Below are 266,719 nucleotides of genomic sequence, written 5' to 3'. Positions count from 1 at the left end.
ATTTTCTTCAACACATGAACAAGTTGTATTTTAGTTTTTTTCTTATCAAAACTAAGTTCACTACACTCTCCGTCAGTCCATGACCCTTTCCCTGTAAATTGTGTTAGTATTGGGCATTGCTCTGAAACCCAAGTTTATTGATTTTGTGGGATTCTCTTGAATATTTCAAGATTAAAATGCAAGGGATTGGGGAAGTGTATTGAGATAGATAGAAAATTGATTGGCAGAGAGGAAACAAAGAGTCAGAATGAATAGGTGCTGTTCAAATTGGCAGATGGTAACTATTGGAGTGCCACATGGATCGGTGTTGGGACCCCAGCTATTCACAATATATCGTAATGATTTGGAAGAGGGAACAAAATGTAACATCTCAAAGTTTGCAGATGATACCAAGTTGGGTGGGAGAGTGAACTGTGATGAGAATGCAGAGATCTTTCAGAATGATCTGGATGGTTAGGTGAGTAGGCTAATCAATGGCAAATGCAGTATAATTTGGATAAGTGTGAGGTTATTCACTTTGGAAGTAAAAACTAGAAGACAGATTACTACCTAAATGGCTGTAAATTTGGAGAGGGGACCTGGCTGTCCTTGTGCACCAGTCACTGAAGGTAAGCAGGCAGGTGCAGCAGGAGGTAAAGAAGGTACGTTGGTCTTCATTACGAGATGTTTCGAGTACAGGAGCAGCGATATGTTGTTGCAAATATAAATGGCCTTAGTGAGGCCACATCTAGAGTACTGTGTGCAGTTTTGGTCTTCTTTTCTGAGGAAGGATTTCTTTGCTGTCAAGGGAGTGCAGTGGAAGTTTACCAGGCTGATTCTGGGATTGCGGGACTGATGTATGAGGACAGATTGACTAGTTTAGGATTGTTTTCACTGGAGTTCAGACAATTGAGGGGGATCTCAAAAGAGACTTATAAAACTCTAACAAGCAAGAGAAGATAGATGCAGGGAGGATATTCCCAATGGTGGGGGAGCCCAGAATCAGGGGTCACAGTCTGAGGGTTCAGGGTAGACCACTTAGAATGGAGATGAGGAGACATTACTTCATCCAGAGTGTTGAGCCTGTGGAATTTATTACCACAGGAAGTAGTTGATGCCAAACATTGAATGTATCCAGGAGGCAGCTAGATATAGCACTTGGGCGATGGGATCAAAGATTATGGGGAGAAAGCAGGATTAGGCTATTGAGCTGGATGATCAGCCATGATCGTAATGAATGGTGGAGCAGGCTCCAAGGGCCAAATGGCCTCCTCCTGCTTCTATGTTTCTATGATCACATCTGGACATGTCACATAAACATACATAGAAACACATATATGAGACAGAAGCAGGAGTCAGGAATTCGTTCCTTTGGGCTTGCTCTGCTATTCATTCTGATCATCAAATTCAATATCCTGATCCCACTTTGCTCCCTTTAGCCCCAAGAGCTATATCTAATTCCTTCTTTAAATTACACAACATTTTGGCCTCAATTTTTGTGGCAGTGAATTTCACAGATCCACCATTCTCTGTGTGAACACATTTCTCATCTCAGATCTAAAAGATTTACCCTTTATCCTCAAACTATGACCCCTTCTGGACTCCCCCACACCATAGGGAATATTCTTTCTAATTCACCCAGTTTAATCCTGTTAGAATTTTGTAAGTTTTTATGAGATCCCCTGTCACGCTCCGAACATATAATCCTAATCGACATAGTTTCTCCTCATATGACAGTCCTGCCACCCCAGGAATCAGCCTGGTAGATCTTTACTGCACTCTATAGCAAGAACAATCTTCCTCAGATAAAGACACCAAAACTGCATACAATACTCCACTTGTGGCCACATCAATATACTATACAATTTAAGTTAAACATCCCTATTCCTATACTCAAATCCTCTCGCTATGGAGGCCAATTTATCCTCATTTGATATCATTTGTCTTCTTTACTGCCTGCTGTAGCTACGCACTTTTAGTGACTCCTATATGAGGACACCAAGGTCTCACTGAGCATCTACATCTCTCAATTTACACCCATTCAAATAAGAATCTGCCTTCCTATTTTTGCTACCGAATAGCATAATCTCATGTTTATCCACAACTTGTTGCATCTGTCATGCATATGCCCACTCACTCAGCCTGTCCGAATCATACCAAAGCATCTCTGCATCCTCCTCACAGCTCACCCTCCAGCCAACTTTGTATCACCTGCAAATTTGGAGATAATACATTTAGTTTCCTCATCCAAATCGTTAACATATAATGAGAACAGTTGGGGTGCTGGCACAGATTCCTGAAGTACCTCACGAGTCACTGCCTACAAATCAAAAAAAGACCTATTTATGCCATCTCAAGGCTTTTTTCAAAGGACACAGATTTAATCCTGTTTCTCAACTTAGTTGCCTTTCAGTGTACTTCCTGTTATATCAGGTTGTCCCTCTTACAGCACGGACACAGAACTGTACATAATTTTCAAGGACTCGTGTTTTGTAAAAGCTAATGAACTTTTCCAGGGATATATGCTGTGTCCCTCAAGCCATGCATTCCAAGATTCCGTTTGTCTTTTATCTGACTACTCCAATTTAAGAATGTTTTCCATTAAATCTCTTTTTCCTTTTATATTTTAACTGGTGATGAACATAGGATGAACATAATATCGTAACAGGAATTAAAACACTCTTTAGAATAAGTGTTAAAGTTGTGTTTGAGCATATGCCACAATGCAGTAATTGTAGATGTCATTGATGATAACACTACTATATAATGGCCAAGATTGTGTCTCATGCATTACTATTTTGTGAGAGCATTATACAATTCTCATTTACAAACTACAAGATATAAGAGAAAGAACTTGATTTATATAACACATTTCATGACTCAAAATATCCCAAATGGCTTTATAGCCAATATACGATTCAAAGTATAGGACCTGTGATTGTGCACAACTCACAATACTACAACCTGGCTTATGTGCTCAAGTCACTGGAGTGGGATTTGAACACATAAATTACGCACTCAGAGACAAACTCACTGACCCAAAGTTGTCATAAAAGGCATGAAATCATATAAATGTTTATGGTTATGTATTTAATTTTATATTACCAGGGTATTTTGTAAATAAGACTGTCACTAAGAGCAGGAATAAACCAGATACATGCAATGGACACTAACAGCAGGAACTAAAAGGGTTTTTCATTGTAATTCATAAATATTTAAGTAGATCAAAAAATGATGTGCAGTGGCAGCTCAGGCGGAGCACGGAAGTTAATTAGAAAACTCTGTTCTTGAATTTAATTAAATGAATAGATCATTCCAATTTAGTAGAATCTATTAAAATTTGAACCAATGGAAATATAGATAAACTGTAGTAGACTTCATCAAAGAAATTAGCTCCAAGGTTATTTTGTTGAATTTGGGAAAAAAGCAAACCTGGGGTTTGACTTGAATTCTGATTGAGTTTTTAAGGCAAAAGTATGAATCCAGTGTACCAGTGTGGGGATACTGAATGTGGTATACCAGACTGATTGAAGGAGATGAAGGGGCTTTAACAGAGAGGAAAATTTGCCAGGGCAAATTGGTGGCCAGTGAGCTACCATCCATTTTACGCCCTGCTAAAGCTGAAAGTCCCAGCCTGTAGACTCCATATTTAAATACTTAAAATGTCAACAAAGAATCTTTAAGAAATAGTTTTGATAAATGTAGTTATTTCTACCAAGACTACTGAATGTTGCATGTTCTTTACATAACCAGCCCATGTCATTTAATTATTGCACATCTAAAATATTTTTCTGACATTGTTATGTTGATGAACAAACTCTTGAAATGCACCATTTCCATGTATAATTTAACTCTTTCAATGTTGTTAATGCATGCTCTGATAAAACGTTGATGCATGTTCAGTTCCTCAGTTGGGTCAAGAACCTGAAGTATTGCCGTACATGTAATGGCAAATTTTGTTCTCCATGCTGTCATTTATTTTAAAGTAAGGATGTCCATTGGTCTGTTAATTTTATGTTCCTTTTGTCCTCAAGTCTTCCACTGTTCTAATTTGTTCATAAGCCATCTTCATGCAATGACTGGAATGTGAAGTCCTGACTGAGTTTAAACAAAAGTGTCTTTTTTAAATATGGCAACTATGAGATCACTGAAATAAGCAACTGCAAATTGAAGCTTTCTCGTAAAATTGTGGGCTTCATTTTGCTCTTATGTGATAATTTGTTATTATTGCAGTTTAATTTATCATTCAGTATTATTTGAACAATTATATGTCATCATTGATTTTGGCAGCTTTCACCATGCTAATGAGAGATATTAAGAGGTTTACTTTAATCAGTTTAGTCTATGTTTACCAAATGATGTCAAAATAAGCCATGTAAAACAAAGTAACCTGGGAGTATACATCAGTAAAGAAACTACAAAAAGGTATATTCTAATATTCCGAGTGTGTTGATTTGTGTTAAAACTGATGTTAGTTTGGGGATTCTTGATATTGCATTATACTGTAATCTTTTAAAGAGTCGACAATGCTCAAAAGGTTTCTCAATTTTTCAGGAATTTCTATTTGCTGCATTTATGAGCATTAATTCAATTTATGAAAGGCATGTTTTGGCTTCCACGATTCACAATATAATTATAGCACCTGCAACATGAAAACATGGTTTGAATCTCTTTCAATAAGATACATATTATTAGTCAGTTGCTTCTTGACATCAGATAACACAGATCTTATAAGGGAGATAGAACTATACTATACTTTGTTATGTTTTATTTATTAGATTTTTTGTATTAATTTTTGCCCAACTATAATCTATGATACTTCCAATCCTCTGTGATTTACTGCATACAGGATTATTACTGTGAACATTGTGCAAAATATTTAGAACAACAGAATGAGAGGATTAGTATGGGAGTGATATCAGTATTTTGTTATGCCAGCAGCATTCACTGTACCGAGATGAGCTGAGAAAAGAGCTATGTTGTCAATGCAATGGACTCACCCACATGCCATCCAAACAGCATGATCTTCTCATGCAGGATAAGTCCTTATTCCCTTTGAGATTTGGTATTCTTGCATCTGTCCTGATCAGTGCAAGACAAAAAATTTTGACAAAATGTCTATTTTCTCAGCAATACTTAGTTCTGTACTACCAAGTGACAATTTGCACCTAGATTGCATTTACAACTCAAAATATACCTAATATCTAATCATTTACTACTTGATGCTGAGCAGTAAAGTGTAACACAATATAAATAATATGCAAGTATCCTGTATGGGTTTTGAAACAGACACCAAAGCTAGCATTCTGGAAAATAATCGAGATGAAGTTAAATTAGATAATCTTCTCTTCAACAATGTAATGCATTGTCATTGAGTCATTATGGCATAGAAGGTGGCTGCTTGGTCCATCGAACCCATGCTGACACTTTGTAGAGCAATCAAATGAATTCCATTCTCCTATTCTATCCACATAACCTTGTCAGCTAATTTCCCTCAAGCGTCCAGTCCATTTTTCTTTTGAAATCATTCATCACCTCTACATCCATTACCCTTGCAGAGTGTGCCAGGTCTTTAAACTTGCTGTGTAACAGTGTTATTCCTCACATGTATCTCTTCATCTTTTGCTCTAAACATGTAATCAGTGTCCCCTATCCTTCTATCATCAGATAATGGGACCAGCTATTCTTTGTCTACCTTATCTACCTCTGTCATAACCTTGTACACCTTTATCAAATCTCTTCTCAATCTCCTTTGTCCCAAGAAAAACAATTCCAACTCTCCGCCCCAACCTTTTGTTAAAGACCCATCATCCCTGGAAGTATTCTGGTAGATCGTTACTGCAACCTCTAAAGAACACTCACATCCCTCCTAAAAATGTAGTGACCAGAATCGGATGCAATACATTAGTTGTGGCCTCTGTGGAGCTTTATGCATGTTCAACATAGTGCTCCTGCATTTGTCCTCAGTACCTCTATTTATGAAGCCCAAGATCACATATGCTTTGCTAACTGCTCTCTCAATCGAATCTGCTACCTTCAAAGATCTATACATATGAACCCCAAGTCCCTCCAATGTTAACATGCTCTTTTCACCATTACACGCTCCTATGAACTGTGCCATTTAATCTATATTGCTTTCCCTATTCCTTCTGCCAAAATGCATCACTGCTCACTTTTCTATTAATTTACGTCTGCCACCTGTCTGTCAATTCTACCAGCAGCTAGCCTGTGTTTTTGCAGTCACTTGGTGTCACCCTTACTGTCAGCTGCAATTCTAAGTTTGGGATCATTGGATATACATGGTCCTAATACTGAACCTTTGGGAATACCACTGTCAGAAAAACAACCATTTACTATAACTCACAGCTTTCTTTCTTGAAGCCAAATTTCTTATCCAACTTGACACTGATCCTTCTGTTCCAAGAACATTGATTTTTTTTAGCCAGTCTTTTATGTGGTACTTTATTGAAAGTTTTATTATCATCTGTGCAGACAAAATCCATTGCTTTTTCTCCATCAACCTTATCCATTACTTCATCAACACAAGCAGTCAAGCACAATTTACCTTTTACAAATTTGTGCTGGATCTCCTTAGTTAACTAAAATCTCTCAAGTACAAGACCCTGTTGAATTTTTCCCTTTTTAGTTTTTTCATGGGATGTGGGTGTTGCTGGTGAGGTCAGAATTTTTTTTTCCAATTTCTAATTGCCCTTAAACTGAGTGGCTTGCAAAGGCATTTCAGTGGACAGTTAAGAGTCAATCACATTGTTGTGGTTCTGGAGACTAGGTTGGGTGAAGATGCCAGTGTCCTCTCTTAATAGACACTAGCGAACCAGGGTTTTTACAACAATCAACAATTGTTTAGTGGTCACCATTACTTACAGCTTTCAATTTCAGATTTTGTTAATTAAGTTTAAATTCCGCCAGCTGCCAAGGTGGGATTTGAACCCTTGTCTCCAGAACATTTGTGTAGTCCCCTGGAATACTAGTCCAGGGACATTACCACCATGCTACCATAACCTTATCCATCACTGATGTTAAACTAACTGACCTTTAGTTATTAGTAACGTGCTTACAACTATCATGTCACATTTGTCACTCTCCAATGTTCTGAACCACTCCTGTATCTAAGGAAGATGAGAATTAAAAGCAGGTCCTTTTACTATCCCCATTGCTACTTCCTTTAGCAACTGATAATGCAAGCTATTCAAACCTGATTAATTATCTACTGTAAACCTTTCCAGCACTTCTTTCCTATTCATTTTTATCCTATCCATTACCTTTACTGTCCCCACTGCTCCTGATATTTTGTCAGCACCTTCTCCCTTAGTAAATACTGATAAAAGGCACTCGTTAAGTATTCTAGCCTTGCCCTATGCCTCTAAGCATATGTTACCCTCTTTGACACTAATAGGCTCTACCCACATCTTACTACCTGCATGCTCTTTACATGCCAGTAGATTTTTGACATATTTTGTTAACTTCCATCCTATTCTCATATTCTCCCTTTGCCAATCTTATACATGAATGATTTGGATGAGGGAACCAAAAGAAATATTTCAAAGTTTGCTGACAACACAAAACTTGGTGGAAATGTGGGTGGTGAGGAGGCTATGAAGGTGCTTTAGGGTGTTTTAGACAAGTTGAGTGAGTGAGAAAATACATGGCAGCAGAATGTGGAAAAGTGTGAAATTATCCACTTTAGACAGAGGAACAGAATGGCAAAGTATTACTTAAATGATAGATTTGGAAACATTGACATACAAAGGGACCTGAGTGTCCTAGTACACTAGTGACTGGTTGGAATGTACCTGGTTTGTACCTGAAACATATCCTTAAAGATCACCTATTATAGTTTTTCCTGTCAATCTTTGGTTCTCCTTTACTCTGACTGGATCCCTTAAATCTGCCTCAAAAGGTGGTTGAGGCAGAGTCTTTGGATATTCCCGAAGAATATCTGCACTCTTCCCTTTACCCAGCACCAGAGAAGGTAAATAACATGCAGGACTTACAGTGACATTTACAGAAATACCTGGCTGTCACCCTGACTACAGAATTTTCTATAACAGAATTTCTGCACCTTCTTCAGTTGTTTCTCCTGTGCATTCCCTTGTCCATTGGTACCTGGGCTAGCATCCCTTCATGATGTTGTCAGTACCTGCATTCGCCAATGCTAAGTACAGGTTTCAGAGACTGGCACCCACCCCAAAGACTCCTGCACTTCCTGTCTTGTCTTCTGGCTGACCAGCAACCTCCTATCTTGAACACAGCATTCTTCCATCATATTGTCACTGGAAAAGGGTAATCAAAGGTCACTGTTCCAGTACACTAAGAATGCTGAAGTTTGATTAAACCCCTTGGCCTCCCTTCCTGATACTAAGAAGCTCTGTTAAGTGACTTTTGAATAAGAACTCATTGGTTTAGATCTTATGGACCCCTGCCAAGGTTATTTGCAGTAAAGGGGCACATAAAATATGATAGGCGGCTAGCCCAATACCTTGTCGCCCATTCCTGACCCAGTCCCTATAGTGTGGCAGATGGAAAGATGCCAAAACATACAGCCTGCTTACTGTTTTTTCAGTAAATTATTAACAGGCAATTGAGCTTGTTATCAGGTCAATTGACCAAGATAGTACACTGCCATCATAATAAAATGATTGCTATGGACAGATAGGTGTGAGGAGCAAGCTGTTTCTTTAAACAGTTTAAAATGCTGGAAGGAAGAGAGTTATGTTCATTGTGAGGGTTGCCATGTGTCAAGATGTTACCTCTTCCTTTGTTCCTCCCTGCCTGGCGTCCAAACACCACAAATCTTTCTAGGTTCCCCACTCTCTCACTATCTATTGCCTCTGAGTTGTCTCACTCTGGGATCCATGACCTACTCATCCCAGGGCCTATTCATGGTTCTAGAAGCTCCCACTACTGAGTTGAGGCCCTGCTTGGGACCATTGGTTGGCCAATGGCTCGTGAGGACAGTACTTCCACTGTGGGCTCGCCTCGTTGATACCACCAGCAGCACTTTATTATGCTGGGCAGCCCTGGCTGAACATTGGTCAGAGTTGCATCAACATTCCTTCGGGACAATGAGCAATATATCCTCCTCTCAGAAAATTCAGCCCATTGTCTTCTTTTGTTGTATCAAAAAGACCAGCACTTAATTTTGTTTTGTTCATTGACGGAATGGTTTATTCACTGGCCAGGTCAGCATTTATAGCCCATTCTTAATTACCCTTGAAAAGGTTGGGATGATCCACTACAGTCCCTGTGGTATAGGTATGCATACAATGCTGTTATGGAGGAAGTTGCATGATTTTGACCCAGCAACAGTGAAAGAAAAGCAATATATTTTCAAGTCAGGAAGCTGTATGGCTTGGAGGGGAATTTGCAGATGGTGGTATTCCCATGCATCTGTTGCCCTTGATTGTCCTTTTAGGTGATCAAGGTATTGGTGAAAGAAAAGATGATGAAAAGGTTATGAGAAAAAGGTTTCAAGACCACTTCTAACATAATGTCAAGAATAAAATAGGAAAAATGTGAAGGAAAAACAGTCTTAAACTCATTTAAGGTGTATTTTTCTTCATTCATTCATACCCTTGTATGCTTCTTCATTAAAATTAAATTTCCTAATCAATAGCAGATTGGAATAATATAACCTCATAGAACTGAAATTCATCAGTTCAATGGACAATACTCCTTCCTTAATGATTTTGTTGAACTTTGAACTTGTTAAAGTGAGAGTCATTCAAAAGATTTGACCTCTAATTTGGGTCATGCCAGTGTGCCACACATCAGACCTGCCTGATGAGGTTGGTGACGTGGCCGCGGCAAATTAATTCATGGACCTCATTAGGGTAATGCAAGTAAGTTGTGGCTACCATTCTGGCCCAAAGGAAACGTGACAACAGTTGGGTGGGAGCAGTAAAATCAATCAGGCCTGTCACCAACCAAGGCATCTCAAGCGTGTCTGTGTTAGGTAGAGGGGCAGAAACAGTCAGAATGGGGCTTTAGGGATGGTGAGCCACATGGGTCCACCATTTATGTGTGGAGTTAGGAAGAGTGTTCCTAGCTCTATAATAATTCTATTAAATCTTTAAACTTACCTTTAGGGTGGAAGCCTCCAGTAGTTCCTTCATGGACTGCTGGTTTGAATGCTGCATGAGCATCTGAAGAAACCGACTACAGACTGCACTGTGCAGTTTGGCATAGGGGCTTGCAATAAGCATTAGGCCTCTCCCTCACTCCTCAAATTAGAATACACAAAAGTCAGAGATGCCTTGGCTGCTTACTGAGCTGCCCTAATTAACTTCAAATACAGAAGGGCTGCACCTTTGGGCTCCAGTTTTCTACATGCAAGATAAGTATGGTGCGATTCATCTCTAGCCCATTAATTTGGCACTAACCTAGAAATAAACTTTTAAAATTTGGTGTTCAGGTTTTATTTGAAATGTGCCTCAAGGAAAAGGTACTGAAATCTCCTTTCAATTTGCTGTTTGACACAAAACCAGTGGACACGACACATTGTTCATCAGGTCTGGCAAAGTTAGGAATTTGACTGTTTGAGCTGTGGCTGCAATTTCCTCATCATGTTGGGATTCATTTTTCAATATCATTTTATATAGTTCAAGTAGCTCATGAGATTCCTAATTGATCCATCAAACATGCTTTCCTAAAAGTAACTGGATCCAGCTGTCGTATGTTAAAAGAATCGATTTTATGCAAGAATCGATTTTATGCAATGAGATTTTGCTCATTTGCAATCAATGTAGTCCATTTTGCCAATTGGTCAACTTTAATGCACTATCTAATTTTTTTAAATGTGATGAGAGTGCATCCATTATCCATTTGAATTGCATTTAAAGTAGATTATCAGTCATTCATAATATTTCTCATTGCTTTATTTTGAATGGACTAAAATGATCTTTTTCATTTACTGGGACAAGAGTTTCTGCTGACATTTTGTACAACAGTAAAAATAAAACACTGGAATACAGCCACTGTATATAATAAGATTCTTAATAAGCCCAGTTTATGTGCTTTCTGAAGGTTAGCAAGGGACTGAAACTGAAGTAATGCCTCCTGTTTGTGGACAGCTTTCCATTTCTTTAAACCCTGGAGCTTTCTAGTTTCTAATGGAGGGACATGGATGAAAGATTTTGTTTTTCACAGTTGTACAGCAGTTTAAGATGGGATCATGCAAGATATCTATTATGCATTCATTTAAATATTTATACAATGCAAAAGCACCCAAAATATATAAACATTTCAAATAATGCCTATTATTATGCTGATAGAAACTGAATTGCCATTTCAAACGATGTTCTGTACTTTAAGTTATGAAATTGAGAAAAAGGAAATAAGGATAATGTTCTGCAACAAGTTAATTGCAGCTATTCCTATTTTACTAAATATTTGTTGCTCCCCTTTAAACATTGCTTCTGAATTGCTTTACGTATCTACAACATAAACCTTTCACATTTTGGATTGACTCTAAACTATCCAGTTACTTTTAAAGTTAGAAAAGTAGAAAATTCAGATGAATGATATATTTTTCCTCTGAACTATGATGATTTGAAGGGAAAATGAAACCTAGCTACATTAAAATGTGAGACTTTAGAGGGGATTTACATTAATTAACTCAGCTTTGCTTTAAGTCCTGGAGGATGATTCTGAATCTAGAATAATAAAAGTAAAATAAACATTTTGGCAGAGACAGCAGAAAAAAGCTTATTGCTGTGTTTATCAACATGCACCATTACTTAACTCATTCTCTTATTTCAGAATAAAATTCCTCTGATATACATCACTTCCTTTAGTGAAAAATAACTGTTGATGGGAAAGTGCTAAAATTTTATTGGTTTAATATCACAAATGTCACCTTCTTCAAAGATCTTTTAAAAGTATTTTATTTTTTATACCATTTTATTTTTCTTTCAGCCACTTTTCAGATCTTTTGCCAAATACTGATTCACAGAAATAAAATGGAAGCTGGTTGTTATGGCAACTGTAATATGGTTGCTGCTCACTCTGCCAATATTTGTTTAAAACCATCTTTCATGTTTTCTATTGAAGCAATGGCTATAGATGATGCTTTCTATAAGAAGTGACCATTTGTTGGAGCTGTGCCATTTCTGTTCTGCCTCCATGACAATGATATTGTTCAGAATATCAAATTCAGATTCAAATAATGGAACTGATACTGATGATATACTTTACATAATGTTGCAAGTTTTACTAGTGCTGTGTGCACCATTTTCATACGTGCAATATATATTTTATGAACTTCGAAATGATGCAAAATATACTGGACAAATGTAAAATTTGGAATTAGGATAACTTACCTCATTGAATCAATTTTAAGTTGCTATGTTTATTTATTTACAAGTATTAGCGTGCACCATAATTTCACAAAAATTACCCTCATTTTTTTACAAAATTATGTGGTTTTATCTGAATTTTGTTAAAATTATGCTGTATATACGTAACATTAAGTGCAGACTTTTACAGGGTCTCCCCTCCCCCCCATTCCTCCCACTGTCTGTCCCCCCCCCCTCCCCCCCCCCCACACCCCCGCTCCCCTCCTCCCCGCTGGTTGCTGAAGAAACCAGTAAATATAAACCAGCTATAAAACTCACCCTTCTCCGAGGGCCCCGTGGCCATTGAATGCTCTATTATTTGAGATGCATCTTCTGCCTGGAAACCCATTCACAGGGATCCATAAATCTTTGCCAGAACCACACTTGGCCATTATTTTTCACCCTGAAACTATCTTCTAAATATCTTTATTTCCAAACGATAACTGTGGCTCAAAATTCTTCAGATCCTGGGGTGGCATGAGACAGGGTGGAGTAAGATAAAAGGGAAAAGATGGATGGAGAAGTGGACAGAGTCTCGGAACATGATGTCACCACCAAGAGGAGTCAGAAAGACTTGCTGATGGAGCTTAGGGCAGGGTGAGCTTGTTTCCAAATAGCAACCTGAGAACCAGAAGAAAACCAGGAAATTCAGTTTATTGTGGCAGAAGTAGGCTCATCTGAAAAGTACCCATGTACTTGGGTATATCATTCTCCTTAGAAAGGAAGTTGAATGACAGTATTGAATAAAAACTCCTGAGCCAGTGGCACCAAGCCTGTATGAAGCTTGCCAGCTGCATTTTAGCCTTTTCTTCTTCTGGTGTGTGCTGAAAATGCAGCCATACTGCTGCAGGTGCCTTCTAATAATAAGACATAAGATAATGCATCCTCATCCCAGACACTCTGGAGGAATCAACCTCACCACCACACTTATACTGGTAAAGTAGGTCGAAGGATTCTGGGACCATCACCTTCGCTATCACAAGGATAGAGGATTCTGTACCAGTGACAAGGTACATCCCTATGGTAGCTCACAATTGTCCCAACGCCCACTGACAGCAAAATCTTTACCTCACTACTTACTCAAGCTTGGGAATGTTACCATCTTATTGCACTTGTTACTTGTAGATAAAATGGTACAGCCAGTTTGCTGCAAGCTTGTATCTGTCTATTAATATAATCCTGTACCTGGAACATTCAAATTTGCACAATGGGTTATTTTCATGAAATTATGGGAAATGTAAGCTATTGTTATACAATATTTTCTTGTAACTGCGAAACTGTAAGTCCGACTTTATGTAAAAGCTTTCATTAAAATACCATGTTCTGTATAAATTCTTTGTATTATAGTGTTGAACTTCACCCCAGGAGGCCCAGATCTGTCGAGTTTCAATCTTTTGGAGTCATACTCCCTATTTTTGGTTGGAAAATGTAAACTGTTTCTGTACGTCCTACTCTTGAAAAATAAATGCATCTCTATATATTTAAATAGCCTTGTAATTCATCATCAAGTATCACTTTTAGTAACATATTGAGAGGCAAAGGGTCTTGCTTAAGACAGTCAGAAGCATATTATTGAAATGGTTATGACTTTTGACTGAAGCAACATTACCCCAAAATTGGGCAGGATCTTGAGTCTGTACTCTGTGAGATTGCTGTGGGGGCCCAAGATCCAGAAGAATGTGGGAATTCCGAATCTCATCAGCAAGATCTTGACTTCCGATTTTGACTGCCCCTTGCCAGTGACATAACCCCGTTCACACCCATAATAGACAAGAACCTATTTTATATTCATTTCAATAACTTAAATCTAATTAAAGACCCCCTTACAAGATCTTCCCCCATGAGATCTTCAAATGCATTGGCGAGACATACAACAGGTTCACCCAGACATGAACCTGTCATTGAAATCCCCCTGGGCACACAAAGGTCACTATAGCTCCTGGGTGAGGGGAAGATGGGCAGGCAATGCCCTGGCACAGGTTGGCACTACCAGGTTGGCATTGCTAATCCCAACCTGTGCCAGGACAGTGGCAAGATAGGCCCTGAGCAGGGGGAGAGGGTGTCACATGCAGGACTCCTATCTGTGGTGAGGCAGAGCAGGGGAGGCACAAGCGAGCGATGGTGATACTCTAAGAGATGGTGCAGACCATACCCACTCTTTCATTTTGCAGTTAAAGTGACAAGATCTGAAGAGAAAACTGGCCAGTGGAGCTAGAGAGTTCCATGCCAGTTTTCTCACCAGAACCGCCAAATTCTCATAAGATTCTGCCCAATTTTTTCCTGAGCTTTCACCTGACAGATCCCTAAAATGTACACCACTTCAATGCTGTAAGCAGTAAGTCAGCCTTAAAAATTGCAGCCAATTATTTCAGATTGGAAGAATAGCAAAGTAATTCTGACTAGGGTCATATTAACACATCACTGGTGGGAAAGTATATGATGGTGGTGGGAGTGGGTAGTTATAGCAAGAACTTTCAGGCCTGCAGACATGCACTCCTTTAATCTGGAGTGTTTAACCATTTGCAGGGCTTTTTGATAGCATGCTATGCCAACTGGCTGAATATTTCCAAAATATAACTCAAATTTTCACATTGGGAGAAATTCGGGACTGTCCATTTTTGACGTAGCCACTTCCACCCCACATTGCTTAAATCTGGGAACAAATGGTGAGGTCTGGATATTGAACCCTGAATTTCATTAGACTGAAGGTGGAGGCCACAAAGGTGAGAACTGCAAGTTTGGGCCACTGGTAACTAGATAATTCCTGTGGGATTCTAAGTGGGGCCTTGTGGTTGGGAAAGGAAATGATCAAGGCCTCAATGAGAGAGATATCAAGGGATATGGAGTGGAGGCAAGGGGGGGCAAGACGGGATCAGGATATTAAATCTGATGATCAATCATAATCAAAATGAATGGCAGAGTAGGTCCAAAGGGCCGAATAGCCTACTCCTGCTTCTAATTCCTGTGCTTCTATGACTTGAGGGAGGGAAAGATTGGGACCTTGTAAGGAGGAAGTAGAAACTGAAGATTGGTGGGGGTGTTGCTATGCTGGTTGATTTCCTTTAATGCTATAACCAGTCTATGATTCCAGACTTTGTAAATATCAGTTGCATCTTGCAAAAATTGACGGCTCATGTCTCAAAGCTCTTGCAATATGTTTTCCACTTTTGCCTCCAAATAATCTCTGGCAACCTAAATTACAGCGATCAAATCTTTGGATGCACTAACTGATCAGAAAATTTCTCTATCAGTTGATGTGGATTGTATCAAAACTGAGCCCAGATACCCATGTATTTTATCAAAGTTCTTCTCAGATGTTATTCTCCAATCTCATCCATGGCTGCAAGTGAGAACAGAGAACCTAGCCAAAACTCCATTTTCTTTCAGTGGCACTGGAGAATCCCCCAGCCACAAATAAGGATAAAGATTTCTGGTGATTGTTCAATGCCATGACCCCTTCTATATCCATATCTGATCCCCTAAGATGGTCCTCTATGCTTCCACTTGATTGTGATGCTCAGTAAGAAGTCTGACAACACCAGGTTTAAGTCAAACCAATTTATTTGATAGTAAACTCACAAGCTTTCGGGGTTTGTCCCTTCGTCAGGTGAATGGAGCATTCTGGCCTCAGGCAGAGCACATAACAGCACACACTGTTTACAGATTACTGATTCTACTGTCTGTGCTGTTATATGCTCTGTCTGAGGCCAGAACGCTCCATTCACCTGACAAAGGGACCAACTCCGAAAGCTTGTGAGTTTACTATCAAATAAATTGGTTGGACTTAAACCTGGTGTTGTCAGGCTTCTTACTGTGTTTACCCCAGTCCAATGCCGACATCTCCACATTATTGTGATGCTCACCCAGAATTCTCCTTTTCAGAACAGAACCCTAGATGGCTGAGTCCATGGATTTAAAAACTCCTGATTCTGTTATCAGATCTCATTTTGAGGGTAATAAAGGAAGAGTGGTAATGTCACTGGGCTAGCAATCCAGTGACCCAGGTTAATGCTCTGGTGACATGGTTCAAAACCCACCACTGCAGCTGTTGGAATTTAAATTCAATTAGTAAAACCTGAAATCCATAGCCAAGCTCAGTAGAAGTGACCATGGATGGAGTCATGATGGGGCTGTACCTGCTATCTGGAGAATCAGCAAGAGATCCCCACTGCCTCCTTTTGGGAACTTCAAGCCATTCAGGCAGTGGTAAGGCAAGTAGTATGCCTTCCCCTAGAATGAAGGCCAAGGAATGAAAGGCTCACCGAGAACTGCCAGCCTTTCAGAGGTCAGCAGATCTTGTGCTCAGCAGTAACTAAGGGGAGGTGGTGGCTGCTGCGGTAAAAACCCCCACTGATGAAATGATAAAGGAAAAGAATTGAGGAAGCAGATAGCTTCGTCTGTATGATGAGTTCACTCAATGTCCTACACTGCAGATTAATTCTGAATTAAAAGATTTAGTTAATTAGTGTCCAAGCCATTTCCTTTCAGAGTACGTACTACATATTTAATACATCTCCAGCCTCTCAAACTGAGGACAAATAAGTGCAGCATTCTGAAGCCTGCTGATCATTTCTTCAAGCTGACTGCAATTCTTCTTCATCCAGTGCTGACATTGCTCCTATTAGCAGTAGCAGGTCTTACATTAGGTTGCCTCATTAGATCTTACTCTATGTATATTTTGTCCCCTCCCTCTCTTTTGCCTTAATGACAGCTAGTTCTCACCCTGCTTCTCACCCTCCCGCTGTATCTGGATGTGCACCCTGTATTTATATACCCTGCCTGCCTCTATCCATGTGAATTCGCTAATCCAAACTTACAGCAGAGTCAGCCTTGTTACCTGGAGGTGTTCGGAAATTCTATCCCATCCAGTACCAACGGTGGCATGACATGGCGGGTATCTTGGTTCCTTTCTCCTATAAAAGCTAGCACTTTTAATCCTTTATTCATTTCTCAGTGCGGGAAACACAAATCATGCTGATCTGTGAAGAGTCACACAACAGCTCTCACTTTCATAGTTGACTGTCTCCTGAACAACTACCATTCTCTCTGTTATATGTCCAGTATACCCTTGCAGCACACTTACTGCGCTGTCAGACCTGCTAGATAGAGTTAATTCAGTATCAGGAGCTGAGGCATGAAGAAGGTGAAATGCAGTGCATCTTTTTATCATTTCATAGGTTTTTGTGCCTTGGTCAATTTACAATCATTAGATACTTTCACTGCTATACATTGACCGATCCTTCCGTAATCTGAATCTTTGAATACATTTGTATTTTCTGTACCAAATCTGTTTCCTTTGGAAATGTTTCAAAAACAAAATCCATGCATTTGTATGTCTTTTGCTTAACAATTGAGAATGGCAATGCTTTGGCATTGTCCTTAAGTTCCAGTGGACAGTTTCTTCATCCTAAGTCTGCCATGGCGGTTATAATAAACACTGAATTTTACTGTTATCAGATAGATACTTTTGAAAGTATCAAAAGCTTTCAGAAGCTATAATCAGACCACTGGAAACAGCTTCATACTCAATCTCTACTTTCTGCCATGATCTGAATGCATGGAGTATCCACAATAAGGGAGAGGGATGAGAGGCACAAATAGAGGTAAATGGTTTATATCTAATCGTCATTACCAAGACATGATTATGGTTGGCAAATAAATAATCATAGAATCATACCATGCAGAATAGGCCCTTCAGCCCACGGGGTCTGTACTGACACGCGAGAAACACCTGACCTCACACCTAATCCCATTTACCTGCACTTGTCCCACAGCCTTGAATGTTATAACATGTCAAGTGCTCACCCAGGTATTTCTTAAAAGATGTGAGGCAATTGGCCTCTAGCACCCTCCCAGGCAACACATTCCAGACTATCAGCACCCTGTGGGTAAAAAGGTTTTTCCTCACATTCCCCCTAAACCATTGCACTTCACCTTGAATCTATGTCCCCTCGTGACTGACCCTTCAACTAAGAGTCAACTAAGCTGCTCCCTATCCACTCTGTCCGAGCCCCTCATAATCTTGTACCCCTTAATCAGGTTGCCCCTCTGTCTTCTCTGCTCTAATGGAAACACCCAAGCCATTCCAACTTCTCTTCATAACTTAAATGTTCCATCCTAGGCAACATCCTGCTGAATTTCCTCTGCACCCTCTCCAGTGCAATCACATCCTTTCTATGGGGTGGCGTGGTGGCACAATGGTTAGCACCACGGGGGCCTGGGTTCAAATCCTGGCTTGGGTCACTGTCTGTGTGAGTTTGCACATTCTCCCCGTGTCTGCATGGGTTTCCTCCGAATGCTCCAGTTTCCTCCCACCATCTGAAAGACATGCTAGTTAGGTGCATTGACCTGAATAGGTGCCGGAATATGGCGACTAGGGGAATTTCACAGTAGCTTCATTGCAGCGTCAATGTAAGCCTTATTTGTGATTAACAAATAAGTAAACTTCCTAATAATGTGGCCACCAGAACTGCACACAGTACTCCAGCTGTGGCTCACCAAAGTTCTACACAACTCCAACAAGACTTCCCAGCTTTTATGATCTATGCCTCAATTGATAAAGGCAAGTGTCCCATTTGCATTTTTCACCACTCTGCTAACATTCCTTCTGCCTTCAGAGGGTACGTTACATTTTGATATGTTGTGTCGATTATAACAAAACTCAGGGTACATAATATTTCAAAAGACAGGCAGAATGGAAAAGGAGGGGGGACAGCCCTGATAATACTGCATGTTATAAGAATATTTGTGAGAAATTAGTTTGTTTAGAAAATCAGGAATAGAATCATTTTGGGGGGAGATTAGGAATAGCCAGGGTAAGAAAACACTCATTTTCTACATTCCATAACAGGACACCATTCATTGGACAGTGCATTAAACATGAAATGATTGGAGTCTGTAACAAAGACAATGTAATAATTGTGGTGAACTTTACTCTTCATTTGGACCAGACCAGTCAAATTGGCTAAGTTGGTCCAAAAAAAAGCTGATCAAATGCTTTTGTCTCAGATTCCTGGATCAATGTACTATAGAGTTAACTAGGGATAAAACTATTTTAGATGTTCTATTGTGTAATGAGGGTGATGATGCAAAGCTAAGTGGAATGCAAACTGTGAGGAGAACAAAAGATCCTGCAAAGAGATAGAGGCAGGTTAAGTAAGTAAGTAAGAAGATGGCTGATGAAATGTAATGTGGGGGAAATGTGAGGTTGTTCTCTTTGTTCATAAGAATAAGAAAGTAGAATTTTTTAAACAACTGAAGCTTGTGAATGTTGATATTCAGAGAGACTTGGATGTACTCAGACAAGCAACACAAAAGTCAGTATGCAGCTTCAGCAAACAATTAGGAAAGCAAATGGCATGCTCTTTATTGCAAGAGGACTCAAATACAAAAATAATGAAATCTTCTTACAATTGTACAGGCTTTAGTGACACCACTCCTGGGATACTGTGTGCAGTTTTGGGCTCCATATTTAAAGATGGTTGTACTTACATTAGGATGCAGCACAGCGAAGGTTCACAAGACTGATGCCTGGAATGAGAGGGCTATCCTGTAATGAGACGTTGAATAAATTGAGTAAATCCATATTCTCTGGAGTTTATGGCAGGTGATCTCATTGAAACATTCAGGATGATGAAAGGGCTTGACAGTGGTGGTTTGCCCTGATGGGGAGCCTAGAACAAGGAGACAGAGTTTCAGCATAATGGATCAACTGTTTAGAACTGAGATGAGGAGAAATGTCTTCATTTAAAAGGTTCTGACTCTTTAGAATCATCTACTCCATCATTGGATGCACCATCATTGCATATATTTAAGGCTGAAAGAGACATATTTGGCCTCCCAGGGAAACATGGGATATTAGGAGTGCTTGGGAAAGTGGAGGTGAAACCCAGGATCAGCAATGATCATTTTAAATGGTGAAGGAAGCTTGATTGACTATATGGTCTTAGAATCATGGAATCCCTACAGTGCAGAAGGAGGTCATTCAGCCCACCAAGTCTGCACCGTATCTCTGTCAGAGTATCTTACCCAGGCCCTTTCTCCCTGCCCTATCCCCACAAACCCATACATTTACCATAGCTAATCCATCTAACCTATGCATTTTTGGGCACCAAGGGGCAATTTAGCATGGCCAATCCACCAAACTTGCACATCTTTGGACTGTGGAAGGAAACCGTGTTTGTATTTCCTGTGTTCTTATATTTCCTATAGCAGAGGATTTTTCAACCATTCACAACTGAATATTGGATGGAAAATCATCAGCAATGCAGCACAAATTTCTGATTTTTAGTCTCATTGGCAAAATATCTGAGCATGTATAGAAAGCTTTATATTGGAACAGGAACAAACCAATTGCCCCCTTGAACCTGCTCCAGCATTCTGGCCATGATTGATCTGTATCTGAACACCAATAAACCCACCTGCCCCAAAATTCCCTTACCTAACAATATATACCAAATTAATTTCAAAAATTTCAATTGACCTAGCCTCAACAGCCTTTTGGAGAAGAGATTCGAGATTTCTAATACCTTCTGTGTAACAAACTGTTTACTGACAACACCCCTGAATAGCCTAGTCCCAAGTTTTAGATGATGTTTGTTTTTTCTGGATTCACCACCAAAATGTAATAGGTTTTCCCTATCAATTCTGTCCTGTCAATTGCTTTAATCACCTTCAATGAGCCAATTCAATTAACTCATAATCTTCTGTACTCAAGGATAGAATTTCCCTACATTTGGCAAAGGCCCATGGTGAGTGGGAAAAGTGGCATTTAGCCTGCTGGCAGGTTTTCACATCATATTGTTAGCAGCTGAGTTCAGGCCATGGGATTCATGCTGGCTTTGTGGCAGGCATCCTCTGATTCACCCATCCCGCCATCACCTCAGTGTGTTACCCATTCGGGTGCTCCACTTAGAGGTTGCAGGCTCACACATCACCTTGGTCCATGGCAACAAAAAGCTCGCTCTCCCACACACATCTTCATCTCCCCTGTGATCGAGTCCTCATAGCTGCAAGGAAGTTTGCCCCCAGGCTTTCAGATGCCTCCCTCAACAGACTACTGGATGCAGTGGATGTGCGATGTGACATCCTCTACCCACACACAGGAAGGAGACCACCAAACCAGGACACAAACCCTGCATGGGAGGTGGTCAGAGTCAACACCTTGCAAAAGAGGACAGGCATCCAGTCCAGTTCCACTAAAGATTGAATGATCTCCAGCATGAAACCCATGGCCTGAACTCAGCTGCTAACAATATGATGTAAAAACTTGCCAGCGGGCTAAATGCCAACTTTCCCACTCACCATGAGGCCTTTGTCAAATATAGGGAAAATTCCACCCATGAGCACAGAAGATTATGTGTTAATTGAATTGGCTCTTTGAAAATGATTAAAGGAGTTGAGAGGATGGAGCTGATAGGAAAAACCTATCACATCTTTGTTCTGCCAGAGTAGGTCACCCTTCGCATCACTCTCAACTCACACGCTCACACATCCATTACATATCCACAGGGGATCACATTCACTGCCAGCTCAGGGACGCCACCACTCACTCACCCACACACATCTTCATCTCCTCTGTGATCGTGTCTTCAACATTTCACTGCTCCCGCTCATCATCCACACAGGCCAGGCATCCTTAGCATCTGTTGTGGTACACATCCTTCATCTGTTTTGACGCAGAACAAGCTGACACATAATAAGAGGGACAGATCCCAGGCAGGAAGAGGGATGCCCAGATCGAAAGTCCTCATTCACTTTGTGGAGAAAGCCTCCCAGCTGGCCAGGACCGTTGCTATTCCAACTGTGAACTGGCCAGTGATAAGTCAAGCAAGGGACCAGAATACATTATCCTTTACACAAAGCTGATGTGAGTCACATCTCTTAGACCTGAAGGCCCGTGCCATGCACTAATAAAAACTCTCTCCTCTGGGGAGCAATCCAGCTCCAATATCAGCTCAAATTATTTCCTTGGATGTTGACATAGAAAAACCATTGTAGCTTTCACCCACACCCTCCACCATCACAGAGATACACATCTCAACGGAGTCGAGTTCTACTGAGGCCTCAGGGTCACAAACAGGAGAGCATCTTACTATGATTCAGAACCGGCAGCAGCAGGGGTGTCCCAGGGTGTCAGCATTTGGAGGATTGTGGAGGACAGGAATCTGCTGAGTACCAGTCAGGTGATGGAACCTTCAGCTTGGTAGCACTAGACCCTTTGCCAGTTCCTCTTCCGAGTATTTCCTGGAAACCCAAAGGCTTCTCCTGGAACCCCAAGGCCACATAGCTATGAGGAGAGATTGGGTAAACTGGGGTTGTTCTCCCTGGAAAGACAGAGAATGAGGGGCGACCTAATAGAGGTGTATAAAATTATGAAGGGCATAGATAGGATGAACAGTGGGAAACTTTTTCCCAGGTCAGAGGTGACGAACACAAGGGGTCACAGGTTCAAGGTGAGAGGGGCAAGGTTTAACACAGATGTCAGAGGGATGTATTTTACACAGAGGGTGGTGGGGGCCTGGAATGCACTGCCAAGCAAGGTGGTAGAGGTGAACATGCTGGGATTGTTTAAGACTTACCTGGATAGCCACATGAACAGACTGGGAATGGAGGGATGCAAACGAATGGTCTAGTTGGATGCATGAGTGGCGCAGGCTTGGAGGGCCGAAGGGCCTGTTTCCTGTGCTGTATTGTTCTTTGTTCTCTTTGTTCACATTTGGAAACCCCAAGCATTTCTTGGTGTCCTCTTACCCCTCTGAGTCAGCAATGCTGCTTTGCAAGCTGTGGCTCACCTCTGAACTCCCTTGGAAAACTGAACTCCCTTGGAAAGTTGAACTCCCTTGGAATTCAGCCTTCCAAGTGCATTGTTTTTGAAAGCAGTTGTGAATCATGCCATCATGATGTCATGTTGTGACAGGTGGACATTTGAATGGCAGGGTTTGATTCCTATGGGAAGGCCTGATAATGAGATAGAAATTAATCAAAATGAGTCTCCTGACATTGTATGGTGGGAAACCCATTACATCACTGGTGGGGGGAAAGGGCGTTCACGATGAGATTTGCCATCAACCTAAAACCATTCAGGCCTCTCACAAAGATTTTCCACTCCCATTGCCAAACCTGCTCGAAAAGAACAGGAATGGAAAATCCTGGTTCTAATCTATATTAAATCTGTGTTAAATTGCATGTCAATTGTGTTTATTTATATACAGGAAAAGGACTTAATTGGGATTTACTTAAGCACATATAAAGAGAGGCACCATCTGAAGTTGTGTGTAGTTGAATTAGAAGAGATGTGTGCTTGAAATGTTTCTCTCTGTAAATACGTTTAAGGTGAGTAAAAATTGATCCCAGTATTCTCCTTCACCAGTTAACTTTTTGGATTAGAACAAACTTCTCCAAATATAAAGTATTTTAAGGAGTTCAATGCAGATCAGCCATCCATTACACACCCACCTAATGGAAAGTTTAATTGACATCCAACTCAATGCTAGTTGGTCAGCATTCACTCCAAAGTTGAATTTTGCCTCCATATAATCTACAATCATTCCTTGTTGTAATGTACTTTGAGGTTGATATATGGAGTCTTGATAGTTTCCTGTAACGTTCTGGACTCTTGGGAAGCGTGTTATATAAAAAATCCCTGTTTTCTCTCCAGTTAGTGTCTCGTTTCCATTATGATGAAGATATTTCTAACAAACAAAGCAGCATCTTGTGTTCTAGATTCAAGACTCCAATATCAAGTGCATTTCTAGGTGAGTGTCTGACCCTCAACATGATTTATGATTTGCTTTTGTGTTTGTAAAAGCATGAAGTCTCAGCATGATTTTTAATGAGCAAGCCCAGAAGTGACCAGGTTGCATGCTTGCTGTCCAATTGCTTTTGGCAGGTAGGCTCCTGAGGCTGAAGGGTCAATAGGAGTAGTTGTTGCTGACGTAGGGAAAACCTTCCACTGGACAAATTGTGGCCATAACTGTACTCCTGGGGCCACGGTGAGTACTGGGGCAGGGTGAGGGGGGTGGCCTTCTAACACCTCACCTTTTGGCAGCTTCCAACTCCTGGCTGTGTTCCAGCTTTCATGATGTGGAGATGCTGGTGTTGGACTGGGGTAAACTCAGGATTCTCCATTCACCTGACAAAGGGACAACCCCTGAAAGCTTGTGAGTTTACTATCAAATAAATCGGTTGGACTTAAACCTGGTGTTGTCAGAACATAACATAACATAAGAACATAAGAAATAGGAGCAGGAGTAGGCCAACTAGCCCTTCGAGCCTGCCCCGCCATTCAATAAGATCATGGCTGATCTGTTGTGGCTCAGTTCCACTTTCCCGCCCTCTCCCCATAACCCTTAATCCCCTCGCTTATCAAAAACCCATCAACCCGCGTCTTAAAAATATTTAGCGAGGCAGCCTCCACCACTTCAACGGGCGGAGAATTCCAGAGATTCACCATCCTTTGAGTGAAGAAGTTCCTCCTCAACTCTGTTCTAAACCGCCCCCCCTTTATCTTGAGGTTGTGCCCCCTAGTCCTACTGTCCTTTCTGAGCGGGAAGAGTCTCTCCACCTCTATCCTATCCATCCCATTCATCATCTTATATGTCTCAATGAGATCTCCCCTCATTCTTCTAAACTCTAATGAGTACAAGCCTAATCTATTCAGCCTCTCCTCATAGCTCAACCCCCTCAACTCCAGCATCAGCCTAGTAAACCTCCTCTGCACTCCCTCCAAGGCCAAAATATCCTTGCGTAAGTACGGCGCCCAAAACTGCACACAGTACTCCAGCTGCGGCCTCACCAATGCCCTATACAGCCGCAGCAAGACCTCCCTACTTTTATATTCAATCCCCCTCGCGATGAAGGCCAGCATCCCATTCACCTTCCTGACCACCTGCAAGCTGGGTTTTTGCAACTCATGCACAAGGACCCCGAGGTCCCTCTGCACCGTCGCCTGCTGCAGTTTTTCTCCACGTAAGTAATAATCCTTCCTACCATTATTCCTACCAAAGTGGACCACCTCGCACTTGCCAACATTAAATTCCATTTGCCATTTCCTGGCCCATTCGCCCAGCCTATCTAGATCCTTCTGTAGACTCTCCCCACCCTCCGCACAATTTGCCTTTCCACCAATTTTGGTGTCATCAGCAAATTTCGACACCCCACACTCGGTTCCCTCCTCCAGATCATCTATATAAATGGTAAATAGCTGAGGCCCCAGCACCGACCCCTGGGGCACTCCACTAGTCACCATCAGCCAATCCGAATAGCACCCATTGACCCCCACTCTCTGCCTCCTATTTGACAACCAGTCCTCTATCCACGCTAACACCCTACCCCCAACTCCATGCCCCCTGACCTTCTGCAATAACCTCTTGTGAGGTACCTTGTCAAACGCCTTCTGAAAATCAAGAAAGACCACATCCACCGGCTCTCCTCTATCCACCGCCCTAGACACATCCTCATAGAACTCCAGTAAATTTGTCAGACACGACTTCCCTTTAACGAAACCGTGCTGCGTCTGCTCTATCAAGCAGTTCCCCTCAAGATGCCTCGCTACTTCCTCCTTGATGACGGATTCTAACAGTTTACCTACAACAGACGTTAAACTAACCGGCCTATAATTCCCCACCTTTTGCCTGGCACCCTTCTTAAACAACGGCGTAACATTAGCTGTTTTCCAATCTTCCGGCACTTCCCCGGAATCCAGCGACGTCTGGAAAATAACCACCAAGGCATCCACTATCACCTCCGCCATTTCTTTCAGGACCCTCGGATGCATTCCATCCGGTCCTGGGGACTTGTCCACAATCAGCCCCTCCAGTCTGTCAAGCACCACCTCTCTAGTAACAGTAATGTCATCGAGACCCTCCAGTCCTACCACCTTTCCAACTCTAACATCCGGCAAATTATTCACGTCCTCCTCCGTGAAGACTGAAACAAAAAAGTTATTCAAGACCTCAGCCATTTCCCCATCCCCTACCACTAAGTCCCCCCTCTCATCCTCTAAGGGACCAACGTTCACCCTAGCCAGCCTCTTCCTTTTTATATACTTATAAAAACTCTTGCTATCCTTTTTTATATTAAGCGCTAGCCAGACTTCTTACTGTGTTCCAACTTTAACAGGGACCCAAATGCAAAGAAACTTTAATAGATTTAATTGGGCTAATTGGCTGCCGACTGCTTGCAGGTGGATTAATATCATTCCCCACCACTATCCCCAACTGCCGCCCGCCCCCCCCCCCCCCCCCCCGCCCCCCCCACCCCCGCCCCCCCCACCCCCACCCCCCACCCCAACCCACTCAGCCCACTTGCCAATTCTGACTGAATGAAAATGGCTTGGATATGGGAACCTGCCAGGCGACTGCATACTGGCCGGTTGCAGAAATTGAGGGCCTGCTGCCCCAGTCCTGTCTGCTCAAGTGAATGACATTCCAGCCTATGAAGCCTGTCAATTGTTTTATGCAGGCATAAAATGCAGACTGGGAACACGCAGCTAAATGCCCAATATTTACATCCAGCAGGTGAGACTTTCTGTCGCAAGGGCAAATTTATAAATGTTTTCTTTTTGTTTGGCCTATGTCGTCCTTTGAGGGGCAAGTTAAATAAAACAGTATATCACATCAGGTTCTACAGATTGAAGATTCCTAACCGTCTCCGTTACTTAAATTTGTTTCACTTCCAGATCCCTGTGGGTGTAGGCTGTCATCTTCAATAAGAGAACTCCTCAAGTTTTAAAATTCACCATGAGATATAACCTTGAGGATGCACAATCCATAAAAGGAGCCGTGATTGCTTTGTAACATAAAGATAGATTCATATGGATAACTGTGAAAGAATCTCACAGCTGGCTTCAAAGCCAAGGATTTATATTCTGTTGTGGAACAATTTCTTTCAGCCTTCTTTAAATTTCTACTGACATTAAAAAACAACTCTTCCTTCTCTGCCAGTCCATTTTCACTTGGAACAAAACCTTCAAGACTGGTTGCTCAAATATTTATTTCTGAACAAAAATGTTAGATGTGATGCTTAACTTTTTGAAATCATTAAGAGAGGTTTGTCTTTATGAGTCAACTAATAAAAATGTACAATTATTTCTGGTTAAAAAAGTAAAACATCTGTAGAAAAGGCTATCTTGAGAAAGGTTGGTTCTAAGAAACAACAGGCAGTATTTAATGGAGGCATTGAGGACCTTGCCGGCTGGCTGGGGAGCAGCATGAGCCTCACGTTGCCTCTGTTGGAGAAATGGGAGGCAATGGACTAGTGGTATTATCGCCAGACGATTAATGCAGAAACTCAGCTAATGCTCTGGGAACCCAGATTTGAATCCACGGTGGAATTCAAATTCAATTTAAAAAATCTGGAATTAAGATGAGCGTGAAACCATCGTCGATTGTCAGAAAAACCCACCTGATTCACTAATGTCCTTTAGGGAAGGAAATCTGCTGTTCTTACCTGGTCTGGATTACATGTGACTCCAGAGCCACAAGCAATGTCGTTGACTCTTAACTGCCCTCTGAAATGGTCTAGGAAACCATTCAGTTTCAAGGCCGCCTTGGGATGGGCATTAAATGCTGGCCAGCCAGCGACACCCATATCCCATGAATGAATAAATAAAAAAGAAACATATGGTTTGCCACTCTTGCTGTTACCCGGACAGTGATGGGCTTTCCCTATGATCAAGGACCCTGAGGTGGTGATTCCACCTGTTGACATCTGCCAACCAATCAGCACCAGAGAGTCATCACCTGCTGTTGGTTTGACACTCACCTGAGGGCGAATATTGTCACTGGGCAGGTGAGTGATGGTGATGGTGGTGGGTTATGAGGGGAGGGAGCAAGTGCAAGGGTATGGCTCTGAACAGCCCAACCTCACTTCAACCCCCCTCTATTCCCACCCCTTCCCACTGCTGGGTCCCTCCATCAACTACTGAGTTCCTTTGAACATGGGACACCTCTGGAGAATGCAAGCAACTCTGCACAGGTATGCCTGTCATGCTTCTAATATCCCGAGGCCCCCCACATACACTGGCAATTCAGCACTAATTCAGCACTGTAAGCTAGGGCTATCAAGATGATGGATAACATGATTGCACACACCAGCTTCTGTAGCAATGAGGTTATCAAGGTCTCTCATTAATTTTTATCAGCAGCAAATAAAACCTCAGAACTCCAGGCAAGATATCACATCATTGTCTGGCTTTGGACTCAAGAAAAATAGCACCTCCAGCTGCTATGTAACATCAATACACCCAGTAGGTGGATGTGGTTTCCACAGTATACATACAGCATCAATTCAGCAAAATGCGAGGTGGCTGTTTTTTCACCATAAGCATTCACAATCTTTGAGAACAAGAATGGAAAATCTCTAAACGGTGGGGAAGAAGTTTCAGAAAAAAATCCATCAGAAGGATCATACATTTTAATGGGAACAGAAACACTCGTCATATTTGTATAGCTAAAGATGGAAATTGCATTCCACTTGCCTTTTTTAATGGCCTCTTGCCCAAAGATATATGGATTAGGTGAATTCATAGACTCATAAAACCCTACAATGCAGAAAGAGGCATTTGGCCCATGGAGTCTGCACTGACCATAATCCCACGCAGGCCCTACCCACATATCCCTACATATTTTACCCACTAATCTCTCTAATGTACGCATCTCAGGACCCTAAGGGGCAATTTTAGCATGGCCATTTAACCTAACCCGCACATCTTTGGACTGTGGGAGGAAACCGGAACACCCAGAGGAAACCCATGCAGACATGAGGAGAATGCAGTTGTAAATGCGTCTAGTTTGGGGGCGTTTAAGAGATCTCTGGATAGGTTTATGGACGAAAAGGGATTGGTATAGGCTAGTGGGTCACTGTTTTTGTAACTGGTCGGCGCAACATCGTGGGCCGAAGGGCCTGTTCTGCGCTGTAATGTTCTATGTTCTATGTTCTATGTTCTAATGTGCAAACTCCACACAGACAGTGACCCGAGTCGGGAATCGGACCCAGGTCTCTGGAGCTGTGAAGCAGCAGTGTTAATCTCTGAGCTACTGTGCTTCCCTGTTGCCATGTTAAATTGCCCCTTTGTGTCAGGGGGCTAGCTAGGGTAAATACATGGGATTATGGGGATAGGATCTGAGTGGGATTGTGGTCAGTACAGATTCAATGGGCCAAATGGCCTCCCTCTGCACTGTAGGATTCTATGATTCTATGATGTTATCAAGCACAGAACTCTCCCAAAAATATTTCTCAGGGCGGGATTCTCCAACCTTTTTTGTCTCGCTCTCCCCATTGTCAGTGAGAATTTGGTGCTCAGCCAAACTCCAATCACTGCAGCGGCACTGAAGAATCCCAACTGTAGATGAGGTTGAAGGATTCTAGCGTAAGTGTTGTCCCCCAGTGAGATTCCCACAGGGTGCTTTGGTTCACAATTCAACCACACTTGGACATTTTCTTATTGAATTCTCCCACACCCAGAATTTATTCTTGAGCTAGCGACCTAAAGGCAGCGGACATCAGCGATCCCTTATCCAAACAATTCTACAAAGCTCTCCCTGTCTATTCACTGAAACCTGCGCTCCACTCCCATAAGTCACAGCTTTCTTCCCAGTGAGCAACATCCTGCTATGGGGTTGCCTAAGGCTGCCCCTGCCTCACCCCCTCAGGCCCCTTCCTCCCCATTCAGGAACACCCTCCCTCCCCCAGACATTTCCCCTTCAATAGTGCCCAGCCCCCAATGCTCCATCTTGCAGGAGCCCCCATGTTCCTCATTTGGCCACACACAACAAGCCCCCTTGGTACTGCCAACCTAGCATCCTGGCACTGACAGTGACTACCCAAGGGCTTCAATAGCCTCTGAGCACATCCAACCCTCCTTCATCCCCACCCTCAGTGTGGCCATTATGACTGGTGTCATATCCCTGTATGGAGACCAACGGTGATTCTCGTCAGGTTTCCGCTGTACACAAAGGTTGGAGAATTGCAGGAGCCAGGAGAATCTGTCTCCAAACTGATCTTGCATGTTTAAATGAATATTTAAATTTGTTAATCTGGTTCACGCCCTCGCTGCATAAGGTTCTGTCCTTCAAAAATACTTAATTACTTGTGAAGTGTCCTGAAGTTGTGAAAAGTACAAAACAAATGTTAGATACTGCAGATCACGGCCCCATTTTTACAATGTCATAGATCATGTTCAGGTTTACAGTCGGCATATAAATTAACTGAACTTTTCTGCTAAGTAATGTTATATTTGCATTAGGAGTCAGTCTCAATTTGTGCTTGAGGAATGCATATTTTACTTACCTTGTAAATTGGCACTTGAATAAAGCAGACATTATGGGCTGAATTGTCAAAAAAAATGCACAGGAGTTTAAGATATAGCCACACAGAACAGACCATCTGTGGTGAATATGACCAGAATTAGTCCTTTGCCAAAAGAATGAAGCTAGTTTTCATACTAAAAATCAATTGGTAACTTGTCCAATAAGTGTGCTGCAGTGAGAATTTTGTGTTAGTGAATGGAAGAAGAAAGAATCTGCCCTGAAGAAGATGCCTGAGACCAAATGCCCCATGAGAACAAGAACCAGACATTGGCCTAATCTTGAGAAGGATGTTTTGAAATGGGTTCCTTAAGATTGTCAGAATGGTTACATGGTCACCAGAAATGTAATGCGTAAATGCGCACTTGCGTGGGCCAAATCAAATCTTGAGCCCAGCAAAGATTTCAGTGCTGGTTGATGTGACTTGTTAATGGAATGAAAATGTCTCATGTTACAGCAGAAGGCCAAGATCACTCAAAGATTACCAAAAGTACACACTTCTGCCAAAATTACTAGTCTGCAGTACTTCATCATTAGACAATGGCAAAAACATGAGTGCCCATGAAATCACATCGGTAACATGGATGAAACACTCATGAATTTCTATACGTCCAGTAGCTGAACTATGGAGTGACAAGATTTGAAAACTGTTCCAATGAAAACCACAGGACATGAAAAGACAGAATTCACAGGGTGAAGTTGGGAATTTATTATGTGTGTGGAATAGACATTCTATTGGCTTACACAATGTTAAATTCCTATATAACCAATGAAGTCAAAAAGTCCCTGTGAAGAAATAACACCTAAATTGCAGTTACAACAGGGAGCCTTATAGCCGTATCTCATGTCAACATTAAATGGATGGTTGATGGAGAAACAAATCTCCAGAAAGAATATGTGTACTGATCTGCTTGATGTTTTGTAAGGATTTGTTACCAAATTGTGAGATAGTTTTAATGCACAAACTTGCCATAGATTATAGGGATAGTTAAGTAAAATATAGAGAATAGATAGAAATAATTTATAATTAGCACATTATTGTTTAGAATTAAGAAAATGATTGCAAGCTAACAGACAACAATTTTACCTAGAAATCTTTTCACACATGCATATAGCAGCACTGAACTTAATTAAAAACAGTTCTAAATGCAATTAAAGTCAGATAACATTACTTTGTGTTGGCAACATCCACTGGAACTCTGGATCTGCTGTTTTTTTTGTAAATAAATAACAATGAAGACAATCCTTTCACAATTTTAATGCTTTATTCATGACCAAATGAATTTTTAAAAAGGTGATAACACACATTAGTGATGGTTTAGTCTGGGATTTGGTATTGATACCTGGTGTCAGAAGACATTCTTAAAATTTAGCTCAATGTGTCATGAAAGATGATTGGGCTTCAAAAAGTCAGAATTGAACAGACACCTGACAATGAAAACAGATGCTATAAGAATTTACTGAGGTAGAAAAAAAAACTATAAGAATCACTACTTCTGGGTTAAAGGTTTAAAAACACATTCTGAAAATACAGAAGCAAATTAAATTAATTAGGGTTGATATTAGAACGCATCACAACATTTACTGACCAGATTCATGTTCATACAATAAGGTCATCGCCAACAACTAAATAACACTGAACTATAAGGGACGATCAAAAGGGAGGAGTTTAAACAAGCAGCCAGAACCCATTGCTGTCAGAAATTATGTAATTCAGTACAGTGGGATATGAAGATACAGGCTTTCCTCTAGAAAATAATTATTGATAAAGAATTTAAGGGGGAAACCTTAAACCAATGCTGCTCAGGTTGTTGAAGAATTGAACACTTTAAATAGCTCTTTGTATCCTGCTGTTCAGGCAGCTGAAACAACTTGGGGGTTTAAGTTAATATTTTGTGTTAAATATTTGATGGATAGTCTAAGAGAATTTTTAGTCTGCAGCATGATTTATTTAAAGTCTCTTTTATTGGATTCTATAGAAGAACTGAAATGATGTTTTCGATCTTTCTATCTTTAATATTGCAAAGTACTTACTCATCTTGAGAATATTGCATGTTAAATTATTGCAGTGCTGTAATAAACTTTAAATAAGTTATTAAAATATAAAGTCTCATGTTGCCTTCTGTATATAGTTTAAGAACCTCCCTTTCTGTATTTCCTAAAGTGAGGTAAACAATTTTTTGAAGAGAGGCCTTCAGACCTTTATAATATCTGGGTAATTATATCCTAACTGCTAATTACTTAAAAAGGCAGCTGGAAGGAGGTAATATCTCTTGATGATTATCCTCCTTGGGAGGCGGGGAGGTGGGGGGGGCGGTGTAACGAGGGATTGCTCAGACCCAAGGACAAGGATCTGTGAGAAGTGGTTAATTTGAACTCAATTGAGGGTCATTATTAAAGGAGTACTCCTGATCCAGGATAGCCCCCAAGAAGGGATTAGGGTTATAATGCACTTCACCATCATCAAATCAGTTTAACTTGATGGATGGAGAAGAAGATGATCTGAGGTGGAAGGGTGATTCTGAAAGTGAAGTTTCAGATCTGAGGGTGGACTCTTAAGATGATGTCATTGCCAAAATGATACAAAATGAATTCAATGAACTCTGTATCATATGCTGAAGATATTTGAATTTGATTATAGTTAAAGATATCATTGTAGAATTAATTAATTCAGTAAAATGTGTTACATTGATTTAATTTGAATTGCCAATATTCACCAAGTATTTACAAGTTTACTACAGTACCACTTAACATGCAAAACTCTCAAAATGAATAAGCACATTGCAACATTAAAGATCAAACAAAAATTTAATTTGAATTATTTATTATTCTTTTCACCTTTCAAAAAGGTGACCGCCTACACCAACATTGACTATTTTCATGTGCTACTGAAGTTGATCCCCGTTTTTTGAAAGATTGTTCAAGGCTTCAAAAATTGATTTATATGTCATGATCTACTGATAATTCAGTCCTTTCTGTATATTTTGTATTTTTTTTCATTATTACCTATAAATTTATCTTATACTTTAAACCTATTTTTACTCGAATTTATTTGCTTGTCACAGAACCTTACGCTTTTACTCCAAGTAATGCCGTAATTAACCTGTACCATGTCCATCTCAGGTTTAAGCACTTCCCAGTGCTGGGTTGTTGCTTCAATCTGTTATTTCTCTAACCAACTAATCTGAGCTAGGTTTCTTTTAAGTCACTGAAATCGATTAATTGCTAGTCCAACATTTTTGTAGTGACTCTTCTCTCCCATTATCTGACTTCAATGTGAGTCTAATTAGGATTGTACCTCTACTTCCTAACTGTCTGACCTCAAACTGCTTATTTGCCTTATCTTTTGCCGGGAATCAGATCTACGTTTGCAATCTTTTTTCAAATATGCTTCGTACAGGTATAAAAACTAATGAGACCAAAGATGCATTCTGAGTTCCTCACAATTCTGACTACTAGCTTTACTCTAAAGATGGCTAAAGTCTCCTTTAATTTAAATGTGCAAACTTCTCACAATTTATTTGATATCTTTCAGTTGTTTATACTGTACTCCTAACGTCTCTCCCTTTTTATTTCTTAACTCTGTTCATCCTATTTATGCATCACCATCAGTAAAAACTTGATTTCTATAGTTGTGATGTTTTAAAGCAATAAGACCATTTTTCCTCTCACTTTCATAAGAACATAAGAACATAAGAAATAGGAGCAGGAGTAGGCCATCTAGCCCTTCGAGCCTGCCCCGCCATTCAATAAGATCATGGCTGATCTGTTGTGGCTCAGTTCCACTTTCCCGCCCTCTCCCCATAACCCTTAATCCCCTCTCTTATCAAGAACCCATCAACCCGCTTCTTAAAAATATTTAGTGAGGCAGCCTCCACCACTTCAATGGGCAGAGAATTCCAGAGATTCACCACCCTTTGAGTGAAGAAGTTCCTCCTCAACTCCGTTCTAAACCGCCTCCCCTTTATCTTGAGGCTGTGCCCCCTAGTCCTACTGTCTTTTTTGAGCGGGAAGAGTCTCTCCACCTCTATCCTATCCATCCCATTCATCATCTTATACGTCTCAATGAGATCTCCCCTCATTCTTCTAAACTCTAACGAGTACAAGCCTAGTTTATTCAGCCTCTCCTCATAGCTCAATCCCCTCAACTCCGGTATCAGCCTAGTAAACCTCCTCTGCACTCCCTCCAGGGCCAAAATATCCTTGCGCAGGTGCGGCGCCCAAAACTGCACACAGTACTCCAGCTGCGGCCTCACCAATGCCCTATACAGCTGCAGCAAGACCTCCCTACTTTTATATTCAATCCCCCTCGCTATGAAGGCCAGCATCCCATTTGCCTTCCTGACCACCTGCTGCACCTGCAAGCTGGGTTTTTGCGACTCATGCACAAGGACCCCGAGGTCCCTCTGTACCAACGCCTGCTGCAGTTTTTCGCCACGTAAGTAATAGTCCTTCCTACCATTCTTCCTACCAAAGTGGACCACCTCACACTTGCCAACATTAAATTCCATTTGCCATTTCCCTTCTCTGAATGATAATTGTAATGTTTATGCTGCTCAGTCATGCACCAATGTTGATCATTAGGCCTCATTAACATCTGAAAAGCACATTTGTGAGGACTGTGGTGTCATGTACTCCAATTCCTCCTCACTCCAGAGAAGTTTTTCATTAAATTTTTGTTTCTTTAGAGCAAACTTTAATCTTAGACCAGTGCACCTGTGAAGAGGCATGTCTCATTTATCATTGCTCAGTTTCTGTAAGGGACCCAATATAGGTATTAGGTCCTTTATTTACATAAAGGAATTTTACATTAGACTTGGATAGCTACCATGTCTGGACCCAATTTTTGGGCTATTTTTCAGGTGCTTTTAGGACCCAGAATCTTGATCCTGAAAATTGGTTCTTGAAACACAGGAACAACAAAGTCCAATTTCAACCCAAGATCAGGTTAATGTCATATTTTGGATTATTACTTATATAATCAAAATACTTAGTTAACGTTGCAATGTACTTATCCATTTGAGAGTATTGCACATTAAACAGTTCTGTACTAAACTTGTAAATAAGTTGAAACCTGAACTGTGTCACTTGACCCCTTATTGTTGAGTGCATTGAGGGAATTGTGTTTTGCTTGTATCTTGTAGGCAGTGAGTTTAAGTAGCCTTTTGCAAAAGAGTTCAGGTAAACAGAATAATTACAGTATATTTATTGTCACAAAGTCTGCTTCAAATAAGCAAAGTTCTTCAAAATGATACGAAATTAATACAAAACAAACCCCAGCCCTTTGTTGAGTACTATCATAACACTGATTATTTTCTCTATATATTTAACCAGATAGCGAAGCTATTTACCAGCGCAATCAAATAAAAACAGAACCCCTTAGTCAATATTCATTCCTGTAAGGATTGTGTTCACAACCAGTCCCAGTTTGCATTCCAATTCAATGCTGCACACTAGACAAAGTTCAAAACCAAGTAAACAAATGTTCTCTCAGCTTGTTCACCAGCCGCCCTCCACATCAGTTTAGCTCTGCAAGTACTCGGATACAAGACTCTATTCAATCTCCCTTTTGTATCTGCCCCAGCTCACCTATGCTTGTTCCTGTGTCAGTGCGATACCTTCTGGGAAACACATTTCTTCTTACACTGGGCCCATTGTCTGTGTTTCACATTTCATCTACTGACTGTGTCGCCTACGTCCATCCAGGTCTGTTTTGTCTACTGGTCCAGGCAGATGACCTTTTTCCTCTTTCTCAGAACCTTAAGGAAAATTTCATGGTTCACATTTTCAAATCAAGGGGCTGCCTTGAGTAGGCTTCTAGTCCTCTGCATCTCCCGAGACACTGGGTGGAATTTACTGAGCACCTCTGTGGCCCATTTTGCAGCAGCGGAGGTGGGCCACCATTAACTGTGGCAGAATTATCCAGTCCCACCACTGTCAATGGGATTTCCCATTGTTTGCACCCCATAGCAGGGGTTCGCTATCCGCGGGGCTGGGAGATCCCATCAGCGAGAATGGCAGAAAAATTCAGGCCATTGGGATTTTACAGACCCAACAAAGTCAATGGACATTTGAACAGCTCACTGCATATTTCAGCATCGCCCCTGCTGCAGTGGAACTAAAAATTGTCACCCACAGTTCCAGATGCAGGGAATACAATAAAATGCTGCCATAATCGGTTTAAATCGAGTCTGCTCTTATAAAATCCCATATTTAAAGAGGAGCCCCCACACCACACTGTATCTGTGATGTGTAATGTGTACGGCATATGTAACTTAACATTAGAATTGGTCAGATCTGGTGAGTTAGCTGATCTCAATCAGGACAGCAATTGGATATTTCAATCAGACTCAGTGCCCTGGGGAGAAGAGAAAAATAATTTGGCATTTCTATCCTGAACGCCAGTACACTGCCAGGAAGAGAGTGAACATTACACATTGAAGGTTGAAATTTCTGAGATGACAGAGATGCAGTTAAAGTGAATCACCCATCCGACAGTGGCAGGCATTTTGGGAAGAACCAGATCCACTGAGCTTCTGTTGCAATAGTGTTCAAAAGAAAATTCTGTAAGGAGGAGGCTATTCCGTTTCCCACATAATGCAGCCACGTTCACTTAGAGTATATTTTCTGGCAAAAGGGTACAGATGGCAAGTTCTCCTTAAACCCAATACCTGTTGGAGTAAGGTACAATGTCCATTAAGAGCCTGTTAATGGTCTCAAAAAACTCACAGAGCTTAGATAATCAATCCCAGAGTGGATTGGTGACCATTGACTAAAAAGGATTCTTGTTCCCATTTAGGATTAGCTAAATGCATGGTGGCACAGTGGTTAGCACTGCTGCCTCTCAATGCCAGTGACCCGATTTCGATTCCTGGCTTGGGTCACGGTCTGTGTGGAGTTTGCACATTCTCCCCATGTCTGTGTGGGTTTCCTACAGTTGTTCCAGTTTCCTCCCGCATTCCAAAATTCGTTCGGTGGATTGGCCATGCTTAATTGTCCCTTAGTGTCAGAAGAACGAGCTAGGGTAAATGCATGGGATTATGAAGGTAGGGCCTAGGTGGGATTGTGGTTGGTGCAGACTTGATGGGCTGAATAGCCTCCTTCTGAACTGTAGGATTCTATGAATTATTATAAGCTTATTTTTGGTCTCTGCCTAAATTGGCATTGAAGAGATTCCTGAATTTAAGGCCTTCACAATGCAGCCTCAAAAATGAAGGGAGACCACTTGTGGGAGTTATTGAAGGGTTGTAAACTTTATCCCAGTAAAGGTCAGTACCTGGAGAAGAGTACAAGGACAAACAAGGAAATGTAATATAAAACAATACAGCATCATGCCAGGTTTTAATCCGATCATTTGTGGTCTATAACATCTGTGGTGATTTTAATTAAGTAAACTATATAAGTCCTCGCAATGTAAATTGGTTTCTGGTGTTCTATTCCTCTGAGAGTATTAAGCTTGCATTTCCAGTCACCAGTTGTTATGGCATTAGTCAGGTGAGGAGGATGGCTGAAGCCTCACTCTGTTGTCCAGGCCTGCCTGCACCACCTTTGTAATCCTGATCCCATCAGTGAGAATGGCCGAAAAATTCAGGCCATTGGGTGGAATTTTATGCCAGTGGGATTTTACGGTCCCAGTGAAGTCAATGGACATTTGAATAACTCACTGGATAGATCAGCTTCACTCTGTAGCAGTGGAATCAAAAAATATCACACACTGTTCCAGTTGCAGGTAATATAATGAAATGGCTGCCCCCATAATCTGCTTACATCGTCTGGTCTTATAAAATCCCACCCCCAACCCATATTTGGCAGTAAACCCATCTCCAAATCAATTTAGTGGGGGTACCTGCATCAAAATTAGGCCCAGTGACTGTTTGCTCCTGGAGGCAGGTTTGGGACTTGGAAATGAACATAAGAACATAAGAACATAAGAAATAGGAGCAGGAGTAGGCCATCTGGCCCTTCGAGCCTGCCCCGCCATTCAATAAGATCATGGCTGATCTGTCGTGGCTCAGTTCCACTTTCCCGCCCTCTCCCCATAACCCTTAATCCCCTCTCTTATCAAAAACCCATCAACCCGCTTCTTAAAAATATTTAGCGAGGCAGCCTCCACCACTTCAACGGGCAGAGAATTCCAGAGATTCACCACCCTTTGAGTGAAGAAGTTCCTCCTCAACTCCGTTCTGAACTGCCCCCCCTTTATCTTGAGGCTGTGCCCCCTAGTCCTACTGTCTTTTTTGAGCGGGAAGAGTCTTTCCACCTCTATCCTATCCATCCCATTCATCATCTTATACGTCTCAATGAGATCTCCCCTCATTCTTCTAAACTCTAACGAGTACAAGCCTAGTTTATTCAGCCTCTCCTCATAGCTCAACCCCCTCAACTCCGGTATCAGCCTAGTAAACCTCCTCTGCACTCCCTCCAAGGCCAAAATATCCTTGCGCAGGTGCGGCGCCCAAAACTGCACACAGTACTCCAGCTGCGGCCTCACCAATGCCCTATACAGCTGCAGCAAGACCTCCCTACTTTTATATTCAATCCCCCTCGCTATGAAGGCCAGCATCCCATTCGCCTTCCTGACCACCTGCTGCACCTGCAGGCTGGGTTTTTGCGACTCATGCACAAGGACCCCGAGGTCCCTCTGCACCGTCGCCTGCTGCAGTTTTTCGCCACGTAAGTAATAGTCCTTCCTACCATTCTTCCTACCAAAGTGGACCACCTCACACTTGCCAACATTAAATTCCATTTGCCATTTCCTGGCCCATTCGCCCAGCCTATCTAGATCCTTCTGCAGACTCTCCACACCCTCCGCACAATTTGCCTTTCCCCCAATCTTGGTGTCATGAATCAATTTCTCCCCTCTCCATCCTCCTCCTCCCCAGTCCCCACTCCCAACCATCGCCTCCCCAAATAATGGTACAATACTGGCAATGTGTTTGATAATTGCCATGGTATTCAATTATTAACGCATCAACTCTCCCTTCATTTTTTTCACTCAGTAGCATTTAATCAACTATAACCCTCTTCAGTAGATGACTGACATTGCTATTCCAATGCGACTGTAGGTACTTATCAGGCTCCGTGTTGCAGTTTGAAGATGATTTAAAGATTTGTCCTGCAGCTTTCTATTTGCTGCTTGGATGTGTGGAAGTGAATGCTTGAGCTACAGGGCCAACCTGGCAACAGTTTGTGTGAACCAGTAGGATTAAATTCTCTCAGAATTTCTCATCACCCACAGTTTACTCATGAATAGCACACCAGCAGCAATTTTTAGGCTGTTGAGACAAACATTGGTATCTGCTGATGTTGAATTAATAGGCTGATTATCAGGCTGGCTGCATCTTAGAATTAATCTATTGTTTATTACGACTGAGCTGCAGCCTACCAGTTCTTCCTTAAGATGTTAGTCAATCAGTAACGTTCAATCAGCTGCTTCTTGCTCAATGGAAGAATTGCAATAATGAGATTTTATTATGGCAAACCAGTTTTCCATACACAGTTGCTCATTATAAAATTAGACACAACCATTTGAAACAGCAGAACATGGTGTGGCAATTTATGCTGCTGTTAAGACAGTACATTTACATTTCAACTCCTTGAATTGACTATTCACAGCAATAAAAATAATTGGCTGAACAATTCAATCAATTCACCTTTCTATTATGCTGCTTGCATGTTTATTTTACTCTGAAGTCAGAATGGCTGTGTGCAGAGGGCTCATACACTCATATGCTGAGGTTTAGAGAGATTCTAATTCCTGAGATTCATTTCAAAAATGAGGCCCAATCTCTAGCTCAAACCAGATCAGAATCATTGCCTGACTGGTAGGTGGACAGCAGCAGACCACTACCAGGGTCCTATACTAATGGCCCCTGGCAGCGAGTAGAGGGGTTGGGGTACTCAGGAGACGGGAGGCCCATGACATCCTGGAGTAGCGCTTTGGCCCCATCCGTTCATCAAGAGAATTGTAATTTTATTATTTTAGTGGGCCATTTCTGGAACTTGATCCAGCTCCCAGCAGACTAGATTGCCACCACTCCTCTTCTCTGCCCTGAGGATAAAGTTGCAGATCGAGGATCTGAATAACTATCAGAACCTGATTTGATTTTGTTTTGTTTGATTCATTATTGCCACATCTATTGGTATACACTGAAAAGTATTGTTTCTTGTACACTATACAGAGAAGGCATACCATTCATAGCGAAGGAAATGAGAGAGTGCAGAATGTCGTGTTACAGTCATAGCTAGAGTGGAGAGAAAGATCAACTTGGTGTGAGATAAGTCCATTCAAAAGTTCGATGGCAGCATGGAAGGAGCTGTTCTTGAGTCGGTTGGTACGTGACCTTAGACTTTCGTATTTTTTTCCCGATGGATGAAGGTGGAAGAGAGAATGTTCGGGGTATCTGGGGTCCTTAATTATACTGGCTGCTTTGCCGAGGCAGCGGGAAGTGTAAACAGAGTCAATAGATGGGAGGCTGGTTTTTATGATGGAGTGGGCTCCATTCACAACCCTTTGCAATTTTTTGATGTGCATATTTAAAGAGGAGCCCCCTCACCCCACTCCTCATCCCCCTTTGCTAAGTTTGAGGCAAGTTGGTCTGTAATGTGTAATCTAACATTAGAAGTGGTCAGATCTGGTGAGTTGAGTTAGCTGGTCTCAACCAGCAGCATAGTAGAAAGGTGAACTGAGTATTTCAAACGGACTCGGTGCCCTGGGGAGAAGAGAAAAATAATTTGGCATGCCCATCTTGGACCCCAGTACACTGCCAGGGTGAGAGTGAACATTACACATTGAAGGTTGAAATTTCTGTGATGACAGAGGTGCAATTGAAATGAATCACCTATCCGACAGTGGCAGGTATTTGGGCAGAACCAGATCCACTGAGCTTCTGTTGCAATAGTGTTCAAAAGAAAATTCTGTAAGGAGGAGACTATTCTGTTTCCCACATAACGCAGCCACATTCACTTAGAGTATATTTCCTGGCAAAAAAGGTACAGATGGCAAGTTCTCTTTAAGCTCAATTCCTGGGGGAGTAAGGTACAATGTCCATTAAGAGCCTATTAATATTCTCATAAATCTCACAGAGCTTAGATAATCAATCCCAGAGTGGATTGGTGACTATTGACCAAAAGAAGTTCTTGTTCACCTTTGGGAGTAGCTGAATATATGGGTGGCATGGTGGCACAATGGTTAGCACTGCTGCCTCTCAGCGGCAGGGACCCGAGTTTGATTCCTGGCTTGGGTCACTGTCTGTGTGAAGTTTATGTGTTCTCCCCATGTCTGTGTGGGTATCCTATGGGTGCTCCAGTATCCTCCCACTTTCCAGAAATGTGCAGGTTTGGTGGACAGGCCATGCTAAATTGTCCCTTAGTGTCAGGGGGACTAGGTAGGGTAAATGCATGGATTAAGGGGATAGGGGCTGGGTGCGATTGTAGTCACTGCAGACTTGAAAGACTGAATGGCCTCCTTCTCAAATGTAGGACTCTATGAACTATTGTAAGCTTATTTTTGGTCTCTGTCTAACCCAGCATTGAAGAGATCCCTGAATTTAAGGCCTTCACAATGTGGGTTCAAGAATGAAGGAAGAGTTATTGAGGCGTTGTAAACTTTATCCCAGTAAAGGTCAGTACCTGGAGAAGAGGAGAAGGACAAACAAGGAAATGAAATATAAAACAGCACAGCACTATGAGAGATTTTAATCAGATCATTTGTGGTCTATAACATCTGTGGCGATTTTAATTAAGTAAAATATATAAGTCCTTGCAATATAAGTTGGTTTCTGGTGTTCTATTAGTCTGAGAATATTAAGCTTGCATTTCCAGTCACCAGTTGTTACGGCATCAGTCAGATGGAGAGGATGGCTGAAGTCTCACTCTGCTGTCCAGGCCTGCCTGCACCACCTTTGCAATCCTGATGCAGTGTTGGGGTTGGGGAATGGCAGAACACACATCATCCTTACAAGTACCTCTCATACCATCAATTATATTTCAAGGCAGATGTCAACGACGAAGCCAAGTGCTGTGCTGCAACACCACTTACCTCCCACCGATAAGTAGGAGAAACAAGGACAAAAATGTAGCCTGGTGTGTGAAAAAAAACTTCAAATTCATGGACAGATTCACATATAAAATACAAAATCGGATCATTTTAGTTCTTGTACAGCCAGGTTTATTAGTGTTCTTAATGAGTGGGGCAGGTGGGTGGCAGGTAGATTTACGTGAACCTATTAACATTTACATCCTGGTCTGCATTTTAAGACAAAGTTAAGCAGCTTTATCACAATTAGATAATGCCAGCTGCAAAAGCACATTGTATTCACTTCATTCACCACAACCATGCAACCAGTTAGAGATGCCCTGCGGTCTCTCCTGGCCTGATCAGGCAGGTGCAGCAGCCAACCACATAGCAAGCATGATTGAGTGCATAATCCATTTAAAATACATATATACACGGAGGGCGGGTTAAGTCAGCTGTGCAGATAGGGTCTGATTGCAGCAATTACTGAGCAGTCTGCTGGAGCTCCCCTAAGGCATCAACTGCTTTGCTCTTTACAATGAACATTGGGAAAACACACACACACACACACACACACACACACACACACACACACACACACACACACACACACACACACACACACACACACACACACACACACACAGGCAGTATCCAGGCAACAGAAAAACCAAGATCCTGCTGTTAGACATGAACTGCATCCTATCACCTGCGTTACTGAAACAAAATTACCTTAAGTATCAAGGTAAATTGTTTTTGTTTTAATATTTATGCCTACTTTATCAAAAGATCTAATTTTATCCTTCACTTCAACCAAAATGAACCTTTATATATAATTGGATAGATTAAGTAAGAAACTAATCTATTTATTCACAACATAATTTAGAAAGTCACACAAGTGCAGTTTTTTATTATCCAAATACCATATATAAAAAATATTGTTTTATGCCCACAGTAATTAAGCAGAAAGGAAACTAATAGATTAGTCTATTTACTCAGTTTAGAAACTCAAACATATTAATTTTTCTTTATTAAGATGGACTTTGTAGCTTATTTAATACCCTCTGGTTTTGAGTTTTTTTTTGCTTCACACTGGTACCAGAGCCAAGAGCTGGATTACACTAGTTATACATGAGACTAATATATGCCGTGAGCTTTAACATTCCAGAAGGATCAAGGAATTGAATGCAAAATGGGCTTTCTAATTTGAGGCAGGAAATAATAAATGCCAATACATTTGAGGTTAAATCTGGTCCAGAATTATGGGTGACAGACTCCTCCAGGGAGAATTAACAGATGCAGCTGGGTAACTTTTCTGTTTGGGGTTCCCTGTCAATTTTAATGTGGGGCCACTTCATAACAGTTAAGAATGTGCAATCTGCAAGACGTAACCATAGAATGAATACCTTGATCTATGTTGTGAAGCTGGGAGAAGTATTTTGAGCAAAATATCAATATGAGTAACTTGTATGCCTGGTGGTATTTCTCAACTGCACACAGTCCCAGCCAGCATTAGCTCACAATTCAGCTGACAGGAACTGACAGTTAAATTGGCATTTCATTCTGTGAATTTGGGCTGGTGTTTCTCCAGTCTTCGTAGAACCAATCTTGGCTTCCCTCTCTTGGTCCCTCCCCTCATGTGAGTGACAGAACCGACCCTCTGCCAACAAATCCCCCCAGTCCCAGCCCATTGCACTGTCTGAGCTTGGTTGGGCCACCCTATGTTACATGCACTTGTGCTAGGGATAGCCCTAGGCACTTGTTTCCTGTCTTCAGCTTGCCATTTACGCCAAGATTTTCAATAGTGACAGAGTTGTAAAGTGGGCAATCTATGAGTATGGGCTGTTAAGGAAAATTGGACAGGATATATTCTGCAGATCTGATCTGTGTGGAGTTTGCATGCTCTCCCCGTGACTGCATGAGTTTCCTCTGGGTGCTCCAGTTTCCTCCTACAGTCCAAAGATTTGTAGATTAGCTTTGACTTTGATTTGATTTATTATTGTTATATGTATTAGTATACAGTGAAAAGTATTGTTTCATGCGCGCTATACAAAGCATATAGTACATAGTGAAGAAAAGGAGAGTGTGCAGAATGTAAAGTTACAGTCATAGCTAGGGTGTAGAGAAAGATCAACTTAACGTGAGACAGGTCCATTCAAAAGATGGATTAGCCATGGTAAATGTGTGGGGATAGGGCCTGGGTAGGATATTCTATTACGGAGTAGATGCAGTTTAGATGGGCCAAATGGCCTCCTTCTACACTGTAAGGATTCCACAATGATTATATATCAGTCATTTTACATACTTCATCAAGTTGAACTCCATGATTTCAAGCTCAAAATACAATGACATCTCAAATGAGGAGCTGTTGATAATCTAAGATCGAATTTTACAGAGTAAACTTACCAGCTAAAATTTGTTGTCATTAGATCTTTGCCTTAAAATATCAGAAAAGATCTCAAGACTCTGTTTTCATGGCTTTGAAGTTTACTTAGAAGGTCTTTTAAATAAACAATGGAAAGCCAAGTCAGTGATACAATGTGAAGACTCATAGAACATAGAACATAGAACACCACAGCGCAGAACAGGCCCTTCGGCCCACGATGTTGCACCCACCAATTAAAAAGCCAATGACCCTCTAACCTAAACTAATCCCTTTCCATCCATAAACCTATCCATGGATCTCTTAAACGCCCCCAGACTAGGCGCACTTACAACTGCAGCAGGCAGGGCATTCCAATCCCTCATCACCCTCTGGGTAAAAAACCTACCTCTGACATCCGTCCTATAACTACCACCCCTTAATTTAAAGCTATGCCCCCTCGTGCTAGTTTTCTCCATCCGAGGAAAAAGGCTATCACTGTCCACCCTATCTAAACCTCTAATCATCTTATATGTTTCAATAAGGTCCCCTCTTAGCCGCCTTCTTTCTAACGAGAACAACCTCAAATCCCTCAGTCTCTCCTGTAAGAACATCGTGTTTAGTTTACCCATCCTCTGATCATTCCCCATCCTTCTCCTTTAATCTTTGATCTCATTGTTAGAATTGTTCATTTCCCTGTCCTCCAACTGAACCAGTTTATGTTGATTTCCTGATGCCCCAACCAAAATTATTTGGAAACTCACAGGGAAGAATGGCATCTACTCATTTCAGTAATATCACAGGCAGGATTTTCCAGTCCCACCAGCAGTGGGGAATCATGGCATGTGATCTGGAAAATTTGGAATCCAGCCAAAGGTCAATTTCCTGCTGGTGTAAAATTGGTTTGAAATTTTACACTCCCAACTTTCATGGCAGGCCACGTTGTTTGCCATTGAATGTCAGGAACCATATTTGCAAAGATTTGAATCTCGTGAATACTCATGATAAACCCAGTTCACTGGAATCATGCTCCCACTCCAGATCAAACAGCCAGAACAGTTGTTAATTAGACCAGTGTGATTCAAAACTGGATACAAGTAAAATGCATCTGACAAACAGCACTTCACGCATAATCTTGAAGAGTGTGTGTGTAGTTTCCACCTATCTTTCACTTGAGGTTGTCGCTGGACGGATTCTGTGTCAAAGCTGCTCATGCAAGACCAGTGGGAAGTCTAAGGGGGTTCAGTGCCAAAGCTTCTTATACAAGACCAGTGGGAAGTCAGGTGTGGGCTTTGAAGGCAGGGGGGTGTGGTGACACAGAGGCAAGCAAGGTGCTGGAGGGCAAAGGCTTGATGGGGTGCAATAGTCCTTGGAGCATGGGGGAATTGATGCACAGAGACATGTAACTGGGGTAGAGGATGAGGGGGGAGGAGGTGGGGTAGAAATGTGCAAATTGGTTGGGATCAAAAACCATTGTCAGTCCATGTGCCACAATTTAGAATGCTGTGCTTGGCACACCTTTCTTTTGCTTGTCTAGGGAGGGAGAGAGCCTATTAGATCTGTGGCAGCCATGCCCCGCATGGTGTGGGCAGTTTCTTATACGCATTGATGCTGGGGATTGGCAGCTTGATATTGAACAGCAGATGACATAGCAACAATCAAGGGAGACATGTTCGGCCTATATAGATGAGGAACAGGTAAAGGGTGGTGGGGGAGGGGTCACATGTTTCATGGGGAGATCACTATAAGCTACATTACAATGAATCTCAAACAGGGAGCGGTCAAGTCGACATGAAGCATCAGGAAATCAACATAAACTGGTTCAGTCGGAGGACAGGGAAATGAACAATTCTAACAATGAGATCAAAGATTAAAGGAGAAGGATGGGGAATGATTAGAGGATGGGTAAACTAAACACAATGTTCTTACAGCATGATTAATGGGAGTGACATCCATGGCCCTCGAGGAGGGATGCGAAGTGCAATGGGGGAAGCTGGAAGCTAGTCACATCATAAAAACCTCAGCAACCACATTTTACAAGCTGATCCAATGATGCAGTTGAAAAACACAATGAAAAAATTGCCTGGGAAGGTGCTCAGGTCTGTTAACATACAGAAGGCTATGTGGACTTCTTTAACAGACAAGTTCTGTAAGGAACACAATCCCAAATCTTGAAGTGGTTCAGTAGAATACATCTTAACTAGGCAACAACAGTGACAATTCTTTTTGGAAAAGCCTGTGATGGGTCAGCTAATAATTGAAATATGTTTATGGCTTTGACACTTACCTGACAAGGTAATGATATCTCCTCTGAGGAACATGGGTCTTTTTGAAGGCCTGCATTTTATCTGTGCCAGAGTCAGTGGAAAAATGCTTGAATCTATCATCAAGGAAGAAAATAGTGAGACACCTGGATAGAAATTGTTGTATTAGGGAGACATAGCATGGGTTCATGAAAGGCAGGTCTTGTTTAACAAATTTACTGGAATTCTTTGAGGACATTACCAGTGCATGGACAATGGGGAACATGCTGTATCTGGATTTCCAGAAGACATTCGACAAGGTACTGCACAAAAGGATGCTGCATAAGATAAAGGTGCGTGGTGTTATGTTAATATATTAGCATGGATAGACGATTGGTTAGTTCACAGAAAGCAAACAGTGCGGGTAAATGGGTGTTTTTCTGATTGGTGGTCAGTGACTACTGGTGTGCCTTAGGGATCAGTGTTGGGACCACATACGTTTACAATTTACATAGATGATTTGGAGTTGGGAACCAAGTGTAGTGTGTCAAAGTTCACTAAGATGAGTGGTTGAGCAAATTTGTGCAGAGGATACTGAACGTCTGCAAAGAGATATAGTTTAAGTGAGTGAGCAAGGATCTGGCAGATGGAGTACAATGTTGGTAAATGTGAGGTCATTCATTTTAGTAGGAATAACAGCAAAATGGACTATTATTTAAATGGTAAAAAATTGCAGCGTGCTACTGTGCAGAGGGATCTGGCTGTCTTTGTGTATGAATCACAAAAGATTGGTTTGCAGGTGCAGCAGGTAACTAAAAAGGCAAATGGAATTTTGTCCTTCATTGCTAGAGGGATGGAATTTAAAAACAGAGGGTTATGTTACAGCTATGTAAGGTGTTGGTAAGGCCACACCTGGAGTATTGTGTACAGTTTTGGTTTCCTTAATTGAGAAAGGATATATTGGCACTGGAAAAGGTGCAGAGGAAATTCACTAGGTTGATTTCAGAGTTGAAAGGGTTGGCTTATGAGGAGAGACTGAGTAGACCCGGACTATGTGCATTGGAATTTAGAAGAATGAGGGGGGATCTTATAGAAACATATAAAATTATGAAGGGAATAGATAAGATAGAAGCAGGGAGGTTGTTTCCACTGGTGGGTGAAACTAGAACTAGCCTCAAAGTAAGGGGGGGGCAGATTTAGGACTGAGTTGAGGAGAAACTTCTTCACCCAAAGAGTTGTGAATCTGTGGAATTCCCTGACCAGTGAAACAGTTGAGGGTACCTAGTTGAATGTTTTTAAGGCAAAGATAGATAAATTTTTGAATAGTAAAGGAGTTATGGGTTATGGTAAGCGGCGGGTAAGTGGAGCTGAGTCCACAAAAAGATCAGCCCTGGTCTTATTGAATGGTGGAGCAGGCTTGAGGGGTCAGATGGCCTACTCCTGCCCCTAGTTCTTATGTTCACCCAACTTACATTAGCTGACATCCAACCTCTCACTACTTCCCACTGTTGCCTACCCCCAACCCCTTTTCCCAAACCCCTGACCAAACACCCCCAGACTGAAAACCGGAAGCTTTGGCAATCATTTTTAAATGTCAGGAGCACAGCGCCAGGCATTCTCCCATCTCTATATACCTGATCTGGGAATAAAGGCCTATGTTTATTTTAGCTTTGTGCTGCATTGCTACTTTGAACTTGTACTGTGCAAGTCTTGATGTGTGAATACCTTACTCAATTCACAAATTAATCTGTTTGCTAAATTTGTTGAAAATAGTTCATATTTATCATAAGGTAGTGGATAGCAGGATTTCATACAAACGTGATAAATGCTTAAATGTCAATATTCATATATTCAGCATTATTTTAAGGTCTAAATGTCATGTTACTAAAATAATGCATGCATGTTAGCAATGATCTAAAACTAGACTTCTCTCCTGTTGCTGTCGGGGTTATAATATATTAAAATTATCAAGTCTGAAAGTGTCTGGCTTCTTTATCACATTAATGTTAGCTCCATTCTTCTGAGCTAGTAAAATTTTCTCTGATACTCTTTATTTTGAATAACATCTATCATTAACAAAGAAAATGGTCTTAAATGATTTAATTTTGAGTTTAGGCATTTCTCACCCAATGATAAAGGCACCTCAAGTTGTAATGATATGGGTACAATAGAAAAGTTAACTGTCCACTTGACTTCCTTTTTGTCAGAGAATCAGTGATCAATGTTGGTAGAATTATAAAATGAAGAATACTTGACACGTCATGAGATTTCAGAAATGAATACGAGCATCTGCGAGAGCGAACGGTAGCATCTACTGCAGATGTATATCCATATCACTTTCTGTGTCATTGGATATATATCACATGTTGGCAGAAAGCCTTCCAGCTAACATTTGATTCAGACCTCATTTTCTCAAAGTCATGCCAATGTTCACAGTTAAAAGACTGTAAATAACAATTCTGTTTCCTCCAAAAATGCCAATGTCACAAAACATTTTTCAACAAGGCCGTTTTTCGATTAAAGTGCGCATTTTTCAATTCTGTCCCCCAACTCCTGATAAAATACAGTCCAGAATAATGACAATTATACATGATCTGTGGAAGATAAAGGTGTGAACAGATTCTTGTTCCTGATGATTTTATTGAAGAGTTAACAGTGCAGGCAAAATCCTTGTTTTCCAATGAAACACAAAGACTTGAATTTCACGTTTGGCGTGTGTGTGAAGTTGGCAGACCCAAAGGCTGACATGACATCCTCTCCTATGTGACACTCTCATTGTGTTCTGAATGCAACATCATGCTGGGTGCCCATTGTGAAACATGCCTTCCAGTTGGCCTGACAGTGCTGCTCGGGGGTGGGAATGAATCAGACTAAAGAGTACCTGGCAGTGGTTTGCAGGCAGTACCCAAAGACTGCCAGGTGTTGTGGTGGAGGCAGAGAGAGTTTTTTTTCCAACAATAGATTTTCTGCATTGTTTGTGATAATGGTCTCAGAATTTGGTGGGCTTTGGAGATGGGAGGGCAAGTCCCGTGGGCAGTGTCAGGTAGGGATGGTAATATAACATAAGAACATAACATAAGAAATAGGAGCAGGAGTAGACCATCTAGCCCTTCGAGCCTGCCCCGCTATTCAATAAGATCATGGCTGATCTGTCGTGGCTCAGTTCCACATTCCCGCCCTCTCCCCATAACCCTTAATCCCCTCACTTATCAAAAACCCATCAACCCGCGTCTTAAAAATATTTAGCGAGACAGCCTCCACCACCTCAACAGGCAGAGAATTCCAGAGATCCACCACCCTTTGAGTGAAGAAGTTCCTCCTCAACTCCGTTCTAAACCGCCCCCCCTTTATCTTGAGGCTGTGCCCCCTAGTCCTACTGTCCTTTCTGAGCGGGAAGAGTCTCTCCACCTCTATCCTATCCATCCCATTCATCATCTTATATGTCTCAATGAGATCTCCCCTCATTCTTCTAAACTCTAACGAGTATAAGCCTAGTTTATTCAGCCTCTCCTCGTAGCTCAACCCCCATTAATTAATATAAATACTAACATAATATTAATTAGATATTAATCAGACCACCTACACTTTCCTCCAAATCATTTATATATATTAGAAACAACAAAGGCCCCAGCCTCTGTGGAGCTGCCTCGCTCTCCTCAGCCTCCACCGGGGTCTCTCTTGACAGAGCAAGGTTGTGTAGGGTGCAGCATGCCATAACTATGAAAGGGACACACTCTGGAAGCTTCTGAAGCTCATCTTCAGCAGATCAATGGTCCTCTCCACCACTGCCTTGTGGAGGCATAACACCTATTATATCACTCCTCTGCTTCTGTTCTTTGGCGTTGGAGCGGGATCATGAATCACCTATTCAAGGAACAGCCTTTGTCGCCCAAGAGCATGCCATTCAATCAGGCAGGAGCTACAAACAGCTATAGTTCCTGTGAGTGACACAAGATGCAAGCATCATGCGAGTTACCAAGGTAACAAGTTTGCAGAATCAGTGCCCTATGGTTGCAAATGATCTGCACATTGAATGGAGACCCTTTTGATTTACAAAGGCTCCTGGCTCACCTGTTCACATGAGTGCCAATCTATTACACAGTGGGTGTGGGGGAACCCAGCAATTACAGCAAAGCCTCTGGCTCTCCCCTTGTCTGCCCAGTAATGGATAAATATAAGGATGTGTCTGAGTGGTGCATCAGTCACAAGCTTGACACAGCAGTGTGCAACTGATGGGGACACACCACACAAATCCCCCACTGACCCCTGGAAAGAACTGGTAGAGGGGAAGTTAAGGGATATTGTGACCTTTTAAGCCAGCCCAATTATGTGGCACACTGCTCTCACTATGGAATGGTGGAGCCTCCTGTGGCACTGGACCTTGGGCATTTGTGGTAGATGGAACGTTGCCTGTAGAATCTAGCCACAGGGTCATTGTATCTTATGCCGATCCTTTTGCTTTAACCTCCCTGCTCACCCAGCATCAACTGAGCCCATGCCTTTCCTCTCCCTGGGACTCTGCTCATGCTCAATTGGCCTCCTCTCCCTCCTGTCTTTCCCTGCCTCTGAAGAGGAGGTCTCACAAGCTGAGTACGCTATCCTCATTTGCTTAGGTGCACAAGAGCATGTGCCCTGTAATTAAGGGTTTACTGTGTTACAACCCTCAGACAAAGCTTCCAGAGAAGCTTCAAATACAGCTTGAACCTTTCATCCCATCCTTGGATGATGAATTGATAAAAATGATCTGCCGGCCAGCTTATTATGCCCCTTGCACACAATTGCATGGGAGTGTAAATCTTAGTCAATATGCTTTTCAATGGCCTTAATTGACCCTTAAACTGTCAGCAGATGTGGCTGTGATTCCCACATGTGCCTGTCAAACTCAGTATTGCATGTGTGTGCGATTACATCACACACGCGCCTGACACCAATGTGCAGAATTTTTTGTGCATTCTGGTTGGGACCGTGCCCGACCTCGGAATGTAAAGTTCAGGCCCAAGAACGCTAGAACATTTATGGCACATAGGAGATCAAATGGCTCATCATATCAATGGCACACTGGTCTGAGGTCTGTGACTTCTCTGCAAAAATGTCATTTGCAACAAATAGGCTCTCATCTCATCTGGCTAAGTAGATTTTAAATATAAATTAGAAACTATATACAAGTTGGTTTCTCATTCCTGAAAAAAAATCACAATGATAGGGAGGTGGTAAATTGGATTAGACAATGGCTAAATGGAAGAAGCCAGAGAGTGGTTGTAGAGGATTGCTTCTCTGAGTGGAGGCCTGTGACTAGTGGTGTGCTGCAGGGATCGGTGTTGGGCCCGTTGTTGTTTGTCATCTATATCAATGATTTGGATGACAATGTGGTAAATTGGGTCAGCAAATTTGCTGATGATACAAAGATTGGAGGTGTAGTGGACAGTGAGGAAGGTTTTCAAAGTTTGCAGAGGGATTTGGACCAACTAGAAAAATGGGCTGAAAAATGGCAAATGGAATTTAACGCAGACAAATGTGAGGTATTGCACTTAGGAAGGACAAACCAAAGTAGAACATACAGGCTAAATGGTAGGACTCTGAAGACTGCAGTTGAACAGAGAGATCTGGGAATACAGGTACAGAATTCCCTAAAAGTGATGTCACAGGTGGAAAGGGTCGTAAAGAGAGCTTTTGGTACATTAGCCTTTATAAATCGGAGTATCGAGTATAAAAGTTGGAGTGTTATGTAAGGTTATATAAGGCATTGGTGAGGCCGAATTTAGAGTATTGTGTACAGTTGTGTACATTAGTTACAGGAAGGATGTAAATAAGATTGAAAGAATGCAGAGAAGGTTCATAAGGATGTTGCTGGGACTTGAGAAGCTGAGTTACAGAGAAAGATTGAATAGGTTAGGACTTTATTCCCTGGAGCGTAGAAGAATGAAGGGAAATTTGATAGAGGTGTATAAGATTTTGATGGGTATAGATACAGTGAATGCAGGCAGGCTTTTTCCACTGAGGCCAGGGGGGAGAAAAAAAACCAGAGGGCATGGGTTAAGGGTGAAAGGAGAAAAGTTTAAAGGGAATATTAGGGGGGGCTTCAAGCAGAGAGTGGTGGGCGTGTGGAATGAGCTGCTGAATAAAGTGGTAAATGCAGGGTCACTTCTAACATTTAAGGAAAACTTGGACAAGGTACATGGATGAGAGGGGTGTGGAAGGTTTTGGTCCAAGTGCAGGTCAGTGGGACTAGGCAAAAAATGGTTTGGCACAGACAAGAAGGGCCAAAAGGCCTGTTTCTGAGCTGTAATTTTCTATGGTTCTTCTATGATAATTCCTACAAGTATAGATAATTCAAACATAGAATTATGTATAGCTTTTAAATTACAATAGAGATAAAACTTTTAATCAATTTTAAACGAAAACCAACTAGAACTACGTACTAAAAATGAGTGGGGTTTTATGGTCTTGCTCGGGTGAGACCGGAAATTTCTGCCCGATGTTAATGGAGATTTCCGCTGTCGGGCCCTTGCCCATGTTGATTCCTTGATGGGTGAGATGGAAGAGTTCTGGCCATAATCTCTAAACTCTTGTCATCTACAAGCATGTGGTGATGAAGATAACAAAATCGAAGTATTGTAGCATCAATAAATTTATACAAGCCAGTAGAAGATGTAATTTCCTAAATTCTAGGTATTACACCAGGTATGATTATAAACCAATTCAAATGTTTATCTCGGGAACAAGGAACAACCTAAAATGCACAGATGTCAAGCTAACATTCTGGCATTCCACTTGTATAGATTTACTGCACATTTCCATTTCTTTTCTGAATAAAGTCTTTGGGGCTAGATTTCTTTCCTCATTGCATTTGGATATAAGGGATTGCCCAAATTTAATGGAAAATAAATGGAGATATAAACACACTCATACACGCATGTACACACACACACACACACACACACACACACACACACACACACACACACACACACACACACACACACACACATACACACACACACACACTTTGTGCTGTGGGCAACAGAAGTGGAAAATCTCATGAGGAGTCCAAATCACATATAACGCTTATGTAAATAATGCAATTGTCCCCTCCCCCATCAGTGACATAGCACAATTCCCGAAACATTGTTTGAACACATTATTCTCTAATTATCAGGCTTCTACTCCTGAATCTTCCTCTCTATAAGAAAATCCATTCATGTAGCTTCAAGGGCAGAACACCATGAATTCTGACAGGTCTCCTATGATGTGCAGTTGACAAAGAGCCCTGCCAGAGGGGCACAGTTGAGTGCATTGCTCAGGAAAAAGTGGTTCATGCCTGTCAGTACCCAGGCACTGCCAGGAGGAAGAATCTGGACAGTACCAGGAGGCAGTTGGAGGTGGAAGTACTGGGTGTGGGGAGTGCATGGGCAGGTATGGGAGTTTGGGTGGTTCCTGGAGAACACGTGTATACTCGGATGAGCCTTAAAAATGTTGCCCTGATCTTCAAAGGACTAGGCTGCTGGCAGCCCCATCAGCATTATGTCAGGGAACCCTTCCCTTTATGCTTTTCTGACTAAGTCCTGAACAATACAGTGTTGAAAGCTGCTGTTGCTGCCAATGGCTTCAATGTCGCTCATCCCATCCACTATCAGTCTTTGATGAAATTTGGGAAAGCCTAGAATCACTAGATTTTACATTCATTTAAGGTAATTGAAGGAAGATCAGTCGGCTCTATTATGGATTTTGATTCTTTGTTACTCATTCAAAGGCTGTGCGCATCACTAGCTAGACCAGCATTTATTTCCATCCCCAATTGTCCTTCAGAAGGTAGTGTTGAGCTATCTTCTTGAAGCGCTGATATTTGAGTTGTAGGTACACTCACAGTGCTGTTAGGGAGGGTGTTCCAAGATTTTGGCCCAGGAACGGAGATATATTTCCAGGTTAGAATGGTAAGCGACTTGGAGGGGAATTTCCAGGTGTGTTTCCATATTTCTGCTGCTCTTGTCCTTCTACTCTAGATGGTAGTGGTCATGGGTTTGTAAGAAGCCTTGGTGAGTTCCTGTTACCTTAATAATCTTAATGCTCATAGGACTGCAGCACACATGTCTAAACACAGTAATCTTCCCCAACTGCTTCAATTTGTATCATGCATATGGATCCACGGGGAATTACACGTTGGGCGATAACTTCCACAGTGTGATAATCAGTGGCAGATTACTGTCCCCTAATGACTTATCTGCACTGAAATTCTTAAGTGCTTGTCTCACTCAACCTTTGTCACTCAGGCCCGGGAGATTGAAGAAGCAAAGCGCTTCGCCAGCTCCAGCAGTGAAGTGTAAAAGATGCCGAGCAAAGGAGCATTTGCCTCCTTTTATGGCACTGGTTACCGTAAAACAAATGAGTTTAAAGGTCCCATTGAAAGAGAAAGGTAAGATTCTAAGGTAAGTGAATGGGATGTGGGGGTAAGGGTTCAGACATTAGCGATGGAGGAATCTGAGTTGTTGTTTGTCCATCGTCATCGATGAGGATCTTGACACCATTAGTCATTTTGAGGCTGGTTGCGGTGTGTCCAAAGATGACTGATCAGGTCAATTCAGGCACAGAATGTCCTGGCACATATTGGACAGACTTGTGTAGGCACTGTAGTTGTTGCGCTGGTCGCTCTGGACTTGCGCAGCTCGCGCTTAAGTTGTGCTTCAGCAACGCATCTTACTCTGTAAGCTTGACAGCCCTTGTGGATGAGCAGCGCCAGGTAGAGCGGTTTTTTGCCAACGTTTCCCAGATGGTCGTGTCTATGTCAAGCAACTTCAGGGAGGCCTTGAGCGTGTCTTTGTAATGTTTCTGCTGCCCTCCATGCGAGCGTCTTCCAGCAGAGAGTTCCCCAAAAAGGAGCTGCTTGGGTATGCGCTCGTCTGGCATACGGATGACATGACCTGCCCACAGAATCTGCACTCTCATCAGCAGTGTGTGGAACGATAGTAGACTTGCTCTAGAGAGAACTTCAATGTCTGGTACTTTGTCTTGCCATCTGATGCATAATATTCTGCAAAGACAAGTCATGTGGAAATGATTGAGCTATCTTGCATGCCTTCGATACACAGTCCACGTTTCACAGGCATACAGGACGGTAGTGAGTACTGCAGCGCTGTAGACCTTCAGTTTTGTTGCTGGGCTGATTCCTCGATGCTCCCATACAGTGGAGTGCAATCTACCAAAAGCAGAACTTGCCTTTGCTATTCTGCAGTTAACTCCTGCATCAATAGTCACTGCATGGGAGAGGGTGCAGCCAAGATAAGTGAACTGGTCCACTGTAGTTTCTGCCCTTTGATTGTGATTATGGGTTCTGTGTACGGTGCATGAGGAGCAGGCTGGTGCATGACTTTGGTCTTTTTAGTGATGATGGTGAGTCCAAAGTTGTCACAAACTGTGGAAAATTTGTCCACACTGACTTGCATCTCTGGCTCTGAGCCAGTATACAGGGTGCAGTCATCGGCAAAGAGGAAGGCTCTCAGAACAGTCTCCTTTACTTTGGTAATAGCTTGAAGTCTCCTCAGGTTAAAGATCTTCCCATCCACTCTGTACTTCAGCTGATTCCAGCAACACTGTCCTGGAAGGCATCATTCAGCATGGCAGTAAACATCATGCTGAACAGTGTGAGTGTGAGCACACAGCCCTGTTTGATGCCTTTGGTGACTGTGAATACCTCAGAGGAATCTCCACCATCCAGTACTCTGGCTATCATGGAACTGGCTTACCATCTGAATGAATTTGGGTGGGCAGCCGAACTTTGACATGATCCTACACTGGCCTTGTTGGTTGACAGTGTTGAAGGCTTTCGTGAGATCAACAAAGGTTGTGTGGAGCTCACAATTCTGCACCTGACACTTTTCCCGAAGTTGTTGCGCAGCAAAAATCATGTCAATAGTCCTGCGACGTTTGCGGAAGCCACATTGTGGCTCTGGAAGCAGGCCCAGGTCCAGATGAGTGGCCAGACGATTTAGCAGGACTCTTGCGAGGGTTTTTCCTGTGATGGAGAGCAGCGAGATTCCTCAGTAGTTGTCACATCCTTGCCGATTGCCCTTCCTCTTGTAGAGGTGTTTGATGGAAGCATCTTTAAGTTCCTAAGGATTGGATCTTTGCTTCCAAAAGGACTGGAACAACTCTGTGAGCTTTTAGATAAGTACTGGACCTGTGGCTTTGTAGATCTCTGCGGGTATGACATCTGCCCCTGGGGCTTTGCCACTGGATAGCTGGCTGACAGCTTTTGTGACTTTGGCTACTACCAGTGGGTCATCCATGGTGCTGTTGATATCAACCTGGGAATCCTGACTTTTGCCTCATCGTTAAAAGATGACAGTCGGTTGAGGACGGCTTCAAAGTGTTCAGCCCATCTCTGCAGGATCTGAGCCCTCTCTGTCATGAAAGTTGTACCATCTGTACTCAGGATATTGAGATATTGACGTCACTCTCTATGGACTCCATAGAGAGTGTTGAGGGCGTCATAGAACCGTTCCAAGTCGTTTCTGTCAGTGTGTCCCTGTGTTTCATCTGCCTTAGCACTCAGCCAGGCATCCTGCATTTTATGCAGTTTATTCTGGACTGTCCTGTGAGCACTGGTAAAAGCATTTTTCTTGGCAGCTGATGATGGGTCGTTCTGACAGGCCCAATGAATCTGGGTACTGTTGAGCTGGACATATAGGGAGGAGAAGTTGGCCATTCAGGGGGGTGGGGGAAGAGTAGAATATGAAGGTAGTTCGGGTTGGGGACCAGGTCTGGTCGGTCATGGGGGCAGGGGGCTTGGTGGGGGGGGGGGGGGGGGGGGGGAGGAGGTGGGGGCATGGTGAGGGGGTGGTGGGGAATTCTGTGTGGCTCGGGGATAGGGGGGTCAGGAATTACCATGAGGAGCAGGATGCTTAGTTCGACAGGGTGTGTTCAGTCCTCTGTGAGGTCGGGGGGCAAGGGCAGGGGTGTGAGGGGTGTCCTGTGTGGGTTCAGTGTGGGCCTTTAAAATAATTAAACTGAGGTTAAACATGCTTTTTCTCTTTATAACTCTTTCTGAGTAACAACCGAGTATGAAACAAGCAGATCTATCAGAAGTCCACAATTCAAATCACTTTGTTAGATAGTTCCCAGCGCAGCGCAACTGTCCAGAGCAAGTTAGTGCTTCTGGATAATTGCCAGGTAAATCCTTACCTGGGAACTTCCAAGAATAATTCCCCAGTGCATCTTTATGTTACCCCAACCCCCCTCCCGCCAATCCACCACTGGGGAGCCAGGAATTTATGGCATTATTCTGAAAGGTGTAAATTTGCTTTTACTTTACTTTTCCATTGGACTACAGAATAGAGAAAGATACCAAAGGCTCAAACAGCCTGCAATATAATTTGATTGTAGCATAACATGGATTTACAATTCATTCAGTACAAACTGGTCAAATTAATTGACGTTTATGCAAACAAGAAATCTCATTTCAAACAAGAAAGTATTTATGATTCTCCTACATTGGTGAGATCACCTGTACACAATCCAAATTTAGCTACCAGTCTGTCAACTGCAAATTGATAATTCCCCCACGTTTTCCTATTTCTCTAATTAGAATATGTGAGTTTTGAGGTGGTTCAATAGCGATGCAGACACTGGCCAATAATTTATTCTGAATTCCACTGCCCAGAGTCATTTTCATTCACAGAGAATTTTTTTTGACATGACAATAAATTAACATAATGCAGGGAGATGTATAATACAGCAAAATGCGAACAGTATATTGGCTACAAATTATTACCAGCAAGTTTTGTGGCTGGGTTGTGAAGGCAGGGAGGGAGAGGGTGTCAGGAATAACATTTGTAAATGATAGCCCTGCAGCAAATCGAGTTAGTCGGGAGAACAGTGTGATGCTGCAAGAACTGAACTAATTATGCAGACTAGTAATTCTGTGTGCCACAGAACTACAAGGAAAAAGAAATTTGCTTTTGGAATTCAGCTTGTTCTTACCAGGCATGACTTCTGTATGAGTGCTGAAAGTGCTAGGTGATTATAATAATTGTGATACAGTCAGGTGTCTATATCAGTTTCTTCACTGTCATTCCTGCAAGCAGCCATAATACTGGTGCAAATCAGGGAAAATGATTATCACCACTACATAAAAGGTGGGAGCAGGAGGAGACTATTTGGGCCTTCGAGCCTGCTCTGCATTCATTATGATCATGGCTGATCATCCAACTCAGTAGCCTAATTCTGCTTTCTCCCCATAGCTTTTGATCCCATTCGTCCCAAGTGCTATTCTAGCTGTCTCTTGAATACATTTAATGTTTTGGCATCAACTACTTCCTGTGGTAATGAATTCCACAGGTTCACCACTCACAGCATAAAGAAATGTCTCCTCACTTCCATCCTAAATGGTCCATCCTGAATCATGATGTGGAGATGTGGACTGGGGTAAACACAGTCAGAAGTCTCACAACAACAGGTTAAAGGTCTCACCCGGGATCTTGGGTTCATGTCGCACTATCTGTAACCCCCATGACTTGCCAGGGTTTGCAAAATCTCACTTACTGTACTGTCTGGAGACAATACACATCTCTTTAACCTATGCCTAATGCTCTTTCCACTCACATTGTCTGCATCTTTAAGACATGAATAGCAGGTTAGTTGTAAAGACTCGCATTCCAACCAGTAATCTGTAAACTGCATGTGCTGTTATATGCTCTGCCTGAGGCCAGAACTCTCCACTCATCTGACGAAGGGGCAAACCCAGAAAGCTTGTGAGTTTACTATCAAATAAATTGGTTGAATTTTAACCTGGTGTTGTGAGACTTCTTACTGTGTCTATCCCGAATCCTCAGGCAATGACCCCTGGTTCTCGGCTCCCCCACCAGCACGAACATATTTCCTGCATTTACCCTGTCTAGTCCTGTTAGAATTTTATACGCCTCTATAAGATCCCCTCTCATTCATCTGAACTCCAGTGAAAACAAGCCTAACATAGTCAATCTCTCCTCATACATCAGTTCTGCAATCCTAGAATCAGCCTGGTAAAACTTTGCTGCACTCACTCAAGAGCAAGAACACCCTTCTTTAGAAAAGGAAACTGAAACTGCACACAATACTCTAGGTGTGGCCACACCAAGGCCCTGTATAATTGCAACAACAATTACTGCTCCTGTACTCAAAACCTCTTGCAATGAAGGCGAACATACCATTTGCCTTTTTTACTGCTGCACCTGCTTACCTTCAGCAACTGGTGCACCCAGGTCCCGCTGTACATTCCCCTCTCCCAATTTACAGCCATTCAGGTAGTACACTTTGAATGGCAGTGGGCATACTATAATTAGTTTTTACCTGTATGGAGATCCCACCCTCACAATCATGTAGGTAAAGGGGAGAAGCCCAAATAATACTTCTTTCTGGGCCAATGAAAGGAATTTTTACCGTTCGATAAGAAAGGAACTGCAGTCCTTTAGGAGTTAACCTTGGCGAATACGTTCTGCCAATCTAGTCAATGTATTGAAATGAAAAATCATATACTAAATAATTCCAAAATGTTTTTTGTGGCTAATTACTAAGAACTGTAAAATGCTGGCTTACATTTAGTACTTGCCTGAAGTAAATAAAGATGAGCTAGTACGATGGTAAATTATATAATTTAGTGAATAATGTGTGTTCACAATGATTTTTCAACCATGCTTTTGGAACTGCCAAAGTCAAGTAAAATGCCAGCAACATACATGACCAGACAAATAACAGATGATCCTGGAGGTATGAGAAACTAGGTTTTCAGTAGAATCTCTTAATCCAGAAAGCCTCCAGTCAGATATTTTCTGAAGTGGGGCGATGAACAGAACAGGTGGTATGCATGCAACACAACAGGAAGGTAACAGCATGTAACCTAGCAGCAAATCAACCAGTAAGAAGCTGCTGCTTTCAATGGCCTGGAAAATCATGGTCTCTGCCATAACAGAAGAATAATGGCAATCTGTTTTCCCAAACTGATTTATTAAATTGGCCCATTCATAACAGGTGGGATTTAAGTGTAAGGTGCGCTGTTCAAAATTTAACAATGCATTGCACATGTCTACAGCTCAAATTGGAACAAAAATAATAAGTTTCAGAGATACTCAAAGAACAAAAAACAATACAGCATAGGAACAGGTTCTTCGGCCTTCCAAGCCTGCGTCAATCATGTTTACCTATCTAGACCGACTGCTTATATCCCTCTATTCTTTGTCTGTTCATATGCCTATCAAGGTAAGTCCCAAGTATGGCTAACGTAACAGCTTCAACCACCTCACTTGGCAGTGCATTCCAGGCCCCCACCGTCCTCTGTGTAAGAAGACTTCCCCACACATCTCCACTGAACCTTTCCCCCCTTATCTTGAACTTGTGCCCCCTTGTAATTGTCATTTCTGCCCTGGGGAAAAGCTTCAACTGTTCACCCTATCTTTACCTCTCATAATTTATAAACTTTTATCAGTCGGTTAGACAGCACTCATTGACAGAATGTGAAAATGTTAACGATTCATGTGTAAAAGCTTGCCTCAAAACTGAACGATATGACAAATGAAGAGTGTTTAAGAACAGAGTATAAGAAAAGGGAAGGAAAACACACACACACACACACACACACACCAGCGACAGAGGAAAAGACCGCAAACACACACACACACATATAGTCCAGTGACAGAGGAAAAGACCAAGCATGGCCTATAAAGTTCTAGACTGGGGATCAGAAAATGTAAAAGTGCAGAAGTTAAGGGGACGATGCTCCCAAAAGTGCTGAATTGGTGGGAAAACTGATCTAGATCACGACTGTTTTGTCAGTGCAGCTTCTTACCTGAATCTCCCCACTCTGTGCACTGCAGAGGTCCCAGTCAGGAATCTCATTAAAAACCCGGGGGGTAGTGGCTGGGTTCTATTCACACCGGAGTCTGACAGTGATCCCCCCACCCCCCGCACCCAGCAGCGATCCCCCCACCCCAGCGGACGCCCTCTCCCCACTGACCCACCACGGGGTCAGACATCCTCCCGGGAGACAGGCTCTCCCCCCAGCAAACCATCCCTCCACAGTGCGCCCCAACCTCTGGCCTCTCTCCAGCCCAGACTGATCGCAATTCAAAGTGGCAGCGGGAACTGCTAACTATCACCCTCAGGCTCCACCCACAGTAGGCCCTGTCCCCCCGACACTACCCGATGCCTGGTGGGCAGTGCCAAGGTGCCCCCTCAGCATGGGCACTTTGCTTCTTGGGCAATGCCAGAGGGCACAGGCTGGCATTGCCAGGGTCCCCATGCCCAAAGGGCATCATCCCCCCCCGTGCCCAACCTCTGGGGGATCCAATTGCCCTCCTTTCATTCCAGCAGGGTCTCCCACTAGTTTCCCGAATGCAGAGGGCTACCCTAAACCCCGCTGGAATGAAGTACTCTTGGCGGGGTGGGAGATTCTACCGGGATCGGCAAGTTCCCAATAATGAAATGCAAAACAAATGTAAACTACATTAAAAAAAGATTCAAGTGACTTACCTATTTTCCCGCCAGTTTCCAGTGTGGTCTGGACTCTGACTGTTTACTGGCTCTGGGAGATGCGCATGCATTCCCAGTACATGTGCAAATCCCAGAAAAAGGCCAATGACGCGATTCTTCCAGCCTGACCTGTCAGAATAGTTGCTGGTCGCAATAAGAGAATCTCCCCCTAAATGTGTGGGAAACAAAAGGAGGTATAACAGGAAAAATCAAAGAAATAAAGATTGTGAGGAGAGGATTTTGAGGCCTCCCACCTAAATGAAACAAAATCACAAAACTTGTCAGGGAATGACATATTGCCCTATTATTCCCAACAGTGGAGCCATCCGTAACTTTTCAGGTCTTATTGTCCTAAATGATGAGACACCCATCTAACTGATACCCTATCAAATAAGAAAACATGACATTCATAGGACTCCAATTGTCATTTTAGTACCGTACATAGCAGAGTTCCTGTTGATGGACTTCTGAAACAGAGCCCAGAACATAACACAGGATTACATATGACACATAGCATAAAAGCTGGACTTTCAACCCCGCCAGCCCACACCAGGATTTATGCTTCACTTGAGAATTCTCCCTTCTTTTCTCATCTAAGTCTACCATCATAATGAGCTATTCCCCTCTCCCACAACTGTTTCCCCTTAAACTGATTACTATTCTTCGCTTCAACCACTCCACGTGGTAGAGGATTCCACATTTCTCCCACAGTTCTTTAAATAATTTTCTTTCGAATTCCCTATTGGATTTCTTGGTTACCATCTTATATCGATGACTTCTAGTTTTGCTCTTCCCCACAGGTGGAAACAATTTCCCTGTATCGGCTCTGTCAAAATCTTTTATAAATTTATATACCTCTATTAGCTTTCTTTTTTCAAGAGAAGAAACTGCTGGAAAGCGGTCCTTTTTTATGGACTTGCTAACCTGTGGCTCAATGTTATCAGTGTACTTGTTTTCCAAGATTCCTTTGTTCCTTTAATCCACCTACCTGTGAACCTTCCAAGTAATAAATTATCTCCTTATTCTTCCCATCAAAATGTACTAATTCACATTAACCTATGTTGAAATTTATTTACCATTCAGCAAGTCTTCCTCCTATGTAATTAGCTGTAGTCCTCCAAAATGCTGACTATCTCCCCAGTTGCCAGGACAACAGGGATAACTCCCTTGTCCTTGACAACATAGTGTCATGGTATCTTTTCACCCACCCAAGCAGGTCGATGGGTCTTCACTATAATGCCTCATAAAAGACTGCAACACTGACACTGCAGCTGTCAAAGAACAAAGAAAGTAGAGCATTGAAACAGGCCCTTTGGCCCTCCAAGCCTGTGCCAATCATGATGCCCTAACTAAAAAAAAACCTTCTGCCCCTACTCGGTCCATATCCCTCGATTTCAAAGAACAACGAACAAAGAACAAAGAAAATTACAGCACAGGAACAGGCCCTTCAGCCTTTCAAGCCTGCACTGACCATGCTGCCCGACTTAACTAAAACCCTCTATCCTTCCGCGGACTATATCCCTCTATTCCCATCCTATTCATGTACTTGTCAAGATGCCCCTTAAAAATCACTACCGATTCTGCTTCCACCACCTCCCTCGGTAATGAGTTCCAGGCCGCATTACTCAGTGTAAAAATTCTGCCTCGTACATCTCCTTTAAACCTTGTCCCTCGCACCTTAAACCTATGTCCCCTAGTAATTGACTCTTCCACCCCGGGAAAAAACTCCTGACTATCCACTCTGTCCATGCTTCTCACAATCTTGTAGACTTCTATCAGATCTCCCCTCAACCTCCATCGCTCCAGTGAGAACAAACCAAGTTTCTCTCACCTCTCCTCAGCTAATGCCCTCTATACCAGGCAACATCCTGGTAAATCTTTTCTGTGCCCTTTCCAAAGCCTCCACACCCTTCTGGTAGTGCGTGACCAGAATTGAACACTATATTCTAAGTGCAGCCTAAGGTTCTATAAGCTGCATCATGACTTGCCAATTTTTAAACTCAATACCCCAGTCAATGAAGGCAAGCGTGCCATATGCCTTCTTGACTACTTTCTCCATCTGCGTTGCCACTTTCAGGAACCTGTGTATTGTACACCCAGGTCCCTTTGTCTATCAATACTCTTTAAAGGTTCTGCCATTTATGGTATGGTATGTCTATCAATGGTCTGGTACGTCTGTCAATATTCTTAAGGGTTCTGCCACTTATTATATATTTCCAATCTGTATTAGACCTTCCAAAATGCATTACCTCACATTTGTCCAAAATTTCCTCCCTATTCATGTTCCCACCTGAATGTCCCTTAAATGTTGCTATTGAGTCAGTTTCCATTACATCTTCTGCTAGCATGTTCCAAGCACCCACCACTGTCTGCATGAAAAATGTCTCTCGCACATCTCCCTTAAACTTTCCCCCTCTCAACTTGAACTTGTGCCCCATTGTAATTGACACTTCCACTTCTGACTATCCACCCTATGAATCTCATAATTTTGTAGACCTGTATCAGGTCTCCCCTCAGCCTCTGTCTTTCTAGTGAAAATAATCCTAGTTTATTCAACTTCTCCTCATAGCCAACACCCTTGAGATCAGGAAACATTATGGTGAACCTTCTTTGCACCCTCTCCAAAGCTTCCACGTACTTCTGATAGTGTGGTGACCAGAACTGCATGCAATATTCCATAAGTGGCCTAACCAAGGTTTTATAATAACCACAATATGATTCCCCAACTCCTGTACTCAATGCCCTGGCTGATGAAGGCAAGCATGCCATATGCCTTCTTAATCACCTTGGCCACTCGTGTTAGCACTTTTAGAGAACTGTGGACCTGTATGCCCAGGTTCCTCTGCAGGTTAATGTTCCAAGCGTTCTGCCATTAACATGTTAATTCATACTAAAATAGATCCTCCAAAATGCATCACATCACATTTGTCTGGATTAAACTCCATCTGCTATTTCTGTGTCCAAGTCTCCAATCTATCCATATCCTGTCGTATCCTCTGACAATTCTCAGCACTATCAAAAATCCACCAATCTTGAGTCATCTGCAAACTTACTAGTTAGACCACTCATATTTTCCTCCAAATCATTTATATATATATATATATATATATTACAAACAACAGGGATCCCAGCGCTGATCCCTGCAGAAAACCACTAGCTACAGATCTCCATTCTGAAAAATACCCTTCCACCGCTACTCTCTGTCTTCTATAACCAAGATGTGGAGATGCCAGCACTGGACTGAGGTAAACACAGTAAGAAGTCCCACAACACCAGGTTAAAGTCCAACAGGTTAATTTATAGCAAATGCCACTAGCTTTCGGAACTGGCCACTTGATGAAGGAACAGCTAGTTCCGAAAGCTAGTGGCGTTTGCTACAAATAAACCTGTTGGACTTTAACCCCTTGTTGTGAGACTTCTTACTGTGTTCTATAACCAAGCCAGTTCTGTATCCATCTAGCCAGCCCACCCCAAATCCCATGTGATTTTAGTTTTTGGACCAGTCTGCCATGTGGGACCTTATCAAACGATCAGTAAGGATAGGCAACAACACCTCCTCCATGATCATCCTCAACCGTGGTGCCTCTCAAGACAGTGTTCTCAGCCTCCTACTATACTCCTTACACACCTATGACTGTATGGCCAAATTCCCCTCTAATTCAATTTTCAAATTTGCTGAAGATACCACCATAGTGGGTCGGATCTCAAACAGTGACGAGACAGGAATGAGATAGAGAATCTGGTGAACTGGTATGGCAACAGTAATCTCTCCCTCAATGTCAACAAAATGAAGGACATGAATCCAGAATCCAGAAATGACTCAGAGATAGACGGCTACTAATTGATACCCCAAATATTGTTGTGAGATTGGTGGGGTGCTGTGATCTGATTGAGCAGAGTTGGAGATATTCATTCCTAGCATTATCTCACTGTCTTCCCACATCCTAAAGGATGTGGGAAACATCCCACAACCCCACATCCCACATTCCCACATTGTCGGCCACTTTAGGACTTGAACAGCAGGTTAGGTGTAAAGATTCGCATTCTAATCAGTAACCTGTAAACTGTCCGTGCTTTATATGCTCTGTCTGAGGCCAGAGCTCTCCATTCACCTGAAGAAGAGCTTAACCTCAAAAGTTTGTGAGTTTACTATCAAATAAATCAGTTGGACTTAAACCTGGTGTTGTCAGACTTTTTACTATGTTTACCCCAGGCCAACACTGGCATATCCACATCATTCCCACATCCTAGCATGTGCCAGTACACAACAATCCCATATACAGCTTGGAAGCAGCATATGCATGTGTGAAGCACTTTGCAGTCTGCTGACCTTAATGTTGACTTTAGCATCTTCAGGTCTTGCAGTAGGTGAGGCTAATAATTTCCTGGTTTTCTTCCATTACTTTCAGATCAGTTGTTCAGACAAATGGATTGACCTTCAGTAGTTTCTCCATCAGAATTCAGGTCCTGGTATATCATCTGAAGGGCAACTGTGAAATGTGATTTGTTCAGTAGATCCTGAATCCTGAGCCTCCCTAAGTGCTTCAAGCCCATCAAAGTTCATTGTCTGTACATTTACACTCTGTCAGAGCACTTGAGAACAGATTGCTTCAGATTCGGAAGTTTCATTCATACAGGGATCTCCAAATCCAATCGGAGTTCTTGGACATTATTTGTGATGTTACAATGTCAGGCTCCATGTCACTGAAAGAATTTATTTTACCTCAGAAATTCATTTTGGAGAAACAATCAAGCCAGGATTGATTTTTTTTTGGAGTGTTTTTTTTTCTTGTTGACACTTTTTGCTTTGGGAACCGAACTGTAATAAACCAAATTTACAATGTTACCTATAATTGTCATTTAGGGCTGAAATACCAAGTACCTGCAGATCAGTTCCCATTGCCTTTGATCCTGTCTACCTACAGGCAGATCTTTTCAAGATGCAAGGCACAAGCTGAGCTGAACACTCAATGAGTAACTTACTCAGAGATAATAACATTTTCCTATGAACTTCTACTGTCTGATGTGAATTGGTGGAAGCTCATTAACAACACAGCTAAAGTTCAGCTTATGGCCTCCATGATGCAGGGATTCAACTGAGTGTCAGCACCATAGGATGGCAGGGCTTTTGGATTGTACTCCAGCTGTCCCTCTGTCTCTTGGACTAGCCCGGGGGACTCCAGGCACCTGAATGGAAGAGGATAGGCAGGTGCACGGCCTGGGGCCTTCCACCCAAGGGACCCTAGGGGTGTCCAGCCCACCTGACACCCTCCTCCCTGTGAATGACACATCCCCACCCCCACACACCAAGGAGGGCAGCACTGTTACATCCACATCCTCAAGGTCCAGCAGGGAACGGAAGCCAATGTCATTTCAGGCAACACAGTGTTGAAAACAGCAGGCTATTGTTCCTGGAGACACACCTAGACATAAAGGGAGAGTGAGGAAGAGTAAGAAACAATAGGCACCTAGTGCGCACAGGTGAACATAGGCACTAGTAGTTATAAGTCACTATTGTAATACTGTTCTTATATTAAACATCAGTTTGGTCACCCATACAGCTCCTCCGTGTTGTCATGTCGTTGTGCCATGTTCCACAGATCCCTGCTCAAACTTACTGCTTCACCCTTGTGCAGTGAGAGAATGGCAATGCTATGTCTCTCCCAACTCCCATACTGACCACGCAATAATGCAGCACTTCTGCTGGCACAAGCCACTCCCCTCATTTCCCACCCCCCAATGCTCCATCCATGGAAGGTTTACACCTCTCCCTGCCAACATCAACACCCAGGCCTCTCATATCTGCTGAACTTCTCCAGTGATGTGGATACCAAGGGCTGACAAAGAGTCTGCCCACCTCATACATAAGTGGAAAAAAACACCAGAACCTTGGAGGGGGAGTAGTAGCTGAGGTTTGTCATCCAGTGTCTCTGAAGTCCATGTTAAGCTTGTTAATTGGCAAGTTGCATTCAGCTCCCTGTCTGGCAGAAGTCAAACAGAGAGCTGAGGAGAAGAAGAGCATTGTTTTGTCCTCACTGCAAATCATCATTATTCCCCTGTAGTGTCCGGCCAATTGTTTTAGTGCTCTATCCATAAATGTAGCCATCGTTGGGGTGACCTTCCACAGACACCATAGCAGTGAGTGGATGTCAGATTTCATGGTGGGAAAGGTTTTCACACCTTGGTCCTAAACATCACAAATTGAGAGTCAATGAAAGTGTCCCTAGCTCTATACCCCCATGCAGGTCCTTGCCATCACCTGAGATTCTTCCTCCTCTTCTGCGAGTTACTGCATGCTGCCCTCCTTTCCCTTTTGATTTTGGCATTGGGGTGAGAACATGGTATATTGTTCAAGGTATGATCCAATTGACCCACTAGGAAGTTTTTAGAAAACAAACTTTATTTAAGAATGCAGTTAGGATATGGTTTATTTAATTTAGGTGAGTTGTTGACTTTAAAAGAATTTGGTGCATGTCCCCTAATCATTGAACGCCAAGGCTCATACTCATGTCAACATAACAGAGAGGTGACCCTCAATGCAAGTTGTCATGGTGAAATTTCACATCACTCTCCCAACTTCCTCCTTTTCCAAGAAGATGTAGCTCTCCTCCATCTCCTCCTGGGCCAGCTGCATTCCCCGCTGTAGTACCATGTTGTGGAGAACATAGCAGACCACTATGATGTGGGACATCTTCTGGGGGCTATATTGGAGATCTCCCCCAGATCGGTCTCAGCAACAGAACTACAACCTGAGTAATCCAATTGCCTGCTGGACCAGCGCACACATTGACGCATGAGCCTCATTATAGTGAGCCTCAGCAGGTGTTTGTGGTCTCCGCACTGGTGTCATCAACCACGTCCTGAGTAGTTATCCTTTATCCCTGTAGCGACAGCCCTCCAGTCACTACTCTTCCTCAAAAATGGTTGGGTTCTGTGAGTGTTGCAACATGTATCAATCATGGATGCTCCCCAGAAAATGTGCACACACCTGCACGACATGCATCTTGTTGTCAAAAATGAACTGGACATTGAGGGTGTTGGTATCCCTTGTGGTTCACAAATGGTACTCCATGCTGCACTAGGGAGCATAGAGTCACTTGGGTAAAGTTGATGACACTCTACCTCTTGGGCAGTCTGCTATTGGGCAGTCCATAGCCCTACCATCCTTACTTTGTAAATTGAGATATGCCACACAGGTCACCCATGCAGCCCTGAACTAACCATGACATAGAAGTTCAGGGTCACAGACAATGGGTGACCTTCCAGTCCACGCCGTGCCAAGTCTTGAATTACCTGGCACAGTGGTCCACCATTCCTCAGGACAGGTGCAGTCTTCTCCAGCACTGGACCTCTAACATCCGAAGGTGAGAAGTTCAACACCAGAATATCCGTGGCCAGTACTATCTCACCCAAGGCTCCCTATCTGTGGCTCTGCTCCCAGAAAAACTGTGGGATCTGCTTCCCTCAGCAGGGCACTGATCCAGACTACACGTAGCGGCACATCAATGTCGCTACTGCTGGTCAATCACAAACATAAGAATTACCAACTCTACAGGCACTATAATTCTCCAGGGTCACAAACTGAAAGGAAGAGAACATCAAAATGAGTGATGAAGAATCCTAACAATGCCCTGGCCCTCAGCCCACTCATCCACCCATGCGAACTCCTATGTGAGCACCTTTCCACGAAGCTTTATTCCCTCTCCTGTCACACAATAGTCTATTCCACACAGTTGTCTTTCTCAACTCCATCTGAATGAAACACTCTGAACTTTGAGAGTCTCAGTGGTCCAAGTACTCCCCAACATGGGTGAGGTGTTAGGGTCATTGAATGCATTTAATGAACTTGCCTTATGGGGGAACAAGGCACTGCCCCCATCATCCCTTAAGTCGGGTGAGTGATGTGAAATTTCACCATGACGCCTTGCATTGGGGGTCACATCTCTGTTATGTCAACATGAGCATGAGCCTTGGAGTTCAATGATTAGGGGACACGCTCCTAATTGTTTTAGAGTCAACAGTTAAATTAAGTCAAATAACTATATTCTAACTGTATTCTTAAATAAAGCTGGTTTTGCTAAAAGCTTCCTAGTCAATCAATTGAATCATACCTGGAATGAAATATCTTGTGCTTACCCGAGTATCAAAATCACAAAGAAAAGTTAGGGTCTAGGCTAGCTTCATAACATACCTTGGAGTTTCTGATCTAGACCCTAACAATGGACTAACTACAAATCATTGGACTGATGTATCATGTCCTGTAGTGGTGTCTTAAACTGACAGCAGCTTAAGACACAAATCCTTAAAAGTATATGCACATCATATCACAACATCCCCCTTTTTTTCTAAACTAAAAGATTCAAACTATTAGTTTGTTTGCTGCCATGTAAATATTGTGTCTGAATGTCCTTTAATATAGTGATATAAATTTACGAGTCTCTGAAAGGCAGTTCGCTTATCTGTCCAGCTTTTGTCATAGTGATCTTTATTGTTGGTAGGCTGTTGTGCATTTTCAGAATGCTGGTTGGAAGTGTTTTGCTTGTGTTGGGCCTGAGACCCTGTTCTGTTCACAATAAGACTGCTCAGTGTTTTTGGTTGTGGTATTGTTCTGATTTGGCATCTGTTTCATTGCACTGTCATGCCATCTGGTACTTGATATGATCTTGGCTCTGGGCATATAGTGACAATTTCTGCTCGATTCCAGGTGCCATCAGTTGGATTTCTGTCCAATGTTCAAGTTGGGTAATTTGTTACCCTCGTTCTGGTGATGACCGTCTTTCAAATTTCCCTCATTTTGATCAATACATCTCAGACTCCTGGTACTATTGGTAAGTGAAGAATGGGAAGGTTTCTGCACATTCTGCCAAACAGTGTTTCCACTTTGATTTGATTTGATTTATTATTGTCACATGTACTAACATACAGTGAAAAGTATTTCTTGCGTGCTATACAGACAAAACATACTGTTCATAGAGAAGAAATGGAGAGAGTGCAGAATATAAGAACATAAGAACATAAGAACATAAGAAATAGGAGCAGGAGTAGGCCATCTAGCCCTTCGAGCCTGCCCCGCCATTCAATAAGATCATGGCTGATCTGTCGTGGCTCAGTTCCACTTTCCCGCCCTCTCCCCATAACCCTTAATCCCCTCTCTTATCAAAAACCCATCAACCCGCTTCTTAAAAATATTTAGCGAGGCAGCCTCCACCACTTCAACGGGCAGAGAATTCCAGAGATTCACCACCCTTTGAGTGAAGAAGTTCCTCCTCAACTCCGTTCTAAACCGCCTCCCCTTTATCTTGAGGCTGTGCCCCCTAGTCCTACTGTCTTTTTTGAGCGGGAAGAGTCTCTCCACCTCCATCCTATCCATCCCATTCATCATCTTATACGTCTCAATGAGATCTCCCCTCATTCTTCTAAACTCTAACGAGTACAAGCCTAGTTTATTCAGCCTCTCCTCATAGCTCAATCCCCTCAGCTCCGGTATCAGCCTAGTAAACCTCCTCTGCACTCCCTCCAGGGCCAAAATATCCTTGCGCAGGTGCGGCGCCCAAAACTGCACACAGTACTCCAGCTGCGGCCTCACCAATGCCCTATACAGCTGCAGCAAGACCTCCCTACTTTTATATTCAATCCCCCTCGCTATGAAGGCCAGCATCCCATTCGCCTTCCTGACCACCTGCTGCACCTGCAAGCTGGGTTTTTGCGATTCATGCACAAGGACCCCGAGGTCCCTCTGCACCGTCGCCTGCTGCAGTTTTTCGCCACGTAAGTAATAGTCCTTCCTACCATTCTTCCTACCAAAGTGGACCACCTCACACTTGCCAACATTAAATTCCATTTGCCATTTCCTGGCCCATTCGCCCAGCCTATCTAGATCCTTCTGCAGACTCCACACCCTCCGCACAATTTGCCGTTCCCCCAATCTTGGTGTCATCAGCAAATTTCGACACCCTGCACTCGGTTCCCTCCTCCAGATCATCTATATAAATGGTAAATAGCTGAGGCCCCAGCACCGACCCCTGGGGCACTCCACTAGTCACCATCCGCCAATCCGAATAGCACCCATTGACCCCCACTCTCTGCCTCCTATTTGACAACCAATCCTCTATCCACGCTAACACCCTACCCCCAACTCCATGTCCCCTGACCTTCTGCAATAACCTCTTGTGAGGTACCTTGTCAAACGCCTTCTGAAAATCCAGAAAGACCACATCCACCGGCTCTCCTCTATCCACTGCCCTAGACACATCCTCATAGAACTCCAGTAAATTTGTCAGACACGACTTCCCTTTAATGAAACCGTGTTGCGTCCGCCCTATCAAGCAATTCCCTTCAAGATGCCTCGCAATTTCCTGCTTAATGATTACAGTATTACAGTATTACAGTCATAGCTAAGGTGTAGAGTAAGATACCTTAGTGCGAGATAAGTCCATTCAAAAGCCTGATGGCAGCAGGGAAGGTGCTGTTCTTGAGTCGATTGGTATGTGATCTCAGACTTCTGTACCTTTTTCCCGACAGAAGAAAGTGGAAGAGAGTAAGACTGGGGTGCAGGGTAATTATGCTGGCTACTTTGCCGAGGCAGCAGGAAATGTAGACAGAGTCAATGGATGGGAGGCTGGTTTGCATGATGGACTGGGCTTCATTCACAATCCTTTGTAGTTTCTTGTGATCTTGGGCAAAACAGAAGCCATGCCAAGCTGTGATACAACCAGAAAGAATGCTTTCTATGGTTCATCTGTCAAAGTTGGTGAGAGTCGTAGTAGACATGCCAAATTTCCTTAGTCTTCTGAAAATGTAGATGTATTGGTGGACTTTCTTAACTATAGTGTTGGCATGGAGGGACCAGGACAGGTTGTTGGTGATCTGAATACCTAAAAACTTGAAGCACTCAACCATTTCCACTTCATCCCCATTGATGTAGATCTGGGGTTGTTCTCCACAATACCTCCTGAAGTTGTGGTCTTTGGTTCACAGCATTGTCTTGACAATGTAATAGATGCAAATCCTTCCATACTGGTAGGCCTGTGATCACTGGACCTGTGGTGTTCACAATCTAAAATATCTGGGGTGACCAAGGGAAGTTTTTGCAGTGATAACTTGAGTATAATGGATCCCAGGGATGGACCTCTGAGTCATTGTATGCATTGAGTTTGATGTTGGTTAATCAGATCATCACTTGCCACCCTAGTTGTGTACATTTCAGTGTACAAAATAGAAGGATGCTTGCAACTGCGCTGGTATCAGTTTTGTACGTGGGTTATGCTAACCCTGTATCTATGGGCACATAATCTGGATGATGGTAAAGCTGTTGATACCACTGTGCCAGTGCATTCTTTGGTGTTCACTGTGCTGAATGTCTGTTTACTCTGTGTTGATGATCTGATCATCCTCAGCATCTGATTGTATAGATTGACTAGACATTTTGTGGATCTTAATGCTCTTTGGCATACACTCTAAATCTGTACCTGTTTGGCTTTTGGGCATGACTTCTCATTATGCTGAACCACTTGTCCTGGCCTTTGCTTTCTGGACTGACAGTGCCAATGTCCTCGGGTGTCACATACTTGCATGAAGCATTAAAAGTTACGCATCTTCTGTGTGCAAGTAGGAGGCCACATCATCCACATTATTTACTAGCCATGCCTGCATTGGCTACAACATCAGTGGTGAGTGAATTATGCTTAGTGCGTAGACTCTGCCTATCAGTGGTACTTGCATCCTCCTTGTGATAGTGTTTCCATGATGGTCCAAGAGATCTTTAGGGAATGCTTCTATTGGAGTTGAAGCTATCAGGAGCTCAATTATTCTATTTATTAGCTTCATTGCTGCAAAGTCACAATCACACCCCTTGTCTCTGCATCTCCTTGCCAATTGATCAATGGTCTTTGCTTAAACAACATGAATTCCAGATGGCAGACTCAGAAGTTGAGCTTCACTCCTAATTAAACTTCAACTGTTAACCATATTTTTTCTAGATTTTTAAGATGGTCATTGAACAGACCTGAAGTGTTCAATCTGTGAAGGCCTTCATTGCCTCTAGCAATTTTAATTTTAACGGCTTGGTTATCTGGTTCAGAATTATCAAGTTGCAGAAAACACAGTTCAATGTGTTGTCAGAACATAGTAAATTTAGAAAGGAAAGTCATTGCCTTCCAATTGTGTGTTAGAGATTTTGTGGTTATCTTTTAGATTTCTGCAGGATTTTTAGTGCCACCTGGAAACTTTGACAGTTCATCAACTTTCTTCCAGCTTTTTTTGAGTTAACTTACCTCTGAGTTACTGTACCTTTTAATTGCCACTGCCTTAACTTGTCTGAGGTTACTGCTTGACTTCAATGGTAGCACTGTTGAATACTTTGATGTTTCCTCATCGCTCACAAGGCAACGATTTAGGCATCAAAAATGGCTGCAGACTCCAAAAGTCAAAACAAACAGTGAAAAATATTTTCTTTCTATAGGCTTTCTTCTTCTCCTCAGCCTAACCTACAGTAAAAGATGTGAATGCATTGGAGAGAGTGCAGGAAAGATTCACAAGCGTGGGTCTAGGGAATGAGGGATTTCAAATATGAAGATTAATTGGAGAAGTTGGAACTGTTTTCCTTGGAGAAAAGAAAGTTAAGAAGGGATTTGATGGAGGTATTCATAATCATGATGGGTCTGGACAGAATAGATAGAGAGAAACTGTTCCCACTTGCGAAAGGATTGAGAACAAAAGGCCACAGATTAAAAGTAATTGGCAAAAGAAGCAAAAGCAACATGAGAGAAAAAAAACTTCTCATGCAGTGAGTGGTTAAGGCCCGGAACGTACTGCCTGAGTGTGTGGTGGAGGCAGATTTGATCAAAGCATTCAAAAGGAATTTGGGCTGTTATTTGAAAAGGAGGAATGTGCAGGGTTAAGGGGGGAAGTGGGAGAATGACACTAATGAACTGCTCGTTTGGAGAGCAAACACTGTGGGCAAAATGGCCTACGTCTATGCTCTAACAATTCTGTAATTTTAACTTTCAAGAAGCAGCAGTAATGTACTCGCTCATGTCTGTAGGTTCTGCTTACAATGGGGCCCTCCAGACTCTGCTATTTAATTTCTGTTCCTGCTTAAACTTTGCATTAGGTTGACATTTACCATTTAGCTTACTCAGATTTGAACAATCTTACGAGGCCTAATGTCTACTGGTTGGAACAAGTGTGATCTCAGAATATTTACAAAGCTGCAGAATCCTTACACATGGTGAGCCTCGATAGTTGTTGCCCTTTCACGCCAGCTCTTTTCTTCTACTGTACGTGAAATGTTGAGAATATTTTGCAATTTGAAAGCTCGGCTGCCATCCTGCCACCGTGTTACCACCTTCTTCTTTTCAATATAAAAATGTACCAATCATAAACCAGGATTTGTGAAACAATGATATGCGTTCTTTATCTGAAGGCTAGATATTAACACAGATCCTGTTATACACAGATCTTACTCCAATTCTTGCTGCTTATTGACAGACTACAAGTATATAGACTAATATATCACATTCTGTCAAAGTATGTAATGATTGACAGCAATTTAAAATATGCCTCATTAAAGGTATAGGCACATCATATCGCAACACTACCACTTACCTACCTCACACATCTACCAACCTGCAAATCCTACCACCTTTCCCATTTACTCATTCATCAACTCACCCATTCACTCATTCATTCAATAACATTTAACTTACAATACAGAAGCTGAATTTGGACTATTTTTTCTTATATAATGCCTGAGGGACAGATTCAATGTACAGTTTTTCTCCTTTAATCATTAATATCTTTATTACTCTTTGATCCTCGTTAACTAATCTATTAATCTTTGACATCAAGACAACATATAATGCTCAGGGATACTGCATGTTAGATGTGTGTTATGATGTGTTATTGGATGGAACAATGACCTGAATTCAGATGTAGGAAATGTTCCAGTTACAGAGAATTATTAACTCTCTCTGAGGAGATAGGGTTTTCACATAATCAGTCAATTTTCATGGAAAAGGAACTGCATTTAGGTTGAGCAGTCATTAACAATGTGTCCTTCAGAACAACAGCGGGTATGCATCAGGAGGGAATGGGGGCTTGCTGAAATTATAGAGAAGAATCATAGAATGATACAGCACAGAAGGAAGTCTAATTCTTCCTTTGTTCCTTTTTTTGAAAGAGCCAACTAATTATCCTACTCTCCCTAGCTTTCCCTACAGCCTTGCAAAACTGTTCCCTTTAAAAAGTTATTCAATTCCATTTTGCATTCTATTAATAAATCTGCTTTCACTATTCTTTCAGGCAGGGCTTTCCAGATCATCACAACTGCTGCATAAAATAAAATTACTTCATCTTCCCTCTGGTTCTTTTTCCAATTACCTTAAATTGGCCTTCTCTGGTTACTGACCCTTCAGCTGCTTTCCCTTACTTATGCTATCAGCAATATTATTCAAAACAATATCAGACTTTACTTTGGATACTTTTTTAGCCTTGTACTTACATTTCTATAGCTGATTGCTCATTTTATATGATCCATTTTATGATCTAAATTTCTTTTTTCAATTTTGTGGAATAAATTAAATGCTGTTTTCATTTGTTAATCCTTGAATGCATTTTTTAGATCTCAAAAATAGATTATTATTAAAAAGAGGTCATTCGTTTAACAAAGGAAAAGATGCCAGAGCTTGTAATTGTTCAATGTGACACACTGTACATCATTAAAATGGCCACAAGTAGGTCAGAAACAACACTTACAAATGCCCTCTGGCACTTACACAAAGAGGGTTATAGAATCTCAGTCTATTGCCACAATTGTAAATGCTGCTATCTCAGTAAGTTGCAATGTTAAGTAAAGAAGTTTCTAAGACAAAAGGCAGTTTCCTGTAACTTTCTTGGACAGGTCAGCAATGCATCTTTTAAAGGGTTAGAATTAAAGGAAAAGTCATTCATACATTTGTAAAAAAAAATTTGTATTTGAAGGGTGTGGAGAATGTTACACCCCTATTTTTGAAGTGGAAATTGGGGAATTTTAAGATAACCTGTAGAGGTAATCTCATAGACACATTGGTCATCAATCCAATTGTGCCCCAGTTCGGACTCCACTGGTTTACAATCATAGGTATGTAGAAATTTACAGTTTGACTGAGGCAATTCGTAATAATCATTTTAGTAGCAATAATAGGAATGCCAGCCAACAAGTAGAAAAGTGTTTTTCAATAAAATGTGGGTTTACATATTGGCAACAGGAGTGCAATGGAAATGAAATGTGCAAATTGCTATTATATGGCTCAATTTTCCTGCTCCCAAACTCAGGTGGGATAGCAATGTTAAAATAGGAAACAGGCCGCTATTCAAGCGCCATTTTCTTGAACTGCTGGAACATTTCTGCTCCAAAGAAAATCCACCTCAATATTCTCAGATATGGGTTTTTTTTAAGCTCTATCCAATCAAATTCCAATTCAAAGTCTCAATCAGTGAGACATTACAGATTCAAGCTGTCAAGACAGGCTGGCAGCTTACTATCTTGGGCTTGATCTACATGATCCAAGCTGATAAGAACAGGCATTGCACCCTCTCCAGTGCTTGATCTCTTTGAAGTTATTTAAAGCTGATTATACAGATACAAGAAAATGGGATATCACTTTTGTTAAGCATAAGCTATTGCACATTTTGAAATTCTTAGCACTCTTAAAAATGGTGGATGAAGAGACTTGGTGAATCTTTTTAGAGTGGCAAAAGGAGGATTATTTTATGACCTTTAGAATAAGTGGCTGCTCTTTGTGGTGTGAGCATGTTCCAAGAGTATGCAAACAACTGAAGCTCCTCCTATCCCTGCAAAGCTCTGGCAGGGTCAGCAGCCCCATTGCCTAGCAGGCATAATCTCAATACAAGGAAAATACTTAGAAGTGGTATTTCATGAGATTCTGGAAAAATTCAGGCCATTAAATGGGTGGCTGACAATTGAAGATCATTCCATAGTATATGGATTGATCAAGTTCATGGCAGGGTTGGAGAGTTATCGTCATAGGAAATGAGATACTGGATTCCCATGGAACCAGGGAAAGCTAAGAAGGGATTGAGTAATTTCTTGTAAGATAGCTTTGACAATAAACAGAGAAGGACTACTTTCTTTTGTGGAGAATCAAGGTTGTCAATTTAAAATTATGACGAAGAGCATAAAGAGAGAGAAAGAAAACATTCTTAACACACTTGATTGTTGGAGCATGGAATACTTTGCTATTGGGAACTGTTGAGGCAATGACCATTGTATAATTTTTCAGGGGAAATAGAAGAACTTTTGAAGTTGAAGGAGATAGGAAGTTATGGGGAAAAACAGGAAAGTTGGCTGAGTTTTGAATCATTCTAGCAGAGGCTGAATGGCCATGACCTGTGCAATAACAGTCTACGGTTCTAAAATGCATGTATTTAAAATTGATAAAGATGCAATATTCACAACACGGTCTTCTATAGGAAGGATTAAGCCTACAGGTATTACTCAAGGTTCCAATTATTTTCCTCACCAAGCCTATGACAATAGCGTTCTTTAAATAATTGCTGATGGGATCTGTTTGTAAACACATATAATTACGTTTGTATCCAGTAGAGGGAGCCTGACATTGGAGGTAGAACAGTTATTCAGGTGGTGCAGTAGGGCTGCCACCTTTTGCCAAATTGACAACTGGACAGTAAAAAGCATGAGCCAGGTGATAGGAAGTAAATTCAGGATGAGAACAATACAGGCAATGAAACTGCTTGCAGCCAAAAAAGAAAACAAATAGATATTGCCAACATGTTGATGGCAGTAAAAAGATTGATGCAGCCTGGTGATTTAACCATATGATGCTTCATCATATGGCACTCAATCATGTGACATTTGTAATGCTTAATCACATGACATTTTATCAAATGCCAGTTCAAACATTGAGAGTTTCACTCTATCACCAAGTGAGATAACAGATACTATCTATAAATCAAAGCAACAGTATAAAATGTCAAGATTTATGAATAAGTAAGATGCTTAAATAAAAACTATATTGGTGATGCTTCTACAGTAATGAGAAACACCAAGTAAATTCCACAAATGTAACAAAAACATTAGCAATATAAGTAATTTCTAATTAACACTAGAGTACTGACATGGGCTGCATTGAAGTGTTTAAGTTGATGAGTGAGGGAGCTCGGTGAAGAGGTGAAGGAGATGATCCTTTCAGTTTCCACTTTTCCTGAGCCTCCAGTGCTAGTTAGAACATAGAACATAGAACACTACAGCACAAACAGGCCCTTCGGCCCACAAGTTGCGCTGATCACATCAATACCTGCCAATCCATAGACCTATCTATAACCCCCAATCCCATTAAATCCCATATACTCATCCAGAAGTCTTTTAAAAGACCCCAGCGAGTTCGCCTCCACCACCACTGACGGCAGCCGATTCCATTCACTCACCACCCTCTGAGTGAAAAACTTACCCCTAACATCACTTCTGTACTTGCCTCACCTTAAATCTGTGTCCTCTCATAGCGACCATTTCAACCCGGGGAAGTAGCCTCTGAGAATCCACCCTATCTATTCCTCTCAACATTTTATAAACCTCTATCAGGTTGCCTCTCAACCTTCGTCTCTCCAGGGAGAAGAGTCCCAGCTCCCTCAACCTATCTTCATAAGGCATGCCTCCCAATCCAGGCAACATCCTTGTAAATCTCCTCTGTACCCTTTTAATAGCTTCTACGTCGTTCCTATAGTGAGGTGACCAGAACTGCGCACAGTACTCCAAGTGAGGCCTGACAAGGGTCTTATAAAGTTGCAGCATTACCTCCAGACTCCTAAACTCAATCCCTCAATTAATGAAGGCCAGTACACCATACGCCTTCTTGACCACATCCTCCACCTGCGAGGCCGATTTAAGAGTCCTGTGGACCCGGACCCCAAGATCCTTCTGCTCTTCAACACTGCTAAGACTCCTGCCCTTGATAGTGTACTCGTTCATCCCATTGGTCCTGCCAAAATGGACCACTACACATTTATCCGCGTTGAAGTCCATCTGCCACTTCTCCGCCCAGTCCTGCATCCTATTTATGTCCTGCTGCAACTTCTGACATCCTTCCAGACCATCCACAACACCACCGACCTTCGTGTCATCGGCAAACTTACTAACCCATCCCTCCACTTCCTCATCTAGGTCATTTATGAAAATGACAAACAGCAAGGGTCCTAGAACAGATCCCTGGGGCACTCCACTGGTGACTGACCTCCATGCAGAAAAAGACCCATCCACAACCACTCTCTGCCTTCTGCAGGCAAGCCAGTTCTGGATCCACAAGGCCAAAGCCCCTTGGATCCCATGCCCTCTCACCTTCTCAAGAAGTCTTGCACGGGGCACCTTATCAAACGCCTTGCTGAAGTCCATGTACACCACGTCCACTGCTCTTCCTTCGTCAATGTGTTCAGTCACATTTTGAAAGAACTCAACTAGGCTTGTAAGGCACGACCTGCCCTTGACAAAACCATGCTGACTATTTCTGATCATGCCAAACCTCTCCAAATGCTCATAAATCTTGTCCCTCAGAAGCCTCTCCATCAGTTTACCAACCACTGAGGTCAGACTCACCGGTCGGTAATTTCCCGGGTTATCTCTGTTCCCTTTCTTGAAAATAGGAACCACATCTGCAATCCTCCAATCCTCCGGAACCTCTCCCGTCTCCATTGACGATGCAAAGATCATTGCCAGGGGCTCTGCAATCACCTCCCTCACCTCCCACAGTAACCTGGGGTACATCCCACCTGGTCCCGGCGACTTATCTATGTTGATAGAATTCAAAAGTTCTAACACATCCTCTTCCTTAATATCCACATACTCAATCTTTTCCATTTGCTGCAAACCTGTAGCCAAATCTCCCAGATCAGTTTCCACTGTGAATACTGAGGCAAAGTACTCATTAAGCACCTCTGCCATTTCTTCTGATTCCACACAGACCTTTCCCCCTTCACCTTTTATAGGTCCTATCCCTTCTCTTCTCATCCTTTTACTTTTCACATACTTATAGAAGGCCTTGGGATTCTCCTTAATCTTACCCACCAATGCCTTCTCATGACCCCTTCTGGCTCTCCTAATTTCCCTTTTAAGCTCCTTTCTACAATCCTTATACTCCTCTAGATCCTTACTTTCTTACTTTCCTTAAGGAGTTCTTACTTTCCTTTAGGAGAAGCTTTTAAAACTGCAGGAGTTCAGAGAGGGAGAGAGAACAACAGCAGGAGCTTACAGATAAAACCTAAAAGTGATATCCATAAGTGGATTAGGTGATAATTATCGGTTTTCTAGACTGGGCACAGACGAAAGAGTTGATTGGTAACTGACAAGTGGGTTATATTATATTATACCATACTGCAATGAACACTTTATAGAAAGTTTAAGGCATGTAAGTACAGCTCAGCCATATGGAACGTGCATCCTGTAGGATGTGCGATGTTGTGCAGGCACAAAGTATCCTCGAAGACTATAGCTGCATGAAGTGTCACCAGCTGCAGGAACTCGAGCAAAAACTGGAATCACCATGGACAGCAGGTTTAAAGAGGTGGTCACACCACAGCTAAAAAATACACTGGTAGAGAGGAAAACTGTGCCAGGGTATCTGAGAGAAAGAAGCAGGCAGTGCAGGAATCCCCTGAGGTCACATAGAAACATAGAAACTAGAAGCCGGAGTAAGCCATTTGGCCCTTCAACCGTGCTCTGAAATTCATTTCGATCATGGCTGATCATCAAATTCAATATCCTGATTCTACCTTTCCCCCTACTTCTTGATCCCTTTGGCCCCTAGGGCTATATCTAATTTCTTCTTGAAATCAGACAATGCTTTGGCCTCAAGTATGTTCTGTGGTAGTGAATTTCACGCATTCACCGTACAGGGGTGAAGAAATTTCTCCTCAACTCAATTCTAAAAGATCTATCCCTTATCCTCAAACTATGACCCCTAGTTCTGGACTCCCCCACCATTGGGAATGTTCTTTCTGAATCTACCCTTTGAGATCCCCTCTCACTCTTCTAAACTCCATTGAATATAATCCTAACCGACTTTGTCTCTCCTTGTATGACAGACCTGCCATCCTAGGAATTAGCTTGGTATACCTCCACTGTACCTTCTATAGCAAGGACATCCTTCCTCAAATAAGGACACCAAAACTGCACACAATACTCCAGATCTGGCCTCACCAATGCCCTATACAATTGCAGCAAAACATCTCTATTCCTATACTCAAACCCTCTTGCTATGAAGGCCAACATCCCACTTGCCTTCTTTACTGCCTGCTATATCTGTGCACTTACTTTCAGCGACTGATGCATGAGGACACCAAAGTCTCACTGAGTATCCATCTCTCTCAATTTACACCCAGTCAAGTAATAATCTGTCCTCCCATTATTGCTACCAAAGTGGATAACTTTACATTTATCCACATGATACTGCATCTGCTATTCATATGTTTACACACTCAGTCAATCCAAATCGCACTAAAGCATCTCTGCATCCTCCTCACAGCTCATTCTCCCACCCAACTTTGTATCATCTTCAACTTTGATTATCTCACTCTCTAACTGGTTTTCCATTTAGATGCTGGTGAGTGAGATGACTCCTCAGAGGACTGTAGCATAAGTCAAGTTCATGGTACCACAGCAGGCTCAGTTGCACAGATGGAGAGGAGGAAGCATGAAAATGCACTTGTGTTAGGGGATTCCATTGTTAGGGAAGCAGAAAAGTGTTTCTCTAGCCATAGCTGTAAATCCAACTTGGTATGTTGCTTCCTTGGTGGCAGGGTTACAGAGAGGCTGCAGGACATTCTTTCGAGAAAGGGTAAACTGCCAGAGGTTGTGGTCTACACAGGGATCAGTGACATAGGTAGGAAAACAGGATGAGGTGTTGAAAACAAATGTTAGTGAATAAGGAAGGTAATTAAATAACCGGACCTTAAGAGAAGTAACCTAGGGTGCTACTGGGACTTGATGGATTGAGTTATATGGAGAGGCTGGATAGACTGGGACTTTTTTTCTCTGGAGCATAGGAGGTTGAGGGGTGATCTTATAGAGGTCTATAAAATAGCGAGGGACATAGATCAGCTACATAGTCAATATCTTTTCCCAAAGGTAGGAAAGTCTAAAACTAGAGGGCATAGGTTTAAGGTGAGAGGGGAGAGGGGCAATTTTTGCACACAGAGGGTGGTGAGTGTCTGGAACATGAAGAAGGAGAGAGGCAGGAAGGACTGACCCCACTTGGGTCTTTTGTTGTTTGTCCTCAGTTCTGCAGAGGAACAGGTGCTTAACCATACACACAAAGGATTGGCTTAACACTTCCTTTGTCCAACAGCCAGGGGATAAAATAAGGCCAATGCCAGTGTATTCCAAAGGAAACCTGATTAGATAAGTATCTCCTACCCCGAATCTCTTTGTCCAAGCGATTAATTGTTCATCTCCAACAGTTGAATAACTTGGGTGGTTGTCTTAATGCCTTGCAGGTGGGCCAGGAAATAAATAGTATATTGCAATCAAATATATCCTTCCGTTCAGTGAGAACTGTTGTCCTGGATAGGATTTGTATGAGAACTGTTGTTCTGGTTGGGACTCGTGTTTTGAAGGTAGCACCCCCACAAGTGGGTAGGACCTTTTGGGTTTTACGGACGAATGAACTCCCATGTTGTCAGAGGGTAGGGTGCAGTTGGCTAAAGTATATGATACCTATTAATAATTGATTCACACCTGGTAGGAATGAACCCCCATGAAACCCCAAAGGTGACAGATAACTTACAATGGATTTCATTTTCATTGGAAGGGAGGTTGTTTGTTGTTGTATTAACAAAGGTGTATTTGCTGTTGACTTGTTTTAATAGTTTATCATTGTGAAATTATAATGTATTTGGATTGTAATTTATTTGGATGAATTGTTTAAATAAAAAGAATATTTGGGGCCTTCATATTTCCCCAAGTTTCATGTCATTGTTTAAAATAGCCTTCCTATGAAGCACCCTGGGACATTTTATGATAAATGAGTTATGTGAATACAAGTTGTTAATATTTGATTCAAAAAATACATAAGCTTTATTAAAGAATTTCAAAATACTCTGGGATTTAAAACACTAAAAAAAGGCTATTAAAACTGAGTGGGTTAACTTTGGATAAGAATCACAGACTGACTTAAAAATTTTGTGGAAGTTACTGTCTGCATAGAAATAAAGATTTAAACATGCATTTTGATTTAACAAGGTATTTCAGATGTATTTTGTGACCTTTTTGCCAAAATGCAGGCTGCCCCAAGGCATAATGGGATGGGAGCTAGCTAAGAGCAACCACATTCTTTCAGAACAATGCAGTCACAGAGTATAATTTTTAACAGTATAGGTCAGAGAAAGTACAGATTCCAAGACTTGAAAGTGAGCAGGTTTATTCACTTTTTCTGATGAAGGTAGCTCTCCAGACAGAGAAATTGGACTTTTGAACCTTCCAACCTATGTAATAGAAGTGCTAAGAAACAATGGGAAAGGCACCTTTGAACTCTATGATTAGCATTATAGAAGTTGTTAGGAGACAAGCGGGTAAGACTTCCTGGATTTACAGACTGATGAACTCATATGTTATCGGAGGGTGGGATGCAGTTGGCTAAAGTATATGACATTTATTAATAATTGATTCATAGCTGGTAGGAACCAACCAGAAGGTGGGAGAACTGATTTTGGAAATATATAATTATGTTGGCAAATGTAATGTAACCTCAATGAGACATTGGGTTGCCCAACATTTTCCCGTGTACGTTGGTCAATAAAGAATGTCATTCACCAGAATACTGCTGTGTCGTGAGTCTTTGTTTTAGCTCAATTTTGGCAATACTTAGTGTCTGAAAAGAAAGCCTGTCCACGAGGTTGAACATGGCAATTATTTTCTGGAGACATTGAGAGTCCACAGCATATCAAAAATGGCAAATAGATGCAAGATATTTGAATTATTGATAGCCACAGGAGAGGTGCCTGAAGATTGGACAATGGCAAATGTTGTGCCTTTGTTTAAAAAAGCCTGCAGGGAAAAGCCTGGGAACTACAGGCCAGTGAGTCTCACATCTGTGGTAGGTAAATTGTCAGAGGTATTTTGAACGACAGGATCTACAGACATTTAGAGACACAAGTATTGATTACAGACAGTCAGCATGGCTTCGTGAGTGCAAAATCATGTCTCAGAAATTTGATTGAGTTTTTTGAAGGGGTAACCAAGAAGGTAGATGAGAGCAGTGCAGTTGATGTTGTCTACATGGACTTCAGCAAGGCCTTTGACAAAGTGGGTAAGGTTAAATCTCACGGGATCCAGCATGAGGTATCTAAATGGATACAAAATTGGCTTCTTGATAGAAGCCAGAGAGTAGTTGTAGAGAATTGTTTTTCAAACTGGAGGCCTGTGACCATCAGTATGCCTGAGGGATCAGTGCTGTGTCTACTGTTCTGTCATTTATATTAATGATTTGGGTGAGAATATAGGAGGCATGGTTAGTAAGTTTGCAAATGACATTAAGATTGGTGGCATACTGGACGGTGAAGAAAATTATCTCCGATTGCAACAGGATCTTGATCAATTGGGCCAGTGGGCTGACAAATGGCAGATGGAGTTTAATTTAGACAAATGTGAGATGATGCATTTTGGTAGATTGAACCAGGACAGGACTTAATTAATGGTAGGGCACTGGGGAGAGTTACAGAACAAAGAGATCTAGGAGTACAGGTTCATAGCTCCTTGAAAGTGGAGTCACAGGTGGACAGAATGGTGAAGGAGGCATTCGGCATGCTTGGTTTCATTGGTCAGAACATTAAACACAGGAGTTGGAATGTCTTGTTGAAGTTGTACAAGACATTGGTAAAGGCCACACTTGGAATACTGTATGCAGTTCTGGTCACCCTATTATAGAAAGGATATTATTAAGCTAGAAAGAGTGCAGAAAAGATTTACTAGGATGCTACCAGAACTTGATGGATTGAGTTATAAAGAGCGGTTGGATAGAGTGGGACTTTTTCCCTGGAGTGTAGGAGGCTGAGAGGTGATCTTATAGAGGTCTATAAAATAATGAGGGGCATATATCAGATAGATAGTTTTTTTCCTAAAGATAGGGGAGTCTAAAACTCCATGCTACATCTTGCACATATGACCCAAAAGAGGGGTTTAAGGTGAGAGGGAAGAGATATAAAAATGTCCAGAAGGGCAATTTTTTCACACAGAGGGTGGTGAGTGTCTGGAACAAGCTGCCAGAGGTAGTAGCAGAGGCGGATACAATTTTGTGTATTAAACAGCGTGTAGATAGTTACATGGGTACGATGGGTATAGAGTGATATGGGCCAAATGCGGGAAATTGGGATTAGTTTAGGGTTTTTTGAAAAAAGAGGGGGGCATGGACAAGTTGGGTCGAATCTGTAAGCCTCTATGGTTCGATGAACCTGGATCGAGAAGTCCCACCCCCATGTCCAGCACGATGATTTTTTACTCAGAGTGGGGAAGAGAGATATGAATCCCATATGTTGAAAACCCCAACTTAACAGGGCAACTTAAATTTAGTGCTGTGTTCAAACAGACCCCATTTTCACTAGAGCAAGGGCCTTATTCCACTGTGGGAGTTACAAATGTTTAGAGACACCATAGATGCTCTTGAAGTGTGATAAGATATGTAGAACTGTCAAGTTGTTTAATTGCCCTGCCCTTAAAAAAAATAATAAAACTGCCTACCTATGTCTGAGTAGGAAAATTATTATATTAGTTTCAATAGATATTTGTTGACGTAACCCTAAATGCTATAATCATTTTACCAGCCTGCAGACTGAAAATTCAAGCCCCAGTATTCTTACTCATGTTTACCAACAGACACTGCATTTTCAGATATTACAATAGAGGCCCAGGAGTGGGATATGCATGCTTACCATCTGGTGGTATGGCAGGATACCCAGTCTATTTAAAAGGTTTGGCCTATTTTAGAAGTCCATGTTTTATTTCAAAAGAACTGCAGGATGTCAGGAATGCAGAAGATTGGATGAGCCCAGGGCTTTCAAAGCGAATTTAGCTTGCAAAGTCAAGAGTATACATTTTTTGAGAATGATTTCTTTGCTGCAAGCAGATGATCATGAATGTGATCTTATTTAGCATTACTGAATCAGTGTAAAGTACTGTATCAGTTTCTCAGAGTATAAAACTGAGAACTTTAAAATTGAAAATGTTTTTGACTGTTAAATTGTTAAATGCTTGACATTTTTTCCTTAGCTTGTAATCTATTTGTTTGTAATTGTGATACTTTCCTTTGTGCATGAGTGATTGTGATTCCAATTTATTCCTGGCTTCACAGCTTCAGGCCTCTCTTGACTCTTGACTGAATTAGAATACATCTGTCAGATTTACATTACCATTTTAAATTTTCTAACACATTTCTTTGACATCAGTTTTATTGCATGTGTGTTATTGCTCTTAGACATTGTGAGTTCATTTGTCTTTTTCTAGTGATAGCTGTTTACAGACACTGGATTTGAATTGGGTGTTAATTTTAATAAAGCTCTTATTATGATGGGTTCTTTATTTGGAATCATTGCATCCTCTCAGGGACAAAAGAAGAAAAATTTGCATTTCTATAACTTTGGTTACTGTTTTAATACAGGTTAACCATGCAATAGTCTCATCATAGAATGTCTAAATTGCAGAGGCGGCCATTTGGCCCATCGAGCCTGCACAGACAACAATCCAACTCTGTCCCCATAACCCCATATATTTACCCTGCTAGTTTCCTGACACTAAGGGTGAATAATACCATGTCTAATCAGCCTAACCCACACATCTTTTGTGGGATGAAGCCAGAGCATCCAGAGGAAACCCACGCAGAACGGACAAACTCCACACAGTTACCCAAAGCCAGAATTGAACTGAGGTCTCTGGTGCTATGAGACAGTTGTACTGACCACTATGCCTCCATGCTACGCCTTGCACATATGACCCAATGTTCACTATGGGGATTGTAAAACAACCTTGGGACTGCTTCTATGTCCCGAGCCCTCCTTTGTGTTGGGTGGGGGGAGGGGGGGTGGGTGGGCTTGTGTGTGTGTGTTTGTGTGTGTGTGTGTGTGTAGATGAACATCACAATTTTTGCTGGGATAACCTCTTAAAGGGATTGGAAGTAGATACGGTGGCCAATTAGAGGTTACGGTACTGGGAGATAGGCCAGATGAATCATGAGTCAAATTTAAATCTCCATTTTTTTTTACTGTGACTGCCACTGAAGCTTGAAGAGAGCAAGCAGAAGAGTTTCTGTCAGTAGATTAAATCGTGCAAAGATGGCATGAGAAAACCATATTGTCGAATATAAAATTTCTCATGAACCAATGCAATTATAATTAATACAGTTCACAAGCAACTTGCTTATTGCAATGCATGTCCACCTGCCAATTATCAGCATTACATGAGAAAACCATATACACTATGATGTGCTGCTTTGCTACTAGCTAGTAATATGATCCTGATTTGTCAATGGAAGTGCATGATGTTACATAAAATATCAATTTGTCATTAAATATATTTTTCTAAAATTAGTTACTTGTACAAAATTGTAATATTGCTGAAAAGAGAGATGTGTTGCTGAAGGTTTTTTTGCATTCATAAGATCAAACACATGAAGACCAAATTTCAAAATGTCATCATTTGTGTTCCAGGAAAAAAAGGTGTGCTGATTATTTAGCTTGCTTTTGATTGGATAGCAGCATCTCAGCCATTGCAAAAGATATTTCGCCGACCACACAATTGAACAAAATGGTGTCTGAATTTTAGTGCCAATGCGATGTTGGGTATATAGGCCTTATTTCTGAATCATTGCTTGATAGAATCAAATAACATGTTCCCCCGGCTGTTTGCAACCAGTCGTGCTTGCAAAATGCAAAACATTATGTCCACTGTTGGATGTGATTACACAATTGAATAACACTTGCTGAACAACTGTGATTGCTCTGGTAGCTATATATAGAAATAAGATGCTACATAATCAACAAAAGGTGTGTAACCACAATGATTGTCCTATATAGCTATATACTACCAATTTAAGACAATCAGTCTAGCGTATGATATGCTTCATTCACACTTGCTAGCAGTGCTCAAGCAGCTTGATGGCACAGCGGTTAGCACTACTGCCTCTCAGTGTCAGGGATCCAAGTTCAATTTAAGCCTTGAGGGACTGTATGGAGCTTGCATGCTTTCCCTGGGTGTGCATGGTCTTCCTTCGGATTTCCAATTTCCTCCCACAGCCCAAAGATTTGCAGGTTAGTTGGATTAGCCATGCTAAATTGTCCCTTAGTGTCCAAAGATGTGTAGGTTAGTAGGATTAGGCACAGTATGGGGATCAGGCAGGTGGGGGGTGCTGGTCCTGGTAAAATGCACTGTCAGAGTCAGTGCAGACTCAATGGGCCAAACGTCCTCCTTCTGCACTGTAGGGATTCTATGATTCCAAGTGACATGCATTCATACATTTGGACCTGTTCTCTGCAAATGTAAGCACATTTTTTGAATTACTCAGATATATGAGAAACCTATAGTTTCCTGTTTCTTTCTCTGTGGCAATACCTCAGCTAATCAGAATCAATGCCAAACAATCATTACCACCTTTTTTCTGAAGTATAAACTGTTATGATCATTTGAAATTTGACATTCTTGCATTTGTCCTAATGAATGCACCACAAAAAGCTTTTTACCAAATCATTCTGTCTGCTCATCATTTCTTGCATATTTGACATTTAAAGATTATTCAAACAATGATGATAGAAATCACAACAAAAATACATGGGAGTGCATTTCAAGATAACCTCAAACAAAGCACAATATAGCATCTCACATGTTTATTAGAATTAGTGCAGTGCAACATGTGATTTATTTCTCGGATTAAATCCAAGCATAACATTGATTAAAAACAATAAATATCAATCCCAAACGCAAAAAAATCATTAAGCACCAGGAGAAAGTCTTAAAAAAACTTCAAAATAAGAACTGTCACACAGTAAAAAAAAATTGAATCACATATATTATCTGCTACAGAATATTGATTGAAATACAGTGCCACATAATAAAGACACCGAGTCAAAAATCAAGTACATCAATAATTGTCTGTTAACTACTAGCTTTACTATATTTCAAACTTGAAGTCACTTTTTTATTAAATATAGTAGGTATTTAGAGGGGAGACATTGCAAATGCCAAAATTCAGTGTCAGTAACTAAAAATAAAGGACATTTTAGTTTCCACACTATGCATTTTAATTTTGGTTATGCACAGAGCTGACCTTAGTGCCTACTCACAAGTAAAAATAATGAATTATAAACAGCAGCTACATCACCATATTATATAATTAAAAATCACTGATGACTGTTTCCAGCAAGTAAGCTGCTCCATTTTTAGCACCAAATTGAGGTTTGTCTGTGACCAGAAGAGTCAATGATAATAATAGATTTTTCTGTCAACATTTATTTTATTTTACCCTTTCATAATGGCCACATCTGTGTGTACTTCAAAATTGTGACATACCCTAGAGGGCTTGCTGTCATCAAGTTGAGCAACATCCAGATCTAGCCTATAATCACAACAATCAATTGTGACACTAATCAGATAGAAGCAACCTTTCAATGTTCCTCACATATCAGTTGTTGAAATTTCTCAGTCAAGAGGTCTTTTATAGTCACTATTAATATTTTATCTGTCATATTTTGTTAATTTCATCCGAAGTTAAAACTTAGTCAGAGATGTTCTTCAGCCTCACAAGTCAATAGATGAAAACTTACTGACTTTAACTAAAATGTCAGGCATTTCAATTGACAGTTCTGGTACTATTAAAACAAAAAAAAAGGTTCAGTATTATGTCAATCAAATAATTTTTAAACATTAAATTATTTGATGGTTTTATATGAAAATAACTAGCAATTGAATTTAGGAGCGTAATTTTAAAAATGTAACTTAAAATCATGTTTTGGGATCAGTAGCAAAGTAGAAGAGCATCAGTCATAATTGGTCAAAATAGATGATGTGTATTGATAATTTTATTTTGTCTTGTTTGTGTTTCAAAAATATAGGAACTTGGTGAACACAAGAAATAGGAGCAGGAGTAGGCCATCTAGCCCTTCGAGCCTGCCCCGCCATTCAATAAGATCATGGCTGATCTGTTGTGGCTCAGTTCCACTTTCCCGCCCTCTCCCCATAACCCTTAATCCCCTCTCTTATCAAGAACCCATCAACCCGCTTCTTAAAAATATTTAGCGAGGCAGCCTCCACCACTTCAACGGGCAGAGAATTCCAGAGATTCACCACCCTTTGAGTGAAGAAGTTCCTCCTCAACTCCGTTCTAAACCGCCTCCCCTTTATCTTGAGGCTGTGCCCCCTAGTCCTACTGTCTTTTTTGAGCGGGAAGAGTCTCTCCACCTCTATCCTATCCATCCCATTCATCATCTTATACGTCTCAATGAGATCTCCCCTCATTCTTCTAAACTCTAACGAGTACAAGCCTAGTTTATTCAGCCTCTCCTCATAGCTCAATCCCCTCAACTTGAAATCTCTGTTCAATTTGAGAAATAAAATGGATTGCGATTACTATGTTGATTATGTTGAAATTTTATTGTTGAATTATAGCATGTAGAGGAGGTCATCGGTGTGTCGTGAATGCGTTGTAAATTTTAAAACGAGCTATCCAATTAGTCCCACTCTCCTGTTCTCACCCTATTGCTCTGCAAAACTTCCTTTCAGCAATATACCCAATTCCCTTTCAAAAGTTACAACTGAACCTATCCGTCAATCTTTTGGATCGTAACCACTTGCTATCTAAAACATTTTTTCCCCTGGAGTTTTTTGCCAATTACCTAAAATCTGGAAGCAATTTCTCCCATCAAAGCCTTATTAAATTAATATGCTGGAATTTATGAAATTATTTACTCCATACCAGCAGGGAATTTTAATTTTAAGTTACATTATTAATAATTTTATTTAAAATTAGGAAAGGAGAATAAACCAAAAATAACCTAGACTTCTACTGCAATGAATATTTAATAATTTTGTGCACAGATATAAGTGTCCATGTTTGTGTCTCTGTGATAAGTGAGACTTGCCCTGTTTCTCTAAATCAAAAGCTAATTTTCAACTAATAATGTGCTGCATATACTAAATGTTATCTTATTTCATGTTCAATGGCTCAAACAAATCACAAAGTACATAATTCTAACCAAGCCAACATTAAACATCAGTTGTTGATATTAATGTGGCAATCTTCCAGCTCTCACCAGAAGCTCCTTGCAATTCCTCCTGTATGTCAGTCACCATACCCCAGAAAATCAAATCTATTTCATCATTTGAATATGGTTGCTGAATTATAAATAAAAATCTGTTTCACTAGGAGAGATTTGTAACTGATTAACCTTCTATCAAAAAAGCTAATCTCTGAACTTTTCTCCATATGTGCATGATTTATTGTCCTTTTTTTTGGAAATGAATGTATTGAGAAACTGAAAGAAGTATTTTCCTCTTGTTAAGCAATATTTTATGCAAAGTCTCTTCATTGCCCGAACTACTAACTGATGGATGAATTGTTTCATGTTCGTGTCAGATTTACTTTTCTCAGTGCTGGTGTCATTCTTCTTAATTGAATCTTGGTGGGACCGTAGATATTTTTACGTTATATATTTTTGATTATCACAGACAGTATTTGTTACACTTATGTGTCTAACAATATGCTCTTAGAACGATGCTATTGAATTATATATTTTGTATATTGTATTTAAGTCACTTCTTGTAATTTTGTAGCTTTTTAAACACAATCAAATAATGGGATCAATTTTCAAGTACTTCACCTGCCACTGATATCCTCAAATGGAATCGATAGTCTTACTGCCCAGTTAACAGTGACGATGCAGCCTGCAACATTTTAAAAAGAGGCTGATCTCTGAGTGCTCAGAGTGCCTTCCCATTCCAAGTGATTGATGGCTTTTGATATGGCATTTTGGGGTCCAGTGAGGTAATCTCCTCCAGCTCTACAACTCTCAGAGATATGGGCTGCACGGTGACACAGCGGTTAATACTGCCACCTCACAGTGCCAGGGACCCAGCTCCAATTCCTGTCTTTGGTGATTGTGTGGTGTTTGCACATTCTTCCGATGCCTGCTACAGTTTCCTCCCACAGTCCAAAAATGTGCAGGTTAGGTGGATTGGCCGACTAAATTACCCCTTAGTGTCCAAGTGTAGGTGGGATGCTTTTTTGAAGAGTCAGTGCAGACCCAATGGACCCAAAAACTCCTTATGCTCTGTAGGGATTCTATGATTCTATGATATCAGGGCCCCTTCATTTCCAGCCTTTCACACATCCCCAATTTCTATAGCTCCACCAATGGTGGTCACATCTTCAATTGCCTAAACCCTATGCTCTGGAATTTCCTCCCTTAACCTTTCTGCTTCTCTACCTTTACCTCCTCACAAAGTCTCTCCTAAAACACGTTGATCAAACTCTTGGTCACAAGTCCTGATAACTCTTTACATAGCTTAGTGCTAAATATTGACTCCGTGAAGCATCTGGGAACATTATCCTGTGTTGAAGCTGATAAATCAACACATGTCAGTCGGACTTTTTAATTGCTATTTTAGGCAAATGGATAAATCTTCAACTATTTTTTGGGCTTCAAAGAAGAATCTCTGGAGCACACAAAACTAACGTTGACCATTGCTGCCTGCAACTCATACTCTACATAATCACAATTTCCACATGTGACTTACCATTATGACAGCATTGCTAGCCCATTTTCCTTTGCCAAATTTGGTGAGTCTGGCTGGGATGTCGGTTTGGTGCCCTGAAGCTCAGTAGGTGAATGTAAGTTAAGCAAAAGCCTCACTGTGGGAGTGGTCAGCTGGCCAAATTTAACAACAAATAGATGAGTTCACAATAGATGAAAAAGGACTAACTGATTTCTTTTCTATCAATACAGTCACATTATATTATAAAGAAGTACCGGATCTGTAAAAGCTACACACGGCATTTTATTTCCTTTGTGCTGCTGCTGAACAGTAGCATTCCCCTAACATAAGCCCCACTGTTTAAACTACCACCCAGGTGGATAATTTGGACTTTGTGAAGCCATTTGCAATGGGTGATAGTAAATCAGCAGCCCATTTTACATTTTATTGATTTTACTTTCCACTGGAATCATGGAAATAAAAATGGACTTGAGACAAAAATGAGACATGTTGGGCAGAGTTTTACCAGCACATCTGCCCAAGTTTCATATGATCCTGCCAGAGACCAACCGAGAATACCTGCCCCCGGAATTGGGGTGGGTGTGCCGGTAAAGTTCTAGCCATTCTTCAACTTTTCACTCCAATTTCAGCTATCTTTTACGACAGGAAAGAATGAAGAGAAAAGTATTTATTCTTTCCAATTGGGTTCCAGAGATTAGTTGATTATATTTGTTTGACCCCCTTCTTTCCTGGCTTAGCATATACAATTGTAACAATGAATGTCAAAGATGCATCTATGACCAGGTGAAACTGCTAAGTGAGTGATTTTGATGGGTTTGAAAATTTATTCCAGTCAGTTGAACAACTAAAGTTTATGAGTATCACAAGTAGGCTTATGTTAATACCACAATGAAGTTACTGCAAAAATGTGGGTGGAAGTTAAAGAAATTTTAGGTGTTTGAAAGATTTTTAAGAAATTTTAAGTAGTAAAACATTTTCAATTAAGATGACATTCCAGATATGTATTTTAGTTCTAACAAGAAAGACTTGCATTCCTATAATGTTATTTATGATTACCAAATGTCTCAGAGCTTTACTTTTAAAATGCGGTAATCGTTGTAATGTATGAAATGTGACAACCAATTCATGCATAGCAAACTCCCACAAACACCAACGTGATAATGATCAGATAATTAGTTTCTGTGATATGTTGACCAAGGAACAAATATTGACTAGAACACTGGAGGTAATTCATTTGCCCTTCTTCAAAATAGTGCCATGGAATTTTACCTTTCACCTGAGGGAACAGACCAGGTTTCCGTTTAATGTCTCACTCAAAACTCAGCATCGCTGACAATGCAGCACTCTTTAGTGCTGCAATGGGGTTTCAGTCTAGATTTTTAAATCCTGGATTGGATCCTAAAGAAAACTGTCTGCCTGCTCAGGTGTAAGTAAAAGATCCCATGACACTATTTCAAAGGAGTTTTCTCTGGTATTTTCACCAACATTTACTCCTTAATCAAAATCTCAAAACAATTACCTGATCATTATCACATTGCAGTTTGTGGGAGCTTACTGTGCATTAAACTGACTGCTGAAACTCCTACAGTACAACAGTGACTGCACTTTAGAAGTACTTCGCTGGCTGTAAAGAACTTTTGAGATATCCAGTGCTCATAAAAAGCACTATATAAGTGCAAGCCTTTTTTTAAATTTGATTATTTTATTTTTAAAGGATCAGTAATTCAAAAAAGCTTATGAATGCCTTTTTCATTCTTTTTTTTCCCATAAGACTTTATGTTTCACTTATTTTTACTTACTTATCTGAATAAAATCAAATGATCTTAATTTCAAAGTATTTTGTTTTTAAAAAGAAATCACTGCACAAACCTGCAGAGAATATTATGTCATTTTCCTTTTATACATTTATTGTTACATGCATGTTATTGTACAGGTGTTTCATACATTTATCATTCAGCTGATGGATTATGAGGGTTTATGAATGACCGTAAGCTATATTTCTATTTTACATGGTAGATATTTCACCTCTCATCATTTCTGATCATCTTCTCAAAATTTACACTTGTGATTCACAAACACGTAAAATGTATTTAAATGGGCTCTTTGGCATACATTTTAATGAGCTTATTTGTATTCAATTGGTGCTACTGATCTCTCCCACTAAATAGAAAATAATTTTTGATTCCTAGAGTATGTTGGGGTAGATCTTGCTCCGTGCAATAGCATGGAACAGATGTTAGAAGACCAATTTATATCTCTTTTGGGAGAATTGTAAATCATGCTGCCAACTCCCTATTTTACATTAGTCGAGTCACCTCATTGTCTTTAATACTAATACACAGTTATGCAAATAAACTCTACCCCATAAACTCAATTTAGTGCATTTTTTTTTAAACATGAGCTTTTCTTTTGAGAGCAAATCAAAAGTCCTGACAATACCAATGTTTGATCACAAGAATGACATTATCTTATAATTCATCACTGACTCATAGATTCATCGGTTTATTTTGTGTTCTAAATTAAACGTTATGAAATTTAAGCCCAGATCAAGGGGTGGGGGAGAAGGAGCAGTTCAGCTGGAATTTAGCTGAAACATACTTCTAGTTGGGATCCACTTTCTGTCAAGGGGGACCATAAACGGATCTACAGCTTGAGCCTACATCAAGGAGTAGGTCAGATGGAGTTCTCGGGCTGTCTTAGGAATTCCAGCCTTAATAATTCAGCAGAATGCATGCAATCTGAGAGTCAGAGTCAGGTCCCTTTGAAAGTCTCCATTGCTTACCTAGGCTTAATTTAAATAAAAAATCAGTAAAGTTATATTTTGAAGCCGAATAGCTCCTTTTAGAGCTAAAGACTTGTACATTTCATGGTTTAGTTTTGGCTGCGGGCCACTGAAGGCAGGATGGATGTGAACCTTTCCATCTTACAAAGCTAGATTGAGCAGATGCTGCTGAAACACCTTTGTAAGTCCCCTGACTGTGCAATTGACCCTGTTCCACAAATGGGAAAAGGGTGTTCAAGCTAATTATGTAGGCAGACAGTTGTTCTAGTGTGCCTTTCCTCCAGCAACAGAGCAGCTTTCATGAAATTCTGAATTTTACATTCGTAAAGCATAAAAAAAGCTGCAGTCATTACCCTTTTTGATAGGAGCTTAGTGTTATGCAGCTATTCAATGTTTATAACTTCTGCACGATTTTTGTGAATACAAAGCGAAATACAACAAGATGCCATGAATCACCCGAAAATATGATAAGCAAGTGTACTTGTGGCTTGGAGGCAACTGAACAATGATATTTATACAAAGCTTAATTTTACAGCCACAGATTTAAAAGCAGAACCTGTAACACATTTTCAAGGTGCCATCTTTCCCTTGTATTCCTTAAATCATTATTCCTGGAAAATAAAACTTTCTTCCATCTTGCCCTTAACACATATCTTTACATTATTGTTTATGTGTGAACAATATAACCAGCAAGGTTCATAGGTCAAGTAGCCTCTCTTGCCCATAAATTGCATTTTCACACCATCAATATAATGTAATCTGAACAATTACAATTTCCTTTTATCACATATTTTCTCCAGTTTCTCTTATCCTTGCTGCCCAAATCATCTGTTTCTTTACTATCCTGTGGACACTCATGGGCTGCACCCATCTGCTCTAAAGGATTTCATCAGAGTTATATTCCAGCACTTGGAAAATTTTTGCCTTTTGCAACATATCATTTACCTTCAAAACAGCAATCTTTCCCAACTGTGAATAACATAATACAGCAAACAGAATTCCAATTGAATATTTAGAATTCTTTTATAAAGAACACAAAGATCTTTGAGATGTTTACAAACTTTGCATTCCCCAACTCAACACTGATTCTACACTACCATTGTGCTATGGCAGTGCTGTCAATTTTACTTTAACATCCATTAATTAAAACTCATTACAGTCCAACTGTCGCATTTCATAATGGATTAATAAGTCCAAAATGCACCATTAACAGCCTTTCACATCTTATTTCTGCATTTCCATCCATGCGTGAAGAAGATCTTCTGACTGAAATGCCAAGAAAGTCCACATCATCTAAGTGCTTTGGTGTAGGTCTCAGAACTGAAGTTTTATCCGCAATCACTTGCAAATCCATGCTACAAAAGGATTCATACTAAAAAGATTACAAGGCAATTTCTGCATGGGTACTTTGATAAACAATGATCAAAATTGATTTGAACAAATGTAAGCGTAATTTTAGATTAATAGCGAGATGCTTTAGTTAAGGTACTATTTTGATTTTGCCTGGTAATTACACCAAAATAGTAAAGCAAAAATCAAAAGCCTTTAGATGTTGCATCATAGAGTACAAGCAATGTCAACAACTGTAAGACTCTACTGTACATATTCTTTAAAAAAATAATTAAAAGTTCTCAGCATCCAATGAAAATATAACTATTATTACATTGGTGGCATTATTCCCTTTGAATCTTAGTGAATTAGTAATTATCTGTACCAGATCTAAATCAGAACCAAGCAAAATTCTGATTACTTTCTGGATTTATGTCAAATGTAGTTACCCGCAGAACCGACACATGCATCACTTTTAAAACGCTTGTTGGTGTTCAGTAATGTACAAGAATACACAAATCACAAGTCTTGACCTTCCCACACTCCAAAAGACATTGCTTACATGTGTTTCTGTGACAATTACCTAAACCCAAGTTGTGAAATTTCTCCTTTTGTTTTAAATCATCACATACTTGAAAAATATAGTCAAACAGTAGCCTGTAAATAACTGTATTTTTTTTCCAAATCATGATATAGTGTTATGAAAATGCAGTTACCGAAGCGGGAGTAGAAAGAGGTCATTTCCAACAAAGCCATGCACTGTCAGGATAAATACATCAAAGCTTCTGCTTAGGTCAGGTTTAAAAGTAAAATGCTGAGTGCAACTGCTCTCTGTGAAGGTTTCCATCTGGCAGTTAATCACAACAGTGCCTTTAGATGCTGAAGGGAAATTAATTGCATAAAAATAAACTGCTTTGTTGAAAATTCTAATTCAGGACTAATGCTTCAGAGTAGACTGTCAACACTTGTATCACATTAAAAATTTGGATGGACACTTTCACTGCCCATTGGCATTTGTGTCACGATACAAAGATCATTGGAAACCATTCACAAGCTGCTCACAATAGAGAATTATTGTATCTGGTCTTCAGTGAGGACTAGCTGCAGTAGCATTAATATTCAGAATTCATAGACAGAAGACAGGAGCAATTGAAGCAGGCAAACAAGTTTTCTGATGGAGCTCACTTTTTTTTCTCTACGCCCGCTTAAACCAGCAATTGAAAATACAGAGTATCCATCAGAACGTCAGTTCTCAGGATTTCAGAACAAAGAGGCTTGAACTGAATAAATCCTGATTATGGATGTAGGGACGTGTTGTGTTTTACAAGCAGTTGAAAGGCAATTTTAACCTGACAAACTTTGGATTTTGCAAAGAGCCATGGAGAAGGAGCTGTAAGATGCAAGTATATGTCAGTATTGCGTGTTGTTGTTAGGAGCAATTTAATGCTATAGCACCACAGTTTTGACAGGAGGAGTTAGATAGTTAATTCTTCCAACTCTATGTAATATTGCATTCCATTCGAACCGATCGTCATTCCTGCTATTCGTATCTGCAGTCAACAGTAAAATACTTTGTTCTTCTCAGTGACCTCGGTGATGACAACTCTGCAAACAGAGCAGAGTAGGAGAACTGAAAGGTTCAGCTTGATATCTTCAGAATAATTTTCCATGTAATCTTCTTGTCTGTTCATCTAATGTCCTGGAGATCTGACCTTTTCAGATTCCCCGCTCTGCCTGGGGCTATGTTTGCTCACAGCAGGGCTTTGGAGAGATGATAAAGCATTTGACATAGGCCCATATCCGTTGGGGGCATCAAGGGACACACACTGGAAGAAGCGTAGGTTTGCTGTAGTGACAAAAGAGCATTATAAAGTTCATACGCGAATGAAAATGTACATTTTAGAATGAAGCAGTCTATTCTAACTTGTAAAAGATGGGGTATATATCGATATATGAATTGAACTATCTAAAAGTCAATTAACTTCTACTGTAGTTATTTTGGTTTGAAATATAAACCAAACTTCCAAATTTGAATTAAAGCTCTGACTTATGCAACAGTAATATTAGACATTGCAGTTGGTGCACTAGTCTGGTTACTAAAGATTGTGGAGATCAACAATCTTGCTTGACTTTCCCATTTTCAATCTGTCAGCTAAAGTGTGGTTATGTCTCCCACACAGCAGTCATGGCAGTGAGGAAAGAGAAACACTAATCGTTGTTATCTGGGAACTGTGAGCAGGAAATAGTTAAGTACCAGAAATGCAGTGGGCAAACAGAGGAAGCTATTCATTGAGCAAAAGTTTTATATAATTGGGCATTGGAATGAGAAAAATTGGTTTTTCAGGCCATCTGCTGAAGAAGTGGAACATAATTGATGAGAATTGAAGGCTGACTTTCCCTTGGGATTTGGTGTGCCAAGTATGAAAGATGTGGTTGAAAGCTGATAGAACCAACCAGCTACCAGGTCTGGACACTTGTGACCCACACACAGAGCTTTTGCTATTCACCGTTTAAGGAGGGATAAGGCCAATGGAACTTTAGCAGATCAGAGGTGAAACTCTACACCAGCCACAAAGAATTCATTGGGAAATTGCTAGTAGGTTAGATGTCACCCAGCTGAAACAAAACACAAACACCATCTGGCTGCACTGAGTAACTTAAGCTTCAAATTATCATATTAAGGTGAGAAATCTCCTTGTAGCAGTTTGTGCTTCATTGCCATATCTTCACTAGAAGCACCGTGGCACTTTTGTTTGAATTGAGCATGGAAGATTGAATGCAACTCTCTCTAAACAGTAAAAGCATGAATTGATTTATGAACCCGCTGTCGTAAATCATTTGCAAATTCACTTTGTGCAAGATTGTGCAGTGCCCTCTAGGTGTCCTCTATTAACACTCTGACTAGCCAATTAGTGAGACGGTTACATTTAGTGTTTGAAAGCAGATAATGATGACCAAGTATGACATTTAGATATAATTGTATTGACAACACAAAAACTCAACAACACTGTGATAAAAAGTCAAAGTAACATTTATGACATGGCACAGCTATTCAATACCACTTGAAAACTTTGGAGCTAGTTGAAAATTTAATTTATTTTTAGAATTATATCATGAATCTCTAATGGATTGTGACTACAAGAATAGAATATTCTGAGTTTTATGTTAATTTTCTAAACTGTATAAACTTTACACTGAGGTCTATTATTGGAAATAATTGCAATAAACTTTTTTGGTAATCACCAACTCAGTTGTTTCATTTTGAAAATAAAAATATTCAAATGCATAAGAATTGAGCAGATATCTAGACCTGGCAGTCTCCTGTGATTTACACTACTTATTGGTGCAAGTTTAATTAAAACAAGGAAACTAAAAATAATGCTATAGCCATTTAGAGAAAAGAACACATCCAGACATATAATGCCGGAAACCTCTGAGTTCGTCCTTAGCTGGGATTCTCTGATGCCGCAGCAATGAATGGAGTTTTGGCTGAACGCCAAATTTCTCCAATCTGGCTGGCAGTGGGGTTGAGGTGAAGATTGGAGAATCCTGGAAATGGTCCTAAAATTCCACCCTAAGTTTTGAAATTTTTGACAGGCTGCTGTAAACTGTCCAACCATAGTATGTAGTTTAGGGGGTTTTAGTTTTAGGATGTAGCAAGTTGGTAAATTGAAGAGTGAAATGATATCCATAAACAAAATTACCATTGAAAGCTGCTGGACTGCTGTAAAAACCCAACTGGTTCGCTAATATCCTTTAGGGTCCATCTGCAATGCAACTTGATCTGGCCTATATGTATGATTCCACTCCCACACTAGGCTGCTAATTCCTAATGTTTGCACACTAAGGATAGGAAATAAATATTGCCTTTCCAAGTTGCGAGAGCACTGATAAAACAATAATTAATGGCCCAGGTTTTGTAGTCAGCAGCAAGGCAAGGTTTCTCACTTCTACTGACAAAGTATTTGTGCGCCATGGATTTCCCCTTCCCAATCTCAGATTTAATCTGTTATGAATCAGGGAGATATCTTCCATGTGGCCAGAAACAGTAAGAGATGATGATGTGAACAATGGGAAATCCCAGTGACTGCAGCAGAACTGGAAGATTCCACTGCCAGCCAATGCTGGGATGCCTCCACTGCCGCAAAACACACCATGGGGGATTGTGGGTGCCAGGGAAAGGGGGGGGGGGGTGGTGGAGGCACAGAACATCCCAACCAATGTCACAAAGCAAAGCAACTAGCTATCCATGCTGAAGTATTCTCACGGACAGCAAACAAGGAAGAAAAATGGACTGAACTTTTCAGTTTTAATAACAGTTTTAGAGAGAGCAAAGTTAATGATTTAAACAAGCATGATAGTTAAAAATTGAAGTATCATAATCAAAAAATTTCATTTTTCAAATGTGACTTTCTATTGGATCATAATGGTGAAATTTAGCATTCCACAAATATAACGTTAGTTTTTCAGGACCAGCAAAGACACTCAACTCACTATAAGCCTAATTAAACTTCATTCAACAAGATTATAATAGCATAAAAGGGCAAGTTCTTGCAGTTCAATAATTTCTGCTTGACTGCATTCTGGGTTTCTTTAACAGCATGCCCTATGTGAAAGCAATAACAACAACTTCTGGATTTCCATGTTTTACTGCACACCTGTAAATTCTAGGAGTCAGATTATGTGTTTCTTTTAATGGGACAAAATGGGAAGGGATAAGTAAATGGCTGCTGAGAGGCACTGCTGAAGTCCTGCCTTGTTTTCTGCTAAGAGACATTTTGGGCCCAATTTTACCATCAACGTGTGCACTTTCGGGTGCGAAAAATTGGTAAAGTCAGGCGTGAGGTGAGTAATGTGATCCGTGCCTGCCTCTGTGCCCGTTCCCTTTTACCAAGGGCCTAAAATGGCTGGCGGTGGCACCATGCTTGAAATGGGCACAACGTCAATTTAAATGCATTTAAATTGACTTAATAGGCTGGACACCCAAACTTACTGGCATTGCCCCCTTTACCACCACAATCAGATGTGGCGTGAAACAGACATGGTCTACAAAAGTCAGCATGGTCTATAAAAGTTGGCATATGATGTTGCAGTTATATAGAACGTTGGTTAGGCCTCCTTTGGAATACTGCGTCCTGTTCTAGTCGCCACACTACCAGAAGGACATGGAGGCTTTGGAGAGAGTGAAAAAAAAGTTTACCAGGATGTTGCCTGATATGGATGGTCTCAGCTATAAGGTGAGATTGAGTAAACTAGGGTTGTTCTCCCTGGAAAGACAGAAGTTGAGGGGCAACCTAATCGGGGTTTATAAAATTATGAAGGGCATAGATAAGGTGAACAGTTCGAAGCTTTTTCCCAGGTCAGAAATGACAAACACAAGGGGTCACAAGTTCAAGGTAACTGGGGGGCAAGGTTCAATACAGATATACAGGGGATGAATTTTACACAGAGGGTGGTGGGGTCCTGAATGCACTACCAAGCAACATGGACACCTTAAGGTCATTTAAGACTTATTTAGATAGCCACATGAACAGACTGGAAATAGAGGGATATAACTGGATGGTCTAGTTAGGAACACATGAGCCGAAGGGTCTGTTCCAATGCTGTATTGTTCTTTGTTTCTTTGTATTTCAAGCTTTCCAAAGGTTGTGAGCAAGCTTTTGAGAATGGCACACATAGATCCATAAACAAAGTGGTGTACCTTTGGAGATTGTGCCATTCACCCCCATGGTTTTTGAGAACTTGTCCAATTGCTTTTACAGTTTGGTGAGGAATTTCCCAAGAATTTTCCTGGATTTTATTTTCCTTTAGCTTGGTGAAGGGGAGTGATATTGTGTACAAGTTACACCATGCTATGATTAGAGAGGCTCAATGTGCCAGTTTGGCTTTTCCTGTTCTTTACTATGACTGTAGTATTGTTCCAGACTACTTCACTTGATTCCCTCCCCTTCTCTTTCAATTATTACTTATTTCTCCCTTTTTTTCTACTGCTATCAGTTTCCTCCACCCTCCTTCCATTGCCTTGACTTCTCTCTTCCTTCCCATTTCTTACCACCCATTTCCCTTTTCTTCTTTATTTCCCCTTTCCTCTGCAATGTCATTCATTTGTATTTCCAATCATGTAATTGCCATACTAACCTCTTTTCCAACAATCTATTTTCCCTTTCAGCAGTCACTCACCACAGTTTTACTTATCTTCATCAATTGACACCTGATTGTCCCATTCAACTGCCATTTATTTATTCAACGCCCCTCCCCCCAGAGGTCCCAAAACCAGTCTCTGAGGCAGAAGGACCAATCTTAGAGCATTGTGGCTGCAGCAAGACGTTGATGTAAAAGATATTGGTGTTATTTAAGGAACCACACAGTGAAGAAACATTTGATAATAGCTCATGGAATTTTGGCAGAAGAAAGGGGCCCACTGGAGAAAGATAACAATGGCCACATCATGTGAGCAATCCCTGTCCTTGCTCTGCCCATTTGACTGCTTTGGGGATCACAGAGAGCTCAGCAGTGGGAGTTACAGAAATGCCATCTTCTCCAGTACCAAGCAATACCAGGTCTTCACAAAAAAGTGCTAAAGCTTCAAGTTAGTTCCTTTCTTTATGCAGTAGATCCAATATTCTCCTAAGGCAAAGTGTGTAGGAGTCAACTTCCATTATTAAAGCCTTTGACACCTACTTTAGCCCAAAGCAAAATTAATAACTGAATGAGCACGTTTTAACCAGCAATCGAAATGACCTGAGGAATCAATTGAATTACTTCTAACCTAGTTAGTTCCTGCTGGTGGATGAGCTAATTGTGATCACATAGTCGTGGGTGTCCAGAAAAACTTCTTGCAGACCAAAGATGATTGTGGTGAGTTTCCCTTTAAGGGCAACACAGCAGATTAAGGGTCACCTGGTCACCTGGCCTAGAGTAGGGAATCACCCCATGGTCTTAAGCAAAATAAAATTTAGAGTTAGCTACATTTATTTGGCTGCTGCATAATTCTTAATAATAGATGGTTTTTGCGTTCACTAATGAAATCTGTGAAAGTGCATCTTTACAATTACCTTACATTTGATCAAGCATTCCCACATACGAGACAGGTTGCGTTTTGAGCATTAAGTCGGGCTATAATTCGTGGTGACTCAGAAGTTTGATATGACTCCATAGATTAGATGGGCCTACTTGCAGTGCCCCCACCCATATGAAAATCCTCAGAATTAACCAGAAGGGCATGGAACTGCATGCTGTCAGCCATTTTGAGATTATTGCATTGTGGCATGAAAACCCAGCATAGAAGACCAGTATTACAAATAGAGGATATGGAATATTTTCAGTGCAGTAAAAACTAGTTACTTCAAATGTTCTTACAAATCCAACAGTTTATATTGAATTCAAAGGCCAGAAAATACTTATGAAACACAACCCTTCCAACAAATGGAAAGTCAAAAACAGACACCAACAATCTCATACAGACTATTGGTCATTAATAGTTCGAGTTCAAGGTTTTCATACTAATTATAAAATTGACAATGGAGTAGCTGTTGACAGATTAACAGATGCAATGACCATGATTGGCATTGATTTTCCAAAGGCAAGGTTATTGCTGCATTCAATTCCAAAGGGAGACAGATTATTGATTCACTATGTTCTTCACAATGGGCGTACTTGTTCATTGAGTGGCATTGCTGACATACTTTTAGGAATCATAGACAAACCAAATGATCTTTGTCTTTGGTTTGTCTTTCATGGAAAAATCTTCACCATTTTATTTTGAAGCAGTGCAAATCCAGCCTTCTGAAGCTAAGGAAGTTTATACACTCAGCAGAAAATTTCCTTATTTCATAGAGACACCATCCACTAAACCCAGGGCAAGCAAGGAAGTTAGGAATCTGTGTTACTCACAAACTAAGGCCAGAGATGGCAGATATAGAGGGTACTGCAGCAAATAATGACCATCCCCATAAAGACCTGTTGGATCTGAATTGGCCCTTCCTAGAGAGTGATGCAGAAGAATCCTTTGCAGTGATTTATTGGAGATAGAGTCCCAGAGATTTTTCTTGTTGTCGGATGAAACTCATGACTTTTCTGTTGTTTTTTTAAAATAATAATTTGTGCTTTTAGTAGCTGAGCAGTGTTCCGGTCTTAGCTCCATTGAAACTACCAATATAATTGCCTACTTTATCTCCTGTTGTTCGTGAAGAATCTTCCAGGGAGGATGCCTTGCCTGAGTCCAGGTCAGAGTCTAACTGCCAAAATGTTGGTACTTTCCAAGGATGCCATCCATACTTCAGTCTTAGTTGAAAGTCTTCTTCCCCCCCAGAGCTGGAGGTTTGCACAGAAGCTGAGACAAAACTTTGAGCACTTCTGTAGCTGTAGAATGCTGTACAGCAATTGTGTCCCAGAGTTGACTGTCTACAGCAAATGCCTCTCATTATGCAAAATGAAATAATCTTTGCTCCATACTCTTAGCAGATTTTTCCATTCCCCAGAATGGAGCAACCTCACACAGAGAACAGCACAACTTTTTCACCACTGCCTACTGAAAGTAAACAATCTTCCAGAGATATAATCGGGAACTTATCTCTCCCTTTCCTGACAGTTGGCTGTTGGCTGATTTTTTTTTTGTGTACGTTCATCAAAATCTCAGATCTTCAATGATATTTCAGTCTTTGATGCAGTAGTCGATAATACAGCTGTGATAGTTTTTCCAGGAGTGGAGATCATTCCTCTTCAGAAGTTTCTTCACAGTGTCCTTTGAAGGAGCAACATATTCTTCAGTGTCCGGAGTTCTCTTGTTCTAGTCTCAAAGAGTCATAAGGTCGATTCTCTTTTAGTCACATCCTTTGATTCAGTCTTACATTGTACAGTCCCTGTTTATCCTAGCAGTTCAGTCATTCTGAAATCTACACTGGGCTTCCCAGCTCTACTGACAACAATGCCGATAAAGTGTTGTCTTAATCTGCAAATAATAACATCTTTCCGGATACAGAAGAGAGCTCTCAGGTCTCCAAGTAATCTTATTCAAAGGCTGAGAATACCAAGGGAAATTGAATCCATCAGTAGTGACTTGGGGGAGAAGAGATTAGGTGTTGGAGTAGCTCAAATTTGTAGTTGTAGAAAGGGAGTTACAGAAATGTAAATAGCTAAAAATATAATTTCCTATTCTTCAAAAGAAGCATTGCATTGACAGGGGAGTGTATAAAGAGTTAACAGATAGGATATGCTAAAATATGACATAGATGATGATACCAGTCAATCATGTGTTCCACTCATGAGAGAGAGGTTGAAATCATGCCTAGGAGCTATGCGCCTACGCTGTAACCTGCATAGGTGTCATACTAATGAACAAGTGTTAAGCAGATTCCAGAGAATTTCTTCAGTATGTTTAAGAACCAAATCCCACACCTAAAATCCAAGGTAGAAGAACCAATCTCACGCCACCTATAATAAGTGAGATGGAAATTGTGTACTTGGTCTAATGTAAACAGGAACTCCTGTTCTTGTGAGAGCACCTGTCTTCAAGGTACCATGGCCACAAACTCAATGCATGCTTTTGCAATTATGGTAGAAGTAGAGAGGGATCCAGTCCTGTACATTAGGAGCCAGATTTTGGTAGTCTTGGTACAGGGAGGGAGAGGGACTGATCATTGTCTGCAAATGTTGATGAGCTAAGTCCCCAAAACACTAAAGGACTGGGGTTCCTCTGGGGTTCAGAAAATTAATGCCATAATTCTAGTACTGTCCCATTTACATTGCTATTTCTGAAGAGGGGAGTTGCATGATTGTGATTTTAAAAAAAGACTGCATATTTATGGACATTATAAATACATGGGCTGAGCATATGCTCTATTTATGAATAGATGATGCATTATGTATTCTTGACAATTTTCTGTATTCTGTTGATGACAGGAGAAATTGAGATTTGACAATACAGAGTAGATACAAGGGAAAAGTTGCAGGGGAACAATGGTATAAGTGTATTCATCCAAAAGGGAATTCTATAATCGATCACATTTAGGCCAGAGTCCTCACCAAGTTGGATTAATTCAAAGTTTCTTTAAAAGTAGTGGACAGCTGCTAATCCTGGGATTCCTGACCTCATTGCTGGACTGTTGAATTTTTGGGAGTGCCTTTAAAGGGTACAGGCGGATTCCTAACAAAAGCCTGCATCAAAACTCGTGACTGGGCCATTCCCACTGGGGAGATGGCTGGGTCCTGCTGCGCTGCAAATTTCATGGTTTTTCATAGAATTCCCAGGTCAGAAATGACAAACACAACTAGACCATCCGTTTGTGTCCCTCTATTCCCAGTCTGCTCATGTGGCTGTCTAGATAAGTCTTAAATGATCCTAGCGTGTCTACCTCAACCACCTTGCTTGGTAGTGCATTCCAGACCCCCACCACCCTCTGTGTAAAATATGTCCCCTGCATATCTGTATTGAACCTTGCCCCCCCCACCTTACCTTGAACTTGGCTGGGTCCTGCTGCGTTGCAAATTTCATAGGTTTTTAAAGAGTTGTGGTTCACACTCTTTGGAGGGATCATGAATCCTAAACTGCATGTGGGGACTTTTTAAAATGCGTTCAAAAGGTCCCCTTCTTGGCTCCTATGCAAAGTTATTCCCCCCATGCCATATCTCCTATTGTCCTCTATGCCAAGTTCTGCCCTTCCACCCGCTCTGTTCACTCATGTCCCTTATACCAAGCCCTGCCCTTCCACCCACTTTCCTGGCCTTTATGCTAAGCTATGATACCACCATGTCCATTGGTTCTACAAAGTGTTCAATGGATCAATCAACATCACAATGCACCATGGGACATTTTCCTTATATTTTCCCACTGGACGTGAATGTCAGTGGCAAGGTCACCAATTTTTACCCATCCTTAAGTTAAAATTCACCCACTTGCTGTCGGATCTGGAGTCACATGTAGGCCAGACTTGGTGAGGGTGCAATGAACTGATTGGTTGTCATGGTAATTAATGATTGTTTCATGGTTACCATTGCTGAGACTAGTTGTCAATTAGAATGTTACTTTATGAATTGAATTTTAAATTTAACCAGCTGCCATAGTGGAATTTGAACCCAATCTCCAGAGTATGTTTCTAGACCCCTGGATTGCTGGTCCAGTGACATTGCAACTACATCACTAACTCTTTGATCTATAATTCACTTAATCCAATCCTTCTCCCCATCTATTTCCATCTTTGTACTTGATCTGAAATTGAATTCATTCATTTTAATTCAGCCTTCTTCTCAGTCCTTCTAGTATTTATTTATCAAATTGCTAAGATTCATTGGTTAAGGTGATACTCCTGTTCCCAAGGTTGCTCTTGCTGCATCATTGTTAGTTCAGATTTCCAATAATTACAAGGCAAAATATTTTGAGTTGAAGTGTGTGCGAGAAAGTCCAACAAACCAGACACATTATGAAATGCTCTGCTCTCATAAATTCTGGCCCATAGATTCTGGGGCTAATGAGAAATCCAACTGCCAAGGTAAACCAGGCTAACTTAATTAATAATATTTGTTTTCTTCTTTCAAAAATTTATTTCTTAGCAATTTGCTACAAAGCAAATGACTCAAATCACCTATTTCTACAAGAAAAGGGTAATGATTTATCTTTATATTACCAACCTTCAGACTTTATCTTTGCAGCTGAGATTTGCTCTAGGAAATAAAAAGATGGATTCAATTAGGGATAACTGTCAAGGATGTTAGCTCTTGTGCAACTAACAAACAACAAAACAGCAAAGAACAATACAGCACAGGAACAGGCCCTTCGGCCCTCCAAGCCTGCACCGATCATGTGTCCCTAACTAGACCATCCGTTTGTGTCCCTCTATTCCCAGTCTGCTCATGTGGCTGTCTAGATAAGTCTTAAATGATCCTAGCGTGTCTGCCTCAACCACCTTGCTTGGCAGTGCATTCCAGGCCCCCACCACCCTCTGTGTAAAATATGTCCCCTGCATATCTGTATTGAACCTTTCCCCCCCTCCCCTCCCACCTTACCTTGAACTTGTAACCCCTTGTATTTGTCATTTCTGACCTGGGAAAAAGCTTCCAACTGTTCACCCTATCTATGCCCTTCATAATTTTATAAACTTCAATTAGGTCGCCCCTCAACTTCCGTCTTTCCAGGGAGAACAACACTAGTTTACTCAATGTCACCTCATAACTAAGACCCTCCATACCAGGCAATATCCTGGTAAAGCTTTTCTGCACCCTGTCAAAAGCTTCCACGTCCTTCTGGTAGTGCAGTGACCAGACCTGGATGCAGTATTCCAAATGTGGCCTATTCAACATTCTACATAACTGCAACATCACATGTCAACTTTTATACTCTATGCCCCATCCAATAAAGGCAAGCATGCCATATGCCTTCTTCACCACCTTTTCCATCTGTGTTGCCATCTTTAAGGATCTGTGGGCTTGCACACTCAGATCCTTCTGTGTGTCTATATTCTGATGGTTCTGCCATTTATTATTATAAAGCACCCCCCCCCACCCCGCCGCATTAGATCTACCAAAATGCATCACTTCGCATTTATCTGGATTCAATTCCATCTGCCATTTCTCCACCCAATTTTCCAGCTTCCCAATATCCTGCTGTATTCTCTGATAATGTTCATCGCTATCCGCAACTCCAGCTATCTTTGTGTCATCTGCAAATTTACTAATCAGACCAGCTACATCTTCCTCCAAATCATTTATATATATATCACAAACAGCAGAGGTCCCAGTACAGAGCCCTGCGGAACATCACTAGTCACAGACCTCCAATCAGAAAAAGACCCCTCCACTGCTACCCTCTGTCTCCTATGGCCAAGCCAGTTCTGCACCCATCTAGCAAGTTCACCATTGATCCATGTGATTTAACATTTTGCATCAGCCTGCCATGAGGGATCTTATCAAATGCTTTACTAAAATCCATGTATACGACATCCACAGCCCTTCCCTCATCAATCATTTTTGTCACCTCCTCAAAAAACTCAACCAAATTTGTGAGGCATACCACTGTGAGTGAATACATTTATAAATATCTTTGAGGATCTAGGTCACAATTGCAGCCAACTCTCACCAACCTGTCAGAGGCCAGACCACCTTTTTGTTACCACACTGGTCTCCACAACTCTTCGGGTCCGAGAACACGGAAACTCTTAACACAGGAAGTCCCCTCACTCAGCTTAGCCCTTCAGCGTCAGTGACCTTCCTTGGGGCAGATGGAACCCCAGATATGTCAGGAGATTCCAGGGCTAGATTATGACCTGGTGTTTTCAATGGATATCCACCAGAATAGCCATGCACATAGACTTCCATTAAGCTTTTAACTACCATTGAAAAGTCCACAGTCCAAAAATGTGTAGGTTACATGGATTAGCCATAGTTAATGCACGAGGTTATGGGGATATGGGGGGGGGGGGGGGTGGGGGAATAGAATGGCCTGGCTGGGATGTTCCTTCGGACAGTCAGTGCAAAGTCAATGGGCTAAATGGCCATTTTCTGCACTATAGGGATTCTATGGTTCAATGGTCATAACTTTGACAAAAATAATCAGTGGAGCTCTCCAGAAAAATTATGTGGATAAAACTGCAGTTTGATATAGTTTACTTGATAATTCTGCTGGTGTCTCCCTGAACTTATAGCAGGCGATTTATAGAATCAATAAAGTGTAACCAACATTTCCTGTTCCTGTTCCACCTCCCAGGAGAGGAAAAACATTTTCATTAAAGGACTGGTTTTCCAAATGCACACATCCAGAAGGTAGCCTCATCCATCTGGAGCATATCTCCAGAAAGTTCCACCTTGCAGCCTATGGTCTTCCATCCACAAAATGAATGGTTTTAAAATCCAAAGGAATATGCCTATGATTTCCTAATTACATGTTCCTGCCAACTAAGCTCCCTAATCAGGGCTGAATTTTGTAAGTAACATGATGGTTTTGCAGAAAGCAATGTCCTTTCAGAAAATGAAATGCTATCATAGTTAAAAAATAAAAAAGTCCAACAAATAAGTTTTGTTGAAAGATTTTTCTAACTAATAGTGATGACTTGTTTACAGCCATGAGCAACCAATATATTTTTGTGGTTCAAGTTGAGTAAGAAATGTCCATCTGGACACCAAAAGTGTTTCCTCCTGTTTTTGACTGTTTAAGAAATCCAATGTCTGGAATGTGCAGGTTGGTCCTTACTTAGCCATTGCATCTAAAGGATGGCATCTCTGAAAATGACATTGGAATGGCAGCTGCAGTTATGTGTTCAAAACTTGACATGTAGTTTGAAACAATAATCTCTGACTCAGAATGTAAAGAGTTAATTGCTGAGTCAAACTGACAAGACTAAGGTGCAAATTTTTAGGTTTATTTCAAGCATTCGGAAGCTTAAAATGCTGTGATCCTAAACACTGATGTTGTTACAATGGTAGCATCATCAACCTACTCACACTAAATACTGAGACATTCATTTAAATTTAATAACGGGTTTTTACACAAAAGATATTTTAGAGGTTTCACAAAAATCTACAGATTCTAAAAAATTGACATCAGTTAGTTATACAAAGCATGATGCAAGTGATTTATATTTTAACAGTGTTATTCAGTGCTTTAACTTTAATACTAATATTGATACTAATCAGAACATATTTAGTCTGCAGAGCACTCCGATGTCATGGGATAATATGAAGTTGCTTGACAGAGCCATAAGATAATTCCTTCTCAATGATCTGGACATTGATGTGTAAAGATATTTGCATAGAATGTGCAGAACCAGAGAAAATTTTTGGGAAACATTTGGCAGATGGAGCAAGAAATCAAGGGAAATATTTTAAAAATTAGACTATGTCAGGAAGGAAACCTTGTTCTTGGGAGCAGAAAGTATGAAAAAATGGACTTGGAATGAAAAATGGTAGGAAATAGTAAAACAGATGAAATACTGAAATAATAATATCCAATTTATATACTTATAGGCAAGATTGGCTAGTCATTTCATTTAAAAACACTTATAATTTAAGCAGTATAGTAAGGAGAATGTGTAATTTCTTTAAACTTTACAGAATCTGTAATTGTTGTTAAGAATATTTAAAAGAGACTTTTAAAACTTTGCATCAATTATACAGGGATCAATAATAATTTTCTTTGTTAACAAGAAATAAAATGTCACCTGACAACTTTTAAATTGAAAGCAATACCAACAGGGAGGTTGTATATATCAAATACAAAGAAGCTGTGTTAGTGGCAGACACAAAGGAGAGTTACAAGCAGAAGAGCTGGAGGTAAAAACACTCAGCACACAGATGCAGGCACAGGGATCAAAAGGAGAAAACAGAGAAGTCCTGTGAGGAGAAGAAGCATATCAAACCCAGGAGAAAGAGATATATTTTCCTGTTTGACAGGAAAAGATAATTGCTCTTAGTGGCAATGTGTGAGCTGGCTAAAAAGGTTGAATACCTGGAAAGTTGTATGAATAGCTAGGGGATGCTAAAGAGCTGGGTATTTTCCCAGAAATATGCAAACCATGAACCAGGGTGTTATTGAAAAGAAACTGTGGAAAGCTACACGATGTGGATGTGCCGGCGTTGGACTGGGGTAAACACAGTAAAAAGTCTGATAACACCAGGTTTTAGTCCAACCGATTTATTTGATAGTAAACTCACAAGCTTTTGAGGGGACTCCTCGAAAGTCTCGAGGGGACTACGAAAGCTACACCATCGGGACTGTCATGACCCAAGGGAATTAGGATTCATAGAACTGTGTCTTACTGATGATAATCACACCTGTGAACCTTGAAAATGAAAGTTATTGTCAGATAGGACTCTTGAGCTACCCTGAGAGAATAACAGATGACATATTGTGGAAGCATGTAGCTACATGGTACCACATTTATGTGGGGAGCGATGCAAATGTTTGTATTTGTATAAGGCACACCTTTGTTTTGTCAATGATTTAACGTGAAATTTATCTTTTTATTTGAAATTTCATTTGCCTGTTAATTCATGTGTAATTTCAGTTTCCTCTGAATTGTATTAAAGTAAAAGGTACAAAAAATGGAATCTACTTGGTAATCTACTTGGGGTGGGGGGGGGGCGGTCAATCAGTAAATTGGGCTATTCTAATTTATCATTTCGCCATGGAGTAAATTACATATTAGCCCTGAATTTCTACAGGGAATTAGCTGATTTCACGTCAAAGCTCCAGGTTGGCAAAGTGCCACAGAAAGTCAAGGTTATCATTTATACATTGAAACATCACTGAAAAGATAACATAATTGAAAACAAAAATGGAGAAAATCATTCCGTGAATGGGGATTAGATACACTGTTGATCAAACTAGTTCAATTATCTAATGGGAGCAGGCAGGATAACTGCAAAGTCACTATCCTTTCTCTTTCTTAGAAATCATGGGTAACAACACATAGTTCACCCTCCAAAATTACTTGGTGCAAAAATTTCCTTTCATCTTGAATTGTAGTTCGGTGGTTCACTAACTCCTTAGCTTGCAATGTTTTCCCTTACAGGCTCTGCTGTAACAAGGTAATACAGTAGATCTGTTACAGCCGCCAACTGAGTCACCTTAGAGATTTCATGCATCAGATTTATAAGATTATAAATGAAAAATTATAAATTATAAATTATATAAATTATAAATTATACATGTACAAGATTTCACCTTCATGTACCAGCCTTCAGTTATTGCCAATAACTGCAGGACAAACTTGCACAGTATTAAAAAAATGGCAGAAGAAGGCATACCCGAGGACAACAACACATGGCAGATAATCAGTACTCTCCTTGTCAGCATCATGCAAACAGCCAAGACAAATGCTCTGATAATTTCTTTTAATTTTCAAAACCTTTGACTGCTCCTCACAAATCAGCCAAGTAGTGAAATAGTTATCACCTCCACAAAGGCATGTTTAGGCCCATCACCTGTTTTCAAATATCTTTGATGGTTGGCCTCTTTGTTTAAAGGACTGCCAAGATAATGACTGAGGTCAGAGGTCTAGACAAACTTTTCCTGTCCTGGCTGATAAAAGAGTTCGTAGGCCACATGGGGAAGTGAGCACCAAAAATACACAAAGTGGTGTTCACATCAACTTGTTGCCATGTAAGTGAATTGTTCTATCCTTTTTCAACCTTTGGCAGGATCAATGCTGGACAGCATTATTAAGCATACAAACATACAAAGTTGCAGCAGGGTAGACCCCTTAAACCTCCGCTGTTATTCAATGATATCTTGGCTGATCTGATTGTTACTGTAACCCTACATTTCTGCAAACCACCAATAAACTTTCACCCTCTCAAGAATCTAATCTAGCTCTGCCTTAAAAAATATTTAAAGACTTTGTTTTCATTGTCTTTTGAGGGAGAGAGCTGCAGAAATTCATGACCCTCAGAGAAAAAAATTCTCCTATCTTAAATAAGCAACCCTTTGTTAATAAACAGTGACCCCTAGTTCTCGGTTCTCTGACAAGAGAAAAAAATTCTGTCCACATCCACCCTGTCATGACCCCTCAGGACCTTAAAGGTTACAATCAAGTTGTCTCTTACTCCTCTAAAATCTAATCAGTACAGATCTAATCTCTCCAACCTTTCCACTAAAGACAACTCACCCATTTCTAGTATTAGGCTTCTAATGCATTTACATCTTTCCTTAAATATGGAGATTAGTACTGTATACAATACTCCAATTAGGGCCAGCATGGTGGCACAGTGGTTAGTACTGCTGTTCATAGCACCAGGGGCCAGGGTTCAATTCCATCCTTGGGTGACTGTTTGTATGGAGTTTGCACATTCTCCCCATGTCTGTGAGGATTTTCTCTGGGTGCTTCAATTTTCTCCCACAGTCCAAAAATGAGCAAGTTAGATTAATTGGCCATGTTGAACTGCACAAGATATTTGGGTTAATGGAATTAGTGGCATAAATGCATGGGATAAGGTTGGGGGGGGGCATGGGTGGGTAGTGGTAGACGCTCTCAGAGAGTTGGTGCAGACTCGATAAACTGAACAGCCACCTTCTGCAATGACACATATTCTCCTGAATCATTTACTTCCTGTGACTAAGAAAATCCTCCCTGAGATAGGATGACTTTAGACTTTCTAGAGTAACCTCCGCTAAAGTGCCTGTTGCCAAATAAATCCAAGAAAAATGTCAAGAACAACACCAACAACTTTTCATTGCATTTATCAACCCAATCAAAACATTTAACTCAGTAAAGCACAAGGTTCTGTAGGTTATGTTCCAAAGGTTTGGGTGTCTGAGAAACTTAATCATAATCCGAAAATTGCTTCATGATGATAATGACTGCAACTGAATAGAGTTGGAGATCTAAACCAAGAACCTTCAAAATCTGGATTGGGGTTAGCTAGGCTGTGTGGTAGCCCCCACACCACTGACAATCTACTTGACAATGGCTATTCACTTCATCAATTGGTGTCACTATTAATTACCATTAGATGAAAAACTCAATAACCTCGTTTGCCTCTGTGCCAAAACTAAACTGACCACCATAAATACAGATGAGCCACAGTTTGTGGATGACTGCATTGTTATTGCCCACTCTGCAACAATATTGCAATCTCTTCAATTCTGCATACAAGGAACTTGGCCTGTCTATGAATGTCTCCAGAAAAAAAACACACATCAAACTACACCTTGTCAGCCAAATATTCCACCTGCCTCATAAACATGTTGAAGTGGAGACTCTGGAATGTGTTGAGCACTTCCCATAGCTTGGTAGAAGGTCATTGAGGAAGATCAACATTGGATCAACAACACCAGCTCAGCTTTCTACAGGCTAAAACAATAAATGTTTGATATTAAAGACCTCTGCAAGTCAAAAAGGACGAGTACAGAGCAGTTGTCGTCGCCACACTCCTGTACCGCAGTTGGACCTGCATTCTGTAACAGTGACACAGAAGAATACTTGAGAAATGTTAACTGTTTCTCACTCCACAGATGCTACCAGACCTGCTGACTATTTCCACTTTTTCTGTCAATAATTCAGGTATAAATCAGCCTTCACTTTTATTCTGATTGGCACCACGTCTACAAACATCCACTCCCTCCACCACTGACGCTCAGTAGCAGCACTGTGTACTATCTACAAGATGCACTGCAGCAATTCACCAAAGATCCTTAGACAGCACCTTCCAAATCCATGACCACTTCCATATCGAAGGACAAGGGCAGCAGATCAATGGAAACACACCACCTGCAAGTTCCCCTCCAAGCCACTCACGATCCTGACTTGGAAATATATCACAATTCCTTCGCAAAATCCTGGAATTCCCTCTCTAACGGCAATTTGGGTCAACCCACAGAACATGAACTGCAGCGATTCAAGGAGGCAGCTCACCACCACCTTCTCAAGGGCAACTCGAGATGGGCAATAAGTGCTGGCCAGCCAGCTATGGCCATGTTCCACGGATGATTCAAAAAAAGCTAGAATTTTAAAACTGTTTTTACAATTCCTTGACTGACCAATTTTTTTCCAGGTTCCTTTGAGGAGCTCAATGCACTTGTCAAGTTAACAATGCTGAATTGGAATATTAAGAATCCTATATATTAAAGTTTAATACCTAAATTTGAAAAATACCAGCGGTAAGCTGATTAAATGTAGCAGAATTCTACACACCACACACATGACAACTATTTTTAACTAATAGGTTTTTTAAAAAACAATTATCGCAGCAGAAAACATGGTTTATTAATGGAAAGCAGCATCAACTAAATCACTAGTAAATAGATTTCAAGAAAAATTATAGAGAACGTTGCAAAAAAATGTAAATTCTTACAAAGAAGCAAAGCAGCAAATTCATTAGTGTAAAATTAGAATAATTTAAACTCATTTTCACAAATTGTGATGATTATTGAGTAATGCATTTAGATAATTTCCAAACATTACTGTAGTCAACGAAACATAAATGAAAATAAACAATCTAGATAGAATGCAAGTATGACAGTCTAATGTATTATGCTTAAAGGAGGGAGCATAGGAATATGGATCTCTAGTTGCTTATATGACGCCACAATTTCAAAAGGAATTAACAGAATCTCTACAGTGCCAAAAAGGCCATTTGGCCCATCGAGTCTGCCCCAATTCTCTGACAGAATATTTTACCCAGGCCCTCCCTCCCCATCCTATCCGTGCAATCCCACACATCCACAATGGCTAATCTCATCTAAGATACACATCTTGGGGCACTAAGGGGCAATTTACCATGTTCAATCCACCTAATCTGCACATATTTAGACTGAAAGAGAAAACCAGAGCACCCAGAGGAAACCCAAACAGACATGGGGAGAACCTGTAAACTCCACACAGACAGTGATCCAGTGCAGGAATTGAGCTTGGGTCCCTGGAGCTGTGAAGCAGCAGCGCTAACTACTGTGCTGCCCATTAAAGTTTTTGAGTTAAGTTTTGGGACTGCTTCATTGGAAGAGAAATTAAGGGATAGTGCTTCAAATTATTTTTGTGCACAGCCTAGCACCAGTGAGTAGTGCATGGCATGTGGTGAAAAGCATGAGTAATGTTTTTTAAAAAATGTGGGAGGAAATTAGCTTCCTAGCGGGGAGATGCAAAAGCAAAATTAATCTATGTAAAAACCACAGACATGAAACACGTTCCGAATTGAATGCATATAATTATAACCAGACCATCTATAATCAGAGTTTTAAGCACACCTCTCACTGGCCACTATGCTTTTTGGATCATATGAAGCAAATTTGTCAATAACCGTTTTTTTTCAATTCTTTATCCTATTTCAAATCAATGAACTGAGAATCTAACATCAAGCATTATAAAACATAATTGTCCACAATCATATCCCTGAAAAGCACACCCAATCTGAAAAGTTAACTAAAAAAAATAAACAAAAATATGTGCAATTGTAGAACCTCTTAAACAATGATTTGCAGTTAATGATATCGGAAATGGTCTCAGCGACATAAGACCGCATATTTAAAAATTGGTATCTTTCCATTTGCAAACACCTGCCAATTTTTGATTAAAAGAATGGCCATTTGAATCACATATATCTAGACAGGTTTGAACTGAACGAGTTTGTTCAGATTCAGGTTAACAATTGGATTCGACTGAGACAAGTAAAAATCAGCTGCAATAACTGGAGCCTGTTGTGCTCCTGCAGGGAAAGTGACCTACTTTGGACCTGCTGTTCACTTCATGCAGTTCTGAATCTACTCACTGAAAACAATTAGCGTCATTCATAGACCATTTTATTGTACAATTACAAACATTTTTAGACACTTATTTATAAATGCGTTCCCTTGGCTACTAGCTGTAAATGAGACAAGGAGACAATCGGCCAAGTTGTAAATGCATACCTATAATCAGAGATAACACTCAAGGAAATGTAAATTGGTAGTTATTATTTTTAGCAATAAAAACAAAAAAAACTGGAAATTTTTATTTCCACCCAGCATTTCTTATAAGACCATGTTTGTTGTTGTGGCAACAGAAAAGGTCTCATTAAAGGAGTGTGTTTGTAATTGCCTGAGAATGACAATGTATGATATTAACTTGGAAATGTATTTTTCCTGATATCTTAATGTGTTTCTAATGGAATAAAAGAATAAATTAATATACACTTTGAATTTCTAAAGTTATTTTGTCCCAGTTTGTGGCAACACAAATCACAATACCGAAGGAAGTGCTTTGGTTTACTTTGCATATTCTGACAGTTGCTCCTTAACTGATTACATCACACCTAAGCTTATTTCCTTGCCATTTCACCATATTACTTTTACAAACACTTACCTGTCTCTCATTTAAATGAGCTTCTTTCTGCTTCCTCATGAGCTACTTTTAGCGAAGCACGCATGTTCAAGAAATCCTTAGATGGAAGATAAATTATTCTAGCTCCCCTCTTTTGTCTTTTGCTGATGAATCGGAGCCACTGGGCCAGATTTTCACCATGAAGGCTGAAAGTCCGAGCTAGGAAGTTTCCCAACTTGGCAGATCCGGCTCCATGGAACTGACCCTCACAGCTTTTTCCGGGAATGGATGAAGTGGGTCGGTATGTGATCAAGTCAGGCTTCCTGCATCTTTAGTGGCAGGCCACAGAGGCAGGTGAATGCCAAAGCAGGCTGGTTAGAAGGTCAGCCTCCATTCTCCAAGACTTTGGTCCTGTTTTATAAAAGGCCTAAAGTCCTCACCCACCCACAAAGTCCACATCTCTCTCTTATTCTCACATCACCTCCACGACCATACACATCCCCTGCCACTTCAGTCACATGCCACCGCCATAGCCAGCCAGCCATTATCTACTATGGGCTGACCTCAGGAGCCATATGGAAATGAAAAAAGACTTCTAACAACGTAAGGAGGTTCTCACTCGGACATACTTAATATAAAAACAATTCTGATTCATGATACTCATTTGAAAATTTTAAATCCCTTCAGGTGGTCAATCTGTTATTAAATCAAACTATTATGCACTAACCAAATTAAAGAGCTAATCATGTAATAGCTTCTTAAAACTGCCAATCAAAATGTGAACTTGGCCTTCCTGCTGAGATGAGTTTCTTTTTAATTTTTGAAACTCAGTCAAGCATTCATAATGGCATTAGCTATAATAACAGCCCTTGGGAAATGTTAACATTGAGGTCTTTTGAAATTAACGAGATAGTTTTTTTTATATATTGTAACCCAGATCGCCTGTCAATCAATGCATTCCAGGAACTGATTTTCTTTCACTGTGGAGGGTTGTAGTTTTAAATAATTTAAGAATATGATACATAACTGATCTTATCCACTCTTCAATAGTGATTAAATCTCCTCCATCAATTTTTAACTCCCACAATGTGGGTTAAGACCCTTGGAAGAGGCAAAATGCGATCTATTTGAACTTAGCACTAATTCTGATTTCCCACCCATGTGATTCATGCCCTACCCCCTTCTAGCACTCACAAAAATGAGATCTGTAGAATTGGACCACAACATCCACATCTGGATCCTAACCGCCAGTTCTCAAAGTCTCCAGAGTCGATCCGATTCCTCAAAAATCCAACTTTGTATCCTTCCTGAGCTCAAGCATCGTTCCTGTAACCGGGGAGCTCAGCATTGTTTAATCATTACATAGAGGACAATCTCAAAAATCATTTCTTCATCTTCATAACCAATATAAAAAATACAAAATTAAACTTCTTCCTTTCTGGTATTTATCACCTATACTCTCAGCTATAGAGATGCCTCTGTATCTCTACATTTTATTATTCCTCTACGTGGGTTGTATCTTATCAAACGTACTGCAAGAATTCATAATTAACTATTGGCTGCATTCCTTTTCTCTATACATTCTGATTCCCTCAAAAGATTCAATTAAGCAAATCAAGCATGATTTGGTTTTTACAAGTGTATGCAGACTTTCCCAACTTACCTTCTGAGTGTTCATTAATTCTATTCTGCTCAATAAATGACAGTGACTGATTGCTGGAAACCTTGGCAAGCATCAGCACTCTTCAAAATATGTGAATGGCATCAATCATTCTCCAATATACCATACTGAACTGTCTCAATGCAGATGAGAGCTCAAAAGCTCTGGGCTCAACGTTATAGACCCTGCTGGATGAGTTTTTGGCTAGGGGTGGTAGTAGCCCACTGTCTTCTCAGTCACTCCCAACCTGGTCTTCATATGCAGGGGTGGTGGGTAAGGCGTCCACCTTCAGACCCACTGATGCCCTTAATTGCTCAACAGGCTAGCTTTTCCATCCAGCCAGGCTAACATTTTTTTTTACTCAAGTCTTCTCCAGGACCTGAATCATGAGTGTAGATTTACAGCAATTAGTCGTCCCCAATATATTAACACCCACCCCTGCCCCTCCCTGCTTCGGGGGTGGTGAGGGTTTATAACTCACCCTTCTATGGTTACTCTGTTACATACTGTGTGCTCATAAAAACACTTGCTATTTTTTGTGACAATAAATCTCTCTCCATAATTCATTGTTAATTTTCCTAACCTTTTATTTTGCTACCTTAATATGCTCCATATCGTTATTCTAATTTTCTTCTGCTTTACTCTGCCCGTTTTTCCACGTTTTTTTCGTCAAAAAGCTCTATTGTCCCATGAAACTCGAGTCTTTGCTGCATTCAACTTATTCTTACATTATTTAGCATGTACCTCATATTTAAATATGTTGCAGTGTAGATCCATTGATTGCCCTATTTTTTTCTCCGACAATTAACCTGCCTAAGATTCTTTGCGCCTCATTGAAGTTAAGTAAGTTCTACTCTCAGAGCTTTATCTTTGACCCTTCTTTATCTATTTTCAATTATCTTCCCCTTGAAAGTAAATTTATTTTATTGCAGTAGTCTACTTAGATGTGTTAGTGCTTCCAAAAGATAATTAGTATGTGCTAGACTATGATGCTGTCCACTTTATAATTGAAGTTCTAATTTAGATATCACATTTTATCAGCATTTCTTCTCTGAAATAATCTGGATTTGCTGTAGTTTATTGGAAATAATGTTTCTTTATAACAAATGAAAGTAAAGAATTTAATAGTTACATATGCAAGAAACAAAAGATAGAAGCAAACATTACTTTGCTATGTCTACTGTAACAACAATAGTGTTTTACTATTTGCACTCTTGTATGTGAAGATAAATGGCTTTAATTTAAACCCTTTGGAGATACTTACTTTAAATGTAGTTATAAATAATTTTAAAAAAAACCTGAGGCTTTGAATATATATTCTTTAAGCTCAGATCACTGGTCTCTGGATGGTCATACTCTGGAGGTACCCAGAAAGACAATTCTTCCCTAAATTCCAACCTCCTCTGACCTTCCAGGCACCCCCACCCTTGGAATCCTCTCAACCTACCAACATCCACCCAACATTCTGATCCCACCCTCGACCCTCCAATTCACCCTGATCCAATGTGACATGACCCAACCTCAGCACCCTACCCAACTAGCACCCTATTTAAGCTATCATGGCAGGTTGGTGCAAAAGGTTAAACCATACGGGATCAAGGGTAAACTAGCTAGATGGATTCAGAACTGGCTTGGCCATAGAACACAGAGGGTAGCAATGGAGGGGTCTTTTTCTGATTGGAGGTTTGTGACTAGTGCTGTTCCACAGTGCTCTGTACTGGGACCTTTGCTGTTTGTGATATATATAAATGATTTGGAAGATGTAGCTGGTCTGAATAGTAAATTTGCAGACGATACAAAGATTGCTGGAGTTGGTGATGAACATTATCAGAGAATACAGCAGAAGACAGGGAGGCTGGAAAATTGGGCAGAGAAATGGCAGATGGAATTTAATCCAGATAAATGCAAAGTGATGCATTTTGGTAGATCGAATGTAGGGGGGAGCTATACAATAAATGACAGAACCATCACAAGTGTTGACACACAGAGGGATCTGAGTGTGCAAGTCCACAGATCCTTAAAGGTGGCAACACAGGTGGAAAAGATGGTGAAGAAGGCATATAGCATGCTTGCCTTTATTGGACGGGGGATAGAGGATAAAAGTTGACGTGATGTGGCAGTTATATAGAACGCTGGTTAGGCCACATTTGAAATACTGCATCCAGTTCTACACTAATAGAAGGACGTGGAGACTTTGGAGAGAGTGTAGAAAAGGTTTACCAGGATGTTGCCTGGTATGGAGGGTCTTAGCTATGAGTGAGATTAAGTAAACTGGGATTATTCTCCCTGGAAAGACAGAGGTTGAGGGGTGACCTAATAGAGGTTTATAAAATTATGAAGGGCATAGGATAGGGTGAACAGTTGGAATCTTTTTCCCAGGTCAGAAATGACAAATACAAGGGGTCACAAGTTCAAGGTAAGGAGGGCAATGATCAATATAGATAGGCAGGGGACGTATTTTACACAGAGGGTGGTGGGGTCCTGGAATGCACTACCAAGCAAGGTGGTTGAGGCAGACATGCTAGATTCATTTAAGACTTATCTAGATAGCCACAAGACTGGGAATAGAGGGATACAAATGAAAGGACTAGTTAGGAACACATGATTGGTGCAGGCTTGGATGGTCGGAGGGCCTGTTCCTGTGCTGTATTGTTCTTAGTTTGTATCACCCTGCCACCTTACCTATCCAGCCACCAACCACCCTCACAGTCACCCTGTTATCTTACCCACCACCCTCTCCTCACTCACACTCATTCACTAGCACAGTGAAAAGGTATTGCTTTTCATTGCGATAGTGAATGAAGACTTGTCAAAATATGAGAGCTAGTGCTATAGAAGAGGGCATGGCCTGGTTTTCCCAGGCAATCCTGTTAAGGAGGAATCCCCCCAGAGCAGGTATGCTCCACATTTCTGAAGAGTCATGCTTCGGAAGTCCAGCATAAAGTCTCACAACACCAGGTTAAAGTCCAACGGGTTTATTTGGCAGCACTAGCTTTCGGAGTCTCAGGCTCCTTCATCAGGAGCCTGATTCACCTATTTATTGACTCACCTGATGAAGAAGCCAGAGACTCTGAAAGCTAGTGCTGCCAAATAAACCTGTTGGATTTTAACCTGGTGTTGTGTGACAGTGCTTACTCCAGTCCAACACCGGCATCTCCACATCAAAAGTCCAGACCAGAAATCCAACATTTTGTCAAAAAGGTGAACAATGATTGCCACTCCTCAGGGGATTTGGCCCTTAATATTGAATTGGCATTGACTGGGGATACTTGAGTTTACTGCAGACTGTAACAAGAATCCAGATACAGTTACATTTCTTTAGACCATCCAACTAGTTAATTCAAGCAGATGGAGCTCCCAGCTCCTCTAGATACTGATGTAATTATGTTTATTTCATGCTTAACTAACATAATTTACTGTAACCTCTCAGCTCAACACAGATCCAGAGAAGCAACAGATTTCAAAATTTCTTTTGATTCATTCCATAGCACAAGGGCAGTGAAGCAGAATTCCTCATGACTCTAGCTCAGTGCTGGAGACTATATGCCAAATCGTGGGAGCAAGTTAATTGGCAGAGTTTAAGCAGATACATTAGTGATGCATACCCCAAACCAACACGTGATGCTATGCTGCTCAGATAAAAAAACAATTGGCTTTATCAAAACCTTGAAAATAATTTTCCCCTTTGGATATTCTGCTCGTTATAGATTAGTCAGGCCTCTCAGGGAAGATGATCTGACTTCTTTGCAATTAATTGTCTTGCCCTAGTAATGGCATAACATTTCTCAAGGCCCTTATTGGAATCTCTTCAGCTGTCAAGCTATCAGATATGTCCCTTAAAGTATGATGTCAGGGAAGGGGAGTGGCAGTGGTCAGGGGCAAGGATGGTAAAATGTTCACCCTTGTGACTCACCCACAGAAACTTTAATGGCCAGTGGAAACAATCATATCAAGGAACGGATCACAATGGATGTGGTGATGGGCAAAAGATCTGCCCTACGTACCCTTCCTCCACCTGCTTAAATTGCCATCAGTCTCAATATGGAGAATGTAACAATGAACATATTTACTGCTTCACTACTGTATGCCACTTTACTTCAGAGATCATTAACATTTCATTGTCACAAACCATTAAGTTATTCTTTGAAAATATTATGAATTATTGGCCTAGATTGTGCACTTCTAATAAGTGAAAATCTTAGTGCCTGGTTTCTTTACTCTGTGGGCTGAATTTTCTTAACTCCATGATGACAGACCACAAAGGGGAAGGCACTGGGAGGGGAGCAAAATAGCATCCCTCAATCATGGCATATTAGTCATTATGGACTACTTCCAATTTTGCTCACCACAGTTTGCCTCCATGCATGGAGACTGCTAGGTGAGACCTGGCAGCCTCCCAGCAAATGTTTGAGGCAAGGGCCCTTCTTAATAGTCGGTCCACGGGCAGAGGAGTGGCCTCCAGGCAGCAATGGCTGCCCCATACCTGTAGAGCCGCTGCTGTAATCTGAAACCCCTTCTTCAGCACCGCCATTGCTTGTGATCACTAGAGCCTGTCAACCTGGTACTAGCTTGCAGAAAAAGTACTTGCATGACCTTTGAGGATTCACCGACATGGAGACAACTCATGGAGAAGGGAGAAGGCAAGCTTGAAACTCTAGAAAATTAGGACCTATTGAACTACGTTTCACTCTGGGATCTGACTTGTCCAGCTGGGATTGTAACAGGCTGTCAGCCCTCTGATGCAGCCTTTTAATTGGCTCTTGCTATCAGAAAGCCATCGCACAGTGCCATCACTCAATGGTATGGTGTTGGTTCTCACTTTTGGACCAGCAATTTCTGGAAAAATTTAACCCCTTGAAGCCAATAGTAACTTCAAATATCTGCACATGTGCCATTAAATGTGGAAATCCAGAGGGTGCACTGTTAAATTCCTTGCAGATAGGAATCAGTTAGAAATCAGAGATTTGGCATGATATGCTATTATTCTAGTTGCAACAGCCCTTCAAAAAAAAATGCCTTGAGGTATAACTGGGCTTTTAGTGATGTACTAAATCATTATTGCTGCTGAACAACTACTTCAGCCTTGAAAAAGTAATTTTATATTTGTGGAATTTAAAATGTCTCTGTTCCAGGGTAAAACTTGGCAAGATCTTAAAAATAACTATAAATGTTTAACAAAATTGCTAATGAAATGTCAGTGTCTACCTTGATCTCACATATGCTCCAAGTTTCATATTTCACTTTCAGTATAGTTATGAAGATAAATGATAAACCTGTTAGTTACCTCACTGGCTTAGCCAATGCCATCACTGTTACTGGATGTCAGAGACCTATTGTAGCTGGTATCAGTGTGAAGTTGACATTGGCAAAGGTGAAATTCACACCACAAGGCCACTAGGTCTTTGTAGGCAGCTTTTTGTCACTTTGCCACTGACCTGGAAAATCTGGACCAGTAACTAAAATAATGCAAGATGATTTCATCTGAAATTTTAAACTTTGCTTCTCTCGCTACATGCGGTAGGAAGGCAATTACAGTGTTATTGTTCCCATGCTAGTAATCCAGAGACCTAGGATAATGCTCTGGGAACCCTGTGGCACCTCACTTGTTACATCATGCCAAGCAGAAAAAGATCCATTTATCCTGGCTCTCTGCTTCTGTCAGTTAGTTGGTCTTTTATCCAAGCAATAAATTACCCCTAACCCCATGTGATCTTACCTTGTGTATTAACCGTGCAACACCTTATCAAGCACCTTCCTGAAGCCCAGATATACCACATCTATAGGATCGTCATTATTCATTTGACTTGACTTTGAAGAACTCGAGCAAATTATTCAAACATGATTTAGGCCATCAGGCTCTCGGGATTGTCTGCCTTCAATTCCAGTAGTTTGTTGACCGCTTTTTCCCTATTGATGATGACTGATCTAAATTACTCCCTTTCTAATACTTCTGCATTACTGTTACTACTGGGATAGTGCTACACCATGAAAACTGAGGCAAAATATTGATTTAGTGTCTCCGTCATTTCTGTGTTCCCCACCATTAACTCTCTGGTCTCATCTTAAAAGGGACCAACGTTCATTTCAGCTACTCTCTTCTACACTGATTGTTTTGACTGGAGTCAGTTTAAAGTTGATTTAATAGTGTCACAAGTAGGCTTACATTAACACCGCAATTATGTTACTCTGAAAATCCTCTGGTTGCCACACTTCGCCGAAAGAATTTAGCATGGCCAATGCGCCTGACCAGCACATCTTTTGGCCTGTGGGAGGAATCTGGAGCACCCAGAGGAAATCCATGCAGACTCTGAACAGACTGTGACTCAAGTCAGAAATTGAACCCGGGTCTCTGGTGCTGTGAGGCAGCAGTGCTAACCACTGTGCCACCATGCCGCCCGAATGTCAATGTTGTAATTAGAAGGTGACTCTGTGCTTTGCCTAAAGTTGAAAGCAGAGGTGGGGGAGGGGGGAATTCTCTAAGCCCACTGCGCTACTTTTGTAGCACAATGGGCCTAGAGTGGAGCGGACTCCACGCTGAGCGCCACGGCCTATGCGAGTCTCCAGCAGCTGGATTTCCAGTGCAATTTGCTCTGTGTCCAAAATCAGCACGGTGCTGCATAATTTATGGAAATACTTACTTAAATTTAATTTATATAATTAGCAGGCCTGGGATTGAAGTCTTGGGATATTATGAAAGGGATATGGTGATTGCCCTCTGCAGAGTAAGGATCACATGACTCAGAGAACGTTCTTCAACTTTGCTGGTCATGCCTTCAGCTGGCAAGACCCTAAACTCTGGAATTTTCTTCCTCAAATTCCCTGCTAGATCTCTATTTTTCTTTCTTGTTAAGACATTCCTTAAAATCAATACCTTGAATAAACATTTGGCCTGTCTTAATATCTCCTTACATGGCCCTGTGCCAGATTTTGTTTGAAAATCTCCTGTGAAACACCCTGGAATATTTTATGATGTGCTAGCTAAATATTAGTTGGTATTGATGTTGAACATTCTTCCTTTCCTGTTGAAGTCTGTTAGCACTTAGCACCGAAAACTCTTTGAACCTGCAACCTTGCTGGTCTATATGGCTCACTCAATAAATGACTGCGGCATTCAGAGGGCTGAAAGGAAATGTCAAAGAACATTTTAGAGAAGTGAGAGCAACATGTCAATTTGATCCTTTTGGTGGCACAGTGGTTAGTACTGCTGTCTCACAACACCAGGGACCAGGGATCAATTCCGACCTCAGGTCACTGCCTGTGTGGAGTTTGCACATTCTCGCCATATCTGCATGAACAAAGAACAGTACAGCACAGGAAACAGGCCCTTCGGCCCTCCAAGCCTGTGCCGCTCATTGGTCCAACTAGACCATTCGTTTGTATCCCTCCATCCCCAGTCTGCTCATGTGACTATCCAGGTAAGTCTTAAACGATCCCAGCGTGTCCACCTCCACCACCCTACGTGGCAGTGCATTCCAGGCCCCCACCACCCTCTGTGTAAAAAATGTCCCTCTCATATCTGAGTTAAACCTCGCTCCTCTCACCTTGAGCCTGTGACCCCTCGTGATCGTCACCTCCGACTTGGGAAAAAGCTTCCCACTGTTCACCCCGTCTATACCCTTCATAATTTTGTACACCTCTATTAGGTCTCCCCTCATTCTCTGTCTTTCCAGGGAGAACAACCCCAGTCTACCCAATCTCTCCTCATAGCTAAGACCCTCCATACCAGGCAACATCCTGGTAAACTTCCTCTGCACTCTCTGCAAAGCCTCCACATCCTTCTGGTAGTGTGGCAACCAGAACTGGACACAGTACTCCAAATGTGGCCTACCCAGCATTCTATACATCTGCAACATCATACTCCAGTTTTTATACTCTATACCCTGTCCTATAAAGGCAAGCATGCCATATGCCTTCTTCGCCCCCTTCTCCACCTGTGCTGCCACCTTTATGGATTTGTGGACTTGCACACCTGGTTCCCTCTGTGTTTCTATACTCTTGATGGTTCTGCCATTTATTGTATAACTCCGCCCTACATTAGTTCTACCAAAATGCAACACTTCGCATTTATCTGGATTAAATTCCATCTGCCATTTCTCCGCCCAATTTTCCAGCCTATCTATATCCTGCTGTATTGTCCGACAATGCTCATCGCTATCCTCAAGTCCAGCCATCTTTGTGTCATCCACAAACTTACTGATCACACCAGTTACACCTTCTTCCAAGTCATTTATATATATCACAAATAGCAGAGGTCCTGTACAGAGCCCTGCATAACACAACTGGTCAGACCGCCAGCTGGAAAAAGATCCTTCAACTGCTACCCTCTGTCTCCTGTGGCCAAGCCAGTTCTCTACCCATCTAGCCACCTCTCCTTGTATTCCATGAGCCTTAACCTTTTCCACCAACCTGCCATGAGGGACTTTGTCAAATGCCTTACTGAAATCCATACAGACGACATCACAGCCGTTTCTTTGTCAACCGTTTTTGTCATCTCCTCAAAACACTCCACTAAATTTGTAAGGCACGATCTCTGTCTTACAAAACCATGCTGTCTGTCACTAATGAGATTGTTCATGCGTTTCCTTCGGATGCTCCGGTTTCCTCCCACTCTCCAAAGATGAGAGAGTTAGGTTGATTGGCCACACTAAATTGCCCTTAGTGTTGGGAGACTAGCTAGAACAAAAAGACATGAGGTTATGGGGGTGAATATGGGTGGGATTGTGGTTGGTGCAGACTTGATGGGCCAAATAGCCTCCTTCTACATCATATTATTACTAAAGTATTTTCTGAAGTTAAAAATCTGTGAAATACTATTATAAGAATATAGAACATAACATTATATTCCTTTGCTTTATTTGCTCTCTGTATTACATTACAGTAATACACAGCATGGAAATATATATTGGAGGAATCTATCTAGCATGGACAATAAAATCACAATCTTGATACATTTTTATTGCATTTTCATTTTAAGCGCATAAATACTCCCATTCGTGCTCTTTCAAAATTTAGTTTTAGGAGTGTCCAGCATTACTCAAACTCTCACAATGGATAATTATGGGGTCAGTTAGCTAAATATGTATTTTTCAACATAACATTTATTCACCACATCCATTAAAATCTTCAATATGCAAAACAAAACTGAACTCTTAATACTTTACTCAAAGTTAAGAAGGAAATCACTTTCATAAGATTGTACTATAGGCCCCAAATAGTCATCAGGAAATTGAGCAGCAGATATGTAAGGGGATTACAAAAAAAAGATGGTAATAGTAGGGGATTTTAACTTTCCCAACATTGACTGGGACAGCCATAGTATTAGAGGCTTGGACGGAGAGAAATTTGTCGAGTGTATTCAGGAAGAATTTCTCATTCAGTGTGTGGATAATTCAACCAGAGAGGGGGGAAACTTGACCTCCTCTTGGGAAATAAGGATGGGCAGGTGACAGAAGTGTTAATGAGCGATCACTTTGGGACCAGTGACAATTATCCCATTAGTTTTAAGATAGCTATGGAGAACATAGGTCTGGCCCAAAAGTTAAAATTCTAAATTGGGCAAGGCCAATTTTAAGGGTATCAGACAGGAACTTTCAGAAGTTAATTGGGGAAGTCTGTTGGCAGGCAAAGGGAAACTTTCAAAAGTGTATTAACCAGGGTTCAGAGTAAGCACATTCCTCTCAGAGTGAAGGGCAAGGCTGGTAGAAGTAGGGAACTCTGAATGAGGATACTGAGGCCCTATGGATCTCTTGAAGAGCATAGAGGGTGTAGAGATGGAGTTAAGACAGAAATCAAGAGGGCAAAAAGGAGACATGAGATTGCTTTGGCAGATAAGGCAAAGGAGAATCCAAAGAGATTCTACAAATACATAAAAGGCAAAAGAGTAACTAGGGACAGAGTAAGGCTCTTAAGAATCAACAATGTCATCTATGATGTATTCACAAAAAAATGGGTGAGATCTTAAATGAATATTTTTCATCAGTATTTACTGTTGAGAAAGGCAAGGATGTTAGGGAACTTGAAGAAATAAATAGTGATGTCTTGAGGAGTGTACACGTAACAAAGAAGGAGATGCTGGAAGCCTTAAAGTGCATCAAGATAGATAAATCCCTGAGACCTGATGAAGTATATCCCAGGACATTGTGGGAAGCTAGGGAGGAAATTGCAGGTCCCCTAGCAGAGATGTCTGAATCATCGATAGTTATAGGTGAGGTGCCTGAAGATTGGAGGGTAGCAAATGTTGTGCCTTTGTTTAAAAAGGGCTGCAGGAAAAAACCTTGGAACTACAGGCTTGTGAGCCTCACATCTGTTTTGGGAAAGTTGTTAGAGGATAATCCGAAAGATAGGTTCTAAAGGCATTTAGAGAGGCAAGGACTGATTAGAGACAGCATGGCTTTGTGAGTGAAAATCATGTCTCACAAATATGATTGAGTTTTTTGAAGGGGTAACCAAGAAGATAGATGAGGGCAGTGCAGTTGATGTTGTCTAAATGGACTTTAGCAAGGCCTTTGACAAGTTATTCCATGGTAGGTTGTTGCATAAGGTTAAATCACACGGGATCCAGGGTGACGTAACTAAATGGATACAAAATTGGCTTGATGACAGAAGACAGAGGGTGGTTATAAAAAGTTATTTTTCAAACTAGATGGCCTGTGACCAGCGGTGTGGCTCAGGAATCGGTGTGGTCCACTGTTACTTGTCATTTATATTAATAATTTGGATGAGAATTTAGGAGGCATGGTTAGAAAGCTTGCAGATGACACCAAGATTGGTGACATCGTGGACAGTGAAGAAAGTTTTCTCCAATTGTAACAGGATCTTGATCAATTGGGCCAATGGGCTGACAAATGGCAGATGGAGTTTAATTTAGATAAATGCAAGGTGATGCATTTAGGTAGATCGTACCAGGGCAGGACTTATTCAATTAATGGTAGGGTACTGGGGAGAGTTATAGAACAAAGAGATCTAGAGGTACATAGCTCATTGAAATTGGAGTCATAAGTGGAAGGTGGTGAAGAAGGCATTCAGCATGCTTGGTTTCATTGGTCAGAATATCGAATACAGGAGTTAGGACATCTTATTGAAGTTGTACAAGACATTGGTAAGGCTGCACTTGGAACACTGTTACAGCTCTGTTCACCCTATTATAGAAAGAATATTATTAAAATAGAAAGAATATTATTAAACTAGAAAGAGTGCAGAAAAGATTTACCAGGATGCTACTGGGACTTGATGATTTGAGTGAGAAGGAGAGGCTAGATAGACTGAGATTTTTTTCTCTGTAGCATAAGAGGCTCGGGGTAATTTTATAGAGATCTATAAAATAATGAGGGGCATAGATCGGCTCGAAAGGCAATATCATTTCCCAAAGTTAGGGGAGTCTAAAACTAGAGGGCATAGGTTTAAGGGGAGAGATACAAAAGGGTCCAGAGGAGCATTTATTTCCAAACAGAGGGTGGTGAGTATCTGGAACAAGCTGCCAGAGGTAGTAATAGTGGGAGGTCCAACTTCGTCTTTTGAAAAGCATTTTGACAGTTACCTGAGTAAATTGGCTATCAAAGGATATGGGCCAAATGTGGACAATTGGGACTGGCTTAATCGATGAAAAAAAAGAGTGGCATGGACAAGTTGGGCCGAAGGGCCTGTTTCCATGCTATAAAACTTTATGACTCTAAGTTTTGCACAGCTGGGCAGGAGCTTTTACAATAGACAACCTAAGTTATTTATTTTCAGAAATTCCATAGAGAAATATGATGGGTCAATATTGTTGTGTGGACTGTGATATTTTATTTGATGTCTAGAATGTATAACAGCATCATTCATTTAAAGTGACAGACATTATTCTCAGAATGTGGTTGGCAGTGGTAAGGTTGCAATTATTACCCATTGCTGATTGGCTGTAAAAGACAAAACTGGGGGAGGGTTGAAAGTTCCCTCTGCTGAAGGACATTAGTGGACCAGTTGGGTTTTAATGACATTCAGCAGCTCCCATGATTGTTTCTGGCAACAGACCACGAATTATTAGAATCATTTAATTTGAATTTGCAACCTTCAATTATAGGATTGAAACTACAGCTTATTGGTTGATATCCCAGTATAATTTGATGATGTGTGGTGACAGAAAAATAATAAGAACTGATTATTAGTATTGCAGCATCTCAATAAAATGGGCAGACAAAATGCTGAATTGCAAGAAAAAGCCAATTGATTTATGAACATTCTTCAGAGAAGGGACCCAGCACACACATCCACTCTGTGATTAACTCTAATGCCTTCAGGGCAACAATGGGTGGGTAATATATACTGCCTCATCAGTGTTACATACAAACCACAAATAAATAATTGAAAATGGATAGTAATCCCGAAAATGAGAAGCAAGTAGAACATGGTATGTATGGTTATGTTGCTCACTAGATCAATCCTGACAATTCTGTTAAGACATAAACCATAGACAGAATAATTCTGCATCTCTTATTGTCAAATTATATGGAAACAAAATATATCCTTATGCCTAATACTTAAAATTTTAAAACTAGACAGTGACTTTTAAAAAATGGATGAAGCTGTGTCTGTCTGCAACCTTCAAACTATAACAGCTAATCTGGCAGCATCAGGGAAATTCACACTTTGTTTGCACTGAAGATTTGCGAATGATTCTGGGCTTCAGAGACCAAATTCAAAGGGAAATGTACAAAGTTCTTAATGACTGAAATATTAACAATCTCAAGAACCCAGAGGGATATACACTGTTTGTCAAAGCCAAAGTGGAGAGGTGGGAGTCATGTGACATGACCCTCATAGCTGGTGGAGCCTGTAATATTGTCTTGTACAGCTGCAAACATCAGTCGGCCATCTTTCCACCTACCAAGCAACAGCATATTGATCTCTGTTTCAATCTGTTTTAACTGATCAGCTTTTGAGGCTATTAATGCTGCTGCCAATTGATGCATCTTAATCATGTGATACTATTGGTGTCATAGCATCAAGTGCATTAAAACTGCTACAGATTACTGGGCCAGAAATAAGTAGTTGAGTTAGTGGCAAAACCTATGAATAAGTTAATCCACATGGAACATAGTGGATCTTGTATATTGATGAGTGTGGATAATCACTGGAGAGTAACATTTGTGTAACAGAAGAAAATGAATCAGATGAACACAATTAACAAAACATATTTCCCCAAAAAAAAAACTGACAACAGAAGTAGCTGATTTGCACTTCAGAAATACAGCAGGCACTGCCGATTCTCCTAGTGGTCACATAGTTGGCATGCACCAATGCTGCTGTCCTTCAAACAGGAATCAGGTTAATAGTATGAGTCACGTCTGACAGGAAAGTAGTGGTGTTAGAAGCGAAAGGCACATCACATGCACACCACCAATTTCCAGCAATGCCACGTGCTGATTCCTACCACCAAAATCAGTTCTTTATACCATGATCTGGCTTCTTCCAAGTTTGAGTACAGTTCATTAATTGCATTATGTGACTTTATGTTGGGAGTGGGAGAAATGGGTGCCATCAGTGCTTTATGAGTACCCATTTAATTTAAAACAGCCTTTGAAGCTCAGATCAAGCTGCTGAAATGGAGTTTGCTAACAATTGCGTCCTTCCTTCCCTCCAAATAAACTGTGCTGCCTAAAGCTGGCCACAAAACACAAAGTTTTCAGGTTCTCTACCTGAGCAGTATATTGCAGCACCCTTTCCCACTGCGCTCCAAGTACATGACCTTCCATCTCCTTGTCTCTCTCCCCTCAACAAAGTTTTTTTTAAAAAGCCAGAATAATGAAGAATAAAGAAGTGGAAAGTAATAATAAAAAGATTTTTAACAATTAGGAAATAGAACTGAAGAACAGGAGATCAGAAGGAAGAAAGGTTAAAGAACCTTAACAGCGAAACAAAAAAATAAATCTTGCAAATTAAAGCACTTATTTAGAGTCACAGAGATATACAGCACAGAAAATTTTGATGATGGGGAATTCAGTGAAGAAAATGCCAATGAAGGGGGTTGAGCTATGAGGAGAGGCTGAATAAACTAGGCTTGTACTCGTTAGAGTTTAGAAGAATGAGGGGAGATCTCATTGAGACGTATAAGATGATGAATGGGATGGATAGGATAGAGGTGGAGAGACTCTTCCCGCTCAGAAAGGACAGTAGGACTAGAGGGCACAGCCTCAAGATAAAGGGGTGGCGGTTTAGAACGGAGTTGAGGAGGAACTTCTTCACTCAAAGGGTGGTGAATCTCTGGAATTCTCTGCCCGTTGAAGTGGTGGAGGCTGCCTCACTAAATATTTTTAAGACGCGGGTTGATGGGTTTTTGATAAGCGAGGGGATTAAGGGTTATGGGGAGAGGGCGGGAATGTGGAACTGAGCCACGACAGATCAGCCATGATCTTGTTGAATGGCAGGGCAGGCTCGAAGGGCTAGATGGCCTACTCCTGCTCCTATTTCTTATGTTCTTATGTTCTTATGAAATGATTTGATTCTCTCTTTTTGGAAATGGTCATTACCTGGCACCTAGGCCTCGCTGCATGATGACACAGACTACTTCATTATCTGAGGAGTCACAAATTAAATTGTACATCAGTAAATCATCAGCAATGATCAATAAATATCCCCACTCCTGGCATTGTGATGAAAAGAAGTTCATTGCTGAAACGGCTAAAGATGGCTGGGCATAGGATACTACCCTGAAGGCCCCCGGGAATGATGTCCTACAGCTGAGAGGATTAGCTTCCAACAAGCACAATTAGCCAATGGAAATTATGCAGTCTAAGGCTTCCAAGAAATGGAAATTAGTTTGGAGGTTATGCATAATCACAATTATACTGAACTTAATAGTGATGTGATCTTGTGCTTATGATTTATGATTATAATTTTAATGCACACAAACCCATTCACTTTGCTCTACCAAAGTATTCGGCACACCTGGTTTTCTATGCCAGTGGAACAGAAAATAATTTCCCAGTTGCAGTACAATGAATGATTTAAAGTGAAAGGTAAAGTCGCCATAGTCCCAGATGACCATAGGCTGCCCTCCTCTTTGATGGGAGAGCAGATAGGTGGTGATTTAAACTGTGGATCACCACACCTCAGGCAAGGGGCCAGGTTGAGAAGGTTGGTCTTTATGAATAACTCCAGCCGGTAGCAGAATTGAGCCAGCTCTATTGATGTCACTCTGCATCAAAAACCAGCTGACCAACCAACTGAGCTAACTGGCTCCTGGGCAATGATTATTAGGAATTGCTTTTCAAAAAACCTTGGTTATTCTTATTCAATAATAATTGTAAAAGCTACAGTTTTCTGTAAAGTAATTGCAAATGAGCATTCAAGATTATTAGCAATTTAGAAAGTGCAGTTTTATAGTACAGGAATGTTGTTGAAGTGAGTTTATTGAACTTTATTTTAATTCATTTGTGGCACATGGGTGCCACTCGCTAAGCAGTATTTATTGCCCATCCCTCGTTGCCCTTGAATTGAATCATTTGTTCAGCCATTTCAGAGGGCAGTTGAGAGTCAAAGACACATTGCTGTGGCTCTGGAGTCACATGCAGGCCAGACCAGAGAAGGACAGCAGATTTGCTTCTCCAAAGAACATTAGTGAACTAGATGGGTTTTTCCAACAATCAACAACGGTTTCATGTTCATCAGTAGATTCAAATTCCAATTTTTTTTTAGTGAATTCAAATTCCACCATCCGACAACCCTGCCTCAAATGGGCTGCCTCCTTCTCAAAATTAAACATTCATGAACTTATGAACACACGTCAGTATGCATTTCAATGAACATTGTTGAAGTTTTGCTTAAGAATATTATTCAGCAGCAATAATTAGCTGTAGAGATTATAAATACTGTGATATCAGATCTGAGGGAAAATATTGGTTATGATGAACTCTAGAAATTGGAATCTTGAAGCTAAGAGTATTTAAGACGCTAGAATGCATATTTAGTACTCAAGATGACAAAATTGATGACATGAATAAAAGTGAACCATTAAGATCTATTCAGACTATTAAACATTAATGAGGAGTGGGCTCTGAATGCTGTCCAAAAGGACTTTAATATAATTCTTAAACCACATCAAGATTTTGCTGTCACAGTTTACAAGTTTCCCATTGTCACATTTGGATTCCTAGATAGAAACATAGAAAATAGAAGCAGAAGTAGGCCATTCGGCCCTACGAGCTTGCTCCACTATTCATTTTGATCCTGGCTGATCATCAAATTCAATATCCTGATGTTGTTTTCCTCCATATCCCTTGATCCCTTTAGCCCCAAGAATAAAAACATGGATGGATAGTGTATTATTACCATCACAGTCCCCCATTGAGCCAAAAAGACAACTGCAGCTTCGTGACTGGTGTGATATAATGACCATGGCCTCATGCCATCTGTGGATGGGTTCCATCTGCACAATGATGACCATGAAGGATTTTTAAAATGTCCTAATGCTGCAGGGAGAGAGTCTTCATAGTCTCCTGCCTGACTCAGCAATACCCAATTCCCCTGGTGGAACAATTAGCTGTAGGAGTCCTATTTGGTCTTTTGCTCTTCCATTTTGCCCACAGTTCATAACTGAACAGGAATCCCAGAGGCAGCTCCTTAACTGGCCACTAATTTCTTAACGTGATAAAATTCTACATTCAGTTTGTGGGTGAGGAAATTGGATCTGGGACTTGTGTCTTAAACTTGAATAAGAAAATTAAAAAGAAAAGAAGACAATGTTGGCTAAAGTTGACTGGAAAAAAGGTTAAAAAGTAAAATGGTAGGTTAGCAGTGGCAGGCATTTAAGGAGACATTCCATAGATTTCAACAAAGATATATTCCATTGAGAAAGAAAAATCCTACAGGAAGTACAAATTATTTGTGGTTAACTAAGGAAGTAAGGATGGTATCAAATTGGAAGAAAAGTTGTGCAATGCCAAAACCGTTAGCAGGACACCAGAAAATTGGTAATGTTTTAGTAACAAAGCGGATGCATAAAAACAAGGGGCAGAGATTACAATATGAGAGTGAAAGAGTAAGAAATATAAAAACAGATGATACGCAATTCTACAAGTACATAAATGGAAGAGAGTGGCTAAAGTAAACATTTGATAAGACTGAAGAATTAATAATGGGATAAAAGGAAATGGGAGAGATCTTAAATAAATATTTTGTATCTTTCTTCATAGTAGGAGACACTAAAAGCAGCCAATAATTTAGAATATTGAGGGGCAGGGAGAAAGGGTGGAAGTTAAAATAATTAATATTGCAAGAGAAGAAGTAACAGGTAAACTAATTAGGCTAGAAGATGATGAGTCCCCTGTTGGTGAAAGGTGGTGAATGATGAAATAGGCTGCAAAGGTTGGATAGCCTACTCCTGCTCCGATCATCATCTTAATTGAATGAATTAACTTCCAAACAAGCAGATGTTACTATGGGCAAAATACTGCAGCATTTCAGCCTGTACAGTGCTTGAACATGAAACAGATCATTTATTTAAATGCTCCAACAGATGACATACAGGCCCAAATTTTAGTCTCACTACAGAGTTGCTTTTCAGCACAAACGGGTTAGCAGTTGGACTAAACTGCAGTAAGTTCCATATCACAAACAATCCATTCAATGTCCACTGGTTACCATTTAGGCAGCCATGCACTCCCAGGGGAAATACCCAACGGCCTCATTAGGGAAATTAGGATATATCATGTAGGTAGCACCACAATACAAACATGACAACCAATTTGACTTGGTCACCTGAAACAAAAGCTCTCCTTTGAATACTGACATGGGATTTTAAGTCCACATAATAAGGCTTAATTGGGTTCCACTTTAACATTTTATCTGAGCAAGGACTCTGACAATTCCAGTAGGAGTGGGAATTGAACCTTCAACCTTCCAACTCAAAGGTGAAAGTTCTACCTCTAAGCCAAGGCTAGAAATTACTTCCTAATTTAAGTTCTGCCTATAAGTGAAAACAGTCACATTTTTGAACAGGAAAATCTTTAAAAACCTATGACTCAATTTTGGTCAACTTTAACGAGGCAATTGGACAGTAAACCAGCACATGGCACTGGGGAAATGGTTATAAACCAGGAATTGCTTTAAGTATATCTGACAAGAATGAAGATGAAATTAGTTGGTAGTTTTTGGTTTTGAGCTTTTCCTACTGCTTGTTGATTATACACCAACATTTATTTAGAAACTCTGTGGTTGCACTCCTCCTATATCACCCTTTAACCAAGTGATGTAACTCCATGCCCGGCTGTTCCCAATTGGCAAAGTGCTATCATAGGTAGTTCACCTAAGAAATGTAAATGAGGTCCAAGATCAAGGGCCTCAGGATGATGTCGGTGTAATTTCTCCATCAACTACCTATGTGTTCTATATTGATGACAACAATTTATTCAAAAGTCTTACCAGCAAATTGCCAGATAAACAAGGTTGAACCATTTTCTCATGCATTACAAGAGAAAGAATTGTATTCACATATTGTTGAAAATACTAGTTTGAAGTGTAGTCACTGATCTTATATTGAAAAACATGGCAGTCATTTTCAAGGACAGCAGAGACAATGCTTGTCTATTCTTTGAACAGTGACATGGATGGGCCGAATTTTACGTGCCCCCCAGTGGATCTGTTTCTTTCGAGGGAGTGGGGGGATTCATAAAATCCAGTTCCTTCCCTTAAACCCACCTCCTCTTCAATCCCTCAACCTAACAAAGACTTACCTCCTCTGGGGATCCAATGGCTTTGGGTCCTCTCCTTACCAGCAGCCCCAGATATCTTCCTGGCGTCAATGGGATTGTTGGGGCCGTTGGCCAGTCAGGCTGGATGGCATGCTGCACACAAATTTGATTTCCAGGGGGCTTTTCCCCCTGAATTATTTAGCCTGGGATTTTTATATCTGTGCAAGAAGGCTGAATCCTGAGAAACAACAGCTCTGGCAATGCAATTAGGTGAAAATGGGATCTATGGCATTCTGAGTCACAGGTGACAATGCTACCTCAGTACCCAATCTTTTCTGTTTATTGGTCACATTTGAAAATAGTCACACTTTTTAAATGAACAAAAAATGATTTAAGAAAACTACATTTCAATTGTACTAAAATTAATTTGCACAGAACAGAATTTATCACTTTCAGAACATTAACTGGATTTTCTGACTTCACAACATGTTAACATAATCATCTGAGTGCTTTAGAGGAGGAGTACCAGCTGCTCCAGGGCTGAGGTGTCACTCCAAGTGCCCCAGGCAGTAACTATCTGGCAGATTGTTGGCTACCAAATCGTTCTCTGATGTGCTTAAAACCATAAGTTGAGTTCTACAATAAGGGCAGTGATTCCACAAATATGCTCTAAGAGGTGACTACATTTTTGATAAGCTTGCAGCAGTGTCAATTATTTTGATCCAAAATATGAATTAAGTTGTTAAATTTAGGAGCGGGGTGTCTTATATTTATCAGGCAGACATCTCTCTGCAGTGGCCCTGCAACTATGACAAGTATGCTACAACATTAACAACTGCACTGAGGCAGAGGCAATCAGCAAAGGATGTCAGGCAGATCATGCTGCCTGAGCCACGTGCTCAACCGTCTTAGCTGAACCTAAAAGGGGTAATTTCTACATAAACTGTGTGTGCGTTTAGTTATTCATGTACTTAAGTGCCATAGAGTATTGTAGTCCATTTCATTGTACATTTTCTTTTCTTTTAACTTAATAAACATTCTTTAACAATTGTTTATATGACAACTGGACTGAATCATAAATCTCTACAGTACAGAAGGAGGCCAGTCATGCCATTGATCCTGCACCAACAACAAATCTCATCCTATCGCCATAACTCAAATATTTACCATCGCTAGTCTCCCTGATACTAAGGGTCAATTTAGCATGGCCGATTAGCCTAACCCGCACATCTTTTGGATTGTGGGAGGATACTGGAGCACCCGGAAGGAAACCCACGCAGATACAGGGAGAATGTGCAAACTCCACTTGGACAGTGACCCAAGCCGGGAATCAAAGCCAGGTCCCTGGCACTGTAAGTCAGCAGTGCAAACCACTGTGCGACCGTGCCACCCTAGTTCCTCATTGGAGCTTTACATGACTCTTCACAATATTCCAAAAAATTATATACTACCACAAACCAGTGTTTCAAGTTGGGAAGCCTTCGCAGGTAACATCAGCGTGGTTCGCGACACTTTGCTAACTAAATACTGAGCATCTAGATCAGCAATGGGGAACATTGCAAGTTTTGCATCTGTCATTAAAATGCCAGCAGCTATCACTCAGAGTTTGCAGATATTCTGGAGCAGTACTATGGCCTGAAGCTTTACAGCACCTTTATGTGGACATGCTGCAGTTTATACTTATGGGATAATGCTGTAGTGCTGAACAGAGTAAAACCTTCCTCCTAAGCATCTCAAACAACAGAAACTTACATATGCAAGTCCTATATTTACTAAAATAAATTAGTTAACTATTATGCATCACATTCATTTAAATGATCATCATGCATTTCATTTCCCCAGTAAGTCAAAACCGAAAGAGAGTTAACAATTCAAAAAGAAAATGAAACTGCTTAGCATTGCCAGTTTGGCAATGCCTGTATTTAGAAAGATGTAATAGGAAAAACAGATGCTCAAATGGTGTTCCCTGAATCAAAACAATAGAATGTGTTCTAAGATCATACTTGTTATTTACTTTAACCACTTTCTCAAATGGTTTTTATAGTGTGATATTGTTTCAATTTATGTAGCATGGTGTTCTTATGAACATCTCATTTAATCTGTACACAGTTAAAATATATTATCACAGTAAGTAAGTCATTCTCTAATAACATTTTCCCATAACCATGTATATAATCCACTGTTCATCAATAAAGATGTTGATATTTATTACCATTCATTAATGTGTCATTGGTAGATTTAAAATATTCCTTAACTCTAACTTCTCTACTGGAGAAAAGAGAGGATTAATTTGTAATGCTTGTGCAAGAATTCAACAATTAGTTTATTTACATTAATAGGAGTAATTGTTATACATCTTATGCTTTAAATAAGTGATACAAAAATGGCAAATCCTTCTGTCGTTATTTTAATAAGTCTTAGTAGGAAATACAATGACAGCTGAATAGAAATCACTGACAAATCATTACCTTCTATAGTCAATCTTGGAGAATGAATTAACAACAGGATTTTATCACGTAAGTGGATAAAATCTCAAAACTCACTCACCTTCAACTTTAGTTGGTTTTGTTGCAGGCTTCACCTTTGCTGAAATAATGGAAGTATTAATGTTAGATATGGCCATGTGGGTCATAATTCCACAAATACTTTAATTTCTATAGTGATAAATTACAAATGCGTTTAACAAGGGATTTGAAGTTCCCTTCAGGTATCTCTGAAAAGAATATCTTCATGTGTGCCAGTTATTTTCAAAATTTGCAGCTTGGAAAATCTTATGTAGCTTAAACTAGAAGAGCCTGTACACTACAATGCTCCTTCTATAGATATTGACATTCCTGGGGGTCCTCTGATCCTAATATCAACTTGCCATTAAAAAAAAACTTTTCTTCTAGAGATTTAAAAAAAACTATATAGCAAGGTGAGTGTTCAGTTAATTGGTATATCAACAAATTCTTTAAAAAAACTCATTACCTTGCAGATCCCCAGGTGAGCAGAGTCCAATTTTGGAAATACCTGATGTAAAGGGGGAGGAGTTGAAATCATCAGCGATGTTTTATTTCAACTCAAAAATGCAATGGGATGGGTGCTGATGACTTGCAATTTTGGTCCTGCCAGATATCCATCCCGCTGTGGGCACATCTTGTACATTCACCAGAGGAGCAACACTGGCAATTGCTAGTGCTAAAGCCGATGACAACAGTACTGTTATTTACAGAGGGGACAGTAGCATCATAGTAACATTATCAGACTACAGGTTGAGCATCCTTTGTCTGAAGCCTTCATGACCAACGCAGTTTGGGATTTAGACAATTTTGGTTTTTGAATGTCACATAAAGGCCTAAGCTTTAAATTAAACAGCCAGAACCTAAGCTAGCTGGAGTCTAAAGTAAATAAAATGGCTAGAAAAGTAAGATTCATCACTGAACTAAAAACACAGGGTACCTGTAATAAATTCCCACTTTTTACACTATTTAAAAGCTGCTTGTAGGAGAGAGCTAATGTAAGATAATTCTATTAATTTTAGAATCTGTAACATATGCTACAGAAGGGGATTTTTACAGTAACTTCATTGCAATGTGAATGTAAGCCTACCTGTGACTAATAAATAAACATAAAAAAACTTTATGTGGATTTAATTCTGCAACCACAGTTTAAAGTAAATGGTTTCATTTGAATTTCTGCTGATCCAATTAGCAATCAAGGTAATTGGGGAACAGGAAAACAAGTTCTCGTGAGAAACTTGATGAAGTTATGACTTTAATAGTGCCACTGAATTCAATGAGCTCTCTGTTTTCAAAGAATAATTAACAGCATTGAGTTCAACAATGTGAACTTATGTTTCATAGAATCATAGAATTCCTATGGTACAGAAGAAGCCATTTGCTCCATTGCGTCTGGATTGACTCTTTGTCAGAGTATCTTACCAGGCCTTCTCCACCCACCCTATCCTGTAACCCCACATATAGTTCTCCCCTACGTACTCTATGATTGGTTTGCTTTGTCTGTATAGCACGCAACAAACAATACTTTTCACTGTGTACCAATATATGTGACAATAATAAATCAAACCTAATTTACCATGGCTAATCCATCCAACCTGCACACCTTGTGATACTAAGGAGCAATTTAGCAGGGCTTTCCATGTAAGCTGCACATCCTTGTGTTGAGAAGAAACCGGAACACCCGGAGGAAACCCACGCAGGCATAGGAAGAACGTACAAATTCTACTCAGTCACCCAAGGCCAGAATTGAACACGGGTCCCTGGAACTATGAGGCAGCAGTGCTAACCACTGTGCTATGCCGATGTACTGCTTGAATTTCTCTGTACAGGAAGGGAACCTTTATTTTCTGATATCTGTGGAGCTTGGGATAAACAAACTTGACAAAAGAATGTGATTCTATTTATGGCTTGTTTGTATTGGGAAGACATGTGTTACTTGTTTATAATGTTATGTAACTGCTGAGGAGGCCAAGAAAAAAAGAACATTTGTCTTTAGTCCCTATGTTACAGAGGTGGGCTGAGAGAAGATAATTTTCACCCTATAGCTATAGAAGAGGCAAACTTAGGCCAAAGGAATGAGGAATGAAAGACCAAGGGATAAAAGTTGAGAAACTGTGGTCTTTTTTGGCACAGTGCTACCATGGCTTCTGGGGCATGACTTGGACACAGTTTAACATCACTTCAACGACAAAGGGAAAGAGAGAGAGAGACACCGCCAGAGTAACACCAAACATTCTTAAGACCTTAAGAGATGACAAACTTCTATGTTAGAATGATACAATCCATACAAAGGAGGAGGCCATTCAACCCATCAAGTCTGCACCAACTTTCTGAAAGAACATCTTTCCCAGGCTACTTGAAGGTCTCAATCCACCTACATTACAATTTTGCAGCCTACGGGGGAAGATGGGTCAAGTTCAGCAGTTTTGACTGCATGTTCTGCTTTCAGGCAATAAGTCAGGTAGCCCCTTTGCCATCTGGAGGCACCCCCTCCATGGTTGTATCTCTCCCTAAATGCATCCCATAGCCTACTGAACCCCAACCCCCATCCTTTCTTCGGTCACCTACCCAAAGTTCAGACACTTCAGGGGTGACTCTCCCACAAAAGTTCTAAGTATCAAATTCATGGGCAAACTGATGTAAATCATGATTGTTTTTTCAGTGGAAGTTCACACTTGAATCTCCCCACTCTGTACAATGTAGAGGTCACAATCATGAATATCATGAAAAGCTTGGGGGGGCAGAGCCTATTCATTCAGAGTCTGATGGTTCTAGGCCTCTGTGCATGTGCCGTGGGCATGATCTGTCAGCCTGCAGTTTGCTGGAAAGCTCAGGACCCCCGCAGTGCTCCTCACGGCGCAAGGGACCCAGGTTCAATTCTGGCCTTGGGTCACTGTATGTGTGGAGTTTGCACATCCTCCCCAAGTCTGTGTGAGTTTCCTCCGGTTGCCTCCCACAGTCCAGAGATGCGCAGGTTAGATTGATTGGCCATGCTAAATTGACTCTAATATCAGGGGGATTAGCAGGGTAAAATGAAAGTTATGGGAATAGGCTTTGGGTGGGATTATGGTCAGTACTAGCTCGATGGGCCAAAGTGGCCTCCTTCTATACTGTAGTGATTCTATGATTATGCATCGGAAATAGAAAAGAATCATATTATACAATAAATGGCACTCTGATGAGATTAGAGTTGGTTTAAGAAAAGATTTTTCATTAGAACATGCTGTGGTCATGACATATCAATGTGCTTTACAGTCAATAAAGCACTTTTTGAGGTGTGGTCACTGTTGTAATGTAGGAAATGTGGATCCTGCAAGCTTCCACATAAGACAATGTGTTATCAATTGGATAACCTGTTTTAGCGATGTTGATTGAGGAATAAATATTGGCCTGAACACTGGGGGAATAATTCACCTGCTCTTCTTTAAAATGTTGCAATTAAATATTTTCTGTCCATCTGAGAGTGGGGATGTTAACATATCATGCAAAATATAGCACCTCAGACCACACAGCATTCCCTCAGCACTGCAATGAAGTGTCAGCCTTGATTTTCGTGAGCAAGTCTAGGGGTAGGATTAAAGCTAAACATTGTTGGTTCAAGTTAAATTGATCTGAGTGCTTGAGGCTAATGCTGAGTACAAGAGAGTAGAAAATTCTCACACCCGACCACTGGTAATTTTTATCTTGAGCAATGTTCAAAATATACTGAAGTACACAAATGTATCTGATTAATAATCACAAATGAAATAGGTCAACTTTTATACTTAGAAGAATCGTAGAATCTCTACAGTGCAGGAATAGGCCATTTGGCCCATTGAGTCTTCACTGACTCTCCAGAAGAGCATCCCACTCAGCCCCTCCCCACTGTCCTATTCCTGTAATCCTGAGCATTTACCATGACTAATTCACCTAAACTACACATCTTGTGACATTAAGGGGCAATCTAGCATGGTCAATTTGCCTAACCTGCACATCTTGGGACTGTGGGGGGAAACTGAAGCACTCGGAGGAAACCCACGCAGACATGAGGAGAACATGCAAACTCCACCCAGTTACCCAATGCTGCATGTTCCTGGCGCTATGAGGCAGCTGTGTTAACCACTATGTTGTCTGTTTGGCTTGAGCCTAGCTCTGACATCATCTTTCGGAGTAGTCTTTGCTGTTCTGTGGTTATGCTTTATTTCCACATAGGTGCCCTATTACAAATCTGCAAACATAGGGTAACCATCTCAGCTTTCAAATTGGCCACCTCAGCCAGGATTTGGGATGATGATACAGTGAGGGTCAAAGGAGAAGGTGGAATTCTGTCTCAGCTCACACTTAGTACTCCAGCAGCACGGTGGAGTTTGTCCATTTTATAGGCTGAAATATCCAGTTTCTGAGGTTGGTGAAACATTTCTCTTGTGTGTGGGTTTCTGTACAAGTTACCTCTGATCTTTTGCATGTACTTTTCAGGTATCAACTATAGGCAGAAAGATACAATTGAACTGACCGCCATACGATGCAAATTGTTAACTGGTTGACTTTTAAAATCACAATGCTCTGAAAAACAGATTCCTGACTTTGCTTTTCCTGCATCTATTCATAACAGAAGAGTTTTTTGTGAACACCAATTACATAAAGCACATTTTAATTACTTGATTTTTCTTTTCTTTCCAATTTCATTGCTGAAGGAATGAATGTAAGCTTTATTACAATGTTCATAATAGAATGAAGCTTGCCAAGCATATCTAGTGTTGTACATTCAATCAATTTAAGCAATGTATTTAACTGAAAGTATTCAGTGCAAGGTCAGACCAATTTATTATATGAGTGGTAAGTGGATTCAGACATATAAGTGCTGTTCTGAATGTAATGCATTTGAGTCTTGAGAAGGAGCTATTGTAGTTTCAGCAATAATGTCCCTGCAAGTGTGAGCTAACATCACTCTTCAAGATTTTACACTGCTGCAATCACTTATGTAGAGTTATGCACTTTTGAGACCTTTTATCCTCTGAGGTAAAATGTTTAATTTGCAAATAGCCATAAAAGAATAGGAAGAACTGATCTACTTTACAAATCCCCATCTTTTCCCCTCCCTGAGGTAACCGAAAATCTCTAAGTAGACACACACTTTAAATAATGTGGGCTGTTTCTGTGGTGATAATGTAATAGCTTAATTCTTGTTTATAAAGTTTGCGATATTTCTGCTGAATCGTGACTGCATCTTAATTAAAAATAAGACTTCCTAAATCAGCTTCATATTAGATAGTGGAAAGAAACAGAAAATAGATTTATTTAAGTTATCCCTTCCAGTGCTCCAAAAACTGCCACAAAGGTGGGGTATCTCATTTAAATACATTTTAATGGCTTTGCATATTATTAAAGGGCCTACATTTAATTATGAAGGGGAGGTCATGTAGTTTTGTAAAGGAGAGGTCGTGACTCATGAACTTGATCGAGTTTTTCGAGGAAGTGACAAAGATGATTGATGAGGGTAGAGCAATGGAAGTTGTCTACATGGACTTTAATCAGGCCTTTGACAAGGTCCCTCATGGCAGATTGGTGCAGAAGGTGAACACGAATGGGATCAGGGGTGAGCTAGCAAGGTGGATACAAAACTGGTTCGGTCAAAGAAGGCAGAGGGTAGCAGTGGAGGGCTGTGACAAGTGGCGTTCCTCAGGGATCAGCACTGGGACCTTTGCTGTTATATATATATATATATATATATATATATAATATGTATATATATATAAATGGTTTGGAGGAAAATGTAACTGGAATGATTAGCAAGTTTGCGGATAACACAAAGGTTGGTGGATTTGCAGATAGCAATGAGGACCATCAGAGGATCTAGCAGGATATAGATCAGTTGGAGACTTGGGCGGAGAGATGGCAGATGGAATTTAATCTGGATACACGTAAGGTAATGCATTTTGGAAGATCTAACACAGATAGGAAATGTACGGTAAATGGCAGAACACTTAAGAGTATTGATAGGCAAAGGGATTTGAGTGTACAGGTACACAGGTCACTGAAAGTGGCAATGCAGATGGAGAAGGTAGTCAAAAATGCATACAGCATGCTTGCCTTCATCGGCTGGGGTACTGACTTTAAAAATTGGCAAGTCATGATACTGAACCTTAGTTAGGCTGCACTTGGAATATAGTGTTCAACTCTGATCGCCACACTACCAGAAGGATGTGGAGGCTTTGGAGAGAGAGTATAGAAAAGATTTACCAGGATGTGCCTAGTATGGATGGCATTAGTTATGAAGAGAGATTGGAGAAACTTGGTTTGTTCTCATTAGAGAGACTGAGGTTGAGGGGAGACCTGATAGAAGTCTACAAGATTATGAGAGGCATAGATAGAATGGATAGTCAGAAGCTTTTTCCCAAGGTGGAAAAGTCAATTACGAGAGTCATAGGTTTAAGGTGCGAGGTTTAACAGAGATGTACGAGGTAGATTTTTTACACAGAGAGTAGTGGGTGTCTGGAATTCGTTGCTGAGGGAGGTAGTGGAAGCAGACAAGGTAGTGACTTTTAAGGGGCATCTTGAGAAGTACATGAATAGGATGGGAATAGAGGGATATGGTCCCCGGAAGGATAGGGGTTTTAGTTAAGTCAGGCAGCATAGTTAGTACAGATTTGGCTGAAGGGCCTGTTCCTGTGCTGTAATTTTCTTTGTTCTTTACATGCTGCATGAATCCCCTTACCAAAAATTCAAACCTTGCTGATGTGACATTATGTTGACGAGATCTACAACAGCTTAAGGAAAATGGGAAACGGGGTTTCTGCACAGGGTGCCAAAGTCACTATAGTCCCTGGAGGAAAAGGGCATGCCTGGGTACTGTCCCTGGCATAAGTTGGCAGTGCCAAAATGTCAGTGTCAGATTGTGCCGGGGAAGTGCCAAGGAATGCTTTTTGGGGGCCCAATTGTAGGGGAAAGGAAGGTTGGGCATTCCTGTTATGTCTGGTGGTGGGGCAGGTGTTAGAGAGCCCCTTATAATTGTGTGGTGGGGGTGCAGGGGAGATCTCCTGATAATTATGCTATTATGGGGAGGGGAAGAATGGGGGAGGCGGTGGGGGAAAGAGCCACCGATAGCTTTGTGGTAGCGGAGGAGTGAGGGGAGGGGATCTAGGGGAGTTTAGCTCAGGTCAGTTCTGATCAGGGCGCCCTTTAAAGATGGCACCCTGATCTCTGTGGAGCTGACCTTGCCAGTGCTGTCAGGCCCCATCCCACCAGAATGATGGTGTAAACCTGATTTATTTTTTGTGTCAGAGTGACAGAAAATCTGGGCTGAAAATTCGGCAGTACATCTGGTGAGACACACACACACACCATTTTTAGTCAGTGTCTGACAGTGACAAATTATGGAAAAATTCCACCCAATAGTCATAAAGTATGAAGAACCTTTCTTTATTTACAAATCCACCAAAATTAATCTATTTGCAGTCGAAATCTTAGTATGAGCTTTTCATTCATGCCATTAGCACATTGAAACGTTTCTTAAAAAGTTATAAGTTTGTGATTTTCCACCACTAATGTTAACTGATGAAAAATCTTGGGCTTGTTTTCTAATCAGCTGCCACTGACAACACTACCAGTGGCATGCGATTCTCAGCATACTCCCCTAATAACAGCGTGGCTGTCTAATAGGAGGCGGAGAGTGGGGGTCAATGGGTGCTATTCGGATTGGCGGTTGGTGATTAGTGGAGTGCCCCAAGGGTCAGTGCTGGGGCCTCAGCTATTTACCATTTATATAGGTGATCTGGAGGAGGGAACCGAGTGTATGGTGTCGAAATTTGCTGATGACACCAAGATTGGTGGAACGGCAAATTGCGCGGAGGGTGTGGAGAGTCTGCAGAAGGATCTAGATAGGCTGGGCGAATGGGCCAGGAACTGGCAAATGGAATTTAATGTTGGCAAGTGCGAGGTGGTCCACTTTGGTAGGAATAATGGTAGGAAGGACTATTACTTACGTGGCGAAAAACTGCAGCAGGCGACGGTGCAGAGGGACCTCGGGGTCCTTGTGCATGAGTTGCAATAACCCAGCCGGCAGGTGCAGCAGGTGGTCAGGAAGGCTAATGGGATGCTGGCCTTCATAGCGAGGGGGATTGAATATAAAAATAGGGAGGTCTTGCTGCAGCTGTATAGGGCACTGGTGAGGCTGCAGCTGGAGTACTGTGTGCAGTTTTGGGCGCTGTACTTACGCAAGGATATTTTGGCCTTGGAGGGAGTGCAGAGGAGGTTTACTAGGCTGATACCGGAGTTGAGGGGGTTGAGGTATGAGGAGAGGCTGAATAAACTAGGCTTGTACTCGTTAGAGTTTAGAAGAATGAGGGGAGATCTCATTGAGACATATAAGATGATGAATGGGATGGATAGGATAGAGGTGGAGAGACTCTTCCCGCTCAGAAAGGACAGTAGGACTAGGGGGCACAGCCTCAAGATAAAGGGGGGGCGGTTTAGAACGGAGTTGAGGAGGAACTTCTTCACTGAAAGGGTGGTGAATCTCTGGAATTCTCTGCCCGTTGAAGTGGTGGAGGCTGCCTCGCTAAATATTTTTAAGACGCGGGTTGATGGGTTTTTGATAAGCGAGGGGATTAAGGGTTATGGGGAGAGGGCGGGAATGTGGAACTGAGCCACGACAGATCAGCCATGATCTTATTGAATGGCGGGGCAGGCTCGAAGGGCTGGATGGCCTACTCCTGCTCCTATTTCTTATGTTCTTATATTCTTATGTCATGAGTGGTGACTCACTAAAGCATGATTGTGTTTATTCTGCAGATTGAAATATGTGTTTGTATTCAGTTCTTTTCAACAGTCTCAACGTATGCATTGAATAAAGATCAATTAGTGGGCTTCCTTGCTGAATCATCCCCCCATGTTAGGAGAGTGTTAGGAATTCTCCCCGCCCTCCACTGACGTGACATCATGTAGGTTGAGCTTACAACAGGTCTGAACCAGCAGGGACCTGGCAAACTGGTACCTACCTTTGTATGAACAGACCCTGGTGGAGGATCATGTCCAGGCAGGAATACCCTGGCACTGCCCTGGGGACAATGCAGGGAAGTGCCTGGGCGGTACCGGGGTCAGTGTCCAACCCAGTCAGGGGCCACTGCTAGGGAAGCGGGGTTTCCATTGGGGTTCCGGTGTCTGTAGGGTGAGTCTCTGTGCCTGAGGGGGGAATTACCTTGTCCGTGGGGCCAGGCGGTCCCATGCCCATTGGGTGGGTCCAGTGTCTTTGGTGGGGTGGGAGTGGTCCCTTTGTTTTTAATTTGGGATGCACCTGAGCCTGCCCTGCTAGTGTGATGTGTGGATTTGCCTACAGAACTTATTTTGACTAAATGTCAAGAAAATGTAGTGGGAAAGGCTGGCAGCAGATTTGGTGGGCCACACTCTTCTTTCCCCACCTGAGATGGCATTTAGTCAAAACATGTGTCTATCCCTTACTACTGAGTCCTCTATTACAATTGCATTTTTATTCTTTGCTGTTCTGTCCTGTAAAGTTCCTTGTCCAATTCTGCTACGGTCCTCCAAGGCTTCAACACTCACTGCAGCCTCCAATGCATTTGGGAGTGGCAACCCCACCCCGCCCCACTCCTACTATTATGAATGCTTACTGTCTGTGGCCACATTCTAAAGCATACAATTCAATAAATGCTCATTTTTCCTGATGCTCTGCACTGATTCCAGCTGCCCTCAAACTCAGAAATGCTGAGCTCAACCTGAGACACATCCCACACACATGGTTACCCAAGGCATGTGAAGTGTTCTGAAGTCCCCACGTAGTGTAGGAATTGCAAGCAATCGGTATCAGATCATGATCTAACTAAAAAACCCTCTATAGTTACAATATAGCTAGTATCTCGTCTAAACTACTCATTTTCATAAACGCTTCATTATAGAATTTCATTTCTGTATTTGGATGTCATTAATGATTAAAACAAAAGTTGCCTAAATCACAATTTTTGTATTTGTACCTGATTTGGCAGCAAGTTCAGAACCTAAAAAAAAAGTAAATATTAATATTGCGCATAATAGTCAGAGAAAATGGACAATACACAGACAGCTTACTATAATTGTGCTGAGTTCAAACTGCACCACAATTTAGAAAACTGATTGTTTTTTTTTTACTTCACAGACACATAAATGGAACACATCACAAATGAAGCTAAACCAGATTTGAAATCTCAGAATATACATACTTTCTACTTCAACTGAAGAAGGTTTCTCTGGGAATGAAATCATAGAATGAGATTTTGCTGCTTTGTCTTATCACATTTTGTTTGACACAATAACATTTAATTGATTAACGTTCAAAAATCTGCATAATTGGTTGGCACAGAAAGCATTAAGCAGACGAGCAAAAAAGCAGGAGAAAACTAAATAGACTTAAAATGATTATTTGAATGCACTACAGGCATGAAGCAAAAGGAACAAAACTCTGTATGACACACCAAAGTTAATTCAAGTAATTTGAAAAAAAATCACAAATCGAGAATACCACATTGGTTTATGGTGCACTGTTTGTGCATTAATACACTTCAAGCACTTTGTTGAACTTTTATCTTAGAATTCATTAGAGAGACACAGATTCTGAAATGATCAATTTGCCTACATCAGATGTCAATCTCAAATCGATATATTAGGATTATGCCACATATATTTGTTTAAATCTCCCATTGATGTTGCTGCCAAATGTAATTTGCTGAGTTGAGCACTTCACTTGCATTTAGTCACCAGTGCTCCTTCCCAGCAGATTTCGAACAAACTTTTTTGGTTATATAAGTAGCATGCACCTAATTATTACATGCTCTTAGTGTGTCCAAACTACATACTTGCTGCTTTTTGCTGTGTTGAACTGGCTGGAAAAAAAAATCAGGTGACAAAGTGAATTGGAAATTACTAGAGATGAGAATGAAAGGTTGACACTAGAGTTTTCTTTCTTACCTTGGCTTTCTAATCTGATCACAAGAGAAATCAATACAAAATTATTTAAAAAAGACAACCAGACCATATTTTACCATGCAGAATGCACATAATGTATGAATACTGCCTGCAGTATCTGTTCTAGTTCCTGAACCTATACTTAGTACAGTGTAGCTGAAATTAATAACAGCATCAATTTGCATTTGTAAGGGTTTAGTCTGAGACGTCCTATTAAACAATAAGAATGCTTACACTTAATAGTGAAAGAATGCATTGTGTGACACCATGATACAATTATCATGCTCCACGTGTGTTCATGTGCGAACCAATAAGAACACAAGAAATAGAAGCAGGCGTAGGCCACCTAGCCCTTCGAGCCTGCCCCGCCATTCAACAAGATCATGGCTGATCTGAAGTTGATCAGTTCCACGTTCCCGCTTTCTCCCCATAACCCTTAATTCCCTTGTCTATCAGAAACCTATCTACTCGTGACTTAAATATATTTAGCGAGGTAGCCTCCACCACTTCAATGGGCAGAGAATTCCAGAGACTCACCAGCCTTTGAGTGAAGAAGTTCCTCCTTAACTCCGATCTAAACTGTGCCCCCCCCACCCCTTACTTTGAGGCTGTGCCCTCTAGTTCTGCTATCCTTTCTAAGTGGGAAGAATCTCTCTACCTCTACCCTATCTATTCCCTTCATTATCTTATATGTCTCTATAAGATCCCCCCTCAGCTTTCTAAACTCCAATGAGTACAGGCATCTCAGGCTGATGCCTGAGATAAGGGGGTTATCCTATGAGGAGAGATTGAATAGACTGGGTCTGTACTCGTTGGAGTTTAGAAGGCTAAGGGGGGATCTTATAGAGACATATAAGATAATGAAGGGGATAGATCAGGTAGAGGTAGAGAGATTCTCCCCACTTAGAAAGGATAGCAGAACTAGAGGGCATAGCCTCAAAATAAGGGGGGTGCAGTTTAGATTGGAGTTGAGGAGGAACTTCTTCACTCAAAGGGTGGTGAGTCTCTGGAGTTCTCTGCCCACTGAAATGGTGGGGGCTACCTTGCTAAATATATTTAAGCTACAGGTAGATAGGTTTCTGATAGACAAGGGAATTAAGGGTTATGGGGAGAAAGTGGGAAAGTGGAACTGATCCACTTCAGATCAGCCATGATCTTATTGAATGGCAGGGCAGGCTCAAAGGGCTAGATGGCCTACTCCTGCTCCTATTTCTTATGTTCTTATTGGTTCGCACATGAAGACACGTAGAGCATGATAATTGTATCATGGTGTCACACAATGCATTCTTTCACTATAAAGTGTAAACATTATTATTGTTCAATAGGACATCTCAGACTAAACCCTTACAAATGCAAATTGATGCTGTTATTAATTTCAGGGCATATTTTACACTTTGGTGTTCTTGGCATTGAAAAGGAAAAACAGCGTTAAAATTAGGTGTGCTTACTGATTTTTGACAGAGTCCCAGAACAGTTAAAGAGGATTTTTTCAGTTTTGTTGTGGTGTGTAAAATGGATGGTTGCCAAAAAAAATCTTCTTTAAGGGATCTTTATCTACCTAAAAGTTTTCAATTAGCAATGGAGGTTAAGTTGAGGAAGAGTTCACAGGATGCATTCACAGCTATTTCACAAATTGGTACAAAAGCAGTCGAATGGACTGAGTAGCACAGTGGCTCAATTAAACAATCTGAATTGAGGTTATTGTCAGAATAGATTAAGAAAATGAAGTCAAGGATAACAGGGAAAGACTATAATACTTGAGAAATGAAAGGCATCTAGCCCAAGTTAATTGGATAAACCCAATGAAAAGCGATGAGGAATGTTAGAGTACAATTTCAGTGGAGGAGTATCAGAAAAAAGATTAAACATCTCCTGGGATGTTTTTGAGAATTTCCTACCAGTCTCATTATTGAAAGGTCTTTTATGTGTTTCATGGAGTCTCACTTTACAAGTTATGAGTGGCCTCACATATGAGAGATGTATTCTAGCTGTCAATCTCAGGATCCTACCCAAGATGACTGTGGCCAGAGTTCCGATGTAGTCAAAGCAACGTGTAACCCAATGTCATTTTAAATTAGAGGGAACATTGCATAGGATTACGTGAATAAAATTGAGATAAAAACATGGAAAATTGCACTGCAAACTGGCTGCTCTGCAGCAAAAGTTACTTAAACAATGATTAATATATGCGCAGATCAAGTAAATGGATACCAGATTTAGGGCAATAATAAACCAGAAGCACAGAACCACATAACCACATTCCAAAATAGAAGAAAACCATTCTTTCAATCACTCTGATGTCAACTCTTTGCTCAGGCAATCCAAATCTAACCCACAGAATTTTACACTGATTAATTTTAATAGACGGGAAATCCTTCAGGAACTATTGACACCACACCCAACATTCCCGACATGGAGTAGCTCCTTTAAAACTTAGCAAAAGGAATGACTTATTGAGCCCAGAAGCTGACATTAAGAATAGACAGTTCTTTTTCCTGGAGCCATAATCACTCTACTCTAGCGAATCTTATACATAGCGCCAACAAAAGTGGCCTTGAGCTTAACGGCGTTCAATTTTTTTCATCTGGCTCATTTTACGAATCTATGCAGGCTGCCTTTTTCCCAAATGCCTCCTGGTAGTTAGAGCTACCTTTCCAGCAACCCAGTTAACTGCAGATTTTCAGCCTTAAATTATTTTAATTCTCTAAGAAACTTCTCGTCAATTTGGCAGGATTCGTAAAAGCAAGTTATGCACTGTCAAAAGCAATTTTCTTTAGAATGCCTTTGCTTTCCCTTGGCATCATTTGTTCACTGGCTGCAGATTTGTTGTAATTCCACAGGGTTATTCATTTTTATCCACTTTGAACCAATCCACTACTTATGCCTGTGTGGCACTGTGAATGATTGGGAGCAATGTGTGCACAAAGATATATTTGCGTCTACATATAATTCCTGTTTTGATTTTTAAATTATACTATGCCATGAGTTTTTTACAAACTACTTAAATAATTTTACAAGATAGTCCTGCTTGAATAATCGCTGGTTTAACTGGTCTAATCGCCCACATTCTTTTCACTGCTTAAGAGGGGGAGTAAACTGGAGTGCAGATTGTTAGATACGATCATCTATTCATCCACCCCCAGAGACTCATTGGCAATGTTGTTCTTTTAGCATTGGAACAAAGGAGGACAGTACTGTAAAAGTTAGAGAAACACACCAATAGCTCAATGATTTAGTTTTCACCTTACCTTTCTCTGTAGGTTTCGGTATCACATGCTTCAAGGTTTCTACTTCTAAACGTTTAATGAACAATTGAAATAGATTGCATATTAATGATATCATGATTGTCATGGAAATTGCACATCATTAGTCATATAAGGGATACATTAGATACACTAGAGGAGGTTTTCTGACTTCCCTATGGTATTTTTCTTGTGATGGGAGGCAGCACACTAACGGCAGCGGGATCTTCTGATCCTGCCACTGTCGATGGGATTTCTCACTGATTGCGCCCCACGCCACTGAGAATCCCTTGGCAGGGGTGCACTGTTGGCAAGACCAGAAGATCTCACTGGTGTGGACAGCTGGGCAATTCTGGCCATTGTGTGTACAAATGCAATTGTTAATTACATTAAATAGGAGGTGGTTGTTGCCCCCAAAAGGCTGTCAGTTGCATCCACTTACTGCTTCTTTCACAAGAAGTTGTGCTGTGCAGAGAAGTTATATCTAGGTGAGAATCTCATAGTTATTTATGAAAAGTGTCATGCAAAATTATTTAGACGCCAATGCCACTTTAACACGCTCAATCTGATTACCACAAGTGCAATTTTCACCTACAACGAATTGTACAAATTGCCTCAAGGTGTACCGAAGTAATTGAAGGCAGGTCTGGGTCAATATAATAAAGCTGGTCAATTTTGTCAACATCAAAACAACAAAAGCACAGTTTTCTGTGGGGCAGATCATTCAGTACAGCAGAAGCCCTTAAAAAGCAATTGCTTGCCATTAAATAAAAAGGGGGGTTTGTTGCAGGAAAGTTAATGCTTACAGTGATCAACTACTGCAAACATAGCCAATGCTACATGAATCCAAATATTGTCAAGAAATAGGAAAGACACCTCCTGATAATGGCCTGAAGCAGCAGCATTGTGAAAAGGTGACCTTATTGGGAGGAGTAGGTGACCACTAAAGTAGAGAACAACTCTGCTTCGATGGAGGCAGTAGGGTAAATAGCATTTTCCAGAACCACAGCAATGAAAAATGCTTTGTAGTAAAGGAAGAGAAAAAAGTGCATAAGATTTTGTTGTGTTAAAATATTATTCAGCAGCACAATTTCATCAGAGAAATCAAAGCAGTTAGCTATGATTCCACAGAGCCAGTATGCAAAGCATGGACAAACCTTATTACAGTGTGCTTTATTGTAGAAAAGCAGAAGTGAATATATTTCTGCCGAGTGATACCTTTCTAAGAGAAGCATTTCTGAAACTACCCAAAGAGGCAGCAGATGCAGGAGGAAAACTAAACAAATGTGTCCATAGCCTGATTGATGCTAACAGGCTAGGATATTTTTCTCAGTGAGGATCATTTTGCCGAAAATAGGTTCTGTTCAATTAAAAGCTGATCTTGCAACGTTTCTGAAAATTGCAAGGAAAAATCTTTAGGGTAGCTTAATGATGAAAAGTTGATGATTGCTTATAGTAGTACTGTGAAATACAGGAAAATATTTTTGATAAAATAAGAGTAAAATTTAAAATGAGCAAGTCAGTTTTGCACAGCTTTTAAATATGTTGGTTGAGATTAAATAAAGTAGCTCTGGAATAAGTGCACAAGGGCATAAATGCCAGAGGAGGGTTATCTTATAGTATGATGCTTAGGATGGAAGGGGAAAGTCTTTGAATTTGTTTTAAAATTTTGGTTGTATATAAATGTAAATGCTATTTTTTATTTAGTGAGAGGGAAGGGATTCTGTTACTGGTATATTAATTGTAAATATGTGGTGGACATGAACTGGGGTTTCATTTGTGCCTCTAGAAACAGGAACAGACCGAAACTGTGGTTGCTGTTTGAGGAAGTAACGTATATCTCCGTAAATAAAAGCCTACAAAAGTGTGTAAAGATTGGCTTAAGTTCTATCCTTCACCATCTGGCTCTCTGGACTATAATACAGGGCAACATGTCTTTGTGAAAACCAATTGCCACGATCTTTGTAGTGTTGATTCAAGCTGAGGAAATTTTCATTCAAAAGGAGGTGAGGTGGTAAAGGTCAGCTTTTATTGTCCAATAGTGAGGAAAAATAAACTACAGATTGCACATTACTGTTTCTAACACCCAAATTTAAGAGCCACATTACACTAATGCATAATATTTGTTTATTTGAGGGTGCAACAGTTGAACATTGTGCCTTATATTAAATACAATATTTTGTCTATAAGTACAGTCATGACTCAGGAAGCCCAAATGGAAAGGGACATAGCTCACCACAGAATGCAAAATAAAACCACTACTGTGGTGTAAGGTTACAGTTCCACAGGCCCAGTACCTGAGTCTTTTATAAGGCAGGTCCAGGAATGAGTTCCAGCTGGGCAGGCCACTGCCTGTTACTAGGGGGGCTCATACTCAACAAGCCCAAAAGGGAGATCAATCAATGATTCACCATGGACCTCGTGGAAGGTTATCACAAATACATAAATAAGGGAAATAGACTTGTTTTAAATCCAACATTGATTCAGTAAGCAAGGCAATCAAAAAATGACAAACGCTAAAAATGAATAATCATACTCAGTTTGCTACGTATAAGCCAGCTCCTTTAGTCTTTTAACTCTACGTCAAACAGTAAAAATAAAATCTACACAACAGTCATTCGCTTCTTGTTTTCAGCTTTACTGCTGTTCAAGGAAAAACAAAATGAACATATGAGGTAGAAAGATTGACTGATTTTTGAAAGAGAAAGTTTCCTACCAAATGTTGGGCTAATTTGTCTTTGAATGATGATTAGGTGTTACATCATACAGTTTTTCTCCTTTAGTTCATAAATGTCCACTCCTGGCATATTGTTTATATGTAGCTTTATGGTTTTATTAAACTTAGATAAATTTTAATTTTGGATGGAGGTGTAAAACATGCAACAGGGATTCATCCACCCTTAAACATTTGTCCCGATATTGAGTCTCTTGACTTCAAATAAAAAGGACTCATGTATAATGTATAATTGTCTCAATGTCACTCCATTTATACTTTTTGCCAAAGACAGATTTCCAACTGTGAGAGTACATTTGATGCTGCACCTTATACTGACTGTCACTTCTTGCAGCACACCAGATACAAGTATGAATTCTGCAAATTGATCACCAACACTCATGTTGGCATTCAACTCTTCAAGAATTAAACTTGCCAGATTTTTATTATTTTAATTGTACTTTAACATGACCTTGATTATCATAAGATTCTCAAATCTCTATTTTCTTTCCATTGCCAACAGGACAAATCTGGAGGGCTAGATATGACAACGCACCCATCCCCTGAGACTCACTGGTGGCTTAATACATTTAGCAATAAAGGAGAGTGGAGAGGTTAAAGTACTTTTCATTAGTTTAATTTTTGTAATACCTTTCTCCTTAGGTTTCGGTTTCACCTCCTTCACAGCTTCTGCCTCTAAACATTTAACGAATAATTGAATTAGGTTTACTATCAATCAGAATTGAATTGTATAATACATGAATATACAACAAACCAGAAAATTCATTATGCAAACTTTAGGTGCTAAAAATCAGCTCAAGGCACTGGCTAATGGTGTGCAGATAGAAAAGAAGGCAAGCAGCAATGAACTTTCTAAGTTGGTTGCTCTTCAATTTAATCAATTATGTATGTATCAGAAGTGAGATCCAGAGCATGGACAGCAGGACTGCTGTTTATAGACAAGACATATGGTGAGGCAACAGATACCTGCCATAAAAATCAAAGAAGAATTTTCATTGTGGCCACAGATGTATTTGCACAAATGATTTATGACCAATCACAGGATAAGTGGCAAAAACTGCATCCAAAAATGTTTATAAACAGGAATGCGGGAAGATTCCTTTCACTAAGGATGCCCTGGAAGATGGTTCTCCCAAAGAAAATGTCAAATCTGGTTGGATGGAAATCAGTGCGGTTTCCCTAATCTATAGCTGTAGCAAGAGGTTTTGCAGCGTGTGAAGTGATGTGAAAACATATTGACATTGAAGTTTGCATATTTAATTTTGTTCCGGGGCTCCTGATCTAAATGAAAGCTGGAAATGCAAATTGGCATACAGTCAGCCTTCAAAACATGCACCCTTTCTGCAGCATCACTTCCAGCAGGGGAACTGAAGTGCAAACTTCTTGTGACAACAAAAATAGCTTTCACTGTTCACACAAGTGGTTAAAGTATAAATTGTTGCTGCAGAAACTGCTCTAAGAATCCGAGTGAGGCCAGGATGCGCTGATTTTTATAGATGAGAAGAGTACTGAAAATGGATCTCACCCAAAAAATGTACAATTTAGAACAAAAGCTTATTAATATAATTATAATAAAATTATGGAGCTGGTTATTTTGACTGTCATTTGTCTCCATTGATTTTCAAAATTCTGAATTCTGAAAATTAGGTTTGTGACCAAACAGCTGAATTCCACCTAGGGACAAGTCAGCATTCATGTGTGCAAGGCACAGATTTGTTTTTACAAAAAAAGTAATTGTTGAGGCTGTTTTGATGTAGAGTCAAACTAAACAGTGAATGGAATATCCTGAAGCTTGGTCTTTATTGCTTGAATCAGCCTAACTGAAATGCAATCTTATACTGAAGTGTTTAGTTTGTAATCATTCACTGAAGAAAGCAATCAGAATGTTAAAACAGCCCTAAACAAACAATTCATGCACTCATTTGCTTTGTATAGGTAAGCAGCTCTAGTCATTTACACCTAGAACATTTGCAAGGAATGAAAGTCCTAATCCAAAATAAATTACAATAGCAAGAATAAAACTTTCACTCACTTGTTATTTTGGGCTTTACTACTGCTTTAGACAACTACAAAAATCTGAGATAACATTGCGGATTTTTTTGAAAGATTAGGTTCCTTAATGTTGGGAACTCATTTTTTTTGGAATGATAACGACATGTAGCATCAATGTTTCTCTCCTTTGATTGGTAACATTACTCCTGACACATTGTTTAAAAGTACCTTGATACTATCACACTGCTCATTTGTGCACGTCTCTTAAAAATACATTCTGCTACTATTCACTAAATCCATTCTACTGCCTTACAATGTTTGATCATATTCCTGGAATCCCAACCACTCATGGACACCACTGAGAAAATTTCCAAAGCTTGGTTTCTAAAACAGGTAAGAAGTTATATTGTTGTAAATTGTACATGTAGAATAGTGAGAAACTGAATTAAATTTATATCTATGTGATACTTGCTTTCCAAATTTGATAATTCTAATTCCCTTTCTAAAGTATTTACTTACAAATGTTAAGATTCAGAAATTTAACTAGTATCCATGTATACAACAATAATAAACTCAGAAGTAGCAAAATACTGGGCACAACACATTTGATCACGCAGAAGGCAATCTTTATCACCCACCATTCAATCTTGCAAAAAGATTGCAAAAAGTCTTTATTCGCACTTCCATCTTCTTTCCATAATCCAGGTTTGTAGAATATTGGAGTGCAGACTGCTAGACTGTGGGTGGGATTTTCCAGCCATGCCCATTCCAAGGTCATGATATGGAGATGCCGGTGTTGGACTAGGGTAAACGCAGCTGAAAGACTCGCATTCTAATCACTATTCTGTAAACTGTGTGTGCCTTTATATGCCCTGTTTGTGAGCAGAACTCTCCACTCACCTGATGAGGAATAGCATTCCGAAAGCTTGTGGGTTTTACTACCAAATAAACATGTTGGACTTTAACCTGGTGTTGTGAGACTTCTTACTGTGTTCATCCCAAGGTCAACAGACCTTTAAATGGTCCACCAAATTTCCTGTTTGCCCGTGACAATTCCTCTGGCAGGCGGGATGGAAAATTTCTACCCCTAATAACCCAACTATTCCCAGAGAATCATTTGTAGATTTAACAATTGGCATTGGAAGAAAGGTGAGCTCTGAGGTTAACAGCAGTTTTAAATATCTCATTGGTTGAACTTTTCTGTTACCTTCTTTTGCAGGTTTTGGTTTCACTTGTTTCATGGCATCTGCCTCTAAACATTTGCAGAACAAGTAAATTAATTTCCAAATTTATCATTCATATTACACATGACTATAAATCAGTTATTAATCTCATAAGATACATGCACATCATACATAATGTATACATGCAATAATTAATTCATTAAAACACATGTGGATGTTTTAATCTGATTAATAATTGCTTTGTGCACAGAAATGAGGGGGCAGTAGCCCCAAAAATGGTTGCTAGTAAAGTTTTCCAGTGGCAATAAATCTAGGGTGGAATTTTCCCACATTTTGGTTCAGTATCACTTTCAGCACGAAAGCTGGTGCAAATCGCATTGGCCCCAGTGGCATGATTCTGATTGCAATTGTAAGGCACTTTAAAAAATTCCCCATGTGAAAAATGCCATGCCTGTATCATCTCCAATTTAATCAGTTTTTAAACATGAAAAGTAGGTAGTGAGAACCTGTGCATTAATGTGGTTTGCTTGCATTCAAAAAGTCAGGTAAGCCAACAGCTCTTCAAGGTTGTCAATAAGAAAAATAATAATTTTCATTCTGGCAAAAGTTAAACTTGCAAAGATGAAAGGTGACCAAGGAGCAGCATGGTGGCACAGCAGTTAGCATTGCTGCTTCACAGCACCAGGGACCCAGGTTCAATTCCAAACTTGGGTCACTGTCTTTCTGGAGTTTGTACATTCTCCCTATGTCTGGATGGGTTTCCTCCAGTGTTTCGGTTTCCTCCCACAGTCCAAAGATGTGCATATAGGCGGATTGGCCATGCTAAATTGCCCCTTAGTCTTTGGAGGATTAGCAGAGTAAATACTTCGGTTACAGGGATAGTTGAGTGGGATTATTGTTGGTGCAGGTTCAATGGGCCAAATAGCCTCCTACTGCGTGGTAAGGATTCTGTGATGCTATGAGATACAAAAAAAAAACTAAAACTGAGTGCAACCAAAGATATCTGGAAAAAGGAATGCAGAGAAATGTCTCTTTACTAAATATGACCCAGTAGTCCTGATGCAGAAGGTGTAACTAAGGAAGATGATTCTCTTGGACGAAAATGGTCAACATAAAACAGACTACAGAAGAGAACTAATGGAGTAAATAGAGTTTCCTATATCTGTAACATGTAGAAAAACTTAGTCGTATCTCGACGAATAAATAAAAAGTTATGATATTTCCATATTCTGTATTACTTTGGGACACAGTTGTCTAAATTCAAATGTGAAGTGCAAAGCTTCATATAGCTAACATGAAAAACATGGACATTGTTTGAAGGGGTCTTTTACAGTAGATACACTGAAATGCATGCTGTTTGTGATACCAACTATTAACTTTCACAGTTATCTACAAATGTTGAAAGTGTGAACAATTGCTACAGAAAGTTAGCCCTAATAACCTGACCATAGCAGGTGAGAGCACAAATCATGTGATACTTTTTTGGGAAAAATGTGAGTACCAAAAATGCAGTTTACTCAATGAACATGCAATCTGAATCAGAACATAATTAATACAATTATCATATTGTTATGACACTGACGTTAGCCACAACAAACTTCCTTTTCACTATCATCATTTTTACAGTGAAATGTAGCACACTGAAAACTAACTACGCCATTTCACAAGCCTAATTTTAATCAGATATACAAGGCACAGTGCACCAAGTTTGTATCAAAGTTAATGAATGGACATGTTGTTAAATTTAAGTTAGACTGGAGCTTGGTCATTATTCTTGGTAAAATCCTAACAGAACAGCCATATTGAACTAAACTGTAGCAAGTCTTCAGTTGCTGGTGAAACACTTAAAGTGCATTGTGTACATGTTGATTATACAAATAAACAAGAAGAAACTTGTGTCAAATCAAGGGCTCAATTCATTCAGCAAAACTATCCCAAAAATCAGAAGTGCTGTAAGTTGAAAATTCATGCCCAGTTTTCTTGTGTAAGCTAACGAGTTAACTCTGCAACAGACAGCAAGAATAAAATATTCACAAAAATCACTCACTTGTTACATTTAGCTTTACAGCTGTTTAAGAAAAGCGTAATAACACTTCAGTAAAAATGTCAATCGATTTTTGAAAGAGAATGTGCGTTAACAGTACTCAACCAATCTGAATGCAGGTCATTATTTTTCCTCTTTTGATTGGTAAATATATGTGCCATTTTCAGCAGCTGCTGCTGAAGAAATGTCTATTTTCACTTCTGCCAGTTCACTAACCTACTGAAAGATAATCATGAAAAAATGTAGGCAAGGCCACAAAATCATACCTATTTGGGGCTTTAATCATCTTAATTGGTTGGCCATGTCATTGATATGGGCAGCCTGTCTGGTTTCCCAGGCACCCCTGGAAAATTTCCCCAGTGAGCGAGAAGGTGTCAGGGACCCATCTCAAAGGAGCTTTCCCCCTATTCTCCCAGTCCCACTCTTCCAATCCAATCTACAGCGAGCCTTCCCACTCTGATTGATCATCTAAAATGGGCAACACAGATTCAACTGCCCTTAAATATCTCTCGCCATATACTAATCTCTTGATTTCAACACAAGTGCAAATCAGGAGAAAGATATAATGTGTGACTGACACAATATCACCCATTTACACCATTAAGCAGATTCAAAATTACAAACTGTAAAGCTGGATAAAGATACAGATGCGGATTGTGCATCCTTTTCCTACTGTCACTTTTTGGGATGCACCAGGCATAACTAACGTGTGAATTCTATAAATTAATCACCAGTACTCAGGTTACTGCTCAAATTGTCCAACAGAATAGCTTGTCAAACTTTATTTTGGACGTAGTTTTGTTAATTATTTTACTTTTATTATTGCAGGATTTTCAAATCATTTTTGCACTTTTGACCTATGGAGAGTATCACTGGTTTAACTATTCTAATCTCCCTTTTCTTTCCATTGCCAACAGGAGAAGTAAACTGGAATCAGGATTGCTAGATATGATATCCCATCCAAACCCAGAGACTCTCTGGTCATTTTACACATTTAGTATTGGAATAAAGAAGAGCTGCAACATTAGATAAATGCATAAAGACCACATCAGATTAATTCTTATGTACCTTTGTCTACAGTTTTTGGTTTTGTTTGCTTCACGGTTTCTGCCCCTGAAAATTTAATGAATTAGATTCAATATTAATCATAATTTAATTGCACATGAATATTGATAATCTCATATTTTAATACATTATTCTTATACATGAAAGAGTTAATAATGAGGAAGAAATGTTCGTGGAAAAAAGGCAACTAGTTACACCCTCATTGTTGTTTTTAAGATCAGATGAAAACATTTATCCCAATATCACTTTAAATTCATCATCCAACCACTGACAGCCCCAGTTCCCTCTGTGCAAATCATAAATTGTACATTTCAGCTGAAGACACATGCAAGAATGTGCAGATAGAAAAATAGGTGATCAGCAACGAATTTTATAAAGCTGACTGCCTACCTCCTCAATTTAATCAATACATGAAAAAGTGGGTGTGCAAAGCCTAGGCAGCAGCACTTCTTTTCTGAACAGGAAATCTGGTGAGGCAACAGCTCATAAAGATCTGCTCCTTGATATTAAAAAGATGAGTATTCATTGTAGTCAAAGATATAGTTGCAGGGATGAATGGAGAATGCAAGAAAGAATGGCCAAAACAGCATACATCTAAAATTTACTGAAGGTGTTAAAGGACCTGGTGCAGAGATTGCAACAAAGTAAGATGGATACCCTGCAAGGAAATGGTTATGCCAAAGAAAATGTCAAATTTACTGCGGTGAAGTACCAAAGTAGATGCAGTTTCCCTAATCTATAGCCTGAGCAACAGGCTAAGTGTCAAATGGATTGAAACCATAGGTGCTACAGAACCTAGCACATTTTGTTTTATTGTGGGGTACAGTATGCACATTCCAAATCTAAGCTGAGGAATACACTATTGACAAGAGTCAACATTCTAAGCATAGATAATCATTTCTACAGCACCTTTCCTTGCAAGGAAATGGTGGTGAAAATCTCTTGTGTGTAACAAGAATAACTTTCATTGTTCATGAGTTGATGCTACAGCATCACATTCTACGAATCCATATTCATCAGAGTTGTGTATGTGCAAATATATAAAAACGAGATGAAAACCAAAAATGGATCTTGCTCAAAAAACATGTAATTTGGATCAAATGCTAATGAATTTAATTATCGTATAGTTTGATGCTGGTTGGAACCATAGTTAAATCCTATTTTGACTGTCAATTATCTCCATTTTGAAACCTAACACATTGAAAACCCAGCTTTTGGGCCAAAATTCATTTCCTTGATGCTCCTGGCAGTCAGGAATTTTCTATACAAGGCACAGTGCAATATACTTGTAAAGAGATAATTGTTGGGTTGTTGTGATGTTGAGTCAAACAGAAAAATATTGCAAATTTAATTTAAATAACTTTTTTCAGTGAATGGTTAAAAGTTATCAGAATATTAAAACAGCTGTAATCAAACAATTCAATCACTCATTTGCTTTGTCATTACCAGCAGCTCATTCAACACATTTAACTCCACAGCATTTGCAAAAGAATGGAAAGCTCTAATCCCAAAAATAAATTACTGAAAAATAATAAGTGATTGTAGAACAAAAATCACTCACTTTTTATTTTGGGCTTTACTGCTGTTTAGGAAAAGAATGATAAAAGATTGACATAAAATTGTGTTTTTTTTACATGTAATATAACTTAGGCCCAAATTTCCACCTGTTGATGCCCGCTGCTACTGCCAGAGAGAATGGAGAATTTGGCACTCAGCCAAATTTTCATTTATGGCAGCAGGAACAGAGAATCCCAGTTGGAGGTGAGGTTGGGGAATCTGGCCTTTAGTGGGTAAAATTGCTTCTGGCATATTGTTTAAAAGCACCTTGATGATATCACATAGTTCATGTCCACAGGTGTCTGTTATTTTCCACTTGACACTCAAGATGGGAATTTGTACTTGACAGTCAAGATGCTTCTGCTACTGGTCGCCAACAGCTGATAAATTCATTCTACTGGTTTACACTTCTTGCTCAAGCTCCTAGAATCCAACTAGATAGATTTCTAAAACCCATTGACGTGCTCCTTGATATTAAAGATCTGCTCCTTGATATTAATGAAAACGACCATTCAGTCCATCATATCTATGCTGACTCTCCAAACAAGCACCGTGACTTAATGTCATTCCTGCCTTTTCCCTGTATACCTGCACATTGTTTCTATTCAAGTATGAAGGCATGTTGTGTTTTCTGGGTGCAATATTTTCAAGTCATGCCATTTTGAAACACAATTAAGAAACAAAACTCTCTTTTTGTGGGATTTCCACAACGGTGGAAGTGGTCTTGCCATTGTCAATGGGGTTTCCTATTGAATGCATCCCTTGGCACCGGGAAAGCCACGGCAAGGGTGCACCATTGGTGGGACCAGAAGTTCCTGCTGGCACAAACGGCTGGAAAATTCTGTCCTTTTTATCTAGATGATACATGCTTCCCAAAGTTGAACATTCTAATACCTGATCTAGAGGATTTACTTTCACAGAGAAGTGTCCATGTTCAGGGCGACACTAAACCTCTTAAGTGGTTAAGTGTCATGCAGGACACATTTGATTATACTGCACACAATCTTTTTAGCCCATCACTGAATCCTGCAAAATGTCAGATCTAGTGCTGCCTTTCACAGCATTTGCAAGGAAAAAAGAACTTAATAGTTATGAAAGAACAGAGAAAAAATGGTGGATTCTCTGCTGCAACTTGTTTTATCAAGTATTTTCAACATTGCTCAGTAATATAAACATGGGCTCCAACATTCCTTGGGGTTCTAGCAGGAAACTTGCCATAATTCCAGGAAAATGAGGAAGCCTTAGTTGGCCAAATCTGAACTGCAATTAAATCTCTCATATGTACATTTTCAGCAGCTGCTGCTGAAGAAATGTCTATTTTCACTTCTGCTAGTTCACTAACCTACTGAAAGATAATCATTAATGCTCAAGTTGGCATACAAAGTGTTCAAGCAGTAAACTTGTCAGATTTTAATTTGTACATTATTTTGTTGATTACCTTAATTAGACTTTGCTATTGGCTTTAGTATTACAACATTTGTAAATGATATTTACAAGCTTGTTCTGTGCAGCTTTCATCCGGACTCATCTCTGTTTTTTTCCCATTGTCAAGAGTTGTCAAAAATTGGAGGACAGGATGCTATATCGAGTAAACCTTTCATGCCCCAAACATCTCTTTTAGCCATTTGGTATTGGAAGAAAGGCTAGCAACAGGTCCAAATATCTAATTATTGAATTTTTTGTGTTACCTTTCATTGTAGATTTTGGTTTCGCTTGCTTCACAGTATCTGCCTCTAAACATTTGCAAAATTAGGTTCAAAATTAATTATTTCATATTATACATTAGTTTCAGTTATTAGTTTCATTTGATGCACAGTCAACATGCAATAATTAATACAACATTGATTTGTGTCTCATTACATTCTGGTTTGGGTAGGGAATCCAAAAATGGTTGTAGGTAAAATTTTCCAACAGCAATGAATCTAGATGTGAGTCTCCTAACTACATACAAGAAAAGGTCAGGTGAAGTTATTTAATCTCCAACACTATTTTTACCCTCACTGCTTGACCATGGCTAGATCCTTCTCAACAGCTACAAACCACAGATGGTACAAGTCAGCTCCTGGCACAGGTAAGCCTGTGTAAATAGAAAAGAATGCAGGCTTCATTGAGTTTTGCAAAGCTAGCAACCCTGCCTCCCCAGTGTATCATCTTCAAATTAATTAGTTTCCTATATATGAAAAACAGGTACTGAGAACCTGGGCAGCAACAAGAATTTGCTTTAGTTCATTTGGTCAGATGAGGCAACAGCTCTTCAAGGGCTGTTAGTTGAGTAAAAAGAAGATACATTTTCATTGTGGCAGAAGTTAAATTTGCAGAGAGGAACTGTGGCCAACTACAAGGAAGATATCCAAAATTGTGTACAACCAAAGGTGTCTGGAAGAAGGAACATTGGGAAGCTTCCCATTAATGAGAATAACCTAAAGCAGAAGATGCAACAAAGATGATTTACTTGGGAGAAAATAGTGAACATAAAGCAGACCAGCTTTAATGAAGAGTCATCCAGACTCAAAACGTTGGCTTTATTCTTGCTCCACACATGATGTCAGACCTGAGATTTTCCAGCACTTTCTGTTTTTATTTCGGATTCCAGCATCCACATATTTTGTTTTTCTATTAAAGAACACCAGTGTTCTACTTGAAGAGAAGTAACTGAGTAAATGGAGTTTCCCATATCTGTAGGACATAGATGAAACTTTGTATGAGGAAGAATTAAAAATATATATTTGATATTTGGATATTATATTTTATTCTGGGAGGCAGTTGACAAGAAATCTGAACTGTAACATTTTTGTGAGTTAGCACACAAAACATGGGCAAATATTTGTACCAGGTCATTTACTGTCAGTACACGAGAGTGCAACTGTTCGTGGTAGCAGCAATAACTCACATCTAACTTCAAATGTTGAAAAGTGTGAACAGAGAGCAAACTCTAAAGATTTAACCTTAGCAGGTGAGATCGTTAATCATGTTACAGTTTTTGTGGGATAAAGTTGGAACCGGAAATACAGTTCACTCAAGGAGTACACAATTTGGATCAGAATGTAATTAATACAATTTCCATATTATTGTAATACTGGTGTTATTCACAGTGAAGTCTCCTTTTAACTATCATCTATCGCCATAATGAATTGCAACACACTGAAAATTCATCATGCTGATCCACAAGCTTAATTTTTATCATGAGTTCCATGAGATCACTATTCATATATACAAGACACAATGCAACATTTTTTAATTTCAAAAATAAAGATTGGATATATTAAATTTAGTCTAGGTGAGGAGGTTAAGGTGAGAGAGAATAGACTACAGTCCAGTTTTTTCTATAAAATGCTAACTAAAGTGACATATTGGACTAAAGCATCGTAAGGAAAGGGTTAAAGGACTGATTATGAGTTCAGAGCAGAGTTTGTTAAGTGGAAACGGGATTTGTGTATTACTTGCTAATTACATTAATGCTTGTTGATTGCAATGATACTGTTGAATTGAGTCAGACAATTTAAATTAATTATAACAGGAGATCACAACAAACTGGCTGAAATTAGTGCAGGCTAATTGAAACCTGAAATCAGTGGGTCAAGAAGAGGTCCTTAAATGGCTAACCCAATGGAACACAACCAATCCGCATCCAGTTGAAGATCATGGATGATTTAATTCAAAAACTGGTGTATATGCTAACCCACTCCACAGGATTTCAGTGACTTTATACTAGATGCTGTAAAAAAAAATGTTCACTTGTAACTCGTATTGAATTCTTAACCAACTGAAACCTTTAAGGGTTTAAGGTGGCAGATGGACAGCTTTTGCCTACAGCCCTATAGTTGACTGCAATTATCGATGGCATGAAAGAAAAGAAGGATCACCATTATATTAACAAGGCATTCCAAGACAGAGCCATTATGGGAAGGCTGATGAACTAGGGGTAGCCAAGGGTAATCTGTGGGATCCATTTCAGTCAGCAATAATAGTAGCAAGCACTCAGGGAAAGAGACCAACAGTAGTGATCCTTTGCCCACAGATTTAAATAATCCATAAATCAAGGACATGATGTTACTGTTGATTTTAAAACTAAAATGCAAGGAACCCTAATTGAAGGTCCCTATGCTATGGACATAACAGTGAAAGAGGGGAGGATGCTATTTTAACATTGCTTAAAGTAGATAAGTGGGCTAGAAGCGTACAGAACAAAGATCATGCATTAGCAAATGGACAAACAGGTGTCAGATACTGGGGACCAGAAGTGACTAAATATGAAAGAGAGGAAGCAGAGGTTGCCCCATTTGGGAGAAGATTGGATCGATTAGTGAAAAACCTGAACTTCACAATTACAAATTGATTTTATTGGATCACTGTCCATTACATTCCAGGGTAATAACTTCTGTTTGACGTTGGTCAATGTCATCTCCAAATGGATAGAGACCATTCTGTTTAAATACCACACTGCCTTTGCAAAGGTAACAGATTAGTGAAAGAGGACCAGGGAACGCATTTCACTAGCATAGGTCATGTAAGCTGCCTTGATGTTATTGGCAGCTAAAGGGAAATGGTACATTTCCTGCAATCCTCAGGAATTGTGAAAGTGAACAGAAATCTGAAGGAAAAACTGACGAAAGAGTTGGGGGACAATCCTACCCCCGACTCTTGTGATACTGCTACTGATTCTAATGAATCTTAAAGAGTACAGGCTTTTCACCTAAGATCTGATGACAGGGTGAAAATCCAGAATTCCATCTCATCTGCTGATCCCACTCTTGCCAAAACTGAGTTCAAGGAGGTGACCAAAGACTAATTTGTAAAAGGCCTATGGAAAATTTTGAAGGAGATGCATTTGGCTGCTGCTCAGAAAATTGGGAAACAGCAATTATACCCTTCCCATAATGTGACCAGAATTGTATGCATATGTTCAGCTATGGCCTAACCAGCATTTTATATACTTCCAGCATTACATTCCTGCTTTTATATTTCATACCATGTCAAATAAAGGAAAGCATTCCACATACTTTCATCTTCCACCTTATTCATCCATACTGATACCTTCAAAGACTTGTATACATGCACTCCCAAGGCCTCTCACTTCATCCAGCTATCTCAATATCCTCCTGTTCATTGCGCATCCCCTCACTTTGGTTGCCCTCTCAAACTACATTACCTCACCACTTCTCTGGATTGAATTCCATTTTCTACTTTTCCATCAATTCACCAAAACCATTAATATAATTCTGGAATCCACACCAATTCTCTTTACTGTCAACTTCGCAGCCAATTTTTGTACATCATCACCATCTAAAGGGCAGATTCCTGTCAGGGTTAGTGACTGGATTGAGAGGCCAGCAACAGATACACTCTCCTATTCACTCCACCACCCAGATTATCGGAAGGAAGGGAAGCAATGAAAAGTCAATAATTATAATCTAATCATTATAATAAGTCTACTCAACTCTGCTAAAGAACCATTATTGTTTTTGTCTCGTACAATTGCCAAAATGTAGAGGTGGCTGTAGTGGATAGCCTTTACCTGGATTGTCACAGTGGCTATGGGATTCCCTGAGTTGGAAGGGAGTCAAGGGAATAAATATATTCAGTATAGAAGTGTGGTGACATATTTGGGAAGGAAGGTTTAAATCAGTGAAGATAGTTGTTGTGTCATTATTCGGCAACGTGACACTGAATGCTAGAAAATATCAGGTGAAGGAAGGCCATAGAATGTGTGATATGTGCCCTATGCAAGGGGACTCCCAAGTTAGCCACCTTTTTGACAGGGTTTGAGATGAGGTCCACTTATTGAGCAAGAAATAAAATACATGAATATAAATTATACTGGAGGAATTTTGGAAACAAGTGAGGGTCTTAACCAAAGCAAGGATGATTTAGATGGGTCCCAGAGCAGGAGGTACATGAGATCCACGGTACCTCTCACATATATCTCAATTGCCCAACATATAGGCCAGAACTTTACATTGATCAGAGTGCCGGGGGGGAACACATGAAATTGTGGAAGATACTGTCAGGCATGTGTATTGATGTCATCACAGACTTGTGCAATATTTTGGATGGTGGGCACAGGCGAGAGACAGAGCGTGTTTCTGAAAATCAATTAGCCAATTTAGCCTATTAAGGGCCAACTGAACACAATTTTTCATGGTCCTTCTGCTATTACAGTTAGGGGGCAAGCTGATGGGCCAGGCAGCCTTTACGTTTTAGCTGCAGCCTTGATCCATTGCAAGATGAGCTATCAAGGCAAAAATAAAAATAGCAAATGTGTCTGGGGACTGAAATATGTGCTTGGTTATGTTATCTAAACACTTGGGACATTAATATTTATTTTTTTAGCAGCTCCTTGAGACAACTCTACAGACGCTGTCATTTGAAGGAGCTCGTTAGATATATCAGCCTGCAGCCTTTCCTGTTAAGAACATAAGAACATAAGAACATAAGAAATAGGAGCAGGAGTAGGCCATCTGGCCCTTCGAGCCTGCCCCGCCATTCAATAAGATCATGGCTGATCTGTCGTGGCTCAGTTCCACTTTCCCGCCCTCTCCCCATAACCCTTAATCCCCTCTCTTATCAAAAACCCATCAACCCGCTTCTTAAAAATATTTAGCGAGGCAGCCTCCACCACTTCAACGGGCAGAGAATTCCAGAGATTCACCACCCTTTGAGTGAAGAAGTTCCTCCTCAACTCCGTTCTGAACCGCCCCCCCTTTATCTTGAGGCTGTGCCCCCTAGTCCTACTGTCTTTTTTGAGCGGGAAGAGTCTTTCCACCTCTATCCTATCCATCCCATTCATCATCTTATACGTCTCAATGAGATCTCCCCTCATTCTTCTAAACTCTAACGAGTACAAGCCTAGTTTATTCAGCCTCTCCTCATAGCTCAACCCCCTCAACTCCGGTATCAGCCTAGTAAACCTCCTCTGCACTCCCTCCAGGGCCAAAATATCCTTGCGCAGGTGCGGCGCCCAAAACTGCACACAGTACTCCAGCTGCGGCCTCACCAATGCCCTATACAGCTGCAGCAAGACCTCCCTACTTTTATATTCAATCCCCCTCGCTATGAAGGCCAGCATCCCATTCGCCTTCCTGACCACCTGCTGCACTTGCAGGCTGGGTTTTTGCGACTCATGCACAAGGACCCCGAGGTCCCTCTGCACCGTCGCCTGCTGCAGTTTTTCGCCACGTAAGTAATAGTCCTTCCTACCATTCTTCCTACCAAAGTGGACCACCTCACACTTGCCAACATTAAATTCCATTTGCCATTTCCTGGCCCATTCGCCCAGCCTATCTAGATCCTTCTGCAGACTCTCCACACCCTCCGCACAATTTGCCACAATTTGTTCTTGGCACTTGCCCTCTTCTCAGCCAACCTGGCAGTGTTCAGCCTTTTACATTGTGTGTTTCATGCTAGATGGCCATTAATAGGCCAGCTGGCATGAAATTGTGCTCTGAGACTGATCATGGCTGGGAACACATTTTGTGTCCACTTCCAGGTTCAAGTACATGTACCTGATGGGCAAAATATTCAGGCCATAGACTTGCTCCAATTCCAAGTTGCTTCTAATTCTATCCGGGAAAGTTTGGCATGGCAAACTAGTCCCAGTCATTCTAAACTTGACTGATGTAGGACTGCTGGATTAGTGCCCAGTAAATACTCAGGACTTAGAACATAGAACATAGAACATTACAGCGCAGAACAGGCCCTTCGGCCCACGATGTTGCGCCGACCAGTTAAAAAAAAAACAACAATGACCCACTAACCTAAACCAATCCCTTTTCGTCCATAAACCTGTCCACAGACCTCTTAAACGCCCCCAAACTAGGCGCATTTACAACTGCAGCAGGCAGGGCATTCCAATCCCTCACCACCCTCTGGGTAAAGAACCACCCCTGACATCTGTCCTATAACTACCCCCCCTTAGTTTAAAGCCATGCCCCCTCGTGCTAGATTTTTCCATCTACTTGTTTGTAGAAATGATATCTACCTCAGTGAAACAACAGTGATGGGTAAATCTGGATGACCCTGAATTGCAGATGCTCAGTGGGAACTGGATGTATAATCAATTGACTAAATCAATTAAGAGGTGGGGATGAAGGAAATGAATTTCAATTATTAATTGTCAATTTTTAATACAGGCACATTGACAATCAATTGCCTTGACCTGCTTGCACTATCTATCAAGTTAGAGCTGACCCAACAACATGTGGAGGTGTTTCTGTAGGAAATACACAAGGGAGAATTGAAATAGGCTGAAGAGGTCCTGAATATAGTCATACATTTGCAAGATATAGGTATGGAAATAAAACTCCATGCTAGTACTGCTTATCAGTTAGTGAAGGAAGACCATAATTCCTCAGATGAGGCAAGCCAAAACGATGTATCAGTAACATATGGTTAATGGTTAACTGAGCAAGCTAAGGGTGACTTGGAAATTATCGCAAGGGGAGATGTCCTCTCATCATTAATGGATGAACCTTTGGAAGCCTTAGTCTCATGTGAGAATAACTTAACCATTCATCAGCTGCAAGGCCTGTTTGAAGTTGCTGCCATGGTGACACAGTGGTTAGCACTACTGCCCCACAGCAACAGAGACCTGGGTTCAATTCTGGTCTGGATGACTGTGTTGAGTATGCACACTCTCCCCATGTCTACGTGTGTTTCTTCTCGGTGCTCTGGTTTCTTCCCACACTCCAAAACAAAAGATGATTGCCGCTGGGGTTATGGGTTCGGGCTTAGGTAGAATTGTGGTCAGTGAAGGCTCAATGGGGCAAATGGCCTCCTTCTGCACTGTAGAAATAAAACAAAAATTCACGCTGTAGAACCGAACTGCACTCATTCCAACCTAATTCTCTTGGGTTCAGTTGTGAAAATCCCTGTGTTATCAGGCAAGAAAGTCCATCTTCAATATACCAAGTGGAAAATATCGGGATAATTAAGGACTGAATGAATGGGCAGAATCATCAGGCTTCACCTTACATGGTGCCAAAAGAAAGGATGTCATTGGGGATTAAGCTGGAGGGCTGTTTCACTGATGGAAGCATAACCCTACCAAGTGGAATCTTACCCTGCACTCACCTATGTATTTGAGCCAACAAATTATGAGGAAGTTAAATGTACTATGAAGGCCTTGCAGTATAAGCACAAAACAACTCAAAGTGCCTGGAAGTTTAAAAGGCAGTTTTGTGCAACTGTCAAAAGGAGTTATATGTATTGATATGTCAATAACACATAAAGGAAATCAAAACTATACATCAGACTATTTTTTGCTATTTTTAAAACAGACTCTATGCTGAACACAACAAGCTAGCTGCTACCACAGGACTGTTCCTTTATTCTGGAAGTTCTCAACAGAAGTTGCAAGAACAAAATAATCATAATTTTATCATTGTGGAATCTCATATTAAATTGTAAAAACATTATAATCAGAAAACCAGGGGACTAACAGACCGACTTCATATCTGGAATTGTCCAGATCCTTTCCAAAAGAAGACGATTGAGAGGACAATGGAAATAATTTGCATTTTGATAAGATTACTCCTCTAACAGAGTCCGAGGGTCCACTCAGACAATGGCTTCACAATACAAGAACTTCAACGTGGGTGATAACTCTTTCAAAAGCTAATGGCTGGGACATTATCAGTATTGAAACCAAAGCCAGTCTCAAAAAAATATATGATATCCTTTTTCAAATTATTGTGGAGAAAGAAGGTTATGTAATTCAGTGACTATTTTGAAAACTCTATATTCTTTTGAGAACTGAGGAACCCCAGTCCGCTGATATAATATTAATGGAAAGAACTCCAGCTGACCAAGCAGCTGGTTAGTTTTAAAGGTCTTTGATCATCACCTGTCAAACAGTCTAAGAACAGAAAATTTACGAAGAAGAAATGATGCTTGAAATCTGTTGGAATTTTTTGAAGATGTACGAGTAGAGTTGATGAGGGGGAACCAGTAGATGTGGCATATTTGGACTTTCAGAAAGCATTTGACAAAGTCTTGCACAAAAGATTATCATGCAAGATTAAAGGTATGGGATTAAAGGAAGTGTATTGACTTGGATAGAAAACTGATTGGCAGAGAGGAAATAAAGAATAGGAAATAATGGGTGCTTTTCAAATTGGCAGGCAGTAACTAGCAAGGTGCCACAGGGATTGGTGCTGGGATCCCAGCTATTCACAATATATATTAATGATTTGGATGAGGGAACAAAATGTAACATCTCAAAGTTTACAGATGATACCAAGTTGGGTGGGAGGGTGCAGACATCCTTCAGCATGATCTGGACATGTTGGGTGAGTGGGCAAATAAATGGCAAACGCAGTACAATTTGAATAAATGTGAGGTTATTCACTTTGGAAGCAAAAACAATAAGGCTGATTACTACCTGAATGGCTGTAAATTGGGAGAGGGGAGTGTGCAGTGGGACCTGGGTGTCCTTGTGCACCAGTCACTAAAGTTAAGCATTCAGGTGCAACAGGAGGTAAAGAAGACAAATGGCATGTTGGCCTTCATTGCGAGACATTTCGAATACAAGAGCAGGGATATGTTGTTGCAATTATACAGGGCCTTGGTGAGGGTACACCTAGAGTACTGTGTGCAGTTTTGGTCTCCTTTTCTGAGGAAGAATATTCTTGCTTTCGAGGGAGTGCAGACTAATTCCGGGGATGGCAGGAGTGATGTATGAGGAGGGATTGACTAGGTCAAAATTGTTGTCACTGGAGTGCAGATGAATGACGGAGGATCTCAGAGACTTATAAAATTCTAACAGGACTAGACAGGGTAGATGCATGGAGGATGGTGGGTGAGTCGAAAACCAGACGCCACAGTCTGAGGATTCAGGGTTGACCATTTAGGATGGAAGTGAGGAGACATTTCTTCACTCAGAGTGGTGAGCCTGTGGAATTCATTACAACAGGAAGTAGTTCATGCCAAAACATTGAATATATTCAAGATGTGGCTGGATATAGCACTTGGGGTGAATGAGATCAAAGGTTATGAGGAAAAAGCAGGATTAGGCTATTGAGTTTCATGATTGGCCATGATCATAGTGATGGCGGAGCAGGCTCAAAGGGCCAAATGGCCTCCTCCTGCTCCTGCTCCTTTCTTCTATATTTCTATGTAACTGCATTGTGCTACAGCATCATCCATTTTAAGGATTTTCATACTCCAACCAGGTCTCATCTGCACTAAACTTCACCGTGAAGGAAACATCCACTCCACCGATTCCAACTTTCTCAGTTGATCCTAAAGAGAGTTTGCTGCATGATATTTTTAAAATTAGATCACACACTGAGGGTTTGGGAAAACAAGTCACAGAATACTTTAAAAATAATCAAAAACACCTCTGCTTACAGACACATGGGGAGAGAATAAAGAAGGTCACTTTACCTCTCGCCTGTATGTAACAGCAACAATTGTCAATATTGTAACCAATGCCTTCTGCTTCACTCTGCTTCTTGGAGTCTGAACACGGGAAATTATAACCATTTAGACCCCTAATGTAATGTTCAGGTGAAGGATGGAGTTGTAAGATTCTGTCGCTTTTTTGATATACCCCCTCTCACTAAGCATTTGTCTGTGCTGCAGATCCTTCTGGCCTGTTTTGTAAGCCTTATTACATAATTCCCAGGAGATGAGAAAACAAATTGATAAGTTAGGCACTGGGTCTATTTGGTCTGCAGCGTAGTTGGTGAAACTTTGAAACTGTGCATTGTGTACATGTATTTATTATATGAATAAAAAAAAATTGTGTCAAATCAAACCATCAATTCAGTGAGCAAAGCTATCAGAAAATTTCTATAACATTCCTGTAAACTGAAAATTCATGCTCAGTTTGCTTTGTATAAGCCAGCAGCACCAATTGTATAACTCAGCACAAACAGCAAAAATTGAAACTCCACACAATTCACTCACTTGTTACTTTTGCCTTTACTGCTGTTGAAGAAAAGAAATGTTGAAAATCTAAGGTAAAAATGATCAGGTTTGATAATGAACAATTTTTCTTTCTTTAATTGACCGTTATCTGGGATATTGTTTCAGAGCAGCTTTGTGGTAACACAATGTCAATAATTGTGCACAGGATTTTATTGCAGAGTTTGGGAACCTGATGTTGGGGCCAAACCCACATTTAGTGGAGGCGGACTTACAAGTGCACCTTCCAGGTGGCAGCCCCTAATTTACCAGCTTAATTAACACTGTTCAATCAGAGGGCTGGAGGGTTGGTACTTTGGCAGCCCCACCACGAGAGGCAGGCACTGCTAAGGTAGGGTGGAGAATATGTGGGTGACTCAACACGAACGCAATGATACTAATTGAATTAAAAACTGATTTGGACCAAAGGCTGTGTGGCCCCTGGGAGCAGAGTGGAAAGCCCTTTGTGGGACTAGTTTGGGCTGCAATTGTGATTTTTCATGCTTGTCTCCCAAAAAGGGGGCCCTGGTTGCAAAGATCCATCAACTTGCCAAAATAATGGTGGTCTCTGGATGTGATGTGCTGTCTAGTTGCAAAATGACAGTGAAGCTGAAAAATCTCCTTACGTGAGGCCTTAATACTCTTAACTGGCTGACTGCATTCTTGATGTGGGCAGCCTATGTAATTCCCTATACACCCCTGGAAACTTCCCTGGGACCAGAAAGTGCCAGGGAACTATCCCAATGCAGCTTTTTCCCCTAATCTTCCATTCCCACACCTCCAATCCTATCTATAGCTGGCCAGGAAAATTCAGCCTTCCCACTCTGGTTGATGGTCTAAAGCAACAACATGGATTCAAATGCACTTAAATATCTCTCACCATACTCTATCTCTTGATTTCAATGCAAGTGCTGATCAGGAGGTACGTATAGAGCAGAATTTTCCCAAAATCTGTTAAGAGTGTCAGGTTCAGAGTGAAAGCTGGCATGCATCTTTCCAGATACACAGCTGAGTTTTCATTACTTTTTCCAGACCCTGATAAAGCTGGCAAGATTGGCTCCACAGAGATTGGGGCTTCCATATTTGTGCTGGAAATAACCCCCCACCCACAGACACAGAGGACCCTCCATAGACACGGAGAATCCACCCCCATGCAATCATCGGGACACTCATCCCTGACCCCACACAAGTATCAGGGCAACCCTCTCTCCCAACTCCCCACCACGCTAGCATCAGGGAACCACCCCCATGCCCCCACCACACATAAGGGGAACACTTTCAATGCGGATCCCTAGTGGGCCCTCCCTGGCAGTGCAAACCTGGCAGAATATATCATCGGTAGAGAGGCAAGGAAGGTACCAAACTGAAATCTCTACGGCGCAAATCTTGCTTTTGGCCCTCTGTGAGATTTTGTGGCCATTATGGAATTTGCACCCATGGCTAAGACAGCCATGAATTTGTGGCCATAATGTGTAACTGCACAATATCAATCAATTACCAAACTCAAAATGACAACTAATGCTGGGTAAAGACATGGATGCTGTCAGTACAGCTTTCTCTTATTGAAGTGGTCTCCAAATAGTTGAGCTCAATTGAAAGGTCAATCCTGGAATCTCAAAAAGTCGATTGTCATAAACTATTGAACTATCGAAAATGCATGGAACTTGGGTTTCTCATGATATCAAGCAAACCAGCTGACTGGCTATTACACTGCAGGTGCCAAAATATGGGCTAAGCTGCGTGAAGGCAGAATAATTAGCAAGGAAACAGGGCCATCCAAGAGGGCAAAAAGCTATCATTCCCACTAGGAATGCGAAAGTGAATTTCTTTTTACGAATGTCAAAGACACGACCATTTCTTTCCTTTGTCAACAGAATGCAGTCCTGAGTAAAAGAGGTAATTTTGAATGGCATCACAAGACAATGCATGCAAAATTTCAAAAAGATTTCCCTTTAAACAGCGCCATTCAGACAAGGAAAGTTGGGGAGTTAAGGGGAATGTGGCAAGTATGGGTCTGAACCTGATCACATCACATGTAGCGGGCAGGAAGGCCTCAACCTGAGATCTCACCAGCGCAAATCCTGTTATGGCTCTGTCACAAGGTTTAGCAACCATAACCTGTATGAAGCAAACAGGCCCGTAAAATTGTGCTGATAATAATCCATTCAAACCCAGAGACTCTTGAGTAATTTTATATTTTAGGAATTTTAATGAAGAAAAACTGCAAAATTAGAAACATATGTATTGGTTTAGTTATACCTTTCTTTGTAACTTCCGGTTCCACTTGCTTCACAGTTTCATCCTCTGAAGATTTAATGTATAATTCAATTAGATTCAAAATTTTAATTGTCTATGAATATTATTTTTGTTTCATATTTCAACACATCATCTGCGTACATGCAATAGTTAATAATGAGGGAGCAATGTTCTCTTGAAAAAGGCTGCTGGTCCCATTTACTCTCTGTGGCTTCTACAAGATCAAGAATATAAATAAAGATCAGGTGAAAACATTTATCCCAATGCCAATTTAAATAAATTAAGCAAACTTTGTCAGCTCCTGTTCCTCTATGCAAATCATAGATGTTACATCTCAGCTCAAGACATGGGTAAGAATGTGCAGAAAAGGAGGTGATCAGTAATACATTGTGCAAAGCCAGCTGTCTTCATCCTTTTAATAACTACACAGGCATGAAAATGTGTGAAACCATGATCAGGCAGAGCACAAGGCCTGCCCATTGCACTTGGTGTATGTTGGCACTTGTGATCATGGTTTGGCTAAGCCAGGGTAGAGCAAAAGTTCAGGGTGGCCAATAAGGTAAAACCAAGTCTTTACCTGATGCAATTTTTTAAAGCCATCTCAGTCCTTTGGCTAAGATGAAGACCAGGAGCGGGTGCAATGCCTCATCCTGTCAGTTTGGATCTTGTTTGTCTCTTATGTGGGTACCGTGATTGTACCTAATTTGAATTGACTTTTTGATTAGAAATAAAGTACTGAAGGGTTAAAAAAAAGTGGGTGTTAGAAGCCTGGGCAGAAGCACCTTAATTTCAGACCAGGAAATCTCGTGAGACAGCAGCTAAAAAAGGGCTGTTCCTTGATATTAAACAGAAATTGAATTTTCATTGTGGCCACAGTTGCATTTGCAGGAACGACAATGGCCAACTACAGGAAAAGTGGACAAATCTGTTTGTGTCCAGAAATGTCAAGAAGAGGAATTTGGGGAAAATTCTTTTTACTGAGGGTGCAAAAGAAGATTGTCCTGTGAAGAAATGGTCACATCAAGGGAAATGTCAAATCTATCTGGGATATTTTCCGAAGTTGCGGTTTTGTACCGTGAGGCAGAATGAATCCATAGATTGACTGATGTTGCACATGTCATTCTCGGAAACAATATACATGATTCAAATTAAAGCTGAGAAATGCAGCATTGGCACTTGGCCAGCACTCAAAAGCAGAGGTAACCCTTTCTACAGCACATGTTCCTGCGGGGAAATCTAAGAGAAAATTTCTTGTAAGTAACAGAAATAATTTTTCACTGGATACAAATGTTTAAAGTATGAATTGTTGCTTCAAATTCCACACTCTAAGAATCCAACTTCAGTATGGTCATGCCAGAGAGTTATACATGCGCTTTTTGTACAGGTGAGTGGAGAACCAAAAATGGAGCTCACCCAGAAAATATACAAATTGGATAACAAACTAATTACTATCATGGCCATATGTTACAATGTTGGTTGGAGCCATAATGAACTTCCATTATGGCTGTCATTTATCTCCATGTCAAAATGTAACACATTGGAAATCAGGCTAATGTGAAGCAAAAAGCTGAATTTAATCTTACTGAAACTCCCAAAGGTCAGCATTCATGCAGGGAGGGCACAGTGCAACACATCTCTGTAACATCCTAAATTACACTAAATTGTTTATTTGGGTGCACAACTAATATTGAGTACACATACACGCACACAAAACTGCCACAAATTTAGTTCAAATAACCTGCAAGCATTAACTGAGGAAAGTTGTCAGAATATTAAAACAACTGTAAACAAACAATTCACGCTTTCATTTTCTTTGCAATTACCAGCAGCTCAAATCATTTAACTCTGCAGCACTTGAGAGCAATGAAAGCTTTAATCTCAAAAATGCATTATTGAACACAATAAATTTATGTCAAACAAAAATCACTCACTTTTAATTTTGGACTTTGTTGCCGTTTAACAAACAATAATAAAAATCTGAGATAACATTGCAGGGTTTTTCTGAAGGAGTAGATTCTCCATTACTGGAAGTCTTATTTTCTTGAATGATGACCACATGCAACATCAGTGAATGGGATTTTCCAGCCCTTACCGCCGGCAGGATCTTCTGGTCCTGCCGAAGGTGAGCCCTGTGGTGGGTTCCCCAGCGGCAAGGCAAGTGAGCCAGTGGGACTGGAAGATTCTGCAGGCAGCCAATGATGAGTCACCTCCACCATCCAAAAACATACCATGGGAGGAGGGCAAAAAAAATCCCAACCAATGTTTCTCTCCTTTGGTAAATTTACTACTAATACATTGTTCAAAAGCACCTTGATGCTATTACATTGCAAAGATCTCAGTTAAAACACATTTTCTCCTTCACACCAAATGGTAGAAATGAATATTTCACGGCCATGACAGTTCTGCTACTGGGCACCAACAACTAATAAATCCACATTGTCTTAAAATGTCTGCTCAAGTTCCTAGAATCCTAAAATAGGTATTAACACACATGACTCCTCTTTGAAAATTTCAAAGCCAAATATTTGCATAAAGGCTGACCTTTCTCATCATGGGCACAGGATAATGATTAAATGAACATTGTATCTATAATGAGACTGCTTTCCAAATTTGTTAATTCAAATATCTCACCCAGGATTTACTCTCACAAAATCCAAGGCCCAAATTTTCATAAAAGCAGAAGGTCTCTGTCCCTCAGCCTAAATCACACCTGAGCCCAGGATCTGGAATCTACGCCCTGGAATCTACGCCCACAATTTTTGCCAGGAAGAGAACAGGGGTGGGCTGACTTTCACTACATCCTGAGTTGGGAATTTTCCTGACACCATGCTCCTAACTCAGGGCAACAATAAACCTTGGAGTGGTTATGTGCTGTGCTCATCACATTTGATGTGCTGCACACAATGAATCCTGCAAAAAGCCAGATCTGGTCCTTCCTTATTAAAATATTTTCAAGGCATAAAAGGACTTCTTAGTCATCAAAGAAAGGAAGAATGGTGGATTTCTCAGCTGTTATTTGTTTTGCCAATTAAGTATTTTCAGCAATGTTCATTAAAATAAAAAGGGCTCCAAGTTTCCTTCGTGTTCTGGCTTAAATCACACAGGAAACTGATTGAACCACTAGGGAAATCACAAAGTTCTGCCAAGTCTGCACTGCAATGAACCTCTTTTATGCAAAATTTCCAGCTCCTGCTGCTGAACAGAATTCTTATTTTCACGTCTGCCAATTCAACAGACACGACTAACCTGCTCCAGAATTAGAAGATAATCATTAATTACTTTTCACAGTGTTACAAACATATGAACTATGAGCAGGAGAAGGCTATTCGACCCCTCCGTCTTGCTCCACTATGCAATAAGATCAGGGTTGACCTTATTGTAACCTCAACCCCATGTTCCCACCTTTCACCTCCTTCTTCATCAAAAATCTAACTACCTCTGCCTTAAAAATATTCAAAGATTCTGCTTTCACTGCTTTTTGAGAGAGTTCCAAAGACTGTCTTAGAGAATGGAATTCTCCTAATCACTGTCTTAAATGGGTAACTTCTTATTTTCAAACACTGACACCAAGTTCTAGACTTTCCTGCAAGGGTATAATCCCTTCCACATCCATCTTATCAAAACCCATTGAGATCTTCTAGTTTTCAATCAAGTTATCTCTTACTCTTCTAAACTCCATTGGAGAAAAGCTTGGCCTGTCCGACAGATCCTCATATGACAACCCACTCAATCCAGATATTAGTCCAGTAAGCCTTCTGTTCATAGATTAGAACCCCTACAGTGCACAAAGAGGCCATTTGGTCCATCAAGTCTGCATTGACCACAATCCCACCCAGGTCCTATCCACATAACCCTTTGCATTTACCTAGCTAGTCCCCCTGACACTAAGGGGTGATTTAGCATTGCCAATCCATCTAACCTGCACATCTTTGGAGTGTGGGAGAAAACTGGCGCATCTGGAGGAAACCCATGCAGATACGGGGAGAACATGCAAACTCCACACAGCCAGTGATCCAAGCCAGGAATTGAACCTGGGTCCTTGGCTCTGTGAGGCAGCAGTGCTAACCACTGTGCCACCGTGTCACCATGCCATCCTCTCAGAGATCCTCTGGGCCTCAAAACAGCCCTCCTCCTTCTTTATGCATTTTCCATTTCAAGCAGTAAGTGCATCAGATTTTAATTTGCACATTATTTTGTTGATTATTCTAATTATAAATTACTATTAGCATTACAAAATTCTCAAAAACTTGTTCTGTTTGGTTTCTATGTGAACCTATCTCTATTTTCATTCAATTGTCAAGAGCTGTGGAAAGTTAGAGTGCAGAATGCTAGATCTAATAATCCTGCCACTCCCCACAAATCATTTAGTCTTACCCATTTGATATTGGAAGAAAGGAAAGCTGAGAGGTTGGCAATAGATGTAAAACAAAACATTGGTTGAACTTCTGTATTACCTTTCTTTGCAGGTTTTGGCTTCACTTGCTTCGTGGTTTCTGCCTCTAAATATTTGATAAACAACTGAATGAGCTCCATATTAATTATACTTTAAAGTAATTATATTTTAATTGTAAATGATTAACCAGTTATTAATCTCATAAGATGCATATTCAGTGTACTATAGATATAATAAATATACATGCAGGAACAAAATAATGTACCAAAACAAACATGGATGGTTTTGTCCCATTATAGTCTAATTTGTTTTTTAACAATTATTTATACATGGTATATGGACATCATTGTCTAGATCAGCATTTATTGCCCATCCCCAATTTTCTATGAGAAAGTGGTGGTGAGCCGTTCTCTTGAATCACTGCAGTCCATGTGTGTAAATACACACACACACACCACTGCTATGAGGGAGTTCCAAGGTTTTGCCCAAGTGACAGCGAAGGAACAGCAGTGTGGTTTGAACTCAGCAAGGTTTAAGGCTGAGGTGGAATTTATAAGTGATGATGTCCCTATGCATCTTCTGTCCTTGTCCTTCGAAGTGATGGTTCTCATTGATTTGGAAGGTGCTGATAAAGCAGCCTTTGTGACATCTTAAAATGCATCTTATAGATGGTACACACTGCACTGTGCGTTGGTGGTGGAGTGAGTGAATATTTAAGATAGTGGATGGATTATTTGTTCTGAATGCTGTCAAGCTACTTGAGTGTTGTTGGAGCTGCACCCAGTCAAGCAGAAAGTATTTCTTCACACCTTTGGCTTGTGCCTTGTAGATGGTTGACAGGCTTTGGGGTTAGGGGTAAGTTTTTCACTCAGAGGGTGGTGAGTGAATGGAATCGGCTGCCGTCAGTGGTGGTGGAGGCGAACTCGCTGGGGTCTTTTAAAAGACTTCTGGATGAGTATATGGGGTTTAATGGGATTGGGGGTTATAGATAGGTCTGTAGGTTGGTAGGTGTTGATGTGATCGGCGCAACTCGTGGGCCGAAGGGCCTGTTTGTGCTGTGGTGTTCTATGTTCTATGAATGAGAAGAGGTGTTACTTGCCACAGGATTTCTCATCTTTGACTTGTTCTTATAGCAGCAATATTAACACAGGTGTTCCAGTTCAATTTTTAGTCATTGGTAACCATCAGGATATTGTTAGTTGGGAATTCAGCAACGTTATTGAATGTAAAGGGGAAATCGTTAATGTTTTCTGTTGTCGTATTACCTTTAAATATCTGGAAATGGCTAGGAATTACTTAGCTAGGAACTGATGTGTTAAAACGTCATATTTCACGGCTGCACTGGAGACTGAAATAATGTATACATAATTAATTCATTCCAGTTTTTTTTCTGAATCGGACAGCATGGCAAAATTAAACAAAGAGTTTCTGATCTTTATAAGTTTTAAGTATTATCATTATAACCATCTGGGAACTAAAAGGCAACAGTAACATATAGCGGTTAGATTCTCTCTTTTGGAGATCTTCATTGTCTGGCACTTGTGTGGCACATGTTATTTGCCACTTATATTGTTCAGGTCATGCTGCATTTGATATGGACTGCTTCAGTATCTGGGTCAACACAAATGATGCTGAACATTGTGCAATCATCAGCGAATATCTCCACTTCTGACTTTATGATGAAGGAAAGAACATAGATAAAGCAGCTGAAGATGATTGGGCCTAGGCGACTGTCCTGAGGATCTCCTACAGTGGATTCACCTGCAATCACCACAACCATCTTCCTTTGTGCTAGGCATGACTCCAACAAGTGTAGTGTTTCTCCCTGATTCCCATTGACTTCAGTTTTTCTAGGGCTCCTTGGTACACTTGTGGGCACAATGTCAGGAGGAGTCATTCTCACTTCACCTTAAGTTCAGTTCCTTTGTCCATGTTTAGACAAATGAGGTCCAAACTGGAGTGGCCCTGGCAGAACACAAGCTGAGCATCAGTGAGCTGTTAATTGCTGAGTAATTGCCACTGGATAACACAGTCAATGATAGTTTCCATCACTTTACTGATGATTGAAAGTCGACTGGTAGAATGGTAATTGGCAGGATTGAAGTTATCCCTTTTTGTGAATAGGACATAGCTGGGCAATTTCCCACATTCCAGTGTTGTAGCTGTATGTGAACAACTTGACTAGAAGTGCGGCAGGTTCAGGAAAACAAATTCTGGAATATTATTGTTGGAATGTTGTCAGGGCCCACAGCCTTTGCTGTGTTCAGTGCCTTCATGAAGCTGTTTCTTGACATCATGCGGAGAGAACCAGATTGGCTGAAGTTTCACATCTGTGATTTTAGGGACCTCAGGAGGAGGCAAGGAGAGATTATTCACTCAGCACTTCAGGCTGAAGATGGTTTCCAATGCTTCAGCCTCATCATTTGCACTCATTTTCTGGGCTTCTCCATCATTGAGAATGGGAATATTTGTGAGGCTTCCTCCTCCTGTTAGTCATTTAATTGTCCACCACCATTCATGACTGGATGTGGCAGGATTGCAGAGCTTGAGATCTGACCTGTTGGTTGTGGAACCATTTAGCTCCATTTATTGGTCACTGCATCCGCTGTTTGACAGCACAGAGCTACTTGCATGCATCTTCACTGGACTGGTATCTCATTATTAGGTACGCTTGGTGCTATCCTGCCATGCCTATCTGCAAATAATAAAGGGACAGTGGCTACCAAATAAAAAAATCGCTGCCAGTCCCATGCAGCTACTGCCGCTTTTAAGGGCACTAAAATTAGATGCGAATCTCATAACTATATACAAAAACACAGAAAGGAAATCGAGTTAGATTCAAATGCCACTTTTATCCTTACTGCCTGACCATGGAAAGTCCCCACATAACAACTGCAAATCACAGATAGTTAGGCCTCCTAATGGCAAGGGCAAGCCTGTGCACTTGCAAACAAAGGCAGGCCTTACTGAATTTGTAAAACTATGAACTGCATTACCCAACCCCCATCCCACACACCTTCTTCTGCCCACCACCCCCTCCAACCCACCTCAATTTAATAGGTTTTCTTCTGGTGGAAAATTCATACAGGCAACAGAAGGGCTGTTATTTTCCTTAAGAAATATTTTCACTGTGGCAACAGTTGAACTCGCTGAGATGAACTGTGCCAATTACAGGGAAAACGTTGAAAACTATATGCAATCAAAAATGTCTGGAAAGAGGACATTGGGTTTTTTTTTTATTGTCAATGTCCTGGGAAATGCTGATGCAGAAGATGTATAACAAAGCAGGATCATTGTCTTGGGAGAAGACAAGATGCCACAGCCAAAGACAGAAGGGAAGTCATAAAACATGCATTGAATGTGAAGAGGAAGTGTTGTTTTCTGACAAGGAGTGGAAAAATAAATGTACTGATCTTTGCATATTTTATTTTTTCTGGGATAGAGTTGATATGAAGCAAATTCAGTCAGTGAATTGCAACATCTTCACAGACAGCATGCAATACATGGGCAATCTTGTTACTGCATCTTCCATTCCACTGAAGGGCACACTGCTTGTGACATCAACAAATAGCTTTCATTGTCACCTTCAAATATTGAAGTTATGAACATTTGTTACATAAAACTGGCTCTATTAATCCAACCTCAGCAAGGCAGGACCAAGCACTGATCATGTGGCAATATTTCAGGGGCAGAAGTGAAAAATAGGAATGGAGCTTAATCAAAGAACACACAATTTTGACCAGAACATAATCAATGTAATAATCATATTGTTATGATATTGGTTTTAGCCACAGCAGAGCCTCATACTTACCTCCAGAATGAAATGTAATGCTGTGAAAATTCATCACAGCGATTTCATCAGAATGAGGGTGCATAAAAATCAATAAAAAAGTAAAGTTAGCATCATCTCAGATGACCAGATGGTGGTGGCAATTTAACCTGAAGGTCACCACACCTCAGATGAGGGGCAAGGTTGAGAAGGCAGGGTCTTTAAGAATAACCTCAACCTGTACAGGAACTGAACCCATGCTGTTAGCTTCACTCTGTACCACTAATCAGTTGCCCAGCCAACTGAGCTAAACTAACCCAGTATTCATATATACGAGCAATGCAGTGGGTTTTTCCTAAAAGTAATGATTAGTACATGGGCAAGTTGTGAGATTAAGTCTGGATGATGAGGTTAATAGTGAAGAGGAATACACTGTAGGTTGTTCGATTCTCTGGTCAAACCCTAGAACCTCCTGCCTAACAGCACTATGGGTGAATGGCTTGTAGTGGTTCAAGAAGGTGGCTCACCATCACCTTCTCAAATGCAATGAGGGATATGCAATGGACACTGGCCTAGCCAGCAATGCTCACATTCCATGAATGAATAACAAAATATTATTGGTAAAATCCTAACCAAAGAATCATATAATACAAAAATACAATAAATTTTAGTTGGTAGTACAACACTGCCATTCTGTAGGCTGTGGAAATATATTTGTTATATAATTAAAACAGAAGCAACTCTTCCAAATCCAGCTGTCAACTCAGTAAGCAAAGCAATCAGAAAATAGCATGTGCTTGAAAAATGAAAAGTCATGTCCAGTTTGCTTTGTACAAGCTAGCAGCTCTAATCACACAGTTCTACAGCAAACAGCAAGCAGAAAGTCTACACAAAAGCTACTCACTTTTTACTTTTGGCTTTACTGCTGTTTCAGGAAAGAAATGATAAAAATCTGAGGTAAAAACGTCAATTGATTTTTGAAAGAGAATTTTAAATATTAGCAGCAGACTAATTTGTCTTTGAATGGTGATCAGGAGTGGTGTCACACAATTTACTCCTGTGGCGCAGTGCTTAAGGCAACTTCACAACATCACTCAATGAGGACAATTCTAGTCTCTTCTGCCACTTTTTCACCCGATACTCGATTGCTTGATTTTAATAATAAAGATCAGGAGGGCCCTAATGTCAGCCATTTTACAGCATTCACCATAGTCAGAATACACATGCTCAAGTCTTCAAGTCTTTCCCTGTCACATGTGGCAATCAGACAGATCAAACATGAGTGAATTCTGTAAATTAATCAATGTTCATATCAGCACTCAACAAATTGCCATATGTTAATCTGAACATTATTTAGCCAATTATTTTGATTATACTTACTCATATGTTCGCATTTTGATGAAATTGTTGAATGATTTTATAAGAAAAATACTGTGTTGATAAAAATTTATTTAACTAATCCAATTGCCAATTTTGGTTCACTGTTTAAGAAAATTAAACCGGAGTTTGATTTTGTCAGGGTAGTGGGGCCCCAATGCTCGGTTAGAAGGCCAGGTATGATCCCACCTCAGCCTTTTTCCGAGGGCCCAGGCGCATTTCAGCCACTAACCTCCCCATGGCTTTAAAAGATGGGAGCCACCTCCAAGGGCTATCTGCCAATTGGAAGGCTTGCAGGTCTTTAGTCTCAATAACACCACCAGAAGTGGTGATCACCTCTAGGACTTCACCCAGTCAGACAAGGTTGTGCAGATAGAAAAGAAGGCACGTTTTGGTGTATTTTACAAACCTAGTTTGTTTCCCTCAGTTTTATCAGTTTTCAATGTGTGAAAAATGCGCAACTGAAGCCTGGGAATCAGCACAGTGTGGTTGGTACAGGAAATTTGATGAGACCTGTCATGAGGCTATGTGATGATGCAGTTAAGGAAGCTGCCCTCAGAACACATTAAGTGGTGCTCATGTTTGCTGGGGCCAGTCAGGCAGGCCCCAGAAATGTGTGGGGCATCTGGTATTGCTTGCAGGGAAGGTTGTTGTCACAGGAGTGCCCATTGTCATTGGTGAGGGGCTCCTTTCGTGGGCCTCTAAGTGCCTGATTAGGAAAGCCTGGAACCCTCCCTCCCCAGAACCCACAGGGTGGCCACCAGCTTCACCAGGTGTTCTCTCTAGGGGACCCATCTGCTTCTGGTAAAATGCCAGCAGCAGAAGGAAAAGGCCCTTTATTGCCCATCCACTATCTTATCTGCTATGATAGTGGGAAGGCAACAGATTCTCTACTTCATGTCTTACCTCACCATTTTAAGGTGCCAACTACCTCTCAGGCTGTCACCAGAGGGCTGGTAAAATCCATCTGCTGGGTTGTGGATTGCAAGACATGATAACCAATCCATCTCCAGAGACTCAATGATAGTTTTGCATTTATAGCATTGGAGGGAAGGGGCACTGGGAGATTATAAACTCAGATAAAGATCATAAAGGTCTCATTGGTTGAAATCTTGTTTTACCTTTCTCTGCAGATTTTCGTTTCTCTTGCTTGACAGTTTCTGCCTCTAATCATATAGTGAACATTCAGATTAGGTTCAATATTATTCAGACCAGAATTGTACATAAATATTGACCAGACATTAGTCTCAATGACAGTAACACTGTCTGTTTTATGCACACATGCAGCAATTAATTCTGCACAAAATGAGGTAGTAGTGGCCACAAAAATGCCTGCTCGTCACAACCATTTACAGCTTAATTTATGGGCAGTAATATTTCCAAGCTGTACTGTACCCAAGCAAGATTCTCATCAATGCAATCCAAGAGGGATCAAATGAAATAATTTAAATCTTAACACCACTGATGCACTCAGCACCTTACCACCATCAGTTTCTCTGCCTACCAATAAACTATGATGGCACAGGTCCACTCAGGAGTCAGACAAGGTTGTGCAGATAGAAAAGAAGGCAAGTCTTGGTGTATTTTACAAACCTAGTTCATTTCCCTCAGTTTTATCAGTTTTCAATGTATGAAAAATGCACAACTGAAGACTGGGAATCGGCACAGTGTGATTGGTACAGGAAATTTGATGAGACCTGTCATGAGGCTATGTTCTTTCAGTTTTGAAAAATTGGTTTACAAACTTTCAACTGACTGGAATATTGCAATCCAAAATGAGACAGAAGAAACTACTGAAAAAAATGCTAGGCAAAAAGCAAACAAACCTTCAGACCATTGAAACTTATCACTATGTGCTACTTAGGTTAATTGAGCATCAACTTAGCATGGCCAATGTCAGGGGGATTAGCAGGGTAAATACGTGGGGTTATGAGGATAGGGTCTGGATGGGATTGTTGTTGGTGCAGGCTGGATGGATTGAATAGCCTCCTTCTGCATTGTAGGGATTCTATGACCTAAGGAAAAGACATTAAAATGCAAAGTGCTGAATATTGAAACAATGGCTGTCACACAGAGACCCCCATAAAATCCCTTGGAAATACACAACAGGTGAATTATAACAGGCCAGGCTGCAGATACTACAAAAAGAGATTGCAAGTGACACAGGAAATATCAAAAAGGTTTTCAGCTGACAAAACTGGCTGAAAGTTGGGTTCGCCCCATTCTGCCTTTTTGCAAAAGTATAAAAACAACTTCATTAGAAATCTACCAGTGCACCAAGTCCTCGTAATAATTGCAACATCTTCTACATCTGACAGCAGCTATGAAGCCAGCTAATCAGCCTCTACAGAAACCCTGCTTAAGAAGCAATTCTCAGCAAGCTGAGCCAGTGGATTAGTCAGACAACAATATTTCCGGGGTGTGGTGAGAGCTAGATTTAGCTTGCCAAAATAACATGCAAATTGAATCAGCACCTAATTAATATCATCATTTTGCAATGATGCTGGTGATAGCTAGATTGAATCCTCCCTTTGACGTATTTATGACATAAACTGCACTGAAAAACAGGCATGTGAACCAATAAGCCTGGCTGATGCTCTACAAAAGACACATTCATATGTACAAGGCACAGTGTAATATGTCCGTGTGTAAAAAATTAATTTATTATTAAATCTAAATAAATAGTGAGGAGGAATAGACTGCAGCTAGGTTATACATTTTTAACATGCTCATTCGAGCCATACTACACTAAAGTGCAACAATTATTTATTTGGGTTTACTCTGTGCCTTTGAACAATTAAAAGAGTAATGGATTCAAATTGAACCACTGAGAAAAAGTTCAAATGATGTAAACTAAATCCACGTGCACACTTATTTTGTACATGTGAGCAGCTTGTGTCATTTCCCTGTACCAAATCTGTGCTGAAATGAAACTCTAACTATGGGCTACATTTTATACTACACAGCAGGGGAGGCTGTGCTGGAAGTGTACAGTACATTCACTCCCACCATTTTGTCACAATTAATAAAGTGCACAGTTCCCCCCTATTAGTGGCAGCCCAGCAGGAAGGCAGCCATTTAACTAAGTGAAGGCTTTTGGGGTGAGGACGCCCAGCTAGAGAGGGGATCAGGCCATGAACCGGAAGTCAGTCATGGCCACTCATTGAAAGCCACCTGGCAGGGGTGTGCAACAGCTGCAGAAGAAATCTACCTTTGTCAGAAGAGGAAAATTGAAAGAAGACTTTGCGCAGCATCTGGCCACTATTTAAACCCTCGCCTCCAGAGCTTTACACCTGACATGTTCCCACCCCACTCAGCACAAGCCCGTTTTTCCCGTATGCCGAGTGAAAATTGGAGTGGGTCACATAAAATCGGAGTTGATTGCCTTTGTTGACAAGCTGACTTGATCTATAACGGTTATCCTTTAAATTTCAGCTGGGCTGCTGAATTCATTGCCCATATGCCTTTCGTATGATCACAAATCAGGTTGCAGAGTAAATGTCATCATGCTGAATTTTCAGTCAGAGTCATGGGACCGCCCACCTGATTTAGCAACGCAAAACAAAAGCTAGGACTCTACCTTTGATTAAAATTGAATCAAGTTAGTAACAGTAGTAAATGGAAATCTCATGCAGACCTTTGTTTTGATTTGCCAGCAGCTCAAACCAGTTAACTGCACAGCTTTTACAAATAATGAAAATTCTAATCTCAACAAAAAAAAGGATAAAATCTCTGTAAAAAGAACTCACTTGTTGCTTTTGGCTTTACTGCTGTTTAAGAAAAAGAATAAAAATCTGTGATAACAAGGTAGAACACACTTCCTTTCTCACACTGCATAATTAATGTTTGTACTTCTCAATCAGGAAAGTTCTGCTCCTAACAGAAGGAGCATCCAGTCCAGTATCTTGCATTGTATATTCCATGTTTGCAAAATCCCACCCATGCATATTAAGACATGCAACTCACTCGACTCAATTTCTAAAACCCAATGAAGTCATGTTGTTGAAGTCATTAGAAATGAAAATCATCGTAACCAAATTCAAAATGGAGCCCTTGTGTGATCGTGTACATGATTCCTGGCTTCAATTCACCAGAAACAATTAATGTTTGTGGCATCTGGAAGTTGCAGTAGATCTCATGATTCCTCCTGACGCGACAAGTGTCCATGTGCAGGACAACAATAATCCTTGAAAATAGTTAAATATCGTACACAACACAAAACATGTGAATTACTAAACTTCATTAGCTCACCACTGAATACTGCAGAAATTCAGGTATAATATTCATCAATCATACACTTCCATTATTGATGGAGGTTTACTCAATGGCTATTGGCTTTGTCAACTGTGTTCAACAACACCCATTAATTAAAACATAGATATCAAGATTCCTGGGGGGCTTTGGAGATTTCCTGCTGTATGTCTGATGGGAACTCCATAATACCTTCAGAACTTAGCAAACGCCTGGTTCCACCAACTAAACATTGCAATAGACTTGTGTTTGAAGATACACCTACTGCTGGTGAATATAATTCTGATCATTGCTTCTCCCCAGTGCATTAGACACAACTAACATATTCTTAATCATCATTGGTCATGGTCAAGTACCAACGACTAGAAACCCAACATCTGTGCACAAATGATGAGGCCTAAGAGGCCCCAGATATTAGACCTCACAGCTCATTCCATTAGTGTTGGAGGAATAGACACAAGCAGCTAAGGGCACAAGGTACAGACCACTGCTAGATCAGAAGTAATGGGTGGCCTTGGGAGTGGTGTAAGGGAGATTGAAAGATCAAAAGGCGAGGTCAAGGCCGAGAAGTCATGGGCCTGGCTAACAGCAGTGCAGAAGTGGAATAGTAATGGTTGGGAGGGTGATTTACAGCTTAATAATCAGCCATTTTTCTACAAGAAATCTGTAGGTTTGGCTTACCTAAGTGTGATAGCTCAACAGAGTCTAACACCTGTCCCAGTCATGGGTGCTTCTTTATTGTCTATAGCATTATGTTTTCTGTCCACCAGGTAGGAAACAGAGAATCACAGTTTTATGCACCGACTCTCCAAATGAGCATTTAACCTCGTGTCATTCTGCTGCTTTCTCCTAGTAACCTTGTATATTGTACTTTTCAAACAGTTATCTAATTCCCTCTTGAATGCCTTAATTCAGCCCGTCTCCGCCACACAAACAGAATGTGCATTCCAGACCTGAAACATTGATTTTTCTCGTGTCACGTTTCCTCCTTTTATCAATTGCCTTAAATTTGTGCCCTCTGGTTCTCAATCCTACACCAATGTGAACTGTTTCCTCCATCCGCTCTGTCCAAGCCCTTCATGATTTTTAATACTTCTATCACATCTCCTCAGCCTTCGTTTCTCCAAGTAAAAAGAGCCTCAACTTCTCCAACCAATCTTCATAACTGAGGCTGTGCAACACCTGAAAACTAGACATAACATGACCCAATTCCTAGGCAAATGTGATCATGAGCTACAAAGTTTAATCTGAACTTCACTTCCTTGATTATTTTAATTATTCTTTATTGTGAGCTTTGTTAGGACAAATCGTTAATTGATTTTTATAAAATGGCCCTGACTGGATAAACTGTGGCTTAACTAGCTAAACTCCATGTTCATTCCATTGACAAGAGAAGGTGTAAACTGATGTGCAGACTGATAGACATGATAATGTATCCATTGATTTTTTGGGTTTTGATTATTAGTAGAAGAACGGAAAGGTTAGAAACGTGCACAAAATTCTCACTGATTGAATATTTGTGTTACCTTTCGTTGTAGGTTTCTCTTTCACATGTTTCACAGTTGTTTTGGCCTCTAAATGTTTGATGAACAATTGAATTAAGTTTGATGTTAATCATAATCCATTGTACATGAATATTAATCAGATATCAGTCTCATAACAACAACATTCAACACATTTCATACAGACATGCAATAATTAACATGGCACAAAAGTAAAGCAGTCATTTCCCAAAAAAATGGCTTATCCACCGATTAGATCCATAGAAAAGTTACAGCACAGGAGGAAGGTTTTCAGCCCATCTTGTTCATGCCAACCCAAGGACACCCAGGTGCCTTTTCTAAGCCCACTTTCCTGCACCTGGCCCATAGCCCTGTAGCTTGCAGCACTTATAGTGCAGATCCAGATTGAATTGATGTGTGGGCAGTAAAATTTTCAAGCGGAGGTAAATCTAGGTGCGAATGTTATGAATGCAACAGAAGACAGAACATGGGAATCTGTGAGTCATAGATCTCAAACTGACTAATACATACATCATCTGACCACTGTCATAGATGTGGGTATGCCGGCGTTGGACTGGCGTAAACACAGTAAAAAGTCTGACAACACCAGGTTTTAGTCCAACCGATTTATTTGATAATAGACTCACAAGCTTTCGAGGGACACCCTCTTCGTCAGGTGAATGGAGAGTTCTGGCCTCAGACAGAGCATATAAAGCACAGACAGTTTAGAGATTACTGATTAGAATGCGAATCTTTACACCTAACCTGCTGTTCAAGACCTGAAGTGGCTGATAATGTGAGTGGAAGGAGCACTGATCACAGTTTAAAGAGATGTGTATTGTCTCCAGACAGTACAGTAAGTGAGGTTTTGCAAACCCAGGCAAGTCACGGGGGTTACAGATGGATCTTGGGTTCATGTCGCACTATCTGTAACCCCCGTGACTTGCCTGGGTTTGCAAAACCTCACTTACTGTACTGTCTGGAGACAATACACATCTCTTTAAACTGTGATCAGTGCTCCTTCCACTCACATTATCAGCCACTTCAGGTCTTGAACAGCAGGTTAGGTGTAAAGATTCGCATTCTAATCAGTAATCTCTAAACTGTCTGTGCTTTATATGCTCTGTCTGAGGCCAGAATTCTCCATTCACCTGATGAAGAGGGTGTCCCTCGAAAGCTTGTGAGTATATTATCAAATAAATAGGTTGGACTAAAACCTGGTGTTGTCAGACTTTTCACTGTCATAGAAACAGGGGATGGAATTCTCTGGCCATGCTGGTCTAAAAGCTGGAAATTCCCACCCAATTCCACAATATTCCAGGTGTGGCCTCACCAACAATTTGCAGCAAAACATCCCCATTCTCAAATCCTCTTGCAACAATGGCCAACATGCCATTTTTTACTGCCTGCTGTACCTGCATGTTTATTTTCAGCGACTGATGCATGAGGACACCAAAATCTCATTCTGCATTCACCTTCCTAAATTTACACCCATTCAAATAATAATCTGTTTTTATATTATTGCTACCAAAGTGGATAACCTCACATTTATCCACATTATATTGCATCCTCCAAGCATATGCTCAGACACTCAGCCTGTCCAAATCATACTGAAGGATCTCTGCATCCTGCTTACAGGTCACTCGTCCACTCAATTTTGTGCCATCTGCAAATTTGGAGATAACCGGGGAATGTTTTGCAGCAGCAGAGATAGCTTTCCATTGGCCACCAGCAGGATCTTCCTGTCCCTCAGATGTTTATGACGTGGGTATGCCGGCGTTGGACACAGTAAAAAGTCAGATGTTTACACAGTAAGAAGTCTCACAACACCAGGTTAAAGTCCAACAGGTTTATTTGGTATTAAATGCCACTAGCTTTCAGAACGCTGCTCCTTCATCAGGTGAGTGGGGAGTTCTGATCACAAACAGGGCATAGAAAGGCATGATGGCATCTCACGTGAGAACACCATCCACCAGGTACACGGTACATACTCTTGCAACTCGGCCAACTTTGTCCACCTGATACGCTGCAGGAAAGGATGTCCCGAGGCACGGTACATTGGGGAGACCATGCAGACGCTACGACAACGGATGAACGAACACTGCTCGACAATCACCAGGCAAGACTGTTCCCTTCCTGTTGACGAACACTTCAGCAGTCACGGGCATTCGGCCTCTGATCTTCACGACATACGACAGCGCAGAGTCGCTAAGCAGAAACTGATAGCCAAGTTCCGCACACATGAGGACGGCCGCAACCAGGATCTCGGGTTCATGTCACACTATCTGTAACCCCCATGACTTGCCTGGGCTTGCAACATCTCATTTACTGTCCTGTCTGGAGACAACACATCATTTCTTTAACCTATGCTTAATGCTATCTTCACTCACACTGTCTACACCTTTAAGACTTGATTAGGTGTAAAGACTCACATTCTAATTAGTATTCTGTAACCACTGTGTGCCTTTATATGCCCTGTTTGTGATCAGAACCCCCCACTCACCTGACGAAGGAACAGCACTCTGAAAGCTAGTGGCATTTACTACCAAATAAACCTGTTGGACTTTAACCTGGTGTGTGAGACTTCTTACTGTGTTTAACCCCAGTCCAACGCCGACATCTCCACACCTCTGATGTTTATGCCAGGGAACCCACTGTGGGAACTGCGTTCCGAGGAACAGGAAGATCCCGGCAGCATGAAGGACCAGAAAATCCTGGTGTACGATGCCCATTCACTAATTTGAAAAATAGCTGGGAAGAGATGTCAGAGAAATTATTACACACGTTTGATAACTTATCAAAGATGTAGTGCCACAGAAGTGAAGAGCTAATGTAATTCCTCTTTTTAAGGAAGGGAACAGAATAAACCAGTCTGATTAACATTGATAGGAAAGGTAATGGGATCCCTACAAAAGGAATGAATACAAGAACATCTGGAAAAGAAAAATATAGAAATGAATAGCATGGATTTCAAAGGCAAAAATCCCGCTTGGGCAATTTTATCGGATTAAAAAAAATGCTAACAGAGAGAATAAACAATGGTAATGCAGTAGATGTACAAGGTGCCCAATAGTAAGACTAATGAACACCAACAAAAAAAAATGAAACATCAGGAGAAAAGTAGCAGAATGGATTGCTGGCAGCTCCAAGGTGGAGTGAGAATGAAAGAAGATGAGAAAAGGTGTTCTAGAAGGATCAGTTCTGGGACCACGCTGTGAACAGTTTACATTAACGATTTGGAATCTAAAGCTCAATTCCAAAATTTGCAGGTGACATCAAATGGAGAAGTGCTACAATAGATTACAAGAGGATATTAATAAAATTGCATGGTGTGCAAATAATTGAAAAATGAAGTTCAACATGGATAAATGAGAGATGGTATGTTTTAGATGAAACAATAATGAGGTCATTTATTATTCAGAAGGCCCATTTCCAGATCAGGTAGAGGTACGAAGGGATGTCATAGTACAAATCACCATTTAATGAACTTTGTGCAACAGGTTAGAGAAGCTCAAAAGGAAAACTAAACACACATTATTTCTAGAGCCACAGAATTGAAAAGTAGTAAAATTAAGCCAAAGCTCTCCCAAATCTTGGTTGTTAATGTTTTGAGACAGTAAAAAGTCTGACAGCACCAGGTTTTAGTCCAACCGATTTATTTGATAGTAAACTCACTAGCTTTCGAGGGGACTCCCTCTTCGTCAGGTGAATGGAGAGTTCTGGCCTCAGACAGAGCATATAAAGCACGGAGAGTTTAGAGATTACTGATCAGTAATCTCTAAACTGTCTGTGCTTTATATGCTCTGATTATTATGCTCTGATTATTATATGCTTTATATGCTCTGATTATATTATGTGCTTTATATGCTCTGATTATTATCAGTAATCTCTAAACTGTCTGTGCTTTATATGCACTGTCTGACGCCAGAACTCTCCATTCACCTGACGAAGAGGGATTCCCCTCGGAAGCTAGTGAGTTTACTATCAAATAAATCGGTTGGACTAAAACCTGGTGTTGTCAGACTTTTTACTGTGCTTACCCCAGTCCAACGCCGGCACATCCACACAATGTTTTGAGAGTCAGTTCTGTGAAGATATTGCAACTTCCAAAATTGATTTGGTTCATTTGAATTATGTCCCAGAGTAAAGTCGGTCCATCTTTAGATAACCTTCTTCTTGTTCAAAGGAAATTCCTTGAAATTGGGGATGATTTGCTTCCATTTCAGTTTGATGCATTCTGAAATGATTGGTAAGTCAATTGTATGATCTGCAGACTCCACCAAGTGCATGTCAGTTTCAGTTTCAAGGGTCAGATAGGTGAGTTGTTTGGACTTCTGTGTGCTCTCTCTGATACCACTGACTTCACCTTAGCATTTTCCTGATAAAATGTCTTGATATATTCTGTGCCTTTCCAAATAAACCTTCACCATTTTGAATGGTCACACTCCTGTGAGTCAGTGGAAATATTTGGTCACTTCAGAAATGCTTAGAGGATGTTCCAAAAGTGTTTCCACTGTCCTCCCTTTGGGTAACTCCAAATCACCAACCAAGAGCTCCAAAGTACTTGCAGTTTCCTAGATCCATATCATGAGGAAGACATGTTAGATATGAGGAGGATGAGAAAGAGTGGGTCAATATACTGGCCTTTCCAACTTTATTTGACGGTGGCACAATTCAGATCAACCAAATCAAATCTGAGAGTTGCAACATCTCACAGAACTAACACTCAAAACATGGACCATCATTTTACAGTGTGAAGTGAAATGCACGAATAACTAATTGTTATATACTCTTGAAAGATATGAACTATTGCTAAAGAAAACGGGTTCTTAGACTACATTCTCTGCATACCAGCTTAGTGGATTAATTTGTCATACACCAATATTTTCTTGCAGTGTTGAGAGCCAGGGTGGAATTCACCTAAAGAACTTGCAAACTGAATCTGCGCTTAATAATACCAATGTCATGCAACAATGCTGGTGATAGCCACACTGAAATCTGCAAATGGCTTATCTTTCTGCACAATGACATAGAATGCATTGCAAAGCAGGCATGTGAACCAACCAGCCTAATTTTATCTCATTGAGGCTCTAAAAAGTAACATTTGTATATATAAAGACAAGTACAACATGCTTTATATAGATATAGAAAAACTGCTCTGGTTGTGGTATTGACTCCAATTGAATGGATAAAGTGGTGACAAGGAAGACAGATGTTAGGTTATACTTAACTGAAGTGCGATATTACACCAAAGTATAATAATTGATTAGATGGGGTGTAAAACTATTTAATTCTGTGCCTTATATATATATATATCAAAAGCAGAATAGAAAATGAGATTCAGATTGAACCACCAAGCAAAGTTACCAATATGGTCAAACAGCCATAAATGGACATTTCATGCAGAAATGTGCTTTGTGTATGCCAGCAGCTCAAACCATTTAACCGTACAGCTTTTACAAAGAATGAAAGCTCTAATCTCGACAATATAGCAAAACTAAAATCACTGTGAAAATCACTCACTTGTTACTTTAGGTTTTACCACAGTTTTAAGGAAAAAATAAAAATCTGAGATAACAAGGTAGGCTTTTATTGACAAAGACATGTCTCTACTCCTGGTGGACCAATTATTTTTCAACAATGAACAGTGGTAACATCACAATTCACCCCTCCTTTGATTGTTAAAGCTTTGTTTCTGGCACACTGCTGATGAGGTGTTTCATGATATCACGCAATCATTTTCTATTTGTAAACATGTCTCTAAAGAACACACTTTTTTTTACACCTGATGTAGAAATCTGCACTTCACAGTTGGGATAATTCCACTCCTAATCCTTAGCAGAAGATAAATCCAGCCCAGCATCTTGTGCTGTATATTTCATACCTCTAGAATCTCACCCACACGTATACCCATAGACATTTTGAAAAGATCCATGGCTCAGTTTATAAAACTCATGTCATTGAAGTCAACAGGAGTGAAAATCATAGTGGTCAAAATCAAAATGATCCCCATGTGTGTACAGCTGCTGTTCCTGCACATTATTCCTAGCCACAAGTCTTCTGGTGCGACAAACACAACTAATGTTTGTGACATCTATAAGTTGTTGGTGGACCTTAGCATTCTTCCTGACATAACTGTTTGGACAGGACAGCAATAAATATTGGAAATAGTTAAATGCTGTACACAACTCAGGACACGAGTCACAAAATCTTGTTGACTCATCACTGAATACTGCAGGAATGCAAGTATAGTTTATCCTTCCACATTACTACGGTGTATTACAATACATTACCATCAGTATAAAATTTGATTATTGATGAAGAAAGCTCATCTCCTATTGGATTTGCCAAATGCTTTCAACACTGTCCAAAAATTAAACATGGGAATGAAGATTTCTTGTGACTTCTGGATTTCTCCTGCCTAAGTCTTTGCTGTGCCAACCATTCGTTGCAATCCACCTGCTGTTGTTGAACATAATTCTGAGTTTTGCTTCTGCCAATGCTCCAAGTACAATGGGAGGTATGTTCTCATTATTTTGCATCGGCTCCAAGACTGTTCCCTCAGCCATTTGTGAGGCTCTGAGTGAAAGAAAAGGGGCAGGTACCATGATGCCATACTGGCGGGAGATCCCATCCCGCAACTTAGGTTTTTAAAATGGCTCTCTGATTTGAATAAAAATAGAAACCCCCCCTCAACCAATGCAGGCTGTACCACTGCAGAACTCCCTCCCATGCCAACCAGACAAATGCTTCTCACCATCATGCCACCCCCCCAAAAAAAAATTCAGAGCACCCCTACACAATCCCCTTCCTCCTGCCCCCCCACCCCCAGGAATTCCCCCACTACAGAATCCCTCCTCCCCCCACTGATGCTACCCAGGCATTGCCCCTTGGCACTCCCTTATGGCACTGCCCAGGCATCACTACGAAGGTGCCAAGAGCCAGTGATTGAGCAATACTCGGGCATCACCCTCTCCCTCCTGGGGGCTACACTCACCTGTGCACCTCAGGCATGTTCTGCTCATGAGGTGCACAGTGTTGGGGGACTCACAGTGATTCACACTGGCATACCATCACACCAACGTGAATGGAAGATTTAACACGGTCTGATGATCAGGTGTCAAGGACTGATAATGACATTTAAATATATTCAAATGGGGGTCCTGAGATTCAATATAAATATACCTGTTCTGTCATTGTGGGGTAGTGAGAACAATCGATCAAGGACTCGCACTGAATCTCCAAGTGCAAACCCATCAAGTCTGCACCAAAACATGAGAAACACCTGGCCTATCTACCTAATCCCACTTACCAACACTTGGCCCATAGCTTTGAAAGTTATGATGCGCCAAGCACTCATCCACGTACTTTTTAAAAGATGTGTGACAACCTACCTCTAACACCCTCCCAGGCAGCACATTCTAGACCGTCACCACCTTTGGGTAAAAGGTTTTACCTCACACCCTCCCCTAAATCTCCTGCTCTTCGCCTTGTACTTGCGTACCCTTGTGATCAACCCTTCAACTAAGGGGAACAGCTGCTTCTTGTCCATCCTGTCCATATCCCTCAATCTCATGCACCTCAATCAGATCACCCCTTAGTCTTTTCTGCTCCAATGAAAACAACCCAAGCCTAGCCAACCTGTCTTTATAACTTAAACATTCCATCTCAGGCAATATCTAGGCCTGAGTAGCGGGGAGCTATACAATAAATGGCAGAACCATCAGGAGTATAGACACACAGAGGGACCAGGGTGTGCAAATCCACAGATCCTTAAAGGTGGCAGCACAGGTGGAGAGGGTAGTGAAGAAGGCATGTGGAATGCTTGCCTTTATTAGACAGGGCATAGAGTACATAAGTTGGCATATGATGTTGCAGCTATATAGAACGATGGTTAGGCCATATTTGGAATACTGCGTCCAGTTCTGGTCACCACATTACCAGAAGGATGTAGAGGCTTTGGAGAGAGTACAGAAAAGGTTTACCAGGATGTTGCCTGGTATGGAGAGTCTTAGCTATGAGGAAAGATTAGGTAAACTAGGGTTGATCTCCCTGGAAAGACGAAGGATGAGGGGTGACCTAATAGAGGTGTATAAAATTATGAAGGGCATAGATAGGGTGAACAGTGGGAACAGGTCGGAGGTGACAAACACAAGGGGTCACAAGTTCAAGGTGAGGGGGGCAACACAGATGTCAGGGGGACGTATTTTACACAGAGGATGGTGGGAGCCTGGAATGCACTGCCAAGCAAGGTGGTTGAGGCGGACATGCTGGGATTGTTTAAGACTTATCTAGATAGCCACATGAACAGACTGGGAATAGAGGAAAACAAACCAATGGTCTGTCTAGTGGGTGCATGAGCGGTGCAGGCTTGGAGAGCCAAAGGGCCTGTTCCTGTGCTGTACTGTTCTTTGTTCTTTGAATCTCTTCCTTACCCCTCCTATGCAATCACATCCTTCCTCTAATGTGGTTACCAGAACTGCGAACAGTACTTCAGCTGTGACCTCAACAAAGTTCTGTACAACTCCAATATGACCTCCCTGCTTTTGTAATCTATGCCTTGATTGATGAAGGCAAATGTCCCATTTGCCTTTTATACCAGTCCACTAACATGCCCTCTCCTCTTCAGAGATCTGTGGATAAACATGTCTGGGTCCCTTTGTTCCTCATAACTTCCTAGTATCATGCCTTTCATTGAATACTTCTTTGTCAAATTACTCCTTCCAAAGCGTATCACTTCACACTTTGAGGGTTAAATTCTATCTGCCCATTTGACCATTCCATCTATGTCTTCCTGTAGTTCAAGGCACTCAGTCTCACGCTTAACCACCTAGGCAATTTTTATGTCATCTACAAACTTAATAATCCTATCTCCACATAGTCATCTACGTCGTTTATATAAATGAGGAATAATTGGGAACAGAGATTCCTGTGGTACGCCACTGAACTGGGTTCCAGTCACTAAAGTAGCCATCAATTATCACCCTATCCCTCCTACAACTAAGCCAACTTTAAAGCCACCTTATCAGGTACCCTGTATCCCATGTGCATGTGCCATCTTTATAAGTGTTCCATGTGAAACTTGTCAAAGGCTTTGTTGAAATCCATAGAAGTTACATCAACTGCACACCCGTCATCTGCACATCAAAAAATTCAGTTACATTCGGCAGCCATGACTCCCTCTGACGAAGCCATAATGACTATTCCTGATCAAATTTTCTTTCTCCAGGTGGAGAGGGATTCTCTCTTTCAGAATTGAATGGATAAGGTTGTCCCAGGAATCTGCCTGTCAGCCCCAGACACAATTCCATGCTTGGGCGGGGAGGGCCTCAATTAGGAACCTCGCCTTGTCACCTATTAAGGCCCTTAAGTAGTGCAGGTAAGAAACTGAAGAAAAAAACAATTCCCCATCACATGCAGGAGCATCAGGGGAGAGGGGAATCTCACTCTGGAGCCAGCATCAGAGTTGGGGTGCCCTCCCTGCTGACACCTGGGACTCTGCAACTGCTTTCCCCCAAGCCTACCATACTCACCTCCCCTCCTGAGCCCCTAGGACATCCCTACTCTCCCACCTGGGACTCAATTCAAGACAGAGCATTGCAACACTGCTTCTGGCCACTGCAGTATTATGCCTGTCCAAGACAGATGTCAGAAGTGGGACTACTTTCCAAGGGTGGATGGAAGTACTGCTCACTGCAAATCAACACTCAGTAGGAGTTCAGGAGTCAGCACTAACACTTTATGTGCTAATTCTCAGGAGTGCCAATCACTCACCATCTTTAAAATGCTACCTACAGTTTTGATTGCTTCCTCCCCATCACTAAAGGGACTTAATAGCCCGCAGAGCAGCTGAAAAACAGACACAACACAACCCAGAGTAGTCCAAAATATTCATGAGGTACTTTTCCATATTTGAAATTGAACCTAATTTTGTTGATTATTGCATTTATGGTATGACATATGAAAGGGTTAATAATCACACAGGTTTAAAAATCATATAAAGCTACAAGCTGCTAAACTCAGAGGGAAAACGCTCAGAAAATAACAGGTCTTGATTAAAGCAGACCCAGATAAAAGTTAAAGACCATAAAATTCCTAGTTACAAGGAAGGCCTCAGCGCAACATACACACAAGTTTTCCATTGAATTATGTACAGCTGCAGCTTGTTAGTGCCTGTTCTAACAATAGAGAATGGGACGGGGAGGACATGAGGGGTTGATATACCACTGATTAGATATATAGTTATCATAATGATGTCTAGAAGTTAATCGATAAATCAAATTAAATACATGCTTGATGATATTATACTTGGATAGATGTGCATAAGTTGTAATTGGACAATTATACCCTTTTGTTATACATTATGAAATCCCAATTATTAGTCGAGTGGATATAGATAATTTCTATGGAAATGTACATCTCTGATTGCTATATGCTAATTACTTGTAATTGAATCTAAAAGTATATCAGTCTGTGTGATGCTATATTCAGTGCTCCGGACTTCACCACCAGCTGGTACACTGGAGCCCTAGTTATAGCCCTTAATAAAGGCAGATTTTAAAACTCTGAAATTCTTCATCTGGTCACTTGAACAGAACAAAGTCTGTAAGTAGCTGAACAGCTTCTTTTTCCCTGCAACAGATTGGTGACAAGATGGGATTCACTCGTGTCAGCTAGGGAACCAGGACAGCAATTCGGTTCTATAACTGGACAGATCTCTCTGTTTTCTTTCCATAGTCAAAGGAATAAACTGTTGTGCAGATTGCAAAAGGTGATGGCCCATCTATCCCCAGAGAATCCTCAGAGAATAGGTAAATTGTCACTTTTAGCTTTGGAAAGATGGAGAGCTAAAAGCACGTAAAAATCTACTTGGACTGAATGTTGTGTTAACTTTCTTTACAGGTTTGCTTCACTGTTTCTGGGCTGGTTCCTATCAAAAACCCGCACCCAGCACTCATGATGAAGGCAGGTCTGTTGAGTGGAAGGGTGTGTCCTACTCATCCACAATTTTCTCAGAGCTTTTAAAGAGTCATAGTTCAGACTCATGAACCAGAGTTTCAATTAGGGAATATTTTAAAAGTTAATTTCAAAAGGTCTTCCTCATGCTTTCCATGCCATGCTCTGCCCTTCCAACAAGCCCCATGGCCCCTCATGCCCTCTATGCAAAGCTTAGATCTTCCACCCATCCATATAGCTCCTCATGCCCCCTATGAGAACTTCTGCACTTGCACCCATCCCCAATGGCAACACATGCTCCCATGCCAAGCATTGTCCTTCTAACCAACCTCTATAGCCTCTTATGCCCCTATGCCAAACTATAGCACTTTCATGTCCATTGACCTCGCTATGTACTTCTAGGATTAATGAACTCTATAGTGATTCTCCAGTCTCTGATCTCTACTTTCAATTTCACAATGTTTATGTACATAAGCTTAAGTGATTTAACGGGCTTGTAGTTTTTGAATTGATATGTTAAAAGGGTCTGGATGATTTATTGTCCTGTGGTGAAAATACATCTTTTAATATTGGATAAATTTATCAATTAATTACTTGTTAAAAACCTTTTTTTTAAACACATCCCACTGTCACCATTGGGTTCATTGGTTCTCTACAGTGGATACAAGTTTAAGAGCGTGGAAGTGCCATAACTTGACATGAGCACATAAGAAAGCATGGGGGTAGGTGGAAGGACAAAGCTTGGTAGAGGAAGCATGATAAGCCATGGGAATGGGTGGGGGTTATAAGGTGACATGTGTGTAGAGGGTTTGGAGGTTGAGAGGGTGTGAAGGATGAGATCTGGTTAGACTGTGTTTTAAAGTCGGAGAAAGTGGATTTACGAATGGGAAGTCATGTTTGATGAACTTCAAAGGTGTTACAAATAAAGTTGACAAAGGAGAGTCAATGGGGTAAAAGACTCCAAAGATACACTATCACAGAGTGAAAAAATTCTTTCTTCTCCCAATCTTAAATGTCTTGCTCATTATTCTAAGACTGTGCCTGATTCTAAACTCACCAGTCGAAGAAACATCCTACCTACATCCGTCCTATCACATCCTGTAAAAATGTTGTAAGTTTCAATGAGATCACTTCTCATTCTTCAAAATTCCAGAGAATGTAGGTCCAGTTTTCTCAATTTCCCCTCATAAGACAATCCTGCCATCCCAGAAATTGTGATGAATCTCTGTGGCAAGTTTATCCTTCTTTTGATAAGGAGACCAAAATTGTACACAACAGGTGTAGTCTCACCAAGGCTCAATATAATTGCAGCAAAACATTATTATTTCTGTACTCAGATTCCCTTGCAATGAAGGTCAACATACCGTCTGCCATCCTAATTGCTTGCTGCACCTGCTCATTTTTAGTAACTCATAAACACTTCCAAATATCTCACCATTTAAGAAATATTCTGTCTTCTGTTTTTTCGACCAAATTGGATAACTTCACACTTGTCCATTTAATATCAACATCTGTCATGTTGTTGCCCATCCACTTGGCCAGCCCAAGACTCTTTGAAGTCTCCTTGCATTCTCCTCACAACTTATATTCCCACTGAATCATTTATGTGGATTGTGAACAACTGTGGCCCCAGCACTGATCCTCAGCACCCCCTCGTCTTCTAGTAACAGACTACCAACTTAAGAATGATCCATTTATTGCTACTCTCTCTTTTCTGTCTGTTAACCAATTTTCAATCCAACCCCAATCCAGCCTTTGCAAAGAACTAAAAATCTAATCCCTAGAAAACATAGTTATAACATTATAGACTAAAGTGTCTGTGAAGGTCACTCACCTGTTGCTTTGGGCTTTACTGCTGTTTAGAGGAAAAAAAATGAAAAACTGAGGTAAGGGGCTAGATTTAATGCAGTTTGTTGCAACACAAAACATGGCAGGCTTAATCATGGGAGAGGACTTGTTTCAGTCTCCCAACTTTGGCAAAATGTGGTTGGCATTGGGTCCATGAATCAGCCAATTGACACCCATTAGCCTTAGGCTCATTGCAATGCAGTTATGGCTCAGGGATCAAATGGAAGTCATATGTCTTTCCTGCATTGTTGGAAGACGACTCAGCAAATCCAGTCAGGAATGCTAGTGTCCTCCTGGGAAGTGGGTGGGGGTGCGTTCCTTGTAGTTGGAACACTCAGCAAAGTTAATCCATTCTTGAAAGACAAGCAGCACAGTAGCACTGCTGCTTCACAGCACCAGGGACCCGGGTTCAATTCTCGGCTTGGGTCACAATCCGTGTGGAGTTTGCATGTTCTCCCCTTCTCTCCGTGGGTTTCCTCCGGGTGTTCTGGTTTCCTCCCACATTCTGAAAGACGTGCTGGTTAGGTGCATTGACCTGAACAAGCGCTAGACTGCGGCAAGTAGGGAAATTTCACAATAACTTCTTTGCGGTGTTAATGTAAACCTTACTTGTGACTAATAAGTAAACCTTATTTTTAAAAGATTCCCTACTGCAGGTGGACAAATATGTTTCATGATACAAATCAGCTTCATGATATCACTCAAATGGGGGTAAATATGACTTTGGGTGATGATATATAAGAGGTGACATGGATTCAGCTGCTCACTGTTCATCTCCACCGGTTTTTATATCCACTTAACAGTCATAAAATTCTCACCTGTTTTACACTAATAACTATTATCAAAATTAACTCCCATGTGAGAAAATACAGCTGCTCCACCTTACTCCTATTGACATTTTCTTGTCATCCATCAAATAAAACTAACATGCGCAGATTTTGTCAGTTAATCACCAAAGCTCATGTTAATACTTAGTATTCAAAGAGGCAAGTTTGGCAGTTTTTAATGTGAACATGATTTTGTTGACTATGTTACCTATTAGCTTTGCGATGGCAACATTCTCAAATGAATTTTACAAGACGGCCCGATGCCAATAAAGCTGAATTTCCAAAATTGGAATGTAGAATGCTAGATCCATTCATTGTCAGAAACTGGTAGATTTGTACTTCCAATATTGAAGAAAGGACTTTTACGAGGTTAGAAGAGTACTTAAATATATCATTGGTTTAAATTTTGTGTTTACCTTTCTTTGCAGGTTCTGGTTTCGTTTGTTTCATGGATGTTTCCTCTACACAGGTGAAAAATTGAATTAGGTTTAATATTAATCATAATTTTATTTTACAATGAATATTAATCTTATATTAGTCTCATAAAATGAACATTCTACAACTTGTACGTACATCGACAATACTTAATGTAACAAAATATTTGGGGGGTGGCTTTTCCAGTAACTGTCATGAAAATGGGCCTGTTGTGGCCCAGAATAAAATGGTTTTGTCCCACCACACAGCTATTGCTGCTCTTATAGGCAAGTCGGAGAGGAGGAGGTGTCTTCAAAGGGGTGAGAGAGCCTCCTGAATGAGATTTCTCTTCTCTTACCTGAAGTTACCAGGCTTCCCACATGACATGGGCCTCTCTACATCATGGGTAAAATATTGTCGATGGTGGAATGAGACCTATAACTGGCATTAATTAGCCACCTAAAGGCTTCAATAAATCCAAGAGTCCTCGCTGCCACCCGCCACCCCGCCCCCTGCTCTCTTGCCAAAAACCTAGCATCCTACCCATGTAAAATTTCAGACAGTTCAGGCAGTGGCAGGGGGGTGTTGGAAGGATTTTGCCTGCTCCCCACCTTCAAACCCACCAGTAAGGAACTGTAAGATCCAACCATAAACACATTAAAAAAAGTTTAAGTTTTTTAAACCTCAAATTTAAAGCTGACAAACTATTCAACACTAATTCTGCACAATATTTCCATGCCAGAGATGGCAAATCATAGTGAATGACACAAGTTTATGCAGACAGAAAGGAAGACACGTGTGTTCCATTTTACAAAACTAGGCCCACTTCTTCTTGACTTAATAAATTTCCTATGCAAGAAAAAGCAGACAAAAGAGCCTTTGCACCAACACATTTTGTTTAGGGGTGAGAAAATCTGGTGAGGCAACTGCTTGGTATTAAAGAAAAATAGAGTTTTTGTTGTAGCAGAAGTTGCACTTTTAGAGAAGAAAATATATCAAAAAAAAAGTGGGGTAAACCATATGCATCCAAAGATGTGTTAAAACAGGAATATGGGGAAAGTTGCTTCTGTTTAGCATTCCCTGGTATCCTAATGCAGGAAGTGCAACAAAAAAGCAAGGTGACTTACATGGGACTTGATGGTCACTATAAAGCTAAGCTAAAAATATACATAGAAGGAGATACCAGTAGCAGAGTAACTGGAGATTCCTAGATCAATAGCATGAGGAAGATGCTTTGTAGCACAAAGTGGAGTGAAAAAGATATACTGATCTGCATACTTTATTTTATCTTGGAGTACTGTTCGCAAGAACAACATCAAGCTTGTGACTTGCAACATCTTCACATGGGTAGCATGCAAAACAATCTTTTCTATAGCTTGTTTTTACTTTAGGGAAACTGAAGCACAATTCTGTGGGCTGCGCAAATACCGTGTGCTGTTAGATAAGCATGCTGAAAGATTATGAATTATTACTGCAGAAATTTACCTTTCATTATCCAACTTCAGCAGACCAGGTCTGTGCTTTAGCCATGTGGCAATTTTTATGGGTTAGTTAAAAATGAGAAATGGAACTTGTCCAAATAACGTGCAATTCTGAATGTGAGCCTAATTAATATAATTACCATATTAGAATATTTCTTATGGTCACAATGCAGCTTCCCTTTGTCTGCGTTCGCACCCTCTATGAAATATGATGCATTGAAAACGAGGCAGGGGTTGAGAAGCCTGATTTCACCGAGGATCCATAAAATTAGCATTCATACATACAAAGCATAGTGCAACATGCTTTTAGAAAAAAAATTGTTGGGGTTGTTAGGAAGCTGCATTTATTTGGAGAAATTAATGGTGAGAAGGAATATACGGCAACTCTGTTTTTACTGTGGGATATCTATGTTAGACTAAAAGTAGCAATATAAAATCATATAGCTCAGAAGGACGATGAAGCCATCATGTCTGTGCCAATTAGCTTCACAGTTTTGCTCTTTCCCTATTGTCCTGCATATTTTTATGTTTTAACTATAGATCCAGCTCCATTGTGAAAATTATTACTGAATCTGTAACTGCCAGTCTTTCAGGCAGTGGATTTTCACTGCATAAAAATTATCTAATCATCTCCCTTCTGGTCCTTTTGTCAATGATCTTAAATCTTTGTTTTCCTGCTTTCTGGCTCCCCTGCCAATAGAAACAGATTTTTTAGTTGCCCTTGTACCAGAAAGAGAGTTGCTCTGAGTTAAATTACACATTGCTCATCCAGGCATATATCTAAGATTAAGATGCTCACCAAGAGAAATATCTGGTGGCCTGGCATTGATGCTGACATTCAGGGCCCAATCAAGCACCATGAAAAACGCCAATTGCAACAAAGGTTGCCTGCTGCAGCCCCATTGCATCCTTCAGGGTAGCCTAATTGGCCATGGGTACAAGTCCATGTTAATTATGTTGGTCCATTCACGGGCACAATGTTTTTACATTTTGTCAATACACAAAATGGATGGAAGTGTTTTAAGTGAAGTCTCTGACGTCACAAGGCAGAATTTTTCAGCCTCACTCACCCCATGATCAGAAAATCTCACCAAGGCCATCGGACCTTTGCATTGATCTGCCCACTGTGATTCCCATGGTTGGTGTAGCAATGGGAGGCTCCTGTAGAGTTATTAATGAATCATTGTTTCAGAGTGAGAGTGAGCCTTGTGTTTCCAAATTTGCCTGAGAGGGTAGAGGTCAGCCAAAGCAGTCACAGACAAACCATAATTTATGCATGTCAACACGGTCAGTTTCAGTGGATGAAGCTGTGTATGTAAGGAATTTTTGAAGTAGGCTGAGTTGGATCTCTGGAGTCATTGGGCCTGATTTTACCATCAAGTTGTGCTCATTTTCAGGGGTGAAAACTTGGTAAAGTCAGGCATGAGGCACATGGCGTGATCCGCATTCACCTCCGCGCCAGTTACCCCTTTACCAAGGCCCAAAATGGATACAGTTGGGACCACGTTCAAAACGGGCACGACAGCCATTTAAATGCATTTAGATTGAATTAATGGGCTGCAAACCCAACTTTACCTGCGCTTCCCCCTTTACCATCGTGTTCGCCAATCCAGAATCAGCGCGAAACAGACATGCTCCATAAAAGTCCGATTCAGATGCCCCATCAGTGAGGGTTAGTGAGGAGGTAAGTGCATAGCGTCCGATGGCTCTGCTCCTTACAGGTGTCCTTTTGTTGCAGCCTTTTTCTTTCTCGGGTCAGTGGCAGCTCTGCGAGTGTGTGGGGAGGGTGGGGTGGTTGGAGGGATGTTGCTCAGCAGGGTCTCTGATATCTGACTTGCAGCAAGAACCCGGGTCTCAGCACTGACCTCAGGTCTTGCCATGCTGCTGGGTCCTAGTGCACTCATAGAACATAGAACATTACAGCGCAGAACAGGCCCTTCGGCCCACGATGTTGCGCCGACCAGCTTTTTAAAAAAAAACACTAACCCACTAATCTAAACCAATCCCATTTCGTCCATAAACCTATCCACAGATCTCTTAAACGCCCCCAAACTAGGCGCATTTACAGCTGCAGCAGGCAGGGCATTCCAATCCCTCACCACCCTCTGGGTAAAGAACCTACCCCTGACATCAGTCCTATAACTACCCCCCCTTAATTTAAAGTCGTGCCCCCTCGTGCTAGCTTTCTCCATCCTAGGAAAAAGGCTATCACTATCTACCCTGTCTAAACCTCTAATCGTCTTATATGTTTCAATAAGGTCCCCTCTTAGCCGCCTTCTTTCCAGCGAAAACAACCCCAAATCTCTCAGTCTCTCCTCATAGGATCTCCCCTCCATACCAGGCAACATCCTGGTAAACCTCCTCTGCACCCTCTCCAAAGCCTCCACGTCCTTCCTGTAATGTGGGGACCAGAACTGCACACAATACTCCAAGTGCGGCCGCACCAGAGTTGTGTACAGTTGCATCATGACGCTGCGACTCCTAAATTCAATCCCCCTACCAATAAACGCCAAGACACCGTATGCCTTCTTAACAACCTTATCTACTTGATTCCCAACTTTCAGGGATCTATGTACACATACACCTAGATCCCTCTGCTCCTCCACACTATTCAAAGCCCTCCCGTTAGCCCTATACTCAACACATCTGTTATTCCTACCGAAATGAATTACCTCACACTTCTCCACTCACACTCAGCTCACTTTCAGCTGAAGGATGTGCACAAAGCCCTTGCAAATTGCACTGCTGCAGCCTCTCAGCTTGTTGGGAGCATGTGGCTTGGGGAATTGGGGTCTGTGATTGTGGGGAGCATGTGGCTGGAGGAATTGGGGGGGGGTTCTGTGATTTGGGCAGCCATGTGGCCGTGGGGACTGGAGGAACTGTGATTGTGGGGAATACGTGACTGGGGGAATGGGGGGGCTGTGATTGTGGGGAGCATCTGGTTGGGGGAATTGGGAGGTATGCACAGTGACTATTGATGTGCTAGGGGCAAGCAGTGTTCTTTAACCTCTACATATGTTCCTCCTCATCTCCACCCCACCCCTCTCCTTCAGAGTGACAAGATGGCTTTTGCAATGCAACCGATCGATCTTGTTGTTCTTTTGGTTGCTGCTGGAGCTGAGGAGGAGGAGCTGAAGGAAGAATTGCGGGCACAGGAGGCTCAGGCTTTACCACTTGCAGGAGTGGAGGGAGACAACTGCCAGAGGCAGGAGGTGGTCACCATTCACCCAGAGGAGACATGGAGAAGGAGGAGCAGAGACCCCAGCAGTTTTGAGTGCAAGTGTCATTTGAACAGGTGTCAGATGTTGTGCCGCCAATGCCTCTGCTTCCAAAAGGAGACAGTGCAACACATTGCAGGACCTGGCACCTGGAGGCGTAGGGGGACCCACTCTTGGTGGTTGTCAAATTGACAGCCGCTCTGAACTTTTATGCGACTAACTTCTTCCAGACCCTTTGCGGAGATGTCTGTGGCATCTCCTAGTCAGCTGTGCGTATCTGTGTCAAGCAGGTCACAAAAGCCCTATATGCCTGGACTGGGCAGTACATCAAATTTACATTACCAGTCCCATCAGGAAGCCCAGGTTGCAGGGTTCACAGCCATTGCAGGGATGCCTCATGTACAGGGCCATCGACTGCACCCAGGTCGCCCTCGAGGCCCATCCCTACAGAATCCACAGAAATTCATCAACAGAGAATGGTTCCCCTCCCTAAATGTTCAACTAGTAGGAATTAAGCAATGTAAATACTTCCAACTTTGTGAATATAATATTTTTATATGTGGTGGGAAAGTAAGCTGTGAGAATGCACAGAGATGTTTAGAGTGATTTGGACAGGTTGAGTGAGTAGGCAAATACATGGCAGAATAATGTGAATAAATGTGAGGTTATCCAATTTGGTGAAAAACAGGGAGTAGATTATCTGAAAAACCATAAAATGAGAGAGGGAATTGTTCAATGAGACCTAGGTGTCCTTGTACACCAGTTAAACATAGTCATGTGAGTGTGGCAGGCACTGCCAGGGGGGGTGGGGGGGGTGTTGCGGGTAGTTGGCTTCCATAGCGAGAGGATTCAAGTACAGGAGTAAGGATGCTTTGCTGCAAATTTACATGGCCTTGGTGAGACCAGACTTGGAATACTGTGTCCAGCATTGGTCTCCTTATCTGAAAAAGGATCTTTCTGCCATGGAGAGAGTGCAGCAGGGATTTACCAGACTAATTCCTGGGATGGTGGGACAGAACAGAGGTTGAGTCAGTTCAGAGTGTTTAGAAGAGTGAGGGATATATCATAGAAATCTAGAAAATTCTAACAGGACTAGACAGGGTAGGACATTCCCAATGGCAGGGGAGTCCGGAACCAGGGGTCACAGTCTGAGGATGCAGAGTGGAACATTTGGGACTGAGATGAGGAGAATTTTCTTCACCCAAGAGAGAATGGTAACCCTTTGGGATTCATTATCACAAAAAGCAGTTGAGGCCAAAACATTGTATGTTTTCAAGAAGGGAGTTAGATATAGTTCTTGGGGCTAAAGAGATCAAAGAGTATTGGGGGGAGGGGCGAGGAGAAACAGGAACAGGTTACTAAGTTGGATGATCAGCCATGATCATAATGAATAGCAGAGCAGGTTTGGGGGCCGAATGGCCTGTTCCTGCTCCTATTTTCTATGTTTCTTTCTGATGAATAAGGTTCTTACAGAACCTAACGTGATTATTCAACTTAATTTTGATAGGAGCCAAAGTTTCACTTACAGTTGTGATTTTTCAGGAATGTATTCACAACTTTAGGTGAGGACTTGACCGTAAATGGCAGGACCCTAACCTCTGTTTTAAAAACATACCATCCTCAATTATTACATAAATTATGAACAGATACTTTAATTACTCACAAAATGTTAAGTAACAATGTTGAAGTTATGTTAGATTTTTGTTCCAATGTGTTCTTTCTTACCTTTTGTAGTTGCTGCTGGAGTTGATTTTGTTTTTTTCAGTTTTCCTGGTTCTATAGAAAATGTAATAATATACATTAGCAATTATGGAATGAATTATTCATGCAACATCCAGGAATAACTATTCTTAATTGAAATTCAGTACAAATGTAAGAACTCAGCACCAATATTTAACTAATTGTGGGTTTTGACTATAAAGCCAGATAAAATATTTGTTTGGCCATTTCTCGTCTGTTGGGAGGTTGCTACAAGCTAAGTTCCTGGAACAAAAAAAATTAATTTAACATAAATATTTGCTGCAATACTACCAGACTCACTACCAAAGTAAGGTTGCATTAGATCATTACCATTTATTTTTTCTTTGTAATTCAAATCTTGAAAGATGCCTCATTTGATAACATTGCCTCTTTTAAAATGAGTGGAACAGAATAAGAAGTTGTATGATATTTCTTCACTAACATGACATAGATTTTGGCTTGGACAATATTTCCGGATTTTGTATATTAAAAATTTGTAAAGGAATGTGTGTTCTGACTGAACGGGTTTTTTGGAGGGGATGTTTTGTAAGACTATTTTAACTGTGTAACTTTGCTCTTATTGCTTAAGGTTTCTTTTCTTTGTGTTAATAAATTGTTTTAATTTTGAAAATCCCTAAAGTGCTACTGGAATTCTTTGCTCCTGGGATCAGTCGTTCCTTTTTTCTTGCTTTTCAGAATGTAAAAAAAAAATGATCAGTAAGACAAGTTTCCCTCTGGGATTTGGCTTATCCAGCAAATGAAATCTGCTGTAGTCATAACATGACACTGAACTTGGGCAAGAAAGCCCATAATTGGGTGAAACTTAGGCTTACCTGCTCAGGAGCAGGGGTTGCTAAAGAAAGAGCAGTCAAAGTTTTTATCAGGACACTTCACAAGATTTCCAATAGAAGGGGTAAACAATTGAAACTGTATGAGGAGAGAATACTAATAGTTGTCAAGCGGACTCTGGTTGGTACAGACACTGCCATGGATAATACAACTAGTGTATTGTCCTTGGCAATGTCTGTACCAGTTAACTGCCAAGCATTATTTGAAATTCAAACCAGGTATCTTGACCTTGATTGGTCAAGGCATTGCCCTGGGAAATAAATCAACAAATGTTGTTACTTCTGAAATGGGAATAATGTGTGTACGTTATTTCTGTCAGCAGAGAACAGGGCCCCATGTTTTAATGTATGCAGTTTCCAGCACATGAAAATGCACTGCACTGCAAGCCAACTGATAAACTTAAATTGGTTCTCAGTGTAATTTTTAGCACACTGAGAATTATTTAGCAATTTTTGTTCAATCATGAAATGTCATCTCATGTTGGACATTGTGTTTAGAGTTTGCAGGCCTGAGCTGATTACGTACAGTGTGTACATTGCCTGTTCTTAACATCAGCTGGGAAATGCTAATCGATCTGATCTGCCAGTTTTTGGGCATACAGTCTGTACAGACAGCATCAAAGTGAAATTCACGTATCCCATTACTCATTTGTGTGATAAGCAGAACATCTTTTTGACTTGCCATTGGTGGAGAATACCACTCATTTTGCTATGCATACTGGCAGCATGAAACAGCAAGCTTCACCTATTGCTCAAAGTCTTGAGATACTGGCCTCTTTAGGGTCATCAGAGATAGACAAGGCAATTGTCAGGGTGAAAATAATGGCCTTTGGTCTGTTCATGAGTTTTTGTGATATACAGCATGAAATGATCTGATCAGGGTAGCTATTACCTCCCAGGATGCCTTTGATGTGTTTTATTTTGGCAGCAAGCTCGCACAGTGAGTAAATGAGTCAGGCCGGTTGCTGATGAGACTAATCCTATGCATTCATATTAACCAGTGAATGCAGGCTCATAGTAGCCCATGGTAGTGAAACATTGGCAGATCTCTCAACTGGTACATTAAAGGAGAGGAGTTCACTGAGTTCATTTAACTCTTTCATTTGAAATATGTATTTGAGCACAGAATGGAGCCCATTATACATGTAAGGGAATTATTACATACAGCCACAGATTCAAATAAAGCAAATGTATCATTCACATATCAGAAATCTACAAGGGGCAGGCGGTTAGGTATCATTCCAAAGATGTGTTTCTGATGGAACCCAACTGCTTGCGAGAGCTGGGCCTAGAGGGAATCCCATGTTAGTACCCTCTATTTGGACATACATGGTGTCAATAAAACTGAACTCAACTGTGCAAGTTGTTGAGTTCATAATTATTACTGATTCACACAATGATGACAGCTCTAGATTGCCATGATATAAGGTTGCAGTGTAAATATCTATGGTTTCCTTAAATCTAATTTTGGGGAATGGGGTAGTAGCGTCAAATGAGCACATGGAGAAAAGATTGCTATCCTGTATGGTCATTTCAAATGTGAAGAAATCATTTACTTTGTATGTGGAAAACTTGATTATGCAGAATAAATTGTTTTCTCCTTGTGCTGGTATTGTAAGTTTTTTGATGAGCGCAATACCCAAAACTTCACCATGTCTCTTCTTTCAGCAATACTCTAGTATAGATGTATTTAAGGGGAAACTGGATAAGCATATGATGAAGAAGAAAATAAATGGTTATGATGGTAAATATAGATGAGAAAAGATGGGAGGGAGTTTGGGTGGAGTATAAACACAGGCATGGACTACTTGAGCTGAATGTTTCTGTGCTGTTGCAACCCAAATACTTTTTAAGGGTGGCAAGAGATACAGAGCAATAGCAGTTAATTGGAGTTGGGATACAGATCAGCATGATCTAACAAAAAAGTGGTAAGACTCAAGAAACTGAATTGCCTATTGTCTTCCTGTGTTCTTATGATAACTGTAGCTTTTACAATAAACAAACAGAAACTTTCTTTATTATTAAGTGGACTGAAAAAGAATGAAAAATCTAACAGTTTAAAATGTGCAACTAATCAAAGCTGAAGTATTGGTGAGGGGGAAGACGAAGTGGAAAGATGAGAAAAATATTTCTCCACAGCGACCCATGATTCTACTGTTTCTTCTACAATTCATTTTAGTTTTCAACAGTTTTTCTTTAATCAAAACAGGGGATTTGTCTGGCTCCAAAAAAAAAAGAGCTCGCCTTATTGAGGGTCATTTGTCTCTTTAAACCTTGAGGGATTAATTAGATTGATCATCCAATAATCCCATTCTTTTTCCCTGAATTTATACTTTCTGATTTAGTGGTGGTGCATAATGCAGGACTATACTCTTTTGGTTTCTTTAATCCCTCAGCTCAATTGCAGCACACATTTTTCATCTGGATACGAGAAACTGTGAAAGCAACATATTTATTTATTTTATGTTTAGAGAAAATCACTAATAAAATTACCATTCAGTACACACTAATGAGTTTTAAATTAACTACTACACAAAGATATTCTGCCAGCAGATCTGCGAGGCAAGGATGTCTCTGAACAAAATCTGGTATTTATCATGATGATTTTATACAAAGGCAGACATTATGGTTTTTATTAATCCTTTGATAATACATTGAAACAAGAAAACAAAAATATCTGTTTTGAGTTATACTTGGAAATATTGCAGGAATAGAAGAACCAATGATACCCAGATTATATTTTACTGAAGGTAATAAGCTGATAAAATTGATAATAAGTTTTATCAATTTTTGGTGGAGCAAATCTGGCTCATAAAGAAAATATCAGATTGCACAGCAGAGTAGCATATGATCCTTTGACATTTGGGATACTGGGCAAAGTCCAAGGCAAACGGATTGGATGAAATTGCCTCTCTCCCTCTTAGCTATAGGGGTCATTCGTGTAATGAATTTAAGCAGCTTTAAGCCATTCTTAATGGGTGAAGATTTATAGCCCAAAATTGTCTCTAATTCAGTAGTCATTGATGCTAACTGGAAAGATCAAAGGAACATTAACCACAACTACATTCTGACACTGAGGAGGTGTTCTGCTGGAATTTCTGATGTGTGCATCTACAATGCAAAGCTCAGGCTGAGATTTTTTAAGATGGAAGGTATCAGTTCCAGGTATGGTCACTATTGATGCTGATTGACAAAAACTAAAAATGTTCCATTCCTTAGTCTTAACATTCTTCAACTTGATGAGCACAATATTAATTTCAAATGCCATACATGGTCAAGTTCTTCACTTTGACCAATCATACCTGGTTGTGTAACATGTGACTTTTTCTCTTCTACAACTTCTCGCTCTGTTTGAGAAAAATGAAAAGGTCACTGTTTGATAACTTGGAATTATTTCAGTGTACATGCACATTATAATTTCTTAAGAGTATGTTGTTCAACAGCTGCCTACAGATCTTATATCATATAAACCCATAAAAAAACTTAATAGTTCTACTCGATGATTCTGTTTAAACTAATGTAGCATCATATGAGTTACCTACAACTGCCAAATGCAATATGAAATGCAGTCAACATTTCGTATTGATATAAGTAATAAATGCACACAGAACAAGTTTAATAAATACCAAGTATTACACATAAATCTGGAATGTAGGGCGTTTTAGTGAAATTTCAACTTTCTACTAAAATGGGCAACTCTTTACTGGTCACACAAATACTCATCTTGTTCTCGAGTGTATCAGAATTCATTTTACATAGATCTTTGACGTCCAGCTGAGAGAGGATACTTGTAGCCAGTACTTCAAAATTAGATTTAAGCACGGACCCACAGAACAACCCGGTAACCCACTACATTACCCATTCTCTCTCTTCTTTTCTATTTATTTGAATATACTCATGGTGCATATTAATACAGATACACTGATTAAATATTAAGCTTGGTGTTTTCCCTTAGTATGTTTAAATGGTTTAGGGAAAAGCATGAATTTGAAAGATCAAAAGCTGAGAAGACAGCTATATTTTTTAAACAGACAAGCCAATAATCTCCAAAGTTAAATGGAGTACAAGTTAAATAAAGTATAAATATCTATGAATATTCAATCACAGGAACACTGCTGAAAAGCTGTAGCCGAACGTCAACTACAATGTCAATCAAAAAAGGATTGTGACTGTTCCTACTCGTTCAAAGCTAAGTCCTCATTTACTAGTAATCACCAGCTTTTCTTTCCTTTTCTGTTAGTGCCTGTGGCCACTTAGACAAATAGTTCTTTAATGTGGCAGAAAATCCCATTTAATGACATCAGAAAGCAGATGATTCTGAGAAAAAGGGATTGGGCGAGACAGATGGCAAATGGATCAAGGTGATCATAAAGACACATTTTATTGTAGGAGCTCATTTACTCTTACAGCCGTATCATTTTTAGTATCAGACTATTTGTGCTCTGGAATGGGAGATAATGCTTTTAAAAAGCTGATTAAATGGCATGTGATAGCGGAATTTGAATTTTATGAAATTCGTGACTCATGTGGAAGCTCAATAGAGAAAACCAGGTCACAGCCTTGAAAATGAGTTCAGATGTTGCCTGCAATGCCAAATAAAAGATCCAATCTATTTAAATAATTTGCATTCATGGCTTTCCACTGAAAGACAGATGCACATCAGTGAAGTTCTTCCCTGGAACCATACTTATATCTGATAAGCAGATTAGACTTTAGCAGCTTGGTGATTTGAGAGACTGTTCTATTATTTTCATCCGATGGGATTAATGTGTTCATCAATCACTTTTAGATAGGTCACTGCTTGGTCAACAGAACACAATATTTGAATAAGTGATGGCTAGAAATGTTGTTAATTCTTGATAAACAACAGCTTTCTTCTGTATTGATAATATATTTTAATTTAACATAAGGCTAACTAATATTATCCACCATTAATGTTAAGAATATATCTAGTCATACAGCATGATAGACAAAGACTGCAAGTGAGAAGAGGAATATGGAGAATGTTACAGTTCTACATAGATACAATTCAACTATGAAACAGAAGCATATAATGCCTTGACTGAACTGATAAAAATGCATAATCTATATACTTTTGACACGAAGGCAATAAAGGCAATTTTTCAATCAAAAAAACCATTTGCTGTTAACCTAAAGGAATCTAAACAGAAGACCATTTAGCCCCTTGTGCCTTTTCTGCCATTCAAAGAGATCATGGCTAATCTGAGACCTAACACCAAATACGCATATTTCTCTCATCTGCCTCAATGCCATTAGATAACAAAAATCAATCAATCTTAGTTTTACAATTTGCACTTGATCCACACAGGGTACAAGAATTAGGAGTAGGAATTTCGACTCACCCCTTTGAGCCTGGTTCCATCTCTCTATCTTCAGCCTTTGAATCAATGTTCTAATTAACAACATTATAGAATGGTTTCTGGCTATACTTATTTAAATAAGTCCCATGGCACTTGTTGGCACTGTGGTAACTGTTGTTGGGTACTGCTGCACTATTGGGAGTGATTGTTGTTTTGTTCAACTGATGAGATCCCATCATTCTGATTGGCTACCTACAGTGAAAGAGGAGCTTCTCTAGGTGTTCAAATAGACCTATGGTTGCACTGGTATATTTGGTCATTCACATTTACTGCATATAATTGAGATGACAGCCACTTTACACATGTCCCAAGTTATCATGTGGACTGACTCATGTTGAGAACATTGAAGGTTTGTACCCTGGAGAACTTCCCAATGCTCAAATCTGGCAATGGTTTGTTAATCTGGTCAAAATGAAATTTGACTTTCTGCTTTTTTGCCTTGACTTTTTTCACTCACACCTGTTACTACTTCTGACTTTAGGAGCTATTTCGCTTTTAGAAGAGTAGTTCGGATACAACTTGACATTCCTCTTTAGACTGGACTACTTTCCAAGCCTTCAGTCCATGTGTTTCTCTGCTCAAGGATTACCCTGTTTACATCTGTGCTAGATTTGCTCAATTTTTAAGGTTCCTTTGGTGATTTTCACTGCTGCCTCAGCCTTTCCATTTTACTGGAGATGATGTACAATACTCTGTTTCCCAATTCTTTGAGTGTGGCTAAATTTTTCACTTTTGAACTAAGGGCTATTGCCACTCATCACAATGTCTGGAATGCCATACCAACTGAAGTATGCTTTCAGGCATTCTACTACCTCTCCTGTCATCATTGAAGTCAGCTGGTCTAACTTCCATTAGTCATTATAATAGTCTACAGTAACAAGATAATGAATTCCTGCTATATAATGAAGAGATCTCCTCCCAGCTTCATCCATGGTCTGTCTGGGATGACATGTATCTAGCTTGTTTGGCTTGGATCTTATTACTAGCAGCATACTGGCTGATGTGGTCTCTAATTTCAGTGCTAATGTTTGGCCAGTAGAGCACTTTTCTTGCCTTTCTCTGACTCAATTCAGTTCCTTGATGGCTTTCATGGATGCACTTCAGCATCTGTCTTCTCATCTCTTTAGGGATGATGACTCTATCTTCTTTGCACAAAACGCGGTCTTGGGCTGCTAATTCATCTTTGTTCTCCCCATATGTTCATGTAACCATAGGTGCATCCTTGATGCTCTCAGGCCATCCTTTCATCACTACTTCTTGCAGCACTTGGAGAATTGCTTCATTTTGGATAGTTTGTTTGATTTGATGTAGTGATTGTCAGATTCTGCTGGGTTGATTACTTCCAGATCATGTTAAGCTGCTGCTTTATGTTGAATCTAAAAGATTTCACATTCTGTTGTAGCATTCTCAACTTTCTTCATGGGGAGTACCACTCTTGACAACATGTCATATATGTTTCCCTTGCTTTTATGTCATGTCCAGATGATATCTCTAAATAAAGATAGATTATTTGCAGATACATTGGAGCAAATAGTAGTGGTTCGAGAAAAATGATAGTGGGTTGGATTCTGCTGTTGCTTTGTCTCTCTGTTTTGATGAAAATGCTCCCAAGCAAAAACAATAGCCAGGCACACTTTGTCAATCTGAGCACAGTCTTTCAGTTTGCATTAATTCTCTGGATGCAAATGTGACTGTGTTTTCCTGCTGCAAGTTGCTTGGATTGCTCCAAGTCCTGTCCTGTTGGCACCACATTGCAAGGTGACTTTATCATTGATGTCATCCTACTTTAGCACTGGCATTCTTGTCATTAGGTGTTTGATTTTAGTGAATGATGCTACTTATTCTGTGCCCAATATCCACTTCACATCCTTAGCAATGAGTTTTCATAATGGCGTATACTCCCACAAATTAGGCAACCTTGGTCAATAGTTCCTAAATCTAAAGAATCGTCACACTGCTTTCACAACTGTTGGTTGCTGCATCACTGCTTCAGCCCTCAACTTGTCAAGATCCGGGCAAAAACCCTTTGTTGTCAGCAAGTGACCGATGTACTTGACCTTTGACACCTTCAATTGAAATTCTTTTCTTGTTCAGCTTCAGGTTTTTTTGATGAACTCTTTCTAGTAGTTGCATTCAATTCTGATCGTGGTCAGCTAAGGTTTCTTCCACTCTGTCTCCATATCCATTGACTACTAGTTCATATGGCTTCCACTCCAGGAAGATTATTGACTATCTCATTCTTTCTGCTCTTCTGGAGCTATGGAAATTGCAAACAGCATGTACAACCATGTAAATCTCCCAAAAGGTATCCAGAATGTAGTTAGAAAGCTGCTGCTTTCATCAAGTTTCACTTGCTAGGAATCATTCTTCGCATTTAGGGTGGTAAAGATCTTTATCGTGACAAGTTATGGTAAAATGCCTTTGATGGTTGGCATGCGGTAGTGAGCTCGCTTCAGTATTTTATTTACATCCTTTAGATCTAAGCATGTACACAGCTTTCCAGCTTGTTTCATTGCTACATGCTGGAAATTCAGTCTATAGGATTTGTCACTTTCTTGATTCCTCGCTTCTTTTCCAACTCTTCTTTTTCGTCTTTTAGGCTTGACTCAGGCAACTGGAATTCTTCTTGGTGGATGCTGGATTGGTCTTACATTTTTATTTGCTTAGAAATGATATTCTCTAGATAAATATCTAAACCTGTAAACATATCTTTGTCTCCTTTAGGATCTGTTCAGCGATCAACGTTTGCTGTAACACATTGTAAATCTGTCGGCACAGTTAATGTTATCAGTCCAAGCTTTAGACTTGCTGCAGCTGAGATGAGTGGCTGTTGCATTTCATCTATGATTTGGAACTCCAGGTCTTCTTTCTTGCCATTGCATTGGACTTTCAAACTAAATTTGCCCTCTTGGTATGAACATTGTATCATCATATAGCAGCAACTTTACTTTCAAAGGCTTAATTTTCTGATTGCCACGTTGAGCCACATCGCACAGGTCTGTGAAAGTGATTATGTTACATGGTGCACCAGTGTCTATCTGACATTTCTTGTTCACTTGATGCTCCCCTTCTGCCATCATCATTCAAAAGGCCACAGGCCATTTATCACCTATAGACTTGACAGCATCAACGTGTTGTCTGGTGTATAATGTTTCATCAGACTCATCTGCTGATATCTCTCCAGTGGTCGTCTGGTTAGGCTCCTTTGGCTGGGAAGAAGCAAATCACTTGTATGCAAAATGATTTGGCTTCTTTCAGAGAAAACACTGTTTTCCCCATTTTATGCAATCCTTCTTTTTTTTAGTTTGGTGTGGCCCGCAGCATTTGTATCTTGACCCTGTTCTGCTCTTCCAGTCTGGAATGCTTTTCAGCATAATGTATTTCCTTATCTATTTTGCCATACACATGCTTGAGCTGACATTTTAAAATCTACACATTTCTCCACATATCTACCACCTTGAGAGAAAGTTCCTCCTCTCTCAGTAGGTTTGCTCTGACTGTCAATCTTCTTTGCATATTACAATTCTATCTTTAATGAGATCTTTAATGATTCTGCAAGCTATGTTATTGTAGTCACATACAGATCAATGGGTTTTTTCACGTTGAACCCTAATGTTGAACACATACCATTCATAAGTTATGTTCACTTAGAGTTCAAAGCATGCCTTCAAGGCTTTCAACATTTCTGCAGTATGTTTTTTCTGTTCTTTGGATAGATTTAGGGTGCAATTTGTAGTAGTCTCTACCCAGCAGTGTTAAACATGTTGCTAATTGAATTGGTTGACTTGTTAATCAAGTCAATCTCATAGTTTTGCCATTGCAAGTGGAAACATGTCCAGATCTGCCACATCTCACAAACCTTATTGAGTTCTTTGAGAAAGTGACCAAAGAGGTGGATAAGGGTAAAGCAGTTGACATGGGGTATATGGATTTTAGCAAAACGTTTGATAAGGTTCCCCATGGTAAGCTACTGCAAAGTTACGGATGCATGGGACTAAGGGTGATTTAGCAGTTTGGATCAGGAATTGGCTAGCTTATAGAAGACAGAGGATGGTGGTTGATGGGAAATATTCAACCTGGAGTTCAGTTACTAGTGGTGTACCGCAGGGATCTGTTTTGGAGCCACTGCTGTTTGTCATTTTTATAAAGGACCTAGATGAGGGTGTAGAAGGATGGATTAGTAAATTTGCAGACGACACTAAAGTCGGAGGAGTTGTAGACAGTAAGGATGGATGTTACAGTTTACAGAGGGACATAGATAAGCTGCAGAGCTGGACTGAGAATTGGCAAATGGAGTTTAATGTGGAAAAGTGTGAAGTGATTTACTTTGGAAGGAGTAACAGGATTACAGAGTATTGGGCTAATGGAAGGACTCTTGGTAGTGTCGATGAGCAGAGAGATCTCGGTGTACATGTGCATAGAACCCTGAAAGTTGGCACCCAGGTTGATAAGGTTGTTAAGAAGGCATACGGTCTGTTAGCTTTTATTGGTAGAGGGATTGAATTTCGGAGCCGTGAGATCATGTTGCAGCTGTACAAAACTCTGGTGCGGCCGCACTTGGAGTATTGCATACAGTTCTGGTCACCACATTATAAGGAGGATGTGGAAGCATTGGAAAGGGTGCAGAGGAGGTTTACCAGGATGTTGCCTGGTATGGTGGGAAGGTCTTATGAAGAAAGGCTGAGGGACTTGAGGTTGTTTTCGTTAGAGAGAAGGTTAAGAGGTGACCTAATTGAGGCATACAAGATGATCAGAGGATTAGATAGGGTGGATAGTGAGAGCCTTTTTCCTCGGATGGTGATGGCTAACATGAGGGGACATAGCTTTAAATTGAGGGGTAATAAATTTAGGATGGATGTCAGAGGCAGGTTCTTTGCTCAAAGGGTAGTAAGGGCATGGAATACCCTGCCTGCAGCAGTTGTGGACTCACCAACTTTAAGGACATTCAAATGGTCAGTGGATAGGCATATGGATAACATTGGAATAGTTTAGGTTAGAGGGTCATTAGATTCGTTCCACTGGTCGGCGCAACATCGAGGAACGAAGGGCCGGTACTGCGCTGTAATGTTCTATGTTTCTCCTTTCATTTTAGTGAGAGTTTGGAGTGAAATGTTTACAGCCATTGTTACTTCACCCACTATTTCATGTGCAGCCTTCAGTTTGTGCTACCTTTTCCTTGTCTGTGTTCATTACAGAAGCTTTTTGGAGATTGGAACATTTTATTGCTCTTCTTTCAGTAGGCTTTTCTTCCAGCTTTTCAAAATTCAATCTCAGCTCCGCTCCTGCCACAGTGTTATAGGCTCAAAGTCTTTCTAGTGTGGTGAGTTTATTGAACTGAATGTAATATGTCAGCCCCCAGACATTCCCTCAAGGCAGCGGTCACATGAATATGAATATGGCAAGCCATATAGGACACTTAGGGCCCTATTTTACCATTTTGATTCTAAGTACTGGGCAGACTTGAAACTGGGAGTGTTTCAGATCCAACTTTTAGGCCTGTTCTGAGATGTCTCCATACACACTCTGCCTGCAGAAATATCCACAAGGGCAAATGGCACTGCACAAGCCAATGGGTGGGGCTAAATACGCCCAAACCCTGCAGCTCCGATTGACGCCTCCAATTATTTACGCGCAAGAAAAAAGTGATAGAATGCTGCTCTCCTGCCACATCCCTCCCGAGCCGGACAACGGCCCTCACAGACATTGCCACACCCTCACAACATTACTGACCCTCTTATCCCCCCACATCCTTGCCACCCAGACCGATTCGGGGCTCCCCTTCTCCCCCGCCTCCCCCCTCACCCAGAAAATCCTGCCCAGTGTCTTTAGAAGTAGATCAACATTGCATTACATCATCTAGCAAACTATAGATTAAAACATAAAAGCAGAGTGATCATTTTGCAGCAAAAATTTGTTATCACATCACACAGCACTCCCTGCAGTCGCTTGAAGGCAGAGCACAATTCGGGATACTTACTGTCTGATTTGCCTTTAAGAAGTTTGTAAAAATATTGTCAATGTTACAGTTAGTTGACAATTTCCTTCTATTTAATTCAACTATCGAGCAAAGCAGAAGTAATTAGAGGTGATTGAAAACACATGTATTACAAAGCCTTTTTATATATATCTCCATATGTTTGAGTGGCATGTACTAATTATGACAGTGTGTTGTTTTTCTTGCACAACAAGTACGACTTGTGCTTCATCCCAACATCCAGATCTGCTGATATCTTATGCCAAATCATGCATGTAATCTTCAGCACACCAAAAGCATAGAAGAAATTCAGATACAGGTCCATGATTTTCCATTCAAAATTTACACTTTGGATCACCAGTAAACCCACCAAATCTAAATGTTTCCAACAATCCCCTCAGTTTTGCCATAAATTGAGGAACAAATCTAACATCCCTTTGTCTCTTCTGGTTAAATTTCTAACCGTTCCAGGATAGCAAATGGTTTCAGGCTCAAATTTTCCTTGCCCCCTTGAACTAACTCCTCATGCGTTTTGACTGGGCTAATGTATTGAATTAGCTACTAAATTTGGCTAGGTTTTGAATTAATGCATATATAACAAGGCAGCAAATAATAAGCAGAACTTTACGCTTTTGTACATAATCCAGTCATAGGCCCTATTTAATATGGTCTGATTTTTCCAACTGATATCAGCATGAATAAATTAATTCAGTGACAAGATAGATCACTTTCTAAGGAACAAGATATCAAATATTCCATCTTAATAATGCACTGTTACACTTGTCGCCACTGTTGTTCCTATATAAATAGTCATATCAGGTGTTGAACAACCAGTTGTAGAATACTCCAACAACTACAACTTACTGTTTATACTGTACTTGTGTAAAAGTCACATTTTTGAGAAATCACAGGATAACTTTTACCTGGTTAATGTCTTTGAAGGAATTGACATGCAAGCTTTATTTGAGCCCAAGTAAAATTCAATACAGAGGGTTAGAATGGAAAATTCAATGATACCAAAGAATTCATATAATTAATATTTATTTTATAACTTCACAAACTATGTACATTTAATCTAACGCAATACAAATGTAGCTTAACAAAGTGACAACAGCATTTTATGTTGAAATCCTTCAAAATCACTCTGCTCAGCAGCTGAAGCACCAAGCAATTCGAATCAATCACCTCGTTTTCTCACATCATCATATGGATCTCCCTCCTCATCACCATCACTGGTAACTGCAGCATCATTGCTCCACAAGTCATGATTTTTAGTATCATTGAGCGCATTTGATATTCCACATCTTAGAAATATTTTATTGACTATATTGGGATCAAATTCATTCCTCACATCTATGACCCGATAACACAATGTTGCTAGTGAGGATACTCACATGTTCCCATCCTGACCAAATGATTTTTTTTCACTTTCCAAGATCCAATGTTCTTCATCTTTCAGATAATGTCCTTGAGAAGCTTATTTATACACACATCCAGGGGCAGAACAACCTCATTAGAGCAGTGTTGTTCGATCTTACATCACTGACCACATTGTCAACCAAGTGGGATTTGAATATGTGCCAGACAAAATTTTCTTGTGTGTTATCCGCCTGGCCTCAAATTTCACACTGTTTTGATCAATTTTTTACAACTACATTCATCCATCAAGCCTTGTAAGCATGGACGACATTGCCTTTGCAAAATTGTTATTAAGGAAGAGCGTTGCACTTGTATATCACAATCAGCTTTAGTTTATGAATACAAGATGGAACCACTCGAAGCATGTCTTCTCATGGTCAGACACTTTTGCAAGTTCGTTTCAGCAATCTCGGAAATGCTCTTGTTTGCTGATACTTCAATGTTCATCAGTATTTCATCTGTATTTCCAAAGTAATCCAATCGATACACATTTTGTTTTCTATGTCAGGCAAAATCGTGGAATTCAATGATTTTAGTGCTGAATTCAATTAGCAGATGCTGTGAAATTTGGTTTTTTTGACTGAGTACTAAATTGAATTTTATGAATCTTAATTAGCACTGGATTTGATTTCCAAACTCTCATCTTTCTTTCTTTCTGTAGGGGTGTAGAGGCAGATATCTCTTTGACAAAGGGTCATCTAGATTTGAACATCAGCTCTTTTCTCTGCTTACAAATACTACAAGACCAGCTAAGATTTTCAGCATATTCTCTCTTGGACATAGGTGTCTCCATGGATAACAACATGGCCATTTTTCCAATACTCACAAACCTATTCCTACATTTTATTCTCCAGGTAAGCCCATTTGCTGAGTGTTCCTCTGTTGGCTCATTTATTCTTTATCTTTTCTAATCTATTGTACATCTTTCCCAAGCTTCTAATTATTTCCTTGGAAACATTAAACTCTTGTGTCACTGCACAAATCAAGTCCACGGTTGGCAAGTGGGAGGCTTTTAGGGACAAAATGAAATGGTTGCAGGGGAGGTTTGTTCCGGTTAAGCGAAAGGATGGGAAAGGTAGGATTAGAGAGCCGTGGATTACGGGGGATATTGAAGACTTGGTCAGGAAGAAGAGGGAGGCGTATGTTAGGTCAAAACAAATGGGTACGGAGTGTGCGCTGGAGGAATATAGAGAGAGTAGGAGGGAGCTAAAAAGGGGAATTAGAAGGGCGAAGAGAGGGCATGAGATGGCTTTGGCTGGTAGGATTAAGGATAATCCTAAGGCATTTTATTCCTATATTAGAGGCAAGAGAGTAGTTAGAGGGAAAATTGGTCCTCTTAGGGACAAGAGTGGAGAGTTGTGCATTGAGTCGGAGGGAATGGGGGAGCTCCTGAATGAATACTTTGCGTCGGTATTCACGAAGGAGAGGGGTTCGGAATCGTGCGGTCTCTTGGAGGGAGCGGAGGTTCAGTTGCAGGATATAGTTATTACGAGAGAGGAAGTGCTAGGACTTTTAGGTAGCGTAAGGACGGATAAAGCTCCGGGGCCTGATGGTATTTATCCCAGGCTGCTTAGGGAGGCGAAAGATGAAATTGCTGGGCCTCTGGCGCAAATCTTTGTCTCTTCTTTGGACACAGGTGAGGTCCCAGAAGACTGGAGGGTAGCAAATGTGGTCCCGTTGTTCAAAAAAGGTAGTAGGGATAACCCTGGGAATTATAGGCCGGTGAGTTTGACGTCGGTGGTAGGGAAGTTATTGGAAAAAATACTTAGGGGTAGGATGTATGAGCATTTGGAGCGTTGCGATCTGATTAGGGATACGCAACATGGCTTTGTTAGAGGGAGGTCTTGCCTTACGAATCTGGTGGAATTCTTTGAGGAGGTGACAAAAACGGTTGACGATGGGAGAGCCGTTGATGTCATCTATATGGATTTCAGTAAGGCGTTTGACAAAGTCCCTCACGGTAGGCTGGTAGAAAAGGTTAAGGCGCATGGGATACGAGGCCAGGTAGCTAGGTGGATTGAGAACTGGTTGGGAAATAGGAGACAGAGGGTAGTTGTGGAGGGTACCTTGTCGGGCTGGAGGCCAGTGACCAGTGGTGTGCCGCAGGGCTCGGTACTGGGACCTCTCCTCTTTGTAGTCTACATAAATGACTTAGAAGAGGGCGTAGGTGGTGTGATCAGCAAGTTTGCTGATGACACCAAGATGGCAGGGTTGGCGGGTACGGAACTGGATTGTCAGGTGATACAACAGGATATAGATAGGTTGGTGCAGTGGGCAGATAGGTGGCAGATGGCATTTAATCCTGACAAATGCGAGGTGATGCATTTTGGAAGGAATAATGCAGAGAGGAGCTATGTGATAAAAGGTAGGCCGATTAGGAGTATAGACGTACAGAGGGACCTGGGAGTGCAGGTTCACAAATCCATGAAGGTTGCGTCACAAGTGGAGAACGTTGTTAGGAAGGCTTATGGGATGTTAGCCTTTATAGGAAGGGGCTTAGAGTATAAAAGCTGCCGTCTAATGCTTCAGTTATACAGAACGTTGGTTAGACCGCATTTGGAGTACTGCGTCCAGTTCTGGTCACCTTATTACCGGAAGGACGTGGAGTCTCTGGAAAGGGTGCAGAGGAGGTTTACCAGGATGTTGCCTGGCATGGGGGGACTGGGTTACGAGGAGAGATTGAAGAGACTGGGGCTATTCTCCTTGGAAAGACGGAGATTGAGAGGGGACATGATAGAGGTATATAAGATACTGAAGGGAATAGATAGAGTTAATAGTGAGAGACTGCTCCCTAGACTGGGTACGAACACGAGAGGTCATCACTTAAGGGTGAGGGGGGGGAGGTATAATTTGGAGGTAAGAGGAAGGTTCTTTACGCAGAGAGTTGTGGGGGTCTGGAATGCGCTACCGAGTAGGGTGGTGGAGGCAGGAACGTTGGACTCGTTTAAGATGCAGTTAGATAGGCACATGAGTGAAACGAGAATGGAGGGATATGGTAGGGGATATTAAATAGGGTTAAACCTCGGGAGACACCGGAAGGGCAGGCTGTATGATTAATATTTTTTGTCTTTATTCCACAGGTGGAGGTCCACCTCGTGTCAAGCGAGGGGCATGCACACGGCGGGTCGTGCGTGGGCTGCTCTTGGAAGTCCAGGAGTGGCCTAGTACTTCATGTCGGTGTGTGTGCTTGATCCTGGACCGATAGACGGGCTCCACAACAGCTCAGTGACTAGCACTGCTAGCTGTGCAGATACATGGATTTGGGCCTGTGTCTGTGGGAGTTTGCGCATTCTCCCTGTGGTTGCGTGGGTTTCCTCCGGGTGCTCCGGTTTCCTCCCACACCCCAAAGATGTGCTCTTAGGCTAATCGGTTTCCACCAAATTGACACTATTTCTTCCCTGAATCTGACTGAGTAGGGTCCCATTCGTAGACATGCAGGGTAGAATAGGTGTAGGGCGATGCGGCGGCGCGGGCTCGTTGGGCCGAAGGGCCTGTTTCCCGTGCTGGGTTGTTCTTTGTTCTTTGTTCTTTGCACAATTTTTAGTCCTATCGGCAAATGTTATAACTTTAATTTTAGATTGAACTGTTTACTTGTTATTTTTCCTCAAAGGCATTGTGAAAGATCACAGTGCACTCACTATTCTTCTCAGTTGTCTGGGTGATTGCCACTAGAATTGACAGAGAGAAAGTCTGAAGGTTCCCATGTCTGTCTTTAAAATAATGAGGTGTAGTGATTACAGGTAATTAATGATAAGTACTGTTCGATTCCTGAAAAAAAATAAGGTTGATTTTCATTGAACAGAATCATGGAATCCCTACAGTGAAGGAGGAGGCCGTTCGGCCCATTGAGTCTGCACTGACCACAATCGCACCGAAGCCCTAACCCCGTAACCCCTTGTATTTCCCCCACTAGTCCCCTGACATTAAGAGGCAATTTAGCATAGCCAATCAACCTAACCTGCATATCTTTGGACTGTGGGAGGAAACTGGAGCACCCAGAAAAAACGTATGCAGACAGAGGGAGAATGTGCAAACTCCATACAGAGAGTGACCCAAGGCTGGAATTTAACCCGGATCCCTTGTGCTGTGAGGCAGCAGTGCTAAGCACTGTGCAGCAGTGCCACCCCTTTACACACGTATCTCTCTCCCTCTCGATCCTTCTATACTTCGATGGTGCATAGATCAGACTTTCATCTGTTTCTGTAGCTAATTATTCCTAGAACAAGTTGCTAGTCTGTAACCACCATATCAAGCATAGACACACTTCCAAAAACTAAGGGACAATCCACATAACTGGCACATATTTGAACTTTGGAAGGAAACCAGAGCATCCAGCGAAGCCACATGTAGACACAGAGAGAATGTATAAACTTAACACATGAACACTCAAGCTGGAATTGAACCTGGGTCCCCTGCTGCTATGAGGCAGTAGTGCCAACATCTGCACTCAATGCCACCCTATACAAGTATATAGAGTATATTTATATAGTGACCTTAACATAATAAAACAGAGAACAGGGTGCTGAGACACAAGGAAGTATTTGGTCAAAAAGCTTTGTCAAAAAGATAGGTTTGGGTGCAATTTTTCCATCCCACCCACCACAGGAATCGCAGCAGGTGGGACACAAATCATGCAAAGGTTCATTGATCTTGAGAGGGATTTTCTGGCTTTGAGGCAAGCATGGCTGATAGTCCCGCTCTTGAAAGGAACATTTAAAGGAGGAAAGTGAGGTGGAGAGGTGAAGCAGTAACAGAAGGGAATTCCAGAACTTATCTCCTCAGCAAATTGAGGTACAGCCACCATGAGTGGAGGTTGCTCAGGAGGCCACAAAAAGATGAGCAGGGATATGTAGGACTACAGGAATGACAGAGGGAGGGTGAGGCCATGGAGGAATTAGAAAACAAAATAATTTTAAAAACAGAATGATGCATGACCAGTAACTAATGTAAGCCAGCTCAGGGGAAAAACAGCTGCCCCACAGCCATTTAACTATTTAACTTCCAATCAACATTTTACAGCACTGTGGGTGCTGTGGGTAACACCACATTGACTGCAGGGTTCCCAGATCACAAGAATGAATTCTTAAAAATTGACCATTAATAGATTGGAAGTGGGAATTCTGCACTTCAAGGACAGGAAACCTCACCTCCAAAATCTGCCAACCAACAAGGGCTAGCCACTCATGTTGCACAGTTAGTGCTAACAAGAGCAGACAGGCAATGAGGAGGTGAGCTGTGATGAATCGGAATTTTGGAAGTTTTTGGGAGTTGGCAAGGGGCGTCAATGAGGGGGCAGGCAGGTGGGTGAGGTTGCACATTGGGGGATTCTCAAAAGGGTCCTGCAGTCATTTAAGAAAGGGGTTCCCCCAATCCACACCAGCCCATGCAGGAATCCTGTTGGGCTGGACATTTGGCGTGGGCCTCTTCAGGTTAAATGTAAGCAATGATGGAATAAGACATTAATTGTCCTTGAAGAACCTCCATTAGCCACCTGATGCTATCCTGCCACTGGTATAATGGCTTTAGGCGTAGGGGTGCATGAGTATGCAGCTGTCAGGCCATCCATTGAATTTAATGTGCCTCCACACTTTCAAACCCATTGGTGGGGTACTGCTAAGTCCAACCCTTTGTGTGAGTTAAGACAGGGGCAGTGGAGGTTTGGATGATTTCAAGTTTTTAAGAGGGTAGAATTTTGGTGACCAGCTGGGAATGCATTGAAATAATCAGCTTTAGAGATAACAAAGACATGCCAACAGTTTTATTTAGTCTCAAACTATAACCAGACTGGGGGATGGAATCGGTTGCTAGGGATGGGTGTTTGGAGCAGGGTCTGAAGACAATGGTTTCAGCATTTCCAATACTTAATTCGCAAAAACATTTGCTCGTCCAGAACCAGGTGTCGGATAAGCAGTCGAACATTTTAGATCAGTAATGGATCAAGAAAGTTGGTGAGGTAGAACCGGGTGACCGCAATGTACACGTGAAAACAAATGCTGTGCTTTCCAATGGTGTTGCCAAGGGGCAGCATGTAGCAAAAATAGGAGGGGTCATGTAAAGAGTCCTGGGGACAGCAGGCGTAACAAATTGGCAGCAGGAAATGAAACTAGATGGGCCACCTGGCATTGACCTCGGCACCAGAAAAGGCAACGGCAAAACAAACAGCCCCGTCAACCCTGCAAAGTTCTCCTTACTAACATCTGGTAGCGAATGCCAAAATTGGGAGAGCTATCTCACAGACTCGTCAAGCAACAGCCTGACATAGTCATTCTCACAGAATCATACCTCACAGATAACACCCCAGACACCACCATTACCATCCCTGGATATGTCCCGTCCCACTGATAGGACAGTCCCAGCAGAGGTGGCGGCACAGTGGTATACCGTCGGGAGTAGCCCTTGGAGTCCTTAACATTGACTCCAGACCCCATGACATTTCATGGCGTCAGGTTAAACATGGCCAAGGAAACCTCTTACTGGTTACACATAGCGTCCTCTGTCAGATGAATTAGTATTCTTTCATGTTAGACAACACTTGGAGGAAGGACTGAGGGTGGTAAGAGCACAAAATGTACTCTGGTTGGGGGATTTCAGTGTCCACCACCAAGAATGGCTCGGCAGAAGCACTACTGATTGAGTTGGTCAGGTCTTAAAGGATATAACTGCTAAACTGGGTCTGCAGCAGGTGGTGAAGTAACCAACAAGGGGCAATAACATACTTGACCGCATCTTTACCAATCTGCCAGCTGCAGTTGCATCTGTCCATGATAGTATCGCTAAAACTGACCACCGCACAGTCCTTGTGGAGACAAGGTCCCGCCTTTACGTTGAGAATAATCTCCATTGTGTTGTGTGGCACTATCGCCGTGTGAAATGGGATGGACTTCGAACCGATCTAGCAACTAAAGATGGGCATCCATGAGGCGCTATGGGCCATCAACAGCAGTGGAGTTGTATTCCAGCACAATCTGCATCCTCGTGGCCCGGCATATCCCCCACTCAACCATTATCATCAAGCCAGGAAGTCAATCCTGGTCCAATGGAGAGTGCAGGAGGGCATGCCAGGAGCAGCACCAGGCATACCTAAAAATGAGGTGTCAATCTGGTGAAGCTACAAAACAGGACTACTTGTATGCAAAATGGCAAAAAATAGAGCTAAGGGATCCCACAACCAATGAATCAGATCCAAATTCTGCAGTCCTTCCACATCCAGTTCAGAATGGTAGTGGACAATTAAACAATTCACTGGAGGAGGAGGCTTCACACATATCCCCATCCTCAATGGGGGAAGCCCAGTACATCTGTGCAAAAGATAAGGCTGAAGTATTTGCAGTAATCTTCAGCCAGAAGTGCTGAGTGGATGATCCATCTTATCCTCCTCCAGTGATCCTCAGCATCTCAGATGCCAGTCTTTAGCCAATTCGATTCGCTCCACATGATATCAAGAAACGATTGGAGGAACTGGATACTGCAAAGACAATGGGGCCTGATAACATTCTGGCAATAGTACTGAAGACTTGTGCTCCGGAACTTGTCACTCCCCCAGCTAAGCTCTTCCAGTACAGTTACAACACTGGTTTCTACCCAACAATGTGGAAAATTGCCCGGTATGTCCTGTACACAAAAAGCAGGACAAATACAACCAGCCAATTACCACCCAATCAGTCTACTCTCGATCATCAGTGAAGTGCTGTCAGGCAGCACCAACTTAGCAATAACCTGCTCAGTGATGCCCAGTTTGGGGTTCGCCAGGGTCACTCAGCTCCTGACCTCATTACAGCCTTGGTTCAAACATGGACAAAGAGCTGAATTCCAGAGGTGAGGTGAGTGACAGACCTTGACATCAAGGCTGAATTTGATCGAGTGTGGCATCAAGGAGCCCTAGCAAAACTGGAATCAATAGGTATCAGGGGGCAAACACTCCGCTGGTTGGAGTCATACCTGGTACATAGGAAGATGGTTGTGGTTGTAGAAGGTCAGTCATCTCAGCTCCATGATATCTCTGCAGGAAGCCCTCAGGATAGTGTCCTAGGCCAATAGTCTTCAGCTGCTTCATCAATGACCTTCCCTCCATCATAAGGTTAGAAGTAGGGATATTCGCTGACAATTGGACAATGTTCAGTACGGTTTGCAACTCCTCAAATACTGAAGCAGTCCATGTTCAAACACCACAAGATCTGGGCAATATCCTGGCTTGGGTTAACAAGTGGCAAGTAACATTGGTGCCACACAAATGCCAGGCAATGACCATCACCAATAAGAACCATTCCAACCACCACCCCTTAACATTCAATGGTGTAACCATCACTGAATCCCCCACTGTCAATATCCTTGGGGTTACCATTTACCAGAAACACAACTGGTCTCACTACATAAAGTAGAGATGCCGATGTTGGACTGGGGTTAAAAAGTCTCACAACACCAGGTTAAAGTCCAACAGGTTTATTTGGTAGCAAAGCCACTAGCTTTCAGAAGAGCAGCACTCCAAAAGGTTGGTGTGGTCCATCTACAAAATACTTCAGACAGGATGAAAAGAATGAAGAGATATAGTTTGCCTTTGTCACAGTTGCAAAATACGTCATTTATGACGATAAGAGGAGCTGTTTCAATACTGTGGCAAGGAAAGATACCTGATGGGAGGGATTCAAATTGGAGTTCTGAAAAAAAATGGACACAGAATTGGGAGGGGACAACACATTTAAGGACTTGAGAGAAAAGGGTGGTTGGAGATGGGTGGTAGTTTTCAAGGACAATGGAGTCATGCGTTTTTTTTTGAGGGATGATTATTGCAGATTTCAAAAACAGAGGAATAGCACTTGCAGAGAGAGAACCACTAATGATATTGGCGAACATATAGGGAGCTGAAAACGCACTTGTGATTTAGTGGAACAGAAGGTAGGAGGTGCGTTTCCTGGACAAGATGAACTCTATGAAAGAATAACAACGCAATGCAAGAGGTGCTATTGAATTGTTACAGATCTTACTCCCATCAAGAGACCATCTAACCCTCAGCTGATATGCAAATACATTGCATGTTACTTGTGAGCAATGACACAATCTGACAGTGAACTACATCTTCTAAAATAACTAGTGTAGTTCTGTAAAAGTACTGCATGGAACATTTGCTTATTCTTATTTCATGAGAACCCATCAGCAGCAGACATTGTTTCTTACAGCAGATGCAAATCGAAAAACATGATTTGTGAGCTGTGACTCATTCAAGAATGCTTTAAAAGATCTAGGGGGTGATTCTCCCAACTCGCTGCATTGCTCGAGCAGTGCAATAGGCTGGAGACATTAGCGGATGCCACTTCGCCAGCTTCCCACTGGGCGCCATGGCCTCCATAGATTTTCAAAGTCCCACCCCAAGATTTTCAAAGTCATCAGCATTTCAATGCCATTAGCAGGCCTAGGACTGAACTCTCCAGGCCTGCTAGCATCTCCCCATCCCCTACAGGAGCAGTTCACTCCAGTGGTTTTGAAACTGCCCCCTAGGCAGCCGAGCCCACTGGAGAGAAGAGGGGCCACTGAAGCCCCTCCTAAAGGTCATGGTATGGGTGTGCACCCGGGTAGTGCCTGCCTGGCACTAACCAAGGTGCAAACTGACAGTGCCCAATGGGCATCTTTGGACTGCCCACTGTGCATCAGGCAGTGCCAAGGGATTGGGGCCAAAAAAGGCAGGGCTTATGGGGGGGACCTCCTGTCACTCTGCATTTAGGATGAGTGGATCAGTGGCAGAGGGAGGGAGGCAGGACAGCAATCTGGGCTAGTCATCCAGGTTGGGGGGTGTTGGGGCAAGGGGAGATCGGGGCTGGCTAGGGAGTGGGGACATAGGCATTAGCCCGGGAGGTCTGGGAGGCCAACTGGTGGGGTGGGGAGAGGGCGGGGAGTGCACAGTGGAGGGTTGGCAAGGGCAGCAATGGGGGATTTGGCAGGGTTGGGTGGTGGGGGGGGGGGGGGGGGGGGGGTGGGAGCGCGGAGTTGGGTTGCAGGGTTGGCCAGCAATCGGGCTGGCCAGTGATCAGGAGACCACCAATGCAGGGCCACTGCATATGTGCAGCTCTCTGCACTGACAGATCAGCGTACGCACAGTAGCCCACTCAGCACTATGCTACCGGCCTCTTGGGCAGGAATAAGCCTCGCCCACAGATTTTCAGAGGCGTTCGCACCAGGGCAGTCTGTGATGCACAGAGTATGGGAGATTCAATCTGAAAATCACACTAAAAAAAATTGGCAGAAGTTACTGCTGCTTTCACACGAAGTGGGGATTTAGAGCTTTTTTGGGAGAATTCCAGCTCTAGTATGGTTGTGATAGGCCAAATGGCCTCCTGCTGTGCCATCGGAGTTTTTAAGCATCCAAACTTCTTATAATTATGCCAACAATAGAATTGGAGTTAAAATAATGCTGCAATAAATTTTGCTAATATTAGCCTAAACAGACGAATTTGGCCTACTTTTATTTAAATATTAATGTTATGTAAGCTTACTGGAGATGAATGGTGGTCTTTAGACCTGTAATAAAGTTATCAAATCCACCTGTATTTTTCTCTGTTTGAGATCAGATGATTTGTGGTTGATCAACAATGACTTCCTTTGGAAGCAATGTGTATAAATTGGAATGGACATATATTCATCAGACCATGACGACCAGGTCATGGAATTCACAAAGAATGAAGTATAAGGTAATTCACAATAACTTGCTCTAACAACTAACAAAAACCTCTAATGCCTTTCTGGTGTGAGTTGATGATACAAAAAAATGTGATCCTATATGGATTCAGTCCACTAAACAAGTTCCCTGGATGAAGTAATAAACCAAAATCAATAATGCAGCAAGGAGAAAACCAGAACAACCTAATCAGTCTTTTGAAGAACTGTTTGAATACAAAAACAAGTTGTCTACAAATTTTAGACTACTGACATACCGAGGACCTTCTGAATGAATGTCCTGTCACTTTAAGCAGCAGATCACGTCAATCATCTCTGGGTAACATTAGAAGCTAAATGAAGCAGAGCCTCATATGGGCATGCTCCAAGCTACTTAACATTTTGGGTTAACCACAAGTGGCATGATGTCAATATCTGGCAAAAGACTTTCAGCATCATTAGCTATTTCCTTCCTGCGTTTGCACAGTATTCTTTAAAGAGCTTGACGTATCTTAAACTTGACAACAGAGAGACAAGTAAATTTCTGTGTTAAACTGTCAATTTAAGCAGGAGTGTTGCAGGAACATAATATCCTAAAATCCATTGTAAGGGTATTTTCTTCATATTAATTATTGTAGCTGCAAATATGTAATGCAGCATTAAAGAAAATGTAACAATTATGAGTTTAATTTTATACCAACGCACAAAGCACCGTTTTGTTCGCACATTCACCTTCAATCTCAGTTGATTAATGCTTACCTCATGGGTTTTAGTGGTATGATGTGTACTATGGTTTATTATTTGCAAGTGTCACCAAACAATATGAACAACACTAAGGGCATCACTCATCGCTTATTTATATTCCACATTATCTACCTCTTCCTGCCATCTTTCCGCTCCAATTCTACATTCAATCCAATCTGCTGCATTGAAAATACCTGGTATGCAGCTGGACTAGCCATTCTTTGTTAGATTTGTTTCAGCCATTTCAAGCTTTACCAGACTTCACTCTAATTTTCCAAAACTGCCCACCTTGCTATAATTATATCAGAGGGCAAAGGTGATGTCAAGTTCCTTTTCCATTCTGCAAATTGCTTCCCTCTCTATTCCCTTGATCTTCACCTTTAGCAAGTATCCCATGAAATACAGAAGGTTAGACTTATAGGATTATACAGCCAGAAAAGTTAATTTCTGCCTTCAAGCATGTGCAGGTTCTTTGGTGCAGTTATCCAACTAATCCCACTTTCTGTTCCTTCTCCATAATCACAAATGAGAATTTAGAAGCTGCACAATCCTCAACTTTTGGCAGGAAACAAATCAAAGGAAAGATATGGAAAGCTTTTGAGTAAAACTACTGTTTAAAGTTGCAAAACTTGGACTGAATTTTCACGCAGATGGAGATCCACACCTTAGCTTAAGTCCTGAACCCAAAACCTGCTTCAACGAATTTCCCCAGGGGAACTGGGGAGGAGTGAATTGTACTGTGTGTACCCATGGCCCACCGAGGCAGCTGCACTTATTAAAATGCAGCTGCTTTCAATCAGATCTAAGTTTTGCTAATGTGATGTCCAAAACATAAATTATACACTTTCAAGAGAAGGTCTGAAGTTAAAGAGAAGGTCTGATGTGATCGGCGCAACTCGTGGGCCGAAGGGCCTGTTTGTGCTGTAGTGTTCTATGTTCTATGTTTAACGGAATTCTTTGGAGAGTAGGGTGCCTTTTACAGATAGTCTTTAGGATAGGTTGAGGTACACTTTTGGGAGAGTTGAGGTGCCCTTTAGAATGTTCAAAGTTGACATGATTGTGCAAACATTGAATAAACACATTGGAACTGTCAGGTTCATTGGAATGGTCAAGGGAGCTATCAAGCTATTTAAATCTTCTGCCCTTTAAATATTTGAAAAACTGTCTTCAGTGCTAAAAAAAAATTCAACATCTGCTACTTCAATTGATCTGTTGACATAAGCCTGAAGAGGACTGCCTCTGAACTGTTTCTGAGGTCAGCAGGCATGACCCCATTAGGCTCCACACCCTAAATCCCCCCCACATTTCTGGCATTTCCCATCTTTTTGGATGCTGAACAGGAATGAGGCGAAGGTTTGTGCATGCATAAATTGTGGAGGCAGCTGGCCATTTAAACCACCTGCTGATTTTTGATTTTTAGCTGCGTGAGTTCCATACAGCAGACCCATTAAAAGGGCTGAACTTGGTGGGTTTTTTTGGATAGCCAGGATTGAATTAGTGCTGCATTACTTATTTCACAACATATCATTATCATCATGGATACCTGTCACTTCACAGTTTGATTGACACTCCAAGTGTTTATAAGCCTATGAAGTGGGACTATGAATACAAATGCTTGTTGTTACGGTGATTAAGTGAATGAATGAATTTAAATGTAATAAATGAGTTTTGTCATTAAGAATGTTTTTTTTAAATAGTGAATTCATCAAGAGACATGCAATTTTTTCTTATTTACTCTCAACATGGGTTGTGAGGCCTATCAATGGTAAACACTGGGTGGGTTGGCAGAGAGGGTACAAGGGCAAATTATGATTGGGGGCATGGGTTGGCATGCCTTCACACTAGGTTGGCATATGGGGGTATAAAGAGCCATGGGTGGGGCATATGAAATAGGAGCAGATGTAAGCCTGCTCCATCATTTAATAAGATCATGGCTGACCGATTTATGTTTCAAGTTCCACATTCCCATCTTGGATTTATGCTGGCTGGAATTTTCTGGCTGTTCACGCCTGCAGGGTCTACTGATTCCATGACAGTGCACACCTGTTTTGGGTTTCCTGGCGGCGTGGGGTGAAGTCAATGGAAAACTCCAATTGCATTTCCCTTTAAAACTTACCCTGTTACTTTCAATCATTGTCTTGTCCCTGAAGACATCTGTCCCTTTACGATTTATTTTGTCACTTTTAATAATTTTCTTTTCTTTAAGGCTCATCTGTCCCTTTAAGATTTATTAGATTGGCAGTGTAGGCACCATGGGGGGAGCTGGTAAAGGAACACAGGTTTGGTATGGGGGTATAAAGGGTCATGGGTATAGACAGAGGAGCATTGGTTGACTTGGAGACTATATGAGGGGCCCTGGGGGATGGGTGGAGTCATGAGGTTGCATGGGTTGGCATTAATAGGGCATGGAAAGTACGTGGGAAGTGAGGGGGTATAAGGAGTAGAAGGTTGTTTTTCATGTTTTTGTTTGCATCTAGGTGGAACAAAATGCCATATCACCAAAGGCAGCCCACCTCTGCACCCAGAAGCCCCCGTTCTGCCTCTCAGCAGCTTCTGGGGTCAGCAGGCACGATTCCTATCACACACACCACTCCCGCACCAGATCCAATGCAAACTTAGCATTTTACATCCTTACAGGGGTAGGAATAGAGTCATCTTCATGCTGGCCATTTAGACCATTAGCTGCCTCCACTAACCTCTGAATTTTGAACCCCTAGCTGCATAAATCCCAGAGTATGCAGAGCAAACCAGATATGGAGGAGGTCTGAACTTGGTGAAATTTTTAATAGCTCAGATGCCCCTTCGAATAGGGTTTTGGGACACCTTCGAGAGAGGTAAGGCATCCTTTGGGGACGTTAGAATTAAACTTGATTCTACAATGCATAATTGTATTGTAAAAGGAACTATCAAATTGCCACGGAAGTGTCAAATAACATTAGATGAGCTGGCATGGGGGTATGAGGAGCCATTGGGTTTTTGTATGAGGGACCTTAGAGATGGAGGATGCAATGGGTTGGAATAGGTTGGCATTAATGGGGTGTAGAGTGTGTTTGGAGTAGAAGGATTGAGGGTTGGAAGGATTCTTTTTATTCATTTAAACACATCCAGCCTTATATACAACCCACATCCACAACCCACTCTGGGATCACCTGTCCGAAGGCTTATTTCTTTCCACACAGTCCCCCAACCCTATCAACTGAAAGTCAGAGCTGTGGATGGCCATTTTTAAAGGTAGGGTTCACCCATCCTCCTGACTCTGCACACCAGACCCAGGGATGAAAATCTCTTTTCCTCTCAGATCCTTAGCTGCTCATGTTTCAGTAATTCACAGCATAACATAACATGACACCATATGAGGAACAATGTAAAGCCATATTAAGTGTCCTGTAAAAGGACAGATGGATGATTTGGTTATTTTTGATAATTTAGATAATTTCAGTACATTTTGCCAATTAGGATTCGCTATCTCAGTTCTCACTAAGTATTTTTGTTGATTGAAGATGTGCCTTGAATGTGTGCACTCAACTGTGATATAATTTCAGCTTTTCATGGCACCTCTATGTTCGAAATTCATTTATGAAAACATTAGATGGTGCTGGGAAACACTGACTGACTGACCTGACTCTATTCTGGTACATGATTCTAACACATCCCAATTTTTCAATCATGAGCATGAATCTCATAAAATTCCCATTAGTGACACAAATTTTAAGCGTTTTCAAGTTAAATCATGAAATTATGTCATAGCATTTCATCAAACTGAAGTGCATTGTTGGCACTGCAAAGGGGATTGGCCTAAAGGACGGGGGTTGGGGGTCTGAGGGATTTGTGGGGGTAAAAGGGTCACTCACATGTCTACGTGATGTGTGCGGGGCAGGGGTTGACCCGTTATTTTACTGGTAGAGGGGACGGTGCCCCTCTTTCCCCTTGTCAGAGGGAGGGTCACTATTTCCATGGTGGGGAAATAGTGGAGAAGAGCTTCTCTCTGAACATAGAGATCGGGGCACCTTTTAAAAATGGTGCCCTGATCTCGGTGAAGGCAGGCTGGTCAGCGTGTCTCTGGTTATTCATATTTTTACATGTTAAAGGTGGTTAAATCCCACCTGGGGAGGTGCTGCCAATGCCAACAGGAAATACTCCAGTTTTCCTGATGGTGGCAGCACTGTGGTTTTTTCCCCAGAGAATCGCGGCCATTATCTACCTCGATTCTAAGACTGCTCTTCCTTTGGTACCTCACATTCGATTATTTTACAAAATTAGAAATAGGAATACAATCTTGTAATCTTTGAAATGCTGAGTTAAGCCACTGTTTTTGGTTCCCACCACAGATTCCATTCCCTAACCTTCAACCCCATCTCTCTCTCTGGCAACGATCTGTGGCTGAACCATTTTCTTTGCAAACTTGGTGTTATATTTGACAATGAGGTAAGCTTCCGATTACATATCTGCACCATTAGCATAACCCGCAAACATCTACCTCTATAACATCAATCTAATGTTTCTGCCTTAGATCACTGACTGTTGAAAATTTCATTCATACTTTCATTATCTTTAGACTCCAATATTTCAATGCTCTTCTGGTTGGCCCGCCATATTTCACCCTAAATGCATTTGAGCTCATCTAAAGCCCTGCTATTCATGTGCCATTTTGTATAAACTCTCATTCACTGATCACCTCATGTTCACTGATCTATATTAGTTCTAGGTTAAGCAATGCTTTGATTTTAAAAATTCTCATTCTTGTTTTGAAAGTTTTCCAAGGTCTTTCCACTTCCTATCTCTGTAGTTGCTTCCACAATGTCCTCAAGTGGTCTGAGGGTAGTTGCTCCACCATTGGCTGCCAAAGTTTTCTGATTCCCTCTCTAAACATCTTCGTCTCTAAATCGGCCTTAAAGGCGCCACTTAAAGCCTGTATCTTGTACAAGCTTTTGGTTATCAGACTCACTTCTTTGTGTGACTCAATGGCAAATTTTGTTTGGTAACATTTTGGTTTGGGACGTTCTATTACATTAATTGAGCTGCATTATATGCAAGTTGTTGCTTCAGTAATTGGATTGGGAATTGTTACCAATCTTGTAGTCGGAAGTATATAGTTCACTGGCATAAATCAGCCTGGAATTATGTTACCAGTTGTGTTTTCTACAACAATTGGTCCTATGCCAGCAATATTTCATTGTTTTTATTAATCTTCTGGAAGGTGATTGTGGGAGCTGGAAGAGTAAATTTGCAGATAATACTAAAATCTGCACAAGGTTAATATAGTAGAGCAGAATTGAATCCAAAAAAGATTTAGGTATGTCCGGGGAGTGGGCAACCTGTTTAATTTGTCATGCATTTTGATAGCATCAATACAGTGTACACTTCCCAGTTGCAGGAAACAATATTGAAAGAAAAAAATGATATTGTTGCACACAGATCACTGACAGATCATGACCAATGTAGAGGAACTATAATTAAAGCTAACAGGGTTCTGGGTTGAATGAATAGACTGATTCAGCATATGTTAAAGGATACCATTTGGATAATAAACAGCTCACTGATCAAACATAATATAGAGTACTATGCCCAATTTTCAATTCCACCTCCACACACACACACACATGTCCACTTCTTCACCCCCTGGTGAGTGATATATTGGCCTTGGAAAGGATCCAGAGAAGAGCATATAAGAATGATTCATAGCTTAAAGAACCTCAGGAACTCAATGGACTTTAGAACAGTGTAGAATTCAAGGTAATCTTAGTCAAGTTGCTGAAATAATTAAAGGGATGTATTGTGCCCCTATTGAAAGATTATTCCAGTGTAACATACTGAGGAGGACAAACTGATACAAGTTTTAACAATGTAGAAGTAGGAATGAACTGAATTTAGGCAGCTCATCATTTCTCAATAACCTGAGAGCCTTTGGAAATATTGCTGGCTAGTGTGGTGACAGAGGAATAGTGTTTCATCAAGTTACTCCAGCCAGTATGAGGAGCAAACTTGTTGCATCAATTGATCTTTATTTGTCTGTCAATTTTGTATGTCTGACATTTAGAAATACAACTTCTGAGCCCTAGAATACATTCCATTACCTTTCTCCCTTGGCTTGGTGAGAGGCTTTTCCTGCTTTTCTTTTTCAGTTTCTGTTAATTAAAATACATCTCATAAGTTATTCAAAATATATATTAATATATATAAAATAAAGATTCATTTTAATACCAATTATTAATTTTTCTTTATTACTAACTACTTTTGTAGGGTACTTAAGCCTGATGAAACTTTAAGTGCATTTAAGAAAAGAAGGATAATTGTTAATTTGTGTGCAAATAATCCAGAAAAACATCACTCTTTTGCCTTACCCAGAAAGGCACTGGGCCAAATTTATATAGCACCTCTAACTTAGCAAAATATTTCAGGTAGCATTGTTGGACACAACTTGGAACTGAGGTGCATAAAGAGAAATCAGGACAGATGACCAAACATTCGATCAATGAAGTAGGTTTTATGAAGCATCTTATAGGAAAGAAAGATCAAGAAGAAGAGGTTTAAGGAGGGAATTCCAGAATTAAAGATTGGAATTCTTATTCTACTAGGGGTTGACAGATCTGGTGTATACTCAGTACTAATAATAAAAAGAAAGTGCTGGAAAATGCATCAGGTCTAACAGCATCTTTGGGGAAAGAAGTAGCGTTCGCTTTTTGAGTCCAGTATGTCTCTTCTTGGGAATTGAATTTGACTTTAAATGTTAATTCTGTTTCTGTTTCTCGCTCCATTGATGTTTCCAATACTTTGTTTTCATTTCAGGTCTCCAACATCTCCGGTACTATACTTTTACTTTCAGTGAGCTGGGTCATGAAGGATTTCTGCATTTTATTTAACTAAATATGCATAGTGCCTTTCACATCACATTATCAGAAACATTAATACTTTATAGTTTAGCACAGAAAAAGACTAATAGGGCATTCAAGTAAACAAAAAAAACCCCATCAGTTGGTAGCCAAAGGTGAAATTTGATGGTATCATGCACATTTTTAAATTGCAAAAGCACATCTTTGAATTCAGGACCTCACATACTAATTACGCATTAGAGGTAGACTGCCTGGCATATTGGTTCAGTGATAAAGGAGGTGCTGAGTGTCCGCACCTGAAACTTACATTAGTCACTTTGCATATGTAAACAGAGGGCCTAATGTCTTTTTATGGCCACTTTGGAAAATTAGACTGCACTAAACGCAGACTCTGATAGATCAGTTGTACTCAGGAAAACGTGTCCAAATTAAGTTCGTTCAAAACTGCATTAGTACATTTGATGCAGGAAGGTACATGAATTCTCCTTCCAATTCCAATGGATTGCTAACCTGTGCAACTTACTTTCTTGAGAAGGTGAGAGGGCATGGGATCCAAGGGCCTTTGGCCTTGTGGATCCAGAATTGGCTTGCCTGCAGAAGGCAGAGAGTGGTTGTGGATGGGGCTTTTTCTGAATGGAGGTCAGTCACCAGTGGAGTGCCTCAAGGATCTGTTCTGGGACCCTTGTTGTTTGTCATTTTCATAAATGACCTGGATGAGGAAGTGGAGGGATGGGTAAGTAAGTTCGCTGATGACACTAAGGTCGGTGGTGTTGTGGATGGTCTGGAAGGATGGAAAAAGTTGCAGCAGGACATAGATAGGATGCAGGACTGGGCGGAGAAGTGGCAGATGGACTTCAACGTGGATAAATGTGTAGTCGTCCATTTTGGCAGAACCAACGGGATGAACGAGTACACTATCAAGGGCAGAAGTCTGAGTAGTGTTGAAGAGCAGAAGGATCTAGGGGTCCGGGTCCACAGGACTCTTAAATCGGCCTCGCAGGTGGAGGAGGTGGTCAAGAAGGCATATGGTGTACTGGCCTTCATTAATCGAGGGATTGAGTTTAGGAGTCGGGAGGTAATGCTGCAACTTTATAAGACCCTTGTCAGGCCTCATTTAGAGTATTGTGCGCAGTTCTGGTCGCCTCACTATAGGAAAGATGTAGAAGCTATTGAGAGGGTACAGAGGAGATTTACAAGGATGTTGCCTGGACTGGGAGGCATGCCTTATGAAGTTAGGTTGAGGGAGCTGGGACTCTTTTCCCTGGAGAGACGAAGGTTGAGAGGCGACCTGATAGAAGTTTACAAAATGTTGAGAGGAATAGATAGGGTGGACTCTCAGAGGCTATTTCCCCGGGTTGAAATGGTTGCTACGAGAGGACACAGATTTAAGGTGCAAGGAGGGAAGTTCAGAAGTGATGTTAGGGGTAAGTTTTTCACTCAGAGGGTGGTGAGTGAATGGAATCGGCTGCCGTCAGTGGTGGTGGAGGCGAACTCACTGGGGTCTTTTAAAAGACTTCTGGATGAGTATATGGGGTTTAATGAGATTGAGGGTTATAGATAGGTCTGTAGGTTGGTAGGTGTTGATGTGATCGGCGCAACTCGTGGGCCGAAGGGCCTGTTTGTGCTGTAGTGTTCTATGTTCTTACAATTGTGAACAATTGTAAACTTTATGGTTTTTCACTGTCTAAAGCTACATGGACGGCATGATGCCTCACAGTGCCAGTGTCCCAGGTTCAATTCTGGCCTCAGGTCACTGTCTGTGGAGTCTGCACCATGGCGATAATTATGGGGGATTTTAATCTACATATTGATTGGTCGACCCATGTTGGACGCAGTGGGCTCGAGGAGGAGTTCTTGGAATGCTGCCGGGATAGTTTCCTTGAACAGTGTGTGTTGGAGCTGACGAGGGAGCGAGCTATCTTGGATCTGGTGTTATGTAACGAGGCGGGTAGAATTAGGGACCTTGTGGTGAAGGATCCTCTTGGGGAGAGTGATCATTGTATGGTGGAGTTTCTGGTGCAGATGGAGGAGGAGAAAGTGGGTTCCCGGACACGTGTCCTTTGTTTGAACAAAGGGGAGTACGGAAGGATGAGAGAAGAATTGGCGAATGTTGACTGGGGGAACGCGTTGGAAGGTGGGTCTGCTGAGGAGCAGTGGAGGATCTTTAAGGAGATCTTTCTTGGTGCTCAGCAGAAATTTATTCCGATGGTTAAAAAGGACCGTAGGAGGAGAGGTAATAAACCGTGGATAACGAAGGAGGTGAAGGAAAGTGTTAAATTAAAAGCGGAGGCGTTTAGAGTAGCTAAGAGTAGTGGGCGACAAGAGGATTGGGAGAGGTTTAAAAGTCAACAAAGATTGCAAAGAAGTTGATAAAGAAGGGTAGGAGAAACTATGAAGCTGGGCTAGCGCTTAATATAAAAAAGGATAGCAAGAGTTTTTATAAATATATAAAAAGGAAGAGGCTGGCTAGGGTGAACGTTGGACCCTTAGAGGATGAGAGGGGGGACTTAGTGGTAGGGGATGGGGAAATGGCTGAGGTCTTGAATAACTTTTTTTTTTCGGTCTTCACAGAGGAGGACGTGAATAATTTGCCGGGTGTTAGCGATGGAAAGATGGTAGGACATGAGGGTCTCAATGACATTATTGTTACTAGGGAGGTGGTGCTCGACAGACTGGAGGGGCTGATTGTGGACAAGTCCCCAGGACCGGATGGAATGCATCCGAGGGTTCTGAAAGAAATGGCGGAGGTGACAGTGGATGCCTTGGTGGTTATTTTCCAAACGTCACTGGATTCCAGGGAAGTGCCGGAAGATTGGAAAACGGCTACTGTTATGCCGTTGTTTAAGAAGGGTGGCAGGCAAAAGGCAGGGAATTATAGGCCGGTTAGTTTAACGTCTGTTGTAGGTAAAATGTTAGAAACCGTCATCAAGGAGGAAATAGCGAGGCATCTTGAGGGGAATTGCTTGATAGAGCAGACGCAGCATGGTTTCGTTAAGGGGAAGTCGTGTCTGACAAATTTATTGGAGTTCTATGAGGATGTGTCTAGGGCGGTGGATATGGTCTTTCTTGATTTTCAGAAGGCGTTTGACAAGGTACCTCACAAGAGGTTATTGCAGAAGGTAAGGGGGCATGGAGTTGGGGGTAGGGTGTTAGCGTGGATAGAGGATTGGCTGTCAAATAGGAGGCAGAGAGTGGGAATCAATGGGTGCTATTCGGATTGGCGGTTGGTGACTAGTGGAGTGCCCCGGGGTCGGTGCTGGGGCCTCAGCTATTTACCATTTATATAGATGATCTGGAGGAGGGAACCGAGTGTATGGTGTCGAAATTTGCTGATGACACCAAGATTGGTGGAACGGCAAATTGCGCGGAGGGTGTGGAGAGTCTGCAGAAGGATCTAGATAGGCTGGGCGAATGGGCCAGGAACTGGCAAATGGAATTTAATGTTGGCAAGTGCGAGGTGGTCCACTTTGGTAGGAATAATGGTAGGAAGGACTATTACTTACGTGGTGAAAAACTGCAGCAGGCGACGGTGCAGAGGGACCTCGGGGTCCTTGTGCATGAGTTGCAATAACCCAGCCTGCAGGTGCAGCAGGTGGTCAGGAAGGCAAATGGGATGCTGGCCTTCATAGCGAGGGGGATGGAATATAAAAGTAGGGAGGTCTTGCTGCAGCTGTATAGGGCACTGGTGAGGCTGCAGCTGGAGTACTGTGTGCAGTTTTGGTCGCCGCACTTACGCAAGGATATTTTGGCCTTGGAGGGTGTGCAGAGGAGGTTTACTAGGCTGATGCCGGAGTTGAGGGGGTTGAGCTATGAGGAGAGGCTGAATAAACTAGGCTTGTACTCGTTAGAGTTTAGAAGAATGAGGGGAGATCTCATTGAGACATATAAGATGATGAATGGGATGGATAGGATAGAGGTGGAGAGACTCTTCCCGCTCAAAGGACAGTAGGACTAGGGGGCACAGCCTCAAGATAAAGGGGGGGGGGCGGTTTAGAACGGAGTTGAGGAGGAACTTCTTCACTCAAAGGGTGGTGAATCTCTGGAATTCTCTACCCGTTGAAGTGGTGGAGGCTGCCTCGCTAAATATTTTTAAGACGCGGGTTGATGGGTTTTTGATAAGCGAGGGGATTAAGGGTTATGGGGAGAGGGCGGGAAAGTGGAACTGAGCCACGACAGATCAGCCATGATCTTATTGAATGGTGGGGCAGGCTTGAAGGGCTCGATGGTCTACTCCTGCTCCTATTTCTTATGTTCTTATGTTTCCTCCGGGTGCTCCAGTTTCCTCCTACAGTCCAAAGATGTGCAGGTTAGTTGTTTGCCCATGCTAAATTGAGCCTAGTGTCAGGGGGATTAACCGGGTAAATGCATGGGGTTATCACAATAGGGCCAGGGTGAGATTGTTATTGGTACAGACTCAATGGATCAAATGGCCTCCTTCTTTATTCTAGGGATTCTATGATAAAGTTGTAAAATTATGTTAGCTTTTTTGAAATCTGATTAAAGCTGCTGCCAAATAGTAGTGCCTTAGACCCAGCCATCTTCAGCTGCTTCATTAATGACCTTTCCTCCATCAAAAGCTCAAAAGTGGTGATGATTCACAATGTTCAGCAGCATTCACAACTCCTCAGATACTGAAACAGTCTGTATCCAAATGCAACAAGATCTGGACAACATCCAAGCTTGGGCTGACATTTGGCAAATAACATTTGCACTAACCAAAGCCAAGCAACGACCATCTCCAACAAAAGAGGATCTAACCACCACCATATGACATTCAACGGGTGTTGAATTCCCCACCATCAACATCCTGGGGTTTACCATTGATCAGAAACTGGACTGGACTAGTTATATAAATACTGTGGCAACAAGAGCAAGTCATTCGGCATTGTGAAAGGGACAAATGCATTCATGGAGGATAGACTGGAGTGGGAGGGAGGTCTTAGGGTATCTGGGGTTTCCTGTCCAACATTGAAGTTCCTAACTTTTTCTGTTTCTCACTTTGAAATATCTGTCAGCCTGAAAATTGAGGCTGGATGGGATAAGGCTCTTAGTGTCAAACGCGAGCTTCCAACCAACAGTGATTCACCTCCCACTGCCGATAAACACGTCACATATAAACATAAGAACTAGGAGCAGGAGTAGGCCAACTGGCCCCTTGAGCCTACTCCACCATTCAGTAAGGTCATGGCTGATCTTTTTGTGGACTCAGCCCCACTTACCCGCCCGCTTACCATACCCTTAATTCCTTTACTGTTCAAAAATTTATCTATTCTTGCCTTAAAAACATTCAATGAGGTAGCATCAACTGCTTCACTGGGCAGGGAATTCTATAGATTCACAACCCTTTGTGTGAAGAAGTTCCTCCTCAACTCAGTCCTAACTCTGCTCCCTTTTATTTTGAGGCCATGCCCCCTAGTTCTAGTTTCACCTGCCAGTGGAAACAACTTCCCTGCTTCTATGTTATCTATTCCCTTCATAATCTTATATGTTTCTATAAGATCTCCCCTAATTTTTCTGAATTCCAATGAGTATAGTTCCAGTCTACTTAGTCTCTCCTCATAAGCCAACAATCTCAACTCCGGAATCAATCTAGTGAATCTCCTCTGCACCCCTTCCAATGCCAGTATATTCTTTTTCAAGTAAGGAGACCAAAATTGTACACAGTACTGAAGCTTTAAAGTCAGAATATGACATGTCTTTTTACTGGACATGACAGCCACGTATGCCAAATTCATTTCCAGTGTTCACATGAGCTATACCATTAACCATCCAGAGGCGATGGCCTAGTAGTATTATCACTGGACTATTAATCCAGAAACTGTTCTGCAGACCCAAGTTCAAATGCCATCACAGCAGATAGTGAAATTTGAATTCAATAAAAAATATCTGGAAATTAAGAATCTACTGATGACCAGGAAACCATAGCTGATTATCAGAAAAACTCATCCAGTTCACTAATATCCTTTAGGAAAGGAACTGCTGATTTTACTTAGCCTGGCTTACATGTGACTCCAAAGCCATACAGTGATGTGGTTGACTCTCAACTGCTCTCCAAGAGCAACAAGGGATGGGCAATAAACGCTGGCCAGCCAGCAATGCCCACATCCCATGAATGAGTAAAAGAAATCTGGACTCCATGTTCCAGAATTTATTTCCCAATCCTCTTTAACACTCTGCTTCTGCCCCCTTTATAAAGACATTGTTTAAAACCTGTATTTTTCATTGTAAATTTGGTCAGCTGTCCCATTGACTCTTTCTTTAGTTCAGCATTTAATTTTATTACCCACCAGGGAAGGATTTTGAAATGTCTTACATGATAAGGCTGCTATGTAAATGCAAATTGGCCATCTTGCAGGATGATAGGGATGAGGAAATGTCAATTGCGGGAATACTGTCCTTTTACTCCACCCTATCAGACATCAGGGAGATGTTTGGTGATACCCAAGGTTCAACCCATTCCATTTCCCTGCATTAACTGGTTGCAAGGTTTTGTGGGCTTTTAAATAGTGACCTTGCATTTTCTCAGAATTTTTCCTCTGTCGGCTTTCTTTGCACAACATCACAGGATCACCGCATCTTTACAGGGCTGAAGCAAGTTATTTGGCTCTTTGTTTCTGCACAGACTCACTAAAAGAGCATTCTACCTCATCCCACTCCTTTGTCTTATCAGTTATCACACACATTCTTTTTTTTAACAAATAGCAATCCAATTCCCTTTTGAATACCTCGGTCAAACTTGCTTCCACCTCCCTCTCAGGAAGTTTGTCTCAAACACAAACCATCCTCTGAGTGATTTTTTTTCTAAATCACATTACTTTTATCCATTTTGCCAATTATTTTGAATCTGTGCCCTCCAGTTCTTGATGTTGTCTTGTGAGGCAATTATTTGTCACTCTTTATTCTGTCCATACCCTTCAAAATCTTGCATACTTTTATCAGGTCTCTTCTCAGCCTTCTTTTCTCCAAGAAAAACAGACCCAAAATCTCCAATCTATCCTCACAGCTTCAGTTCATTATTTGTGGAGTCATTCTTACAAATTATACTCTCTCCAATGATGCCATATTGTTCCTCAAGCATGTTACTCAGAACTGGACACAGTACTCCAGATGAGGCCTAACTGGTATCCAATCCTAACAATGCCATAAGACATTACTGGCCTCAGCAATACATCAGCTAACTGTAACTGAATCAGATAAACTTTGGAACATGGATGAAACATCTTCATTTATAAAAAATTATTGATCTTGTGATAGTCAGCAGAGATTCACTTACTTCTTTCTTTGCCTTCGGATGGTTCAACTGAAAAGATTAAAAATTTCCATTGGTAAATTATACAGTGAAATCTTTATTTCCTCTCCTTTATCCACCACAAATAGTTCAATAAATTGGGATGCTTATTATTTATAATTTGCAAATTAAATGAGCATTATTTCCTCTTTAGGAAAGATGGCTTAAGGATTGCTTCATTTGAAGCTTCACCTACCTTTCGCCTTAGCAAGCTTTGGCTTTTCTTTCTTTGATTCTATAAACAAGAAAAGTTTAGTTTACTTATGCATCATATTCTTATTCAAATGGATCAAGTACTATGTACACCATGGGGTAAATATTATATTTGGAAGCATCCAATGTGCAGTGTTTTGCATAAATGAGTCCCATATTTTCGGGTGCAGAGATTTAAAGCCTCTTCTTTACCCCATCTGAAGGGTGCATGGAAATATGTGTGATCAGACCCTGTGCACACAGCATTTGTCTGTGAGGTTTGTACCAAAATAAATAGCTTATTCCACAATGCCTCATAACTCCTGATAATGCTCTTGAGTGATCTCAAAGGCCTTTACAGTCAACAGACTTCAGATGTTCTGTCTAAAACCATGAGATTTTGTGCTCATTTATTCATTAGTTGTTTTGGTGCCTTTGCTGTGTACAACTGGCTGTCTCTTTATCTACTTGACTATAGTTAATTTGTTGGAAAAATAACCAGCTGATGATAACACTTTGGTGTATGCGTATTAGCTGTGGCTGAGTTGGGAACAAACCTACCACGGAATTACAATGTCCTGGGTTCAAGCGCTGTTCTCGGATTTGGACACAAAATCAAGTTTCACATTCCAATGCAGCACCAAGGGAGCATTGCACTTTTGGAAGTGCTGTCTTTTGGTTGTGATGTTAAACTGAGGCCCTATCTGCCTGCTCAGAGGGATGTAAAAAATTGCATGACACTATTTTGAAGAAGAGCAGGGGAATTATCCCAGTGTCCTGGCTGATGTTCATCCCTCAGTCAACATCATAAAATACAGATTATATTACAATCATATTGCTGTTAGCGGGATTTTATTGACTGCAAATTACCTGATGTGTTTCCTGCATTACAACAGTGACAATAGTTCACAAAGTGTGCCACTTTCTGCCAAGTTCTTTGAGGCCTATAGTGGTCATGAAAAATGCTAAATAGGTGCAAGTCTTTCTTTTCTTCCTTAATGATGTAAAAGGCATAATAGAAATTTTTTTTCTTTAATTGGGAATAAATATAAAACATGGAAGGGCATTTAATTACTTTTATTTTCATCTACAAAGTGAGTCCATTTACTTATAATAAAGCATTATTTTTATATTATGTCTGAATTATGTTCCTCTTGATTCTAATATTATGTTGTGTTTACTCGTATGTGGGACTAACTTGCCTTAACTCTTATTAAGGACAGATTCAGATAAAGCTTTACCTACCTTTTGTCTTAGCAAGCTTTGGCTTTTCTTTCTTTGCTTCTATAAAACAATAAGAAAAGTTTAGTTTTATTTATTTATGCATGATATTCTTATTCCAATGTATCAAGTACAATATACACCATGGGATTAATATTATAACTGGAAGCACGCAATGTGCATTGCTTTGCGTACAAGCTCATATTTTTGGGTGCAGAGGTTTAAAGCCTTTTCTATTCCTAATCTGAAGGGTTAAGAACATAAGAACATACAAAATAGGAGCAGGAGTAGGCTATCTAGCCCTTCGAGCCTGCCCTGCCATTCAACAAGATCATGGCTGATCTGAAGTGGATCAGTTTCACTTTCCCGCTTTCTCCCCATAACCCTTAATTCCCTTGTCTATCAGAAACCTATCTACCTGTGACTTCGATATATTCAGCAAGGTAGCTTCCACCACTTCAACAGGCAGAAAATTCCAGAGACTCACCACCTTTTGAGTGAAGAAGTTCCTCCTCAACTCCGATCTAAACTGCCCCCCCCCTCCCTTATTTTGAGGCAGTGTCCTCTAGTCCTGCTATCCTTTCTAAGCAGGAAGAATCTCTCTACCTCTACCCTATCTATCCCCTTCATTATCTTATATGTCTCTATAAGATCCCCTCTCAACCTTCTAAACTCCAACAAGTACAGATCCAGTCTATTCAATCTCTCCTCATAGACTAACCCCCTCATCTCCGGTATCAGACTAGTGAACCTTCTCTGCACTCCCTCCCATGGCCAATGTATCTTTCCGCAAATGCGGCGACTAAAACTGCACACAGTACTCCAGTTGCAGCCTCACCAGTACCCTGTACAGTTGCAGCAAAACCTCCCTACTTTTATATTCTATCCCCCTCGCTATAAAGGCCAGCATTCCATTTGCCTTCTTGATCACCTGCTGCACCTGCAGACTCGGTTTTTGCGATTCGTGAACAAGGACCCCCAGGTCCCTCTGCACCGTAGCATGCTGCAGCTTTTCACCTTTTAAATAATAATCTCTCCTACTACTATTTCTGCCAAAGTGGATAACCTCACATTTGCTAACATTATACTCCATCTGCCAGGTCTTCGCCTACTCACAGCCTATCCAGATCTCTCTGCAGACTTTCCGCACCTTCCATGCAATTTGCTTTTCCACTCATCTTTGTGTCATCAGCAAATTTCGTTACCCTACACTCAGCCCCCTCCTCCAGATCGTCTATGTAAATGGTAAACAGTTGAGGCCCCAGCACCGATCCCGGCGGCACTCCACTAGTCACCAACTGCCAATCAGAATAGCACCCATCGATTCCAACTCTCTGCTTCCTATTAGACAGCCAATCCTCTATCCACGCTAACACCATACCCCCAACTCCGTACACCCTAACCTTTTGCAGCAATGTTAATGGAAATGTGTACGAGTAGAACCTGTGCACATAGCATCTACATTTTGTAAAAATGAAACAAAAGTCTCATAGCATGCCTCAAGTACTCAAATGATGCAGTATATCTAAATAATGTCAAATGCTTGACATTGTCCACATTGTACATGCAGTACCCATAATGTACCAGCTTAGCACTGTTGTACCAGGGATGAAGCTCAAATTGTTTAACCTCTGGGCCTATATATTTAAGTTCACCAATGCCTGTATTTGAAAAGCTCTCTCTTCAGATTCAGAATGATCACCAAAGAATTATCGGAAGTACTGATTTTGCATAGAAATATGATTTTCACAATTTGATGCTGAGAGTTCTGATCTCAACTAAGTTGTTAAAGCAGCAGTCACTGGCAAGAATAAGACATTGAAAAATAGGTGGCAGTGAATTTGTTGTTTGCTCCCTGTGCAAAGAAAAGCTCAGGACTTGGTTTGGAGTCCAGTATTTGAGTAGTGCAATGTCAGATTTTAGCCTGTTCTGGTCACAAATGCTATTTAATGCCATTCTACTGTTCTACTATGTTGAATTACATTAATTTGATCATATGATAGACCTTCTCAAAAGAAAAAATGTTTATGTGCATATAGTGCACACAAAAAAAATCACACTTGATTTAGAACAGTCCAGCTTGAGAGCTGTGCATTCATAAAATGGAATAATAAGTCAGCTTAAGTAGATCCTACCATTTGGTTTCAAGCAGAGAGTTAGTTCCAATTAGTCTACACTCACAGAACCCACATTATTAAACCAAGATCAAATGCCCTTTTGGAATCATAGAATCCCTACAGTCCCTATCCCCACAACCCCATGTATTTACCCTCTTAACCACCCCCCTCCCCCGACACCAAGGTATAATTTAGCATGGCCAATCCACCTAACACACACATCTTTAGACTGTGACAGGAAACTAGAGCACCCGGAGGAAACTCATGCAGATATGGCAAAAACATGCAAACTCCATAGACAGTGACCCAATGTTGGAATTGAACCAGAGTCCCTGATGCTATGAGACAGTAGTGCTATCCACTGTGCCACCATGCTAATTTATTTTATAGGTTTGTTTAGTAACAAGAGTATTGTCCAAGACCACTAAGAAAACTGTGCTCTATGAAGGCATAACACCTTGGGAGGGAATTCTGCTGACTTCCCCTTACCCTGAGCATCAGCATTTACAACTATAAATAAGTGTTTCTATCAGCATTCAAGTTTAGATTTAGTTGTGTTGAATTCTCAGATTATTGATTTCTCATAGTTCAGTGCTGCCCTTTTGCTCTTGCCTATCGGTACATACTATTAAAAAACATTCTTAATATTTACCTATGATCTGCTGAGTGTGTTTATGTTAGAATGCTAGAGAAGTCAGTTTTGTTTACCAGACAGTGGCCTTAGCTGATAGACATTCAGAGATAAGCTCTCTTTGTCTTGGCAGCAAAATTAACACCCCCAAGGACACATCTGCAAAAACAAGTAATAACTCATCTACATTAGTGATTTGATTGGCAACTCTGTCAGGATAAAGCCTTGAGGAGGTGTAGGTGAAGTCTTCTTGTTAAAACTGTAATTCACGAAGTGGATAATAGAATTAGGATACACTTTGAATTATGTAGATATTTCAATGAGTGAGAGTGAAATGAAGGTGTAAAAAGAGGGGTGTTGGAATAAACAATTCAACAAGCTCTGGCCAGCTGATCCCCAAAAGCTCCAAACCTTTCTTGTAATGAATTCTCCATTGTTTTTACCTTATGTACTTCAAGTACTATGATGAGTAACAGCTATCATTGTGCATACATAATTATTGGTATAATAGTTATCATAATACACAAAAACAATTAAATCCTTTGAACCCCATTATGTTGTGGTAATAATTTGTAAATTTAGAAGAACATCCACTTCCTAAGTAACGTCGTCTCCCGACAAAAGAGGTCTCGGGCAGATTGGTAAAATTACAAATGTGTGAGATTTGTCAGTATGTGATTTTAAATTTGTATTTGTAGCATTCAGCAGCAAGGAAATCAACTTGTATTATGGATATGCTTCCACTGGAATGGGTTATCTGGTGGAAACAAATTATGAATATGCAAACACCATTACCTCTATATTCATACAGCAGATTACATGCGTACAAAGTTAAATACTTAATCTCATGCAGAGGTAGGCATCCTAATACAAAATTTATATTTTGCAAATTTTCAATTAAAGCAGCTGAACATCCACAATGAAGTCACCAGATTTCAAACAGGTTCAACAAATGAATGAAAGCAACAGCAGCATCTGACAGCAGCCTCTCTACAGAGAGAGCTCTACCTGTATCAGGAATATGCAGGGAATTATAGCCAGAGTGAAGGAGCAGCCTTCCATCCTCCCCTACATTATCCTCCGTAGCAGTGTCAGCATCTGACTTCAGTCATTCTTGGACCAGCTGGTCTGCTGGCTTTGGCTGTCAAAGCTAATGTATTGATAAGATAAGGTAAAGTCACCATAGTCCGAGATGACTATAAGTTGCTCTACTCTTTGAGGGGGAGAGTTGACTGGTGGTGATTTTGCCTGAGGATCACCATTTCTCAGATGAAGGGCAAGGCTGAGAAGGCGAGAGCTTCATGGACAAGCTCAGCCGGCATGGGAATTGAGCCAGCGCTGTTGGTGTCACTCTGCATTACAAACCAACTGTTCAGCCTCTTGATCTAAACCGACCAGCTCAATATGTTTCAATTCTCCTTTCTTTTGTATATAACTTGGATTTTGCTCTTAGCCATAAAGGACCAGTACTCGCCATTCACCTTGCTGACAATTGCCTACAGAGTTTTGATGGACTTGTCAAAAGTGGAGATTCCACTAATTTAGCATCTGTTTCAATGCAGCACCATCTACAATGCATCTTTGATGTCTGTCAGCAAGACCAGAAACAGAAAGCCTCTTCAACCAATCAGATTTAAAAATTCTCACTAAGACATACACAGTCTAAACCAGGAAGTATAGAACAAGAAACATAAAAATTATGGTAGATGTACATAATGTACACAAAGAAAAATTAAAATTATGAAACACCTATGGTATTAATAAGGGACAGAGATAAGATACAGGTCAGAAAATATAAAAAAAACTGATATAAATTTTCTTCTGTTAGAATGAGACTTCTAAATTTTATTTTGGGCCACAGAAATAGTTTGGCAATAATTATCATTACCATGCTATTAAAACTCACTTCAAGTGCAATAGCAGTAAGCTTCTTAGTCTTTTTTGGCAAGGAAATAGTGTTCATGGACCCTAATTTCACATCTGCTGGTGGGGACTGTGGCAATGCATTCTGTAAATGACCTCCATCAGAAATCTTTGAATTTCCACAGTTTATGGAATCCAGAAATCACTGTCAAATTTACAATAGGTAATGGAAAGCACAGATAGCCTTGTACTATCTTTAATATGGTTATCAATGATTCTGGTCGAGTGAATAGAGACTACCTTTGGTTAGGGAATCGGTGATAAAGACTCATCATTTTAAACTGTCATCCAGAGGAGTTAGGAAAAAGATCTTGGCAGAATTGGAAATGGAATGCTTAGCTTTGGGAATTTAAAGAGCTTTCTCTATTTAAATAAAGCTTTGTCCCAAACTCATGTTCTTTATGGAAATGCTTTCCCTGCATTTCGAATACTGACATTTTTTTCCTTACTCTCTTTGAAAATACTTTTAAAAAAACCAGACCTTACGCACATTTGTCGACAAGACCTTTAACGGAATCCCAATCCCAAACCCCACCCCCCCAAACTTAAAAATAGTTTTCTGGCTAAGTTTGAAAATGGATCTGAAAGTGTGAACTATGACAGTTGTTACGAGTGCAAGGTTTTATAAGATGGTTATATTTTAAAAGTGCCTCTTTTAATTCAAGGCAAAAAGGAATATGTGACCTCCTACTGGTGATAAGCTATTGTGACCTTGACTTGGGAACTGGGGATCACAGTCAAGTCCTATTAAGACCTAACTACCAGTTTTCATACCAAATTACAGTGGCAGAAGGAGAAGCCTTGCTTTTTGCATACTTAAAGAATCTCAATCAGTTAGAGACCATGGAAGCAAGGAGCAAGACCATGCTGGGTGAAGATGTGGAAGCTATTGCTGCGAGAGCAGATTGCTGGGGAGAACGGACACCTCATTTGAAGAAATGAGCCTTATTGAGATTTAAAAACTGAGAAGTTACTGTAAGTCTATTGGCCCTTCTGCTCGAAGGCTATTTGGCGATGTTCAGTTGGATTAAATTAAAGAACCTTTAAGAAGTTCCCTGCAAGAATTGCCCCAGTGTAATGAGGAAGGATAACCTGTTGAAATTCTGGAACAGATTCTAACAGGATTACAGTTCTTCTGAAGGTGCTGTGTAATGTGTAAACATGCCATGGGGTTATTGGGCATATTAGTAAATTAATGAGAAACACCCGTTCTATAGTTTGAATTAGTAGTTGACTAATTAGTAGTTGACTAAAGAGATGTTTAGTTGCAATAGATGTCCTAACAATTGAAAGCTTGTCATGCGATTCCTTTAAGTTGGTCACTGAGAATTCAAATCTATTTTTAAAAGTGAATGATCTATACTAGGATAACAAAACAAGCAAGGGGGAAAAAATTTGCCTCAGTGCTGTTGGCCACATGAACGTGGAGTGATACCAGGAAGCTGCAAGAGTGAGCCTTAGCAGGAGTCACAGGATAGCAAGCAGTGACACTGTGATACCAAGAGACTGTCAGCCCAGTAACTGTTAATAGCATCACCAAACAGATGAAGAGTAACTGGAAAGCAGCTAACAGTCCTCAACCATGCAGTACTATTCTGGGTAAGCTCTTACATAGCATCATAACTCTGATTAGCTAAAAACAATAATATCAACTGGAAATGATTTGGTTGTGCTAACTGTAGTATCTGTCAAAGCTGAAAAGGCCAGATTACAAAAGAATTTAGAGATGGGATGAAGGTGCACAGTATCACCATTGGTGGAAAGTCTGCAACTATAATGTGGCAGGCAAACGTAAACATTGGAAAGCTTGAGAAAAATATTTGAATCAGCAGTTTAATTACTAAATATTAGCACAAAATGTTATACAAAATTATGATCTTAATAATAAACTGATAATATTACTTGCAAAGTAAGTGGAATTTGTTGCTTCCAACTGGCATTCAATGAAGAAAGCTTTAATCACGTCAGAATGCAGACAGATCAAAAATAAGAGAAATGGTAATTTTCAAAGAAAATATTTGGGCGAAAATAATTTCCTTTGGGAATTAATAGCTAAGGAACGGTATTAATTACCTTTCTTCGTTGTAACAACGGCTGTCGTTTTCTGTTTTACAGGTTCTGCAAAAATGATAATATGTTTAAACATATCACCCAATTACTTAATTGGAAGTAAAAGCTAACAATACCTCCCCCTCCTCAACTGTCCCCAGCATTCTACCATTTTTACTGATCAATTCACATTGATCCACTGAATATTTGGAATCCTTAGCCAGTCCCATGTGGAATTCTCCAGTCCTGCACATCTCACTGCTGCTACAGCAGGAATGGTGAATTTGGCTCTCAGCCAAATCTTCATTCACAGCAGTAGGACTGGTTAACCCCAGCCTAGAGCAAGGTCAGAGAATTCTGGTCTATATCTGTTTCATTGTTAAGTAATATAGATTATAACACCTTAAAATGGATCATTAATGAAATACGTGTCGTCTAAGCCATCTAGGATTGCCAAACAAAAGATTGCCAAGTTAGTATAGCTGTTTTGATGCAAGGTTTTTCAAGTTAATATTAACATAATATTAACATAAGCCATAGAAATATCCTGCAATTCATGTTAATTGCTGATCAGTTGAGATACTTTTCTCCGTCCTCTATGAAAATAGGGAAGACATTAGTGGTAAACACCTGAGTCCAAACCTAGAAAATCTAATAAGGCAGCCCAATGGATCCAAAAGAGCAGGTGTTTGACTCCTTATTCATATTTGCAAGGGTCTGTTTTAGCTCACTGCTTACTGCACCAGAAAATTGTCCAATTTGTTCGTTGTCTTACAGGTGCCCTAGGAATGTCCTCGCCAAATTGATCATTTTTACTCTAATTTTCCATCAAGAAAATAAGCACTGTAATGATTAATTTCTCCCTACTTTTCTTTTCTTCCCACCATCAAACTTAACACTTATTAAAAAGAAATGTTTTACAAATCAATGGTTTGAGCACAGCTTATGAACTCAAAACAAAAATTTCCAGCCAATATTTTAGGATTTGCCTTATAACTTCTGTTGGACATTTGAACTTATAGGGAAAGTGAGAAGATTTTTCTATCTTGACTTTAACTTCCAAAAGATGAGTCAGAAAAATTAAGGTTAAAGATTTATTTTCACTAAAACTAACAAAAGCCACTTATGAAAATAGGCAGGAAGTGGGAATGATTTTAACAGCAGTATTAACAAATTCATTGACCTTTGATTGACTAAAAAAAAAGAATGAGAGATTACGCACATTTTTATAAAAAGGAGATGGTATAGTGTACAATACACATACAGTGTATATAGCACACATTAGAATGCATTAGCTCAGGAAGGAAGCATGAAAAACCTAGGAATCATGTTTGCATTAATGAAACAACAGTCGAAAGATTTGCATGGCTATGGTGAAAAAGCTTTGGAGTGGCACTAGGTTAATGGCTCTTGCTCTGAAATGGCAAAGACACAATGAGCTAAATGGCCTCATTCTGTGCTGTAACCATTCTATGATTCTTTCTTAACAATACCATATATAAACTGAAAACAACCATTGTGATGTAAGTACCTGCAAACAAAAAGTTTGGATCAGCGATTTGTCATTATCAAATTATTTATTTATTTAAAATCGACTTCCATCA

General features: G+C 40.9%; 2 protein-coding genes and 2 long non-coding RNA genes across 4 annotated transcripts; all 4 read right to left on the bottom strand.

Moving 5' to 3' along the window:
• Positions 1–62,851: 62,851 nt before the first annotated feature.
• Positions 62,852–68,136, bottom strand: LOC145345018 (uncharacterized). Its single transcript, XR_013887017.1, has 3 exons — positions 68,064–68,136; positions 67,087–67,246; positions 62,852–62,925 (listed from the first exon to the last, which is right to left on the bottom strand). It is a non-coding gene; the product is annotated as an uncharacterized LOC145345018 (long non-coding RNA).
• A 28,257-nt stretch (positions 68,137–96,393) lies between these two features.
• Positions 96,394–197,438, bottom strand: LOC145345017 (uncharacterized). Its single transcript, XM_080192521.1, has 19 exons — positions 197,395–197,438; positions 195,367–195,387; positions 192,739–192,783; positions 191,145–191,165; positions 186,533–186,577; positions 182,082–182,126; positions 179,826–179,846; positions 169,607–169,651; positions 167,923–167,943; positions 166,365–166,409; positions 165,300–165,320; positions 163,276–163,320; positions 160,707–160,751; positions 157,349–157,393; positions 153,992–154,018; positions 153,134–153,157; positions 143,215–143,253; positions 110,249–110,281; positions 96,394–100,469 (listed from the first exon to the last, which is right to left on the bottom strand). Exons 8-19 carry the CDS (start codon positions 169,611–169,613, stop codon positions 100,315–100,317), a joined length of 507 nt encoding a protein of 168 aa, XP_080048647.1. The 5' UTR covers positions 169,614–169,651; positions 179,826–179,846; positions 182,082–182,126; positions 186,533–186,577; positions 191,145–191,165; positions 192,739–192,783; positions 195,367–195,387; positions 197,395–197,438; the 3' UTR covers positions 96,394–100,314.
• An 8,992-nt stretch (positions 197,439–206,430) lies between these two features.
• On the bottom strand, positions 206,431–257,162 carry LOC145345600 (uncharacterized). The gene is made up of 8 exons (XM_080193434.1): positions 257,147–257,162; positions 256,968–256,994; positions 248,939–248,989; positions 222,005–222,049; positions 217,840–217,890; positions 211,418–211,462; positions 210,161–210,181; positions 206,431–206,507 (listed from the first exon to the last, which is right to left on the bottom strand). The coding sequence occupies exons 1-8, from the start codon at positions 257,160–257,162 to the stop codon at positions 206,431–206,433; spliced, it is 333 nt and encodes a 110-aa protein (XP_080049560.1).
• Positions 257,163–257,178: 16 nt separating this feature from the next.
• On the bottom strand, positions 257,179–265,187 carry LOC145345490 (uncharacterized). The gene is made up of 3 exons (XR_013887073.1): positions 265,140–265,187; positions 258,420–258,458; positions 257,179–257,217 (listed from the first exon to the last, which is right to left on the bottom strand). It is a non-coding gene; the product is annotated as an uncharacterized LOC145345490 (long non-coding RNA).
• Between the last annotated feature and the right edge of the window lie 1,532 nt (positions 265,188–266,719).

This window comes from Carcharhinus amblyrhynchos, chromosome 7 (genome assembly GCF_965287045.1).
Source record: "Carcharhinus amblyrhynchos chromosome 7, sCarAmb.v2.hapA, whole genome shotgun sequence".
NCBI classification, from domain to species: domain Eukaryota; kingdom Metazoa; phylum Chordata; class Chondrichthyes; order Carcharhiniformes; family Carcharhinidae; genus Carcharhinus; species Carcharhinus amblyrhynchos.
This window is presented reverse-complemented; position numbering and strand designations above follow the sequence as displayed.

Coding starts and splice junctions, on each gene's coding strand:
- LOC145345017 (XM_080192521.1), bottom strand. Junction 163,321..165,299: donor TGTAAAGCTAAATGTAACAA/GTGAGTGATTTT, acceptor GCAAATGTTTAG/AGGCAGATGCCATGAAACAA. Junction 154,019..157,348: donor ACCGAAACCTACAGAGAAAG/GTAAGGTGAAAA, acceptor TTTTTTTTCCAG/CCAGTTCAACACAGCAAAAA.
- LOC145345600 (XM_080193434.1), bottom strand. Junction 248,990..256,967: donor ATCCGAAGGCAAAGAAAGAA/GTAAGTGAATCT, acceptor TTTAATTAACAG/AAACTGAAAAAGAAAAGCAG. Junction 206,508..210,160: donor AGTAAAGCCCAAAGCAACAG/GTGAGTGACCTT, acceptor TTTGATGTGCAG/ATGACGGGTGTGCAGTTGAT.